General features: G+C 43.2%; 2 protein-coding genes and 3 pseudogenes across 6 annotated transcripts; 2 read left to right on the top strand and 3 right to left on the bottom strand.

Moving 5' to 3' along the window:
* Positions 1 to 48,821: 48,821 nt before the first annotated feature.
* Positions 48,822 to 93,816, bottom strand: Akap11 (A-kinase anchoring protein 11). Of its 4 annotated transcripts, none has more exons than XM_038309869.1 (12): positions 93,699 to 93,816; positions 80,516 to 80,625; positions 77,151 to 77,267; positions 73,788 to 73,835; positions 71,975 to 72,109; positions 70,406 to 70,673; positions 65,398 to 69,859; positions 62,591 to 62,746; positions 60,652 to 60,738; positions 59,915 to 59,961; positions 56,594 to 56,754; positions 48,822 to 52,449 (listed from the first exon to the last, which is right to left on the bottom strand). In XM_038309869.1, the coding sequence occupies exons 2-12, from the start codon at positions 80,573 to 80,575 to the stop codon at positions 52,309 to 52,311; spliced, it is 5,682 nt and encodes a 1,893-aa protein (XP_038165797.1). In that variant the 5' UTR covers positions 80,576 to 80,625; positions 93,699 to 93,816; the 3' UTR covers positions 48,822 to 52,308. The 4 variants fall into 4 exon arrangements, with proteins under 4 accessions (XP_038165797.1, XP_038165800.1, XP_038165798.1 ...); XM_038309872.1 differs by having other exon boundaries at positions 60,652 to 60,735; XM_038309870.1 differs by lacking the exon at positions 93,699 to 93,816 and adding an exon at positions 81,732 to 81,846.
* Positions 93,817 to 105,159: 11,343 nt separating this feature from the next.
* LOC119800547 lies at positions 105,160 to 105,252 on the bottom strand (annotated as a pseudogene).
* Positions 105,253 to 129,200: 23,948 nt separating this feature from the next.
* Dgkh (diacylglycerol kinase eta) lies at positions 129,201 to 286,875 on the bottom strand. Of its 2 annotated transcripts, none has more exons than XM_038310039.1 (30): positions 286,816 to 286,875; positions 279,072 to 279,266; positions 209,583 to 209,693; positions 207,682 to 207,762; positions 187,170 to 187,274; positions 186,757 to 186,889; positions 184,028 to 184,134; positions 183,311 to 183,436; positions 179,799 to 179,901; positions 178,511 to 178,670; positions 176,832 to 176,940; positions 176,561 to 176,700; positions 171,992 to 172,076; positions 169,461 to 169,546; positions 166,361 to 166,460; positions 163,426 to 163,699; positions 162,315 to 162,425; positions 158,140 to 158,271; positions 155,966 to 156,083; positions 153,947 to 154,057; positions 153,723 to 153,819; positions 148,045 to 148,152; positions 147,040 to 147,153; positions 146,681 to 146,815; positions 143,948 to 144,111; positions 142,849 to 142,954; positions 141,788 to 141,880; positions 139,024 to 139,143; positions 138,232 to 138,340; positions 129,201 to 130,679 (listed from the first exon to the last, which is right to left on the bottom strand). In XM_038310039.1, exons 1-30 carry the CDS (start codon positions 286,873 to 286,875, stop codon positions 130,627 to 130,629), a joined length of 3,546 nt encoding a protein of 1,181 aa, XP_038165967.1. In that variant the 3' UTR covers positions 129,201 to 130,626. The 2 variants fall into 2 exon arrangements, with proteins under 2 accessions (XP_038165967.1, XP_038165966.1); XM_038310038.1 differs by lacking the exon at positions 286,816 to 286,875 and adding an exon at positions 136,478 to 136,608 and having other exon boundaries at positions 279,072 to 279,254.
* LOC119800557 lies at positions 214,158 to 214,245 on the top strand (annotated as a pseudogene).
* Positions 249,182 to 261,580, top strand: LOC119800281 (annotated as a pseudogene).
* Positions 286,876 to 288,358: the final 1,483 nt, after the last annotated feature.

Genomic DNA, 288,358 nt, shown 5'->3' with positions numbered 1-288,358 from the left:
GGTTTGTTTGACTTACACCTCCACATCCACAGTCCATCACTGAAGCCAAATCAGGACAGGAACTCAAACAGGGCTGGAATCTTGGAGCAGGAGCTGATGCAGAGGTCATGGAGGGGTGTGTTATACATGGAGAGGCTTGCTCAATCTGCTTCTTATAGAACCCAGGGCCACCAGACCAGGCTGGCACCACCCACAATGGGCTGGGTATGCCACCATCAATCCCTAATTAAGAAAATGCCCTACGGTCTCATCTAATGGAGACATTTTCTCATTTGACGTTCCTTACTGTCAGATGACTCTAGCATAGGTCAAGTTGACATAAAACTAACCAGCACAGCATTCACGATGTTCAGATTGGGCCACCAGACTTTTCCTTGAGAGGATATTCTGAGCAGTGCAGGATGTTCACTGCCCACGGGATTGCCAGTAGCAGCCACCTACCACATTCATGCTCCTGTGAGCCCAGACACTGTCAAGCTTCTCCGAGGATTCAAGTCACTCCTGGCTGTACTCTTATCTTCTCCTCTGCCTCTCTCACCTCCATCTAAATGTTTTCCTGCTAATTTTTTTCAAGTGCCATGCAATATTGAATATTTCTTAAAGAATGATTTTCTATCCATATCAGAAAAAACGGGCCACAGTGATGGAGGAACTGTCTGCTGAGCCTTGGCATTGGATCTGGTGAGGTACTTGGTCAAAAATTCTATAGTAAGATAGTTTCTGGATTTGAGACAAGGACAAAGAAAAGACTACAAAATGTCAGGACCATGGTTTCTGCCAAGCCAGAAGCCCAGCCCTCTTGGTCCCAAGATTTTACCTTCTGGTCACTGGTTGACTTTGGCTACGGTCAACACAGACAAGGAGTTATTCCATCTCGAGTAGCGACAAACTATTGTAAGTGAATTCATGGTTTGGTGTCGTTCTTCGTAGAAGAATTCCCCACATCACAAACCCACCAGTGAAATTGTCACTAATTAGCACACTCGTTAACAACCCCAAGGAAGAAAGTAGTGGCTAAAAGAGCCGGATTCCCCAAACAGTAGTCTCCTCTTCGAAGCTGGCGTGGCACCCTGGTGCTGAGGAACGGACATAAGGGACTCTGTGCGTGGCCTTGTAATTCCCTAAACACTTTCGTTTTTGCAAAACCATCTCAGGATTTTTAGGACTGTCCTTCAGAGTCTGTCAATGGATGGCGAGGTCTTGCCTGTACAGGAAGCTAAGATGAAGATGCTGAGCAGTACAGTGTCTTCCCCCTGCCACACATCTGGGGAATGCTGAGTCACGTGTGCGGACCCACTGGATCCAGCCTATCGCAGTCTAGTGTAGGCGGTTGGGCTCCTACCACACAGCCCTGAGGGAAAAGTCAAGACTGAAGAGATGTGAGCCTGGAGCCATAACGGGAAGGGCTACCATGCCAAGACAGCATTTTTGATTAGTACAGCCCTCATCGACTTCCCGTCTTGAGAAGTAATTTTGTCTGGTGTTTCTGGGGAAAACAATAATGGTAGAAACAGCAATGGCGCTATTGGAAGCCCCAGCGAAGTATTTATGTAGACGTCGTGACAGGGGATGATAAAAATCTACCCAGGCAGAAGCACAGAGTGCTCCCGCACCTCTCCGGGAGCAAATGAGAGAGCAACCTTTCGTATTGATGTAAAACTCAGAGGCCCACCCTCTTGACACTTTCTGTTTTCCAGGTTCCGAATTAATCATTGCACTGTTTACCGCCGCAGACGCACGAAGCAGGGCAGCCAGACGAAAACATTGCCTGCACTTGGACTTAAAAGGAAGTCTGGGCTGTGTCTCACACCTGCTCCCTATGCCTCGACTCTGCCCTGGGTGACAGATGAGAACCTCCTTCAGACATGACTCACTGCACTGCGACCCACAGGCCACAGATTAAATATGTCAGGGGGAGTTTTTCTAGGGGTCCCCACAGCTTCCCCACTCCCTCCCAGCTAAGCAGCACCTTTAGAGTTTGATGCTTCTGGGGGGGTTGACAGATGCAAAGGGTGCATCTCTTTCAATAAGGTGTTTTTTAGTGTCCAGTGCAAACTACCCGTTATTCTTATCACCATGGTTTATATTATCATCTATACTGTTTTCTGTGACATACTAAACCTCCCATGCACAGGTCATTTTTTTCTATACACTACCTATTTAGCTAGAAAAAACAGATCAAGATGGTGTAATGCTTACAATAGTTTACTGTTATTGTACTAGGTTACAATAGCCACAACATTGTTTTAAATCTGTTAAATTTAAATTTTTAAATTTAAATTTAAAATTTTGTTATTTACCTGTGTGTGCAGGTGCCCCCAAAGGCCAGAGAGGGGCATGATAAACCCCTAGAAATGAAGTTGTGAGCAGTTGTGAGCCACCTGACATATGGGTGCTGGGAACCAAACTCTGGTCCTCTGGAGGAGCAGCTAGTGCTCTTCTTAACCACTGAGCCATCTTTCCAGCCCTAGCACAGACATCTAAATTCCACATAAAAGTAAATTAATGAATTTAAAAACAGAAATAAATAAAAAGAAGTGGAACTAGGTACTCAGGCTGAGAGTATAGAGTGTACTAAGGCTCCCTATAATGTGAAATTATCTTCCTCCACTACCTCTGGAAAGAGTGTTAGAAAGTCATAGTCCATTGTCCTTTCCCCTTGAGTATATTCTGTATTCCAAAACCCTTCACCCCGTGAACAAGTTACAAATGCGGGACCTTAAAAGACTTGTAGGAATCGGGGTGCAGCGATTTACTGTCACACAGCTACTACCCCCAAATGCAATGTCTCACTCTGAAGTGAAGACTATTCCCGTTAACAGGTCTCTGCTAAAGGGACCAAGCAGTCCTGACAGAAGCCTTACTGCCCCGGCATCTCCCAGTGACCCAGGTCCTTCGCCGATCATGCCCATAATGATAACGACTCCTGCTGGCCTTCTCCCTCTCCTTTCCTTTCTCTTTTTGTCTTCAAGTCAGATTTCCACAAAGCCAAATTCACATTTCCAAGTGTACCCTTCTAGGTGGTCCCCACCATTCCCATTCCCAAGAACATTGTTCTCACCTACAACATCCATCTTTAATCCCACCCCAGAGGAGAGTTAAAGGGAGTAAAAGAGACACCTGCTGCTTTTTAAAATGCTTAAGTAAGACTCTGAAGTTCATGACACACCTGCACAGAAATCACTTGGATCCTGCCTTAGGGCGCCCCCCTCAAACCTGGAGATTCTGCCACTGGGGGGATGGGGAGGAAAATGAGCATGATTAGTGTATTACACCCCCACAGGAAAATCCTTACAAAACTTGGGAACTGGACGTCCTTTCCAATATCTAGTAACAACTAAGAACAGAACACCGTCTCACACAGCGTCAACAAAACAAGTGTTCAGTGAGACAATCACCACATACTTTTTGCTCATTTCTGCCTATTGCTCACTTCCACTTTTTGATATGATATGAGTCAGTTAGAAGCATTGGTATTTTGTATTACAGAGACTATTGCCAAACTCTTGTCATTGTTACTTTCCATTCAGCACAATCCAGCGTTTTATTCTTGATGACTTTGGCCATCATAAAATGAAGAAACCTGTGACATAAGTACCCTTCACCCCAAAGCCCTTTACAGAATTTTTCAGCAAATTCAGAATCATTCTAGCACCAACATCAAATGTGCTGGTCCAAAACATATTTCCTATGCAATATGCTATGATTTGGATATGATCTTCACGTCTGTGCTGGCTACTTTTATGTCAACTTGACACAAGCTAGAGTCATTGGAGAAAAAGCGTCTGAATTGAGAAAATGCCTCCGCCCCATAAGATTGACTGTAAGGCATTTTCTTAATTAGTGATCAATGGGGGAGGGCCCAGCCCACTGTAGGTGGGGCAAACCCCTAGGCAGGTGATCTTGGATTCTGTAAGAAAGCAGGGCCTAAGCAAGCCATGGGAGAGCCAAGCCAGTAAGCAGCACCCTTCGATGGCTTCTGCATCAGTTTTTTGCCTCCAGGTTCCTGCCCTATTTAAGATCCTGTCCTGGCTTCCTTCAATGGCGACTAATGATGAGGACGTGCACGCCGAATTAACCCTTTCCTCCCCCAAGTCACTTTAGTCCATGGCAACTGGTAACCCTCACTAGAACAACGTCCCATGACGATTATAAAACGCAAGCAGGACCAAGTTCTGTTGAATGTCAGTTCTTCTGGGTAGCTTTCTGGCCATTTTATGAAAGCGTAACTAATGTTGGCAGAGGAAAACTTCTAAAGAAGCCATGAAGAATAAAAGACACTATTGGCATATAAATTAAGAGATTGTTAGTTCTGCCCATAAAACGAATATATGCTGTTATAAATTTCAAATTACCGGAGCAATGGCTGATAGAAAGCTTTTTCTGTTTAGAAAATGCCTAAGAGCATTACCTGCTATAATCCGTGTCATAATGTGTCTGTGTGCATGGCTTGGCAAAGGTAGATGCCCTAGGAATCATTCATAGCAGTAATAACAATAATGATAGTAGCTATAATTTCCCTAATCTAGCACTTCTTGGGCACACATGCTGAATACTTTGACCCAAGTCTTATAAATTTTCACAATAAGTTTTCAGGATAAATGGATAAATGTTATTTTCATCAGTGTTTGTGCCTGGGGTGGAAATATCTAAGATAGCGCCAATGCATCTTTAAAGCCATGGCATGAGCTAAGCACAAAGCTGAGATTCAAATCCATAGTAACTTTTTCCCGGTGCTTCACAAAGACCTCTAGCACCACCATACTCCAGGGTTGGCATCTGATATGGGCATCACATTCCCATATGTAGCCACTTAAGTTGCTTCAAAAAGTTGTAGATACTGAACTAGACATGGTATGTGTCTGCAATCCCAGCACTCAGGCTAGCCAGGGAAGGGAGATCATGAGTTTGAAGCCTGCCTGGTCTACACAGTGAGTTTTGAGCTTGTCCTGTTATACAAAGTGGGACTTTCTATTAAAACACTAAAAGCAAAACCAAACAATGTGGATTCTACATATTTATCTCAGGGTTTCTATTGCTTTGATGAAACACCATGACCAAAGTAACTTGGGGAGGAAAGGGGTTTATTTGACTTACACTTCCATATTCCTGTTCATCACTGAAGGAAGTCAGGACAGGAACTTATCCAGGGCAGGAACCTGGAGGGCAGGAGCTGATGCAGAGACCATGGAGGGGTGCTGGCTTACTGACTTGCTCCCCCAGGGGCTTGCTCAGTCTGCTTTCTTGTGTAACCCAGGACCACCAGTCAAGGTATGGGACCACCCACAATAACTGGGCCCCCCTCCATGATCACTACCTGAGGAAAATGTTTTACGTCTGGATCTTATGAGGGCATTTCTCAATTGAGGGTCCCTCCTCTCTGATGACTCTAGCTTGTATCAAGAAACTAAGCAATACATACGCCAACACAGCTGGCAGCGATATGGTATTTCAATATGAACTTGGTGGATGGAAAGCTCATCTATTCTGTCTATCATCCCTCTCAACACGCTGTCTAATTGTAATGGATGAATGCCAAGGCTCTAGGTACAAAAATAAAATGCATGCCAATCACAAGAGTGCTTTAATTCAAACCCTCCTGATTAGCCCTGAAGTAGATAAAATATATGTATACCCTGCTTGAATGTGGCACTATCAAAATCCAGTGTCGCCAACATGGCAGTATGAGGCAGGATGACCTTCTAGGGTATGTAGGTCATGAGGACTCCTTTCTCACGGGTAGGATTAGATGCTCTTGGACCTTATCCAATAAGGAAAAGGCATTTATCTCCTGAGAGGGACAAAGCGTTCAAGGCACTCTTACGGAAGCTCAATCTTACTAGGCTCTGTAAGAGCAAGAAATAAGTGTCTGTTCTAAAAAAATTTCCAATCTCAGGTGTTTGGTTTAGCAACACAGAAAGCAGTCAGATGCTTGCATCTTCTCAATCAAAAGAAGCACGAACCGAGAGTTTGCGAGAAGATACTCTGTGTAAGCCTAAGTCTGCCTAGTATTGGCAGAATACCCTCACTACTACTGGTGTGCTATAATCTTCTGTAAGAGTGCGTGTGCAACAAGTGTGTGTGCATGTGGGAAGCTGGAGGTCAGAGATCAACTATTAAGCATCATCTTCTGTCTTTTCTCACCTTATTTTTTTATTGCTTGTTTGTTTGAAACTGTTTCTCACTGAGCCCTTTACTCACCAGTTAGCTTCTGATGTTTCTGATTACTTCTTGAATTAGTCCCTACCATGTTTGTGTCATTGAATCAGTGCCCTCCATCCTCCCAAAGGGGAATTTGGAGGAAAGGGTCCTTATTTTACAGTTTTCTTCATTTATCCCACCATGTTTAAAGCCCTAGTGAGTTCCCACAACTTTGTGTGTGTGTGTGTGTGTTGTGTGTGTGTGTGTGTGTGCTGGAGAAGGAGCTGAGAGTTCTACATTTGATCTGCAAGGCAACAGGAAGTGAGCTGAACGAGGTGTAGCTTGAGCATGAAGGCTCAAAGCCCGCCCCACAGTGATACAGTCCCTCAGCAAGGCCTCACCTACTCCAAAAAGGCCACATCTCCTAATAGTGCCTCTCCCAATGAGTTTATGTACAATACATTCAAAACTACCACAGGAAAACACTGAATAAACACATAAAATAAAAATGAAATTTTAAAAAAAAAGATTTGTGGTGTGTGTCTATTGTATCTATGTATGTGTTTGTATCGACCAAGGAGGCCCAAATAAAGTGTCCGCACCCTTGTAACTAGACTTACAGAGTTGTAAACTCAGGGTCCTCCTGCTTGCCAAGCCAAGCACTTTACTACACTTGAGCCATATCCCCAACCCCTGGTGGGTTGTTTTGTTGCTTGATTGGTTGTTTGGTTTTTTGTTTGTTTTGTTTTTGTTTACAATGAGGTGGGTGACGGTGAGAGACTGAAAAGATTGTCTCAGCAGTTAAGAGCACCAGTTGCTCTTCCGGAGGACCCAGGTTCAGATCCCAGCACTCACGTGGCCGCTCAGTATTATCTGTAATCCCAGGGCTAGAGGATCCAAAACCCTTTCTAGCCTTCACTGTACATGTACAAAAAAAAGTCATCCACATAAAATAAAGATAAACTGTGAAATAGTAAATCAAGCAAAAACAAAAAAGAGAGAGACATGAAGTTGGAAGGGGAGTGCTGTGGAAGGGTCTGGGAGAAGAAACTGGAAGGGAAGAAATGTGGGATGGGTATAACTAAAATGTATTGTTACATCTAGGGCATTTTCAACGAAGAATTTATTGTTTTCTTCAGAAGAGCACATCTGCTGAGCTGGGAACCCCACATCTGCATATTTAGGATCCCTTCTTGCCACGTGGATTATGACAAAGCCACTGCTGAAAGGCCACATAAAATTTTCTCACATTTACAGAAGATCTTTTAGATGCCACACTACCATGGGAAGGGGGAAGAACAAGCCTGCCTAAGAATCTAAAGAAGTTACCAATCAAAACTGGCTCAGCGGAAGGAAAATAGTTTGTCTCCACTTAGGGCTTCTCTGGCTAAAGAGACCCCATGACCATAGCAACTCTTATAAAGGAAAACATCTAATTGTGGTGGTTCACTTACAGTTCGGAGGTTTACTCCATTATGTCATGGCAGGGAGCAAGGCGGCGGCAGTCAGGCAGATATGGTGCTGAGAGTTCTTGTTACTGGAAGGCAACAGGAAGTGGTCTGAAACACTGGGCATGGCTTGAGAGCACATATGAGACCTCAAAGCCCACCCCAACAGTGGCACACTTCCTTCAAAAAGGCCATACCTACTCCAGCAAAGCCACACCTCCTAATAGGGCCATTCCCTATGAACTTATGGGAACCAATTACATTCAAACTACTACACAGTTTGTGTGGTTTTTATTGATGCTTTGTCAACTCTCTACTCTTACAACCCTTTTACATACTCTAAGCAAATTATCAAAGACCCCTAAGATCACTATTTTGTAAGTGACACATATTCATTATTTACTATATGACAAATTAAAACTAATATCTGTGGATCTACTTAAAAATAGTGAATTTTGTATATTAAAATAATGTGTTATTTTTATGAAATTGCATTCATTATTTTCTGTTTTGGTGATTCTCCATAATGTCTAGTTAAGTAGGAGAGAGAGAGAGGAGAGAGAGAGAGAGATGAGAGAGAGAGAGAGAGAGACTCCTAAATCAACTTGTGCATTAAATTCATTAACAAATGCACTTTGGCTGAAATGCCTGAAGGAAATCCCACCTCACAAAGACATGTAATAGAAAAGGCAGGCAGATTTTCAATAGCACTTGAGATTGCCAAACCTCAACAATTGGTGGTTCTTAACGCTTAGCTGCAATGAGGGTCTAAAACCATTACATTAAAGCCCATTAGTCTTTTTGCAATTTGAATTTTGTAATACCAAGCACTAGCCTTTTGGCCAAATCTACTGGCAAATCTTTGAATGCTGACGCTTCCATTACACAATGTCAAAAGCTACTTTTATTCCCATCCCCGTTGCTGTCAACGTCAGAACTTTGAAGTATTGTAACGCTGCCAAGCTCTTAGTGGCTGATGCCAATGTTCCCAAATCCCAGTCTCACTTAAGATTCGAATTTTATCATTGACCATAAACACTGCCGTTTGTTTCCCCTGAAATGTCACGCTCAGGTTTCCCATTTTTGAAAATACGTGTGCCAAAATATTCAAGTCTGAATCACACAGCATGGCTGTCAGTCATCCTTTCTAATAACTGTGGCACTCTCCAGGGGAGGGGCCCGAGGGAAGCAGCCAGCTGGCTCAAGGCTCAAATAATCCCGAAAGTGATGTTCCTCAAGAGCCTGCGCCGATTCATCCAAAATGTAAATTTGTACTCGTAAAACACGCTTAAATAGTAGTGAGAAAGTAATGATGGATGGGTTGGTGAAAGACACAATGACAGTCACTAATAACAGTGCCAGTGCCTGGGTCGGAAGAACGCGATGAGTGTACTACAGCCCTGCCCTTGCGCATGCCGACCTTAGGAAAGGAACCATTATGAAATGTATTTGGGCCTAATGATCAGATGCTGGACCCCACGGTGAGAACCGCTGCCAGGAGAACTGGCCACAGTCATCTTAACCTAGGCCTGAGGTGCCTTACGGTCCCTGCACGTCATTAGCCACACCAACGACTTCCGCCGTTTCTGGGCCATTGAGACCAGCGGTTCACAACTGGCCACAGCAGCTATTGTTCGATGCCAGGAAAAAATAACCCCAATTACCAATTCCCCTTTGTCCTTAAAAGCAAAAGCCATTTCCAACTTTCTTTCTCTTCAACACTTGGGCTTTAGAAGGGGGAGTTTGAATAAGAATGGCCCCCATGGGCTCACAGATATAGATGATTTGTCTTTATAGAGTGGCACAGTTTCACAGGGATTGGGGGGTATGGCCTTATGGGAGGAAGTGTGTCACTGGGGATGGTCTTTGGGGTTTCAAATGCTCAAGCCTTGCTGGCTACTAATCTGGATGTACAACTTCCAGATCCTCTCCAGCCTGTCTGCCTGTGCACTGTCCTGCTTCCTGCCGTCATGACAATGGACTGAACGTCTGAAGCCTGTAAGCCTGCCCCAGTTAAATATTTTCCTTTATACGAGCTGCTGTGGTCATGGTGGTCTCTTCACAGCAATAGAAAGAACACTGACTAAGATGGAGCCTTTTATCACATATTCCTGTGCGCTTAGTATAGACTGATTGATAAGCCCAAGGGTTAGAAAGAGATTCAGAGATTGACAGCAAAGCACACCACACAGGGATTATAACCTGCTCTTTAACACAGGACTTTCTTCCTCCTATTGCAAAATATATCCACTGTATTGTTTTTAGATACTTTGTACAGTAAAGAAAGTATATTCCACAATACTTGATAAGACCCTCAGCATTCCAATTGCAAAGATAAAAATATGATGGGAAAGTAAACACTAAGAACTTGATATACTAAATTTTTATGAATATGTGTATCTGTGTGTGCAGGCACAAATGTGTGCCAGAGCTCTCAGAGGTCAAAAAGGAATCGTCATAGGTCCTGGAATTACAGTTACAGGTGATTCAAAGCCATGCGGGGCAGGTGCTAGGAACCAAGCTTCAGACCAATGAAAGAGCAAATCCTCTTGGCAGCTGCGTCACCTCTCCAGCCCTGTATGGAGGGTTCTAAAAGTGGCCCAGATCCCATCAGGAATTCCGCTGGCCTGGTTGCCATTCAGAACAATCTGTCTCCTGCACCATCTTCCATCTGTCAGAAACAGTATTTAGTCATTAACAGATTCTACTTTAAAAGGAATTCTAGCTATATAGAAAACATTGAGTAAATAGCATAGAAAGTTCCCATATACCCAGCCAACACAGGCAGAGGGTTTTTTTTCTGTTATTCACTGTCTGTCTGCATTACTGTGGTACATTTGTTACAATTATAGACTAGATATTAGATGCATTTTACCAACTAAAGCTCGTGTTTCCATTCATATTCCATGTGTGTGTTATATAGCTTTCTAGACTGATCAGTTTTACTACTCTAAACACCCATGTCTCACTCAACAGTTTTACCTTTTCCCTTCTAAACTTCGGGCATTCACTAGCCTTCTGCCTTTTCCAGAACGTCAAGAGTGTGTGGAGTCAAACACTATGGACCTTTTGAGACTGGTTTCATTGACTCAGCAATAAGCACTTGACAGCTAAAATGTTCTTACGGTATATCAGGGAAGCTGAGTTCGAGTCCCTTTATTGCTGAATATATCCCATTGTGTGATATTTGTTCACTTGGTCGTCTATGGAAACACACCTAGGTTTCTCCAGTTTTCCATGACAACAAATGGCACTGTTTATGAACATCTTGGACGGTGGTTTGCATATGGCTCAGAGCTGGGACTGTGATTTCTGAGCCATTTGGTAAGAGCATGTTTGGTTCAGAGGGATGAATTTTGAATGCGTTCTTTCACATGTGGCATCTAGATTTAAATATTGTGTAACTACTTATGTATATATACATATATATCATATAGAGAGATATATACATTAAATGATTGAGATTAGAAGGGAAGCCATATGGAAGGAAGAAAGGATCTAAATGAATGGGAGAAGGAGAACATGGGGGGGGGGGGTAATGGAGAAAGATAGATAGATACTTCATGTTTGCCATCATATGGGGAATCTAGGTTTAAGTGAATATGTAAACATGAAAGGAAAAAGACCGCTGGGCTGGGTGGAAGGAGGCCAATAGGTGGCAGGGACAACAGACAATAACTCATGGGGATGTGCGTCAAGAGCAAGGTCATGTGATCCACATAGTGTCATAGTGAGACGCCCTGTTCTATACACACCTGAAAGGATTCAGTATAAAAGCCAGGCCAGGTGGGGCAGGCCTGCAATTTCAGGAAGAGGCAGGAAGCTCAAAGTTCAAGGCTAGCCTGGTCAATGTAGTGAGAGCCTGCCTCGGTGGTTTTTAAAAATCCAAGAGTATTAGGGACACAAGTCAGTAGTACATGGCTTGCCTCGTGTGCAGAATACCCTTGGCTCAATGCCAGCACCACAACCAACCATTAAAAAAAAAGGAAAGCAATTTAAAAAGACTATATTGGGTTGAGGGACTTAGCTCAAGAGCTAGAGTGCTTACTTAGCATCCACAAAGCCCTGGGCTCAGTTCCCACAACCCCATCAATTAGTCATGGTGGTACTCACTGATAATCCCAGCACTTGAGAGCTAGAGAAAGGAGGATCAGAAGTTCAAGGTTATCCTTGGCTACATAGCATGAAGGAGACCATCCTAGACTCTAGACCTTATCTCCAAAACATAACAATATTTCTTCAGACACTTTGTAAAGTGTAGCAAAGAATGGGAGGCTTCAATGCACTACATTTTGTCTCAGTGTGCAGACGAACACATGGACACAGAGGATGTGAATGTCCTTCAAACCGCAACTGGCTAGACTGTCTTTTCACAACCCAGGAAACTCTCTCTCTCTCTCTTCATCTCTCTCGTCCTCTCTCCTCTCTCTCTCTCTCTCTCTCTCTCTCTCTCTCTTTCTCTCTATGTCTCGCTCTTTCTCTCTCTTTCTCTCTCTTTCTCTCTCTTTCTCTCCATCCTTTCTCCTCGTCTCTCTTTCTCTCTCTCTCTCTCTCAACAGCATTCTACTGTGTAGCTCTGGCTGACTGTGGTTTGCTGTGTAGACCAGGCTGTCCTTGAACTCACAGACATCCACCTGCCTCTGCCTCCCAAGTGCTGGGATTAAAGGCATGTGTCACCAAGCCTGGCTGGAGGAACGTGTATACTTTCCGAGGTAGATAACACAGGATGGATAACTCGAAGTGAATATCCTCCCCAGTTGTTTCCCAGTGCTCACAGAATAAGTTCATAGTCACTGATGGGGCCAACTGAACCCCAATCCCCAGCCTCACCCTCTTCCTTCAAAGCTCTCCTCTTTTCTCCTCCCTCTAAACAGCTGTGTACCTTTACCCAAATACACAGAGTCTTTTACTATGGGCCTTCCTGCTCCTTCTGTCAACCCCCCCCCCCTTCCCTGAAGGGCAGTTTAATGCGCTGTCGGAATCAACTCCTTTCTGCAGTTCTTGCTTCACATTAGCAGCTCCCCTCCAGGCCTCTGCCCTGGAGCGCCAGCCAGCTGGACCCGTGCATCCTCCTCTCTACCTTTCTGTGGCAGCAAGCTGCACTCTGGCTGCAACCCTGTCCTTGCCCACAGCACCTAAACCACAGCAAAGAGGAGGCTCTGAGATGTGCAAGGCTTAGCTTAGTAAACAGGCAGAGGTGGGTGTCCCTGGACAGCAGCTCAGACTCTGGAAGTTGCGAACCCTAGTACACTTTAGTGATACAGACAGGGAAGCTTAACCTAGGGAAACCAAAGGGAGAGGCTTGGACAAGGCTGTGAAGAAGGTTCCAGAACCCTGAAATCCATGGCAAGCAGAGAGATTACTATACTCAGAGTTGACAGTGACTTCCTTCCTGGCGGTTGAGCAAGTCGTCTCTGACCACCCCTATGCAAAACCCTCCATTCAGTCCCTGTCTAGCCCGGGGTCAAAGTACGCCCTATTAATGTGCGGAAACAATCCCACACCACTTTGGATTTAAAGGGGTATTTATTTTAGGGGTAAAATTTACAAAACACGAATCGTCAGGAAAGGAGTCTAGTCGCTGGAGCAAGAGCCGGAACCAACCCGAACCAAGAGAGCGAGCCTAGGCTTGCAGCTCTATTTTAAAGAGAAATAGACCACGCCCCAGTGGGCTGGTATTTCAGCCGCTATTGGCTAAAGGAGCGGAAGGTGCTCCCGCAGCACCCTATAATAACAGGATACCCTCCCCACCTCCACCTCTACCTGTCTACCACTCTTAAAATATAAACCCAACTCCAGCTCACTTGCTGCTGTTCCTTTGTGTCCACTTTACACACCCTCACGTCAGGGCCTTTGCATGGTCTACCCTTTGTCCCTGGGACACTCCTTGAAAGCTCCCCGTAGTCACTTACCCATTCCAAACTCTCCAACCTTCACCCCTTCCCTCCTTCAGAGCTTTGTTCCCCGCATTACAACCTCCTGTACCTCAAAATCCCCGAGAAAAATGTCTTCCTCACAGTATCTACCCAATACTGTTGAGGGAGAGACAGCAATACCCCCACATAATGTTAACCTCAGAAGGAAGGATTGTCTAACCTGAGCCAGGGCAAGGCCAGGAAGAGAGAGTGAGGGATACAGACTCACAAGGGCCCAGCTCATGGGTGTGGCAGCTTCTTCGGGAGCAACAACTTCCCCATGGATGTGGCAGTCTTCTTTTAGAAAGGAACGACAGCTGGCCCAGGGAAGCGGTCCTGGAGGGGGTAACTAGTGCATTTTGGATCTGTTGCTTTCTAAAACCATTTAGCGTGGCAGGCCATTTGCAAAAGAGAGCTTCTCTGACCAGCCTTGCGGTTGCCTCTGCCAAAGCCTGGCTCCTTCCCGCCCACACCTCCACTCTAGTTAGCTGAGAGCTGAAAGAATAGCACTCGCTTCCAGACTCCCAGCTCAGAACTCCTCCAGCCTCTCCACAAAGCTGTGACTCCCTGGCAAAGAAAACGAGGTGCACATTCAAACTGTTGACAGTGATTATAAAGTGCTGTACATGCATGGAGTCGCAGATGTTTCTAGAATCTGCACCAGTACTGCTTTTAGGTGCATTTTTTAGCGTAGTGAATGTTTCCGAAGTTACCCTGCAATGCCCAAGATAAGGCTCCTAGGGCTTCACTGCATAAGGCCCGCTGGCACATGAACCACATGCTCAATTTACATGAGGACCGCAAGAATACTCGACAATGACCAGGAGCCCCTGGGAGAAAACCGTTAAGAGTCAACCCCAAAGAAACTGCCTGTTGGGCTCTGCAGCTTCCCACTCTGCCTTGTGCTGCCTCCCACCCATGCCTCCTCCTTTCCTTCCCACACACTCCACTCTAAGCATAGGTAACTCCTACTCTTACTTGGAAACTTGACTCAAATGTCATCATTATCTCTTGTTCTTGAGGGGGTCCTTTGATATCCATCTTATAGCACAACGAATTGATAAGTAGTCAGATGATAAGATGGAGGGATTAAAGGATAGAAATAATTGTAACCGAGAGGCAGAGGGCCTAAGTCAGTCCCTTGCAGGCTTCCTGGTTGTCGGTTCAGTCTCTGTGAGCCCCTACGAGCTCCGGTGAGCTGATTCTATGAGTTTCCTTATTACAGTTGTGTAGCCTTAGTCCTCGTGTGGGACTCCTAACAGTGGGGGCAGGGGCTGTCTCTGGCCCTATTACGTGTTTTGGGGACCCTTTCCTCCCACTGGATTGCCTCATCCAGCCTTAATAGGAGAGGAGGTGCCTAGTTACTGCAACTTGATATACCACAGCTCATGGGTATCCATGGGAGGCCTGCCCTTTTCTGAAGAAAAAGGAGGAGGAGTGGATGGGGCCAGGGAAGAAGGGAGGTGTGGTGGGGGGGGAGACCGGGAGGAGAGAAGGGAGAGGAAACTGTGGTTGGGATCTAAAACAAACAAAGAAAGAAAGAAATACAAAAAAAAAAAAGAATATGGGGTGGAAAAAGAAGAATAACATGTAAGAGTAAAGTAAAACAGCCCTTGGTGTAGTTTTATGGGCATACACACACACACACACACACACACACAAAACTTTTGAGTCCTTTTTCTTGACTAAGCTGGGTTCAGCCGATCTAGGCTGAACTTGTTTATGCAGCTGTTGACAATTGCGGGGGTTGACTGAGGCCCTGTTGGCTGAGGAGAGCAGGGACCAGGGACGAGGCCAGCGGGGACCCTTGCCCCACCTCTTTCTACCTTGCTTTCAGTCTCCCACTGGCTGCCTAAGAGTGCTCATGTGGTAGCTTAGAGCTACCAGCCATAGGAACAAAGGCTGTGTGGCATCCCGAGACATAGGTTCAAACTTCCACAAAGAAACAACCAGATCAAAAAAGGCAACAGGAATATATTCTCTCTCTCTCTCTCTCTCTCTCTCTCTCTCTCTCTCTCTCTCTCTCTCTCTCTCTCAAAATAACATTTGGAGGAAGAGGGATGGAACTGGAAATTAATATGCTAAGAGAAATTAGCCAAACTCAGAAAGACGATGCCATGGTTTCTCTCTTTTGTGGAATCTGATTTAAGTGTGCACGTATAAAAATTAAATGTATGTGCATGTATACACAGATATGTATAGGTCAAATAGAAAAGGGAACATGACAGGGTAGGAAGAGCTTAAGCAAGGTAGGAAGAGGGGGGAAGACCTAGTGAAATAAATGAACATGAGCTCAGAAAGTAAAAGAGACCCTGGGGGCAAAGGGACTGGCGAAGGGGCACCTGGGAAGAATGAGGATGAAGCACAATGGCCTGGGTATGGAATGCCACAGTGAAGCTCATCACCTCCCACAATAACTTCAAAATACACACTCAGTAAATAAGTGCAATAAAAAAAAAATGGGATGATGTATGGCATGGTTCAACGGGGTAAGGCACTTGCTGCCGAGTCTGTGCCCCGACTTGGATTCTCAGAACACACAAGGTAAAAGGAAGGAACCAACAGTTCCCACAAAGCTGTCCTCTGAATTCACAGGTGCTCCATCAAGCCCTAATACATACACCACACACACACCGCACACACACATGTACACACAAAAATACACATGCATGCACACACAAAAATTCTTTAATAAAGGTAAAAATGTTTAACTAATAAAATAAAAGAAATGACAAGGCCAGATAGAAAGGATGGAAAAAGAGGATCTACCTTTTCATAAAGGGCCAGGAAGCTAGGCAGCCATGCTGGAAATCTGCCTCAGGCAGGAGCTAGAGAAAAAATCTATGGCTGTACCCTCCGCGCTGCTCTCAAGTCTCTATTTCTCCTTGTAATTTTGTTATGCTGTGCATGCGTGCGTGTGTGCGTGCGTGCGTGCGTGCGTGCGTGCGTGTGTGTGTGTGTGTGTGTGTGTGTGTGTGTGTGTGGTCAGCCCCATGGGATCCCCTGGAGCTGGAGCTAAAGTGGTTGTGTGCCACTTGATTTGGGGGCTGAAAGTTAAACTGAGCTGCAAGTGCACTTACACACTGAACTCGCTCTTCAACCCACCCCTCTTGTGATCTTTTATACATCAATTATCCTTAATTCACACTCTTATTTTCTTCCCTACAAGCAATTATTCTTTTTTCACTTCTTAAAAAAGTTTTTGTGTCCAGGTGTTTAGCCTGCAAGCCTGTCGGTGCACCGCGGATGTGTGCGCAGTGCCCATAGAGGACAGAAGGGGGCATCAGATCCCCTCGAACTGGAGCACCTGTGATCGTGAGCCATCATGTCGATGCTGGGCTTGAATCTGGGTCCTCTAAAGGAGCAGCCGGTGTTCATAGCCACTGAGCTATCTCTCCAGCGCCTTAAGCATCCATTTGTGTTTGTTATACGTTTGTTTGTTTATGTTCCTTTTCGGGGCACTTACTTTATACAACAGGTATTTCAAATATTTCAGATATTTCTCACTGTGTTACTTCTATTACAGATTTACTTTTTGTGCCTTTCAGATCTGTCTCTGATGCTGTGATCCACCTAACAGCACTTCTGCATTTTATAGGAACAACCCCCCTCCATCATGATGTGTTTAGAGAAGCATTGTTGAATTTATCTAGCTGCTGTTCTATTTAAGGATTATAAGTTTATGTATCTGTTGAATTTGTAGTAAATTATCTTTAAAGCTTAATAATTTGCCTGTTTTCTTTGTCTTTCATTTCTTTTTTTAATATTGAAGACAGATTTTTTTCATACAATGTATTCTGATTATGGTTTCTCCTCCTATATCCTCCCCACCTCCCCACCCACCCAAATCCACATCCTTTCTTTCTTTCTCATTAGAAAAAAAATACATCTAAAAATAATAACAATACATCAAAAAAGAAACCAAAGAAGGACAAAACAAACAAACCAAAAAAAGGGGCCAAAGAAAAAGCACAAGAAATACAACAGGTTCTCTCTCTCTCTCTCTCTCTCTCTCTCTCTCTCTCTTTCTCTCTCTCTCTCATACACACACACACACACACACACACACACACATTTGCTCACATAGGAAACCCATAAAAACAAAATCAGAAACCAAAATATCTGAGCAAAAGATCTTTAAAGTAAAATAAACAAATAAATAAATAAATGCCCAGACAAAGCATTATGAGACAAAAAAATAAAGCCCTCCAAAAATACCATTGAGTTCATTTTGTGTTGGCCATCTACTGCTGGGCATGGGGCCCGCCCTTGAGTGTGGTTTGTATACCTAGTGAGACCCTATTAAAGAAAACTACTTTTTCCTTTTTGGGTGGCTGTCAGTTGTAGGTAGTGTCTGGGTTGTGGATGGGGGCTCGGGTATACTTCCCCTCTCAGCCGTGGGCCCCCATGTGGCTTACACTCATAGTCTCTGTATGTTCGTATGTGTGTCCATCCTGTTGTATTTAGAAGGCCTTGTTTTCTTGGTGTCCTCCATCCCCACTGGCCATTACAATCTTTCTGCCTGCTCTTCCACAGGGTTCCCTAGGCCCTGAGGGGAGGGGTTTAATGGAGACATCCCACTTAGGACTGAGGTTCCAAGGTCTCTCACTCTCTCTCTGTATATTGTCCAGTTATGGGTCTCTGGATTTGTTCCCATCTGCTACAGAAGGAAGCTTCTGTGATGAAGGCTGAGCAAGACACTGACCTATGAGTACAGCAGAATGTCGTTAGGAGTTCATTTTATTGCTGTGTTCCTTTAGCAGAACAGTAGTATTTGGTTTTCCCATAGATCTGTGGCATATCTAGTCTACTCTCTTGTCAGGCATGGTCTCCAATGCCTTAATGCCAATCAAATGGTGGTTGGTGACTCCTACAACGTTTGTGCCACTATTGTATCAGCACATCTTGCAGGCAGGTCACCATTGTAGATCACAGGGTTTGAAGTTGTGTTGGTGTTTACCATTCTCCTCGGGTAGCAGTACCATGAACACCAGTAAATGGGGGGAAAGGCTCTACTTAGGCACCAGCTCAACCTCTCCAGGTCCAGTTCAAAAAGAGGACATTACCATCAGTTTGTGGGAAACAACCAATAGCCTTGGCAATAGCCTTTGTTGATTTGGGGTTTCCATTGGGGCCCTTTAGCCAGCAACTAAATTAGACATAACCCACTCGTGACATTGGACGTTTCGTTGGGTGATGAGAAATGTCAAGCTAGGGCTCTGTCTCCCCTCTTATTTGATGATTCTATTTAGATTTCTTTCATGTGTGTGTGTGTGTGTGTGTGTGTGTGTGTGTGTGTGTGTGTATCTTAAGAAGCTTCTACTATTTTACTCCTCCAATGGCCCTGAGTTTTAGCTGTTCCTCCTGTATTGATTCCCCTACCCCCTCTTCCTTTCCCTTCCCCGTTTGCTCCTCCCATTCCAGCCCCTCCCCCTTCTAGAACTATCTATTCTATTTCCCTTCCTAGTGAGATGTCCCCGTGAGTCCCTTACTCGTTACTTAACCTCTGTATTATATACACTATAGCCTGCTTATTAAAGACTTAACAGCCAGCATCCACATATAAGCAAATGCATACCATGTTTGTCCTTTTGGGTCTGGGTTACCTCACCCAGGATGATTTTATTTTTTTAGCTCTGTCCATTTACCTGTGGGTTTTATATTTTTTTTCCAATAGCTGGGTAATAGGTATAGGGCTCTCATTATCTTGCCATGGTCCTTTAATTTGATTTTTCCACCTGTAACTCTGAAAAATTCATCTTCATTTCCTCCAATTTCTTTTTAATATTCTCCTTCCTGGGACTTCCATTCGAAGATACAAATATCAGACGTTATTTCTACTTCTGTCCTCTTTGACAATTATGTCTTGCCCCTTCCTGCATCCCTCAGTCTGATAGTCTAACTCACAGCCTCGTCTCAGCTGCACTTCTAAGCATTTATCTTTTATCATTATTCAACTATTGAACTTCCCATACATATTTCAATTTGCTCTTTCTTGTCAATCTTGTTTCATATCACAAGTTTCATCCCTCTTTTCTCTGGAGACATTTAGGTATGCTCCAGTGTTCTGGCAACTGTTTTAGATGGTAGTGCTATTCAATTCATTGCCTTTAAAATCACCACTATGGCACATTTTTTGAGAGATATTAGCTCCTCTTTTCTGGGAAAGAGCCACAAGCAAGGCCCTACTCTGTGTTCCTATGGATGAGGAAAAGGAGGATGCCGGGTGAGCCCCAGGCCTGGGAGTGTAGCAACGAAGTTTTGCCAAATGTCCACATCCATCACCTGCTCACCATTCAGCTACTGCAGCTGAAAGCCAGGCATCTCAGTGTTAGTTACGTACAACACAGGACACAGTCATTTCACCAAGGTGCTTCCTCTCTAGCCTGGACCCAGAAGACATCTGGAAACCGGCATGCCATCTATATCTGTTTCCTCACCTCCTTCCTCCAGCATTTCACACGTCTGGGAGCTCAACCCAGAGCCCACCACCAGATAAGACCCATATGGTTTCCTATTGGTCATGTAATGAGCAACCACAAACTTGTGGCTTCAAACTATGATAAAAAAATGTATGCCTTCACGGTTCTGGAGGTCAGAAACCCAAGGTGTTAACTGGACGGTTCTTCTGTGGTTCTGAATGCTCCAGACACGAATCCATTTCCTTCCTCTTCCACTTCCAGCAGCTGCCTGAGTTCTTTGGTGTGTGCCCGCCCTCCCCCTGCCTCCGCTTCTTCATCTTCACAGAAACTTTCCCCAAGCCTCTGTTTCAATGGCCAATCATCTTCTGCCTCAACCCTGTCTCCCATCTAGAAAGACTTCCGGGCTCAGAGCAGACCCACCTGATCATCCCTGATAGCCTCCTTGGCTTTTGCACACCAAAATGACGTTGACAAGTTCAAAAGATTTGGATGTGAACATACAGGGATGGAAGCCATTACTGCATCTCTTGTAGCCATTTAAGCTCATGTAGATCTGAAACCGACTCTGTGCAGAGTCCTCTGAGGAGAGACTGCTAAGAAGTGTAAATGGAGCTTATCAATACAGATAAGATCGTATCTCTGCCTACAGAAATACTTATTGCACTGAAGTTTGCCCGAGACAGACATGAAGATGAATAGGATGTACAATAAATATAGACTAAACCAGAGAGAAGGCTCTTAAGTGTTATGTCCAACTAAGTCAAGCTGGCACAGCCATGCTAGAAGAACCTTCAATGCTGGGGGACACAGACAACTACTTGGACTCAACATGGCCGCCTCCATCTTGAGCTCTTGATCTTCCTTATAAGACAGTTCTGTGAGAGGTACTTGGGACTCAAAATGAGGGGGGTGTTGTGAAGAGGGGTAAAGCCAAACTGCCTCTTGTTCTTGGAGAGCTCAGTCAGGGGATGCACAGCTAATGAGGAGGAGCAACATGTGCCGGGGGGCGGGTACTCACCAGGGACCAGGAAGTCTGACTCACCGCCAGCCCTATACCAGAGAGACCTTGGCGAGGCCCGAAGAAGAGAGGAAGCCCAGCTTTGACTGAGAGAAGCCAGTCCTGAAAAGGCCAGAAAGAGCCTGCTGTATCTTGCAAAGAGAGCAACTCATCCCATTTGGAGCCTCCCTCCTCCTGGTTCTTAGGAAATCATCACAACACCCCCTTCCCTTTCCCTGGAATTGGCCTCCTCCCTCACCTCTCTTCTTCCCTCTCTCCCCACTTTGATGGAGGCAGGAAAGATTACACTGCCTCCTAGCCCCTTTCTCCCTCTAGGCTTGGAGGTTGGGGAGGGGAGAAGCAGTAGCCGTGAATGTTGTCAGCCCGCCTAAGGCCTCTGACCATCGTTTATCTCCGGAAGCTTTTATCTCTCATGCTTACAGCACCTGCCTTCAAAGGCCTAAGAACTTACGGGTACTCTCCTGCCCTGGACCACACATAGGGCTCTGTTCTCACATCTCTGCTTTACAGATGGGACAGCGAAGCCAGGAGGGCCGCCACTCTCCTGAGCCTGTCTCTCAAGAGCTGCACGCAGCTCAGAACCACAAACACTGACTCAGGCACTGAGCCCCAGAGGACTCTTAAGCCACAGGTTTGTTGTTCCAGGACAGACCCTGAAAATAATAAGGTTCTCCACGTTGACTTGAGTCACGATCTTAAGGCGCACATACCCTGCCCCCTGTTGCTAGAAGTGGGGGGAAAATGACAGAAAAGAAGGCGCCGCCTCCTTTCAACTTCCTCCACAGTGATATTTCCAGTATCACATAAGAGAGCATTTCAAATTGGCAGAACGATGGAAATGAAAAATCACTATTGTATAATCGGACTGAACCGGATGCCACACCATTAATAGCATTTCCTTCATAAACACTGACTCCGGAAATCCACAAAGACCACGCTGACATCAGAGCTCTCTTCTTGCTAATAATGACTCCCTAACTAAACAAACAGCAAAAGCAAACAGCACCCTTACTTTGACGCCAAACCTTGCTCAGTGCACAAGCCTCCCTGGAGGAACCTTAGAGACTGACACGGTGGGGGTGGGGGTGGGGCGTCTTCAGAGCCCCAGGTTGGAGGCCAACGCTACTGGGCATCAAGGTTGGAGCCTGTGTCTGCTGCAATTTGGACTAACCTTGAGGGAAGTGGCGGGTAGTACCCACTGTAGAGGGCCTGCTGCCGCTGTTGCTGTGAGACCAGCCTAAGGGAGCTGAGCTTGCCCACATCAGTGGCTCCAACTTCATATTCCTGAGGAGTTACCATAAACAACTCAGGCAGGTAAAAAAGGACACGGGGTTCCAGTCCAGTGCCAGCCTTCACAGCGACAAAGAAGGGAACTCTGGCTGATCTCTCCCTGAGGAACCACTGGGGATATTCAAAAAACCACCATCCCGAAACTCTTATGGTAATTTTATTCACAGTTTCCATGGGTTGCTCAAGTAGGCTGTGTTTGCCCCATGAATAATAACAAAGAATGTAGGGCCATGTTTTTCCCCCCAGATGTGTAATTAGATCATTCTTTCGATCATGCATTTCCTATGCTTAAAAACAAAAGGCTGGTTGTATTGCGTGGGATCAGTTTAGGGCATTTAGGCAAGCCCTAAACATTTGGTTTTGATGTTTGTGTAGCATTAAAAAAGATCTGAACCATATAATGTGAGAATCTTTAAGAACACTGAAATGCTTTGAACCATATTTTTAAAAATTTCAAAAAAGAATGAATTGAGTGGTTTTCGGTCTACAGCTTGTAATAAATTTAAAAAGAAAGGATTGGAATATAGATGCACGTGTGTGAGTAGTCTGCTAAGTTCCTGTCTTTGCATGAAGGCCCACCCAGAGTTGGCTGGGTTTGCTTCTACCTGGTTAAGGTGTCACTGTTAGCCAGAAAGCTGTACCTCTGTAAATGCCAGACCCACCCCAATACCTTCCATCGCGTCTCTTAATGTGCTTAACACAACAGGTGCAAAATAAATACTGCTAATGCCCACGCATTCATTCAGCATTCACTCACTCAAAGTTTTTTTTTTTTTAATCATTCTATGTGAGATAGGTTCTCCTAGGCTCTGAAGAAACAACAAGGGAATTCTGAAGAACAACAGACAAGAAAATTTCTGTCTTAAGTCTCCTGTTTTAATGTTTTCTAAACCATCACTAATAGAACAAAAAGGAGGAGCGATGAAATCACAGATCACAGGCCTCCTGCCTTCTGAGATTCTAGGAAAGGGAGAAGGGAGATGGAGGAGATGGAATTAGCAAGGAGGTAGCTGCTTTGTTGGAGGCCGATTCATTGAAGCCATTTACAAGTTCTTAGGAAATAAAAGTCATTTCTTCTGTGGTTAGCATCCTTCTGTGTCAGAACCCTCTGCCTTGGGCTTATCCTCAGCACCCACCCAGACAGTTCAAGACAACTCCTCGTTTCTAGAGTGTCTCTCTTTCTTCATTTGCAAAACTCGTGATGCTATTCAAGATAGTGTCTATGGGTGTCAGGGACAAGACACTGGGAAGATGTGGAGTTTTGCTCTAAGGGCAAGTGCAGCCATTGTCCCAGAGAAGAGGAATGCATTCACATTTTTTATTTTTGTTTTTATTTATTAATTTTTTTAAAAAAGAAAACAAACTATCTTTTTTTCATTATACATACCAATCCAAGTTCCCACTCCCTCCCCTCCTCCCATTCTCTCCACATACCCTCCCATTCCACCCCCATCCAATCCTCAGAGAGGGTAAGGCACATTGCCTTGTGGAAAGTCCAAGGCCCTCCCTACTATATCTAGGCTGATCAAAGTATCTATCCAAAGAGAATAGGTTCCAAAAAAAGCCAGTACATGCAGTAGAGATAAATCCTGGTGCCACTGCCGGTGACCCCTCAGTGTGCCCCAGCCATGCAACTATCAACAACATCAGAGGGACTAGTTTGGACCTATGCTATTTCCTTCCCAGTCCAGCTGGAGTTGGTGAGCTCCCATTAGCTCAGGTAGACTGTTTCAGTGGGTGTACCACTCATGGTCTTGACCTCTTTGCTCATATTCTCACTCCTTCCACTCTTCAACTAGACTTTGGGAGCTCAGTCTAGTGCTCCGATGCAGGTCTCTGCCTCTGTTTCCATCAGTTACTGGATGAAGGTTCTATGGTGATATTTAAGATATTCATCAGTCTGACTACAGGGCAAGTCAAAATCAGGCCCCCTCTTCTCTATTGCTTAGGGCCTTAGCTGGGGTCATCCTTGTGGATTCCTGGGAATTTCTCTAGAGCCAGATTTCTTGCTAACACTATAATGGCTTCCTCAATCAAGATATCTCTTTCCTTGCTCTCATCTCTGTCCTTCCTCCTTCTCGACTATCCCATTCCCTCAAGTTCTCCTCAACTTTCCCCTTCTCCGTTTCTTTCCTCCTTCCACCCTTTCTTTTCTCCCCACCCCTATGCTCCCAATTTTTTCAGGCGATCTTATCTGTTTCAACTTTCCAAGTGGATCTGTATATGTCTTTCTTAGGGTTCACTTTATTACTTAGCTTCTCTAGGATCATGAACTATAGGCTCAATATCCTTTTTTATAGCTAGTATCCACATATGAGTGAGTACATACCATATTCATCTTTTTGAGACTGCGTTATGTCACTCAGGATAGTGTTTTCTAATTCCATCTATTTTCAATCAAAATTCAAGATGTTATTCTTTTTTACTGCTGAGTAGTACTCTAATGTGTAAATATGCCACATTTTCTTTATCCATTCTTTGGTTTAGGGGAATCTAGGTTGTTTCCAGGTTCTGGCTATAACAAATAATGTTGCTATAACATAGTTGAACAAATGCTTTGTAGTGTGATTAATTATCTTTTGGGTATATGCCCGAGTGGTATTGCTGGATCCTGAGGTAGGTTGATTCCCAATTTTCTGAGAAACCACCATACTGATTTCCAAAGCAGTTGTACAAGTTTGATTTCCCACCAGCAATAGAAGAGTGGTGTCTACTGAGGTTGCTTATTTGTTTCCTGGCTGCCCATACTCCCAAAATAACCACACAAAAACTGTATCAATTAAACTACATTAAATTAAAAATTAATTTAACTTCTTATTGGCTAATGCTTTTATATCTTATTTTAACCCATTTCCATTATTTTACCATGAGGTTCATAGCCTACCAGCAAGGTTCTGGCCTGTCTGTCTCCAGTGGCTCTATGGCTTTTCCTGACTCTGCCTCCTTTCTCCCAGCATTCCATTTAGTTTTCCCCTCCTATCTACCTTATCAAGCCAAGCCAGTTTCTTTATTAACCAATGGTATTCACAACATACAGAGAGGAATCCCACATCATGTCCCTTTTTCTGTTTAAATAAAAAGGAAAGTTTTAACTTTAACATAGTAAAATTACATATAACAAAACAGCTATCAAGCAAAAATTGCAGTAATAATTTATATCTACTTTATCTTCATCATAACTAAGAAAAACTATAACTATATATTCTTCAACTCCATCAAAGACTCCAGAAGGAAATAATATTATCCAAGTTAACAGGAAATGCATTGTAAGCAACTTCCAAAACTAGAATTGATAGAGACAACTCACTGCCTGGACAGTCACCCAAAGTTCTTCTGTATCATTGGAGCATCCATCTTCAGCCTATAGGCCCATACTATCCCAGACTTTTCCATGAAGCAGGAAATTTCAAACACAGTACTGCCTATATTAACAATTTGTCAGTCACTTTCTTCTGTGTCTTGAAGAATGTCTAGCAGACTCTTTCATGAAGCAGGAACCCTGAAGTACCATCTCACCTTTAGGCAAATTTAGTAGTCATTTCTCTGTGGGTCCTGAATGTCCAGTTTGTTCCCCTTACTCCACATCTTCTCCACCATAAGCTATCATTGGTGAAAGACTTATTCAACAAGAACTTTAAGTCTTTAAAGAAAGAAATTGAAGAAGATACCAGAAAATGGAAAGATCTCCCATGCTCTTGGATAGGTAGGATCAACATAGTAAAAATGGCAATCCTACCAAAAGCAATCTATAGATTCAATGCAATCCCCATCAAAATCCCAACACAATTCTTCAAAGACCTTGAAAGAATAATAATCAACCTCATATGGAAAAACAAAAATCCCAGGATAGCCAAAACAATCCTGTACAATAAAGAAACTTCCGGAGGCATTACCATCTCTGAAATTAAGATCTATTACAGAGCTACAGTAATGAAAACAGCTTGGTACTGTCATAAAAACAGGGAAGTTGACCAATGGAATTGAATCGAAGACCTGGATATTAATCCACACACCTATAAACACCTGATTTTGGACAAGGAAGCTAAAATTATACAATAGAATAAAGAAAGTATCTTCAGGGGCTCGAGATATGGCTCAGTGGTTAAGAGCACTGCCTGCTCTTCCAAAGGTCCTGAGTTCAATTCTCAGCAACCACATGGTGGCTCACAACCATCTGTAATGAGGTCTGGTGCCCTCTTCTGGCCTGCAGACATACACACAGACAGAATGTTATATACATAATAAATAAATAAATAAATAAATAAATAAATAAATAAATAAATAAATGAAAGTATCTTCAACAAATGGTGCTTGTATTACTGGATGTCAACATGTAGAAGAATGAAAATAGATCTATATCTATCACCATGCACAAAACTCAAATCCAAATGCATTGAAGACCACAATGAACCTGATAGAAGGGAAAGTGGGAAGAAGTCTTCAATGCATGGGCACAGGAGACCACTTCCTAAATATAACCTCAGTAGCACAGACACTGAGAGCAACAACAAAGAAATGGGACCTCCTGAAACTGAGAAGCTTCTGTAAAGCAAAGGACACAGTCAATAAGACAAAAAGACAGCCTACTGAATGGGAAAAGATCTTCATCAACCCCACATCAGACAAATGATTGATCTCCAAAATATATAAAGGACTCAAAAAATTAGACATCAAAACTCTAAATAACCCAATTAAAAATGGAGTACAGAACTAAATAGAGAATTCTCAACAGAAGAATCTCAAATGGCCAAAAGATACTTAAGGCAATGTTCAACATCCTTAGCCATCAGGGAAATGCAAATCAAAACAACTTTGAGATACCATCTTACACCTGTCAGAATGGCTAAGATCAAAAGCACGTATTCACATTTTTTTAAAGATTGCCCTGTTTCCAGGCAGTGGTGGTGCAAACCTTTCATTCCTACTCTTGCGAGGCGGAAACAGTGCAGATCTCTGAGAGTTCCAGGCCATCCTGGTCTACAGAGTGAGTTCCAGGCCAGCCAGGACTGTCACACAGTGAAACCCTATCTTGAAAGAAAAAAAAAAAGATTGTCCTGACAGTAATTTGAAAAAAGAATGAGGGGAGAGGACATTATTATGGAGGAAAAAATTACCTAGGATGTGAAAGTGAAGACTATCCCAAGGATGGCTCCTGGTACTCTGGCTTACATAAACAATGGGACATTCGGAGAATCTTACAGAAACCAGGATGGAACACTGAAAAAGTGGTGGACTGCATGATGTTTTGTTTTGTTTTGTTTTGCTTTTCTTTGTTTTGTTTTGTTTTACAACCAGTACCCAAGGGATATTTAAATAAGGAAGTCTAGCAGGTGCTGTAGTCTGGAGCTCAGGGATGTGCATTTGGGGATCATCAGAACATTGTCACCGAAGTGTGTGGGTGGTGATGTATCAAGAGGGAGAAGGGATAAAGAGGGGTACAGCCTTTAGGAGCACCCACACTTGTTGGGGCAGCTGGCCCAATCCCTGCGTTCAGGGGCGTGGCTGCCCCAGCTGAGTAGGATACCCCTTAAATAGGATCGGGGCGCCGGGAGGAGCCCCGTTTGCTTTCCCCCGCGTTACCTTCTGCTCCGCTGGACCCTTGGTTCTGTAAGTTCCCTTATTTCCTCTTTTATTAAAACTGATTTATTATAAAAGGACTATCTTGGTTATTTCCTAACCCCTCCGACCGCCGGTACAGCCGGTACCCGCCGGTACATTTCCGCCGGTGCCCGCCGGTACACACACTTAATGACTAGGGAGATAAAAAATCTGCAAAAAGAGAGTGAACGGGAATAGCTACAGAGAGAGATGTCATGGAATCCAAAAGAAACGTGTATGTCAAGGAGGAATTGCTTATCAACAGAACTAAGTAGTAACAGAAGATGTAATGGGAATGAAGGCCAAAGTCTCCGCATTCATACACCCTGTGCATAGTACGTTATCCACTCAATGGTTATTGATAGATCAGTCCAACAATAGACCCTGAATTGTAGGAGAGAGTGTGCTGTGTTAGCAAAAACACAAGCTTTGAATCCAAGACTGAATGGTTGCCAACTGTCATGAAGAGCATCAACAAGGATCAGAGCCTGGAAGTAGGGGGATGCTCACCAGAAGAAAGCCAAAATTGTGCCCTCATGTCTCTATGAAAGGTACAGGGGTTTCCTTCCTGGGGCCATTTGAGTCATTTGTACATGTCATTTTAGAGAAATGAGGCGAAATGGTAGGGTAAGGGAAAGCCTCCATTAACACTAGGGATAAGAGGGACCATTGTGACAAAGTCTCCACATAAGAACACACTGAGCCAGGTATAGAGGTACACGTGTGTAACCCCGGCACCTGGGAAGAAGGCTGAGCAAGACCAGAATCGGGACTGCAAAGCCATCCTGGGCTATGCAGCAAAGCCACTTTGGTCAACTTGAGACCCTTTCTCAAAATGTAAACAAAAAAATTAAAATTCAAGTCTCGTTTTTCAAGAATATTGAATATAATAAATTCACGATGTAAGCAACATATTAAGTGATGTAAGTGATGTATCAGCTTCAGTAATTCATGCCCATTCATAGGACAACAGAAGGCGAAAAGGTCTGGTTCAAAATGAGTTCAGCCTTTAAAGAAGAGGAAGAGACAGTTACTAGGTAATGGCCTTGGAAGTTTACTTTTCAAATTAGCCCCAAAAGGGATGTCACATACCACACATTAATTGGGGACACCTGAAAAAAAACCGATTATACTTAAGAAATCTGTTTCCTGAAAGTAAAGCAAAAGTTATTTGTTTTGTAAACTCTAGAGTGAAAAAAAACCCATAAGCTCCTATGAGGCCCTTTCAGAATTACAGATTCCAAAAGGAATCCAAATAAATTGATTTGGAAAGCCCCTTGAATTCTTTGGACTGAAATTAAACTTCTGGGTCATCCTTCAAAGTCTTGCCATGCCTACTATCAATATTTTATGGTGACATTTTCCTAAACAATTTGAGCAAGGACAGAACAGTATAATCAAAGATGCTTGAGTAAGTAATAAGCGAACAGATGTGTTTAAGATAGTGTTTTTTAAGAGCAACAGCACATTTTTAAGAAACAAAATACAGTTAGAGGCCTAATGTGTTCAACATCGTTAAGCAATGACCTTGTCTTACGAGGACATTTTCCAGATAACAGCTGATTTGACATGACAACACTTCAAAAAATGACCTTGGTAACGATGATTTTAAGACATAATACGCACTTCCTCTTTGGCTCTCTGGAGCTAATCTACTGTCTTTGATATTCTTTCAGAGATCAAGTCTTTGGCTGTTATTATCTATTGAGATGTCCATAGGACACAGACATTCATGTGTTGACCACAGTTCCTGGGGGTTTTGCTATGGACCCAATTACTGTGTGTTCTTATCTGCCCCTTTCTTTCTCCTCCCCTTTTCTTTGTAAGATTTATCTTGCTTATGTATACTGTGTATCTGCGTGAGTATATGCCTTGGGGTAGAGGAAAATATTCTCAGGAGCCAGAAGAGGGCTTTGGGGGTCCCTGGAGCTGGAGTTTCAGAAATTTTTGCAAGCTGCCTACCATGGGCACTGGGAACTGAATTTGGGTTCTTTGGAAACTCAACACTCTTGCTTAACTACTGGGCTATCATCTCTCTGGCCTGTCTTTCCTTTTCTTAAAACTGTCCATTTAGTTTTCTCTATTGGTCCTTCTTCCTTTTCATACTTCAGAAAGTGTCTTTTCTAATACGTTCATTCCATAAAACTAGAAATATGGAAAAATTAATAAACAGTCACCTCATATACAGATGTCCTGCTTGCCACTTTATCAAACTCATGGTTAGTTTTAAAACATGGGCCAGGAGCAATAGCTGCAGTAATAATAGATAAGATGTGTGTTCTGCTTTCCGAACGTAATGTAACAAATATCCTTCTTCCAAATAAACATTTTAAATGTGATGTGCCCCTCCCGTCAAAGCGACTTTCTTTACTCACAATATTCTCCTTGCCCCTCCTGTCTGGGTGACTTCCAGTTTTTCTATACCATTTGAAGGCTGAATACCACACTTCACTTCAGGTCTCTCAGGCAGTCACCTCCCAAAGCGTTAGAGGAAAATGAAACCCACCCTGAAGGCTTTATGTAAAGGCATGGATATGTACTTCATAATTTAGAATTTTATGATATCTGCTAACGTGCACTTGTATTGAAATAATTTTTGCAAGGCCAGGTGCAGTGGCATAAGTATTTAATCCCAGCACTCAGGAGGCAGAGGCGAGTGGATGTCTATGAATTCTAGGTCCGCCTGGTCTACATAATGAGCTCCAGGCCAGTCAAGTAGTGAGACATTATCTCAAAAAGAAAAGAAAAAAAGTATTTCAGCACTGTTTCATATGCTCCAAAGACAGAACATGCATGACTAAGGGATGGGTTTAACAGACCTATGCAGGGAAATATCATAATTTTTTTAAAAGGTTGATATAAGCCCATATTGTAAACATGGAATGATCACTAAGATGTGTTATAATAGGAATCTATAAGCACAGATAACTGTACACACTCCTGCACCCATACATATTGCAAAATCAGAGACAGGAAGGCATATACATGCACATGCTTTAAAAACATCAGTTGTTTCTGGAACGATAGACAGGAGCCAGCCCAGTGACAGCCTCAGGTTGCAGGCACTGGGATAGGACGTTTACTCCCTGTTACTCACCCTGCTATGCTAACAGAGAGTTGTGGTTGCCGCTGCTGCTTTACCGTGCATGCGCACATCGCTTTTCAAACCCTGTGAATAAATTTAGTTTCTTCCATTTCTAGAAAACAATAGCAATATCAGATATCTACAAATAGCGTTTTCTCAGCTGATACTCCCTCCTCTCCAGGGATTCTAGCTAGTGTGAAGTTGACGTAAAACTAACGGGCACACTGTTTAATCTGCGCCCTGCTAGGGCGTTTGTAAACAGCTGAGATGTTGACGGGAAGATAGGCCTGTGGTTGCATTCTTAAGTCCTCAAACAAAAATATAGGCATAAAGCTATTGACAAGTCAAACCGGGCTTCATGGAGAAAAGAAGTTATTCACTTAGGAAGGGGAAGATCCCCACAGATAATAGGCTGCTAGGACGCTTTCCCCCCCAATATCTTCTGCTCAAAAGTGGAAGCATAGAACAGCGGTAAGAAACGGCAATACTGTGTAAGGACTGATGCTGGGTATTTTGGCGTTTGCGATGCACTCTTTCCAGAAAAAAAAAAAAAAATGTTTTTATCTGTATCCAGCCATGTGTGTTCAGATGTACGCAGAGACCAGAAGAGGGCTCCTGATCCTCCAGAGCCAGAGTTCCAGGCAGTAGTGAGCGAGCTGCCAAGCTAGTTCCGGTTCCGGGATCTGAACTCACTTCCTCTAGAAGAGCAGCAAAGGGCAGCGAGTGCTCTTGATCCCTGAGCCACCTCTCCACGCATGTGTGGTTAACACGGGAATAGCTACTACGAAAAGCTTCTCCTGAATCCACCCCATGCCCTCGCCGTTTGTATTTCCAGTCTCAGGAGTGCACTTGAGGTCTCTGAGGACAAACGCCACCATGCCTCACTCCCGACACTGTTCTGTCCAACGTGCTCTCTCTATAGTTGCCTGTCCCTATAGCCAGAATCACAGAGACCTTTTAAAGCCCGACCAGAGTCTGCCTCCCAGAACGTCCCTACTCCTCCACATCAAGGTTCACCTCTCCCTCTTCTCCAGAGCTATCTTCAGTAATCCTCTCACTGGAAACCCAAAGCATGCGAAAGAGATGTTGATGATGAGCACATCTCCAGCATCTGTTTGTTTAGTTACTCTCTGTCTGGAGAGCTGCTCTACTCACTATAGCAACAGATGGAAGCAGCCTAGCTGTCCATCAACAGATGAATGGGTATTGGGAACTCAGTGTGTGTATAGAATAGACTATAACTCAGCCCTAAAGAAAAACAAAATCACAAAATTTTGTAAGAATGGATGGACTGAGAATATATCCTATTAGGTAGAGTCATTCAGTCTCAGGAAATAAAGACCTGATGCCCTCCCTCACTTGTGGATCACAGCCTGTGGCGGTTTGAATGAGAAATGGCCCCCATAGGGTCATACATTTGAATGTTTCCTGGTTGGTGGAAGTGTTTAGGGGAAGCACTAGGAGCTACAGTTTTGTGAGAGGAGGTATTGGCGCTAGAGATGGGCTTTGATGTTTCAAAAGCCCATGTCTCACTCTCTGCCTCATGGTTGTGGATCAAACAGCACCCAACTGTTGCTCCAGGGCTGTGCCTGCCTGCTGCCATGCCCCCTGCCGTCATGGTGATGGCTGTGGACTCACCCTCTGAAACCGCAAGCAAGCCCCTGGAATCAAACGCTTCTCTTATAAGTTGTCTTGGTCATGAGATCTCTCCACAGTAATAGAAAAGTAACCAAGGTATAGCCTATAATGTATAGATGTATTTACATGGGCAAATGTACATGTAGGCACATTAGGACATATAGTAAGGAAGTCATGAAAAGGGTAAATGTGAGCTGATGAGGAACGACAGGATGCAGACAGAGACACATGAGTCATGGAGGAGAGTACAGCTCATCGTTTTTCTAGCTTTAACTCTGTCGTTGGCTGTGTGTGTGAGTGTGTATGGCTATGTGTGTGAGAATGTGTGTGAATGTATGGGAGTATGTATGAGTGTATGAGTGTGTGTGTTTGTGTGTGCTGGATACATACATAAAATATAATTAATAGTGAAAGTGTAAAATCCAAAACACATTTCAGGGTTTCAGCATGGCTCTTCTAATGGTATTGAAGTTCTCTGAGCTGGATAGACTTGGAGCTGGGCAGGTGCTTATTTGATGGCTATATTAACCTTGCTGTATGGCATATTTTATTTGCAAGTCCCTTACACGAAAGTGATTTTCATTTAAAAAAAATGTATCTTCCTTGCAGTGTGGGACTCAAAAGAAGAAGAACAGTATTTTTTATTATTGAAGTGCCGCCCTTCTCCTGTGTGGCACTGTATCTCAATTGCTGTTTATGAAACTGTTAGAGAGAATGGAGCACTACACATAGCCTGATCAAGAGAGCTTGGGGTAGATGGAAATGGGGCAAATGGACAGCTGGGCCAGGCTTGTGTTGTTGGTGTGAGCAGCCTGGCCACTGGGCTCGGGATGTTGGTGTGAGCAGCCTGACTGGGCTTGTCTGTTGGTGTGAGCAGTCTGGGCACTGGGCTTGTGCTATTCGTATAAGCAGCCTGGCTGGGCTTGGGCTGTTGGTGATCGTTGCTCATGCCAGGGTATGAGACAGAAGCACACAATCCTCACACATGAAGCTGTTAGCTACCAAAGTATTTTTTTTTAATGAAATAAGAGGTGATGGAGGTATGTATTTTCTGTCACGGTGAGATCTATGTGATGCTAGATGGACCAGGAATCCTCAGCCTCTCGAGAAAACTGCTAATAGCAAAGGGTGCGTTTGTCCACAGCCTCATCCTTTATATACATGCTCTGTGTGTTTACAGTGGGAAGACGCCTACAGCATCTGCATCTAAATTTTGTAATTAGCAAGAGTGAGGGTTGAGTTTTTTGCGAGGCCTGGGGTGGGGGCACAGTATCAGGACTGATCTTGGGGGTCATGTATTTGAAGCATGTTAAGGCTCTGGAGTCAACGGAACTTGTCTCTATTTGGACCAGAATTGTTCTTATTGGATGGGATGGAACCCAGAAGGACAGAGGGAGAAAGGAAAGGAGCAAGAAGGGTCAAGAGGAAAAGGGATTCTAAACTCAGGCAAGGGTAAGCTTGTCTCATCCAAATGGAATCCTTAAGGGGCCTGGAAGGAGTCCCTGCCCCATCCTGCGGCCCTGGGTGTTTCCAACTAACCTTCAAGGAACAGGGGCCTTTCTGCCAATGGCTAGCCGACCCTTGGGTGCCACTGCAAGGAAAGCCCCTACAGCCTGGTCACGTGTGAAAGTGGGAGCCAGACTTGAATGGAACTTGCCTGCCATGAAGGCCTCTGTGAATTGGGGAAGGAAAACTGGGTGATGCGTTCGGGTTCAATCACACTGAGCCTCCCATAGGAAGGGAGTAAAGGTAATGGCAGGGTCAGAGCTGATTGGCCAGGAGCCAAAGTTCTTGGGAAAGGGACAGGAAAGTACCTCCTCAGTGGAGGCCTGAAGAGGGATCAGCAAGGGAAAAGGCAGGTCGAGTGGCGACGCCACAGAGGACACCCGGGAGAGACAGGAGTTCTGCAACTCTGAGCCTGCACTAGTCCTGGCAGCTGGACTGCTGGCTCTGCCCAGTGCTTTGTTCAGATGCGAAGGTGCGCAAAGACCCTGCCCTCGTTCAATTCCAGCCGCTTCAACATTGCTCTTTTGAGGTTTGGCTGCTTTGTTTTATTGAACCAGCAAGGCTTCCAGCCCAATTCTCGTTCTCCGCCCTTCGAAGCTTTATGAATATGTAGGGAGAAATCACTTGCGTGGAAACCACAGCCTTCTCGTGACGGTCCCACACAGACAGATTATCTCACGAGCTGCCGGAACAGCTCTCCGGGAGTCCGGGGAATTGCTGGGCACAGATTTGTATTAGATTATGTCATATGCGTCTCTTTTTTTTCTTCCTTTAGGAACAAAATGACAAATTCTTCCCAGGTGGCAGCAAGAAAATTAAAAGTACAGCCCATCTGTACTCTTGCCTGAAATGGGGGGGGGGGGGGGGGGGGAAGAAAAGACAAAAATCACATTTCATATGAACCTCTGCCATAAATTTAAGCCCGTCAGCAGCGGTGGAAAAGCCCAATGAGCCACTTAGGCACCCCGTCCCCTGGGGAAAAAACAGTAATTCCCGCCACATGCTAAGAGGATCCATGCTTCCGGAGCACCACAAAGTGTGGCAGGAAGCATACCTAGAGGCCAGGTGCTGTTGGTATGTAGAAAGTTCTTAAATTTCCGCTGCAGGAGTGGGAGAGAGTATACAAAGACGGAGAAATGGCACTGGACGGGAAGGGAAAGATAAATCGAACTGGCGACTGGGAATCTCCATTGCAAGAACCAATGGCTGAGACTCAGCCACAAGATCAGATGTCCAGGGCTTTAAGAACGTCTGAAGAGCTAAGACTCCGTCTGAGTGGTTGTGCCCTTGGTAGCAGTCCTGCCAGATGCATTCTGAAAGGCGAACAGCTACTGGGCTATGGCAGAGAAGCCAAGGCAAACCTGGGATCCAGGAGGAGCCATGATGAGCTGATAAGCAACAGCTATTCCCTTCATGCTGCAGGGTGTAACGGGCATTTTCAACACCACATAAGGTGATCAATAAAGAGTTCAAAAATGGGTTCCAAATGCACCTTTGCCATTTACTGTCAACACAGCTTGCTGGGCCACTGTCACAATCTGAAGATCTAATTTGGCAGTTTTCAAGGTAGATAGAAGTATTCATCTATGTATAAGTCTTCATGAACACACACACTCAACATCCAATGCAAACATGGAGTCCCATATAATGACCTAGGTACTCCTACAACCTGGCCTTCCCCTTATCTAGTCCTTGCTAAGTGCTCTCCAGCCCCAATCCACAGCTAATCATTACCTTCTTAGACCTGTACCAGGCTTGCTTTTGGGCCACCAACCAGCTCCCAAATCATGACACAGAGACTTAATATTAGTTTTGATTGTCCAGCCTTATCTTATGCTTGTCCCACTAGCTCTTATAACTTTAATTAACCTGTTTCAACTGTGCTTTGCCTCAGGGCTGTTTACCTTTCTTCATTCTGTATGTCCTACTCTGTGTCTAGCTGGCTGGCGGCTGACCAGCCCTGAGTGTCTCCCTCTCTTTCTCCCTTCTTCCCCCCCTCTCCTCCTCCTCCCAATCCTAGTTTCCTCATCCTACTTATTCTCTCTGCCCACCAGCCCTGCCTATCCCTCATCTGCCTAGCTATTGGTCATTCAGCTATATATAGACCAATCAGGTGCCTTAGGCAGGCAAGGTGAAGTGGCAACACATCTTTACATCATTAAACAAATGCAGCATAAACAAATGTAACACATTTTTATATAATTTAACAAATATTCTACAACATAGACCTCAGTCTTTTCTTTGTAGAACTGAGAGAAGTCTCTAGAAAGTCCTGGGGAGCCACTGTTACAATTCAGTGTCTGCTTTGAAAGAGGCTGGATTAGTGCAAAGAAACCACCATCTACTCCCACTTCAGTGGTGCGTCTATGACCCCGACCCCCAAGATGCCTAGAAACCCCTTCACTGGTGATTATTTTGAGTCCTTATTCTCTCTGTTCTTTAAAAATAAAGATATTTTTAGCCGGGCGGTGGTGGCGCACGCCTTTAATCCCAGCACTCGGGAGGCAGAGGCAGGCGGATCTCTGTGAGTTCGAGACCAGCCTGGTCTACAAGAGCTAGTTCCAGGACAGGCTCTAAAGCCACAGAGAAACCCTGTCTCGAAAAACAAAAAAAAAAAAATAAAGATATTTTTAAAAAGATATTTTGGGTCTTAAAGGTCATTCATTTGGTAAAGCTCTTGCTATACCAGACTAAACCTGAGTTGAACCTCCAGAATCCACAGAAAGGTAGGAAAGGAGAATCCACCCCACAGGGTTGTCCTCTGATCTCCACATGTGCTTCATGGTGAACATACACATGTGTGTGCACATGTGCACACACACAATAATAATTTGAATTTTTAATTGATAAAAATCATATATCTATGGTATAAAACATGATGCTTTAAAATATGTATACATATGGAATGACTAAGTCAGCTAACTAGCATATGCTTTACCTAACATTTTTTTCTGGTTGGTGTGTTGCTAAGTCATCATGTTGTAAAATAGTTCTATTGAACTTCATAAGGACCTGATTAGGTTTGAGCAGCTGCCTCTTAGTAGATATGACCAAGTGTCTCGGAGAGTTTTAAATGTCAACTTCACACAGTCCAGAGCCACCTGAGAGGAAACTGCCTCCATCAGATTGGTCTGTAGCATGTCTGTCTGGGATTGTCTTGATTATCAATTGGTACTGAATGGCCCAGGTCACTGTGGGTGACACTAGCCCTGTACCGAAGTCATGGGTGTATAAAGCCAGAAATCGAGCCAGAGAGTAAGTGAGTAGTGTTCTCCCATGGCTCTTGCCTCCAGCTTTCTTCCTTGAGTTCCCTCAAGGATGAATTATAACCTGGAAATATAAGTCAAATAAAGGTGGCACACACCTTTAGCCCAGCACTCGGGATGCAGAGCAGGTGAATCTCTAAGTTCGAGTCTAGCCTGGTCTATAAAGAAAATCCAAAGACAGCCAAGGCTACCCAGAAAAACCCTGTCTTGAAAAAAAAACCAAAATAAATACAGTAATAGGTCAAATAAATACTTTCCACCCAAAGTTGCTTTTGGTCTGTGTTTTGTCATGGCAACAGAAAAAGAACTAGAATACTAAGTAAACTGAGAATTTCAAGATACAAACAAATTCTTTGATGGCATTTCAAGAAATATATTTAATTCCTGTCTCTGACAATGTGCAGCACATTTGGAAAATTCCAGGCTGAACTGATTGAACATGATAAACCTTGAACTTTAGCTCATGATAAAGCCTGCTTAAATGTTTATTCCTAGAGTCTCTAGTGGCAGCAGAATGATCCAGAAATGCTCCCAGAACCCTAAGAAGGAGGTGACAGAGAAACAGCAGGAGAGGGAACCTGGAAGTGACAGCATTTACGGTCAGCCAACAGACCTCCAACCACAGTGCTGAGAACACACTGTCCAGAAAAGCAAAGCTTCTCAATAAAGGGCGCTATCAGATAGACACTCAAAAGAATGACACCACACACACTAGGCACAAAAACCAACTCAAAGCAAATTAAAGATGTATGCGTAAGACCTAAAGTCACAAAACTGTTAGAAGAAAGTGTGAAAAATGCTCCCACTCTGGACCACGAGAGGGGATCCTAGACAAGACCCCTGAAAGCGTAGAAAGTAGATGCTGCTGCCTGGAGAGATGGCTCAGCGGTTAAGTGCATTGCCTGTTCTTCCAAAGGTCCTGAGTTCAATTCCCAGCAACCACATGGTGGCTCACAACCATCTGAAATGAGATCTGGTGCCCTCTTCTGACCTGCAGGCAGACACACAGACAGAATATTGTATACATTATAAATAAATAAATATTTTTTTTAAAAAAAAAAAAAAGAAAGTAGATGCCGCAAAACACAAATCTGCCAAACTAAAAAGCTGCTTTACAGAGGGGAGCAATCAGCAAGGCAGAGAGACAGCCTGCACAATGAGCAAATATGTTTTTTCTTTTTACAAACTTCAGCTGATATATCAAGGATCCATAAGAAACTTGAAAGGCTCTATTACAAAAATAATTAAGCTGGTTTTTAAGTGGGTAAGTCTTAAGTAGACATTTTTCAAAAAGAGGAAGAAAAACACAAAACGGTGATGAAAACATGTTGAGTATCACGAATTTCACGGCTGAAGATGGACAGAGAAGGAAACCCTGCCTCGCTGCTGGTGGGAACTGAGTTCATTGTGGCATTGCTGTAAACAACATGGAAATTCCTCAGAAAAATTAAAACAAGAACTAATATATGATTACGGAATCCCACTCTTGCATGTAAACCCAAAGCGCATGGAATCTGTATGTTGAAGAGACATCTACGCGCCTGAGTCTACGCGGCACCATCAGCAAGGGCCGAGAAATGGCAACAGCCCAATATGACCTTCAAATGATGAATGAGGAAAGTGAAGTTTATACACACCAAACAACAGCATAGACCAAGAAAGAAGGCAATCCTGTCATTTCTTACAACAGGCATGGAAATCCGTACTAAAAGAAATATGCCAGAGACAGAAAGACAAGTGCCACGTGATCTCACTCATGTGTGCAATCTAAAATAAGTTCTTAGATTTGAAAGCCAAACGGTGACTGGCAGGGTCTGGAGGTAAGCGTGACCAAGTAAGTGGGAGCGAGGAGCTATGGCGTGCTATTACATGATACAGTGACTCCAGATAACACGTGTGTGCCGTGTCTCAGAAAGCTAGAAGAAAGGACTCTGAGTGTTCTAACCATAAGAATGATAGACATTTGAGGAGGCAGAAAGAGAGAACCTGACTGAAATGCTGTACAGTGTGTGCATGCATCGAAACACTACACAGTGCCTTGTAATTGTATACAATGTTTGCGTTTGTGTGTCTAGATTAAGAATGAAGTTGCGTATCAGTGAGAAGGTCGAGCTGGTAAAGGTGCTCTCTCAGCCAATGGACTAAAATCTCCTGAAGTCACAAACAAATAAATCTTTCCTCCCTAAACACAGCCCATAGCCACACAGAAGTGACGGAGTACCACACAGCCCTCACGTGAAGACAACTGCCTGGGAGGCACACGGAAATGCTCTGTGCCTTTTATTTTATTTAGTTATTTTCTTTGAGCTAACCACTGTGGGTTGTAAGAGGTGAGGTCTTTAAAAAGGTTACAATCCAATCTGTGGTGTGGGTGTGGTGTGGGTGTGGTATGGTGTGTGTGTGTGTATGTGTGTGTGTGGTGTGTGTGTGAGTGGGGTGTGTGGTGTGTGGGTGTGGTGTGGTATGTGTGTGTGCATTTGTGGTGTGTGTGTGGTATGTTGTGTGGTGTGTGTATGCGTGTGTGTGGTGTGTGGGTGTTGTGTGTGCATGTGTGTGTGTGTGAGCATGTGGGGGGGTGTATTGTGTGGGTGTGGGGTGGGTGTGTGGGTGTGGTGTGCTATGTGTGTGTGTGTGCATTTGTGGTGTGTGTGGTATGTGTGTGTGTGATGTGTGTGTGGGGGGGTGATGTGTGGTGTGTGTTTGTATACTGTCTCCATTGGCAATGCTCTCATTCCTAATTCTCTTTCTTGCTTCTGGGTTTACACTGTAACACTCTGCTTTTGACCAAAAGCAATGACTGTACAGCTTAACCAACACCAGGGAGCATTTACTGTAATGTCTAGGTTAGCAACCTTTTAGAGGGGTCGTGAGCAGGTTTTGTGATTGGAGAGCAGCCTGTGTTTGGAGATTTTTGTTCTGAGGTGAAGAAACATAGAAAAAAATATTGAAGAAATTCGGCCAAAATCCATATTGCCAACCTCAAATGATTAGTTCCCATACCGAAAACAAAATAAAGATGAAGACAAGATAAAGCTGGGTTCCAGGCTGTTCCACTCCATGAATCATCCCAACCCAGTAACCAGGATATTTCCGTCCACAATACCTCAAAGCAGACTCAAATGGCAATGAAATAAACTGTACTTCCCCATTTTTTAATGGCACAAAGTTCATTTGAGTTAAGCAGTGACCTCATCCAGGAAGGGGGGAGCAACATTTAGCTGTATGTTACTATGGCGGACACATTTCAAACAGTATATTTTTGACCTAGAATGCATATGGAACCCCCACAGATTCCACACATCAGTGTCCGGGCTGTAGTAAATCAACTGGCAATATTCTCAAACTCTGTTCAAGGACAACTCATTACTGGAGCAAATTATTTCTGATATTTAAAAATATTTCTAAGCAGATCCACTGCCACAGTTCTCAGCCCCAATGAATGTAAACATTAGCAGCTGTGATAATGGGATTAAGGGATGCTAAATTGATGATGGAGCAAATCAGAGGAGAATCAAAATTTCAAAGGCAAAGTTGGTCCCTTGATTCTGAACTTGGGGCATTTTTCTCTGCACCTGCCGGGAAATGGTCACAGACATCAGTAGGAGGCTGTGCGTGGGTACTGCTTGGTATTTGGGCTACAAGCAAGCCTTCTGGTTTCTCTGCTTGACATTTGCTGAAAATGGTAAATGACCCCAGCCTGGAAGGGAAAACAGAACAACAAACGCTGGTCACAAAGGGAAAAACCCAGTTTGCCGCATCCCCATAGACCACGGCTCCTAGCTCCTCCGGGTCGACTGTGTCTGAACCAACTTGCCAGCTTTCATCACGTCAAAGGACTTCGAGGGTTCGCTAACGCCAGTGCCGCGTGCTCTTTTTATTTCTAAGCATGTGCTAGACGAGGACACAGAGACCCATATAGCATTCCACCTGTGATCCCGTCCCAGAGGACACAGGAAACCTGGCTTTCTCTAAGAACCCAGCCTGGATCTGAACACTGCCACTGCTCAGCACTAAGAGAACAGCCAGTCTTATCGCTCAGGGATCTGGCACTGCTGCTCTGCCCAGGAGAAGCATCCTGTGGGCCAGGAATGCAAGCCATAGCTGTACTTTCAATTTTTATCAGTTGCATCTTTAAATGCATTTTTAATGAAAAAATGTGTTTCATTTCATCTAAAAAAAATTCATTTTGACATATAATCAATAAGAATAAAATATTAGAGCTTTTTAAATTTTTTTACTTTTTCCCACGAAAGCTTTGAAATTTATCTGCATATGACATAGTACAGTTTGGACTAGTCACAATTCAGGCAGTCTCCAACTGCACATGGCTAGTGGCTACCACACTGGATCAGCTATTCTAACACATTACACAAACATGGAGCCTTAATATGTAGCTCCTGCCGTTTCGAAGTTTTGGAGGTCAGGCATCTAACACGGGTGTTCTCGGGGCGCCCTTTGTTTCCACAGGCTCCCAGAATCCATTTTCACCTTTGCTCGGGTTACCAATGGCAGCGTGCACTTGTTGGCTCCGGGCCTTTCTTGGCCTTCACAGCAAGGATAGCACATCCCTCTCAGCCCCTCGTTCTGCAGTCACACTCTCCAAAAGCCAGACCCATCTCCCAACGGAGATTCATGGAACTCTCCCCATCTCAGGGTCACGACATCTGGAGGCAGAACAATCAGGAGCTCAAAACCATTGTCATCTACAGAGTCAGCTGGAGGCCAACTTGGGCGGTACAGAACGCTGCCTCAAGAGAAATAAGTAAGTGAAAGTTTGGCGTGGTAGTGCACCTCTTTAATTCCCAGCGCTCAGGATGCAGAGGCTGTGAGTTCGAGGCCAGCTTGATCTACAAAGCAAGTTCCAGGTTAGCCAGGACTACACAGAGAAACCCTGTCTTGGGAAAAGGGATAAATAAATGAGTACTTTTTTTTGTTGTTTTTTTCGAGACAGGGTGTCCCTGTAGTTTCTAGAGTCTGTCCTGGAACTAGCTCTTGTAGACCAGGCTGGCCTCGAACTCAGAGATCCGCCTGCCTCTGCCTCCCAAGTGCTGGGATTAAAGGCGTGCGCCACCACCGCCCAGCAATAAATGAGTACTAAGTGAAGAAATAAATCTCTCTTTACCGTGTAAGATAACAGATTCAAAGATTTCACGGTTCTCTATCTGGACGTATTAGGGGCAGGCATTATTTTGCCAACTAAAAGTAATGTTCTGTCTTGATGTATTTGAAAGAGAGACGACTGGGAAGCGGGCTCAGTGTGGGTGAAGATGTTTGTCACCAAACCTGACGATCTGAACCCAATCCCCAGGTCCCACATGGGAGAAGAAGGGAACAGTTACTGGAACTTGTCCTCTGACTTCCATGTGCAGGTCGTGGTAGCATGTCATGGCATGCAGGTCCACACGCACATACACACACGCACACACAAATAATAAAAGTGTAGTAAAATGATAATTAAAAACCCATAAGAGATGAAATCAAGAACTTGAAGTTGGGGAACCCTTGGGGCTACATGGATAGGTAGTCTCTTCGGCTTGGCTGTCACCAACAGCCACTTTCAGGAAGTTTTAACTATATCCCAGCAGACAATTTTTCCCCTCCTGCATGTTTCTGAGCAGTCAAACAATACTTTAGTATGTCCTAGATCCCAGCATGAATCGATCCTATAACACATTTACAAGCTCATAGCAGGACGGATTAGGGCAGAAGGCGATAGTAAGGGGATCCTTTCCCTACGAATTTATTTTGAATCCTTTATCATACTGGGAGTGAGAGTGTGTCTGTCACCTTTCAGGAAATAACGTCGCTGACTCAAAGAAATAACACAAGAGTCAAAATGAAGTGTATTTTTTTAAAAAATAAAAATCTTTGTCAGAAAAAAAAAGGATCAGTATTGTCTGGTTCAGAGAGTAACTCATCCAATCATTTAAAAGTAGTGAAGCGATATAATTATAGGTCTGCCCTCGCACACGGACGTACCTCTCGGTGCTCGGTCATTAGGCAGCTAGCTGTCAAGAATGAGGACTGCCACCTGGATTACGGCTCTGGTGCCTTCAAACGTGAAGTCAGAAAACCAAAACTTACTAGAAAAGTTACGTTAGGCCGTGTGCTCCCTTCAGAGAGGACAGGTGCTCGGGTGCAGCGTCCCAGGTGCCCTGTGTCTGACCTCCACCTGACGGTTCGCCAGGCGGTTCTGACTTCCGCTCTGCCTTAGGCAAGCCTGGCCCACACCAGGTGGTGGGGCTCTGGTCAGGCTCAGTGCCCACGGGGAGCAGCTCCGCCCTGAAATTGAAGCTGAACTTAGGTAGAGAGCGGTTTCCTTTTTAGTAACTTAAGAAGAAAACGCCCCAGTTCTGACTGGGGATGGAAACAGGCCAGCAAGAAAAGACCTGAAAATACAGGCTAAATTAGGACCCAGTCTGTTTGAAACAAGAAATTGGGGAGACTAAGAAAGGCTTGGATCAGGCTCACCGGAATAAGGAGGCGTTAGGGTGCTGTAAGCCATAGACTGTGCTGCTGTACCACCCTGAGGCACACAGCGGCACTGCAGCTTCCGCCTCGCAGTTAGCATCCAGACTCGGGCACAGTCTGTCCCATTCCAAAGGCTCCCTCTTATTGTCCCGGAACATATGTGCTTCTAAATCGGTCCCAAATACTATCTCGAGTGACCCATGAAGAAGAGGCTGCAGGGCATTTGTGGGAAGGTAGCGTGTCCCCACAGCAGCCATCCAGCCCTGTCGTTCTGTGACCAGTCCACCCTGGCTGGAGGCAGATGGGAACCGCTGTTGAGAGCCGACTGCCAAAATACCACTGCGGCTGGCTAGCCAGAGCTCCAACCTCTCCGTTCCTGAGTCTCACAAGTTAGACCCTGGCCTGTCAGCACTGCTGCTCATGCCCCAGGGTCTCCGCGGTCAGGGTGCAGCTTTGCCTTCCACATTCCCAGCCAAGAATAGCTTTCCTTCCCTGGCTCTAGCTGAAGGCCTGCTCCGTCCTACCTGTACTGGATACTTCCATGTCAACATGGCACAAGCCAAAGTCATCTGAGATGAGGGAATCTCAATAAAAAAAAAAAAAAAAAAAAAATATTTCCGTAAGATCAGACTGAAGGCAAACCTGCAGGGCATTTTCTTAAGTAGGGATTGATGTGGGAGGACTCAGCCCATGGTGGGTGGTGCCATCCCTGGGCTGGTGGTCCTGGGTTCTATAAGAAAGCAGGCTGAGCAAGCCATGGGGAGCAAGCCAGTAAGCAGCCCCTCCATGGCCTCTGCATCAGCTCCTGCCTCTAGGTTCCTGCCCTGTTGGAGATCCTGTCCTGACTTCCTTCACTGATGAACAGGGATGTGGAAGTGTTAAGTCAAATAAACCCTTCACTCCCCAGGCTGCTTTTGGTCATGGCGTCTCATCACAGCAATGATAACCCTAACTAGGACACTCCCCAGTCCCTACCACCTCTTCCTCCAGCCTCTTTCCAGTACTGCGGACTTTTGTTCCCTCAGGCTCTGGCCCCGGTTTGGAGTTCCAATCTCTAAATCAGGTAGATGCAGGAATCCAAACTGAGAGCAGGACATGGGCATTGCAGACAGAGGAAACCTCTTCTCTGCCCGCAGCAGGGGAGCAGCAGCCTTTCCCCTCCCCCACCCAATTTTAATGAACTACAGAGAAAACACTGAAATGTATGCTTTCATGAGGGAGCAATTCAGAAGGTATAGATCTAGGTAATGATTTTAGTGTTTTAATTTTAATAATTTTCAGTTGTGGTTAAACCTTCTTCAGCTTTCCTTTTTACAAAAATTTCAGGAGCCATCTAACACACCCATTAATTCTTTATACAGATCTTATTAAGTAACATCTTTTAAACTAATTTCCAGGTTTGTGCCATGCGTGTGATGCTTCACCTGGAGTTATGGGTCAGGATGACCCTAACACAACACAAGCAACTGTCCTTGTTCTAGCGTGCCTGCCAGAACTTGATGGTCAGACGCTTTTGCTGAAACCACCACTCTGTTTGCAGAATAAACTGTTACTGAGCCAGAGGCTGCCTCCCTGCCCTTCTAGTTTTACTAGTATAGTAGGTGCTGTGCAGGCTGCTGGGGGAGAGAAGTCATGAACAGGATCACCTGTGGGCCCTGTGAGCTAGTCACAACCAGCCAGCCTGAGAAGACACACCGCTATTGCACCCAATGTATCTTTAACGTACCCACTCCAACACTCCACTCACTGCCCCAGTCCCCAACACTGCCCCTTCCACCTTCATGTCCTCTTTTTTTTTTTCAAGACAGGTTTTTAACCTGTCCTGGAATTAGCTCTAAGAGATCAGGCTGGCCTCGAACTCACAGAGATCCGCCTGCCTCTGTTTCCCCAGTGCTGGGATTAAAGGCGTGCGCCACCACCACGAGGATTCTCTGTGTCTTAAAAGTGACAGTTACTTTATATTCTGACACCAGTCTGTGAGCTGGTTCTAATTCTATCACTTTCACTTAACGGTTTTACAATTCTTTTTCCTTAAAACTAAACTTTCTCACTTTTCATTTTATTTTTTGGACTTTAGAACCTTTATAAATAACTAGAAGTCTAAGGCAGGCAGATATGGGCTTCTCAATACCTTTTTTTTTTTTTTTTTTTTTTTTTTACTTTGACAGGCATGGAGACTTAACAGAAATATGTTAAAGCAGCTCCTGGCTTTGAACATTTTAAACTACCCACTTAGCATCAGTTGAGGCTGCGGGCTCACATGGGCTCATAAACTCTGGGGTAGTTCCCAGTTCCCTGTCTTTATTCACGGTAAAGACTGAACGGAAGCTTGTAGAATTGTTGTCCTGTCTGCCCCTAACTACCCTTCTGTACATACAGTCTTCTAAACTTAAGACGTTTGGGCCACTTAAGAGAAGATCTTGCTATGTAGCCTAGGCTGGCCTGGAACTCACAAATGACTCAGGGGCTAAGGCAAGAAAACATCTAGTGAAAAGACCAGTGGATTACCCAAGGCAGTTCCTGTCTCAGAACAAAATACCTCCATGCAAGAAACGGGAGCAAGACACGGAGAGTATGACCTTCCAGAAGCAACGGGAACTTGCTCTGGGATAAGAGGCGATCACCATTTGTCTCCTACTGATTATTGTATTGTTGCTCCTGAGCATTCAAATTAAGAAGCTGATAATTCAACGCATATTTAAATGCTGCATCTGCTTTAGTGTTAGTGCTTACTTTTGAAAGATCTTCTACCAAGCCAAACATATCAGTAGAGTTCTGTAAAAAGTCCAGCAAGTTGGCTCAGTGGGCACAAGTACTTGCTGCCAAGTCAGATGATCTGAGTTTGATTCCTGGAACCTATAAGGTAGAACAGGACCAGCTCCCAGGCATCGTCCTTTGATTTCAACATAAATACGGTAGCATGTGAGACTCCACCAAAAAAAAATTTTTTAAAGTTTAATCTCAATCACATACTGTAAAAGAAGAAACCCATCATGGTATTTATTTAAAGTGGAGGGGGGTAGTGCATAGAGAACAGCTAAAGTTAAACTTAGGGCTTAAGTCTCTTCTCAGTTTTACTTTTAATTAACATTTTATTAGTGTTAGTTAAAAAGTGTGTGTGTGTGTGTGTGTGTACACTTGTGTATTTGGACAATTATGTGGATCAGGTCTCTCTCTTCTCCACCTTTACATGGGACCTGGGGGCTACACTCAAGTGTCCAGACTTTGTTCCTTAGCATTTTACCCTGCTGAGTCATCTCACTGGCCCTTGAAACCCCTCTCAACTGTGTGTCACTCATTTCGGTCTGCATATTTTCATCCTTGGCCTATAGAACAAGAGTAAGTGTGTGACAATTGCAAAGCTACAAAGGACAGAGAAAACATGCCATATCTCCTCTTCACTGCTTTGCACAATATTGTAAGCAGCTTTTAAGACTGCTTGTCCCTCTCATTCTTTCCACAGCACAAGACATCATGTAGTGCTCACCCCTGCGTACACGAGCTCTCCATACTCATCCCTGCATACACGAGCTCTCCATACTCATCCCTGCATACACGAGCTCTCCGTACTCATCCCTGCATACACGGGCTCTCCGTACTCATCCCTGCATACACGTGCTCTCCGTACTCATCCCTGCATACACGAGCTCTTCGTACTCATCCCTGCATACACGGGCTCTCCATACTCATCCCTGCATACACGTGCTCTCCATACTCATCCCTGCATACACGAGCTCTCCGTACTTATCCCTGCATACACGGGCTCTCCGTACTCATCCCTGCATACACGGGCTCTCCATCTTTTACACTCAGAAAATTATGTGGATGCTTCATGTCTTGTACCTCCTTCTCAATTCTGTACTCACCAAGAACGAGTCACAAATGATCACTTAACTCACTCAAAAAGAAACCCTTGCTACATGCCTTATTCTTTGGGACCATTCTTACTGGAATCTCCCTTAGTTTGTGTTAGTATTTAATTGTCTTCTTTACGACCATAACATACTTAACACCCAAGGTTTACATCTTTTGTTATTATTTCTAAGCATTTTGAAACATTAATAAGCTCTTCTCTAGTTTCTGGGTATCAAATGCTTACCAGACAATGAATGTACTTGTATGACCTACAAAGATGTATTATGTGTGTCCAAACTCATAGGACGTATAACACTAAGAGTAAACCTTAACACACATCATGGGCTTTAGACAGTAACAGCGTATAGGTTCATAGATGGTACTAAGTCTCACTCTGAGGTATGGTATTGATAATAAAGTTTAAAGTGGGAGGTGGGAGGAAGTGAATTAACAACTGTACTTTTAGTTCATTTGCCCCATACCCAAAATTTTTAAAAATAAAAAACATTTAAATTCTACTAGTAAAATCCCACTGTAAATTTAACACTCATCTTCACATCTACCAATGCTACTTTCCTCCCCTTTCCTGCTGCAGACTGATGTAAGTGTGGAGTTCCACTACTACTGTTACAAGGGGCTAAACTTGGATTTTCTCACATACCTGATGTGTCAGGAGGTTGATCTCCTGTATATTACCAAAGAATGCTCAAACCAGATCAAAAGAACTTTAAAATCGTGCTCATGTTTGAGGCAACATCCTTTTTACCTTTGCATTAAATCCAAAATGAACAGCTGGCTTCAAAGCCTCTACAGTACCCTTATGGCATCTCTGAAATCGACAGAATCTAGCGTTCAACTAAAATATTCCTAACCTTCACCTGCCCTCAAAAACCATGACATAAGGTGGGAATGGTGGCACATGCTTTTAATCCCAGCCCTTGGGAGGCAGAGGCAGGCAGATCTCTGAGTTTGAAGCCAACCTGGTCTACAAAGAGAGTTCTAAGACAGCCAGGGCTACACAGAGAAACCCGGACTCAAAATACAATACAAAACGAAGCCATGACATAAGCACTTGGCTCCTTTTATGTCTTCTAACATAGCATTCTTGAGTGCCTTTGTTTTAGTTCAACACAGAATGAACACGATGCTACAGAATGAAAACCACAGCTTGACATTTCTTAAATTTATTGAATAATTCTTAGCTGGAAGAGGAAAGATCACAGGCTTGAACAAGAGTAAAATGAAAAGAACAATTAATTGCAAATTATTACAAAAGTAATTTCCGAAACATTTGCTGAGCCACTGCTAAAACAAAACTCAAATGCGTCTTGAAGTTCCTATTTTGGTTAATGAACATTAAATTACTCAAGAGCAAAAAGAAGAGTTACTATTACACATTATAAAATTTTAATGCACTAATTGAGCAAACCCAAACAAATGGCCACAATTATTCAAAGTCGCTTCTACTTAATATTCAGTAACTGAACAAGAATGCAGATTACTTTGAATACGGCACAAGTAACCAAAGGCAGCAAGAATTCAGCAACATATAAGCCTGGCATTAAATAGTCTTCAAACCGTACGACAAAACTGAAATAAGAACTTGGAGAAAAACAGCTCTAACTACATGGAAGGAATGTACAGATGATCAAAATAAATAAATAAAGTGGCAGGAGTGACCAGCACCGCACCTGCCTGTGCAGCGCAGGCGCACAGTAAACAAGGGATGCCTACAGGGCCGTGCTGACAAAGAGAAAAGCGCACTTCTCTTGAGTGCGGCCCTTCCAATTCTCAGACACTCTCTACTTCTTGAGTGCTGGTGACAGGCAGACAGGGTTTTAAATGGAAAGCATTTTCCCTACTCATGTGTGGACTCAGCATATTTAAACTCTGTGTAAAGATTTCTCTGAAAAATTACAAAATAATACACTGATTAGAAACTGGTGATAGTAGTTGTGGAGAAATAGCAGGCAGTCGCATGGCTCCGCCGGATTCAAGGATGGAGAACATGTACCACCACTGTCAAAGCTGCCGGCTGTCAAATGGGTCAAGTATCTGTACTCTCTACACAGTGCATTTAATACACAAACCTCCCTACCAGCAACAGAAACCCTTTGCTAAGCAGAATTAGAGTAGCATGAACTGAACTAATTCACATTAAACATCTTCAGGGATAGATTAAGCATTTCTCAAAGTACAAAGACACCATATGTGGTCACTGAAGGCTGCTGTAAAGTCAGCTTTACTTCACAAAGAGCCAGCCCATCTCTACTACCATTTCTTCTGTGGTTTTCTGGTGACATTTCTCTTGAATCAGGAGATACTTTCCAAAGTCAACATTAATAACATATAAAATACAAATGTCATTTAAAGTCAACTTAGGCAAGGACGGACACAAACAAACGCGCTTGCTATTTCAGTGTGAGATCGGTCCAGAAGCTCCTCAGCAGGGGTCTCGCACTTTCTTTCTGTCCAATCACAACACGCCTTTAAAATTGGCAAACCAAGAATCAGCTCACTGCACATCACGAGTTTAACATTTTCCAGTAAAATGTATTTCATTAGGAGCAAAGTGTACTTGATGGCAGTATACAATGTTCCATCACAAATATGTCAAGAGATCTACGAGACGGAGCTACCTCAACAGAGGTGCCCCGAAGACTGAACAACACACAAACGGATGGAGCAAGTCTGGGGAAACCACAGGCTTCACAGCAGCTTGCTTTACTGCACCTGGTCCATGGCACTGCTCGACATGCAAACACTTTCTGTAGGAAAACGACCCCCACTTCTGCTCGCCCTGCCAATACTTCTAACGTTCTCCGTGTTCTGGCACAGAACTGACACAATGCGAGTCCTACTATTATTGTTACAACTCAGGCCAACGCCTCTGACTGTTGTTGGCAGGTAGCAATTAAATAAAGAACACTGGGCATAGAGCAGCTTCACCAAAATGCCAAAGAAACAGGAACATAAGGGGAAGCTTGCCTCAAATGATTACACCATTAACATAAATAAGCCTAAAGCAGTTTCCGTTTTATAAAACCAATATATAGCCATTTCCAATTCAAAGAAATTTAGAATTCAGTGTTGCTGTTAATCTAACCAATACACACACCCAAATTACGTAAGTGCAGTGTGATATTTCCTTGTACAAGTATAAGCCCACAACTGCACAAAAGCACACCTGGATATATTTCCCTGCACTTCCCAAAACTGAAAAATATTTGAGAAAACCTAGAAAAATGTATGTTTAAGGCTGGCCTTGTGTTTCTATGTTAAACTGAGAAAAACTAGAGTTTACAATGTAGTTCTGGAGGTAAAGCAAAGGTAAGGCTTTCTCTGTACAATACACTTCTCCACCATAATTACTAATTCAGGTCCATCAAAGTGCCTGGTAGGTGCTGTCTCCTATTCAGCACAGCTTCTAGGAAAGCCAGAGCTTGGGGAGGGCAGGAATAAAAGAAAAAAATCAACAGTCCCACAAAAACTGATTTACCCTTGATTCCAGACTCTATCAGTGGAGGAAATGTGTGAACATCTGCACATCACAGACACACCTGACACAGAGCCTGGCTCATCTCACGCACGTCAACTTGCTTTTCCTCAGACCACAGCAGGGAATGTGGAGGCCAAAGACGGTGTATGGGAACACCACAAAACAGTCAGGTCCGCTGTGCAGGGAGGGTGCCTACTATGCTAAAAGAAGATTATTCTTGGGGAAGTGGGGATTTTTTCTTCTTCTTCAAAAACCCAAAGCTGAAGATCATTATTAGGCTTCTCTGAGTATATTTCCACATTAGTTATTAAAATTTCAATGTGTTTTTACAACCTGAATTTTCATTTGTGGAATAAATCAAAAAGACAAAATTCTTACTGCACAATATTTAGACATTTTATTTAATGTTAACAGTGGGTTTCTAACTGAGAAAATACTAAAGTGAAAGAAAATAAACTAGTGGAGAGGTTAAAGTTTATCCTTGCACACGCGCTCACAACACCTCTCCCTCTCCCTTCTCATTCCTGGATGATAGGCAGCAGTAGCACTTGACAGAAGGCTAAGGAAACTCACGGTGTTCACAGAATCCTAGATCACTATGTGTATGCTAATGAATTAAATGTCTGGGGAAATCTAGAAGTACCAATAGCTGAACTATGGAAATAAACTGATCTAAAAGAACAGTACATAAAGATTACGAACTTATCAAAAATAAACACACAACAAAATATCAGCCTCTGATTTTTTCCTTGATGTCAGATGAATTATCGTCAGATGCCACGTGCTTCCAAAGGAACAAAATCATCACTTGGGCCAGGCCAGCCGCCACAGCCCTGTTTGCAGCAGCTAAGTAGATCCAAACAAAGGCTGTTGGGCAATGCCCCCAGCCTCAGGATTAGATCCTCCTTCACAGATATTTCTCAGCATCACAAAACAAAGACATGTACAGAAGAATAAGAGAATATTCTGACAAAGATTACAAAAGTATGAACTATATACAGTGTGATGACAGAAAGCATTTAAAAGGCTTCTCACTTTCCTCTCAATTCAATTAAAATGTTAATATTCTGCATTTTAATTTTATTCTAAATATCCTAAACATCAGTTTCTTTACTTCCAAAAACAAACAATAAAATATACTGGTCTGGAGTTTGACCTAGGCATTTTCCAAAAGCCAATCGAACAGCGACTTGCATCTTTCCTCATTTGAAGTTCTTTCCAGCACTTCGTAGTATTTAAACACGGCCTGCAGGACATCTCCCACTCTCCATCCTTTCTCTTTCAATTGTTTCGAAAGCTAAGAAAGAAGGGTTAACAGACATTAACACACATCAACAGAAAAAGTTTTAACAATGATTTTTCATTTTTATCTTCAGACAAAACTGGGAACCCTGTTATTGACAATGAAATATTCTTTCCAGTTATAAGATGTCCCCTCAACCACCACCCCTTTACCCAAGCCGAACATTTTCCTTTTTTGCCCTTTATTAGCATGTCTCCACAGAATGGCACCTCAGGATCGCTAGAAACAGAACACAAACCCTGGAGTGGAGAGTCTGTGTGGGAGTGCAGGCAAACCATCTGCAGGAAATTCTGCATAACTAAATACATCTGCCACACCCTCAATTAGGAACAGAATAATAATGACAATGTCAAGCTTAATAAAAAGATGTGGATTTTCTTTCCACAACATATAGTGTGGTTTGTATTCCGGAAAACATTCCAGCCTCAGTGGAACCATAGCTTGTTTTTTTTTTTTTTTTTTTGTTTTTTGTTTTTTCGAGACAGGGTTTCCCTGTAGTTTCTAGAGTCATAGCTTGTTTTTGAAGAAAGGTAATGCTTCAACAAAAAAGCAAGCAGAAGAGTAAACAGGTTTAAAGAAACTACCACAGCAAAGCAGAACATGGCCTTACTCTCTTCTCTGTCTACTCAACTCTGTAAGAAGTCTTAGGTTTAAAAAGATCTGCAAAATAAATTCTGAAAAACTATTTTACTAATGTTCCTTTTCTAAAAACAGCTTTGTGATATAATTCATAAGCAACAGGTTTTTGGTATATGAATGAATTGAAGACAACTACCACACACCAGTACTGGGTGCTCTCTCCTCATCTTCCCCAGCACCTTCAGATACAGCACTCATCTACTTTGTGCCTTATAGGTTTGCCTGCTTGGGGCATTTCACAGAAATGGAGCTGTGCACTCTGTATGGTCTTCTGCTTAGCACAGCTACCTTGAGGGTTTACCACGGCGTAGCACTTTTTACTACTTTATACTAGCCAACAAAGCTCCTTCTCCATTCGTTAGCTGATGAACAGGCAGAGAATTCTCTTTGTTTTGTTCTGGTTTGTTTGAGACAGGGTCTTTCTATGTATCCCTAACTTTGCCAGAACTCCCCCTATTTAACCCAGGGTAGCCTCAAACACAGTAATCCTCCTGCCTCTACTTACAGAGTTCTGGAATTAGAGGCCTATAACACATTCTTACTTCGTACCTACTATGAATAATGTTGCCATGGACATTTCTGTATTGTTTTTTATGTCCCTCAGGTGCGCACCACCAATCAGTGGAATGCTGGGTAACATGGCAATATTGTACTTGGAATTTTGGGGATCTGTCAGATGTTCTTCATAACAGCTTCACCATTGTAGATTCTAATAACTGTAGGAAGGATGCAGTATTTCCACATCCTCCTACAGTTGGTAGTACCCTCCATGACAGTTACCCTGTTGAGTGTGAAGAGTGCAGTGGTTTTGACTTACATTTTCCTAATGTTTTTATTTTCCAAAGATGTGCAGTATACTGGCTGACTTTGTGTCACCTTGACACAAACTCTGCATGTCAGAGAAGAACGAGCCTCAGCTGTGCAGTGCCTCTGTGAGACCCAGCTGTAAGGCACTTTTTCAATTAGTGATCAATGGGGGAGGGCCCATCCATGGTGGGTGGGGTCATTCCTGGGCTGGTGGTCCATAAGAAAGCAGACTGAGCAAGCCAAGAGAAGCAATCCAGTCAGCAGCGCCCTTCCATGGCTTCTGCATCAGCTCCTGTCTCCAGAATCCTGCCCTGCTTGAATGCCTGTCCAGACTTTCTTCAATAGTGAACAGCAATATGGAAGTGTAATCCAAATAAACCCTTTCTTCCCCAACCTGCGTTTGGTCATGGTGCTTCATCACAGCAACAGAAACCCTAACTAAGAAATGCAGTAATAACTCTTAGTCCATTTTTTAGATAGACAGGTGCCCTTCTATTTTTAAGATGAAGGAGTTTTTATATGTGTTAGGGCTAAGAACATTACCAGATACACAACTGCAAGTGTTTCCTTCCACAAACACTGTCTTCTCACTCTGACGACAGTGTCTCAGGATAAATCTTTACTCTAGCTTCTCTTTTGTCACTTATATAAATATGTTTATATCTTCTTGACACAATTATATGTCATCTTCCATTTATCCTCAAGGTAGTACTGTTTGTTCTATTTAATAGTGAAAATATCAAAATTAAATATATGACCTAGAAAGACATACAGTATTTCTATTATTCTCATACCACCAAACATAATCTGAACTTGCTTCTTAACTGTTTCATATATCCCCAGTAGCCCTGTGGATATATATACATATACATATATATATACATACACATATATATACATATTTAGTTATATAACATAAAAATATAATATCTACATATATAAAACAGTAGCCCTGTCCTAGCAAGATATGGTCTCTGAAAGTCATTATTTAAAATCAGCCATATGGTTAAAATAAGCCACGAGCATAATAAACCTTGCCATCACAACTGAGCACTGGACTTGACTCAGTCAGGCAAAGATCCCTGGGCAAGGCCTCCTCCTCTGACAACCACCTGTCAACCTCAAGCCTCAGTTCTAACAGCTCCCTGACCCAAACTTCCACTTGACAATTCATGTCTTGAGCATCTCTTCCCGGACTATGTTCTCTTCCTACAACAGAAGCCTCACGCTAATAAACCCCAGTCTAAGGAAAAGTCAGTGTCAGACTGTTCACATCTTTCAGACATCGTCCAACAATACTGTCATATTCTGAACCAGAAACTGTAGTGATGAGCTGCGGGCAGGCCTGCTTTTCATCCCGCCCGGCTCCCAGCCACCGGCTAGCTTATGCCCCAAAATAACAACACACAAACTGTATTCTTTTAAACACTGCCTGGCCCATTAGTTTCAGCCTCTTACTCACATCTTGACTAACCCATATCTAATAATCTATGTAACACCATGAGCGGTGTCTTACCGGGAAATATTCAGCATGTCTGACCTGGGGGCTGGCTTCATCGCATCTGTCCCAGAGAGGAGAGGCAGGGCAATTGTCTGAGCCATCTACCTCACTTCCTTCTTCCTGTTCTGTCTACTCCACCCACCTAAGGGCCGGCCAATCAGATGAGCCAGGCAGTTTCTTTATTAGCCAATGAGAGTCCTCCATCAAGAAACTAAGAATAACTTGGGTTTTCCTTTTCTGTCTCTATTGATAGATCTATATTGGTTATTCCCTGGACTGTTTTATAGCCTATGGTAAGATTAATATAAATTTTCATAAGGAAAACCAGGGGAGAAACACTCGTAAAACTACAAACTGAAAATCCCTATTAACACAATGCTTGGTATATATTAAAAATACTCAAGAAAAGTATCTTATCTACTCTGTTATTGGTTTTTCATTATACCAGCCTTCCATTTCCATGGGATAAGAAAGACCTAATTAATTAGGTATGATTATGAATCAGTAAAATAGAATAGCTGGATCTTTTATAAAGAATACATTAGCTGCTCATTACTGACATTTAAATTTTAGGGTTAGAGTATTAGATCAAACACTTCTTTTTAGAGTATTATAATTAATCCTCATAAACCTGTAAGGTAAGTCTGTATCCTATAACAAGAGGGGGCCAGGCCTGCTTGTTTGGGTTTTTGTCCCGCCCAGTACCCCACAGCTGGCAAGCCCCAAAGAAATAACAGAGATCTCTAAAGTTATAAAGCTGATTGGCCCATTAGCTCTAGCCTCTCACTGGCTAACTCTCACATCTTGATTAACCCATTTTTCTGATCTATGTTAGCCATGTGGCTCAATACCTTTTTTCAGTGGGGCAGATCACATCCTGCTGCTTCGGTGATCCGGGCAAGAGTGGGAGGAATCAACTTCCTCCTTCCCAGAATTCTCCTGTTCACATTACATCAGTATCCTCTAATCCCACAATGCAACTAAGAAAACTGAGGCATTCACTGACTCCCCTCTCCAAGGTTACACCTACTGGAAAGCTGCAGAACTGACTTCTGAATCCCAACTGTGAGATTCCATGGCCTACGTGTTAATATTGTGCAATCAGCAAGCATTTTGCTAACCAACAATGTAGTGAGATTATTACATAGTGTTACCATTTCCTCACAACCACTCTAGAAGGGAGGTACTTACTAATATAAATTCCTTCTTTGAAGAGTCATGAAAATAAAGTTCTTCAACATCAGCCTCAGAGGCAACAAGCCACTGAAGAATAATCCTTAGTTGCGGATCTACTGCTCCTGGTTCCATGTCAATGTTCATGATTAGCATAGTTTTTCCATTCTGTTGTAAATCTAACAATAAATTTAAACAATATGAAGTGAAATTCATCAATTCAACTTTCAAAACTCTGGCTTCAATTTAGAGATTCAAGTGAATGCTTTCCTTAGCTACACCATAATGCCAAATAAAGCATGTCTTAAGGACAAAACAATGCTTAAAACAAAGGAATAACATTGATTATTTACTGATGGAACAAATGTAAAATATTGTTTGAAGTGAATTTAAATATAATACAAAAGAAAGGGCTCTCAAGTTTATTTTCTTGTTAATGAGAATGATGCTTTCAATCCAGAGGAGACAGCCCAGCTGGCTGATGGAACCAACACCATATTGGATACTCCTGCTTCAGGATGACTGAGTACAAGAAGTATTAAGGGCATGCTGACAGTCCGCACACCAGTATGTACTAATGCTGGAGATGTTGATGTTGATGTACATTTTTCTGTTATATAGAACTCTAGACCACTACTAATCATTTTTATAATTTGTGCCGACCCTTTATTTTTAATTCACAGCATTCTCAGAAATTTATCTTTTCTTCCTTTGTGCCAGTTAGTCTCAATCAAGAGTATGTCTAGTGTATGTTTCCTTTCCTATGCAAACTCAACATTTAAAATACATACATGTATACATACATGCACATGTGTATGTCTGTATGAGTCATGAAGGTAGAAGGAAGACTCCTGAGAGGCAAGGAAAAATAATCTAAAGGGGGGGGGGGAAAGCAAGGGTAATGGGAGTCATGTGGCATGAGCAGAAGGGAAGATCCCATGTTAGGGAGAAGGACCACAGGGAACGAGGGACAATGAGAGGCGGGGATGAGTAAGAGGAAAGTATGATTTATATTTAGAAAACACATGAAATCCATGCATGATTTTACATGCTAAAGATCAAGAACTAATTTAGGAAACGGTTTGTTTTAAAGGAGGTCTGATATACTATGGAACAAGACACAGTGTCTAAGGTCCTTAGTAAAGCCTGCAGTGTTTCTGGGATTGGTAGCTAGTCACTTAATGGTTCTCTACACTGCTAGGGTTTCCTTGGTTTGGGCCTGCTGGCTGCCCACCTGATGGGAAACTTCAACAGAGGTTAGGGCTGATGCTTCCTAACCAAAATAAATGAACAGGAAGGAAGGGAGGGAAGTTTAAAAGGAGGTTTAAAAAGCAGGTATCTATTGTTGTAGGAATCCCCTAATTTTGAAGCTGTAAATCTAAACCAATCTATCTTCTAATGGAACAAATTCAGAAGCTGGATGTAACTTCGTATATGAGAGATGCCTATGATGTCAAGAGCTGAGGAATAACACAACTGCATATAATTAACCTCCTGGTTTCTACTTATTAACATAAAAAATTCTCAGGCCCACTGATAAATTCTCTTAATGAATTATTTTATTCATATTAACTTGCACCTCTTCTCTTTATCATACCTCAGCAAAGTTAGTTAAGTAAAAACTAGGTAATAACTAATAATAATAATAATAATAACAATAATAACATAGCATGCTATGTTCATGGATAGTCTTTGAAATAATTATATCCATGAGAGTTATTAGGGAGAAGTATATGACTTTTAAATGCCAACATATTAATGAGCAAAAGTTTACCTAGATTATTATAAATTCTAAAAATTATAATAAGGGCTTGAAAGATGACTTAGTAGCTAAGAGCACTGGCTGCTCTTGCAGAGGAGCCAGATTTGACACACAGCACCCTCATGGTAGCTCTTAACTGTCTGAACTCCAGTTTCAGGGGAATCTGATGCTCTCTTCTGGCCTTCTTGAGTACTACACAGACAGATGTAGGCAAAACATCCATTTGCATAAAATAAAGATAAAGCTTTATTAATAATCTGGGTTAGTTGGATGGCTCAGCTGGTAAAGGCACTTCTGCCAAGTTTGACGCCCTGAGTTTGAATCCTAAATCCCACGAGGTAGGAGAGAACTGACTCCACATGAGAAGCATGAACAGAGTCAGTCAAGTGTTCACAGCTATGCGTGCACATGCATGTGCATCATACAAAACAAATGTAATTTAAAAATTTTTAAATAGAAGTAATCTTAAACCTGGGAATTTCAACTTAACAACTATTATGCAACTTCCCTGAACAAGAGCACTGTGGACAAGCTGGTTGGAAACTCAGGGGTTATACCCTCTACTCAAGCAATCCTCTGGAGCATTTGTCAGGGTCTCAGTGTGCCTACATTTGTGGCATCAGGGTATAGGGTTGTACCCCCAATATAGAACACACAAAGCCATCCTGAGCCTTCTGTTTTCTTATTTCTAAAGAAACAACAAAATTTCACTAGTTCAAAATATTAATAATTATATTAAACAATTTTTAAATTCAGATGTGCTGTTTTATAGAAACTATTATCATTTTTATACTATAAGAAAGTAAGATATGAGGAGGGCATCCAAAAACTATCTGAACACAATGAAAACAGGTTTGATGTGAGTGAAGTCTCTAGGCTCACTTGGATATTTTAATATATAAATTAAGATCACAAATCATGTTCAAAATTCTACAGTCAATGATACCTAAGTTGGCATAGTAAGAACTCTATTCACTGAAGAAAGGATTAGTTCCTTCAAATATGTGTATATGTGAGTACAGAATTTGGAGAGAGAGAGAGAAGGGAAGGAACATTTAAAGTGCCTTTCCATGTTTACTTTTCAGCTCATGGAAATTTGAGAAAAATACCAATTCTAAGTTACCAATTTGAAGGAGAACATAAAAGATACAGTTTGAATGAACTTTTGGTCCCCAGGTAAGTGGCACTGTTTTGGGACATCATGAAATCATTATTATTTGGGGCCTGACAGAGGCAGGTCCGTAGGGGTGGGCCTTTGAGTAGTACAGCCCCTCTGCCCCTGCTGGCTTCCTTTCTGCCCCTCCTCAAGCCACCAGCTCCCACTGCCACGCACCCTTTCTGAAAGCACTTTGTCACAGCCACAAGAAAAGTAACTAAAACAGAGTAATAAATAAAATGCTGTAATCATGATAAGTTAATTTTGTAACATAAGGATTTTAGACTTAAATTTTGGAAAAATTTAACATATCCTAAGCTTCTTCCTCAAACTTTTTATTTCTGAGACGGGGTGATTTGTGTGTTTCTACAAACCACGAAGACTCCACAGACAAAGACTCAGAGGAGCGACTGTGACTGACCTTCCACACCATCGTCCCGATCGTCATCCCTGTCATCTGGTCCATCGCTTTTCAAAGAAAACAACAGAAGCAGTTAAAAAAAAAAAAGGCTTAATTAGTAGTGGATTAAACCACTTCTCAGAAAAGTAGTAAGGAATGAAATGTTACAGTGTGATGTATGACATTTAGAAAGAAGGAAGGGCAATCAGAGTGAAGCTTTGCTTCTCACATTATTTCATGTTAAAATACAGGTTGCACATAGTACCTCTCTTTATCATGACATTTAAAGCCAGGCAACTTCAAATGAAGGTGAAATATTCTAATTTGGTTTTAAGCAATATACTATTTGAATATCACAGAATGTCATGAATAATGAAGTATTACTGCTTCTACTAATGCCACTTAATATGTTTTAAAACAATTTTTCTACTAATTATATATAAAATTAAACTACATAGGAAAACAAAAAAAAAAACAAAAACAACAGAAATCCTGTAGGAAGCAAGCTCTTTTTAATGAAATCATTGGTAGAATGAAAAATAGCAAGCAGAGCAACCCATGCAAACAGTCACACATTTTGCAATTAGATGTCAGTCATATTTTAGCTAGTTGAAATTTTCATTAGATGTAAATGTATCGAGCAGAATTATGTCAAAATTCAGGAGAAAAGCAGGTTGATACATATTCTCTTAAGAACATGACATCATGCATTAGTGGTGAAAGACTCATCAGTTTTTAAGTTTCTAAACTGGACCAACCTGTCTGATGTTGGAAAGGATAAATTGTCCTCATACAAATCTCCTTCTAAACCAAGACTGCTCCAGCTACTGCTGTTACCATTACTGCTGGAGGGAGAAGAGAACAGAGCTGAACTAGAAAATGAATAGTGAAGACCACCTGTGTTTCCTGGAAACAGAGCCTGTGGAGTGGAGCACCCACAGAGGGGACAAGACACTGTCACTGCTGTTCCATAGACGGTAACTGGCAGGGCTGCAGACTAGGGAGCTTTTTTTTTTCCTAGATAGCATTTCTCAGTGTAGACTTTCCTGTGTAGGCTGTCCTGGAATTTGCTCTGTAGACCAGGCTGGCCTTGAACTCATATTCACCTGCCTGTTTCCCAAGCTCTGGGATTAAAGGTGTGCTCCACCATTGCAGCTTAGGGATTCTTTTCATTGTCCTCAAAACATCATGGAAGCATTCTAAAAGTACATTTGATTTGTAGATAAAGACAACAGATTTTTAGAATGACAAATGACACGGCAAATCTTAACATGTAATTTATAAAAAACAAGAACAAAAAATGCAATACACTTTCCTACTCCTCAGTTTGAATAAAATTTAAAAAAGAAGAGACCTAAATTAAGGTCTTCTGGTATTTCTGAATAGTACAAAACAATGATAAGGTGTAGGGAGACTGTCTCAACCAGTCCTTGCTCATTACATTGCTATGCCAATTATCTCTATCTCTTACATTACACACAGCGCGCAGGTGGTAACAGCACATACTTTCTTCAGAAGAAAGCTAGAGTAAGCAGGGCTTATTTAAGCAGTACACTTGTCTGGCTGGCCAGTCAAAGCCACACACAGCTCTACCTTTTTCTATCACCTAGCCAAAAGAACAAAGAGGCAACTCTATCTACAACTGCAGCAAAGCGTTGTTTGCAGAGGGAAAAAAGCAACCATATTCAAAAACAAAATTACAGTAGATTTTTCAGATTAAAATTTTCAAGATGCAACTTAAAAATTCTAATCATTCCTAATTATTAAGATAATTAGTAAGCACATTAGTTTGCAGTGACAAGCAGCTTTACTTCCTACTCTCGGCTGGTCAATCATAAGTCATCATCTATACAAACTGAACTTTGGTTCTTTAACATCAATTCACTTCTTGTGCATCAGTAAGTGTTGTCAAGGTAACCAACGTCATGATTACCTAAAAAAGTAGTTTCTAAGCTTTTTCAAGTAATTTACTTACCTATTTTCATTTTAACAGTATCAAACTTTCACAAATTACAATGCACTAAAGAATAAAAATAAAACTAAGCCATCTTTTCAACATAGCCTCAAATAGAGTTCCATTATAAAACCATAAAGACAACCAAAGTTTCACCATTAGTCTGTCATTAGGCAAACGAAAATACAGAAAATACAGTAGCACAGAACACACAACTATAAACAAAAGAGAGAACGACCTCAAGTCCTATCTTTTACTTTAAAAAAATGATTCTCTAAACAAAGAAAAACACAAAAGTAAAAATTTTGCCCATATTCTATTAACAATGATTTTTCAATCTAGTTAGTAATAAAAACCTATCATTTAAGTATTAGATAAACATGGGAAGTAACACTGAGTAACAGAAAGAATAAAATGCTCTCTCCCTACTGTACTCAATATGTGACACGACCATTCAGAGGTCAGGCAGAAGAGTATAATAATCCACAGCCTATAATATAATCCAGCCCAAGAGACTGAGGGAGAAACTTCACTTTAAGACCAGCCTGAGCTACACCACAAAGCCATCCCCTCAAAAAGAATTAAAATAAAACCAAACCAAAAAGGAACAGTGGGAATAATAATGTTAGAAATATGAACATACTGCCAAATTGAGAATTTCCAAATAATAATGTAAACCCATTGCTCACTCTGCGGAAGTCTGAAGACCTTTATCACATAATTAGCTATTAAATCAGAGTTACCTCTCACTGAGATGGTGAAAACTGCTGCTTTCATCTTGATGGTCATCCTCAAAACTTAAGTTGGACCAGCTACCAGTACTGTCCTCACCAACACTGAGATTCAGTTGTTGGCTGCCAAATGACTCAGTTGACGGAAAATCTTCCATTTCTTTTGAACTAAGAAAAGAACACATGGTAATAATTTTAAAAATAACAGAAGCACCATAGATTCTGACGAGGAGGCAAAATGATAGCGATGACTCTATGAAATTATATTCCAAGTCACACCAACATCCCCTGAACACTTCACTGCACCCGCAAACAATGAGACTGAAGAACAGCACAGCAAGAGCCACAGTGCTGTGCGGGACATCCTGGGTATCACTCTCTACACTCTGTCTAGAGCAGTTCTCACTCCTCAGACGTGCACCTTACTACAAGGTCTAAGCGCATCATCTGCCCTGTAAAAACAGTACCTTCATTTGCATCCGAAGGAGATGCCTGCTGGTTTTTAGAACAAGAAAAATTTGAAATTCTAGTTGTGTCAACCTGGCCTATATTCAAACTGGAAAAAATCGCTTCAGAACATGAATCATAAACATCTCTCTTAGCAGGAAGTGATGGCACAGGCCTTTAATCACACCACTTGGGAGGCAGAGACAATAGATCTCTTTGAGTTCAAATTCAGCCTGGTCTACATAGTTCTATGTCAGCCAAGGCTACATACTAATACCCTATCTTTAAAAAATTTTTTTTTAAAGAAGGGACATTCATATTTTTATGACATGATTAAAAAAAGCCCATTTAGAGCAACTATAATAATTATCCCATCTGTATGTCTTGTGTGTGTGTGTATTGAACACAGTTCTCAACAGTGATGCTTTATGTATGCGGACAGAAACTATCAGTTTTCTCATCAAACCTTCCTTTGGCTTTAGAGCAATCATGATGTCCACTTTCTCACCTACAGTCCCCCAAGTCACTCAACACAAGGTCTCCATGCCTCACACACATGCGCTCCAATCCTTCGCATGGACCCCAGTCATTTCCCTATCTTCACTCAGGCTCTTGGCTTGAGTGTCACCCCACTAGTTCAGGCTCTTGGCTTGAGTGTCACCCCACTAGTTCAGGCTCTTGGCTTGAGTGTCACCCCACTAGTTTTGCTTCTCTGCCACCCAATTCAAATGCAGCCAGCGCCAACAGTTCTTGCTCATCTCTGCTAACAACACTCCCTTTCTTAAGGAACTTGCAATATGTGTTTTTTAAATATTTCTTTTAAATTATAATTACAGCATTCCCCCTTCCCCTTGTCTTCCTCCAACCCCTCTCATATACCCCTCCTTATAATCTTTCAAATTCATGACTTTTTTTCATTTATTGTTGTTACATACATATATGTATATGAATAGACATACACATTTCTAAATACTGAAATTCAAGCTGCTTGTCTGTATAATATTCCTTGTATGTTTCAGGGCTAACCACTGGGTGTTGGATAACCAACTGATATGCTCCTTCCTGGGGAGGACTCCGTCTCCCACTCTCTGCATTCCTGTAGGTCTCCGTATATACGGTTGAGGCCTCCTGGCCATCTGCCTGTCCACATTAGCAAGCCTATTTTTGTCTTTGTTCAGCTCATTTATCTGCTGGTTATCTTATTTTTAAAAAATCTGTTCTCATTTCTTTTATATCCCTAAAACCTAAAATGAGCCCTGAACTGCTCCTGCCCCTGCCCTCTCCACTTTTTGGGAAATTCTCACTTTGTATTTAAGATATAACAACTCAGTTAAGTTCTATATTCCAAAAATAGCCATCCTGCACCACAACTTTATTTTATTTAACAAATTATCCTCGTACCTACCACTTTTTATTTTTTCTAAAAGAAAATGACCCACAGGAGGAGGCTAAAAAAAGGGGTTTGTAATGACTTAGGTAAATGGGCTCATAGTAATTGAAAATAAAGTCTATATTATTTTCTAAAATTCCTCTATAGTATGCTTTCCTATTTGATATTCGTATAGCACCCTGGTGAGCTAATATTATGCATTTGTGACATTCTACTATATATTCTATTATGATTACCTTCATTAATCAAACATTTATGAGAAAAGGAACATTAGTGAAACCATTCAGTTAATATCCTAGCAAATAATCCATTTGAATCAATCATTCTTCAACATTAAATCATTGTGACTTTATAAAACTGTGATACAGAACTCCATACCCACATGGACTTTGAAAAGTGCTCAGAGAAGCCTGGTACAAGCGCCAGAATAGAAACAGGAGCAGAAGTACAAAGAAAGTCTGTGCAAATATCAGCCTGGATAAAAACAAGCTTACAGAAAGAACTCACGGCATATCATTAGCCAAGTCTGAGGAAGAAAATGAATATTCTGAAGAAAGAATAGCAAAATTATTTGCCAGGTCCTGGAGTGAGGGCTTAGGAACTTCCACTTAGCTTCCTCTTATGAAACTGCTCTGATGGGGAGGAAGAATATAAACAGTCCAAGGTCACATGTAGAAAAGCTTCTTCTGCCAGAGAACAGATGTTAATCTCAGAGTAGTGAATATACGAGTCTAAATTTGTGAATAAAATTCACCTGTTTCTTTGATTTTACCTGCTTCTTAGCTCCGTAAATTTGAGGTCACTGTTCTCTCACTCATCTTCCAGCCCTGTAAATGGATGATACTGTCCCTCAAAAAGGATTGGGAAACAAATACTTCACATGACAACCATGCACAGGATATGAAGCCACACACAAATGGACAGAGAGAAAAAGTTAGCTTTTCATTTTATCACAAGGCCCCAACGAAGATTTAAAACCTACCTGCTAACAACATGCTCCGCATCTGTCACAGCTGATGTCATGATTTCTGTGGTAAGGCTCTCAGCAAAGCTAATGCCATCTTGTCCAATGCCACTATCAGCTGCCAGGCTGGTATTGCTCAGCTCTCTCTCTGCTTTTTCAATAGCTTCAGCAACTATCTTCTCTGCAAGCACTGCCCTTTTATCAAGATTAACATGAATCTGAGGCACATCAAGATGGAAGATTCTCGATTTCAGATGGATGCTACTAAGTTTCGAATGGGAGCCTGGCTTAGCACTTGCACACACACTCTGCTTTAAAGGGGGCTGAGAGGGACTTCTGGCACAACCATGGCGTTCCTTAAGGTCACAGTATCTACAAGCTCCATTCAGGAGTGGTGACAATTTTTCTGCGTAAGTGATTCTATCTGCTGATGTTGTGGTCTCTGGAATGTGGGAAACTGTAGATCCTAAACTTATCTCTAAAGTGTCATCCACTACTTTTCTAGCATACTGTTCTACAGCTTGAATATTCTCCCCATGACTGTGTCCACTTAAACTGCCTGTATTCTGGCAGAATTCATGGTTTTGCAATGGTTGATCAGACTTCGAAAATTCTGGTTCAACAATACTTTCGCCCTTGCCAATACATCCAGACTTTTCAAAAAGACAAGATTCTGTTAAGGATTGTGGTAAGTCAACTGTAGGTGCTGTCAGCTGTTTCTTCACATCTCTTGTTATGATGCTAGCAAGAGAAGCTGAAAAACTGTGTAGCTCAGAAAGTTCATTTCTACATGGATCCTCTGTCCGTTCACACGGTTGGTATTTGCAAAGATGGCTGCCATTTCTTTTTCTTTGTCTTTTGTTATCTGCTTCCTGATGATGCTCTTGATTTGAGGACATCAATAGTTCCTTGTTTATTTTCACATGAGAATTGTGCATTGAAAACATTTTTGAACTGCACTTCATTTTTACTGTCTTAGCTGCTTCTTGCACTCCTGACTTGACAGATCGATAAGCCAGTCTACTGGCATACTGGTCCATGATTAGCTCATCATTGCCACCTTCCTGTTTCAGCACTTGGATAACATGACCTGCGTATTCATCAGTCACACTTTCACAACTGGGGTACCTGTATGTCAGACCTGGTGTACAACTTGGTAAGGAAAGAACAAACCGATCTACTTCTCTCGGGTGTGCAACGTTCTCCACATTCAGCTTCTCTCCTTTACCTTGGTCAACATCAACATGACAACTGTTCCTCTCCTGCCTGAAAAGTGTACAACTTCTAGTTTTTGCAATTTTCGTGGCTTCTGCAATGACATCAGCTACCATATCACTTGCAAAACTGCATGCCGGTATGTTTTCATCCGAATGATTTAGAGACGTACATAGCACACTTCTTTGACTCTGCACATTTAAGTGAGGGTTTTGAACCCTGGATTCTTGAGTGCTTTCATGATCTAAATGAGAGGCTGCCATTTCAGTTGCAAGAGAAATGATGTGTGTAGCTAATGCTTCTGCAAACTGAACTTTCTTCCCTGAGTACTCTGACTTCGCATCCATTTCTGGGTGCTCTTCACCTTCACTGCTCTCAACTTCTTCTGAAAGCGATCGCATGAGTTTCAACATGAACTCTTCCTTTTCTATAGTACTCTGCTCATTCCCAGACAAACTACCAACAGAGGAGCTGTGAGGGGTAGAAGGCGGTGTCGCAGGTGCAAATTCTTTGGCTAACTCCCCCTTGAGCTTTTTGGTTAACTTTTTGATGTCCCATTCAGAACTAGTCTGAGACGGTACTAAAGGAGTTGACGGAGGGGTATCAGGTATTCCGTTTCTGTCTCTGATTTTCTGTTTATCTTCTACATGCAAACCATCCACACAAGTAAGCACTGCAGATGATAAAGCATGTGAGTGACGGAAGGAGTTTTCCTGTCCAAAAGACAAGGGCTCAAGTGCAGTATTATTTACATTATGCCTGTTCACTGGCTTATCCTTCACAAGTTCCTTCAAGTCAGATTTCTGACCTGTCATCATTGGACAAGGTGGCAGTGTCTCTAAAGAAAATCCAAAGCCCACAGAATCTTTACATTCTGGAACACAATGGTTTCCAACCAAGAGTGAACCATGAGGTAAGCGGTCTGAAAAGTCACTGGGAGATTCCTCCAAGATTAGCTGTGATTCTTCCCCAAGAACAGGCACGCGTTCCTTACTAACTATTTTGTTATCTATATTTGGAAGCATTGATTTGCTTTTATCCAGGGAATGTTTAATAATAGACTTCGATAACTGCTCAGCAAACATGTCCTTATTGCTAGCTTTGTTCTGTTGTGGTGCTGCTTGGTCACAAATTGGAAGAGGACAGGCTTTTCCCTTTGATTTAGTTAAATAATCTGCATGTGCATCAACAGGTTTTGTAGTTTTGAAGGCTGTCATGGACTCTAAGGACTCATTGACTATTGTATGTACCATTCCTGCAGAAAAGTTGCTAATCACAGCACCACTAGTTAATTCTGAAGGACTCTGTATGTCAGTATCACCGTTGGTTGGCTTGAAATCTTTCTGGTTACATGGGTTGAGTTCTGAAGGTAGAAGGGTATTTCTGAGACAATCCACGTCATCTTCACTGTTTTCTGTGGTGATGTGCTCTTGGGTAGAACCACCATTCGCCTTACTATCCTCTGATGATAGATGAGATTTGGACTGATACAAAGTAGATGAAATGTGATATGGGAGAAGGGCACTACCTGCCAAGGGTACTGGTATAGAAGTGACAATTCCCGAAGTACAAAACAAGGCCTGCTGCACCGTGTATTCCTTCTTATGTTCCTGTACTGGTTTTGTCATCATAACTGCTTGACTGCTAAGGGATGAGGAAAATGTGAAGGTCTGTGTAGGCGGCACTACACTTTCTGCACTCACATACTCGACATTACCCATAGAAACATTAACTGCTGCCTTCGTTGTGAAGGTCACGTCTGTCTGTGACAGTTCTATGAAGGCTTCTTGTATTACAGATTCAGACAAATCTTTGGCATAAGACTTCACAGCTTTGTCTTTAAAGTCAAATGACGGACACTGTTGAGATGCAGGTGTAGGAGGACATGAAAACTGACATACCTCCATGATGCCTTCAAAAACAAGCTCTTCTGCAAGGTCCGCGGCAAACCTAGCGACTGTGTTGGTAAACATCTGCTTTTTCATGTACTGTAAATCTTTCAAGGCATTTGATAAGGCTTCACTCACCAAAAAACTAGCCAGGCTACCAATGGCTCGTTCTTTCAGTGAAAATGCACACTGCCTTCTAAGTTCATTAAATGCCATCTGAAAAACAGATGATGTCAATTTGACAGCCAAGTGGCACAAAGCATTGGTACATGAAGAAACTCCTTTCTGTAAGTCTTTAAATGCACTGCCAAAGCTTTTTCCTACAAGATCTGCTGCAAACTTCTGAACGCTGTCTGTAATCATTGAAGATTTATTTTTACATTTATTTTTTTGATCAGAATTCCCAGGCTTAAAAGCTACAGTATAATTTTCTTCCCTTTTAATACTATTAATATCTGACATTGCATTTGGACACTGAGTATGAAGAACTGAGCCTAGTACTTCACATGAAAGATTATTTGCATAATCTTCATACATATAATAAAAAGGATTCTGATTTTCATGAATCCTATCTCTACCAGTATCCATTTGGCAAAAACATTCAGCAGGAGTACAGCTTCCAGGAGGACTAAAAGCAGAGGCTCGAATAGGGCTAAACAAGCCACTGTCTTCTGACGCCATCACTGGACGAGGGGAATCTGGAGCATCACACAGGTGACCAAATGGAGACTCGGGTTTTCGTGGAGTTGGCTTTCTAACATTAGCTGGAAGAGCTGGACACTCAAACTTGAACTTCTGAGGATTCATACAAGATTTCTCATGTCTACGCCCTATCTTCTGTGATGGCTTCCCCATGCCAGGATCTTTCATAAATGGACAAGAAGTCTCTAAAGTTTGCTCTAGTTCATCAAACTGATCAAAGCTATCAAAAAATTCACTCACTTCTGAGTCTGAATCCTCTACATCATCTTTTGTCACAGGGATTTCAGGCAGCTCAAGTTTTGCTTTTAAACTTTTTTGGTATCCCTCTTCATCCAAAAAAATTACAGGACTTGGGCTAGAGCACTCAGACTCTGAGGAGTTGGCAGGCGAAGGAGGAAGGAGTATCTGCTGTGTGTCCCTGCCTTTATCTGAAGCGCTGGGTGACCTGTAGAGACTTCTTTGTGTCCAGGGCTCTGAAATTGATGTTGTAACCGATGTTTTCACAGAAGATGCTTCTTTGCATCCCAGAACATGTGCTGAAGATGAAGGCTTAGCCAATGACCTCTGTGGTCCATAATTGACCAGCACTTTAAAATCATGGGTTTCTAAATGGTGACCAGAAGTAGTTTGAGAGGCAGCATCACAGTGGCTCCTTAGTGTAGCAATATTTATTTCTAACAGGAAAAAAATAAAGTTCTTATGTTACTCTTAAAAACTTGCTTTAAGAAACATACATAAAACACAAAATATTTACATCATAAATGTTACCTATACTATAGTATTAAACAGAAATTTCATTCTCCCTAACACCCAGGAACAAATGTAGCTTTTAATAAAACAATCCCATTTCACCCTATGCCTTCAAATATATGACCTATGGAATGCTCGGCACATTGTCATTTATGTTAGAAAAATCACTTGTAACTGCCAGCTAACTGTTTTGACATCTGAACATGGCAAAGTTTCAGAGTAGGGTCTGAGATAAACAAGGCTTGAACGATACTACCTAAGAAGAGAAACAGCAAATTAAAAAGTAGCTAATAATGAACTTAAATATCACAGAAAAATTAATTCTTCTGTAATATGTAAAACTATTAAAATGTTTAAACTGGATCAAATTTCAAAGTAAATTTCAACTGTTAAGTCTTTTTTTAAAACTTCGAAACCAAACTTTCAAATTCAATCTATTTCTAGGAAAAAGTCCAGCAAAAGACACACACCATCATTACATAGCCTTGCACTCTCCTCCTCCTCTAACTGCTCAAAAGCAGTGACAAAGTCATCCTCTATGGAAGACACAGACTGGTTCGTATCATCATCATCATCTTCATCAGCGGTCTCAAGGTGGTGCTTCTGATGCAAGTGTGTGTCCAGGGTGTGTCTTATACCAGCAGCATATTTACTTAGGAGACTGAAGATAAAATCAATTCTGAGACCTGGTAATGCAGGTGACACCCTCATGACACAAAGCATTCCAGAACGATGACTCTTGGGAGAGATGAAGATGATAAAAATCAGTTTTAAGTTTAAATATAAAATATTACCTGGAAGAGAAGCCTAGAAATAAGCCAGAGGGAGGGGGAGCAAGAAATGCATGCATCCTGAAAGGTCTCTTAACTCTGCAACGTTTAATGATTTTAAGTATTTAATTTTTCTAAAGTTATCTAAAGAAGTATATTTATTTCTATTTAAATCTCACTTTAATTTCTTAATATTTTTTTCTCCCATGTATTCAGATTCTTCCCTCTCTATCTCCTTAGATATCATAGAACCTACTGTCAATGTAGTCTCTTGGGAAATTATTTTTCTATATTAGTGCCTATGTTTGTAATGTGTCTTACTTAATCATTTACCAAACTCACCCACTACACTGTGAATGCTTGAGAGCTATAGGAAATATGGAATATGGATCTATCTAAAAATAGATCTGGGATCTATTTGACATGTTTTTTCCATTTTCCTACAGCTCCCAGCATGTCACCCTCCCTCCTACCAAGAAAGAACTATTCTTATCTTTTAATTTGTATTTCTCTAGTATTAAAACTTACAATTATGCTTATAGCTTTGATTAAGAACACAAGCCATTAGTTTTCCCTATGCACACTGATTTTTAAATGCAAACATTGGTAAGGAATTTATTTTTAAAAAGGAAAAACCAAATATAACAGATAATCACTCTTTATGTCCCAGCAAATAAAGCCAGTATATATGAGTGAACAACATGATCCAGGAAACAAGGTAGAATTCTAATCATCAGACCTCAAGATTAGCAAAGCAGCATTTTAAAGCTAGAATACGTTCTCCAAATTGTAAAGTATTCATACAATTTTAAATATCATACTTCCTAAAATGCAAAGCATTTTTCTTTCATACATTATCAAAAATACTTACTTATGAACTAAAGACTGTCTTAGGAAAATAACATCATTGTCCATTTTACATGGAGAAATCTTTAACCAGAAAGTTAACTGAAAGTCCATTTGCTAGAACATGCAGCATGGAACACATGTAAATATGGGGTAGCCATGAAGTAGGAGCAGTCACTCACATTATACAAAGAAATCTGAAGAGTAACATTTCATAGAAAATTAGTATGGGGGGAATTTAGTTTATAAGCCACGATCAAAATTATTCTATCCTTCAAGGCTGGCAATGCTTTGTTAGTCTATTTTCTTAGACTGAATTAAAATAACAAGAAAAGCTCCAACCACTTAAAAGTTCACTATTAATGAGCAAATATTGTAAAACCCTGCCCTGAAAAACCTGATTAAAAATGATCCATCAGTTACCTGATTTAGAGGACTACTGCTTACAGCTGACGCTTTACTGACATCCTTCATACAAATGATTTCATTTTCACTTAGACTGCAGAAATGGAGTGAATTCAGAAGGTCTGGAAGTTCCCGTGAGATTGCAGCTAAGTCCTAGTTTTAAATAACAACAGTGGCAGCCATGAGTAGCACTATAGATAACACTGTCGAGGTGTCCACACACTGCCCTATCAAACACCACAAAACTGGTCAGTAGACTGTCTGCTTCATAGCAGCTCACATATACAGTTAATCTACAAAGAGACTTTTTCAAACTCAAAAATAAAGCAAACTAAGGCTATTTAGTACTGATTTATAGTTTTCAAGCACATTGCTGCCGCTCTACCTAATCAATTTTAACAGGGCTCCTCATACATCTATGACATTAACATCTAATTGTTTTCTAGCAACTGTCATCTAGAAATCCTTTGGTGTGACTAGTTTTTCATACAGAAAGCTACTGAACACCCTTCTTCAGAGCTTGAGTTTTAACTCTGTAAAATACAAGTCCATTTTTTCTGGAGGTATTGTAGTAAGCCTTCAAAGATTTATGAAGGCTAAAGGAAAGCTAGCTTTCTTTTTCACTTCCTCTCCTTTTTTTAGTAACTATTTTTTTTCCAGCTCAAGACTCATTCAAGTCTTCGACCCACAGAGAGCAGAGGCTTTGTAAATATGATCTTGTCTGCACTTCCTAAGGACCAACAGAACACTTTACAAGTGTTTTATGTTTTGATTTTGAGACAGTCGCACTCTAGCTCAGGCTGGTCTGAACTATGCAGCCCTAGCTGCACTCACAGTGGTAATCCTGCATCCGCCTTGCACATCCAGTTATGTATCTGTATGCTGTCTGGAGAGAGACTGTGACCTGTCGTAGGAAGGCCGCTTGCTCGTTCCAGCCACCAGAAAGAATTAATATAGAATTGCCATTTCTAACAGCAGCATGAGAAGAACTGTATTTACAGTAACTTGTACAATTGTCAAGCTTTCCTTTACTGGCCTCAAATGTCCATCCCTCTATAAATGCCTAAATGAAACAGACTAGAAACATGTGCACTAATTTATAAAAGTATAAAAACTGAGACTTTAAAAAAGTGATTTCTTATATTTAATTCTACTTTAATAAAAATACAAGAATTTTTACTGCTAAAGTCAAATTATGAAACTCATTAAAATATACAAATGTCACATACAATATAATGGAAAGAATCAAGAAAATGGCCTGTGGTTTAAAGCTTTCAGCTAGATGATTTTGATAGTCAAACCTAAAGCTCCTTTCCATAGCAGAATTATCGGCAAAAAGCCAGGCATGATAGCACACAGTTGTTATCCCAACCTATGGGAGGCTGAAGCAGGATTCTACATGTTCAAGGCCAGATCAAGGATAGATAACAAGACTTTGTCTCAAAAATAACAACAAAAGAATCCTTAATAAAATGTTTTAAGTGAAAATGTACATAACACACTCATAAATATTGATCTCAAATGTCATTTTTGTGTTGGGGGAGATAGGGTGCCGAGTGAAGGGAAGGGACTCATCGTGCAGCCGTGGCTGACCTGGAACACAGTATACAGAACAGCCTGGTGCTAGGCTGGCCCTGAACTCAAAGACTAGCCTGCCTTTGCTTTCTGAGTTCTGGGAATAAAGGCATGCACCACTATGTCTAGCTTCAGCCTAATCTTTTAACTTTGATACCTTAAAATTGTAAATTTTGAGCATTAAAGTAAAATTTTCAAATCTCCAAAAATTTTAAGTAGTCTCCCAGTCTTTGCCAATTCAATAAATTGACCACACCTGTATATGAGCAGCATCTGTTTCTTCATTAAAGCCCAGAAATGTGACCTGAATCAAAAAAAAAAAAAAGAAAGAAAATGAAATGTCCATTACTTTACCTTTTAAAGTCTTGTCTCAGTGTTGACTGAGCACAGAAAGCGTGCTGAGTACATGGGACAGGTAGTGTTTCCAATGACCCTGGGTTCCATCACACTGCAGCTCTTGAAGCTCCTACCCCTCATCCACCTTCCCTCTAGCAAACTCACCCAACTGCACCCTCAAAGCCTAGCTCAACCTCCCTACTCATCCCCACCCCCACTGCCATGCCCTCTTTCCTCCACTATCACTGTCCTTGTCCACTGTCATGCCGCTTGTCCATGCTTCCAAGTGTTGTTAGTGGATGCCTTCAAGCTGCCCTCATTTTCATTCAAACCCATGGACCCCTTTTCTAGGTCTAAGACATGTCCTGTACATGACTGCTTAAAGCTCTCGCCGCTGTACCCCCTGATATAACTCTCTTCCTCAGGCACTTCTAGGCCTGGCTCCTCTTCATCCTACAAGTTCTTCCTCCAGGAGCCTTCTCAGAGAGACCTTCCTTGTGTAGATCCTCAGGCTCCTTCATCATTGGGTGTGATTCTCCCAACACTCCCTTCAGCACCCTCCAGCTACTGCCAACACAAGGTCACAGACATCAGATTTCTATACATTTTCTAATGACATGAGGAAATATATTATTAAGTAAAAAGAACAAATTACAAAAAATACATAATATGCACATAACTTGTTCCTTATTCTTAAAAAACATAAACATGAAAAATAATACTGAAAGGCAATGTATGAAACTAGCTAGCAGTGGTTAACTGGGAAGTCTCCTATGACCTCATTTCCTCGCTGCTGTCCTCTGTTCTCTTCTTCCTAACTCACGGGACAAACAACATTCACTTTTTTTTAAATTCTCAGTACTCCAATTTGTCTACAAAGAATACAGACTGAAAAGCAATTTTTAAGTGTATATTTATGTCCTTGTCATCATACTAGCACCTTTCCTTTCGGAAAAAAATTGTGAATTATCTACCAAATAAGTGCTGTCTCTAGAAATATTTAAATAATTGCAACTAGCGTATTGGGGAGAAGTGGGATGGTTGAGATGTAAAACTACACTGACTTCCCTGACTCCTTTCGGAAGACTCAGAAGACTCAGAGACTAAAGCTGCCCTGACACTTTCCTCTCATGGACTATGGCTGCTAATCCAGTGGAGTGTTAGCACCTTCTGGGCATCGCTCTGGGCATCTGGCGAACTGTTATCCTACAGACGCCTGTTTCTCGTAACATTTCCAGGCAATATAGTTTCTCTCCCTAAAACATAGGCACTTATTTCTTTCCTTTTTTCAAACAGGTATTTATCTTCCTAGGTTTTATACAATCACATAAAAATATGCATTTGCGTATTAAATGAAAGGAGAAGTAAAATTGTCTAGAGAGACACGGATTAACAGAGAAGGGATGTAGGAAGAGAAGGTATGGAAAACAGTATAGGGAAACAGATGTGATATATAATATATACCTGTAGGAAAGCTTAAACGACAACAACAAAATTTTAACTCAGCCACTGCCAAGTTGCAACAGTACTTGGTATTCGGAAATACTTGGCTTAACATGAACCAGTACACTGGGAACAGGAAAAAAAAAAAAAAAAGAAAACAAAACTCAGGTATTTGAGATATCCATACCCTAAAGTGGGACGGAAATCTCTTCTATTCTTTCAAGTTTTCTTGTTGAACACAAAAGAAAAAAAAGCTGCCATTGGGTCCTGGAGATACAAAGGGAGTCTGCTACCTCTGGGTGACAGGGAAGACCTCATGAAGGAACAGGCTGGAAACATGGTCATGTGAACAAGCGGGGAATACGGGCTCCAAAACTGAGTGGAAGGGAGACTTATCACACATGGCAACAACTGAGTGAATTAAGAATGGCTCAGCCCTACTAAGATAAAGTGCAAGAGGGAGGCAAAGAAGATAAATCAGTGACATAATTAGCTAGTCGACAATGGGAAGATTCAGGTGGCAGAACACTCTTGACCTAACAGGTTCACTCTTCTTTCTAGGGAACATCAGGTAAAGAATCCCTCAGGAATAGGAACCTCCCACCACCAACCAAGAAAACAAAGTTTATTAGAAACCTCATTTCAGCCAGGCAGGGTTGGTCAGGTCTACAAAATGAGTTCCAGGACTGTTACACAGAGAAACTCTATCTTGAAAATCCCCCTCCAAAAAAAGAACACTCATTTCCAAAAGGACAGTTCTAAGTCTGAGTACCAATTTTCAGCTGTGAAGACTGAATATTACTTTTTTGATCATAGATACTAAACCTAGTCTCTGTACATGCTAAGAAAATGATCTATCCTCAAGCTATAGTCTTAGCTCCCAATACCATATTTCTTAATTTGTAGTATGGATGTGATGGTGGTATATAGATGTTTTAAAGAATATCACTCTTTCGCTGGGCGGTGGTGGTGCACACCTGTAATCCCAGCACTTGGGAGGCAGAGACAGGCAGATCTCTGTGAGTTCGAGGCCAGCTTGGTCTACAGAGCAAGTGCCAGGATAGGTTCCAAAACTACACAGAGAAACCATGTCTCAAAAATCAAAAGAAAAAATATTACTCCTTTTAATAACAATAAATTCAAACAGATAAAAACATGGGCTATTGCAGATAAACAGATGAGAAAGATAAAATATATAAACAATATATTCATCCCATTCCCAAGTGGTAAGTATCTTAATTCCAAAGACAAACTTCCTACTTTATACTTTCAATCAAAGCTCTGAAACAGTCAAGGAAAGAACTAAAAAAGTGACTACATGAAATAAGTGTATTTTTTATGTTTCAGGACAAAAAAAAAACTTAGTATAAAAGTTGCAGCCACTGAATTAGCTCTACCTGCCCAAGGAGGCCATTAACACCTCTGCACTTACAAACAGGCTGATAACAGCCAATGATGTTAGCTATGATTTAAAACATACACTTAGTTTTAAATCACATTTTTATCAATTATTTAAGAATTTCACCCAGTGTATTTTGATCATATTCATCCGCCAACTTATTCCAGATTAACCGCTACCCCCCTTCCCACCCAACTCTGTGTTCTCTTAAAAAAAAAAATCAGGTCCAATTTGTGTTCCCCAAATACTCTTAGGTATGAGGCATGCAGTGGAGCATGGTCAACATACCAGGTCACACCCTCAAAGAAACCAACAGTCTCCCAATACCTATGTTAGGATTATGTACTTTTTTTTTTTTTTAAAAGACGCTACAGTCCTACAAAGGTGCATGAAAACATACTGTGCTTGACTGGGAAAGGGTTCAAAAAGTCATGTGCAAACCTCAGTGAACTGGGCATGTTCATCCTGGTTTAAACACTCTCCTCCGGATACACTGCACAGCTCCTTCTCACTCTGTAATAAAGACTTTACAGACTGGAACACATCTTCACTGAAGCTCTGGGGAATAAATAAACAAGACAACTTAATTCTAAGATATGGAAGAGAGCTAAGTTACTGAGTTTAACAGAGTTACTCATTCTTCAATTAACTCATTTGACATTTTTTGATATTATTTGACAGACCCAGCTCATCTAAGAAAAACAGTCAAGTTACTCGAAGACCACACAGGTCTTCCGCTCCAGATTCACTTACACTTTCCTTACACTAAAATTAACAAATCACGTATTTTATTTCCAAATCACTAGCGTAACAGAAACAATTCATATAATGTGTGAGATAAAGGAACTAGAATGGCATACCAATACCAATGATTCTTCCGTTTAGAGATAAAGAAAACGATAGTAGCTAAAAATAAGATTTTCCAGGTCTTAAGGCAGCTGGATGAAGAAAATAAGAGAAGAGACTCATGTCTGGGAAAGGAAGTTGTCACAAATGCAAAGGACCCAAGGAGGAAAGAGGACAGAGTCAGACGGAAAGGCAGCACCACTTGCCCCACCTCCAGGTGCGACCTGCTCTTCTGGTCTATGGGAACGCCTTACTCTGCAGTCCTGACCTACAGAAACGCTACCCATGCCACGACTGAAGATCTCCCCCATCCCTTAGTCTAAGTTTTTCCTATACTGTTTTCAGATTAAAGTCACTTGATCTATGTCATAACATATTATGATTATAATACTCATATGTTTATTTTTTCTACCCATTGAATATAGTTTCCAAATCATGGAAACTATATTCCATTCACTTTTTCTCCTCACATTTTACATGAAGTCAACAAATAGCTGCTAACTATGAAAAATGTATTAAATACAAATCTATAATTTAAGAGATAGTACTATTCAAGAAAAAAGTATGTAACGTTAAATTTCAATCTCACCTATTAACATGAGCCCATGTTTCTTTATATATGTAACCTTTTCCACTGAAGGGGCTTGGAAGCAATGACCCCCAAGTAGCAATGAGCAGATCCCATATACAGATTTTGGTTTTTAAATACCAATCATCAATTAAAATAACCAGAGTGCCTCAAAAATATGTCTGGTTCCAGATCACAGACAGAGAACAAACATACAAAAAAGCTACACCATCTAACTGTGCCAGACAACAGGGAAGTGTTCACAGACTAATAGGGCAATTTCAAAAGAATACAGAAGTCAGTGTATCAGCCATCCCAGGCTAACCCTGGAATAATCAGAGCATTAAAAAGAACAGAAATGATAATGCATCGTAACTCCTGCATTCAGTTATACAGCATGCTTCTTTACCTATGATCACTGGTTGACAAATATAGACAAACTGATTCCATTAGAAAATCTTCTTTGTAACTCTCAATGTAATTAACTGATTTGGAAAGAATTATCAATGTATTCTAAATCTACTGGGTTAAAAGCTTTGGGGAGACACATTTCTCAAACTATCATGACATAGTTTCCTTACTAAACACTTAAAGTTATTCTGCATTTATACTAGAGAAAGCATATGGTTACAATCCTGACCACTTCCTCAAAAACATCAATGATATGCTTCTTCTAACCTGATAGCAAAGAAGAAAACAAAGCCTTTGAGGTATTCCAGATGAACAGAATTACACTGAAAACTAACTTGGGGTATTTTACTGGCTGTTTTTCTCATGTGGTATCATGAGAAAAAAAATCTACACCACTGGAATGGCCTAAAATGGTGGTAATAAAAATACTCAAATGCAGTATGTGAGAAACCTTGAGCAGACCCTAGGTAAGAAACAGGAAAAAGTTATGAGGGCATCTGAGACGACTGGGGGGAATACATCAGACTAAATGTCAGATGCAGTTTCAGACAAACAGTTTTCTTAGGAGCATAAATAAAACACATAAAGCAAGGTCCTAAGGGCATTTTCCACACAATTACTAAGGGAAACATAAGGTATGCACAGGGAAGAGAGTGGATATGGCAAGATGCTAACAAGGTGAATCCAAGTAGAAAACACATGAGTTGCTTATGGTTCTGAGTTTTTTTCCAACTATTCAGTAGACCTTAAAACTGCCAATATGAACAGTTTCGTTTTCATTAATGAATGGAGGTTTTCACCCTAATCTGTGTACCTAAACAAGAAAAAATATAAATATGAGCTTGAAGTATCAATATAAATTCATGACATTCTTAGAGCAAATGGCATTTCTAGGCAGAAGTCACTAAAAATAAAACCGCAAGGTAAAAGCCTGAGTTCAGAGAAATACAAATAAATTCCAAATGTGAGAGGGTAAACAATGTACTTGCTACCATAGAATATGACAATCTTACAGTATAAAGGTCAGAAAGCTGACACTGGTAATTAAAAGGCCTTTACCCATCCTCACCTTAGATGAATAAGCATTCTCAAAAGAGAGAAGAGTCATCAAAATATAATTAGAACAGCAAGGAAAACACCTTAATGAACTCAAAGATCTTGTTCGCGGGCAAGGTCAACAGGGTCATAAGAAGAGGCTGAAGTCCAGGAACTGACTCACCAGACAGCATCCTCTAATCTCCTTTCTTCCCTTCTTCCTCTAGTTATAGCAAACACAAAACCCAAAGTCGGAATGCAGACTAAGTAAACTGGTTTAGGAGGAGTAGTAATGATGAGAACTAATGGCCAAGCCTGTTGCTACAGGCTTGCACTCCTCGCTACCTGGGAGGACAGGCAGGAGCAGTGGCGAACGAGGCCTGTCTGGCACAAAGCTACTTCAAAGTCAGCCTAGCTAACGCACTAAGACCGTATATCAAAATAAAAAGTGAAAGGTAGGAAGAGGATGTGAAGGGGGGCTAGGAACACAGCTCAGTGGTAGAGCAACTTATTTGCTCATTCAAGGCCTTGGGTTCAATCCACAGCACCATACACACAAGAAAAGTAACTTTTCACTACCTCATGAATTACTCAACATCTAGCATAGTCCTGACAAGCAATAGACACTCAAATGCATTATGCTGAATAAATGAGTGGTTAATATTTCTTATACACTTTTAAGGTAGTGATAAAGATATATAAGATAGTTAACTCAAAAAAAAATCCAGATGGAAAATGTCTGTGCAGAAATGGGAGGCTTGTGCTCTGAGCAGTAAGATTCTAGAGACTAACATCATTACAACCATGACTTCACAACACTGTTTTCACACACGTTCACCTTTGCAGTATTTGAATGTTAGAAGTTAAGTTGAGCTTCATTTAAAAACTAGAAAAGAACCGACATATTTTTTCCTTCACTGAAAGGAACCTAATACCGTGGACTTACTTTCCGGACAGATGCTTTATTCTTTATGTGACTGCTCCAGAAAGGCTGGAAAGCCGCCATAATTGTATCACTGCAGTATGCAATCGCTGAAGAGTAAATTCACAAAACACCTAAAGGAGACATATGAAAAGAAAACAACTTATTTACTCATTTTTGTGATTCAAGCAAGCATTTTATACTAAAGAATTTCTTCAAATGCATGCATTTAAAGAAAAATATGCATAAAAGTACTGAGACCTAAAAGCTCATTTAGCAACCATATATATGTTATGTGGGGAAAACATTTATAAACCTGTACACTGTCACAAGAAGGGATCCATTTCTGTTGCCCAGAGCCACTCATCTATCCCTGAAGCAACACTAAACACTGCAAGTATTACTACCCCTGCAACTGAAGGTTTTAACACTACACAGGTGAGAATGTGAAATTTATACATGTACTGTAAAATTACAGATGAACAAAACCAAAATCCTTATCTGGAAGTTTGAGCGTATACCAATGCCTAGTTCAGAAAGGGACTGGCAGAATTACATACCTCACACACAAAGCTCTCAAACTAATACTAAACTTTTTAATGATGCTTTCGTAAAAAACTTTTGGGGACTTCAACCGACTAAGAGCATTATGCAGCCAGCCAGGTGCTATATCTGTGCAGAATGCTGTCCATTCATTTAAGGTCTACCCGTGCATACATTAAGGACAGTGATAAAACAATGGTCTTATTGGACTCAAAGCCTCATGGGGAAACGTTTGATTACAGTAAAGGGTAGAAGCTGAGAACTGGATTCTAAATAAAAACAAAAATTTAAAGCAATAGCTATATAAGAAAAATTAAATTTCAGTATCTTCAGTTAGTTAAGCGAGTCTCTTCAAGGCATGCCTATTTGAGGTTTCTAAGTCAGTCACTTCAGCACAACTTCATTCTAGCCCCCTCCCCAGATTTTTAAAAGGACTAAAGTTTAGTAAAATGCTAATTTCATATTCTATTTCCATACTTTCACTACAAAGATAAAACTGAGGTGTGAGTGTATATCACACATCATCTCTCAGTCACTGTTCTACTGCTGCGAAGAGACACCATGGCCATGCCAACTCTTTGAGAAGAAAGCATTTAACTGAGCACTTGCTTACAGTTCCTGAGATTTAGCCCATTATCATCATGGCAAGGAGTACAGAGACATGCTGCTTTGTATTTAACTTAAGTCAAATACCTACCAAAAGAATATCTGTGCAATGTAAGAGAGAATCCATATGGAATGACATGGCACTCTTCTGGGGAAAATAAATAAAACAAAAACTTTGGAACTGCAAAGACAGGTGGAGGACAAAGAAAAACAGCAAGGGAGGATTATTCTAGTTTACAACTGCCCAAGCAAACATGTAACATCTTCCCATAAAATACTGTTATAACAAGCTGAACACTTAACACCTGCTTATGACCTATTCTGGATGAGTAAAGAATTCTAATCAAGGAATCACAATACAGTAAAGAAATAAGAGGAAATTAATTGAAAAGATAGAGCTGAGAGAGAAGCCTAGCAGAACGCAACAGCCAGAAGTGGAATAGCTAGAGCTCAGGGAAGAAACAGGAAATAAAAACACTGCTAACAAATCTCTTAAGGAACAACACAAAAGCAATGTGCATCAACAAACAACCACACACACACATATCCAGAAGAAAAAAAATCACAAAATTCATAAAGAGACATAGAAACAATTAGAGAAACAACTATAAAGAACTCAGAACAGAGTGCAGGGTGCTGAACAAATATCTAAACCTCTGATCCTGCAGCTTCACATCTCAAACCTCCCAGCATACATGCTTCCACAAAACTCACAAAAATAGTGCAAGACTGGTCAGTGAACCAGAAATAAAAACTAAAAATAATCTATAAGTTCCCTGATTTAAATAAATTCGCTTATTATCCAGATGTGGAAAATGATGAGGAAGTAGATTTGCAGAATGCTGCAAATGATTTGCACAAACCTAGGAAAGGAAACATCTTGAAAACAGTTCCAGAAACTGATAACAAGAACTTTTTTAATGTTATAAAATACCATCTGATTTTATGAGAAGATAAAAAAATTATCAAATAAAATAAGGCCAGTTCCAGCATGCATGCATTATCCCACCCAGTGTAAAATAGTAGGCAGGCTACTATAGGGGTTTTATCATGGATAATTATATTTTCTAGATGCACATAAATTCTTTAATGATTAAAAAACCCGCAACTTCTCAAGCCTTCCGACTTCATCTCCAGTTTAAGAACTGTTCAACTCAATACACCTGTAACTCAACCTTTTTATAATCAGAGGACTCAGGCGTAAAACACCTTCCCACCAGTAACTACACCTCACAACTCACAATCTTCACTGGCTCTCAAATCAAGACCTATAAATCAGATTTTTTTTTTTTTTTTTTTGGTTTTTCGAGACAGGGTTTCTCTGCAGCTTTAGAGCCTGTCCTGGAACTAGCTCTTGTAGACCAGGCTGGTCTCGAACTCACAGAGATCCGCCTGCCTCTGCCTCTGCCTCCCGAGTGCTGGGATTAAAGGCGTGCGCCACCACCGCACGGCATCAGATTGTTTCTAAAGCCACACACTTAGAAGATCCAGTTTCGTCAATATTATTTTTTTCCTTTAATCCTTGTCCTCATTGGTTTTCTTCCTTTTTAGTTTTCCAAAGATACTTTATCTGTGGTTTAAACGACACAATTAAGTTCCTAATTTAGAGTTTCAGTTCCGTCCTATGCTTCAGTTTCAAATCCTCTTATCTAAATGTTCTACTAGACATTTACAAGCAAGCATCTCTGCTAGGCTGTGGACATGGCCTGCCCCTAGAGGACCACGTCCTAGAGTTGGTCATGAGAAGGGTAGACAGTGGAACATTAAAGAGCTGGGGCTCCGGGGACCTCTAGGCCCTGGAGGCACAGCCTTCACAAATAAATTGTTGTTGCTCCATGGCAGTTCTGGCTCCCATGGGACTAGATTAAGCACCCACGAGCTGTTAGACGGCATCTCCTTCCAGTTGTCCGGCTTCCAGTCCCACCACTCAATCTCTACCTCCAGCACAAACTTGGGCCATGATATCATCTACTATGTTGTGATTTATCTAGAAAGCCTTGACTAGAGGTTGAAAAAGTGGAGCTACTCAATCTGGGGCTTTGAGTCTCTAAATCTGTGAGCTAAATAAATCTATTCTCTCCAGAAATAACTTAAGTATCTTGTTACAGCAACACAAAACAGACTACGCATAGTTACTATAAAAATGAGTACTGTTAAGCCTGGTGGGGGGGGGGGGGGCACAGCTTTAATCATAGCACTCCAATGCAGAGGCAGATGTGTCTGAGTTCGAGGTCACCCTAGTCTATAGAGGGAGTTCCAGGATAGTCAGGACTACACAGAGAAACTCTATCTCGGATGGAAAAAAAAAAAAGGTATGCTTAAAACCCGAATACAATTTCTCTAAACACTCTCCAATCTATTTCATTAAAAGTCAGAAAACCAAGGTCATAGAGTCAACCACAACTTGCTCTCAATCCATACTGTTGATCACAACTAATAAATAACCAATCTGTGCTATGTCATGTTCAAAACCCACTCACCCACTCAGCTAATCTGCACTCATTCTTCATGCATCTTCAAGGATCTCTCTCCGAGGAAAGCTTGACTCTTCTCTCATCTTTCCCTGTCCCTTTCCCAACCTTCAACATCTCCTTTATTCTTCCAAGTGGTTTGTCCTTTAATTTTCAGGTGCCATTGTTTGCATACATCTATTTTGTGAACTCAAATCTGAACATGGCAGGATTCAAACAGTTGCTAAATAAAAAGTAATCTTATGATTGCACACACATGTAATCTTAGGTTCAGGGCTGAGGCAGGACTAAGAGGTCAAGGCTGGTCTAGGCAAGACTCTCAAAAAATAAATCTCATTTGAAATACGTAATAAATGTACTTTAACACATAACAAATGACCAAGTGTTAAAAATTAACTTTCCATCAAACTACAACAAAACAGTATAACATACACACAAAACATCAGACAACAGCAATGCAGGGTGTGACTGATACCTCAGAAAGGAAACACTGCTTGCCAGCTACTTCCAGGTCACAACACAGGATAGCAAAGTCTGGCAGTCACAGTGAGTTTTGCAAACAAACATTCATATTACGGGACGGAGTGTTAAAGGGAGAATGCAAAGACAGCAGGAGCTCCAGAGGGCTGAAGGAGGGTTTCCCTAGAACTTTTAGCTAAAAACAGACTGTGCACCTGAGGTTGGGGAATTAACCGGAGAGCAGTGTACCAAGCAGTATGTACGACCAAACAAGGTTGGAATAGTTCACTCACTGAGCAAAGTAGGGAAAACAAAACGCCCTTATTGTGGCTCATCAGGCAAGAGCCAGCTCTCTGGAAAAGTGCACATCAAGAAAAACTCAACTGTGGGAAAAAAAAACTCAACTGTGGGCAGACAAAAGATGAACATGCAAAGGAGGAAAATCTGACACTAACTGGGAGAAAAAGGACAAGTGTAGACCTAGAAGCAATACACTGAAAAAAATAACAATGAGAATCGGAGCAGAAAGACTGTGAAGTCACAGTGTAATGGTGTGTGATGGGTGATCTTGGTTGTCAACTTGACTACATCTAGAATCAGTGAAGACCCAAGCAGCTGGGCCACCTGTGAGGGATTTTCTTGTTGTTTGGGTCATTTGAAGTGAGAAGACAGTGGGAACCCACAGATTTGAGTCTTGCTCTGTCTATGTGCTGCTTTTACTGTTTAATGAATAAAGAAACTGGCTTGGCCTATAGCAAGATAGAACTTAGTAAGGCAGGAAAAGCTAGGCTGAATGCTGCAAGAAAGAGGGCAGAGTCAGAGAGAAGCCATGGAGCGGCTGGAGATAGACGCTGTAACTTTGCCGGTAGGCCACGACCTCGTGGTGATGCACAGATTAATGGAGATGGGTTAAATTAAGATGTAAGAGTTAGCAAATAAGAAGCTAGAGCTAATGGGCCAAGCAGTGATTTAAATAATATAGTTTCTGTGTGATTATTTCGAGTCTGAGCAGCCAGGCGGCCAGGAAACAAACAAGGGGTCCCTCTTACAACATTGTTTCACCTTGACTGAAGGTCAGAGAGTTTGAGATTTTTTACTCTTTCAAAGAAGTTGACAATAGGTGTGGCTACAACCAAGATATCCTGAATGAGGGTGTGTTTACTTGGTGTTTTAGACATTAAGACGGCCCAAAGAGGTGGATCTGCTCCACCCTGACCAAAGGTCAAAGACTTCAAGCCTATTCCTGCTCCTTCTTTAAAATAGAAGGTTTGACATAGGGAGTGACTGCCTACAGGATACTTGGTCTAAGCTGTATTCACTGCATATACTTCCCAAAAAACTAGAATGCTTAACTCAGGAAATAGCAGCTTGATGTCTCAAATACTGAAGCAATTAACTGTTCTGGTTGCCTTTGTGTCATGTTAAAGCTGTCTTTTTGCCTTCTTCTCTCACTCTGAATTGGGGTGTATAAACATATAGAAAATAAACACAGGCAGATTCAGTATTCATTGAGTTGTCCTCCGGGTACTATCCTATGTCTCTGTATTTCTTTGTAGCTCTGTCTATTCTGCCTAACATTTCTAATCCACACATCCCTACCCTAGAACGTATGAACCCATTGTGTCTGGACTGCAACAAATGTAACCCCAATACATGGTCTATGACAGAAGACCCATCTTAAATCCAGATCATGTGAGGACAGGAGAACCACCCTAAATCTGGGCTACACCTTCTTATGGTAGCCTGCATAAAAGGACATGGAAGAAAGCTATTGCCGTCACTCTTGCTGACAAGTTCATCTATCCTGCTGCTGAGGCATTCCTCACTGGTATGAAGAACCTAACTCTACAGGATTCCAGCACGGACTGAAGACCAGCCAATACACTGAACATCATGGATTGAACAACTAGCAGATTTTGAGCCTTTCCATTAAGAGACAGCCACTGTTGGACTAGCTAGCCTACAGCATGGAAGCCACTCTAATAAATCCCCTTTTAATATACATTCCTCCACAGAATCCTGACACTGTGTTCCACACATACAAGGGTGAGGAAAACACGATCGTGATAAAGGAAGAAACACTAGATATCAAAGACTAAAAGAGAACTTCTAAGAAGGCAAGAACCCTGCAGGGGAACCTGCAGGTAGGTAGATTAAGCAGATAGAGTGGGTGGGGAAACGGAAGAGTGGAAGAGGTGAGAAGTCAACCAAAACCAGGGATTATGAAAAGCCATATATATGCATCATAGTTGGTGAGCTAGCTTAAAAAGGAAAACAAACCTAAGTATGAAGAGGTAGCCTGCACAGGTTATCAAAGTCCAGGGCCGGGGGGGTGGGGGGGGGGTATCATAAGGATACCTCCTTATGAGCTGTTAGTCAGGGAGGTCCCTAAGGCCCCCAAAACAATACAAGCAATTTCCACTGCTGGTGGCTGTCCACCAGAGCTAGACAGTAGATGTTATTACTGAAGACACCACATAGTCTGATCACAGGAACTGACATAGAGGCTTCCTCCCTGCTGGGCAGCCCTCACAGTGATGGAAAGCACGATGCATCTGGGTTAGACTGTCATCAACTGGCTTACTCATCTGGACTACATTACTAACCTGCCAGGCAAGATGTGCCCACTGATGCAACAGGAGCAAATTACAGGAATAACCAATGACTTTCTAATTAGAACAAAAGGGAATTCACTCTGGTACTATAAACTGGTAAAAGGTTCCCATGGCTGGGAGGTCACAGGCGCTAGTAAAGTAACTACAGCTGTAGATTTACGGAATAAGATGCCCACCAAATTATCTTCTAAATTACTATGTTTAGCTCCGCAGATCAATGCTGCTGTCAACTTTGATCAGACCAGTTCTTTTTGCAATGGGCAGTGGTAAAATGCAGACTAAAACACGAACAGTGATGAGAATAACTAACTGGCTAGTGAAGGCTCGGGAGACCTGTATCATCCCTCTAGTTCAGGGACCATCAACAGAGGGATAGGGTGGGATGCTGTGTTCCCTGCATGACTTGGCATGGCACTCCTGAACTCAAAGCAGCTGTAATCACCTATACAAGACCCATAGAAGACTGGGCTCATTAACATCTGTCTGTATTTATAGGCAGTTAAAAGTAGCTATAGAGTAGAGCTCCATGAGACCTCCCCACCACCAAAATCCATAAACAGTTAACAGTTGCTGAGGAAGTGAAGGAGGCTTCCTTTGGTGGTGTAGTCACTAGTGAGGTGTTCTATGGCCCTGTAAATAACCCCTCACCTATACTGTCTAAGCAACCCTGAGATTCACTGGGTCACCAAAAAACAAAACAACTCATCAAAGTAGAAAGAGACAAATTGGAAAGTAGAAGGGAATCACTGGAGTAGGAGGAGAACACACATAATAAGGTAATGGGGTGAATATGGTTAATACATTATATTTGTGCACAAAATTGTTGGGACACTCTGTATAATTCCTGTATTAATAAAAACATTAAAGATGAGGGAAGCATTTCTAAAATGAAAAACATGCTAGATGTAGTAACAGCAGATTGAACACCAAAGTGAAATTGTAAATAATAGAATACAAACTATCAAAGCAAAACAGGGAATTAAAAAACAAGCAATCCCAGAGTATCAGAATTTATTAAGCATAGTGTGTGTATGTGTGTGTGTGTGCGCACAGGTAGCATAATTAATAAAAACACAGGGTCAGAAAGTGGGGTTCAACCTGAAGATCCAAAAAGCAAAATAGCCAGTCAGTCACTGGCTCTTACCTTGACCTCGTTCTGAAAAGGCAATCCTTCCTCCAGGAATCTCACAATAATACTGTGTCTGAGAGCTTCCCCCCCCCCCCATCTTATATTCCTCTCTGGGCTGGGATTAAAGCCATGCACCACCCAACTTCTATGGTATTAAAGGTGTGTGACATTATGGCTACTGGGATCTAAGGTGTGTGTTGCTGTGGTTACTAGGATTAAAGGTGTGTGTCATTGTGGCTACTGGTGTTACCATAATCTGGTCTGTAAGGCTGACCAGTGGGACAGCTTTACTCTCAGATCTTCAGTCTTTACTTATTAAAATACAATTAAAATGCCATTACATATGTGTGTGTGTGTGTGTGTGTGTGTGTGCGCACACACATACGTGTACACATGGAGTCCAAAAGTCATCTGGGGTACAGAACCAAAAAAAGGAAGGCAAAATGGTCCAGAACTGGTCCAGAATGTACCAAATCTGATAAAAACAGTGACAGCTCCAAGAAAATCCAATAAATATTAAGAAGAAAAACATTTTTAAAAACCACTAAAGTGAAACACAACCAGATTGTTTGAAATGAAATGCAGGCAATCAGCAAGGGGCGAGTCCCTAATGCAGAGAGAGGACGCCAGCACTCCCGACAGCTAGGCAGCCTGAAGCCAGCCAAGACCGTCAGTGCTAACAAGTCAAAGACGAAAAAGCGTTAACAGCCACACATGCTAAAAAATATCTTTCAAAAATTAAGACAAAATAAATTTCTTTTCACTAATCAGAGCTGAGGGTTCATCACAAGCTGATCATGTAACTATGAAAAGAATTTCTTCAAGCAAACAAAAACAGTAACAGATGGAACCTGGACCTACCAAAGTAACAATGAATGCCTGAGATGGTAACACAACGCTGATATAAGAATATTCTTCATAGTCGCTTTTAAGAAAGAACTTTTAAAAAGCAATTGATTAGACTCCGAAGTGAAATGCATGACAGAGAGAACAAAGATGTGGCGGGTTAGCAGTTAAAGCCAATCATTAGATGTCTACGTTATGTATGGAAACGTTCTGTGCGAAGCCTGTGCTGAGCTAAAGCTACAAACCCTACAGCGGCCACTAGGAAGCAAAACAGAATCAACACTAATAATGAGCAGTGGGATACAGGCCGGTGTCATCCTCTCACGGCAGAGATGAGGCTAAGGCTCACCCTTCAAATGCTGGCTCCTCTCTTCAGTGCAGACCTGCTGCTTGACTTACTAAATCTAAAAATACCACAGCTATCCTAACTGCTCTCCAAAACAATAGCCAGTTATATTAAGAAGAATGAGCATTCCTAACAATGACTAAGACACTTGCTTTCTGATCGTTTCTGGCTCTTTACTCCTAAGTCAACCCATTCTTCCATGTACAAGATACACTGTGTTCTTGCCTTCATAAAATTCTCTTCCTAGCGCTACTGGCCAGGCTTTGTGTATGGTGGATCTGCTGTCCACTGGATGCCAGCAGCACCTACTCAGCTGTGAAAATCAACTCTCCAAAGGTCATTACACTTACCTGGTGGAGCAAAGCTAACTTTAGCACTTGAGACTGCGGTGCTTTGCATTACAATTAAAAGCATCCAAGTTTATGGCCTGGGTTAACTCTAAGTACTATCAACATTCAACTGCCATTCCCAAAGTGCTAAGTAACAGTAGTTAAGACCCGTGTGCCCAAGTGTCTTGACCTTGCACTCACTCAAGAGTTATCTCTCAACCTTCCTCAAAGGCCTTATCAAAACCGAAACCTTTATTTACTGAGCTGAACAAACTGTAAGGTGAAGGGAAATTTCAAGCACATGAATTTGAGGGGCATGTGCTAACAAGTGACATCATCCAATGAAGAGCAGGTCACCTAAGCAGGAGCTGTTTGAGGTTAACCCCTATCTGTTTTCTTGAACAGCCATAATAAAATGTCACTGGTCTTTCTACCACATTCCAGGTTTGGTCTCTCTTCTAAAGTATGTCTGAACCCAGCCAGTCACTGGTATTTCAAGTATCAGCATGGACTCCGATGACAGACACTGAATATGAACTCTTTGTTACTGTCTTCAAATTCCCCTAACAGCAACTGCAAATACAACTTCAAAAAGAAAATACACAAACTAAAACCATACTGTCAGGACCATAAAGTCAGGTTCTTAATATTACGCATAACGCTCTACAAGAAAGTTTCTAAACAAAAGCGTGTTAGAATTTTAGCCCGGAGAACAAACTTCTCTTTATTAGGAGCACCTGCATCTCCTGGACGCTAGCAGTACATTGCTGAAAAGCACTGACGTAGGAAGACTCTGCCCCGGGCTGCCTGGAGCAAAACTACGTGAATGGATCTGTTCTGCAAAAGGTGTGGTGCTTGGCTCAGACGAGAAACCCAATAAGCCTACACAGAGGCTATTCATTGACAAGATATAATTAAAGGAATTATTAAAAGTAACAAATGCGAAATACGAAGTTAAGATTTCCAATTTAGAAAATCAGAAAAAAGGTGGAGCCTTCACCAATTATGCAATAATTGGAAGATGGTGCTTTGCATCAGTATAGTACTACCCAAAAAGCAACTAATTAGACAGGTTTAGTTAATATCAAACCTGGAAATGTTACACTCAGTCATCCATATATTTGGAGTTTAAAGCTGACCAAGAGAGTAGGAGAGAATCTAAGATTAACCAAGAACCTAAAGGGATAATCACCATTAATGGTTTGGGACAAATAAAAAGAAAAAAGTGGGGAACCACAACTACATGGAATCTAAATCACAGACAGTAGATATTTTTAAGAAACAACTCTACATATGCTCTAAGACTGAGGAGAAAAATGCTAGAATTAAATTGCTTCACATATGTGAATGCACAATTCTCATGCTATCACTACAACTGTCAAAGTATTTAAAGTAACCTGTCCAACCTTACAAACTTAGAGAACCTGTCCTGAAAAGGGACCTCTGAATCCAGTTACATCCCTACCTAGCTGAGACAGGTGCAATGCACTGCTTAAGGGGAAAAACTCAAAACCCTGAGATACTACAGTACACCAAAGGTACCAGCATCCACCTGGCCTATAGGCCTTCCCTAAAAGCTGAAGTCCTAAAAGCTACCAGGCATGCCTATATCCCCACCATCCATCCCCTCTCCTCATCTTCCTACTCCACCCACAACCAACGAGGAAAGCTAACAACAACATTCTCTCCACACAGAGACATTTAGAACTGAGACTTGAAGAGATCTGCTCAGAACCATGATGCAAGTGGAGGTGGATCAGATGTGGACTCTGGCAAACCAGAGACACAAAAGCCAAGTGGTTCAAGAAAAGGACAGTGTTTAACAATCTGAATAGGGCAGGCAACCAGTGGTAGAGAACGAAGAGAAAATCTGATGAGTTTCAACCTGAAGACTTTCTGGTCCCCAGGCCACTGAGCTGGAATCACAACTGGGCCTTAGAGGCAATGCTCCAACGGTATGACAAATGCCTTTTTCAAGTAAGCTAATTCAAATGGCTTTTTGATTCTTGCAGCCAAATAATCCTCAAGCCATTAAGGAAGGTCAAAGAAAAAAACACCAAGTAAGGCAGTGGCTAATACAAAATTGCTGTTTCTCCTTCTGACACGTCTTGTCAGTAATCCATACACTCCAAATGCTTAGCTCCAAGGAGTTCTTTTCATTTCTTTCTGTAAGGATGAGCAAAAAAAAAAAAAAAAAAGGAAATATATGGATCTGCCCCACTTGCTTTTAAAATTGTAAAGCACTTTTCCCCTGTGCTAACAGTGCCAGTCTGGATACTCTCAACTAACACTCCAGCTAGGCCCTTAAGAGTTTCCTACCCTGCCTCAAACACTCGGAGTAGCTTCATTTTTTTTTTTAACTACTTGGTCCACTTCACAAAAAAAAAAAAGCAAACAATCAAAAAACAGTCTCCATAAGTAATTAAGTTAAATAAGTAATAAATAATATATTAAATAAGTTACCCTGATTGCTTTTCAAGCATGAGACAGAGCAACCATTGCCCTCCAAGTTGGAAGGCCTGGCAGCATAGACTAGCGACAAAATAGCCTTTCTCTGTGCCAAGACGAATGGGAGGCAACTTCTGTTATCTTCCTTTACCCATTCACCTAAGTTTTTCACATCTTCGTGTGTGGCTAAGGCTTCCCTACTTAGGACTGGAAATTCCCCTTTAAACAACCTGCTACATTACGATTTGCATTGATAGAGTTCCTTCCCCAGATACTCAATCTTTGGAATTAAAGTAAAAAGTACCATCTTTCCTCCCAGAGGATTTCTTCTGCTTCTAGACTTAGCCCCGGAATGTAGAGGCTAGAAAAGGCTAGAAAAATCTCTCACTGTAGTTCTGGGGCCTTGACTGCAGTGTGTATAGTCAACAACTGAGAAAAACCACTGGCCACAGGGTATACGGCAAATTCCTTTTCAGATCCATTGAGAAGAGCAGTTGAGCATCCATCGCAGCTCAGCTTGCGAACCCGCTTCTTCCCCCTAGGATCCCTTTATGTCTCATAAGTCAGTTACTGACAGCAGAACTAATTGCTCAATTCACTGTCAACCCATGGCTCACAGTTCTTCCTGAAGAACACATCAAGTATGAATAACCAGAATATTCCTTGAAAAGTGCTCATGTATTTTGAAAGATTAAGTGGCACTATCTGAAATGACATCAGTCATAGCAGGCTCTCGGCTGCCATTTACAAAATAAAAAAAAAAAAGCTTAGACATTGAAACAAAATCATCTTTGCATTAAATAAATACTCCATCTTCCCTGAATACTCTATGTTCTAAGTATTTTCATACCTAAGAAATTTGAGTCTCAACATAAATAACACCGCTAACAAGGTGGGAAGAAGCAAAGGAAACAGGCGTTCTAGAAGCAACTGAAAAATTACAAAGCTAAAAAGAACTGCGAATATTAATTCCAGGATGCGTCAAGGCCATTAGCGAGGTGTCTCAGCGGTATTGCTCACCACCCAATAAACGCCTTAATGCCTGAAGCTAAGCCACCTCCAACTGATAGGTTTTTTTTTTTTTTTAAGAGGGTAAGCAAAGTGAACGGACTGTCACCAAGCCATACCAGGGCTTTAGATTGGACTGTCACTGTGATTTTAGCCAGAACATTTTCTATCTGGTAGCGCAGTCCGGTTGCTTGGCCAGCCTGGGGGCGGCGTGACAGCGATGCAAACAGCCGCACCTGAGGTTCGGGCAGCGCCGGGACCCGGGTTCGGGCGCTGACAGCGAAGGATGCTGCTGCGGACAAAGTGCACCGTCCTCCTCCCGCCCGCGCCCCACCGCAGCGAGGCCACAGCGCCCGGCCGCAGTCTGGACCCGGCCCGCTGGCTCCCCGCTCCCCCGCCCCGCTCACCCGGAGGCGCAGCCTCTCAGCTCCCGGGCATGTCACCCGCCCGTCACGGCCCGCAACGCCCGGTGGCGCGAGCCGCAGCGCAGCGGCGCCTCCCTCGCCCGCCCCGGCCTGAGACGCCACCGCCGCCGCCTCCCCACGCCGCCCACTCACTCTCGCGAGAGCAGTCGCACCTCTCGCGAGAACGACCCCGTGGCCGAGCCCGCGCAAAAGGAACAAGGGGGGGTTAAAAAAAAAAAAAAAAAACCTTCCCACGTGCTCTGGAGGGCAAAGCTGCGGGCCGCCTGTCACGTGACGCCGAGGCGCCCTTTCTATTGGCCAGGTGCCCCGTGGCCCTTGGGAGCTTTTAACGCGAAGCTGACCTACGAACTCTCCGCTGACGTCTTGCGCGCTTCCTGGTCCGTTGCCTTGGGAACGGCTTAACCCTTTCCATCTGCAAAACACCCTAGCCTGGCTCCCTTGCCTTAGTCTGTCTGCCTAGGGCCGCTCCGCCTCCGTGGGGCTGGTTCCCCACCGCGACTGCCCACTAGATGGGGGGTCCCGGCAAGGTCCATCCTTCAGAATGGCTCTGCTCGGTTCCCAGCACCTTCAGAGAAAACGACGCATCACGCGCCAGGCCTCGGGCCCTATCTGAACCTCCAGTCGGTCCAAGGGGATCGCTCACCCCATGTGGCATCGAAATTGGGAAATAAGACCCCGATCACCAAGAAGCCAAGCCTCAGGTGACAAGCTGTGTGACTCCCGTTTAAATCAGAAGGACCCCTGCAGTCACGTAGCATGGTCTCCTCAAGGACATCCGTTCCTCAGATTGGCTGATTGATGAGAAAGACATTTTGAAGTGTACCCTTCTCCTTTTGATTCGTCCTCTTCAGGGGAGAGGGATAAGAAAAGAAGAATGCATTCTGTTTTCCTACACGTGTTAGGCATTATCCCCAGCTGTCTGCTGAACTATGATGAAGACAAATAGTCTAAGTTGTCGAGATCTGTAGGGAGTGGGGGAAATGTCTGTAGGCGTTAAACAATTGAGCCACACCTTGGGGTCGGTGCTCTTGGTGGGGAAGGGAGATTCAGGTAGTGCTTTGGGTAACAGCCCTACAAGAAATGGAAGATAAGAGCATTTCTAGCAAAAATAAGGCTACTTCACAGACCGGAGACTGGGATCAAATCTAGCATATTTGAATGACAGGAAATAAACCTACAAAGATAATAGAGGCTAGATTTCCTACAGCCTTTTTTAACCAAGAAAGGAATTGGAAATGTAGTCTACAGTGGAAAGCGTTGAAGACTTACAAAAAGGGGAAATATCCATAATTAACTTAAAAAATAGTAAGGGCTTCCCTGTAGCTAATGAATTTTACGGAAATCAAAGAAGAAGCAAGGGATCTTATACAAATGAGAGACAACTGTGCAAGACTCAGTTTCCAGTGACCTTAAAAGACAACAGCCCCAGTGCTGCCTCCTCCCTTCTGTTAAAATATTTCTCCTACCTAATAGGAATAAATGGAGGGTTTTGCTTTTGTTCTGTTGTTTTGTATTTTTCTGTTTTGTTTTAACTACTTGAGAAAACAAATGGCCAGAAAGGGTTCTCACCTTTGGTTTTCTTCCCTCCTGTGTTTTCTCTACACAGGTACCTGCATCTCTAAGTCGGTTCCAAGCAAAATGGAATATAAAATAATGTTTCTTGTAGATATTTATTAGAGTAAGATTTGAAAAGATAAAAGTGGGAGGCTGAAAAATAAAGAGTTTAATAAAATGAAATCAGGAAGTCTCCCATTGTGAAACCCTCCCACTAACTGCGGACTAAATCAAGGCTCTTTATGGTCCTGAGTTTCAACTTCCTGGGACATAAAACAGAGCAATTCGCTCTCCACACAGGGTGGTGAAGACAGAATTCCATTTTGTCATGCGGGCACTGGCAGAGGAGGTCGGGAAGGGAAATAAACTTTTATGAAAGACGTAAGAGTCGACAAGCAGCCCAAGTCAACTGAGAACCTGTAACTGATGGAGGCAGATACCAGGAATGCTTTCCTAGGAAATGCTGGCCCCGGGGTGTGAAAACGGAAGCCCTACCACCTGCTCAGCCTCATAGTCCCTTTCTCTGGAGCCACTGTGAGTCTGGGTAGCATCCAAAACATCAAATGTGCCTGCTTAGAGTCAGAATGAAACTGCAAGTAGTCCTTTAAAGGTCAGAGGCTACTCCTGAAAGTCAACGCTTTGGTTTTAATACAGAGTTAAGTTACTTTTTAAGAAGAGGAAAATGTGTCAGAAATATTATTTTAACCGGACAGTTAGTTAAAATACCAAATAAGGCCGTTTAAAGGCTGGTTTAGAGTGTTTTTTGAAATGCCTGCAGCTCTCATGATGATTAATTGAAACAGCTGCTTGGTGTTGCTAATTTAAATGAGCAGAGGGCTCAACTCTACCATCCTAACATATTAACAGGATCATAAATCATCCCGATTTACTCTGGTAGGGAAGTGGTTGTGGTCCCTTATGCTTGCTGTTTGGAGTAAAATTTAAGATCTCCTACAGTGGTCCTAGTTCTTAGATTCTTTTAAAACATCATACAAACACACACACACACACAGTTTTACTCTAATATAATTTACATGCCATGCAAGTGCATGTTTTCTGTATAGTCATAGAACTGTGCAGCTATCACTGTAATCTAATTCTCAAAATAACTTAGTCTCCTATTTTTAAAAAACTGCCTATTAGCAACCAATAATCCTCTATTTTACCCTCAGCCCTAAGCAACTGATAATCGTCTTCATTTCTATAAACTTACCTAACTTGGGTACTTAATATTAATGAAATTAAATAGTAATATGGTCTTTTATGTCTCAATTTATCCACTCAGCGCATTATTTTCAAGGGTCACACCCAGAGCATGACATTATCAGTTTTTCCTTTATTTTTATTGACAAATGATGATTCTATTCTGTGCATATAGAATATTTTATTGATCACTGTATTAGTCGATAGACATGTGGATTACTTCTACTATTGTGGACAATGTGTGTTGAACATTTCACCACATATTATGTGATAAATATTGCTTCCTATTCTGGTGGCGCACGCCTTTAATCCCAGCACATGGGAGGCAGAAGCAGGCAGATCACTGTGAGTTCACGGCCAGCCTGGTCTACAAGAGCTAGTTCCAGGACATGCTCCAAAGCTATAGAGAAACCCTGTCTCAAAAAAACAAAACAAAACAAAAACTGTGCAACACATTATAGGGCTGAAGAGATGGCTCAGCAGTTGGAGCACTGGCTGCTCTTCCAAGAGATCTAGATTAGGTTCCCAGGACCCACATGACAACTAACACTGCCCACGACTCCAGTTCCAGCGGACCCCATGCCCACTTCTGACGTCTGTGGGCACCGCATGCACCCGGTGCACCTACATGGATGCAGCGAAGACACATACATAACAAATAAATCTTTCTAGAATTAAGAACACATAAATCTAGCATACAAAGTTGTTAGTTGAGTCCAAGTATGCTTTCTCTGTTCCTACGGATTTTCATTTTTAGCCTGTTCTGCTAAGCATGTGTAGTACATTCACAGGAATATCTGTGCTAAGACCATTCACACGTGACCCTGTCATTCACCTGCTTAAAATCCTCTGGCTCTCCCCATGGCTGGCCTTGATTTCTTCCCTCTCATGTCATTCTCCCTTTCAGCTTCTCAGACAAGGAGCAGGCTGTGCCTCAGCCCCTCCCCTCAGACTGTGCCTTCAGTACTGTGTATCTTTGCCTGTATACAGCCTTCATCTAGAACTGCCCAGAAGCCGGGGACTTTCAGCTCTGCTGTCGCTTCTTCAGGAAACCCCTGTCCTAAGTCCCTGCATGAAGTGCATTCCCCTCTATGGAGGACTCTGCCTTCTCTCTGAAGCATCTGTCAACACAGAACGGTTTCATTTGTGTGGTTATATTTAACCAGGGCCTGTCTCTTCCACTAGAACAAAGGATTCAAGCAGGAGTCACATCTATATTTCTTAGCAGTGACAGCACACAATAGGTACTCTGTAACTACTCATAGGATGGTGGAGGAAAGGAGATGGAGAGAGAAAAAAAGAGATCTCCTCCATGACTGTTATTTTTTTCTTGACTTAAAAGGAACCATCATTAAGATCTGGGTAAAATTACAATCTAAACTTGTGCTGGACTAAGGGCAACTGATGCCAAGGGCTGCTGTACGCTTGTTCTGAATCAAAGAAGAATCCGAGTGTCCCAGCCCCCAGAAAAGGAGTGAGAAGGAGGTCAGTGTACAAAAGACCGAAGACAGCTGGCTGCCAAGTTAGAGAACACAGTCTGAGTCTAAGGACACCTATGAAAGCATCAGAGAAGCCCCCTCCTTGCACTGGCAAATGTTTGGTTTTTGCTTTTGTTTATTATAGCCCTGGGAATTGAACTGAGGGCCTCAGGGACGCTGGGCTATGGCCATGCCAAGCCCTGTTTTTACTTTCTGTTCTGAGACAGAGTCCCACTAAATTAACAAGCTGACCTGGGACTCAATCTGAGTTCTCAGGCAAGCCCTGAGCTTGGGATCCCCGAGCCTCACCCTCCTGATAGCTGGGATTACAGGCCAGGCCTGGTTCCACAGGGATATTATAGTGGGCTACGTTTTCAATGGTCAAATCAGTAGTGTCCTCGCCGGCCGTTGTCTTCTCGTAATTAATGGAAATGATGCTTTCACTTGCAGATGTGCCCCAGTGGAGCCAAGGTACTTGGGTGATGGGCACATAAAAGAATTATGGCCCAGCAACATTGAATGATCTGTCCTTGATCGCATCCAGCACGAAATGTCATAGTTCATGCTACAATCAAGTAATGCAGTCTGGCCCTGCCTTCCAGTGAAACTGAGCATACTACATAAAACTGACTCCTGACTTAATCCCCCGATGCCATTCTGACTACAAAGGAAGGCATCGTCTTTCCCCAGAAGCTTTGGAGCTTTACACCAACAACCTTGGATAGCCAAAGCAGATTCCAGGTCGCTTCCTGTTTGAAAACTTGACTCTCCCCTTGGCTGAGTGGCTGGATTCCTCCCTGAGCCATGCTGCATGAGTGATGGGCCCAGCTGTCAGTGCACTTGTAAGAGCCATGTCAAGTCCTCGTTCACATCCTTCAGTTCTTATATTTGTTTTTTGTTTTGCTTTGTTTAATGGGCGTTAAGTTAATACATACTCATTGTGCTGAAAATTTATGAAAGGATAGTGAAACCCTCTTGTATTGTGGTTGCTTTGCATGTATTATTATTTGATAATAAGCCAATGTAAGGATTCTGTAAGTAGAAAGATAAAAATTATATGAACCATTTCAATACATTAAGGGCTTCTAAATTGAAGTGATGAAGTTTTTTTTTTTTTGCTTGTTCGGTTCTGCCTTGTTTGAAGTGGTGGGGATCCAACCCTGAGTCTTGTATTCTACCACTGATATATCCCCTTAGTCTCTATGCCTTTGTTCAAAGAGTGTACTAAAAGTGTTAGTGTTCCATTGTTGTGATAACATACCACTCATGACCAAAAGCAATTTAAAAACAAAACATTATTTTAGTTTACGGTTCCAGAGGGCTAGAGCCCATTAATGGCCTGGTGGCAGGAGCAGGAAGTAGATCACATTTTGTCCGCACACAGGAAACAGAGTGAAAGACAACAAGAAGTGGTGGAGTGAGGTATAAACCATCAAAACGTGTGTGTGTGTACATTTTGTATGTGTACATACTTGTGTACATACATACATGTATCCAAACAACATACTTCTCCCAGCAGGACTCCACCTCCTTAACTTTTCCCAAACAATAGTCACCGACTGAGGACTAAGCGTTTGAATAATTGAGCCCATGGTGGAAGGGACATTTTTCATTCAGACCACTACAAAGGGCCTATATATCATATTCCAACCTCTTAGAATGTTTATAACTTATACAGCTAATTATTTTGTAGTGAGTCTCTGGACCTGAGAAACATGACTGCACCAGTATTAGAATATAATACTTATTAATGTTTTAATATATAGACGGTGGTCATTAAATACTCAAATGATTCTAAAACCATGCCTCTTCTTTCCATTTGTGTGTGTGTGTATACTGCATATATGTATTCATACATGCATGTGAAGTCTACAGAGGCTAGCAGAAGGTACCAGATTGCTGTGAGCCCCATACATGAGTTGAGAACCAAACTCTGGTTCTCTTCAAGAAGAGCAAGTACTCTTAAGTGCTGAGTCATCTTTCCCACCCACCATGGCTGTATTAATAAATAGCACAGGGACTAATACAGAAACACTGCTCCAAGTTAAAGCCTTCTTGACTAGAAAAATATTGAAGTGTTATTACATATCACACACAAATATAATTCTGATTAAATCATCAGAGTGTTAGCTAATCAGTAACTTCCAACGTATAAAAGTCAGGTTATCTTCTTTTAAGAAAATGTAATGTGTAATTATCTAAAATCCAAAAGTAAGCATTCTTGAAAGGATGTAGTCAATGCAATCGCCTTTAACTTTCATTGCCCTGCTTACTTTAAATGGCCAGTATATACTGTAGCTAATTGTGGAACAGAAGCACAAAGATGTATAAAGAGATACTTTGAGGCATCACAAGTTCATAAAATTATGGAAGTTACCAAGAATTCCAAGAGCACTTGGGGGATATCTAAATGGAAAAATAATGTCCAATTTTTCATTCAGTGTTTCAAGTATGACTTTCTCAAAAGGTGAAATAAACATCTTCATCATGTGACTGCACGAGTTTATTCTAAAAAATTCTAAATAACTCCCCTTAGACTATAGGTTCATATGTCAAGGGTTTTTGTTTGTTTGTTTGTTTGACATGCCCTCGTAACCACCCTATGAGACAAACAGAAGAACAGATCTTAGAGCAGGATGTTCCTGTGGCCACCATTCCCAGTCTTTGGTTGTTTCTTCTTTTCTTGCCAGGAAGAGCATCTCCATTCATTGGTTAACATGAAATGCCCACATGAGACGAGACCTTTCCTGAGGGCCCATGCATGTGGAAGAGGAATGTTGCATGTGCACTTCAGTCATTGGATGCTGTGGTGAAATTCTAGGGCCGAAGTAGCAGAACTTGGAAGACACTCTGACTTTAGGAATTCTCTCTTCTACTTGGAATTTTAAGCCATTAATTTATGCTAGATAGGTTTAGTCCTCCTCTCTACCATGTTTTGGTCCCTGTTCGTTTTAGATTCTTTGGGGGCATATTAAATAGACCTGGCCACTTCCCATGATGGAGCTTATGAAAGCCAGTTCTATAGTCTGTCTCTTTGAACATGAAAGTAACCACCATCACTGGCCTGCATCCTTCCCAGGTGAGTCTTGATCCTTGTCTGACGGATGTGTCTATGGGAGAAAGAGCCGCATGAGTGTTAGTATAATGCTTAGAACAAAAGAGGCACAGACTCTGCTAGTCTGAGCTACCCATTCCTCACATTAACCAAGTGAGCTAATACCAGAGGGGAGGTGACTGGGAAACACATTAGATACAAATTTCAACCTGATTTTGTTCGACCTATACAATGGAAGACCAGGCTGGCCTCGAACTCAGAGATCCGCCTGCCTCTGCCTCCCAAGTGCTGGGATTAAAGGCGTGCGCCACCACCGCCCGGCCGAAAAAAGACTTTTTTGACTCAAATATAAGGTGAAAAATAATAATTAGAACTGTCTTTAAATGAGTAAAAAACCAGACTGGCCCTGAACTCAAAGAGATCTGCCTCTACTTCCCGTGGATGGGATCAAAGGTGTGCACCACCAAGCCTGGGGGAATGGGTTGTTTTTTTATGAAAAATAGCTATCAATTTTTTTTCGGAGACAGGGTTTCTCTGTGTAGCCCTGACTGTCCCAGAATTCACTCTGTATACTAGGATGGCCTCAAACTCACAGAGATCTACCTGCCTCTGCCTCCTGAGTGCTGGGATCAAAGGCGTGAACCACCACCACTCAGCCAAAATACTTCCTAGTATTTATAGTTTTTAAAAATTATTCTTTGTAGAGCCCAAATATATAAGCTCTTATCCTGTTATCTTATTGTATTCTGTTCATATTTCTACACTGATTTTAAAGTTCTTCCTTTGTGTGTCTTTATGCCATGTCTGATGGTACAGGCCGCTGCCCTGCTCCGTTAACGTAATGAGATCCCAGAGACCTTCTTATCTATAAACCTGTGGCCCAGTATAATGGTTGCAACACAATTCCCCCAGACCTCTTGTTTAACAGTCAAAACCCTTGTAATTTTCTCTTTGTTGATGGCCAGCAGCTGACCTGAAGTCACCATGTAAGTTCCAGAGGGACCTGAGAGCTGTAGTAAACAAGGCCTCACTTGCATGTCTGGCAGGAAGACGTGACATTTTCAAATGGAAAAGGAAAGTCCTGTTTCCAGGGAGCTGTTTGGGCTCCAGTGTTAAACTCTTCAAGCTTTACTATGAGTTGACATGTTCTGTAGCTTAAAAAACAAAAAACAAAAAACCCCAAAATCCCACATTTCTTATTCATTTTGCTCTGTGTGATTCTGAGACTTCCCCAGCAATTAAGTTCCCAGAATCCACTTAACTGATCTGCCAAGTTTCCTGTTAGCCTATTAAGTTTTTTCTTATTTTTCTTTTCCATCCCGGCATCCTTGGAATCCTTGGAAGTACCTACAAGGCTAGCTGATCTCTAGCTGTTTGGTCACTGTTGTTTTTGATACAAAAATCCTCTCATTTAGGTGCTACTAATGCCATTTTATCAGCGGGTTCCCCTCTCTGCAGAAACGAGTCTTATCCTTGAACACCACACAACATGGTCCAGACCCAGTCATTTCTGTGCATGTGTCCTCCTCCTAGCATGATGACCCACATCCTCCCTTAGGCACAATGGTCTATGCCACTCCAGTTTCATGCTATGATGGAGCTGGTACTGGTCCTCTTGGGTTTTGTTCTGTTTTGTTTTGAGACAGGGTCTCACTAGGTAGTTCTGAATGTCCTGGAACTCGCTGTGTAGACCAGGCTGGTCTCTGATTCAGAGATCCATCTGCCTCTGCCTCCCTAGTGCTGGGACTGAAGGAGTGCACCACACACCCAGCTGGTCCTCCATTTTTCCACTCAAGAATGACAATAACCCATAGAGACAAAGCTAATTCTTTGCTTGCCCTGGGTAAGAAGCGCCTCTCAAGTACTTGCTAGTCACAGGAGAGGGTTCTGAACCCTGCCCCTCTCTTCATTTGTCTACTTTGGCTAATTAATCTTTTATTTTCCCCCAATATTTGATAATTCCAGCTCTTAAAGTAATGAGATGTAAATATATACAAGACGCACAAAAGACAGACGTTGCCACTGAAAGTGGTAGGTCCTCTGTGCTCTGTCCTCTGTGCTATGCTTCCTGTCGCTGAGCTGCCTTTGTCATGGATCTGTCACTAAGCCGATTCCTAGAACTCTCACCGCACGGCTGGAGCTGTTCCAGTAACACACAGCTCACTTCTCTTTGAACCAGAGAAGCACAAAAGAATCTCCCGAGTAGTCAGGTGTCCTTCTTTAATGCCACAAAGTGTGGCTGCTATTATTCATTGCACTTCTCGGTGGACAACCCTTGGATTTATGTTCAAGGAGACTCTGTATTCTGTTTGGCTACTACAGTCACAGATATTGCCTGTTAGCCCTTCTTTTCAAGTCGTTATGGGGAAAAAGTTATATAGATACTCTTTAAAAGAACCTGTTTTGGTGCAGTCTGTCTATCAAAATGTCTCCAGATACCACAGCCAAGATGCTAGGCCACAGAAAAACAGCCAAACCCTAATATGTATCATCGGTGCCGCCTTTCCCTCTACCAAGACAACCTCCCTCCATCCAACTTGCTTGTTCAAATGTCATTCTTCCCACTTATCTCAGGGCACATAATGCCCATCAACTGCATTTCTAAATTAGTGGGCTTAATGTCTCCTTGTCTACAGGATACACTTTGGGAAATTCTAAGGTAACAGGCATATTTTCTCAAAGAAGTTAAGAAGTTAAAATGCTGTGATACCCAATTACAACCCTAAAGAATCCTTTGGATAACAACTTGGCAAAGTCTTTCCCTGCAGTCCTTCACAAAGCTCTATGTGTGGTCCATCTTCTTATCTTTACAAGAGTCTCACTGGTGATAGGTTTCTATAGCTCCTGATGACCTCCGATTCCACAATGGACTTCATTGGTCTCTGCTTAATCCTTCCTGATTCAACTCTTCATACTAAGAAGGCATAGTTCATGTCATTCCAGAATCTCGAATCCCTTAGAATCAGACATGCATCAGCAGGTATAATCCACATGCGGGTGCTAAGAGGCCAACACTTTGTTTCTGTCTGCCATCTGGAGTCTTTGGGCACTGATAGAAAAGACTCAGTGTGGTGGTTTCCGTAACAAACATCCCCCTTAAGCTCAGGCACTTGAACACATGATCCCCAGATAGTGACACTGTTTGGGGAAACTTAGCAGGCCTTTCTAGAGGAAGTACGTCACTGCGGGCGGGCTTTAAGACTACATGGCCTCATTCTTCTTCCAGTTCAGTCTTTCTGCTTTGTGTGCACTGATAAAGATGTGTGTTCGGTTGTACCCTCGCCCCAGCATGATCTGGAAAGCCCCGTTCCTGTCTCTCTTTCCAAACCCCGCCCACTCAGAGAGTCTCTAAACAAAGGTACCGAAAAGCCCAGTTCTGCATGGTTGGTGGCTACTGCAGCTTCCTTCCCTGAAGCTGCCAGTCACGCAAGTACCCATCTAAAACATTTCAGCTATTGACCATACATGGGCGCAAAGTCAGCTCGTGTGGACACATCATCACCCCTTGTCTACAACCTATATAATCTCCTTGCTTTAGTTCCAGGTGGGCGGATTCTAAGGCCTTCATCTTTGGGACTGGAGGATCTACCTGGGAGTTGCTTTGCTCAAAGAACCCTGTTGTTACACTTTTTTAATTCAGCTCGATCTGGCTTACTGCATTGGTGGAGAGGTTTCTCCACCAATAGGTTATTATGGGGTCAAGGACAGAAACCTTAGCAATGTGGTTCCTCAGCTTCCTGCTCCTGCCTCTTTCCTGCCGTCTGCCGCCATGACTCCTGCCATTGATGGGATCACCTGTCTGGAAGAGTAAACCCAAATCAACTCTACCTCCTAGAAGTTGCCTTGGTCCTGCTATTGTGTAACGGCCACAGAAAACAAAGCTGCAATTTCCAGAGCCATTTGTCCCCCGAGAGGTTTTTACTCATCACTTTCGATTAATGTCTAAGAAATCATTTGTTAGGAAGTCTACATGAGCTAAACTCAGTCCGGGACACTGGTTCACCTATTTTATTCACTATTTAACTCACTTCTATGCAACCAATTTGATCACTGTGCCACTTATGCAGTCAGAAACTGAGCCTTGTTGATACGAGGTCTAACACAGAATTGGGAGACAGGTATTAACCAGAGCCCAAGCATATCTCTGCTGATCCAGAATATCTTCTAACTCGCTCTTTTCGCAGGGGCCATGCTAATCTTCTCTGTAGCGTTCCAATTTTAGTATATGTGTTGCCGAAGCAAGCACCTAATTCACTCTTTTCATATGCTTTCTGGAGTCCTGGCCTATGAAATGGTGACCAAGCCAGGAGCAAACAAGGAATGTGATACTGGCACCCTGGAGAAGCAAAGGCTTCCAGGTATGATGCAGTCCAGTTGCTAAAGAAGCTAAGTGTTCCAGGACAGGCTCCAAAGCTACAGAGAAACCCTGTCTCGAAAAACCAAAAAAAAAAAAGAAAAAGAAGAAGCTAAGTGAGGTAGATATGAGCTCTGTGTAATGGAGTAAGTAGAGGTGGCTTAAAAAAGCAAGACGTCAATTTAGTGTCCAACCAAAGAGAACTCTTCAGACAGCAGAAGGGCCAAGTTCGTCAAATGCAGACCTGAAGGCAGCAAGGTACATGTCTCACAAGGCAAAGAGCTTTCAGGTATGCCTTCTTGGGTGCAACTTAAAGAACACATGTGCCTCTATCATTCAAAGCAAAGGGTTCCACTTCCGAAAGGACTTTAGATCTATGGCATTTAAGAGGCACGGAGGGACAGCTGTGTCCTAATAAATTTTCTATTTCGAGAGTCTGGCTCTCAGGAGGGCTTCATATGATCGGTGTGACACAGGCTAGGACGGAAGTTGGAAAGCTTAGCAAGTGCTGAAAGCTCCACATTCATCACTCTTATCTGGGACTCTCTGGCACTCTGCACTAAGCTGAGACAGGTTTCAGGCAACCGAGTGAAGTGAAAATCCAGGCTGGACCAGCTCAGCGTTCTGTATCCCAAAGATAGCACACAAATGCAGCAGGTGTCAAACAGTTCAACACCAAGTATGAGAGATCACCCCACATGCAGACCAGATGGAGCATCAGGTAAAATAGGTTCAAGACACTCAAAAATACAGGACAATTTGACTTTTGACAAAGGTGCCAAAACTGCACATTAAGAAATGGGTGCCAGATGAGACTCTCTGTGAATTTGAGGCCAGCCTGGTCTAGAAAGCACAAAAAGTGTGTGTGTGTGTGTGTGTGTGTGTGTGTGAGAGAGAGAGAGGGGGGGGGGGGAGAGATCATTATCAAACAAACAGCACCAGAAAGCTAAGAATGAAACAAGACCTCCATCTCTTACCTTGTACAAAAATGGATTAGAAGCATTGGTGTAAGACTTGAAACTCCGAGAATACTACAGGAAAATTATGAGGGCAGCTCGCCAAAGCATAGGCACCGGTGTGTTGAGGACATAGCTCAGTAGGAGAGTACTTGCTTGCCTTTCATGCACAAGACCCTGGATTTAATCCCTGGTGCCTCCAACACACACACAAACGCGCACGCACGCACACACACACACACACACGCACGCACGCACGCACGCACACACAAAAGAAAGAGAAATAACAGAAAAGATAAATGGGCTTACATCAAATTAAAAAGATTGCACAACAAAAGAACCCAGAGTGAAGAGGCAGTCTACAGAGTGGAAGAAATTTTTATCAGCTGTTAGTTCAACAAAGAATTACAGTCCATACTATATGAAGAATTCAAAAATATAAACATAGGATAAATGATCCAACCAGTAAATGGATATGCGAACTAAACAGGCAATTCTTATAAAATGCAAATGGGACCCTCCTCCCTCCTGTAAGTGCCTGCGGCCTCATTCTTGTCTAGAATCCCTGAGAGGACTGCCTGCTCCGGAGACTCCAACACAGGGGTGTCCAGAAGAAGGCTCTTGTCACAACCATCACGTGGTAAGCATAGGCAGCTGGGAGGTCCCAGTGTCCACCTCCACTCCACTGAGCACAGCAAAGCCAGGAGGTTCCAGTGCAGCCCATCACCCCAGAGAGGACTGCACACCTGGAAAGTTCAGCCTCCCACACTGGGCTAGAGGGCACAGTGTGCACAGAAGGCACCAGCCCTGCCTACAATCCCACAGAACATAGCGTGTCTCTAGGCTAGATGTAAAGTCACAGATTAAACCCATCCTCAACAACAGTGGGAAACTTCAGTATCTTACTGACATCAATTGACAGCCCAGGAGAAAAAAAAAAACCACCTAAGCCAAATGACATCATAGGTACAGGTGTGTTGCCTATGATAGACAAGTGGGTTTAACAGATATCTACAGAACTTTCTATCTAGATGCTGAAAAATATATGTTTTCTCAGCAGCCCATGAACATTTTCTAAAGTAGATCATACATTAGGATATAACAAAAGTATTTTTTTTCTTTTCTTTTCTTTTTGGATTTTTTGAGACAGGGCTTCTTTGTTTAGCCTTGGTTGTCCTGGAGGTCACTCTGTAGACAAGGCTGGCTTAAAACTCAGAGAAATCCACCTGCCTCTGCCTCCTGAGTGCTGGGATTAAATGTGTGGGCCACTACACCCAGTTTACAACACAAATCTTTAAAAACATAGGAAAAGTAAAATAATTCCCTGTATTTTATTTGAACATAATAGAATAAAAGTACAAATTATAATCGAGAGAAACTATAGAATAATTAAAAACGTGTGGGGATTAAACAACACTATTGAATCATGAATGAGTCAATGAAGAAATCAAGTTCCCAAAAATGAATGAAAATGCAAATACAAAATATTAAAACCTATGGGCAACAACTAAAGTAGTCCCAAAAGGGAATTTCATAGTTCTAAGGGACTATTAAGGGGAAGAAGAGATGGCTTAGCAGTTAAAGGGCTTGCTGCACAACCAGCAAGAACAAGGATCAGAGTTCATATCTCTAGCAACCACACAAAAGCCAGGTAGGCAAGATGGCCGACCTGTAACTCCAGTGCCCTGAAGGCAAAGAACGGTGATCCCTAGAGTAAGCTGAATGCCCATATTGGCAAGCTGAGAATTCAATTGAGAGAGCATGCCTCCGTAAATAAGATGGTAGAGTGGCTGAAGGCGGCTCCGGACATCATACATGGGCCACCACCTTCATGCTCATGCAAACATGCAAGACATATAAGAAAAAAAAGTAGAGAGATCCCGAATAATTTAATGATACACCTTAGAGCCTTGGAATATCAAAAGGCCAAGTCCCAACTCAGTAGACAGAAAGAATGATAGATAAACACAGAAGTTAATAAAAAGAAAAATTATATATATAATAACAGTTATATACATTATAAACACCTGAGCATCGTGTTTGTTGTCTATTCATAATAGCTAAGAAATGGAATCAGGAAAGACAGTCATCATCTGATAAACAACTAATAAAAACATGGTAATCCACGATGGCATTTTATTAATCCATAAAAAAAATGTGATTGTGATTTTATAGGAAAATGGGTGGGACTCAAAAATACTGTACTGAGGTAACCCAGGCCTACAGAGACAAGAATTGCATGTCCTCACGCCTATGGGGGGGTCCTAGCTTCAGATCTACAGATTGGTGTTAAACTTGAACAGAGGAGAGGGAGGAAGAAAGACACCACTGGAAGGTGGGGAAAGAGGCCTCACAGTAGGAGCGGGTGGTAAAGTACCTACCAGGCAAGTAGGAGGAGAGAATACCGGATGTGGGACGTGGAAAAGTTTAAATGGAGACCCGGGTGTGGGCTGAGGTGGGTAGAAAGTCAAACTAACTAAGTTTAAAAAGACCCTAAAGGAACATACTACTTTACAAGTTAACTGAAAGCAAATACACAGGCGCGTGTGCATACACACACACACACACACACACACACGCACGCACGCACGCACGCACGCACGCACGCAGAGTTTAAACTAAAGTGCCCTGCATGTGTGACTCAATGGTGTTCCCAGAAACAATATTTATTTTACTTTTTTTTTAAAAAAAAATTAAATCCTTCTCGTTTTAATTGTTTGAATAGGAATGCACTATACATTTTCTCCCACTCCCTCTCTACCTTCCTCCCTCCCCTTCCACTCTCCTCTCTACCCTCCACACTCCCAGTTTACTCTGGAGGTCTTCATACTACAGATCTCTGTATGTCTCTCTTAGGGTCCTCTTTGTTACCTAGGTTCTCTGGGGTCGTCCTTTGCTTTATGTCTAATATCCACTTATGGGTGAGTACATATTATATTTGTCTTTCTAGGTCTGGATTACCTCACTCTGGATGGAAGACATGATTTTAAAATGGAAATCTCAGTGCCAAGTTATTGGCCATGAAGATCACAGGCCATCCCAAAACTACATAGGCTACTATCATTGCTTCTGGTACCTGGCAAGAACCAGATGACAAGACCCCTATTGCTGAAGATACCATACAATTTGGTTGCAGAACACAGAGAAATTAAGATACAACTGACCTGGAAGCTCCTTTCCTGCTAGTTAAATTTCATAGCCCCGGAAGTTACTACACACCTGAGGGGGTGAGGGAGCACCTATGGGCATTGTGTGCTACCTTTTAGCAAGCCATGCCAACTCAGGTAAGATATACCCACTGCTAGGTAAGATATGCCCATGCCAGGTAAGATATACCCATGCCAGATAAGATATACCCACTGACGCAAGTGACTGATTTGGGGGTAACCAATCACCTTCTCACTGGATTTGAACCCTGATCCTTAGGAAGGAATTCATACCTAACGATGTCAACCTGTCAAAATTCCATACCCAGGGTGGCCATAGGTCCAGGGAGGACCCTACTACTGCTGTTTTGCTAAATGGACAAATCTCAAACTGCCTTCTACCTATTTGAGTTCATATTAATGCTGTCTTCAATCTTAACCAAAGAAGCTCTCTTTTTTTTAACAGTGGACAGTGGTCAATACAGAGATTCATAAGTGGTCAGTGCCAAGAGTAAGTGTTGAGTGCTCAGTCCTAAACAGAATACCTATCACACACACACACTCACACACAAAGAACACACACACACTTACACACATACAAAACATACACACACACACACACATGCATGCATTTTCAAAGAGCTTTCAAATTTCACTTAAAATGTTTTCCCACCTCAATGACATAAAATATATGTATGTGTATATATACACATATACATTTTATTATCTTTTTAAGAATGTTTTAATTTGGTTTTAATTTTTTTAGTTCTTTGAGAGTTTTGTGCAGAAGTTTTTGATCATATTCATCCCCAAACTCTTCCCTGAGCAACTCCTAGTTCCCTCCCCACCCTGTTTTGTGTCTTTTTTTTAACCCATTAAGACCAATCTGTGATGCCCAAATATTCGTGGATGTACGGTAGTCCACTGAAACATGCTCCACTTGCTGTGGCTACCCTCTTAGAGAAAACTGTACCTACTGCTCCCAGCAGCTAACAATTACAAGCTCCACAGCCTGGGGTGGGGTGGGGTTTTGTGGCCAACTCTTAGACTCACGGTGGCATTAGGTCGGCTTGGGCTTGCACAGGCCGTACGAATGCTATTACAACTGCTCTGAGTTCATCCGGACAGCTGCTCAGCTCTGTCCAGAAGACACTATTTCCCTGCAGCCATACGCTGCCTATGGGTCTTACACCTTCTGCATCCTCTTCCACTATGATCCTTAGTAGTAGGAGGTGTGGATACACGCTCTCTGTAAGGCTGATTATTCTACAGTCTCTTACTGTGTTAATCACTCTACTGAAAAGGGAAGCGTTCGTGCACACATGGACATACACACAGAGCGTGAAAATGGAGTTACTCCATAAAATGGAAACACTGCCCCACTAAATACCAGAGGATAACAAATAAAAAGATAATTTTGTTAACTTGCTATGGCTGAAGACACCACATATTTGAGTCATAGAACAGGAGAAATCAAGCTGGTACTGGCCTGGAAGCATCGTGCCTGCTGTCCGGCTTTCAGTTAGAAGGTGCCATGCGCACTATCAGAGGGCAAAAGTAATCTTCAGCCATACCCAGCTGGGAAGCATGAGCTACATCAATGACTAGCCTGGCAAGTGGCATACACATCTTGGGAGTAACCAATCACTTTCTGATTGGAGTCCTATCCCCAAGATGAAATCACACCTGGTACCATCTGTTAGGCCAAGAACCTAGACCTCAATAGCTCACAGGCTTCAGGGGAGAACCTACTACTGTTATCCTGCCCAATGGACACAACAGTGAGCTGATTTCTAATGACATACCTGTAGATGAACGCATTTCCCAACTTTTCTCAGAGAAGCTTCTATTTGCCGTCGATGGTGATTAACACCGAGACTCGCAATCTTGCATTTTACGTGTCTTTTTCAGGAATTCATATTTGAGTTGTAACTTATTTCTTTCCTTAATTAAAAACAAAAAAACACGTCTCACTATGGAACCCAGGCTGCTGGTTCCATGGAGGCCATGGCATAATCCAAGCTACATCCCAAGCATCATTAAGTGCTGGGATTATAGGACGGACTCACTATGCCCGGCTCTTGAATTGTCAACTGTCTTAAAGTTGAAGGGACATGCTTATCCTAGTTCTCATTTATCTACCCACATACTTACAAAATTATTTACTTTTAATGTGTATGTGTGCCTGTCTCTGGGTGTGCATGTCACGTGTGTAGGAGTGACAACGTATTTATTTTTTATTTTGAATTATGTCTATGTGTGTCTTTCTCTGCGTGTTTGCCATGTGTGTACAAGTGACAGAAGAGAGTGTTGAGTCCTGGAACTGGAGTTACAGGCAATTGTGACTTCTCACATGGGTGCCGGGAATTGAACTCAGGTACTCTAGAAGAGCAGTAAGGGCATGTAACCACTGACTCCTTTCTCCCCTATCCTCACGTGGCATTCTCTAAAACAGCATAGTGACATTTTACAGTCAAAGCCCCACATATTTCTATGGTAGAGAGCACTGACCAGACTGAGTAAAATAATGGAATTCGTTATTTCATCAACCTCCTGGAAGTTCATATGCTGGGCTTTGGAACATTCTAGAAAATATCTAGATCTTATGGCGCCCCATCCAAGAATTTTTAAAAATTCTTATTCATCGAAAAATGAAATACAATTTGCCAGTGATGATGTATGTCCCCAATGTGAAGGTAGCTTCAATTCAATGTGGTTGCTGCGTGCGCAGCGGTAGATTGCTCATAGTCATGAGTGTGAATCCTTGTGTTCTGCAAAAGTAAATTCCCATTTATGCTCACAGAATACAACCAAGCTGCTAAGTACTGTGTCCTGGATAATGAGTAGGTTATATACAAAGGACAAATGTAATATCCTGTTTATAGATGACAGCTGTTTTTCTCCTAAATCAAGGCTTCTAAAACATTTCTACTCTGATCTTTTTTGCCAGAGGAAATTTTACAAGGTCATATATATATATATATATATATATATATATATATGGATAGGTAAAACAGATAGTCTAATAAAACATTCACTAGTAATGAATCACTAAGAAATGTATTTATTTATTTACATTATTTACTTTTACATAAAGCAGATAATTTGAGGCATGGTCTGTTGTATTCCGGGCTGGAATACTTACTATGAAAGCCTGTCTGGATTTGAACTCCTGATCTGTCCTCCTGATGGATCTCCCAAGTGCAAGAATTATAGCCATTCTCCATCACACCTACCTTTAAAATTTTTATTTTAAAACAAGTCAAGTCAGGAACCCAAACAAATTTTCCCACTTGTCTATTTTCCCATGGACATACATTGCCTGCATGTATGTCTATGCACCACAGGCAAGAAGTGCATGCAGGGGCCAGAATAGGGCACCGAATCCCCTGGAACTTGAGTGGCAGACAGTTGTGAGCTGCCATGTAGGTGTTGAGACTCAAACTTGGGTCCTCTGGAAAGTGCTCTTCACTGATGGGTCTCTCCAACACTTTTAAAACTCAAACATCCTAACACAACATATTCCAAATACCAACTAAATACAAACTTACATGGCAAGGAAAGTAGGGAAACATGTAATCAAAATCATCATGTTTTCAGAAGACTTTGTAGGTACAGTAAAAACACTATACTGCAGAACACACAGTAGCCTGGAACTTGAGCTGGGATGTTTCAGGAAGTTTCCAAGCATTACACGCTGTGATGGCATGCATACAACAGGGTGGTTGCTGCGTGCGCAGAACCAACCCTGCAGTGAAGGGAGCTGCAACACAGGCAAGCCCCTGCCTGAAGGGACATCACAGGTTCAATCCTGCGTTCATCGGGAAAACTGCACAGACTCCTCTGACTGCTGCCGCATTGCTCTTGACTTGCACATTCAGTTATGTGTCTAAGACACCGGGTAAAGACTACCACACACTGGGTTGTTCAGAATGGATCAGTCTAACCATGTGAAGGTAGCTTCAATTCAATGTGGTTGCTGCGTGCGCAGCGGTAGATTGCTCATAGTCATGAGTGTGAATCCTTGTGTTCTGCAAAAGTAAATTCCCATTTATGCTCACAGAATACAACCAAGCTGCTAAGTACTGTGTCCTGGAATGCAAGCCATGTGGAATGGAGTAGAGTAGGGATATAATACACAGTCCTCTGTGTGTGCACCTGTGTGTAGTGGAGAATGAAGAACAAGAAACAGATCAGGAGGAGGAAGTAATTCTTACATGTTTCCTTTTTTTTAATTTGATGCAGTGTATAAAGGGAAACAATAAAGTTAGTTAATATATAAAACATTTTAACTAAAGCTATCAGAGATTGACGAATAAATATGAGTAGGGATAAGAGGAATTCACAAACAGTCTTAGGCTTTGTTTTTGTCTCTTTGATCCTATTTTCACCCACTGTATCTCGATATACTGGATTCTATATAAAGTCTGTCTTAGGATAATTTGTATCGCCATGATAACAGAACCAAAGTGTACTTTTAAAACTAAGAATGCTTCAGGCAAAAATGTTAGACGCACTTGTCAGCTGCTGTAGTCGCTTTCAACCTAGCAGACATCTTCAACAATCTGATTTCCAGTTGGAACTGCACAGCTCAGCAAGTCATAATTAAGCTAATGAGAGTGTTACATATTCGTGGATTTTGTCAGCTGAAGATTTGTCATTCTGGAGTAATGAGCTTTCATACATTTCATCCTTGAGATCCTTAATATTGTTCTTATCGGTGAAGGGGCATTGGCTTCTGTCCTTTAATCAATTATAGAGACATTCTGAGATGAGCTATGTTAAATTTCAGATTGCTCATTAATATTGCTAATGGGACTGCACTCTTCTCAGACTCTCCAGTTTGTGCGTCCCAGGTCGTTAATATTTTTTATTTCCATGCTACTGAGGACTATGCCTTAAATTCTGTGCATACCAAGCAAGCACCCTACTATTTCCTTATATACCCATCCCTCTTTTCACATCTTTTTTTTTTTTTTTTTTTTTTTTTTTTTTTTTTTTTTTTTTTTTTTTTTGAGAAAGGATCTAAGTTACTCAGGCTGGTTCTGAACTCACTCTGCAGCCAAATCAGGCCTTAAACGTATGATCCTCCAGCATCAACATCCCAAATAATTTTATATACATACATATAAGCAATATGTACTTTTAGGCTTAATGTTGATGTTCAACAAAACAGCACTTATTTTCAGGCATGGTGCCTTCATTTCCATTCTATTTTTCTTTGTGTGTATGGTGATATGGGATTCCCCTTTGTATGCAGCGAATGTGCTTTATTAACATTGGCTGTTAAAGAAGCTATTTTGACTCATGGCTTAGTAAAGCCAAGTAGGAAATCTGAACGGAGACATAGAAAGTAGGTGGAGTCAAAGAGACGCCGTGTAGCTGCCGGAGAAAGATGCCCCCAGGATCCTTACCTGTAAGCCACAGCTGGGAATGAACAAGCAGCCTCCACCTACACGTATGGTGTATATGCATGTGAATACAGATACACATATAATGTGTGCATGTATATGTGCCCATGGAGGCCAAAAGTCAACACTGTGTTTTGTTCCCCAGCTACCCACCTGGTTTTTTGAGGCAGGGCCTCTCATTTGAACTAGGCTCACAACTAAGTTAGACTGGCTGGCCAGTGACCCCTCCCCCCCCCCCCCCCCCCCCCCCCCCGGGATCCTCCTGTCTCTACCTCTCAGTACTGGATTAGAAACATGTACCCTTACATCTTCAGTGTGAGGTTCTGAGGATTAAACACAGGTCCTCGTGTACCATACTGACTATCTTACCTAGGGTTTCTATTGCTGTGAAGAGACACCATGGCCACAGTAACTCTCATAAAGGGAAACATTTAATTGTGGTGGCTCTCTTATAGTTCAGCGGTTTAGTCCATTATCATCACGGTAGGAAGCAAGGCAGCATGTAGGCAGACATGGGCTAGAGAAGGAGCTGAGAGCTCTTACCTCTTGACTCACAGGCAACAGAAAATGGTCTGAGACACAGGGAGTGGCTTGAGCACACAGGAGATCTCAAAACCCACCTCCACAGTGACACACTTCCTCCAGTGAGACTGTACCTCCTCCAACAAGGCCACACATCTAATGGCCCCCAGTCCCTTCGGGGGCCATTTTCTTTCAAACCACCACACTGCCTGAGCCATCTCTCCAGCCCAGCATTTTAATTTGTGCCCTGAGTAATAATCAAAATAACAAAAAATTAAAAAAAAATTTACATGAGGAGGTAAGTGATCTCTCTCACTCATGGCCTTGCTCAGAGACACCGTTTTGTGGCAGCAGGGATTTGAGTAGGATAGGGAACCGTGTCAGGAATGGAGCCACGCAGAGAACATGGTCTACTTGACTGGTTCTTAGAGCTGTTTCTAGCTATTAGTGCCACTCTCCCAAAGGAACAGTGCCCCAGGGCCCACTTGTATTCAAAATGTCATTGCTAAAGAAGCAATAATGCCTGGTGAGAGGATGCTCAAATGGGGCTAAACACTAAACGCTAAACGCACAGTGCTGCGCGGGCTCACGGTAGACAAAGGTCATAACTGAAACCACGCCACTCGGCGAGGATGACACTGGTCTCTTGTTTTGTTGCCGCTGGTGTAGCCTCTCATTCTTGCATGCCGCCACCATCAGATTATGTGAGCGTAGCAGTGGTGGCACCAGGCGCAACAAACACCAGGACCAGAGCATGGAGAGCAAAGATCCTAAAGCATCTGAATGGCTCTTGATTTTCTCAACAGGAATATCAGCTATACTCAGATTTCCTGGTGAAAAATCCCAATTTGCTGACCATGGAAGCCATTAGCTTCTGAAAGCAGGAACTGGGTGTGACAATTACCCAAAACACAGAGTCACACAAACAGTTCGGATTAGTCTGTAAAGACAATATAATTTGCATTTGGAAGTGATCTGATGTAATGATTTAGAGAGTTTATCGAATCAGATGATGCCATTGGGATCCTCATGTAGATCCATAGAAGCCCAGGCTGATCATGATTTATTTTTAAAGGGATAACTAGACCACTCTTTTGGAGTTTAAGTTCTGGTTCAACTATTTCCAAATGCAGTTAGGATACCTATTTTGTATTTATATACGATCAGCTGTAGAAATGAAAGGGACCTATGATTATAAACCAGTCCTCTGATTTGACGCAATCATTTCCAATTTATTCAGCTAATAAACGTGCTTCACGTGTCGAGCACTGTTCCACACATTTGGATGTAGAGACAATGTTTCTCTCTCTCGTATTCCCATGGGCAGGGTAATGGGTAATCTTGGTTATAACTTCGGCACTCCTGGGAAGAGAAAATCTCAATTGAAGAATCGTCCCGTTCTGTTGGCCTGTGGGCATGTCTGTGACGCATTTTCTTGATTGCTAATTGACGTAGGAGGGCCCAGTCCACCACTGTGGACAGATCCAATCCTAGGCAGGTGAGCCTAGGTAGTATAAGGAAGTAACTGAAAATCTCCCATGGTTCCTGCCCTGGCTTCCTCCAGTGTTGGATTGTAACCTGGAAGGGGATGAGATAATCTCTTTCTTCCACATCTTGTTTTTGGTCAGTGTTTTACGACAGCATCACAAAGCAAACTCGAACAGACAAGTAGTTGCCAGCCAGTTTTTGAATCCCTGCCTCGTAGGAAATCTTGTTTTTACGACATCGAACACCTTTAGACATCACAGTGTTCAGTTTCAAGCATCTCATTTGCCAGCCGACTTACCATGGCAATTCCATATTCGAACCAGTTCTTCCATTCAACTTTACCTCCTCTGGTTTGACCCCACTCTCAAACACCCTACAGCCTGTGTTCTAAGCTATGAATCCTCCATTCCCTCAACTATTACTCCTGGGCGCGATCTCTCCTCCACCCTCTGAATGGGTGAAGACTGGGTTATTCTAAGGGAAGGTGTGTTGCGAGGCTTACTGGCAAACACGGAACTCTTCCGGCCTCTCAGCTATAAACACGCCTTGTAAGCCACTGCTCTGAAGTCCTGGGCATGAAGCTCTGCAAACAGCATCTCTGTCCTACCACGTGCCCGTAGGAGCCTGGGAGAGGCTGGGCAGCAGCAGGAAGGGCTATTGTCTGCCATGCTACTGTTGCCAGCGTCCAAACAGTGCGGCTTCTCATTCAGGCCAAGGCAGATGGCTCCATTTTCTAACTTCTTCCTCTAGTACTGTCAGAATAATCAGGACAGCGCCCTCTCCTCCGGGTCTAACGCTGTGGGACTCCTGTGTTCATAAAGGTCTTTCGGGACAACTTCACTCTCTATGACTTTAGCTCACAAGAGGTTGGCCTTCAGGTCTGCATTTCTGTCAGTAACTCTCTCCAATCTTACGTCTGCTGCCGACACCCTATAGCCACTTTAAACCCACGTGACACTGACCCAGACTAACCTTGAGTTCATCTTCCTCATTCATCTCCTGCCATCTCCAAGTCCAGGCCATATGTCATATGACTGGCACATGGCCTGCATATGTGTCTGTGTGACTTTTGTCAGATCCCCTAGAACTGGAGTTACAGTTGTGAGCTGCCATGTGGGTACTGGAGATTGAACCTGGGTCCTTTGGAAGAGAAGTTCAGTGCTCTTCACCACTAAACCATCTCTCCAGGACCCACCCTGTGAACTCAACAAGGATTTTGTAATGAACTTCAGGGCTTATTTCTATATGGGGAGGAAAACCAAATTATGCTTTTAAAATCAGTAACTCTACCACATGGACTATTCAAGTCAGTAATTAAAAATTAAAATCCCAAAATTAAACAACTCCAAAAGTCCACACCGATATGTATATTGATTTGGAGGTATCCTGGGGATAAAAATCACATAAAGTCATGAAGTATATAATTTTACTAATATAACCTTCTTGAAACAATAAAAGATTTTAAATGGAGATAGATTAGTAGTTGCCTGGAGTTGAGACGTGGGTGAAGAAGGCAGAAGGGAAGTAGCTGTGTTTATAAATGAGCAACAAGAAAGAAGCCTTGTAGTGGGTCCTTGGGTGACTCAACTCTTGAGCAACTTGACCGTATCAGTACCAGCATCCTGGTTTTGATACCGTCTAGACTATTCCTGTTTTTCAAGATGGATGTGTGTACTTGGGTGTGGCGGTTAAAGGTATGAAGGACCCCTTTGGAGTTTTCTTCCAATCATCTCAACGCCTCCCCTCCAGAAAGATGCAGGCCTCACACCTTCAAATGCAGTCTTTTTATTTGAGAAGGTCACTCTGAAGGCAGTGCCCTTTGGGAAAGACATCTCTCATCATGTACATCAACCATTACTCTCAGCAAAGTACAAAAATACACACATCAGTGACTTCCTTACAATAAATACATAGTCATGCATCCCACGATAGAAGGCACCGAAACTGGTCACTTAGTAGTCATAAAAATTATTAGCTACATTAACAAAGCCACCCAAATTATCTGTACAAGGAAATGTAACAATATATTCCAAAGGTGAAAACACATTAAAACATCTTTAAAATAGTATGCAATAAATATCTCAATTGTCATATAGATTTTAAAAATTATGCCATTGTAAACAGCATGTAAACAAACAAAAGTCACGTCTTATCATTATTAAAAGTAATTAGAGCCAAAGTTATAACCTCTGCTCTGTCAGGTATATCTCAATGGCAAGTGTGCTAAGCAGGTAAGAGTTTCACTCTTTTCTGGAGCAAACAGAGCCCACTGTGTAAGAAATAGGCAGACTTTATCTGCGTCTTTCGGATACAAGTATTTAGTTTCAAAACAGACTACCAGAATGTAGTAAATTCTTAGCTATAAATATGGAAAGGCCAAATTAAAACTACTTTTGCAGTAGAAGGAGGAGAAGGAGCTATGCTGTCCAGCTCTTACCGTGATGGTAACAGGAGGAAAACATGTTCTGATTATCTTTACTGGAAGTGAAATGATTGTTCTGGGTACAAGGCCACAGTGCCCAGCCTCCCTTGCCCCCTCCTTTTGTGGACCGTTTACAAAGCTGAACTAAGCAAAAAATGTTATCAAGTTGAGACTTTTCTTTTGCTAAGGGACATAGAAATGGTTGATATTTTATATGACAGAAAATAATGACTTCAATATATACTTATTGAAATATGAAAATACAAACCAGCAAAGGCCCTCCCCCCACAATCTCACGGACAGGAAAGATAAAGACAATTTTTTCTTCATTCTACTAAAGGAAACCTATAGCCTACCCATCAGTAAATATTTAGAAGACGATGCCATAACTCAAACACTTGCTATGTTTCATCTACATACGGAACCTCGCGGCATACAAATACCAGGATATTACTATATGCTGAAGTACATATGCTACCTGTTAAATGCCATTGCTTCCTGCTCTCCATATCTAAGGTGCTAACCTGTAGCTTCAAACAAAGCTTTCCCATCTTTTAGAAGCATGACTGTGAGACCTCCATCCTTGCCTGTGGGTTTACAATGTATTTTGATATAAATGTCATGGATTTCTGCCTTCCCAGAAGAAAGCCGAGATTTACCCTGGTTCCATAAAGCGGACGCTGGGGCTCAGCACAGCCCCTGTAGTAGCAGAAGCAGCGAAGTATAGGGTTAATGAAGCACACACTTGATCAGCAATGGCAAGAACTATGGCCAACATGAAAATCTAACGATTGTGGAAATAAAAATGGGATTGCTTCTTGATGATGTAGATTTGGTTAATCTTGGAGGACGGCGAGGTGAAACTGAAACAGCCTGGGAACATTTTTAAAAATTCCTACTCATTTCTTTAAACAGACTTAGGAAAAAGCACCTTGAAGACAAATTTAAACTCTACCAGACACAGGTCACGTCTTAGCTTTCCATCGTTAGGATCTAAGAGAGTGCCCAAGTTAGAGCAGGTGGGGGAAGTTTCCCAGTGCCGAGAAGAGAGCGCTCCGCTTTTATTGTGTGCACTGACCGGTGTCCATTCAAGCAATTTAACTTAAAGAGCACTGTGCTAACTTGTCATTACCTAAGGGCATCGTAGGATGGCTTCAGCCAGTCGTAGAGAAAGCAGGCCCATGGGTAACAGCAAATGTTTTAGTCCCCGTGCTTTCTAAGGGCAGTGGCAACCACTGAGCTTCCTGCATCTGTCATACAATAATGATAAATAGTGAACGGCCTGAAATCACACAAGTTTCACCTACGCCTTCTTCAGTGGATGCCGTTTTAAAAATCACTTTTACTGTTGTTTTTATTCTTTTCCAAGTCTCAATAATCAATATGTATTTGTCTATGAAGATTCTAAGTATTGAGTGTACAGGACAGAAAGATACTCTGTAGAGCAAGTGTATGAACACAAGCAAAATTTTGGCAGTGATGCTGAAATGTATGTTTCACTTTCAGAAACAAGAATTCAGGTCTGGTAAACACTTCTGACGTAAAGAAGCATAATTAACAAATGATGATCCTTGACAAAACAATTACTTGTGCCTGTTGATGTCTGTTTGTCTGCTCAGAGGGCAGGTGTCCTCGCACACACAGGACTTTCAAGGAGTTCTGAGTTTTTATTTGTGACTGTATAAAAGTACAATTCAAAACCATTAGTCAAAAAGTCTTATTATGTACCAGTCAGACTCTGGGACTACAAAAATAGAGAAATTCAGTTGGAGAGGTGTGTCTGGCGCTCGCTCTCTGTGTGTGTGTGTTTGTGTGTGTGTGTGTGTGTGTGTGTGTGTAACTGAATATGATAGTAACAGAAAAACATTGACTATACATGAAGCATCAATGAAATACTGGCCCGAAAGTCAAGCTATCACTGAGGTGGATTAACCAAAACCAACCAACAAAACCATGCTGGAGGGAGGTTGGAGCAAAGCAATAGTAGGCAGCTACCCAACGGTGCTTCACAGATCACTGAATCTGTGGCGTGCCACTATGCCAAGGCCCTGAACCCACACACTGGAGCTGATCTACATCCCTGCGCTAGAAAGGTTAATGTAGGGTGGAGGATGCCTGCAGGGTGGCAGGGCAGGTAGCGCTGGAGTCACCCACCAGCCCCTTCCCCCTTTGCAGCGCACTTAATAAATAAGTCGTTCTTGAGGCAAAGTCCCAGAGTCTCTAATCCACGATGCTAAGGGACAGGAAAGCCTACTTGAGGACTTTTAGCCAAGAGAAAACAAAGCAGATTTGTGTCTCTGTAAGCTGGGGAGAAAGAACGCAAGCAGGGAATTGGGTTGCTGAAGAATCAGCAAAAGGATAGAAAGAAAAATGGTGAAAGCAGAGGCAAGGCAGCGGAATTATTTTTACTTTAATGCAACAAATGTGAATTTGTGGGATGGTTAAAAAAAAACAACAAAGAAATAGATGGCTGCAATAAACACCAAAACAACCCATAAAATAATTTACTTGCATAACCCAAAGCCTCCATTAGGATGAAGCATTTGTTTTGTTTCAGATTTTGTTACAAAATTCTTGTCAGAAAAACACAATTTGCATAACATTGTCATAAACACAGCATCATCCTTCTGAAGGCTTTTCAAGTCCAGGGAACAAAAGAACTGTGGGCTCTGAGACCTTGCTCATTTGCACATCAGAACACTGGGGCCACTCAGCTGACAGCCAGGGCAAGTGCTGAAGCTGTCCTGAATGTCAGTTACAGCAAGGACTTCTCTATGACAGGTCTCTGTGGCAGGTCACCGTGGGAAACAAATTCCCAGCCAAATCATTTCTCTCATCAGTGTGCCAAATCAGCCTACCAGGGTCATTTAGACAACTGTCATCAGGAAAGCTAAGTCGTCGCTACTGTGCTGGAGAAATAACCGCCACATGCTATAGGGAGGGCGTGGGAAAGAACTACAAGTTGGAGGCTATCTCGAGCTACATAGTGAGTTTGAGGCCAGCCTGGGATACGACCATGTGTTAACACCATATCTTAAAATAAAAATAAACTCAAACAAAATGCAGGCAGATAAATTCCAATTTAGTCTTTTTTTTTCCTTATGTCATACAGTGTTCACCTTCCTGGAATCCCAACATGGGGGAGCGGAGGCCACAGGAGCTCTGAGATAGCAAGCTATGCTATAGTCACTGCCAGATTTGACAAAGAACTTTTCAGAGCAAAAATCAGCTAGTATGGCTTCTTCGCCGACTGGCTAAAATCAAAGGAAGAATCAGCTAGTGACCCGATCAAAATGTCACGTGAAAATGAGCTTGGCTTCGCTTCCACCATCTTTAACTGCTGTCAGTCTGATGTCTAATGACTTTCTCTTGGATTTCCAAGGTGGCAGTGATTAGGAGAGCATCTGCTTCTGTTTCGCTGAGGGATGGTTTTTGGAGGTACACGGCACACTGGAATACTATTCCAAAGCAGAGAATATAGTGGGGAGGCCATGCTCTATATCACAGCCGCCACTCTGGAGGGAGCTTAAATATCAAGAAAGTAATATTTCAGGGGAAGGCTGGCAAAGAATCCTATTGCTTCACTTCTAAGTGACTGCTTTCATGAGGCGCCTCTTCCTGGGGGTAATTACTCTAAGAAAGTCTTAGGAAAGCCTTGCTGAAAACTACATTTATCTCAATAAAACAGCCATTTAACATGAACATAAAAAACCTAAGACTGCCTTAACTGAAGATTTCAGGAGTGGGTTTTCAGCTGAAATGAATAGTATATAGAGTAAAAGACCCATGACCTACTCTGGTTACTCATTCAACGTCACCTGCATCTTGTTCTTTCCGCTCCTGCCACGTTGGGACTTAACCCATGGAGGCTTCAACCGTGCAGAGCAAGCACTCTCCCGCTGAGCCCCTGGCTCTTTACTTCCACTTCTAGTAGGAATGTCAAGGGTTACAAGATTTCTTTTTCTGTTAGAACTGGGATGCCCTTCTTTATAACTAAAATGGCACTGGGAAAGAAATCGTAAATCAAGCAAGGTAGGACTCAGGCTGATATCCGTCCTTTCTTAGAGTGGAAAAATGATTAATTGTAACTGGCTGTGCTGGGCAACCCTTCAAACGGGGAACCCCAGACATCAAAATATATTGGTTGTAAAAAAAAAAAAAAAAAAAACCGCAATGAGCCATGACAGGGTGGAACTGAACGAACCTCTTCAAATTCCAAGAAGTGAGTTCTCTATAATTACTATAAAGAAAAAAACCGATCTTAAGGAAACCGTATCAGAGCTAACACATTTCAGGGCTCAGCTAATTCACGAAAATTTCTTTGGTCTTCAAGTTACGGATTGTGTCACCTTTACCATGTCCTTCACGGGCGTCATCTAAGCCCCTGCGACTAGTTCCCCGCTGCCTACTGCTGAGTTGGGAAAGCACAGACATCTCTACCACCTGAAATAAACAATTGCAGGGGCTGTTCTAAATGTCATAGGGATTATGTCACTCAAACCGCCTCCTTGATTGACCTGTAATGTTTTGCGGTAAACGGGCTTCCTGGAGAGTTAACTATCTAACTTCTAGGAAGGACTTCAGCCCTGACCCATGGAGCTGGAGCTTTCTGAGGTGCAGTGCCCATCAGGTCCTGTATTCCGTGCGTGCTCTGTCCTTCCACAACACAACATGAAAGATATATTCAAACTCTGTGTTCCTAGGCCATGCCAAACTGCCCCAAGTTCCTGGATCAGCAATGCTTCTAACACAGTCTCGTTTATTCTATCCTCAGTAAGTGCATCTACAACAGTATAACAAAAAGCTCTGTCACTAAAAGCAAACTAATTCTTAATTTCCTAAGAGGTTTAAATAACTCTCAACTCACCTGCTGTTCACATCGCAGAAACCAGTTGGATTAAAGTGTTTTCTTAGCTTTACAACATTCAGTTGAAGTTTTGTTCCTTCCCTGACAATACTGGGCAACTGCCTTTTAAATGTTTGGGTTTTTAAATGTTTGGGTCAAGAATGTCTCCAAATGAAAATCAGGAAAAACTGAGTTTAACTTGCTGATTACTTGACAGAAGTAAGCAAACAGTGCCCACCGTAAGTATCAATTGCAGCATGGCCCACAATCACATAGAAAGAGATGTCAAGCATAGACTTTGGAACCAAGGTTTAGACATCAGAGGTCTGAGATCTTTGGGAGGATTCAAGATTCAGTGCTTGTCAGAAATGGCCACTGCAATCAAATGTCCCCACCACCAAGCTGGAAGTCCACAAAAGGAAAGAGTTACAGACTGAAGGCATAGCATACATGGGGCACAATATAGCAAAGCAGATCTCTGGACTACATTATTCATTCTCGTGCTGTCTACTTTGTGACTTTTTAGATATAAAAATCATTTTATAGAAAAAGGTTTCTATGACTGTTCAGTTACCTAAGACAGGAAAGAAAATAGAATTTTGTATTTTGGTTTTTTTTTTCTTTGTTTTTAGGAAGGAAAACACTGGGCATCTGTTTGACAGAAATGAGCATTTCAAGTATATAAGTCATCCATTAACAGAGCTATTACACTCCAGGCAACAGCAGTAAAACAAAAGGAGTTCAAATACGCATTCTGTATAAAGAGTATATTTCACAACAGAATAAATAAGGACACTGATTTATACAACTGGTTCTAAGTAATACTGCCTTCAAGGGACGGTGCTCACATCAGCACCGTCTCACAGAAAGAAATTCAAAGGTACAGTTCTTGCCCCTAAAGCCACAAAATATACAAAGCTTTTATATCTGTTTGTTATTAAATATTTTATCTGCTAAAAAGCTTGCAAACTCAAATACATCTTGGCAAGTTTGAATAACCAGCATGATAATCCTTTTGGTATAAAAAGGTAAGAAAAATTGTAATATGAAAATTAATAATACCAGTAAAGGAGACAGCTGTTGTACAAATAGATTTAAACATACAAGTGACTTTTATCTCGTTGATAGAGAAAAGCCAATGCAATTTCCTTGAAGGCTTGAAAATAATTTTCATATTTACCAGCTCTAGATAAATATAATACTCCAATGTATTAGTCATCTTCAGTATACAATATATAACTCACAAAACTGGGTGTGCTATTCTACCCAAGCCTTCCGCATCACCAGGTAGCACTTACCCGCACTGTAAGCAGCCTTCGGCTGCACATGTGCTGAATACTCAGAATGTAGACATGGAAAGGGCTAAGCTGTGCGGAACAACAGTGCAATCAAATAGTAAGGGTCATAAACCACATTCGCTTTCCTTGTTTGCTTACATATTCAATTGCATTATCTTACCTTGAGAGCATCAGCTGAGTATGAAATGTCCTTATTTTAATGCATTTTATAAGTAACCCTGTGTTCTGCTGGCTAATTTACTCTTGAAATCTAGATAGTATGAAATACCCAGACTAGTCACAAAGTCTTACACAATGTGTAACTTGAAAGGAAATATTTTTACATGGATTAAAAAAAAAAGTTTAAAGCTGTGGCTCGCTTTTTATTTTCCAACTAAAACTTGGAAGTGCAAAAAAATTAAGAGTATATTAAATAATGTAAATACAATATCTTAAATTACATAAAAGGAAGTAAGCTGTTCACCTATAATATATAATGTGGAGTCTATCTTAAGCATGGTTATTGATTTAATACAGTCTTAGCTACTCTGTTTAATTTCTTTATCTGAAAATAACAGAGACAAGTATAGAAAAAGGCAGGTACAGTCCAGCTGTCTTTAGCTCTATGTTTTCTATATCAATAAGCCTTTATATATTTTCTTCTAACATGAACATCTCTAAACAAAACCTGGGAAAATAATAATAATAAAGAAAAACAAGGCTTTGCTTATTATAAAACAACAATTATCACTCTCTAAGAGTTCTAGTTACATCTTTGTGAAGGGATCCTGTTGCTAAGGTACCAATAAGACAGAGATTGTGATACAAAAGTCAACTGAGGATACCACAGCAAAAACAAACTAGGGGATGGGTCACGACTCTTGGGGTGTGGCAGTGGCAGAAGGGGAGCCCCAGCAGCCAAGTTGTGGAAGCCACTGAGGACAGTTCATTTCTAATTCCTCCCCTGCCAACACCTGTACTGGGGAGAGGTGGGTGTTTGAAAACCTAACACCACAGAGAATGTGTCCACTAAGAAGTCAGAGGTGAAAAAGGAAATGATTTTACAGCCTAATCAAAACTGATACCCCCGAAGAATTCATCCTTGGAAAATGGAAGTTCACCATGTCAGCTGGAGAGGTAAACTACTCTGCAAGGGCTATGCAGAGAGGCCACCTATACGCTTCAATTCGTAGCTTGTCAGTTCATGTCAAAATAACCCATGGAGTCAAAAAGAGTGAGATCTTCTATATCAAAGTAGTAAGGAAGCTATGTTTGGGTAATTTATATCAAAATATAAAATAATTAAGGGACAGATTCCTGACAATAAATCACTGGGAAAAAAATCTCATTATAGAGTTAAACAATTTGAGTTTGGAGGCCAAGAACATATTGGTTTTCAGGACCTATTTTTAAGGGATCAAGAATCATGTAAAAATCAAGAGGAGTCGGCATATGACAAAGGGACCCAAATCTAGCAAAATAGGCCTGCTTTCAGTTTAAATGGCATTCACTTTCCTTGTGATCATTTTGATTCATTCTCTCTCTCTCTTTTTTTTGTTCTTTTGCATACCCAGTGATTCATCTAATATGTGTGGGCTGCTTCGTGCCTTCAAGCATGAACTATGTCAACAGGATAATCTACTGATACAAGAAAATGAAAATGTACAAGTTGAAGGAGACTGCCTAATCTTTATCTCAGTACATATTCTTCTGGAACGTTCAGTGTGAATTAAGTCATGAGCCACTGAGCATATCACATGAATAACAAACTGAACAACTGTGGATGAATCCGTGGCAGCTGGAAGTCGCTAGGGGCTGGAGAAATGGGACTAAAAGAAAAATCTGGGTTCAGCAGATCTGGACTGGACCTGAGGTTCTGCATTCATTTATTTATTGTTGTGTGTGTATGGATGGCACATGTGGGTGAGCATGCTGTGGTGGGCATACTGAGGCCGGAGGACAAGTCTCTAAGTGGGTTTTCTTCTCCCACTTTTATGTGGCATCTGGCATCAAACTTGTTGCTAGACCTGCTGAACCATCTTGTCCGCTTCAAGCTTCTGCGATTTTTTGTAAGCTCCCAAATAATATGAACGCTGATGACCCATGGACCATATTTTGAGTAGCAGCGACCTGGTCCATTGCTGTCAAATGGAGTATTTTTGCAACGGTGGAAATGTTCTGCATCTATGGTTACAGGGCCCTCAAAATGTGGGTGGTACAATTAATAAATGAAGTTTCTAGTAAGAATGAACAAATTTAATAGCCACAGGCATCCAGCAACTGAAATACCAGACAGCACAGATCTGAACACCCAGTTTGTCTCTCCTCAACCACAGCAATATGTTTCTAAATGACCTAACCCGTCAATTCAGTTCTATTATCTAGCAAACGGAAAATTTATTTAATTGGCCCCAACATTTTGCTAAATGATTCATGACATTAAAAAAAAGAAATCAGGGAGGTGAAAGGTTTCACTGGGTAATGAAGAAAGGGGAACAGAAGGCAGTGAGAATTTGGGTGGACGCAGATGAGTCACCCGAGTCACCTGGAGTTTCTTAAACCTGACTCTGTTCCTTTCCTTTGGGGTGGGGGTGGGGAGCAACAAATGAACCTTAAATAATTTGGAGAGAAGAGCAAGCTACAGACAGGTGCACAGGTGAGCATCTAGTCTCTCTCCACTTCAGCAAGGATCAAAGACACAGTCCTCTACATTCCCAGATGTGACTGGATCTTAGCGAGAGGCAATCCCCACTGTCCTGTTTTTGAAACCCTACTTAGGATGAGATGGTTTTCTTATGACACTAGCGGAGACAGACGAAGTCTCTGAGAGCACACTGCTGGTAAGCAGGCCTCGGCACTCGCTGGAGTCCAGCCCTGACACCTGCAGACATGGATTACAGAGAAAAACGTTCACATGGGACCAAACCTCTCGTCCAAGTTGTCATCTTAAAGGATTTCCATCATCCCAAAGCCATTCTATTTAAAGTTTCCATGAGCTGGGATTTTACAGAATACATAAAAGGTGTTGGCAGTAACTGAAAAGATTATCAAACAAATGAAAAGCCCATCACTGCCCAATAATCAATAGAACATTGTTTTTTTTTTTTTTCTGTTGACAAAGATGTATTTGGGGGAAGGTGAAAACTCATTTTTTTTTTTTATAGTAATATACTCTTTATGCTGGAGCCTCAGCCACATCCCTAGCCTTTTCTCCTGAGCAATGATCTGGGGAGAGTTCTGTGAATCTGACCTACGATAATCTGGTTTCACAGAAAGTGCTGGCAGGGTTCTCACCAGGGGGTATACAAAAGGGATTGCAAAGGGCACATTCAACTTCACAGGTGTGCATAACATTAAAATTGCTAAATGGTTGGCCTATTATCAGCTCAAAAGCCTTGATATGAATTATCTTTGGAAAATTTCCATTGTGCACAATTTAGCTAAAAAATATATAGTCATACATACTTATATGGTCAGGAACCCATCGAGATTGTCTGTTGATTTTTTTTGGTTTTGCCCTGTTTAAGGTATCTAAATTTTATGATTTTTTTTTTACTAGTAAATACCCACGCTAGAAATAAAAATGAAATGTCAAACATTGAGCAAATATTTGTCTAGAAAATATCAGGGATACTGTATCTCAAGACACTATGTAAATAAGTGTACATATGCAGGTAAGGGTATATGGGCAGGTATGTGTACACATGTGTGGGCATGTTTATCTACTAAGCACCTAGCAAATTTACTTTATCAAAATGGTCTCCGCTGGACCAGCAACCTGCTTGCTTCTCTTATATATAGAACTTGCAAATATTCCAATTAATTTTTGGCATATAATGACCAGAAAACACTTAAAAAGATTTTTTTAAAACTTTTTTTGACAATATATACCTTTGGCTTTCAAATACTTGGTAATTCTACTGAGCAACATTGACATATAATGGTTTTTTTTTAAAAAGGGAAGTATTATCTACCTGATAGACTATCAAAATTTGTGTGAAATAGTAATACAAGAGCCCTTAAGAAACAAAATTAAAATCTTCCATTAAAGTTCCTCGTGTCAGTAATTGCTTCAGCTAGTACAGACAACTCAGGGTGCAAATCTCAGCTGAGACCTTGGACAACTCCTCTATGCCAACAGTCTTACCAACTCAAACAGAAACTCAAAATGGTTATCAAACTGAAATGAAAAAAAAATGGGAACAAAATGTGAGGTTTAGAAAGTTACAATTTAAGTTTTGTTGGGCAACAGAGGTGTAAAGCTTATGAAAATGCCCAACAATTCTCTGAATGCACACACCTATGGTTTGGGTGAGGCAAATCAATTTGGTCTGCATAAGATGTACATCATTTGTTGATCACAGCACAGGTGAACGTTCACAGAGTCTTAGGTGTGGGATATTCTCTCCAAAGTCCACACTGAAGAAAAGTGCCCTTAACCAACCAAAAAGTGCTTGAGTAGTCAGGTGGTAATAAATTAAATTCCATTATAACAGACATTACAGCTACTGGAGTACTACAGTAATATACAATGACATGCAAGAAAAAGAAAGACAACTCAGGCAGGAGCGTCGTGCATTAAATTTGCGTCATTCATAGTATGTGATGGGTTGGTCTCACCATACTCTTTGACCAGTGGATACTGGGAACTTAGGGTGAAAACACTCAAAATACAATTCCCATCTTCATCTCCTAACCAGTCGTGTCTAGGCGGGAGCCAATGCCTTCACTGAGGAGGCCTGAGACGGTTCGGCTGCATACTGTTGACGCAGCTGCAGGTGCGCAGAAGAACCTCCTGCCAGTCCTGCTCTAGGGAAAGTGGAGGATCAGCGGGCGAGCAATTCCACCTTACAGAGAGGCAACTGCCTCCAACCATTCCTCCCGCTTCTCCCTTCTGCGAGCATTTTCTAGCATGTCAGCTTTGCACAATAAGAAAATGGCTTCGTGGAATGGGTGGGGTTGTTTTCTTGCTTGTTTTTGGCACAAATATGATTTTCTAATACCTCAAATCCAAACTTTCTCCCACAGCAAAACTCCAATCCAGAGAGGTGCTTCAGTGGTGCGCATCTACCAGGAAATCACGAGAACAGCAGTGGCTTCCAAGAACTCTGTATTGAGTCCCCAGGACTTCTCTTCCAGGAAATAGCACCGGTGCAACCACACCTCAGAGCAAGTTGGGAGGGTTTCTCTCGAGCTCTTTAATTCCCTGGAGAATTCGCTTCATGTGACCCACTTTCGGGATCCCCAGGTCCTAAAAAAGGAAGAAAGAAAACAAAACAAAACAAAACAAAACAAAACAAAACAAAAAAACCCAGAAAGATACAAGGAAGGAAGGGAGGGAGAAAGAAGGCAGGTTTACCAATAAGGAAGACTGGAAATTAAAATTTCAATTAGTAATCAGCATAATTAGCATTTACCTCATCCATTTTCTTAACAGTTTCTAGTCAATGGTTCTGGAAGTGACAGGTGAAAGGCTAAGCTACTAAAGCAAAAACAGCCTGAAACTGAGAAAGGGACCAATCAATAAAAAGATACCATGTCCCATACAAAACCCTCTTAAATGTGGTGCCGTCATGAATTATGTACAGCTAGGGACACTATTCAAGAGTCAAAGCTAATATGGTTCCTTCCCCTTTTCTTTTTCTAAGGACAGGCTCTTCTGCACCTGAGGCAAATGCTGGAGGAGGGCAGGTCTCTCCAGGTACATGCTTTTATGTGTCCATGCGCACACACATTCTGTTTCCTTCTTTTCCTTCTGGAGAAGAGCCCTGCTTCCTTGCCCAGCCTACTCTTGAATTCAGCGATTCTCCTGCCTCAGCTTCCCCACGTAGAATTATGTGCCTCCAGACCCAGCTTTTGTGTGTTATTTATGTCTTGTGTTCTATTAGACTGAACAATTGCGGCCTGCCAGGCATAGCGGCACAGGCCTGAAGGCCTGCGATTTAGGAGACAGAAGTCAGTGGGATAGGATCTCAAGGTCATCCTTGGCTATAGAGCAAGGGAGAGCAACGTGGGCTACGTGAGACCCAGGCTTTGGGGAGAAAACACCGTGAGACTTAATCCTGGAGAAGATGCCCGTGCCCCTACCTAAAACTTAAACCATAAATTTATCTGTAGTGGCATCAGGAGTCCTGATTTGACTGAAGGGTCTGATTACATATTCTTTATTTGTGTGTGAGTGGGGGAGGGGGGGTGCGCACATGCATGCATGTGCATGTGCATGTATGATTCCGGGCATGTACATGCTACAGTGACCATGTAGAGGCCAACTTTGGGTCGGTTCTCTCCTTCCAGTATTCTGAGGCAAGGTCAGTATTTTCAGTGCATGCCAGGCTAGCTGGCCCTGGCGCCTCTAAGTGATTCTCCTGTTTCCTCTCTCCTTTCTTTCCTGAACGTCCTCCACCCCAACAACCACAACAACAAAGAGTTAACTGCGAGATGACTTGTTCACAAAACGGAAATGTTCTAAGAAAGTTCACTTGGCTCTGTCTCTAATGTAAGAGCTGAACTTATTTTTAAATTTATAAATGAGGCAGATCAAGCTGATTTCAATGAACCCCATGCACACTGCACACATTATCTCTCACTTTAGAGCAGTAGTAATAACTATCACTCTAAATCCTTCCGGAAAACAACTTTTCCATAGCCAGTGCTAGTCAAGCGTGAGATCATTGCAGGGTAACATTTTTATCAAATTTAACTGACCGGGAAAAACAGACGCTCTCCTGTGCTACCAGGGTAAGGCTCCGCACACTTCACAGGTGTGTGATAAGCATCACACTTGAAGGCAAGGCCAATCCACACATTTGCGATGTAAATGCAGTGTAAATGGAGAGAGGGCTCAGTGACTAAGAGAGTTTGGTCCTTTTCCAGAAGACAGAAGTTCAGTTCCTACCACCCATGCCAAATGCTTTATACTCCAGTTCCAGGCATCCTGTGCCTTCTGCCTTGTGGGTACTCTACACATGGCTGACACTCACATATGCACATACATAAAAAAAAAAAAATCATTTTTTTTCTTTTTTTTTTGCAAAAAGAAATGTAGATGCTACCCTTCAGAGTTATTCAAGCAGAAGACTTGTTCTTTAGACTTTGTAGTAATATAGTCCTCAGCTTATAGAATATATTTTAATATTAAATACCTTTTTTTTTTGGTTTTTCGAGACAGGGTTTCTCTGCAGCTTTAGAGCCTGTCCTGGAGCTAGCTCTTGTAGACCAGGCTGGTCTCGAACTCACAGAGATCCGCCTGCCTCTGCCTCCCGAAATATCTTATTTTTCGGCCATATAAACACACCTTTGGTATTCTACTCAGAATGACTGCTTTGGTACAATGGGAGGAACGTTTACTAGAAGGTTACATTGGCTTCTTTGCTACAGCTTCTTACTTTTGGACAAATCTTTATGTCTTCTAGCTGTTAAGTTATGATAAAAGATTTGCCTCGACATTTGATATAGCTGTCATTTTAGCGGGGTTATCATATACTTATATCACCGTATATGTAGTTTTTATGTGGAATGTGTCTGTGTGTGGACGTATGTATGCAGACAGGTGTGTGGCTTGTATGTCCATGTAGTAGCCAGATATCAATGTCTCCTTCTTCTTTATCTTTTTCAAAGGTTTTAGGACTCTGGTTCCTGGCCGTCCAGGCAGAGTCAGGGGTGGGCTCCCTCCTGTGGCGTGGGTCTCAGGTTGGCCCAGTCATGGATGGCCACTCCCACACATTGTGAGCCACCTTTACCCCAGTACATCTTGCAGGCAGGACAGATTGTAGGTTGAAGGTTTTGTGGCTGGGTTGGAAGCCTTGCTGGCTTTGAGATTGGATCTCTCTGAACCTGGGACTCACGGATTTGGCTAGATTCCTGCCCAGTCTCTCCAGACCTTTATACTTGGTTTATTTATCATACTTTATTTCTGACTTTTTGTTTCTTTGGATGAATAGACAAAATTTTGCCAAAAACTCTTTTGAAGATACTGAGTTACCTTTGCAGCCACCCATACACAACTTTCCCTCTAGTAACCCTCCTGACTGTGTTCCACTGCCGGCCTTCCCCTCTGCTACAGTATGTTAGCAATGTATCTCTTTGCCAAATGTCTGGGTATTATCTTCAGTTGTTTAGTGACCTCCAGTGATAAGGGAGGGACGCTTGCACCAAGCCCTGGGAAGGAGCTGATTGGGTGAGGGGTGGTGAAGAGAAACAGGCAATGAGGACATATCCTTATGGTCAGAAACAATATTTTCAAGCAACTGAAAGGAGGTCAAAGTGGACGGGTCATGGGCCAGTAACAAGAGGGAGTAAACAGGCAGTGTTTGGGCCTCCACAGAGATGGACACCATTGTTCTCCCAAGAATAAGGGGCTGCTGGAAGAAGCAGAAAAACAACATGCTTGCTTGGAGATGGCAACGTATCAGTGATCCAACATGGGTTATGGGTTGGGGAGACAGAGGAACAGCGAGAAGATCAAGATGAAAGGTGGTCCTCCATGAGAAGGTGGATGTGGGATGCAGTGAAGGACGGTCCTGGGAAGATGTGGGATGCAGTGAAGGACGGTCCTGGGAAGATGTGGGATGCAGTGAAGGACGGTCCTGGGAGGATGTGGAATGCAGTGAAGGACGGTCCTGGGAACTTGGGAACAAAGATGGAGCAGAATCTACAGTGTTAAGAGTTTGGCTAGAATGGTGAGTTGGGCCAGGAAGAGGGAGGTGCTAAATCTGACTCTGGGTATCTCTGCTTCCAACACCCAAAGGGCTAGGGGCATAATTCAGAACAAAGCAGAGTTGGGGATGACACAGAGAGGGACAGAAGATGAGAGTCCCTCTTGAGACATGGGGATCTATTCCCTCTGTGATACGCAAGTATCAGCAGCCAGCTAGCAACAGAATTCTCAAGTTCACTTGTGAGGTCAAGGGCTGGAGGAGACTAAGAGTCACTGACGTATTCAGCGGTAGGCGTTGAAGCAATGGGAGTGGGGGAGGGGAAGAGACGGCTCTGCAGTAGGCAATCCTCTCCTGGCATTTTCTGAACTAGGGTACTATGGTCTGCTGCTTTGGACAGCTCAGACACAGAGGACAGGGATGCAGCTCTCCAGTTTCAGGGTTTTGTGCTCCGGGAGGCTCCTCTGTAAAAAACGTCCCCTTCCTGTCACCCATACCCTAGTTGAGAACCAAAAGGGTTAAGTGGCAATACAAATTTCTAAAGGAACATGTCAGAGGAGAGAGTATAATTGGCATGAAAATCACAAAGGAAACAAAAGCAAATCAAGAAAAGCTAATGAGAAAGATCAGTAAATTAATTCTTAACCACCTCCTTTCTTCCCTTACTTTTGTACTTCTGTGTATGCATGAGTTTGAATATTTGGCAAATATTTGCTACATTCAATACATGTGTATGTATGAGTACGCATCTGTGCCTCGAGTATGTATCTGTATATGGATTCACATAACGTGAACATGTATCTGGGTGTACTTTAACATATACAAGTTCAGCGTACATATGAAGTGAGCCTCTAGAAGGCAAATGGCACTGAGGGACCCTGGCACAATCCTTAACAGGCAACTGACTAGCCAATACATATTGCAACCTGACAGTGCTACCGAAAGGCCCGTGCGCACTAGCCATAGAGAGACCCTACAGCTCTGCGCACACGTCATGTGTGTGCACGCATGCATGCATTCAAGTTTTGAGATCAATCTTTGCTTTACAAACGTTAACTCAGTGTATTCTGAATTGCATCAGTTAGGACACACAGGATAATTATTATTAAATATTAATCTATTATTTTTATCATTATTATAGCTAACAATGTTTAGGTAGGAATAGTATTCTCCTTTCGATCTGCTAAAGCACTGTACAACTCCATAATAAAGATATGAACTTCACACTAGCCACTACCTGGACCAAGATTTCTGATAAACTATGCAGATGAAAGCACACCAGTCACGACTGAGCTAGAAAGAGCCATCACTGTGCACTCCAGAGCATAATCTATCAGGACGGGTTGATGCAGCTGTGCTATTTGTTGCAGTTTAAAATGGAAACATGTGCCTTGCTCTATCACTCGTGACCACATTTTTTGAGGCAGGGTCTCTCACTGACTTTAGAGAGATCATCGGCTAAACTGGCTGGCCAGAGAACCCTCCTGTCTCTACTCACTCCAGTTCTGAGGTTTAAGACACACGTTACCGCGGATCGACCTTTGGTTCCTGTGCTTGTTGCAGGGGAACAGCTTAACTGACTGCGCCATCTCTCCAGCGCCTATCATTCCAGTCTTAAATCTTCGACAGAATAATCCTGCCTCGGCTGGTCTACTGTTGGGTGTGTACCCAGAGAAAACCAGGGCATTCCTGTGCAGCATCAAAGAAAGGTTCCCCTGCTTTGGCATACGTGACTGGGAAAGCAGCTATGCAGATCTTTAGCTCCATTTACTAAAAAAAAAGGTCATTTCTTTTTGAAACTAATAAGATATCAACAATGCGTCATGGAAAGGAAGTTTTGATTTACTGGTTGGGTTATTCATGTAACCTCTAAAGTCCAGTTTAGAAACACAACAAAATCATAAGACTCTAAAATACCACTGTTGTCTCACAGAAACTTTCATATAATAGGAAGACGCTCTGATTGGTATTCTACATTAATTTTTAGTCAACCTTACATTCAATTCATTTTTAGCCTTTCCCAACAATAGCCATCCACCATCCATGCAGCTGCAACACAATGAGAAGCAGAAACGCGAGCAACTTGGAAACATTAGGACAGGAGCAGCCAACCCCAATGGACACAGACGGGTGATCGGGTGCATGCTGAGCTGCAGCGATGAGCGGCAGAGAATGGCTCTGACCGGAAAACACTGCTGACATTCTCACTGGAAAAGCAGACACCAAAGTCAGATCAGGAACAAGGAATATGTGAGATGACTAACCGTTTGCAGAACACAAGCCAAGCTGGGAGCACGTGACAGACGACACACAGGGAGAAAAGGTTCTGTGTTGCAAGCAATGTTCCAAAACCAAAGAGAAGCTCAAAAGGAGGAGGGGGGAAAAAAGAGAATACCTTAAGATCTCGTCTTTCCAGATGCAAAAGTTCAGCCCCTCTGATGTCATGACGGATGAAGATTTCTTTGTACTCTCCCAAATTGAGCAGATCCAGCCAAGCAGCAACTTCCTCTGTGCCCCAATTCTGAACTACCAAAGTTAAGAGCAAAACCCCCTTAATTTCCACATGCGCGATGCAGTCACAAAGCAGAGGTGGGCCACAGAAGATGCGAGACAGACAGCAGCAGCGCTAGCATAGGGCAGGCGGAAGGCGGTGCTTCGCGAAGCTGCCCTCCCCTCCCCATGCAGGTTACGGACCGCCGGCAGATGGATGCGAGGAGGCTGTGACGGTACAAGAATGTGCGCCGCCTGCACTCACGCCTTCAGCTGCAGGCCAGCTTCTCAGCTGAACTATACAACGTGCGCTAGGGCATTAACTTTGCACCATTAGGATCAAGGATGCAAAAATCATAATGAGCTCTGATGCCTTGCCTTCCTAAGACCACGGGTGAGAATGCTTAGTTAGAAATGAGCTCCAAGGGGGCTGGAAAGATGTCTCAGCAGTTAAGAGCATTGCCTGCTCTTCCAAAGGTCCTGAGTTCAATTCCCAGCAACCACATGGTGGCTCACAACCATCTGTAATGAGGTGCCCTCTTCTGGCCTTCAGGCATACACACAGACACAATATTGTATACATAATTAATAAATATTTAAAAATAAAAAAGAGAAATGAGCTCCAAGTGTTAAAATTAAAATATGATCGGGGCTACGTGGTTCTATACATTCTTCTACTTGAGGTCTTGCTTCAAGTGCCGCCTTCACTGACTCTACTGTTCTTGACAATTCGAACAATAAATGGCTATAGGAAATGGCTACAGGAAATGGCTAGAGATCACTTTAATGTCATTTAAAAACTGTTCAGACTGCTACTATCCAAGACTAGTTGAATTATACTACTTTTTAGTTTGGATAATCGTTTTTTTAAACCATTTATTCAATGTGAGTTAGCATAATAAAACCCTATTTTTTTTTTTGGCTGTATTTGGTTTTTAAGCACATCTAATAGCTATTCCTATAGATGTAAGGTTTTATATCACTTTTTTAATAAAGACCACAGTGGTAACTCAGAAGAATTAATGAAATTCTTCTAAGAATTTATAAAGTGATTTCATTGTGGAAAGCAGATCTAGACATAGAACTCCCAAGGTGCTGGCATAGAGGGCATCCAGTTCAACTCTGAGGGAAGGGGACCAGGAAAGTAGCAGGGTACAGAAGGAACGGGCACCGGCATTTTCAAAGGGTGGAGCGCTGTCCTGGAAACCGGGAAAAGAGGATCTGTAACTTCAGTGAAGAAACATATTTAGCAGGCCGAGTAAAAGAACATGTCTATGTCCCCCTCATCAACGCGATCTGGATTTCTAACTCTGAGAAGAAAATGAAGCTGCACTCTGATGTTTGAAGCAGCTGCTGAGGAGATAAAGACCCGTCTGAATGGACACACTGACCCGCTGGGCACACAGAAGGAACTAGTGGCCACTTGTCTTCTCATTCCATTTGGAACCACACATTCTCATCCACTACTGGACATGCTGGGTATGATATAGCTTGCATGGGTCAATGTAGCATTTTAACCGAAGTGTACAATTCAGTGGTATTTAGTATATTTGCAGTGCTGGGAAATGCTCCCGCTACCTAGTCCAAGAGCGTCCCCTCATCCCCTCACTGATACTTTTTCAGTAACGTATTTTTTTCCTCCGCTGTGGGGCCACTTACCAGGCTGTGAACTTGTTTTCTGTTTCTGGGCCTTTTCCTTTTTAAACTTTGGCACGATGCGAAAGACTGTGCTTTTGCTGTTTCTTTTGGTGCAATCCATTGGAGGTTCCTGTTCAAACCACGGGGAGAAAAAAAAGTCACGGCTTTAGGAGTTATGGGAAGAAAAGAAAACCCCACTTTATTAATAGGGATAAAATAAGAACGGTGTCCTAATTAGGGTTTTCTCTTGCTGTGATAAACACCATGGCTGAAAAGGTTTATATTTCAGCTTATACTTCCATATCACAATCTATCTGTGAGGGAAGTCAGGACAGCAACTCAAACAGGGCAGGAACCAGGAGGCAGGAGCTGATGCAGAGGCCATGGAGGGGCTGCTTACTGGCTTGCTTATCATGGCTTGCTCAGCCTGCTTTCTGATAGAACCTGGGACCACCAGCCCAGGGGTGGCATTACCCACGATGGGCTGGGCCCTCTCCCAGCAATCACTAACTAGGAAATGCCCCTATAGGCTTCCCCACAACCCAACCTGGTAGGGTTTTCCAATTGAGGTTCCCTCTTCCCAAACAACTCTCGCTTGTGTCTAGTTGACATAAAACTAGCCAGCACGAATGGGTTTGGAAGACTCACCTTGTACCACTCTACTAACTGCCCATGCTCACAAAAGAGCCCTTCCTCCCTCCCTTAACAGCAAAACATTTCAAAGTAGTATTCAAAATTCATTTCCGTGAAATGTCTCTTCTTCAAAAGTCAGTTCAAACTCTAAAGTCTCGTTGCAGGCTGAGTTTTCCATACCTCATCCTCATTGGGGCGGAGGATGTAATAAAGCCAGGGGATCTCCGTTAACTTCTGCAGCTCCACCTCCACAGAGTGTAAGGCACTGGATACCAGCTCTTCATGGGGAGATTCCAACTGCTAGTCACGGGCAAAGGGAGAAACCAAAACAAAGCAAGACTCAGCAACCAACTTCATGGAACAGCAAGGCCACTTAAGAGCATCCTTCCTTCTGATAATAAGCTGTTGGCTTCCACTCTACCTCCCAGTCCTGACATGTGCCTGACATGTGCAACCGGAGCTCAATGAGTTTCCCTCCCAAAGTGCTGCTTTCAGTGTTCCTTGGACATGATGCCCTTCCCTTCCCCACTGCAATTTTCTCCTTCACTGCTCCCAAGCACATTATCTGTGAACTGTCACATATGGGTCAAAAATTTTATGGCTCACGGACTTTGTTCCAAGAAAAAAAAAATTACAGTTTTAAAAACTCAAATAACCTGTCATCTAAAAAACACATCACAAAAAAAATAATCTCAAAAGCCAAAAGAGCAGTTTAAGGGAAAAATGAATCTCAGAAAAAATAGTGATGAAGAACTATTACAAAATCAGTATAAAGCTGAAAGCCAAGGGGCTGGCAACCTGAAGCCGGATGTAGATACTTTAGAGAGAATATAACTGCCATTTGTTTTTCATAATAACTAAGCAAAGGCGGTCATTACAATACACAGAATTAGAAAGCAGTAGGTGAGATTCTAGTCCTGGGTGGTTACTAACTACGCAGAGTTAGGAAGGGTACTGTGTTAGGCACTTAGTTTCCTCTGTGTTAGAAACAGCACAGCATGACTAGAACACTTCTGAGGGCTTTTTCTGCTAACCAGGACCTTCACAGACCATTTTAAAACTCTACAGTACCTACACCGGTGTTCGCGGAATAACAGAAAGGAAAGTTCTGAGATTATCTTTATGGTTTTTATAAGCATCTTTTTGTTGTTGACTCTCCATGATACTAAAAGTATCTCCCAGTAGTTAATAAAATAATGAGATTTTCCACTCTACTGTATAACATTTACCATTTTCCTTTTAGTATAAGGAAACTGATTAGATGATTTTTCACATTTGTTCTGGAAGTAAAACGAAAAATAAACTTTAGTTGTTCTCAAATACAATAAACTACTGTAACATCACTATTGCTAAAAGTTTAGGTAAATTTTACTGGGACATATTTCAACGCGAGCATCTATATTTGAGGATCACAGAAAATTAGAGATGGAGGGGGAGGGTCTTATATTTTAACATAATATAATCACTAATTATAATACACTAGAGCAAAGGAGTTTTTTTGGTGTAAAGAACAAAGTTATGCTTCTATTTCTTATCATGAATGACCTGAAGGGACACAAAGAAGAACTTCTCTACTTAAAAACAGGACTTCTGATGGGCTTACTGTGGAAAAAGCAATAGAAGATTCTGGTCAACAAAAGTAGTGTTAATGATAGCCAAGAAAGGAGTAACCAATGCTTCTTCCTCCCAGTTCTGGGTAGCAGGAGTGGTAACAGCCACCCTGAGCCTGGGAAGCTGTTTCAGGGCCCCAGGAGGTGGTGAAGAGCACTGGCCCCAACGGAAGCCTCCAGGTCTCTTGAGCAGAGAGGAGGCTCCAGTGGCAGCATCTCGTGGGACCACAGCCAGGCGGGGAATCCAGTTCCCCAACCCACCGCTTCAAGTAGGATGGCGTTAATGACTTCCATCATTTTATTTAGGTTTGTATTTGCCCAAAGAGATGAAACTACTATGAGAAGAAATGCTCTCAGATGACTGGAAGGGATACAAGGAAGGGAGAGACAGCGAATGCATCTGCGCTTCCACACACCTAATGCCACAACCCAGCTACAGGTGGGGACAGGATCCAATGTTGGAACATTCAAAAAAACCACTCAGGAGTTTTTACAGAAAGGGCTGGTCTGTATTTATGCTCCAGGCCTGTGGGCTTTTGCCAGATTCACACTTTCATATGCTTGATTTCCAGGGCCAAACTGAATTAAAACAAAAACAGTGCTTGAAACACAGTGTTTACAGGGCAAGTCTGAATGGCCATGCCAACTGTATTTCCAGTAATCGCTGGGAGACTGACTCCTCCTAAATGTGTGCACGCACGAAGAGTTGAGGGATGTCTACTATCCTTTAAACATCTCACATCTCTCAAAGTTGACCAGGGAGAGAGGAGTGGCATGAGAACATGGTGGCCCGAATCACAGCTCTAAAGGTTAGCATGGCTTTCCAGAAGGCAGAAGTTTGGCCGAAAGGGAGGTCAAGAATGGAGGTCAGGGGTCTGCTCAGTTCACATACTCACTAACAAAGCCAGGCTCAGATTTTTAGCCCATCATCTGCACTACTGTCCCAGTTAGAATCAGGGGATAACTTGACACAAGCCTAGAGCCACAGGGGGAAAGGGGACCTCAAATGAGGAATTTCCTTCATCAGACTGGCCTGTGGCATGTCTGTAGGGCATTTTCTAAATCACCACTGAAAGAAGGCACAGCTCTCAGTGGGTAGCATCATCCCTGGACACCTGGCTCTAGGCTCTTAGAGACGTGAGCATAGACGCAAACCATTTTCTTCTATGGTCTCTGTTTCATTTCCTGTCTCCAGAATCCTGCACTGACTTCCCTCAGTGATGGATTAGGACCTGGGAGTTATAAAATGGAACAATCCCTTTCCTCTTTAATTTGCTTTGGGTCACAGGCAAAGAAGCCAGCTAGAACAGCTAGCAATCATTTCTTTTCCTTACCAAAGGAACCCGGCCAACGAGCAAAGACTCTGTTTCATTATATAGAGCCTTGACATTGATGGCTATTTCAGTGGCAGTATCTCTCGTGAGGCTCTAGAAAACAACAAAGATATATATTTCCACAGTAAATGAGGATTCCATCACCAATAAATCCAGTAAATTTTATTCTCATTATAATGATTGTTTAAAGATATCAAAATTCTACAACAAATTCAAATTTTCATACACAGGTTTGTTAGTATGGTTATTTCTGTTAATTAGTATATCAAAGAATCAAAAGGATGACTTAAAATGTATATATTCTCAGGCTCACAACTCCTACTACAAGTTCATATACAATGGAACCCAAATATACATAAATGTTCCCATAAAAGTTAAATCAAAAAATCCTTTTTTTTTTCTTTTGATTTGGGTGTCTCTGTCTAGCTTTGGAGTCTTATCCTGGAACTAGCTCTTGTAGACCAGGCTGGCCTGGAACTCACAGAGAACAACTCAGTGAAAAATGACACTCAGTATCAGAACACAACCAAGAAATGACTGCACCTCTCCAACCAAGTGCATGTGGTCATTTCTAGGTTTTTCCTTTAAGATCCAGGGGAGAGGGTGAAGGCAGAGGAAGAAGGAAAGACGACAGCGGACAGACAGCGTTAGCCCATGAGACGACTCAGCGAGTCAAGGTGCTTCCCACCCAGCCTGCCAACTCTGAACCCACGTGGTGGAAGAGAGAAAGAGCTCTTGCAAGCTGTGTTCTGACCTCCATCCCCTGGCGGGAGATAGTCCTCTGAGGTGCAAGGCAGCCAAAGGTGAGCCTGAGAAGCCAGCCAGTAGGCAGTGTTCCTCCATGGCTTCTGCTTTGGTTCCTGCCTGAGTAACTAAGCTAACTTCATGGCGGAGACGTGTAAGTCAAAGACTCTTTCCTCCTCAAGGTGATTTTGGCTAGCACTGTAATCGTAGCAACAGAAAGACACTACCGTCTTTCACCGCGAGGGTTTCTACAGGATGGTAAGTAGTTGAAATACCAAAAGAATCTGTGGAAAGGGAATTTACCATTAAATCCTCACCTCCGGGAAGCGTGGGTTGGCTTTGTTCAGGGCATGCGAGCATGCATTTACTGCATGAGCCAGTTCCTGCTCCAGCAGACAGTGAATTGTGGCTGCATCACAAATCCTAAAAGTAAAGATGAGACCGAATAAACAACTTGGGGCACTGCTGAAGACTCGCCTTGAGAAGCGCCTCCGCTTGCCTGGAGACCGCAGTGCTGATAAGCGAGAAAGGCCACAAACACAGGGTGGCTTCCAAGTCTCCAGGACATCCGCTTGCTTGCTGGTTTACTGAGGTGCTGGGTTGAGCCCAGGGCCTTGCCCACACTAAGCTGGCGTTCAATCAATTTCACCCCAGTGCGGAAACGGCAGATGAGACACACCAAGGGACAACTCACCGTATTTACTACCTACTTGCTGTTCTATACATATTATAGAATTTTATGATCACAGCCCACGATGATAAATTTTCCCAAATCTGCAGGTGAAGACATGGAGGCTCACAGAGATCAAATATATATATATATATATATATATATATATATATATACACACACACAGAGCCAATAAACGGAGAATTCACCACTCCCCCTTGGAAGCTAAGTTAGGTGAAGAGGGGTCAAGGATCTCGTCACAGCCTTTCTTCCACTCTGAATAGTGCTGTTGTAGTGATTTTTATACCTTTGTTTGTTTGCTTTTTTTTTTCAAGACAGGGTTTCTCTCTATGTAGCCCTGACTATCCTGGAACTCACTCTGTAGACCAGGCTGGCCTCGAACTCAGAGATCCTCCTGCCTCTGCCTCCTGAGTGCTAGGATTAAAGGCGTGTGCTACCACTGCCTGGCCGATTTTTAGATCTTTTACATTCATCAAACTCTTTTTTAAAGATTTCTTTCTTTTCTGCCTAGAAAGATAACTTATGTGTGGTCCTAAACCTTTGTGTGTGCTCCCAGACTTCTTCCAACATCCCATCCACAGAGAGTGCTTACAGGACAACGTGGAGTAGAACAGAAACACTAACGAAAAGTGCACTGTGTGGCAGGGCACATCCAGCATCGCTTTCCCAGCTATGTAAGACACAGATTACAGAGACCAGCCAAAACTCCAGCAGAAGCACTTTACCTAGTAATGAGTTCCTCTGCGGCCTGGGAGCAGAGCCGCATCTGTGACACTTCCTCCGTTGCCAGGTCGGCGGTGGGATGGATGTACAGGTTGGTTCGAAGAACGGGTTTGCCAGCGTCACACTTCTGCTTGTCTTCCCAAGACTTCAGAGTGCTTTCAAAGGCCTGTTTAGACCAGGATTGCATGGAACGGCTAAGTTAGCGCTCAGAGACTGACAGAACTAACTGATTAACCATATATCTGTATACACACATACATGTGTGTGTGTGTGTGTATAGAGATACATATAGTATATACAGATACAGATATATGTGTATATATTCATGTATGTATACTTGTGCATTAAGTATATATGTGTATTCATGTGTATATGTGTGTATACCGATATAGCTAACTGTATATATATTTATGTATATACTTATGTGTGCATGTATATACTCGTGTATATATGTATGTATGTATATGTGTGTACAGATATAGAAATACGTGTATATATTCATGTATGTATGCTTGTGCATAAACACATGTGTAAGCATATATGAATACATATGTATGCTCATACACGAGTATACATGCGTGAATAAATATATATGTGTATGTATGTGTATATGCAGCTATATATGTGTGTATATTCACATATATACAAATATAGATATATGGTTAATAAGTTAATTAGTTAATAATATACATACAGATATAGATAAAAAAGATATATGATAGCTAGGTATTACATGAATGACCCTGAAACTCTGAGTGATTTGCTATACTCTAAAACCTAAATTAGTGAAAGGGATTTTTTCAAGTTTTTCAATGTATCACGATAAGGAGTAATGTAACCAATGAAGATGTTTATCGCATTGATGTTAACTGGGCAAAGATATGTTACATTTGTTTATGTTGCAGAATATTACTTTAACTATGTGAGGGTGTGTTACAATTGTTTCTGTTGCTTTTGTTAGCCATGTACAGATGTGTTACATTTGTTTGTGCGGCATTTGTTTAATTACAGTTGCATTTGTTTCACCTTGCCTGCCTAAGGCACCTGGCTGGTCTAATAAAGAGATAAATAGTCAATTGCTAGGCAGGAGGGATAGACAGAACTGGCCAGCAGAGAGTAAAGAGGAGGAGAAATCTAGAAGGAGAAGAGAAAAAGAGAGAAGAGAATGTGGGAGAAAGAGAGGGATATGCCTGGTGCTAGAAGCCAAGTAGTCAGCTAGTCATAGAAGAGAACCTACAGATGCCAGGCAGTGGTGGCGCACGCCTTTAATCCCAGTACTCGGGAGCCAGAGACAGGCGGATCTCTGTGAGTTCGAGGCCAGCCTGGTCTACAGAGTGAGTACCAGGACAGGCTCCAAAGCTACAGAGAAACCCTGTTTCAAAAAACAAACAAACAAACAAACAAACAAACAAAAAAAACAAAAAAAGAACCTACAGATGTAGAAAGGTAAAAAGTCCTGAGGCAAAATGTAGATAATGAGAAACCGGTTAAGTTATAAGAGCTAGTAGGACAAGCATAAGATAAGGCCAAGCATTCATGATTAAAATAAGTGTCTGTCATGATTTGGAAACTGGTTGGTGGCCTAAAAGAACGTCTAGTACACACTGGTATTAATAAGGAGCATGCATGCTTCAATCTTTATTTATTCAATTAGTGATCAACTGTAATTTTATTTTACTTTACTCTTTTACTAGATACTATGGATAGTGTCAGCCGTATTTGTCAAGGGCTAACCTTAATGAGAAATGCTTTTTATTGGTGGGGGGGGGGGGGAGATCAAAATATAGAGATGGTTAGAGGAAGATCAATGGCTGCGAGGGCTAAGGGTGAGAGAGAGAGAGAGAGAGAGAGAGAGAGAGAGAGAGAGAGAGAGAGAGAGAATAAGAATGTGGAGCACAGGGAAACAACAGGGAGAGTAATGCCATCTAGGAGGGAAGGAGGGAGGGAGGGAGAAGGAGATGTATGTGTGAGAGAAAGTGTGTGTGTGCGCGCGCGTGCACGTAGGTGCACTTGTGCGCACGTATGTGTGTGTATTTAAGACGTTCCCACTGTATATCTCTGGCTGGTCTGGCCCCGAGTATGTAGACCAGGCTGGCTTGAGATAATAGAGGCTTGACCTGTCTCTGCCTGCCAAGTGTTAGAATTAAAAGACAGTGCCACCATGTCTGGCAGCTAACAATATATTATTAAATTACCAACTGTAAAAACTGCGCCACAAATACAAAATATCAGCAATAGGGATTTATGTGTGCTGAGGGTAGAAGGAAAGAAATATACAGAAATAGAATTAGAGTTCTATGTACTTTCTACTTAATTGCTTGATACACCTAAAAACTGTAAAAATTCATTTTAATTTAAAACAAAACTGAGTAAACCTTTGCTCATGGTTAAAACTTCAATAAGCTCAGAGATGCACACGGGCTAAATGGCATATTTAAGGAACAATCTAAATTCCTCTCAATGTTTCAGGTGTTTTTTTTGTAACTATCAACTTTTAAGAAGTAGTTTAGAAAATTCTCGAAGCATATGAAGGACAGAAAGATGGCTCCATGGTGAAGGGCACGCACAACTCTTGCAGAGGACCCGGCACTTACATCAGATGGCTCACAATCACTCCAGCTCCAGCGAGGTGCAATGCCCCCTCCTGGCTTGTGTGGGCACTGCACTCGCACGCAAAATGCTCCCCACAATGTGTGCACAGGATGAAAGGTTACCATGGAAACACTGTTACGTACTCTGTCTCTCGTCAGCATCTGGGCTCTGTTTTTGTGCACGATCTTGATGATCCCTGGAGGCTGCACCCACGCTTCGCCATCCACCTGCACAGGGACTCCCTCATCACCAAATATGGTGATTTTCACTGTACGGCACTGAAATAAAAGCCAATATGTTACCGGAGAATACAGATCAGCCTGAGCGCCTCTGTGGAATGGAATTCTATGCTTTACCACTGCAATGACACACCGACACTGACAGACAGACAGACAGACAGACAGACAGTACTTTACTTATCAGCACAGTAGTCATTGGAGACAGCTTCCTTCCATGCTCCATGACCCAGGAAATACAGTGAGCTGTGATCAGGGACACCAACCTGTGCTATCCGGTGATGCTGCAGTTTAATGACCCTTGATACTGCCATCTGCACACTGTCAAACACAGCAACGACTTCCAGAATCTTGTCATCGAATGACGGCGCAGCGAATATCTAGGAGGGAAAATCGATGATGCTCATTTCCACCCATGGTTTAGATAGAGGGAACCCCAAACCCTGCCACACAGACACTAAAAACCTCAAGACAGTGAGGAGGAGGTGAGTGTCGGAAAGTAGCAGGCCAGGGAAGTGATCACCACAGACAGCTTAACATAAACATCCGTCCAAGAAGGGGCTCAGCATCCACAGGGTAGTCAAACGTCTCATTCAGCACTCTCTAGAAGTTATGTGGATATTAAATAATGACTATAAAGCCCTTCTGAGTACCTAGTGGGTGTTTAGGAGTGTCGACTTTATTTTACTCTCATTGACTTCACACCTTTAAAATATCTGAGTGGTGTTCTACTGGAAAAAAGAATGGGTGGGTTGGTTGCTATACTTCAGCAGAGCCAGAATCTAGCCATGGCATGGGCATTATACCCTGTACGCTCATTTGACCCTGAAGCCGAAATCGGGGTAAAAGTCTTCCAGACCATGGCAATATATGACTGTCTGTGGTATGTCCACATCAATCCTTGTGCTTTTCACTCTTTTGAGAGCAACTGTGTTTGTACCACACAAACATGACTATGTTTTTTTTCCTTTCATAATACAAGGATATACACAAAGGAAACAGAAATAGTCCCACACCTTGCCAGGTGTGGTGGTGCACACCTTTAATGCCAGAACTCCGGAGAAACTTTAGGGTGTATTCATGAGAGAGAATGTTGACATAAGACGCTATGAATTCCACCTCTCACCTTCCAAACATTGTAAAAACATTTGTCAGGTAAATATCGATATGAAAATAATATCACAAAGCACAGTAAAAAAAAAAAAAACAGACATTCTAGTGATCTTTATGACCGTTGAGGAAACAAACTCTAAGCCCACTATGCTACTTACATCATCCTCTTTGGTTCCACCCCAGAAGTTGGTGCCTCCTGCGTAGCTAGGGATGTTCAGCACCGCTATGCCTTGTAAGCTGGGTAGAGGAATGTACTGCCCATCACACTGCAAGATAAAATGCTTGGAGGTTAGAGCATCTATAATCCCAGCACTTCAGAGTGGACATAGAAAGAACAGAGGGGTTCATGGCCATCCTCATCTACACAGTAAGTTCAAGGGTAGCCTGGGCTACATGAGATCCTTTCTCAAAAATAAAAAGTTTAGAGGTCAGACAAAGAGTAAAACTGTTACTTCAGAGTTACTGGGACAGGAATGGGTCAGCAGTGCTTGCCTTCTTATTGTTTTTGGTTTGTTTGGTTTGGGGTTTTTTGTTTGTTTGGAGACTGGGTTTCTCTGTTTATTTCTGGCTATTCTGGAATTCACTCTGTAGACCAGGCTGGCCTCAAACTCACAGAGATCTGCCTGCCTCTGCCTCCTGAGTGCTGGGATAAAGGCGTGTGCCACCACCCACCGCCTTTCTTGTAAACACACTCTTTGAGATACAGTGTAATATGTCTGTAGCTTTCTTGTAGATAAACTCTTAAATATTACAAAGACCTTTATCTCACTTTTTTCCTAATTAAAATTTTTTTAAGTATAAATAACTTTAAAAACAAAAGCTGAACAGTAGAGGCACACACTTTTAACTCCCAACACTAGAGAGGCAGAGGTAGGCACCTCACTGTGAGTTCAAGATCAGCCTGATCTACAGAGCTAGCTCCAGGACAGCCAGGGTGATTACATAGAGAAACTCTGTCTCAAAAATCCAAGAGAAAAAGTGTAAATAAAGGAGAAATTTCTACAAAGACTTAAGTAAAAATAGCTTTCCTCTGCCTTTCCTCACACATCAGGCAGGACTTTTCCTGAATCTCCTTCAGATCACTTCTAAAAATTCTAGCCCCGTGGTTCTTAACCTTCCTAATCCTGCGACTCTTTAATACAGGTCCCCATGTTGTGGGGACCCCCATCCATAAAACTATTTCATTGCTACTTCATCGTTGTAATTTTGTTACTGTTATGAATTGTAATGTAAACATCTTACATTACAGTAAGTTGTTATGTAAATAGCTTTTGCAACCCCTGTGAAAGGGTTGTTCCACCCCCAAAGAGTCACAACCCACAGGTTGAGAAATGCTGTTCTAGCCCGTACTGCTGAGGTCTCTCTGTGCTTGGTATAGGCGCCCTGTTGAACACAAGCCCCTTGGGAGCAGGCTCTGGCCCCACCCATCTCACTCAGAGCTCTCACAACTGGGTACTCGCCAGGGTTTGGTTAACCAATCAGCAACCATCGAAACTGAAAGCTGGATGGGGCTGATGGGTAGGTGAGTAAAGGTGCTTGCCAACAATCCCGACAACCGGAGCTCAATACCTTTAACTCACACCTATGGGAAAAGAACAAATTCCCCAAGTTGTCCTCTGACCTCCCCATGTATACCTGGAACACTGGCACAGATGCAAACACACACACACACACACACACACACACACACCCCAAAAATTTTAATCAAAGCTGTGTTGTTTATATAGACAGATGCAAAGGCAAGGAAAAAACTATGCATACTGAATAGTTTTGTACACGCCCACCCTCTAATTCAACTAAATGAAAATTAAATTATCACTTAGATGGGAAATGCAGCTTTGACTATTACAGTAATTACTGAGTAGAGGCAAAACTAACATTTCATAAATGTTGCTCCTCAAACGTATTTTCATTTTTTGTTTTATTATATTTGTTCATTCTTAGTTAAAAATACGAATACTGAGATGGACACAGGCAGTTAAGGAATGAAGTGTCTGAAGAGAAATTATGTTTGAGCATACACTAGATAATGCACCAAAACAACATTGGTGTCCCATAAAATGTATGTTTTATGTGTCAAGAATACTTCAAATTATTTTAAAACTTCTCTTATAATGATCATATTTAATTATTTAAACAAGGCCATATAAGGTTTTTCTGCATGAACATTTGATGGGGCTTCATTTCAAAAGAAAAGTTCTTGTAGATACCATATGTAAAATAGATGCTGTGTCTCCAGTTTATTCTTACATTAAGACATGGTCATCAAGAGCTACATTTTAATGTCCAACCAAAATTATTGCTAACCTTTAAAACAAATGAAATCGCAGTGCAAACCAGCTTTTACGAAGTAAGCAACCGTGATTTCCTATTTCCCCACGCGCCTATTCACCGCCACCTGTATTTCTTATAATCGTTTCCTTTACCATGAGGCCACAGGGCTAACCGTTCAACAGGCAGCTTATTTCGCATTCAAAGATCCACCCCGCTTCCTAGCGCCCAGTGTGTACTCAGTGTACGGCTGGAAAGGAAATTAGTATTAATCATTTAGCGGAACAAAGAAGCCGATAGAAAAACCAGCTACAGTTCCTTGAGAAAGAGCTATTTAAAGTCACATGACTAAATTAACGAAGGTATTTTAAAATGCTATTTTTGCAAATAGAAAATAAGTTTCTCTGTCTTGGTTTGCATTTTTAAGAGAGGGTCTCACTCTGTAGCCCAAACTAGCCTGGCATTTGTAGCGACCCTCTTGCCTCATCCAGCCCCACAAATACAGGATTACAGGCATGTACACCAAACGTAATGTAAATTGTTTTTGCTGTTTTTTTTGTTTTGTTTTGTTTTGTTTTAAATTAGGACAGGGTTGGGGCTGACAAGGTGGTTCAGCCTTTAAGAATACTGGCTGCTTTCAGAGAATTCAAGTTCAACTCCCCACACCCACATAAGGTTAACAACAATCTTTAACTTCAGTTCCTGGGAATTCAACACCCTCTTCTGGTTCCCACAGGCCCTGCATGCATGTAATGCAGAGAGATACAGACACAACACCCATACACATAAAATATTTTAAGAATCTGAAGAGATGCTAAAAGGTTTCACAAATAAATATAGTTTGCTTCCATCCATTAATGATGGACATTCACACACACACAGCTGAATTTGACACAAGTGCATTGAACACAAACCCTGATGTTTTTATGTATACAATCTCTATTTAACTGAGTTCATGAGGAAACACACGCAGTATGGATTTGATAAATTAAGGCCACATGTCTAAAAAACGTCTTATGTCCTAGAAAACCTTCAGGAAATCTGTGAAAAATAAGAGGGTGGGACAGTCTTTAAAGAGTGGAAAAGCAGGCTGGAGAGATGGCTCAGTGCTTAAGAGCACTGACTCTTCTTCCAGAGGACCCAGGTTCAATTCCCAGCATCCACATGGCAGCTCACAACCATCTATATATAACTCCAGTTCAAGGGGACCTGACACCCTCACATAGACATGCATGTAGGCAAGGCACCAATACGCATGAAATAAAATAAATAAATAATTAAAAAAAAGAGAGAGTGGGAAAGCCCATGTCAGGGAAGCATGCTTAGGATTATAGTTGCATTCAGAGATGGGTAAAGGGCAAGTTAAGAGTTGTGAGTCAGAACTTAGGCAAGTGAGCAGACAGAAATATTTGGTTCTCATTGCCTTTTAAAATGGGAGAGAAAAAGCTCTAGGCAAGATGTCTTCTTTAAAATTTCAACCACAAAGACTATTTCCAGCGACGAAGACCATTCAGCCGCCGAGGCTGACAAGCAGGTATTTTCTTGTTCATTTCTCGTACAGCACTCTGTAAACTTACATGGGACGGTCAATACTTATTACAAAGCAGCCTTTGGATCAGGACATCAGCTACGGGCCAAGTAAGCATTCTGAGCATATGCGGGGCTGCAAGCCCTTGATAAGTTGTTTAAAAGGCTAGGCTTATTAAATGGTTTTGTAGTTGTTTTGTTTGCTTTTTTTTTTAAGGGTCACTCTGTGAGACCGTGGCTGGCTTGAAACGCCAGACCTGAATGTGGGCAATTGCCCTGCTCCATTAGAAGAGTTGGGGTTACAGGCATGTGTTTTTTCAGTTCCCTCTCCCCCCACTAATTCATGCTCTGGAGGAAGCAGAGGAAGCAGCAGGTAAGTGAATGTGTGTGGTCGACACAGGCACAGCCATGTCAAGGACCTGGTACCCTTGGGCTCAGAGGCATAGGAAAGGCTCAGAAGGCAAGGCCTTCCTCGGTACACCAAGTGCTAGCTGGTATAGACAGAACGGGCAGAAAAGTCCACCACAGCTTTCTGCCCCCCCCGGATGTTCACGGCTTGAAGGCGGCACACTTAGAGCATGCTCCGAGCAAGGTTAGCTGAACCTGTCTCCTGGATCCAGCGGTTTACCGTAAATCCCACCTCCATGGTTATCATCACGTGATAACCCTGCTCCCTGTTCAACTCTACACCCTGCTATGCTTCTGGAATGCTGGACTTCTCCTGCTGAGAGACCAGACCAACCGACCGTTTTCTGTCCAAATGTCTGTCCATCTCAGGTCTGGAGCCATGCTGGAAATGCCACTCATCACAAATCGAGGAGCATCTCTCCTTATCAAATTATCGATTCACTACCCACTTCTGCCTCAAGGCAGTGCCAGCTACTGTTACACACTAAGGTTAACAACGATTACAGCTCTCTACTTGTTCTTAGGGAGTGTGGTCAACTGGGGTCGTGATCAAAAATGAAGGAACACATACGATACGATACCATACCATACCATACCATACAATACCATACCTATGAGGGCACCAAAACTGACATGTGGCAGGACTGTGGAGGACAGCCTTTGCAAAAGGTGAACCTTCCTGATTTTGGAGCTGCTCACCTGGAAGACTCTATTTTAATTTTAGGAACAACCACAAATCAAAGCAGCTGAATGCCTGCTGATATTTTTTAGAATGGAAAGGACCAATGGGCTTATCTTCATGACATCTAGTTGGTAGGGACTGGATCATCTATTAGCCTACACCCCAGTGTTAAGACAAGGACAAGACAACAATACTCAGTGTAGTCTAGTTAACCAAAGCAGTTAAGACTTACGAGTTATAAATTTCTCTGTACTAGTGGTACACTTTAAATTAAAAAATGCTCTGATCACAAAAGGAAATGAGGTGGAAAACATATGGCCTGGCCCGAGCATGAAAGGAAAGAGGCTTACAGTAACTGATAGACTCCAAGGAATCCCAACCATCTTTTCTCTGCTACTACAAGAAATTAAATACCTTTTGTTGTCTGTTTCTACTTAAATTAGAAAAAAACTGTCAAAATCCTATTTTTGTTATTTTTGTCTTTTCTTTCCTTTTTTTATTTTCAGAAGCTAGAACCCAGGGCCTTGCGCTTGCTAGGCAAGCACTCTACCACTGAACTAAATCCCCAACCCGCAAAATCCCATTTTTAACTGACTTGTTAGAAATAATTGGATCAAAATAGGTATATATTGAAATTAAAATGTATGCACTACAAATACTACTTTCCAGGATTCTATAAAACATTAGGCATTATAGAATTGGAACATTTGAGTAAAGAAGTCCCTTATCGAAGACACTGTCCTACTAAAGTCCTTGCAAGACTCCATGTTGGTAGCCCCAGCTTCACAAAGGAGGACGACTGAAGGTTGAGCCTGTGGTTTCTACACAGGGTTGACTCTATCTTTAGAATACACTGAATCATTAATTAAAAGGAAATTAGGTTAACTTCGCGCTATAAATTATCTATGCAAAATAAACTAAAATGTCTTCACTTCAAGATGAACTCACCTCAAGCTGGACCCTCTGCTCCAGGTTTTTGTATGATCTCTGTAACAACTCCCGGGTCCCCAGGACTCCATACCACATCAAGTTTTTAGTTCGGCTTCTGAAAAATATTGTTGTGCAATCTCAGGAAATGTTATTTATTTACTCCTTAAAGCAAAACAGACAATAAATGAAATTAAAGTAAAATTGCCTTCACGTAACAAGATCATCGCCATTCCCGAAATTACCTGCATTTTTCAGGGTGCTCTTCTCTCTTATTATTAAATTCTAATGAAATTTTTGCATCTAATCCAATCCCAAAGTAATTGTTCATGACACATTTTTCTGAGTATCCATCTCTATGATAAGGGAAAGTACATAAAAGTCAATTTCAGATGCGTTGCAACACGTCCAGTCTGTTTACACGGTTACACTCAAAACAACTTAAGCGTCCATTCTTTCTAGAGGATCAGAAAGCAGAAGTCATTCGCACAGACATGCCAAGTGCACAAGCACAGCACACGTGCAGAATTTTTGGTCTGAGGTAAAACCAAAGCAGAGACAGACATTGTTCTGTTGTCTAATTTGGCAGCCGTTAGCCTTCTGTCTGCCACATATGGTGGTGACTATACAGGCGAATAAGTATCTACGGGAGAGCTTTGAAGCAAGTGCCAATAGTCCTCTTTCTTAATCATGAGAAAGTCTCTTCCACTCAACCCATAATAATGGACAAACAGTAAGAACAAACTTCTGAATTCAATATATTATTATAAATACTGTTAATACTTGATTTTCTTTTATTTTCATAATTACTTTTTTATGGGATGGATGGGTGTCTCACATATACCTTAGTGTATGGAGATCGGGAGACAATTCGATGGAACTTCTTTTTTTTTTTTTTTTTTTTTTTTTGAGACAGGGTTTCCCTGTAGTTTCTAGAGCCTGTCCTGGAACTAGCTCTTGTAGACCAGGCTGGCCTCGAACTCAGAGATGCGCCTGCCTCTGCCTCCCGAGTGCTGGGATTAAAGGCGTGCGCCACCACCGCCCGGCTCGATGGAGTTTCTTCTCTCCTCCCACCACTGGTCCACTGGTAAAGGTGCTTGCCACCAAACCTGATGACCTGAGTTCATTCCCTGGGATCCCCATGGTAGAAGGAACGAACTTGACACCTGCAAGCTGTCCTCTGATCTCCAGATACATGCCATAATATGCACACATACATGTACACACACACTCCTAGACAAATAATAATAATGATAATGATGATGATGATGATGATGATGATGATAATAATAATAATAATAATAATAATAAAAGGCCTGGTGGTGGTACACACATCTTTAATCCCAGCACTTGAAGGCAGGCAGATCACTGAGTTCAAGGCCAGCCCTGGTTACTCTGGTCTACAGAGTGAGCTCCAGGACAGTCAGGGCTACACAGAGAAACCCTGTCTCAAAAAACAAAACAAACAAAAACAAAAAAGGGAAATATTTTCCAAAAATAACATATAATAAATGCTGTCCTTGAGAAATGCCAATACAAAAATAAGTTTTGTTTTGTTTTTTTAACAAGAACATTTTTGAGCTAGGAAAACAGGTCAGGTAAATGCCCGGTGGTCAAGACAGTCAGCCTGCAGCCAGCACACACGAGAAAGACACGGGGCCCAGAGCAAGCTGTCTACCTAGTCTAGACCAGCCAAACAAACAGGCCAGCTCTGGGGACCCAGGAGGGACCCTGCCTCAACCAGCATACAGGAGGGAAAGTGGTAAAGGAAGCCTCTCAGCTTCAAACGCTGGCCTCCACACACATACATGCACCCATACATACATGGATGGGGACACACACACACACACACACACACAGTCACAAAGCAAATTTTAAAATGAAAACAAAAGTAAATATATCTCCCGCTGCCAGAAGTGTTTTTAGGGAGTCTAGAAAGAGACGAGACCGGGAACAAGGAAACTGCAGCGGGATGTGGAAAGATGGTGGGATTAGTGGGCTGAGAAGAGGAGATGCAGGCGCTAACAGGCACTAAGGCACCTTCAGGAAGAGGCAGCAGTGCCGCCCCAGAGCGTCCTGAACAGCAGGCGAGAAAGGGACCTGCCACAGGGACAGACCACAGAGCTGGTTATTACCAACTTCTGAGCACGCTCACCACTCTTTCTGCAAATGGAACCATACACTTTGGGACACATGCAAAATGTCAGGATTAGGACAAAACAGACTGTAAAAAGTTGAGGCTGAATAACTAAAGTGTTTCTTACAGCGAATCGAGATCCGGGTCAATAAACGGTGTTGCACCAAAAGGGTCAATGTTTGCCAGCAACACTTTGTTGATGATGGAACTCCCGGCAATCGAGGCGGCGAGTCCTGCTCTTAAACCTGACAGAATACATCAGGGGCACACGTTAAGAAAAAGCAGAGGCAAACCTGGTCTACTCAGGGCCTGGCCTTGTCCCAAACATCTTCTACCAAAGCCCGTGACCACTCAGGAGCCAACACTCAAAAGGGATGCTACTTAGAAATGTGAAGGTCTTAATATTTCCAAAAATGTGTGTACTATAATAAATAACTGTAAAGAGAATAACATGAAAAGGAGTATCTGTGATATTTTCTCACTTACCATTCGGCAATTCTACAATTTGTCATTTCCAGTGTTTTACTTCCTGGGTTAAATTCATTCCTAAGTGTTTTTGCCATTTTTGGTGCAATTTCAAGGAGAACTTTATTCTTAATTTCATGGTCAGATTGTTCAGTTGCAGTGTACAGAAATATAATGATAAAGGTGTAATATTTGCATATTGATCATTTACTGTGTAATCTTAGTATACTTGCTTATTAGTTTTAGTGGTTTAGCTTGCTGTGTGCACGCACAAGCATGCATGCACATGTATGCAACCCTAGGGGTTTTCTATATACAAGATAAATCTGGGAAGGTACACAGTTGTTCTTTCTTTTCCCTGCCTTTTTCCTTCCCCTCCCCTTCCCTTCCCTTTCCTGGCTTTCTGAGACAGGGTCTCTCTACGTAGCCCGGTCTGCTCTGGTGCTTAACTAAGCAGAGGACTGCACTGGAACTCACACAGATCTGCCTGCCTCTGTCTCCCAAGGTGTGTGCTACCACACCTGGCTTTTCTTGCTAGTATTTTATTTCTATTTCTCCTTGAGTGGGGTTTTTAGTTCATGCGATTTTAGGCATTTGCCTGTTTCCTCTGGGTTTGTTTCCATCAGCATCTTATCTCAAAGCTCCGTAAAGATGCCTCAAGACTCCTCTCATTCCTGATTTTAGTGATATGAATCTTTACTTGACTTTTTCTTATTTTCTCTGAGTTTTTAATTCTCTTTTTTCCACTCTTGTGTTGCTATTTGCTTCCCCCTGTTAGATGTGACTAGTCTGCTCCTGTCCTAGCTTCCCAGGGTGGGAATCAGGAGACTGATGAGAGAGAGACAGAGATGTAGATTTTCCAAGCAGCATTAACAGCTACACATGCCACTCTAGGCACATTCCAGCGGCATCAGCTAAGTTCCGGGATGGTGTGTTTCTGTTCTCTACTTCATCGATTATCCATTATTTTCTCTATGTTTCCACATCTGTGTACCGCCCAAGTCTCATTCTCTCATTGGTTCTTTCACCCCACGGGGCTGAGAGTAAGTTACCCAAGCGTGAGATCCTGATCCTTGATTTTACTAAGAATGGTTTGTGAACAAACTGGCTAGAGTCTGTCCCAGAGAATGTTCGACATACTCTTCAGAAGAATCGTGTTCTCCTGTGGTTGAGTGTTCTTTAGATGTTGACTCTGTTCTCCATCTATTTCCCTGATCACCCATCTGGTGGTTCTATCACTGCTAAAAGGGGGGAACAAAGGTCTCCAGCTTTATTTGAACTATAAAAACCATTTTTAAATTACAGAGCTCATCTTTAAAAAGAAATTCCATGAGAAGCTAATTTTCAGGTCTAAATGGACTCTAGCGAACGAAGATCAAAGGGTTTTTACAATCATCATAAATTTAGGAAGCTCTGAGACACACATACTTCCTCCAGCTCCTTAGGAAGCTCTGAGACACATATTTCTTTTCCTCCAGCTTCTATCTATACTCCCTGGTGTCTACTAGTCTAATCCAAGGTAAACTCATTTCATCAAGGCTGGAATGGATGCAAGGCTAGAAATCTCTGCAGAGAAAGCGGTGGCTGACAACCACAAGGAGAGCAGTAGAGGTGCTTGAAGGTCACAGAAGAGAAGGAAAGCTTCGTTTCAGGGACAGAAAGTAACCTGGGACTCCTGAGGTCCAACCTAGAATCAATGGACTAACATCTCTCAGGGCAGGGCCCAGAAGCATGTGTTTGAAGATGCCCTATGCAGTGAGACATGGATTACTCTAAAGACCTGGATTTCTATGACTAAGTTTGGCAAGAATATATCATGTCACACAACTGTACTACCTGGGCAGATAATTCTGGTGTTGAGCACAGGCAGATTTTCTTTGGTGGTGGCCACAGCTGAACCAGCGACAGAATCAGTTTGGAAATGACCACGACTTGCCTGGGCATCAGGAGACTGAGATGAGGATTTGGCTGTTGACAAAATATCCAGATTAAAAAAATGGCAAATGAAACCAGTATAAAATTGAACAAGCCCCTATAAACTCAAGACACACAACAACCACCAAATGTCTATTTAAAATCAATGAGTGGGACTGAAGATATTAATATTTACCTTCATTTACCATTTTATTTTCATTTCCTTGAGACATTTGGAGAGTATCTACCAAGTCAATAATATGCTTAATTTGAAAGTGATCACCCCACACTGGATAAGTAGAAAATTTAAAGTCTGGTGAGCATTATGATACCTGCTACTCATGAATACTGGGTAAATATTGGGTAAATGACCCTATTTAAGGGATATGACTCCCAGCAGAACACATGAATGTGTGTGAGACAGGCACTAATACAGTCTTCAGATAGTGGAGACCCTTGGCTGGGACTCAGATCAGTGCACCACTTAACCCTCCTCAGAAAAGCTTCTTCTTGTAGAGATGGCATTAGCAGAGACCTACAACTAGACAATGGATAGAGAGTCAAACACTTCTTTGGCGCATTCAGCCCTAAATGAGATACCTTTATCAAACTCCTCCCCCGAATGCTCAGGGAGCTAGACAGAAGAGGAGGCAGACAGAGTCTAAGAGTCAGAGGAGGTGAATGGCTCCAAAGGAAACGTGTGTTCCAGACACAGTATGGCTGATACACATGTGAACTCAAAGAGGAGGAGGCATCATATACAGAATCTGCATGAATTCAAATCAGGCAAAATACCAGGATGAACAAGGGGAAGCAGACACAAAGTCCCACCTCTAACCAAGAAGCCATTTGTAACTGATACTTAATGGGAGAGAAAAACAGTTTTCTTCAATGGAGTGTCACTGGGTATATCAGCGACATCCAGGGTAGGCTCCAGGCCCAGGAGTAGGTAGTCAACACAAAACAGAACTCTGTGTGTGTGTGTGTGTGTGTGTGTGTGTGTGTATAGGTGTGGGATTGTGTGTTGAGGTGTTTGTGTAGTGTGTATATGTGTGTGGTGTGTTGTATGCTTCTTGTATTTTATTCCTTTTATTGGTTTGTTTGTTTTGATCTTTGCTTTTTTTAGTGGGGAGAAGGGAGGGAAGGATGTTTTGTTGAGGGGAAGGGTGAGTGAAGAGAGGGAGAGATCATGAAACTGGGTTGGTCAGGAGTTGGGGAGGATCTGGGAGAAGCTGGAGGAGGGAAAATAATACAATCAAAATATTTGATTGTAAAAGTACTGTTTGTTTTTTCGATACAGGGTTTTGTGTGTGTGTGTGTGTGTGTGTGTGTGTGTGTGTGTAACAGCTCTGGCTGTTCTGAAACTCGCTTTGCAGACCAGGCTGGCCTCAAACTCATAGAGATCCATCTGCCTCTGCCTCCTGAGTGCTGGGATTAATGGCATGTGTTATCACCACCCAGTTGCAAAAAAGAATACTTTTAAAGAAAAAGAAAAAAGAAATTAAATGGAAAGATACCATTTATCTTTCAATAAAAGAAAGGACTTTCCTTGCCATCATTTATTCAAATGATGCAAAGCTCCAAATGGTTTTGTTACTTTCTTGTAAAAGTTCAATACAGTTAAAAATATTCAAGAAAATAACAAAAAGGAAGATTTAATTCTATCTGAGGCAAATTAGTGAAGGAAAAACAGCACCTTGATCTAATCTAGAGGCCATCAATAGGTATTAGAAAAAAACAGTAGTCATTAAATTCAACTTAAAAATACTCTAAAACTTAATTATCTTCACTCTCCCTCGGACTAATTACAAAGCTAACTGTATTAATTTTGCATGCTATTTTCCTGATCAAACACTGTCCAGCTGCACAAACCTAACAGAAGCCACTCTGTTGTGTGTGACAGATGGGAATTCTGGAGCTAATCTCTGACACAAAGCAACGTTTGATGTCCACGTCTGATAAAAAGCAGCAAGTGCACTAATGACCAAGACCGATGCTTCGGTGCAGGGAATTCAATTAGTGCTTCGTGTTTCCTCCTAAATAAAGCATCACCTTGAACACATTAATACTGTATTTCTCACATCTCAGACATCCATTACATAATTTAATAATGACATGATATGGATGATTCAATAAAAAGTAATGATTATTGAACACAGAACACTTCTATTGCCAGTGATTTTCAGTAAGTTGGATTAAAGGCAAAACTGCTGTCAAATGTGGCAACATTAAAGACTTTCCTAAATCTCTATTGACCTCTCTACTGAGCACTGATAGTATCCTTCAGCTTCCTGTCTAACTGATGGGAATGTTGGGCTCATGAGAGTACGGTAAGGAGGAGAGATAGCTGGTTGGACGCCACGGGCAATGAGTGGACATGATGTATGGATACCCTGTTACTGTGGTAAGTAGTTTCTAAAAGATGAAAATGTCAAAGGCCTGACGACCAAATTGACAGATAAAGTACCTTGGAGATGGCAGAATTAACATATTTTAATAGGTGAAAATGATTGGCCCAAATAAAAAAGACGAAGGGTTAGAAAGATGAGGGAAAGCTACTGCATTAAGCTTGAAACGAAATGCAGTAGTTTGGGCAACATCAAAACATGCTCGATGAGTGGCATGAATATCTACGCTATCCCCTTACAGAAAACACCAGGAGTTTCTTCAGAACATTCTAAGATAGTCACTGACCAAATGGATGCAGCCAGAAAAACAAACAATTTGAAACCACCAAATTATAGACAAATGGAGGAAGCTACGAGACACCAGATATGAAGGAAGACATCAGATGCAGCAAGGAGACATGACCCTGTAAAGCCTTTCACAGCGTCATTTAAGGACTGCCATAGGGAAGAAGGGGGAGACAGCCCCAGGAGATTCATCTTGGAAATCTTGGAACTGGTAAAATACCATGTGGGGAATTAGACCAATCGTAAAAACCACCATACAAATGTAGGAGTTCATACTGCCAACATCAATGATACATAAAATCCATTAATAGCTACCATCAGGGGTTGAATTTTAAGGCAGGAAAACGAAGGTCATAATAAAGAATAATCTAACAATTCTACTTCTAACAATTATAGCCAAACTCGAGAGAGAAATGTGCTAGAAGCGAATGGCCTGAGGGGGTCAACGCATCTGTGAGGACAATCTCAGAATTTGCCTGTGGAAATGGATGCTGAGCATCCCAACTTCACAGAAACTAATTTCGATTTCTTTAAGAGCCTTAAGTACAAACAAACAATTTTTTTCAGTCAATAATAATAGTAAGACAATAATGATACACAGCAAACATTTACGAAACACTGCATAACAGACACAATCCTGGGCACTTTTGTATAATAAATTGGCCAACTTTCAGTGCAACCAGATTAAAATAGTGTATTATTATCTTCATTTTTACAGGCAGGAAAACTTCAGAAAAATCTAAAAACAGTCAGTCCAAGCTTGAAAACAAAATCTTAAAAATCTGTAAGAAAAACAGTTCTGATATATCCTGTTGACTTCTCTTGAATACATAATAATTATATTCATACTATCTCTATTCCACCTTATATTATCCAGCAGTAATTACAAACTTTTCACCTATGTGTAATACTAAAAGGGCAAATTCATTTCCTATTGGAAGCCAAAGGGAAAGGAAACAGTTAATAACCTTCAAGCGATCATCTAATCATTTCTAGGCAAAAATAATCTGGTAAAGAAAGGGTTGTAATTAGAACTCTTGTGACTTTTAAAGCTTCGTCGAACACAAGCATTGGCTGATCAACATGAGAGACTGAACTTGGGCATGTGAGGTCAGCCATTTTCCCAGGAATTTAGAACTGGGAAACTTGGGTGTTTTCCTAAGACACTTACTCATTTTTAGTTCCACAGTGCTTCAATTATTGTTAGTCTCTAGAGTACACAGGAGAGAAGAGAATACCTGACAAACCTACCTGACCTTTCTCCTATTATTTTAGTGTTCATGAATAACATACACTTCCCAAAAGCCTATTGAAAAATAGAAATTCAACAGTTTGCCTCCAACTGAAAACTACATGCAAAGTTCCTTGTGACTGACCTCAGACCGAGACCGTCAGCTTTCTCACCTGCGGATGGCTCCTTCACACCATCATCTTTAGATTCATCCGTTTCTGTGCTGTTATAGTCACCAGAGTGACTGACTGCTTCACAGGGGTAAACTGTCTGCTCATCCATAACTTTAAGTAGTAAGAAGGGAAATAGATTTGTGTAAGTGAAAATCAAACAAGACACGCTTAGGAAGGAAAAACTGAACCAAGTATCAAATTCTGCCTTCATAAAGAAACATTGCTTAGTAACAAAACTGGGAGGAGTGGTGTCTGTGGATACTGGAGAGGATAAAACCAAATAAATCTGTTAAGATTATATATTTACCAGAACAAAATTACATATGAATTTATAGCAAAATACACAACTCGACTGATTACAAGTTACACACCTGGGAGGTGATTCCCAACATTATTTGTTTTGAAGTCAACTTTCATCTAGTTGTAAAAATGTAAGCAGCATTTACATTATACTGATAAAAATTTAGATCTAGGTGCTGGATACATGACGAAGAGTGAAGAGCACACACTGCTCTCGTGAAGGACTCAGGTCTGGTCCTCAGCATCCACACTAGGCAGCTCCCAACTGCCTACTAACTCCATCCCACAGGATCCAAAGCCCCTACTGACACCTGTGCTTCCAAACACACACCCACACACAGATACACACGCATACACAAAATTAAAAATAAGCAGCCCTTTTAAAATTCAGATACAGATTTACATGTTCTTAAACATAAAGCACATTAAGAAATCAATGCTAAGAACCATTGCTAATAGCTAAGAGTTATTGTCTCTATTATCGGCAGCTACGGGGTTGATTTTAAGAATTAAAGAGAAGCCAAAAAAGTAAGAAGACTTGAATTTTTCAGACTTGTTTTATAAGCTATTATTCTACTCAAGTTGGGACAGAAATACTGCAACTTAATTTGCTTCTGAAATCTGATTTTCTGAGTCATTGCTATGCTGATCGCACAGCTGAAAGGGTACACAGGACTAAGTTCAAATTTCCCACTAGCGAACTTATTGTCTTCCACCATGAGACGCTTAGTTTTTAAACGTGTACCAAATCCGAGCATTATGTACACTGCAGGGATGTTGCCGGCCTCTTTGAAGCTAATTTTGTGTGTACCTTTTCCAGCTTCTTCAATGACTTGCCTCACTGCCTTCTTGAGACTGTCTGCACGCAGCATTATTTCCCGGGGTTTCACGTCTTTCTGGGAGGAGGGTTTGGCAACGTCATTCACGAGCTGGTCCTTGCTTTCACCCAAGGACTCTTCACTGGAGGACTCCACGGCATCCTCCTCGGGGATTGCAGGGCCGACCCCTGGGGGCACCCGACTGGCCTGAGTGTCCGCGTGCAGGGCTTGTAGCAGCTGCTCGAGCTTCTCATTTAGGACTGAGCACTAGGAAAACCAGCAGAAGATCAACGACGACGACAGCGATGAGGGAGAAATTCAAACACACTACGCTGGCAGACACACTATAAGGTGTGTGTTTGTGTGTAAGATAAATCTGCAATGTTTTTAATCGCTGGCGATGAAAACACCAACATTCAAGTGGCTAGGGTATTTTCTTCTGTAGATGTTTTGGGTAGAGGATATATCCATTTTCAACTTAGTGAAGACAAAAAATGATCTTTTTTGAGTGGCTCTTAAGGTCCAGAAATGCTTACTCTCAAGTGATGGGTAAAGACGGATAAAGACCTACTGTATGAAAGAAAACAGAAGCCCGAGGGCCGCCTCTTGATTCAGACTGCTGGACCGCTCAAAATCTCCCTCAGGGTTTAAAGTCTTTTCAGAACAATACTTTATGGACATGAGAGTTTTGTTAGAATGCATGTATGCACACCGTGTGTGTGTGTGTGTGTGTGTGTGTGTGTGCATGTCTGTGTGTGCGTGTGCGTGAGTGTGCGTGTGTGTGGTACCACGAAGCCAGAAGGGGGGTCTCAGGTCCCTTGGGACAGGTGTCACGGATGGTTGGGAGCTGCCATGTGGGTGCTTGATACCAAACCTGGGTCCTCTGCAAGAGCAGCAAGTACTTGTGACCTCTGAGCCATCTCTCTAGGCCCCGCAGGTTCAAATCCTTACAACCTACGTCAATCTGCTGCTCTTCCTTAGAATGCAACCAATACTAAGTGGAAAGAGATACAGTACACAAGACACCAGGCTTTGTTTAAAGTCATTGACTTGGGGCGCCCTTCTTAACTTCAGGAGCTGCAGGCATGGTTGAGCTGAAGCTCTGTAAGTGCCAACAGCACTATGAGGTCCCAGAAGGAGCAAGAAGGAAAATGTACAGGAATAAAGACGAAAGGAGGGGGGATGCAGAAAGAAACACGGGTACAGAGGTCTACCACTTCTCCTGTTTTTCTACAGGTAAAGAGACATTTGGGATCAAAACTGTTACTGCACTTTCGGTCTTCACAGAACTCTTGGTCTATCCCCCTTTTTTTTCTCTGTCTTTGATGGAAAGCAAAGGCAAGACCACAGCAGAAGGACTTCAGAAACAAACGTGTGCCTAAGAGAGAATCCCCGCCTACCGAAACTCTCCGTAGGGATGGAAATGATCTGAATCCCACAAGATTTACTTCAGTGCTGTTGTCATTGATACCCAAGAAGGCTACTGGATTTGATAGGTTAATTTTGTACCCTGCCACTTTGGTGGACGTATTTATCAGCTCTGAGAGCATTTTTTGGTAGCTCTTGTGTAAAGAATCACAACATCAGGCTGGAGAGGTGGTTCTGTGGTTAAGAGTACTGGCTGCTCTCTCAGAGGTCTTGAGTTCTATTCCCAGCAATCTCACAGTGGCTCACAACCCTAATGGGATCTGGTACCCTCTTCTGGTGTGCAAGCATACATGCAAATCATATATGTGTGTGTGTACATATATATATATATATATATATTTACATAAATAAATAAACATTTTTTTAAAAAAGAATCCTAACATCTACACATTGGGACTGCGAATGATCAGCTGTGGGTGGGACAGCTACATCTACCCCACCCCAAGCCCCAAGGTTCGGGGAACATGGCTGAAGAAGTGGGCAGAAAGAATATAAGAGATGGAAAATAGGGAGGAGTGATGTGGCTTCTAGACATGACACGGCTGTTACACACATGAACTCAGCAGCTGTGGTCACCTACATAAGACCTGCACAAAAGCAATAGTTAAATATTCCAGAACTGAGGCCAGGAGGGCTCTGGAGGTCCCACCCCTGGGCCAGGGAGCTATGGGCAGCTGGTGACTCCTTGGTGGGGAGAGTCAGTTGTCCTTAGGACTTGGCCATGGATGGACTGCCCCGGGCCCCAGAAGATGACCTCACCCCCACATCCACAGGAGCGGCACTAACCTGACTCTGTGGGTTAAAAAGCTAATTATGAAAGGAGGACAGGAAAGGAGAGGTGGTGGGGATGCGGGGCCCGAGGGGAGTGAGGGGTGGATATGATCAAGATGAACTGAAGGAGGAGACATCTTTCCCGAGCCAAAACTCTCCAAACTTTATGTAAAAAGGCCCTCTCGTGAACCTGAGCAGACGCTGGCCTGTAAAGTCGGTTTGCTGTTTTTGGCAGCAGAAAGTTCACATAGGGAGTCTGTAAAGAAGAAGAAGTCTGTAAAGGCACGGAAAAAGTCATGGAAGAAACAGAACTTTGGGAGACAAGGACTGGCATGGAGAGGATGGAGGACGCCTGCCGGGAGGGCGCTGGACCACCAAATCTTGTCTGACATGGAGAGCCAGGCCTGACCCAACGGGACCACTGGTCCCACAGCATTTTCCCCGGCCAGGTTAACAGCGCATCCCTCTACCATGTCAACTGCTGGGAACGGGATGTGAATCATAAAATTTGGTTTGCTGAATCCTCTCCAGCAATGCAGCTTTTATGCATATTAAAGGATAGCCATAAACCAGAAGGTGTTTTTGTAAATTCTCGTATCTAATTAGAAAAAAATCCCTTTTTCTCTTTAGCTAGTTTGGCAAGAGCACACCGAGGCAGTCTTTAAAGGCACAGCGCAACGCTCATGACGTCAACCAACAACTTGCATGCCTGTCATATGTTCCTCTTACTTTACTGGCCACGGCTTCGGCTACTACTGTATTTTCCAGTGTTTTGTCCTGTGCCTTCTCCACTTTGGCAACGAAGTCCCTCACGGTTTCACAGAGGACCCTTTGAGGAAGAGAAATTGCACAGTTTAGTCAGTGTGCTCTCATGTACAAACATTTGTAAGAGAGCTACAAGGAGGCAAACTCAAAATACCCAGGATCATTTTTACAGCAGACCATACTTTCATCTGTGTTAATATAGCTCAGATACAGTTAGGGCTTCCTAAGTGAAAATGGGTACACGAATAAGCCTCATTATCCGTACTTATGGTAACACTGCAGTGAACCGTTCACGCTCAAATAAGCCTTACAGATAATACTTTCAGATTCCCTAAGAATCTTCCAGTATCTTCCACAGCTTAGATACTCTTCTTCATGTAGAACAAGTTCTCCACTGTCTACAGGATCTACTGAACCTGCTAGTCAGCAAGTGATGTCCACTTGGTAGCACATTGCTCCTGAAGAGGAAAGAGCTTGTGTATTGTTACCAACCAATCAGATACTTGAATTATGTTCTCTGTAAACCCATCCATTTTCCCCCCTTAAGATAACCAATACAATAATACATAAGCCTAATCCAATTGAGATCTCATTAGTGTCAGCAATATACGGTTGACTTATTTGTTTGTTTTAATTACATTTGGTATCTTTGCAAAAGAAATCATCTAAAAAAATAGTGCATAACATATCCACCTCTCAAAAAGCTGTGTAAAAAAATGACCAGCAAAAGGCATATGTATAGATTGGTTTTGGCAACATGTGTACATTGATAGAAACATCTTGAATGTGAAGCATTTCTATTATTGATAGAAATTAAAGAATTTAAGGAAAAAGATAAAAATGTTCCAGTAGGTTTTTTTCTATTAAGTTTACAACTTCCTCTGGTAAGTAATAATGGCAGCTTCCAGGTGCTTCAATATTACAAAAATCAAACAATGCAAATCGAACAGGCATGGTACATGTGTACATGGTACACGCACCCACATATACTCCAAACCTTTGCCTGGTCATATAGGCACATTATTGCTAACAATTTTTGTTTTATTTGTTGCCTGGGGGGGGGTTAGAATCACTAGCCATCTATCCTTCAACCTGCTTCCTGCTGTCAGGAACAGAACCCAGGCCTCACACATGTTAAGCAACCATCTAACCACTGAGTTACAGGCACGATTCTCTTGACATTGGCTGACATTTCAAATTCCAGTTTCTGTTCTCTATCTTTAAAATTTGATTGTGTGTGCTTGCATGGATGTATGCACATGCATAACATCTATGCGGTGACCAAGGAGTAGAGAAGAAGGTGTCAGACCCCTGGGACTGGAGTTATAGGTGATTCTGAACTATGGTGTGGGAGCTGGGAGCCAAACTAGAGTCCTCTGCAAGAGCAACAGACTCTGAAATGTTGAGTCATCGCTCCATCCCCTTAAATTCAAATTTTTAAGGGAATTAAGAGAGTGAAGATTACCATTTATTAGAGGCTCGTCGATGCACTCCACATACAACTATTAGTCTTTGTTAATCTATAATATGCTTCTATAGAAATTCTTGAAACATGATGCCAGGGTACCATGACATTTCTCGTACAAGAAGCTGAAGGAAAAGCCTGATCCTCTATACCTTGGGTCTAGAGGGCCGATGCACTGTGTGCAAGTTAGAAGAGTGGCTGGGACTGAAACTGAGGGACTATTCAGAAGAAACAGTCTGCCTTGTGCTCCTGTGGTTCCACACTACAAAAGGAATGAGGGCTCTTTAGATCCTGGAATGAACTGATGTAGAGTTTAGAGTTTAGTCTCTAAAGCGAAACTTAAGTAAGACGGGCCAGGCGTGCAGGTCTACAATCCTGTCTACTTGATGCAGGAGGGAGTCTAGCTTCGAGACTGCCCGGAACACAGTGAGTTCCACGCAGTGTCCCTTTAGGCTCTCTACACACATACATCCGATCACAGAGCAAGGCTGGCAAAGCCAAATGTCTACTGAGGCCAGGGAAGTAATGGGTGGGTTGAATCCAGCACGAGAGAAGCACAAGTGTGTTGAGGCCTGAGTAATCTGAAAATGTCTCCATTTCCGGAAGTAACACAACTCACTAAACAATCACAAAGCAGCCGGCAGCTCTGCCCAGGGTGCTACCCATCTCTCTCCACGTCAGCCACAGTGGTCCACTGCCTGAAGCCATTTCCCTTTCCTCCTGTCCATGCTGTGTCCTGTTCCCTGGGGATACGTCCGCAAAAGCAGTTGTTCCTACATTTGCACTCCTGTCAGAAGGAAACTTGTTCGTAGGGACTTATGTTTCTTCTTCATTACTAATTAAGTATGTAATCAAAAAAAATTTGCATGTTCCTTCTCGGTTTTCTACTGTCTTCTGTCCCTCTGCCCCATCTTTTCCCTTCACTTCCTGCATAATAGTAATATATTCACTGAGCAGGATCTTAAAACGAATTCCATCACCTGTGAGTTGAATATTTCAGCTGGCTCCATCCCCTTCCCCAGCTGACCTCATGATACGAGTATTGGATACTTCAGAAGTAAATTCGAAATTCCACATTTGGGATAACGACATTATGAAGCTTTGGCTCCATGTATGGAATTAACTTAACTAAAATCTGATAACTTTAAACTAAAATATAATTATGTGATTTAAGTATACTGAGAAATGTCATTTTGAAGAATCTTGTTATTTTCCTTTTAGTGATGTAATAAGCAGTTGCTAAATACAAATGTGTTTGGGGGAACTAATAAATATAATGAGATAGGATTTCCATGTTATAATTAATCATTGATAGTTTCCAAACAGACATTTAAACTCTAAATACTTTTTACACTTTCCTGAAAAAAAAAAAAAAAACCCTTCAAAAGAAGCAGCAAAATATACTGCCTCTGAAGAGACTCCATGCAGATGCTTGATGTAACAAGAAAATCAAGTTCAAATTATTGTATTTACTCCTTTAAGCTACTTCACATATATTACTAAGGAAAACTACCAGAGATGGCGTCACAGCCAAGAAACACCCTTCCCTTTCAAGTTCTCACGGAACTGTACTTTCTTCGCGTCAGTCCCACAACTCACTTGGCAGACGATATGACCACCGCGTGTTCGTCAGAATTGAGGATTTTCGAAAGGTGATTGGCAACCGAGTCTTCATAAATCGTCATCTAGAAAAGAAAACCCTATGCTATATGACTGCTGCTGACGTCTTTACAACCCAGTTATGACTGCTTCAGAGATGTGCTGTTCGTACTGTACAAGACTGTCATGGAATGGGTGGAGGGGAGGGACGTGGGAGGAGGGGAGAAGACGGAAATTAAAAAAAAAAGACTGTCATGGAAAGTGTCGGGGAGGGGGCATAGTCTGCCATGGAAAGTGTGGGGGAGGGGGCGTAGGCTGTCATGGAAAGTGTGTCTGGGGCAAAGGCTGTCATGAAAAGTGGGGAATCACTGTACAAACAGTGTGTATGTTGGGGGGGTTGTCATTATACAAAGAAAACTTCCCCTGACTCCTATTTTCAGGTTCTGGAGTTCTTTACATTTTTAGAAGATCCATTAATTTTTTGAAAATTATATATAAATGAATTATATATAATTATATCCTGACTATAAGAAGCATTACTTAGAATGAATACGGTAAAAGCCAGACTAGTGCGTATAAAATATAGACAAAGACCTAGAAATCCAAGTAGAATGACCCAGTGATTGACATTTGGTTTCCTTGCGAACCTGGGGAAGACAAACTGAAAACACACACCGACAACCGGCGCAGCCTGCGGGCGATAAAAAACTCTCCTACATAAAAACCCATAGGTCCTAGGAAGGTGCTGGACACTGCTGGAGCTGAACACAGGCCTAACACTAGAGGACCAAGAAACTCAAGTCCTACGTAGACACCCCAGGGAAACAGATGTGTGGGCACCAAAAGGCATGAACTAGATGAGATGTTCGCACGGTGTGAACATAATGTGTGTGTCCCATGGAAATACCGCAGGACACGGGAGGGAAAGGGGCACAAGTGTGCCACAGTACAGATGAATCTGACAAGCACTGCGTAGAAGGAGCCAAAGCAAAAAGCACACAAAACGATTTCTATTTTATAGTCTATGTCTCCATTTTCATAAACCACGCAGAATTAGTGTAAGTTGTGGTCAGGACAGTGGTCATTCATGAGAAATGTGGGGTTCGGGTGTTTTACAAGGGCAGGAGAGGGGCTTATCGAGGCACAGATATGGTGTCTTGGGATCTGGGTGTCAGTTACATACGGCTTGCCTAATTTGTGAAAATTTTCCAAGCTATACATCTAAGATATGCACACTTTTCTGCCTATGCATAACACTTCAGTAAAAAAGGTTTTTAAAAATTCAAGTGTGGAGCCATACAATCTGGTAAGCAACCATAAAATTATACTTCTCCTGAAACATACTCCATTCCCAATTGCCCTGTATTTCCTTTTCTACTGAACTCAAACCTTAACATCCTATTGAAAGAGTGCATCTTCCTGATATGTAAAAATGTGCATGCTATCTAAACAGCCTCATGCACAGAGTTTTCTGCCAAATGTTTTCGTCAAGTGCCATAAACCAGAATTTTCCAAGAGAGATGGTAGCCCCATTCAAGCTGGTCCCCAATGGTCCCTCGCCTTGTTCAGACATCTCACTCTTTTTTGCCCATTTGCTCAGAAATAACTGAAGTTTCAGTAATCATTTTCCTCCATAATGCCACTCTGATTGGCACTGTCTCAAAAAAATTCATTGTAATTTATAGTCAAGTCCATCCATTGGTAGCTAATGTGCAGTTTCTACCTCATAGCCTTCAAATGCAGGCCACACCCAGAAAAGCAATTTCACACCACAGGTCTCCCAAGTTCCATAATATTGCCCCAACCCACTAATTGTCTGATTTAAACACAAGAGTCTGTATCGTTAAAGATCAGAACAGTGGAAACACATTTTTTAAAAAATGCAAAATAGGGCAATATTCTTCAAGCAATCAACTTATTCTCTTCACTGCTGAGTGGATAATACATGGCATGGCCAGTAATGCTACGAGAAAATGCATTAATTAACATTAATTATTATCATTTGATTAGTGCTACTTAAAGCTTATATTTATTTGTTCATTAAAGATACTCAAAGACAAAAATATAACTCTTTCTGAAGAGAGACGGTGCATGGCCTTCCAGCCGGGAGTACTGGGACGTGGGTGGGAACGTGGGTGGGACGGGTTTACTGGAGCTGCACTAACACCTGCTAATCAAGCAGGTGCTCATGACCGATGCAGACGACCAGACAACGCTCACCAGAGGCTGCTGGAGTCCTGAGTCGTGAGGACAGGACCCGGCGTGCCCGCTGCTTTACATATATCTGCATCATTAAATCCTCACAGCGCCGTGGCCGTGTTACAGACGACATGGTGAGGACCACGAAGGTCAGCCACTAAGGGTTCATGGTCACAGAAAGATTCTAACCTGGATCCTTAGGGTTCTTTACTCTGGGAGAGAAGCCTGGAGACAGTCAGGGACACCATGAAACAAGTATGCCACCACTGCCATTTCCCCTGTCTCCAGGACACCCCATTTCAAATGGTCAGTAGACAGAGGATTAGTCTTACAAAAAATCCTTCAGATGCTTCTGTGGGTTCAGGAAGCAGAGACGTCTTCGCTGGCAATTTGAGTTCGTACGTCATTATACTCCACCTGAAGAGACAAAAATCCTTTGGTCTGCAATTTCTTTACATTTTAATGAACTATTTTCATCTTGTACACACACGTGTACACACACACTTGTGGCCTACAGTTTTATTCTATCTTAAACCAAGGATGGGACAGAAACAAAGCTGTGATAATCCCATAAACACTGGATTTATCTGGATTTATATTATTTCTCCAATTAGCAGCATCCAAACATTCCAACACCACGTCACAGCAGGAAAAACTGGTCATCCCATGACTTACTGCCTTTTTAAAAAATTATTTCTATTTTGTGTTCATTGGTGTTTTGACCACAAGTATGTCTGCATGGGGGTGTCTTAAGCCCTGGAACTGGAATTACAGACAGTTGTGAGCTGCCATGTGGGTGCAGGGAATCGAACCCAGGTCCTCTGGAAGAGCAGCCGGCGTTCTCAACACACGAGCCATCTCTCCAGCACCAACTTACTGCTCTTGATGCAATGTATTCCAGCTTTTTCCTTTCTCTTCTACTTTCTAAATAAGGTTCGTTGTAAGGTACTAACTAAATTATGTTTTAATGAGCCAAAAACCCAAAGGTCTAAAATAATTTCTTAGATTTAATAAATGCATATTACCATATTAAATAAACTATTTCATATTTAGCAACTGCTCCTAGCAAAAGGATAGGAGTGAGGGAGGGGGAGGGGAGAGAGAGAGAGAGAGAGCGAGAGAGAGAGAGAGAGCGAGAGAGAGAGAGAGAGAGAGAGAGAGAGAGGGGGGAAAGTGAGGTAAACACTCCTTAATTCAAGAAAAAGTAATATAAACATGAGATGGAAGGAAATTAGTTATAGAAATAATACTTAATTCAAGAAAACGTATTTCAGTTATAAGTAAGTTATTACTAGGTCTCACTAAGTAATAATTCAAAAAATTAAATCATTAGGAAAAGCCATCAACAGGATAATTCCAGATTAATATCTAAAACAATTCTAATTTGGGGGAAATAATGGAGTTAGGACATTATTACAGTCTAACAAGATGAGAGATAAGGATTTTTATAGATACAAAGCATTATAAAAGCAGTATTACAACACAAGAATTTTATAAAGAGCATGCACAGTCAATGATGGAAACTACAAACAATTCCAAAACTCACGGCTCATATAATAGTAGATCCCAGTGTATGGTTCAGAATGATGAGAATAAGTCTTCTCATATAAACCCCAATTTCCACAAACTTCCCCAGTAGGCGTGTGTTACTTAGACTATGTGAACTAAACTGTTACTTGTGTCTGCCTTTCAACTCTCGACATGAAGACATAAACAGGGGCTGGAGAGCTGGCTCCAGGACTCCAGCACCTACTGGGGAAAAGCACAAGGCTAGACTTTGGATCCTCAGAACCTACCTACACGCTGGTGGGAGTGTGTGTGTGTAAAAGGCGGGTTCTACAAGGGTGAACAGGCTTCCAAATGAAGCTCATGTGTTCGCACAGAAACTAGAAATGACACAAGTATCGGTTATCTCCACAAATAAATAAGAGAAAACTGCGATCAGAAATTTTACTTGAAGCTGAACTACTCTGGTCAAAAGACAAGAAGCAGGAAAGGATTCTGCCCAAAACCACAACCTTCTAAGCTGCATCTCCTTCCTGGATAGACAGGAAACTCCTAGGGAAGAGGGAGAAGTGGCAGCAAGAGAAGAAGAGTGGATCCAAGGTGAGCACCAGCCCTGGCGACAAGATGCTCCGGGCTTCTCTGGTACCCGCACGCTGTGAGGGCGAGACTGAACCTGACTGGGAACCTGAGCCTGGACTCTGTTAACCACCAGCCCTTCTGCTTACTGGCTATGTGACTCTGACCAGGTCAAGAATAGGGATGTCAGTACGAGCTCACTTGGGACTGCAGAGAAGGCAGCATGAAATGAGTGCCATTGAACGCCAAGCAAACGAGCTGAGCTGTTCCTACTCCCACTGTCTCCAGAAGTCTGCGTCTTTGTACAACAGTCATAATGATGCTTTTGTAAACCAAGTCACAGTACAGCTCCAAAGAGCAAATAAATATTAATGAAAAGCCTAAATAACGCAGAATGTTAAATTGATTTTTTTCATCCCTTTTCTAGGGGGCTAGCATCACCTGTTTTACATCAACAATAAAGTCACAAAGAAAACGGAATGATTCTAAGCTCCTCACCTTTGCTTTATTGGTTTAGGCATGCCAGGAGCTATCAAGGACTTTAGCCACAGGGGTGCTATTTCTCGGCTAACCACTAGGGGGGAGTAAATTTCTAGAGCCCGTTTCCTAGGCCCCATCGGGACTGCCCTTTAAATCTGTCTCATAGAAGAAGCATTTAAAATCCTCTGTGCAGCGGCTGGTCCGAAGGCTCAGCGAGTAAAGATGCTGGCGCTAAGACAGATGACCTGAATTAGAGCCACGAGACCCACACGGCTCAAGGAGAGAACCAATTCTGCAAGATCTCCACACTCTCAACTGGCCAATGCAGGAACATGCACACGATTAAATATTTTAAAAAAAATCTTTAGCAGGTACTCTGAGTTGTTCAGTGAGCAAAGTGTTGGACCATTTAGGAATTTCTTTTGGGGGCGCTCTCTCTCTCTCTCTCTCTCAATCTGATTTTATTTCATTCAAAACCTTCTTTCCCCTCAGTTTTATTCAGGTTAAAAACTACCAAATACTATATATTTATGACACACAACTGCTGTCTTGATGTACACAAATCTCACGAAGTCACCACAACATCTGAGCGACTTAACTGACCATCACCACACTGTTATACCCCCGTGTTTCTCTCTGTGTGTATATATGAAGTGTGGGTGCATGCATGTGCGTGTTCATGGGTGTGAGCTCAAGCAGGCACGTGTCAGAGCCTGTGTGTGGTGATTTAGAACAACTCTGTGAGTTGGTCCTCATTTTCCACCTGGTGGGAAACTGGGTCTCCTGTTTGCAGCGGTATATGTCAGGCTGGCTGCCCTGGCAGCTTCTGAGGCTGCTCCTGTCCTTCTCCCGTGACGTCAAAGGAAGTGCTAGGATTACACGTGTGCCACTTCACTCGGCTTTGAATGGGTTCTGGGGAACCAAAGCGCTTGAGCCACTGAGCTCCTTCCCCAGCCCCCACCCCTTTTGATTTTTCCTCCTTCCCTTCCTCCCTCCCTCCCTCCTCTCCTTCCTTCCTTTGGAACCTTCATACTTAATTGAGCCCCAGCCCAGATTATAAATCATCATGGCTCAACTAACAGTGTCATCTTCATGTGATTTTGGATAAACATAGGCTAAGGTCCTACCGCCCAGCTCTGGTTTCCAAGATGTTGTCAGCAATGGAATCCAGCATTACAGCACCCGCAAGCATTACACGGTCTGACAGACAAGGTTACTGTGCTGAGGTTATCGCTCATCCTAGGATAATTGCATCTTTTTGACTGGTGACTCCCTGATGCGATTTTGTTTTCAGGAAGAGTTCCACAGATGGCTAATCCTATCAAAGTTGTTCTGATTCATGCGAGCTCAAGTCTGTAATGATATTTTTGTATTTGTCTTGAGTTCTTGGGGGTGGGGTAATTATGGCTTACTGAATCTTCTTGTTCCCTAAACCCAAATTCTAAATGCCTTCAGGTGACAAACACTGTGATTTCTGTTTTAAACATGACTGTTCCAAGTGGGGGAGAGGGAGGCTAAGAGGGGAGGGGAGGGGTCAAGAACAATGTACAAATTTCTCTCTCTCCTCCCCCTCTCTCTCCCTCTCTCTCTCTTCCCCCTCTCTCTCTGCCTCAACCTTGCTCCCCCCCAGAGCAGGAGCTGTGTCCTCAGCCTGGGCAGGACTCTCTTCTCTTTTCAGTATCCCATTATTGAATGAATTAACTCAGAGGAGACCCCAGAGAAAAACTGAAGTTGACAACGCTTTTCTTAGGTTCTGAAACCACAAGATGTGGGTCTTACTATTTCATTCTTCAGAAGCTCTGGCTGCAAACATTTGAGCTTTCTGACTTGAACACTGATTAAAAGTGATGGGCATCCCTGGGCATGGTGGCACACTTCTATAATCCTGGTACTCCGGGATGATGAGACAGAAAATATCAAGTCTGAGGTCAGGCTGAGCCACGGAGCAAGATCCTATCCCCAAACCACACCAAAACAAAAATTAGTGACTCCATAATATTTACATTTAATGAATTCCCCAGAACCATTTTTCAGGGGTGTTTGGGGGAGCATTGATTCAAAAGCATCTTTTTTTTTTTTTTTTTTTTTTTTTTTTGGTTTTTCGAGACAGGGTTTCTCTGTGGCTTTGGAGCCTGTCCTGGAACTAGCTCTGTAGACCAGGGTGGTCTCGAACTCACAGAGATCCGCCTGCCTCTGCCTCCCGAGTGCTGGGATTAATCAAAAGCATCTTTTATTGAGTGTTTACTTTGTACAGGTTTGATTCAGGATCTCAGTGATCAAGAAACAAGACCTGGAAATTTGGACTTTCAGAGTTAGAGTTAGTGAAATTGAAAGTATACCTGTCCAACATTTTGGTACTGGCTCTTTCCAGCTTCTCTAGTATCTGAGGAAGTTGGGTGTCGTCATCATAGGAACCACCCCAGCCAAGAACTCGAGCGAGGTCATTGCCTGTACCCAAAGGCAAGACCCCAAGCTGGCACTGCAAAAGAATGCAACCATGATACTTTGAGAGAAGTTGGAAAACAAGGGCCTGGGGTTCAAGGCCAGCTTAAGCTACACAGCAAGACTCCCACCCCTCGCCTCGCCTCAAGCACGCCAGAGAACACTTACCTGTTTGTTCAAGTTCAGTTTATCGATCTCTGACAAAACCCAGCCTACACTTCCATCTCCTCCACAGACAAGAATCCGGAAGTTGTCAAACTTCTGAAATAACCTTAAGCTGAAAGTGAAATGTCTGTTTTTAGTGTAAGTACATAAAAACCCTTTCTCCAACTACTGCCTACTTTACATTCTCTATTATCCATTCATTTAAATATAAATAAATAAATATACAACCGCTAACTTGAGTGCAATAGTTAAATCAAGAAATGAATTTGAAAAAAGAATCATAAGCAGAAACAGAGATAAACTAGGAGGGGGAGGAAAAAGCAAAAGTGAAGCAGGGAAAGGGAAGGAAGGCAAAGTGACGGGGAGGTGGCATTTCAGGACGTGTCGTTCCCTGAGGAATTACAAACAAGGGAGGGCATCTCAGGGCTGTGGGGGACACTGAGGCCATAACTAAAGATATCTGTAGCCCTCAGCAAGGCAGGCTCCCAGCATCCTCCACTCTCCTGGTCTCAGCCCTTCCTTTTGTTTCTATCCCCCTTCGTGTCTCTTTGTCCCTTAGGAACCCTCAGGTCCTGTGCAACCGTCTCACAAGGAGAGCAGCTCAGACGGGTAGAGGATGAAAAGTTCCTTCCTGAGAAGACGCAGTATCACCTCCACAGAAAATTCTATGTTGAAAGGGGGTGACGTATCCCAAGGCGCATTCCCTCCAACGAAAATGCCAGGCAGTTCGTATTCATTTCTGGATGTGAGGTTATACAACACCACAGAAAACTCAAAGGATAGTCAACTAAAGTCCCTTTTACCACTTATCTGATGTCAGCCCAAGATCCTTCAGGTACTCCCCTGAGGTGCCAGACAGCCCCCTTTGGTTACCTCACTGACTGTGAGTATTGGTAGGAATCAACACTAGTTTCCACGAAGGTGATTCTCTGATATCAGCTTCCACTTTACATTTACACAAGTTTACCTTCCCTAACGCGATGTATTTGTCTGATGCAAGATACACGCTTGCAATATTGTTATACACATTTTGATAACAAATTTGGAAACAGACAGAAGGAAGTTTAGTAACATCAGAACGGTTGTGTTAAATATGATTTAGGAAACACATCCTTAATCCCAGAGCTCAGGAGGGAGAGAGAGGTCATTCCCTGTGAGGCCAATCTAGTCTACATACAGCCCCAGGTCAGCCAGGGCCTCATAGTTCTGTCTCAAAAACAGAAAGAAAAAAAAAAACACAGAAACAAATAATTAGAACTTTAAGCCAGGGACATGGATTAATAATGAGGACTAGGATGTCTACATCTATAGGTTCAATGACATGCACCAGGCAAAAAGAACACGAAAATAAAACCTCACAAAGCTCAAGGAAGGGAGGGAGGGAAACAAAGGGATGATCATGGCCAGTGAAAACTGTAATTTCCTGGGGTTTTTATTTGTTTGTTTTGTTTTGAGACAGGGTTTCTCCGTGAAGCCATGGCTGTCCTGAAACTCACTCTGTAGACCAGGTTGGCCTCGAACTCACAGAGATCTGCCTGCCTTTGCCTCCCGAATACTGGGATTAAAGGTGTGTGCCACCAGGGCCCAATGTGAAAACAGAAATTTTCATGGGGAGAAGGATCAGAGGCATCTCATGCTCAGACCATATTTTACCCAAGTAAGATTTATCATTAGTGAATTACCCTAAGTGAGGCCCTCCGTTCATTAAGTCAAACACCTGAGCAGGGTTCAGCAGCTGTTTAAAGCGACGAAGGAACTTCACTCCCTGGTTATCTCCACTCTTAGAGTTGACGAACACCAAGAGAGGGCTGACACAGAACGAAAAGGTCGCTCGACAGAAACCTGAAAAACAAACCCAAGCCGCGATTAGTATGAACGCTGTTCCCTCTTAAATTATTAACAGACATTTAGAAAAAGGAAGAGAAGAGAAAAGGGCAAAACTAAGGAACCTTCCTGATGGCCGGCACATCGTTACAATCTAATCCCCCAAGGGGGCTAAGGTTACTATTTGCATCCAACAATATAAAACTCGCATTTTAGAATATGCTCTGTAGTGGGAAAAAAAAATCACATCAAAGACAATAAATACCTCAATCACAAAGTATTTGAAATAAACCACCAACCTTACTAATTATTTGTAAGAAAAACAAATCTAGGCTATGGGTTCCCATCTGTTGTCAAATAATCCATGTTCCTGCTTGGTATTTTCTAATACTCCAACTGTTCTTGGCAGAGGCCTGAGAAAACACTTCAAATTTATAGTAAAGAGAAAATCTATCCAGGGTGGGAGGATTTAAGAGGCCAACCTCTAAGCTTTACCTCCACACATGCAAACGTATCAAAAGTCTGCGCATGAAGCAGCGGCTGAAACAACATACCGCAGAAGCCATCTGCAAGGTGGCCTGCAGGAAAGGAAGTAATGAACGCCCTAGTCCAGAGCTAGTGATGTCAGGAAGTTTCCTCGGCACTGACGGTTAAGCCTGGTTGGACTCTGGACAAAGCAACGCATTCAGAGGACTACAAAGTCCTTCAGGGAAATTACAGGAGAGACAATGTTAATAGTAGCCCATGCTAATGGGCAGCTTCAATTATAATGAGAGAACACACGCAGATTAATAATATTTTAGTACTAATAATAAGCAATCTTCCTTCATCCATTGGGATGCAAAACAAAAATCTAAAAGTCTTATGTATGGTGATCTGGCTAATGTGTTAGCGTTTGCACTACAACTTTCATTTCAAAATATTCGTCAGGCTGGGGCTGGAGCTGGTTGGCTGGACACATGCCTAGCTCTTCAAGAGCCCCGTTTCACACCCAGCATCACAAAAATTAATTAATTAAACAATCAAACATACCTTCCTGCATTTCTAAACACTGACCAGAATAGCAAATTGCAGTTTATTTATCATAGGAAATGAAGTCAACACTAGTGTGCCAGAAATACACGTACTTACGCGGCTGCTACGTACCATCAGAATCTGTGCTGTTTAGTGCAATAGGAGGGATGACGGACACTTTACACTGGCCAAGGGGACAGACGGGATGGTACAAATCTTTGCAGGCGGTGTGGACCTAACAACCAACAGAGAAACCTTCAAGAATCCAAAATAACAGAAAACCAATGCATTTCTGTTAAGTTATAAACTAGATCCATAGCACCGCTCAGTCAGGATCAATACGGTCACAAAAGGTTCAGTGATTAGCAAGCCACTATAGGCACAACCCCTTCCGAGGGACGGGCTAGCACTGTACATGTGAGACTGTCTGAGGAGTCCACTCCTGTGGCTGTCCCAACAGTAATATGTATTCAGTGAAGGGAAGTAGGAAGAGATGGCGGGGGGTGGGGGGGGGAGGAATACAGGGGAGGGGAAGAAGGAGCGCTGGGATTAAAGGTGTGCACCACCACCACCTGGCCAGAGAGTTTTAAAATGAAGAGTGGAGGAGAATCTGTCACAGCGCTGCCTGAGAAGAGCAGGGCTGGAGCACACAGGCGCTTGCCTTTAAATTCCTAGTTGGAGCCCCAGGGCGGTAGGACTTCAGGCTTTGGTAGGGTTCTCGGCTTTGTTCTTTTTTGTTTTGTTTTGTTTTTCCTTTTGGGCCCTTTTCAACTAGATGGCGGTAGGTAGGAGGCACTGGGTGTCCTCCAGTACAGAATCACCATCTAAAGGCAAAATAGCAAGCACACCAATAAATGGTGCTGTAGGAAGTTGAGAAGTTGTGGAATATTAGTTTAAGATGTGTTACATTGATTTATGCTGTGGAACATTTGTTTAACGATGCAGAGATGTGCTGCATCCTTTTATGTTACATTTGTTTAACTCTGTGAAGCTGTGATACTTTCCCTGTTTGAAACACCTGATGGTCTAATGAAGAACTAAACGGCCAATAGCAAGCCAGGAGGAAGGATAGGAGGCCCTGGCAGGCAGAGAGGATAAACAGGAGAACTCTGGGAAGAGAAGACAGAGAAAGACTTCAGGAGACAGTCATACAGCAAACCAAGGAGTAAGAAGGAAAGAAAAGATATAGAGAAACAAAAAAAGGTAAAAGCCCAGAGGCAAAACATAAAAAGAATAATTTAAGAAAAGCTGGTTAGAAATATACCAAGATAACGCCAGGCATTTTTAAGGAAGGATGAGTCTCCATGTATTTATCCTGAGTGGTGGACCCTTCAAAAGAGCAAAGAAGTAAAGAGTTAAAAGAAAACAACAACAAAAACATTGAGACCAAAAGATCTGTCACAAGGGAATGGTAACAGAGACTAGTATGTGTAACTAGTACAGGATAGGGCAGGAGAGTTAAGTTTGCCAGGGAATAAAAGGGGGAGAAAGACATTCCAGGACGCCGCCACGTACCCCCTGTAACAGCGATGCCATTCTATAGGGCTTTTTAAATGCAGAATGTCCTCTTAAGTGCAGTCTCATTAGCTCAGATTGAGGTACTGCTGAAAACTACTGAGCAAAGGAAAGTAAACACATGTACACTGCAGATGAAGACAACGTGCACAAAGCCTCTCCAAATTTCATCTCACAGAGATGATGCACTCTTCTCTCCGAAAGTTAGAAGTGAACAGCTAACCCCAGAGGAGAGAAACTGCAGTAGATACAGGGCGGTAGAGAGAGCAGGAAACGAGAGGAGTCGGAAGCTACCGAAGGTAACAGTAGCTGAAAGGATGGTTTAACATGTTGTTTGTGCCCGGAAGTGGAGAAACGGAGAGCAGAGCGGCTGAAACAGAGAGCAGAGCGGCTGAGTTGCTCCTTGTGCAGTTCCCAGCAGCACGGACAAGGTGACTTACACCCTTCCTTAACTCCACTCTCAGGGGATCTGGCGCCATCTTTTGGCCTCCATGGACAGCAGGCTCACGCCCAGGGCACATACTTACAGGCAGTCAAAGCACTCACACACACAAAATGAAAACAACATATTTTAAAAATGCTGTGTGAGTGTCATGGACCTCTAAGGTGAGGAGAGGGCTTTAGGGGTCAGGATGTACTGAGTTGGAAAAGACAGCTGTAACAGTCTACATGCTATAATGCTATGCTTGTGAACACAGCTTTTTTTATGATCCTGACACACGGTAGGGGCATCTCGATTGAGGAAACCACCTTTGTAAGACGGGTCCATAGGCAAGCCTGCGGGGCATCTTTGTGAGTGATGACTGAGGTGGGAGGGCCCACCTGGTGGTCCTGAGCTGTGTAAGAAAACTAGCTGAGCAAGCCATGGGGAGCAAGCCAGGAAGCAGCCCTCCTCTGTGGAATCTGCTTCAGTTCCGCCTCCAGGTTCCCTTGTAAGTTCCCGCCCTGGCTTCCATCAGTGATGGACTGTGATAGGACCTTAAGCCAAATAAATCCTCTCTGCCCCACCTTCATTCTAGTCATGGTGTCTTTATCACAGCAAGGGAAACCTAACAGAGACCAAAGTAAAATAAACAGCAACACACAGACGGTTTATAAGACAGAATGATAACACAGCACCAGGACAGAGGGAGGCTCATTTGATTTAAAAGCTATAAGGAGGCACAGGTCACCTATCAAACCTGATTTAAAACACTGTAGGATTTGCTCTGCTTGAGAGTCAGTCTCATTAACTACACAATCAAATCACCAGCCTCCCACCCTCTGCCCTGTCTGCTCATCTGCTTCACATTTAACAAAAGCACTGGGTTTTCCACATTTTAAATATGTGTGTGTGTGTGGGGGGGGGACTTCTAAATTCAAAACACCAACATTAAAAAGACTGCAAGACCCAAAATACCAGCAAACAAATCTACCCCCGGAGAAGGCAGTCACCACTGTGGCAGGACAGCAGGGCCAGCACACAGCCGCCTGCCCCAGCACCATCTGCACGGCCGCTTCCCGACACTGACAGTTATCATTCAATCAGAACATCTGACAGAAACGAGACACGAGATGAGAATCAACCCCTTGGTTCGCATGCAAACTTTAAAAAATATTTATTTATATAACATTCGTATAATTTCAATCGCACCAATGCACAACCTACTGAGTTTGGTATCCTGTCAGAGGACAGACACGGGGCTGCAGCAAAATTCCATTGGGGATATCAGCGGTAACCCAGTAACACCTTGGAGCAGGGCTTTCTGGAGGCACCATGTAGTTTGTGGGGGAGGGGGTTGAAAGTAATAAATTACAATGTGATGAAATCAATAGAGAAAAACACTAAGCTATGAGAAGGGGATCCTGTGACATACGAAATATCTGAACACAAGCAATTACTATAAATGGACCATTTCAAAAAGACCAGGGCAGAAATGAGAAACACACACACGCGCGCGTGCACGCACGCTCACATCAGAGGGAATACAGTTTAAAAACATAAACAGGTACCATTATGTCACAGAGGGGAGTGTGCACAACCAGGGTCTGCTTCGCCAGGAATTCTTTGCTTTGCCTCTGGACCACATGGAAGACCAAGTTAGGGAGAGACACTCACTGAAAAGCACAGAGCAACGCTTCAGACTTACCATGGTCTTACACCAGAGGCATTTCCAATCTTGCAGGCGGAGGACGCTGCCGCAGGTTTTGTCACAGACTGCACACTTGGCACTCACAGGCAAGTTGCCTTCAAGCCACTGGTGAGGCATGGCGACCTACGGACAGGAAGGGTGGTCAGAAGAAAGCCTGAGGACACCGTCCTCACGCTGTAGAAGATGGACTCGATCCTGCGTGTGCTGAGAGCCCTTCACTCATCTGATCCACATTTGAGGACATCCTAGCAAGCCTGAGTCCTAGAGGTACGCAAAGGGAAGACACAGGCTCACCCTTTGAGATGCAGTAGAAATCTAGCTGAGGGGAAGGGCATGCAAGGCTTAGGAGACAGTAATCTCTATAGGGTTCGCAGGCAAGATACAATGGAGTCCAGCTCAGAAGAGGGGACTGTTGAGAGGAAGCCCAGAACCTGCCAAATGAACATCTCAGCTAAGCCTTGTGGGCCGTTGAGTCAGACAAAGGTCTTTAACGGCAGCCCAGCCAAGAAGAGCTCACCAGTCTTACTCAGAAGGAATTTCCCCTACAGAGAACTGGGGATGCTTTGAAGCAATCAATTAAAATCCAAAACTCATAATTAACTAACACTCGCAATCTAACCCAAAGAGTCCACATTCCCACTTAACTCTGTCATTATGTTCTGCAAGAGCAGGGCACGAGAGGGCTGGGGGAAGGGGGGGGACACAGCAGCTTACACCGTCCTCATCCTCGATGATGTCCTTCCCGATGGAGGCCAGCGTGGTCCATTTGCAGTTATTAGTGGCTCTCACCGCACATCTTTTGTGAGCCTTGAACTTACACACTAAAAAAAAAAAAAGCAAACAAACAACAAAAAACCCATAAAACGTCAGTGGTTTTCAAAGGAAGGAAGTTACAGGATGAAATTTTTAAGGGGGTGGGGGTTGGGCAAAAGGAGGCTGGAGGGAAGCGAGTTTCAAGAAAAGGTTCGAGCTCCAGGAGCAGTAACTGAAATCTTAAAATTTGATGTCTTTGTATTTATGAAGCCATTAAAATGTAATATAATAGATTGTTGCTAAGAAGATAAATTAAATAAACACAGAGACCTGGCTCTTCAGAAGAGAAAAACAAAGACCTGCACACACACTCAAAATAACACGGTCACCAGGGCACTTGGAAACCATCACCTCCCAGTCTAGGTGTAGACTGCCCTGTTTGGATGTGTCTGAGGAAATTCATGGAGGTGTATATATTTCTGACCTTTGCATTGTTGTTTATTTATACAAGCACTTTGAAACTGTCATAAGGTAAAGATAATCCAGAAGTGGTTTTTAAAGTTCAAGCACATTAAGAAAGCAGTCAGGCAGCTAGGGAATCAGTCACCAAGATGGCAGAGCAGAAAACTGGAGCTGGGCCTGCGGCGTGCGCCTTTGATCCCAGTACTCGGGAGCTAGAGGCAGGTGGATGGCAGCTGGGGCACGGCCGGTCTGGAATATCACGAGTCCCATGCAAGGACATAGAAGACGGTAAAAATTAAAACATTCCTTCCTTACTTCAAAATCTTGCCGTTAAAAATGGAGCAGTTCATTTAAAATAAAAGCCACACTTTATAATAAAGTAGGCCTTGAGACTCACAGCCTGCGTAACAAGTAATGGCAAGCCAGACTGTTGCTATGGTCACCAAGAAACGCAAGTGACTCTTCGGCACCTGTATGTTGTTAGTGGCAACTGAATTTCTTCAGAGAGGGCTGGAAAACAGCCCATGCCCTGGCCAGTAATGTCACTCACTATCTTCAAACCACAAAAGTCCACAATTACTGTATAAAATAATGACTTTTATTCCAATATGTAGTCTTTACCGTGCTGGGCCCTCCTAAATATTAAACAGTAGTTAAGGCAAGTATCCATATTTATTATTTGATATTATTGATTTCTTAAAATTGCCATTTAAACTTGCTTGGTTCAGATACTATTTAAATAATTGTGAAGGGTTAATTTCTCCCTGGGATTATACTTAACATCCTCAATTAAATTAGGAAATTATGAAAAGTAGTATATTAATTTTTTGTAGTGTGTCTCTGCCTGTCTGACTTCTGTTTGCATGTCTTAAACGCAATCACCGTCTGAACAGGCAGGAGAGGAAGAGGGTGTAGTGACAGAGCTCCATCCCAAGCCCGTGTTGCCTGAGGTAAACAGCTGATACAATCGCAGATCTTATCCTTTGAAATCCATTAAGGGTGACATTCTATCACTACTTTAACCTAAATCCTAATTACACATGCTCGAAATTACTTAAGATGTGACTGCATTTCAGAAACAACTGGTATCCATTCTATACATGGTTCAAAAACAGTACCCAACAGTCTCTATTCTTCACACTGAAGAGCCATGAGCCTTCCCTTGACAGATCTGCCTTTGGTACTCACAGTTCCTAAATTAAGTAATAACTCACACATCTTATAATTAAAATTATAGCATTAAAAAAGGAATGAAAGTGATGTGATATTTCCCTCTGTGTGCTGTGATTACCACTGATTAATAAAGAAACTGCTTTGGACCTATAGCAAGGCAGAATTTAGCTGGTGGGGGGAACTAAACTGAATGCTGGGAGAAAGGAGGCGGAGTCAGAGAGAAGCCGCGTAGCCCCTCCAGAGACAGACACCGAAACTTTAGCAAGTAAGCCACAGCCTCGTGGCAATACACAGTTTAACAGAAATGGGTTAAATTAATATGTAAGAGTTAGCCAATAAGAAGCTAGAGCTAATGGGCCAAGCACTGATTTAATTAATGCAGTATCTGTGTGGTTATTTCGGTTCTGGGCGGCCGGACGAACAAGCGACCTCCTTCAACATGAAAGAGAGAAAACACTAGCATGGGTCTTAATTTTAGACAACTTAAAGAAGTTCTGAATGATGACACGAGGCTGAGATAATGCATAGTGTTTGCCTAATGTACACGAAGCTCTGGGTTCAGTTCCCAGTGCTGTGCAAAACAGAAAAGGAAACCGCAATAGGGTATCCAATTAAATGAAGCATAAGTAAAGGAAAATATTTCAAATAATGCAATATCAATAACCATTAGGAATTCTGCCAAAGAGTATATACTGGTCTCCACAGTCAATTAAAACAAAGAACACCTGAATGCTTGCTACCAAGCTCAAGGGATCTTTAGACAGTAGAAGCTCCTTCAAGAGACCACTGACCTTTGATGTATGCTTCCTTTCGAATGGTTTCTGTTTAGCAACAGCATTTCCCCCAAGTCAGTCCTATGTGTATAGAGCCCAACCCTGAACTAGAATAAAACTTAAATCTTGACTTAAACACATCTCCCAGGCCTTGCCCCCACCAAGGAAGGTGTTTTGTGCAGAGTGTCTGTCTGCTTCTGTCGTGGTGGTGCAGTCCCAGGACAAGGTGTCTACAGCACTCTGGTTCTGTTGGTGGAGCACAAAAGCAGACGGCTACAATACCTTCGCAGGACAGGCCGTGGGAGGTCACTCCGGAGAGGCTCTCCCTGCACACGTTGCAGAAGGTGGGCCGGGCATGGGAGCAGGCATACCAGTTATGCATCCCTGAGAAATGTTCCACATTAAACTGGGCCACCTGAAAAGGCAAAGTTAGGACAGAGTTGCCAAACAGGAGACCACGGCTGGCCACTCATGACTATCTGCAACGTCCGAGCCACGGGGCGGACCCAACTTTCAGCCCATTACTCTGAACAGCAAGGCACTTGATGTGAAAACAAGATCCATTACACAGTTCTGAGAAGGCTGCCAACGCTTCCCTCTGCAGAGCTATCTCTGGCACAGGCTAGCTCTGGCTCCGCGGCTGCTCTTCTGTAAGCCTGTGCTCTGAGGACAGGAAACAAGTGGACGGCATTTACCTCATACGGTTCTCGGCTCTGCACTGACTTCAGAGAGCTGATCCAGTCTTCCATCTCCTTCCTGTTCTCAGCACATAGCATCAGCCTTCTGAATGGAGTGATTATCTGAAAGGGACAATTCGATCTAGTGATTATTAGTAACCAACAAGAGGGGCTTTACAAAGCCCGGCCGCTTACGAGGCAGTTCCATCTCTTCTGGGTCTTTGTTTCCTTGAAGAAGGAGAGGAGCTTTGTTCTGTGTGATATACGGTGTGTCCCAGGGAAGAAAGGTACTCAGGATTCTTGGCTCAAATCTGACTCTGTTGATACTAATGAGGCTTCTTAGCTCTTTCTAAAGACCACTCACACAAACAAACATTCTTACTACATGGAATGCATCTTCAAAGCTTGTTTTAAACACACTTCGAAGTAATTTGAAATGACACATAACTTTCAATATGGAAAAGAGTTTTAAATTAAAAATGCAGTATTAAAATTCCTAACCGACATATTTCTACTACCTGTGTGAATAAGATTCGTATGAAGGCTTTCCCCTCTCACTGTGTAGAAATTTACTGTATTACTTTTTAGTCAGAGCCAAGTGAAAGACAGAATAAAAATCTTGGAGGAAAGAAAATAATTGTGACTTGCACTTTTTTTTCATGACACTGAAAAAAAAGCAAATTAATTGTTTTAAGAACCTTAAAGAAAGTGAAATGGAAAATTACAGCTGTTTTAGTACCAAAGGTGCTTCCAAGTAAACCTCTAACTGACTTCTGCTTACTAATATTGTATATCGTAGATGCTGCCTTGAAGTCACTGAAGCCTAAACACTCACTGCAAGGAAGGGACCATTTATGTACTTGGGGTACAACAGTGTAACACTGCATTCCTCTCCAAGAAATTAATTTCAAATAATATGTTAGAGATTTATTTATGCAACAAATAGAAAAGTTACCCAAACCCAATCTCCTCCTGATCAAAGCTAATAAAATTAATATTTTATTATATATACAGCAGATATCATAAGTGATTATGAAAGAATAATCATCTACAAGAAAAAAGAAAGGGGACCATCCCCTAAAGAGGGAACTAGAGTACTTAGCACCGCGGATTTAAGCAAGTAAGCCTACAGGGCGAGCCACAGAGAAAGGAGCCCATCTGAGCCACTCACCAGCCATTGCTGCCTCACTTGTTATTAGAGGACACAGTCTTCCGAAGCCCAGAAGCTCTGACTACTTCTGACAGGCAGCTGCACTTAAATAGAGCCAGCCGGCCGTCACGTGGCACCGGGGCACCAACCGCTCTGCTCTGCGTCTTTGTTAATTGCACATGAAATCGAAGAGAGCCTCACTTTCGCATTTTCCTGTTTGAAACGACCTTCTTGGGGTAAAGCTTATTAGCAGTTGGTCACTTCTCTTCCTGAATAAATAGTTAATGCAAAGAGCAATGCCTCTCTCATTACTTGGAAGCCAAATGGATGCTTTATTGCTTCAAAATGTTTTTCTAGGGCAGTTCATCAAATGTGGCAGAGAGGTACCATTAGATCATAATATACTCCTGGCTCTGGAGGCTGGCACAGCGTCCAGAGACCTCCATGCTTTTCTGGCTCACTAACGTTATCTGGGTAAGCACTGCCTCTACCCCTTACTTGACCTTAGCGCTACGACAGGATGGAAATGCGAGAGTTCCTTTCAAGTGTCGTTTCTTTCTTTGATTTTGTTCTTTGTGACATTCTAGGCAACGCATGGTAACTGACAACCAAAACCAAAGATGCTTTTAAAGCCATCATGAATTTAAAAGGCGGGGGAACACAAGGCAGGTGATGGCTTCTAAATTTTCTTAGAGATTTAGGAACTAGACAGACGCTTCAATCCCAAGTGACCCCAGCAAGGCTGCATAACTCAGTCAAGGGCACACCTTACATGCTAATGAAGAGCTTATATTCACGAGCTCCACTTTTGAATCGAGACTTGCTTCAAGATGAGCAATAGTGAGCAAGCAAAAAAAGATCATCATACACAAAAATTCAGACCAAAAATAAAGTTCTCCGAGGCAAAAAGACAGTAGAATGATTGACGGGCAGGCCTGTGACTAATCACAATTAAGAATCTACTAATTATAAAACCACACTCTCAGAAGTCAGCGAAAAGGCAATCAGTCCTTTATAAACGACATGGAGCAGAGATGGCTAGCCTTGTGGCTCTAGTAGTGCCAAAGAGCCCGGCTGTCTGGGCTAAGTCAAGCTCAGCTCAGCAAGCAAAGCTGCAGCCTCCAAGCCGACCTCTTCCCTCAGCCAACTTCCAAGCACTTGGGCTCCTCCCACTGTCTGTGCGGGAAGAAGCCCACAGCCACAGGGCTGACACGTGGGTTCTGGTTATCCTCCACCTGAACGCCGTCACTTCAACTCCGCTTCTCACCAAATTTTATAAGGGAGATGTAGGAAGGGCTAATTTAGAAAATTATTTGCTTCTTAGCTGCAAATTTATCTGACTCAGACTCTATTATGACCATAGGCAGCAGCCCTGGCCTAACAGAAAGCTAGAACTCCTCTCATATAAGGTGTGGGGGAAGGGGAAGGCTTTCTTCCTACATCTGTTGGGGCAAATTCAGGAAGTTTCTGGAATTAGCAGCGGTGCTACCTTCCTCCAAGGATCTGAAGCTGACCCATCCTAAAGTGCTCCCTACCCCCATCTGTAACTCTCTCTTCCTGTTACTCCGGTATACACCATCATTGCTTTCATGCCCATCTGAACCAGTGTCCCCGGAACTATGACAGCCCCTGACATTCTGGGGAACATGCGTGTGTTTACTAGTCATTTACGAAGTATGTACAGAAAGCCAAAGCCAGGGGAATACTGCAGGGTTGGTCAAAAGAGTCTGTAAAGGAGAAGAGGAAGCCACAGATTCACTCGTCTGGAAAAATGCTATGGTACCCAGCGGTGGCATCTAAACTGGTTTCCTAAACAGTACCTAGGAAAGTAGAAACATTCCCCATTAGTAAAATGGCTAACGGTGGGAGTTACTGGCAAAACGATCAATCCAACCACACTATCACTCACTTCTAAGATTCAAGACTCTCCCAGTCTGGCTGGCTAAGGAGACTCTTTCTCTTGTAATCCCAGAAACGGGTGGCTGAGACAGAAAACTGCTTGAGGCCTTCCTGGACAAGATACTAAGTTCCCTGCCAGACTCGGCTACACAGTGAGACCCTGCTTCAACCCCCGCCCCCCACCACAAATAATTCAGTCTGATAAAGCATTAAATATAAAATCCTGTGGAACTGTGCACTGAAGTTATACTGTATATATGCTAATGTGAACAAGCAAAAACACAAAAACAAAACCCAGACACACAGCCAAATACTATCAAGAGATCACAGGCCAATTTAATTCTTTTTGTTCATTTAACTGCAGGGTTTTTTTTTTGTTTTGTTTTGTTTTTTTGGTTTTTCAAGACAGGGTTTTCCTGTAGTTTCTAGAGCCTGTCCTGGAACTAGCTCTTGTAGACCAGGCTGGCCTCGAACTCAGAGATCCGCCTGCCTCTGCCTCCCGAGTGCTGGGATTAAAGGCATGCGCCACCACCACCCGGCTAAACTGCAGGTTTTAAAGCAAATATGCAGTGCTTCTATAATAAAAAAAAAAAAAACAACATTTTTTTTTTTAACAGACAGAAAGATGGGAGGTTTAGAATATAAAAATGTGCAGGAAGGTTTGGGTAAGGAAAGAGAAGGATGAGGAGGCAAGGATGAGGAACAACCAATACTAAAGATGGCCGGGAAAACCAGATGGAAACTTACTGTTGTACACGCCTCCTAGACAGTGTGGCTGGAGTTATCCTCCATGAGGGAAAAGGTTATCAAAAAAAATCCCAGTGTCAGAAGGGGATACCTGCCCTCCGGGTGCTGGTCAACAGTATTCCAAAGACCACCCCCCACAACACACACAAGACACAAGCACACACACACACAATAGAGGTTACTATTATTGCTCTTGGTTGCCCATCAGAACTCCATGTTAAGACCCTATTACTGAAGACACACCATACATGTTTGTCTCAGGGCATGGAGAAATCAAGCTGGTTCTGATCAGAAGTCATCCTCCCTGCTGGCTCGCTTTCACAGGGCTGGGAGGAAAGTACCTGGGATGGGAGCAGGTGCAGGGGGTTTACCCAGTTGTGAACTAAACTCATGACTGGTGTGGTAAGATGTATCCACAGGCAGCACAAATATGACAGAGGTAACCAACTGTTTTATGACTGGACTTGAAGCTCACTCCACAGAAGGAGATGCCTGCTGGGACTATATTCCTGGCCAAGAACCCATGGCTGGAGAGTTCAGAGGCCCCCGGGTAAACCTACTACAGTTATTCTGCTAAGTGGACACAGTGTCAGCCTGCCCTCCAAAGGCACGTCTATAAAACCATACATCAGTGCAGACCTCAGACCGCACCCCAAAAGTTTCCTCTTAGCAAAGGACAGTGGTGAATACAGAAACCCACAACAGATCAAAGAGTAAGCGTCTGTGGGATGCTCAGCGACAGAGTTATCTCTATCACGCCCACTGCCCATCACATCCCACAGAGACCCCTACACACAAGGCTTGGGGAAAATGGAGGAAGAGGGGACAGAAAGGCAGTAAAAGCCAGTGGTCGGAGAGACTGGGGTAAAGCAGTTCTTCAGATCCATCATAACTAGGCCCCTGTGCACCCACAGTGGCTGTGGCTCCCTGCATAAGATCAAGGCAGTGAGCAGTACAGTGCGGTGCCAAGAGGGCTTGTGAATTCCCACGCCTAACTAAGGAACTTCTGGGGAAGGGAGATAGTCAGTTTTCTTCAAGCGTGTGACCCCCGACAGGTCAACCACATTGCAGCAGATGGCTCGACACCATGAGTAAATGAACATCACAAACTGGACTCAGTGGGAGGCGGAGGAAGATGGTGGTCATTTTCCAAGTCCAACAACCCTTCTGTTAGGAGATCCTTATTTCTGACCTAACGTTCTAGATGGCTGCATCCACTCTGCTTAGGACAGGCTGTGTTTTAATCTGGAGCCACCTCGCTGTAATGAACGTTCTCACAGAGGGAGACAGGGTTCCTGGAGAGCAGAGCAGCAGCAAGTGTAACAGGGCTATACTAATGTTAGTGTCTCTATGTGTTAGAATGTAACTCTCTCCAGATTCATCATCTCAACCATGTGCCTTTTTAACGCTAGCTTTGCTATCCCTGTGGATTGTCAACTGCTCAGTCTTAACATCCTTCTTCCAGCCTTCCCTATGAACTCTAAATCCAATGCTTCAATTATGTATGTGGCTTTTTTTTCTCATTTTTTTTTTTATGGAGAGAAATAATTCACTTTGACAACTTAAATGTGCCAATGTGCAATGTGGTCAACAATTTAAGGGACTGCTTTAGGAGCAGAGACGCCCCCGTTTTTCAGAGTACAATGGGGACCTCCACTATCCAAGAGCACAGATGTGCAAAAGTACAGGTGTGCACCTTCATCAAAATGCACCCACCCCAGCCCCAAGATGGCACTCGGAAGCACCATCCTTAAGGTTTGGGAGGAGGCGAGGGCAATTTTCTATGTCACAGTCCCCCGGGCGATTTTGTCCTGGTTATCAACCAGGAAAGGTAATGTAAGTATCTAACTTCCCAGCCAGTAAAGGCAGGGCCTGGTCTCAACGGTGTCAAACAGGTACTCGTAACCTTCTTGTTTTCCTGCCTCTCTTTTGGCATCTTTCTGATGCCAAACCTCAGTACCCCCATTGCTCCTTTTGGGGTGATCAGTCTAAAACAGCCTTCCATGAACATCACCTCAGGTAATATACCACGAGATCATGGCCTCTAGTGATTCATTCGGCTATTCTGTATAAAGTTTGTACTACTGTGTTGTTAAAAACACACTGAAATCCACCAGAATTTGATGGGTAGAAATACATACAGCTGGGGTCCCTATCTGGACAATTCATGAACTTCTGTTAATACCGGTCCCTTTGGAGGTGTGGGTTTGAGTTTTATATTCAGCTTCCCAAGTGATCTAGTTCTGTGTGTGTGTGTGTGTGTGTGTTGGGGGGAAGAGGATCAGGATTTCTCCCCAATTGATTATCTTACTGCTCAAATCCCACCTGCTTTCTAAGATGACAATTAGTTACAGAATTGTTTCTGAAGTATTAATAGATGATAGAGGTTTAACATATTTTCTTCCAAGGTTGCCTACACTGTAATGGAAGAAACAACATTATAACACTGGTAGTACAATACATTAGTGTGCCGCACATAATGGCACTGAAGTGTGACGTAATGCCACAGGGAGTTCATTCAGGGCACTCTGACCAAGGAGAAGCGCCCTAAGAATTTCCAACTGACAGTAAAATTTAAGTGAGCATAATTTCATAATAAGAATAGGCCTTATGGTGCTGGAGACACTGCTCAGTGACTAGGAGCACTTGTTACTCTTCCATGGGACCTGGGTTACTCCAACTCCAGAGGACCCAGCAGCCCCTCTTCAGGCCTCTCTGAGTACTGTGTGCATTTGGTGCACAGACATACTGATAAACATTAAAAAAACTTTTTTAAAAAGAAGATACATTTATCAAATTGATGGAATTTAAACACATTCATTTTATCTGCATGAACATTATAGAATCAACACTGAGTGATCAAGGAGAAAAAGTACCATGAAGTCCTAGAACACAAATTTCACCATATCCAAGAAGTGGAATAATTTATAAAGATATTATAGATCATTGATAAAATTAAGGCTGACTAGTATACACACACGTCATTACTGATCTACAGATGAAATTCACTAAGGAATTTTACTATACAGGCAGCACACTATGTGAACAGGACTCCAGCTCATTCCTGTGGACGCCAGGATGTCACAGACCCTCATATTTGTAAACCAAGCACACATACACACTCACATTTGCACACCAAGCACACGTACAATCCTCTGTTTACAATCAGAGCTCTGTCACAGGCAATCTGCACTTCTGTTCTGACCGATTCTCACGTTGACTGAATAACAAATAATTACAGATTCTGTGCAGGGAAGGGGGGGTCCTGTCATGGAGATTTGTATTCTCCAAAGTCAAAACAGCCCCCAGAGACACTCTAAATAAAGGGTGGGCTTGTTACAAACACAAGGAAGTCTGTGCCATGCCTGCCGGTCTAACATGAAGAAGCAGTGTACCTTCTGGATGTAAGGTTTGTTTCAACTAGAATCAAGCAATTGTCAATATATAATGACACCATGCGGGAGAATTCTACAGCCGTATCAAACACTGTGATAGGGGTCCATGAAGACAGGAATCATCACTGAAGAGTGATCCCTGATCAAAACTTTAAAAAAACAGAACACAATTCATCTAAGAAGTCGAATTACAGAGGCCACCCTTGCCAAGAGTGTGCCTCTCTTCTACTCTGTAGGATCAGTTCTTGGCAGAAAGAAGTGATCCCTCCATTATCTCACAAATCAAGTATGAGTTAATTCTGTACAACATACTAAAAAAAGAAGAAAAGGAAAGGAAAGGAAAAGAAAAAAAAACACTAAATGGTCTGTCCATAATTTGTTATTTCTTATGTAAACCTAAAAATCATAACAGGCCAAGTGGTAGTGGAGCATGCCTTAAATCCCAGCACTCAGGGGGCACAGGCAGGCAGATCTCTGTGAGCCTGGTCTACAGAGTTCCAGGACAGCCAGGACGGCACACTGATAAGATAAAAATGTAGATTAGTGAACCTACCTTGAAATAAAACCAACTACTAGTTTTAAATGTTTTACACTGGATTGGACTTTTATATATTGATACAAATTTGAGATTAATTTTGTTAAAACGAACTGTACATATGTTTCTAATCTTGCTCAAGGTATTATACCTACCTATAAAGCTCATTTAACAATGTAATGCAAATTCCTAGTCCTTGAAAGTTATTATTACCAACTGCTTAGGATAACAAGGAAATGCAGGTTAGTAATCGGTCACGTAATACAATCGAACTTGTAGTCACATTAGATACGTTTTCAAGGTCAAACAGATATATTTTTAAATATATCATCTTCAAACACTTCAGAGATCTACAGAATATGTCATTCATGTGTTTTAATAACACAGGTTCTTTTTTCTTTTTTCATGACAATGAGACATATCTGCTCCTGGCAGCACCCAATCTACGTCAGAGACAATGATGGGCATAGAAGAAACTCCACATGGCCGGGCGGTGGTGGCGCACGCCTTTAATCTTTAATCCCAGCACTCGGGAGGCAGAGGCAGGCGGCTCTCTGAGTTCGAGGCCAGCCTGGTCTACAAGAGCTAGCTCCAGGACAGGCTCTAGAAACTACAGGGAAACCCTGTCTCAAAAAACCAAAAAAAAAAAAAAAAAAAAAAAAAAAATCCACATGGAGTTTGCTTTCTTTGTGTCAAAATGAGTCAATGGGCAAGAAAGTGCCCTTGCCTCAATTGCTGACAGTGTGCTGTCCTAATGGGACAAGCAAGACACACAAAAAAGTGACTGCCAAACCTTGCTCAGACAAGGCAGAAGAGTCCTTTAAAAACTCTCCTTCATAGAAAAGTCTGTCAGATATTCTAGGCCTGTAGGCCGAAAATGATTGCTCCAACATTGCAGAGGAACTTTGGGTGACTGTCCAGGCAGCCAGCTGTTTCTGTCATTTCTCGCATTTTTTGGAAGTTGCTTTCTGACACTTCCTGATTATTCAATATTATTCAACTCTGAAGTAGTTGAAGACTAGATAGTTATAGTTTTCCTTGTTTACAAGACTCAAAGAAATTCACTAAAGAAATGTAAAGTATATAAAAGGTTGAGAGATCAAAAGGTAGTTTTGGATGGTAATGCAAGTTATGATAGAAAGTAAATTATGTACAAGACTTTGGACTCACCAAGATAGGATCGATATGGAGTATGTCCTATGAATTTGTCAAATGCAAATGGATTAGACATTGCTGATATTTATTGCCTATATATATTGTATATGGTTATTATACTTATTGTATATAGCTTTTCTTATATTAGTTATAGTCTTTTTTATTTTAGACAAAAAGGGAAAATATGGTGATATTTTATTATGTTTTATAAATAAAGCTTTCCAGATGATCAGGAAGTAAAACTAGGCCACTAGAGGCCAGGTAGTGGTATCACACAACTTTAATCCCAGGATTTGGGAGACAGAGAAAAATGGATCTCTGAGAGTTCAAGGCCCCCCTGGGCTACACAAGATCTATGCAGAAACAGATCCAGATGGTGGTGATGCACACCCTTAATCCCAGCACTAGAGAGGAATACAAACTGGGATGCGACAGGCACTTGTACTCTTTTAGCCTGAGGATCTTCAGGTTGAACTCCAGTATCTGTTTCTGGGTTTTTTATTAATCATGCTACAACACACAGAAAAACCCAGTCTTGAAAAAAAAAAAGCAAAATAATAATAATATTAAATTAATAGCAACAGTACTGTTATAGCAAGGAAAATGAAGCTCTTGGTTTAGCATGACTGCATCATCTGATGGTGAACTGCACAGCTGTATTCAGGGTCAGCCTCCACCCCTCACCCCTGCACCCCGCACAGATTTAGGGATGTCTACTGGAGAGTATGGGGTGAAGGGTTCTACTGCCTAAGCAATGTTTGGGGTGAAAGCGTCACTGCTGTAACTGAGGGGTGTCGACTGAAGTGTAGTAAGGTGAGATTTGCCTTTACACTTCAGATACAACAAGAGATGGAGCAATGAAATAAAATAGGTAACAAGGGGGAACAGCCAAGCAACAATGTCCTCTAGTGTACACATGGGTTAGGGTTAGGGTTAGGGTTGGGGAGGGTATGTGAGAAACAGAATTTCCTGCATTAATTGTGATACCGAGGATCACAGTGTATCAGAAATTATTAATGCGGGTTGTTGCAGGCACGCCCGCTGTAAATTAGTGGTATTAGTTAATGGGCACATTAAAAGTGTTACCATTCATTTAGTGTTTTCAGGCTGTCCCGGAGATCAGAGCAATGCATTAGCTTCATTCCCTTGGCACAAGCTCTTTGGCTTCTAACTGTAAATGGTTTTGTACAGCACACATATGCAACGGGAAATTTCAAAACAAAATAATGATCTTGCTTTGTGTTGCTCACTACAAAAATTGGAGGCTTCTAAAACTTAAATTTTCCATTAGTCCATGCTCAAACTTGTGTACTGAAGAGGACACTTGACTTTGCTATAAACTCATTTAAAGCCATGGAAATAACACCCCCAAATCACATTAACAGAGCTGAACACACCTCACACTAATTGCCTGCTCCATGTTTCCAGGAGATCTTACAATTGCTTCAAATTCACGTCGTCCAGGACTTGCGTCCCATTGTCACAAAACCTACTTTTACATCTACCTCCTGCCCTTGATCCAGGTATCACTTGTACCTCCAATCCAGTTCTATGCTAGCTTCCTCCTCTCCTTGCCCCTCACTCTGGCCATAGCCCTCTGGCCTTTCTGCACAAGCACTCTGTCCACGCCTTCCTTCCCTCCCATGGTAAACAGCCATACTGCCCTACCAGGCCTTCTCCAAATGTGGCGATATTGCCCAAGGTGCTTCTCATGCTGATTCTTAACTCCTGTTCAGTGCACCAGATGGGAAGCTGCCAGAGAGGGTCGGGGATACATAATTCTCGATAGAAAATTCCAAATACTTTTAGAATGAAACGTCTGCCGCTTAAACCTGCCCCAGTTACCAACTTCCCTTCCTAAAGATAAACACTGGCCAGCTTCTTTGCAAATCTCTCCAGAGACAGGCGATCTATGCATGTGAACTATGCACTCCCTTGCAGTTTAAATACACAAAAATACGTGCATACACAAGCACACAGTAACATTATGGGATCTGAACTGTTCTATATCCGAGTTTTCTCACTGAATAAATTCAGCCTGCGTTGTTGCACACACAGCTAATTCAAATGGCTGCACAGCATTCTGTCGTGATGTGTTTCATAATTCAATCGTCTCTGCTTGACATATCTGGGTTCTTTACAGTCTTTTGCTATGACAATGTACAACCGATGCCCCTCTGCAAGCAAATACAGAACGGTTCACTATCCTTCATGACTCCAGAGGTTGAGGCGGCGAAGGCTCAGCTCAAGGCATGAATCAACTTCTTTACAATCATCCCTGTGAAGTGTGTGTACCAAGGAAGATTGAAATGCCTAGTCCTTGTCTTATAAAGACAGTCAGCCTAGGACCAGCAGAAGAATTGGCACTGTGAAGTGTGCGTACCAAGGAAGATTAAAATGCCTAGTCCTTGTCTAATAAAGACAGTCAGCCTAGGACCAACAGAAGAATTGGCAGTAGACACTAGGCAGGCACTCTGACCGCTGCTAACTACTATACTGTTACACAACCACTTCCTTCGCGCTTACTGGGTGATGAGGCGTCCCTATGCATGGCCGTATCTGAACACATCCCATCAACAATGGTGATCCTTGGGGAGGAGAAAGGGCTCAGCATTAGGAGCACTGGCTGTTCTTGCAAACGTTCAGTTCCAGTACCCCTGTGACAGCTCACGAAATCAGCAACTATAGTTCCAAGGGACTGGACACCCTCTTCCGGTCTGCATGGGCATCAGGCCTACATGTGGTGCACATACACACATGCCAGCGAAATATTCAGATATAAAAATAATGAATTTTTAGAAGGCTTTGCCAGGCTTAAATTTTAGAAGGTTTACCGGGTTACTACCATCATATGAGCCTAAAAATTCTAATATGCCATCCAGTCTCATAGAAAGCACTCAAAATTGAAATATTAACTATGCTTTTGGATAACTACAAAAATTTACCGCAAGTTAAGTTCTCTGAGCCCCAACCCCTGTAACCGTTCTCCTGGAATGAAGGATATCCTGAGGGCTTATTGAGATAATGAAATGAAAACCAGCTATGTACTTACTCGTGTTTCATATACCACAGAGGTTTCACAAGTAAATCTGCTTTCTGCTGTATAATAAATACCTTCAATTGCTAAGATCTTGTAAAAGAACAGGCTTTTTTGGCGTTATTCTAATTTTTTTAACATTCAACACAAAACAATTAAAATACATTTTTAAAAACCTAAAGATTGATAGTTGTCTAACAAAGCTAGACTCCGTGAGGTGTGAGGCTGAGTTCTAGTTTGCTGAACATGTCCTACAGGGCACACGGCCTTCAGAGTTCCGCAGCTTCATTTAGATGGGCTTCAGCTCGGAGGCCCTCTCTAGACATGTTCAGGTACTTAATATTCTAAATATTCTAATTTAAAATTGTTATTCTGGCCGGTAACTTTTTTGCCCACAATTAGGACCCTATTCCAGGCACTGACATGAGGCAGGATATTGTCTTTACAGAATCCTTCAGTCTGTGCTGGAAATGGGCACCAGAAATCAGAGTTCACCTACATGGATATAGGACCAGAGTGATTTTAACTAAGCCCTTCATCTAAATAAGTGCACTAAAGTTCAAGTAAAATCATGTAGCCCTTCCTCAAAGAATGCATCTGCACATGACTGAGACGGACAGGAGAAGCCCTTCACGTTGCCTGAACATTCCCAAACCCTCTGAAGAGCAGAATGGCCATCGGGGCCACGGCTCCCAGCTCAGTGCCTGAGAGAGGCACCCTCGCCAGTTCTAGTGCAGAAATTCCACAGGGGAAGGATGGGTTCTTAATGTCTAACTCCACGTAGTTAGAGGGAACAACTGTGGATCAGGGGACAGTGATGAACCGGCTCAGGACCATGTATGTGGAACCCATAAAGGGTCTTGTACATGAAACATCCAGAGTGTACAGATTCATCATTCATCCCAAGGCCCAGTGAGGCAGGCTGCCATTCACTGGGCACTGCAATATGGCCAAAACACTGTGTACCTCAGTCTAAGGCAGACTCTAAGACAGTCTGCCAAGGTTCGAGAAACTCCACCTGGACAGAAATGCTCTATTGGTCCAGTACAAAATGCCTCAGACTAAAGGCCGCCTAGGACAGCAGCTTTATGAACCCCTGGCAACAGGCCCAGCAATAAGTTCTTTTTCCAGGAAAGAAAGAAGGCTGGCCTAGAATTTGTTATGTAGTCTAGACTGGCCTCAAACTCACAGCAATCCTTCCGCCTCAGCCTCCAAGAAGTATGTTAACACAGAGTCATTTTAAAGCACTGTAAAATATTTGAATCAACACAGACATAAAATCATTAGACTGGCTACTATTAGGTTTCTCATATTCATGTAATCAAATTGAGACCTACAATGACTAATAAGAGTCAAGAATCATGTAAGACTTACTGGTTTAAAAAATTGCTGAGTCACTATATATAATAAAAAAATTTCATGAAGATGCAAGTATTTATGGAGCTATGAGGAACCAAACATCACGGGGGGAAATAGGGAAGCTCTGAGTCCGTGCTTAACATGAAAAGCCACTGTCTACCCAAAGGAAAAAACTTCATAGAGATCGTTCATTTGTTCACTCAACACAAACGCTTCTTTAATTCATTTGACAAATCTAGGCTAGCCCTGGGGAGTCAGCAATGACACAGAATTTGAAGCTAAAAGAAAACCTGTTTCCATCAGTTCATCTCATGGCTCCGACACACTGACACCAGGCCACGGACCCCTCGAAGCCTTCTCAGAGGAAGGTCTTGCCGAGCGGTCTCGTGATATGGCATGTGGGAAGGGTGGAGGCCACTGTGCAGTCATTTTAACCCATGTTTCTTAACATCCCAAACCAACAAGAGCCCTGCATTTACACAGCTCTTGGTCTTCCAACCTGGAGACGTTCATTTCAGCTCTGACCTTGGCCTGTCCTGAAGACTCTCAAAGTCCCTTTCAGCTAACAGGGAAAAAGATGACTGGGGATTTCTAACAATGGGCACGGTCATTACCTCACAAGGAGACTGTTCTATTACATGATTCTAGATAGAAAGTTCTTTTATGTTGAGTTAAAAATCAACCCTGTAGGGCTGGAGAGACGGCTCAGTGGTTAAGAGCATTGACTGCTCTTCCAGAGGTCCTGAGTTCAATTCCCAGCAACCACATGGTGGCTCACAACCATCGGTAATAAGATCTGGTGCCAACTTCTGTCTTCAGGGACACATGCAGGCAGAACATTGTATAAATAATAAATAAATAAATAAACCCTGTAAATTCAACCACACAAACACATCACTGCCTCTTCTATATAATAATTCCTCAAATATTAGTTCCAAAAACTTTCAAAATACCAGCATCATCATTAGGGTGCACATGTGTGGAGTTGAGGGGACATCTCTGTGGGGTCGGTTCTCTCCTTCCGCCTTTTGTGGGTTCTGGGGATTAAATTCAGCTAACCAGCCTTGGGTAACAAGATTCTAAACCTGCTGGGCCCATGTTGCTAGCCCATATTCCTAAACTTCCTTAATTTAAAAAAAAAAAGTTCTTACACGCCATTCAATCCCAGGATTTTCAACAGTTTTAGAATACTGGTTCCCTTCTTCTGTGACACCTTTTAGTCAACATTTCTCTTTAATATCCAGCACCCAGCATGTACTGTGAGAGTCTAGATTGGTAGTGTACCCAGCATGTTTGCTGTGTATCTGGTAGCGAACCCTAAAGGCCTCGTTGACTTGACGTAGAAAAGACAGCTGACCATGGGGACAATCAGGACCACTAGCATAGCTGCGTCTATTTAAATGGCCAAATAAGGAAGGGTACAATAGGTGGTCAAGGGTACAGACTGACGCTACACACCCTACACGGGTTCTATGGATTAGAGTCTTGCTTCTCTGCTTCCTTGCCTACCCAGTAGCTGTCTTACCTCACTAGATTGGCATAAAAAAATTAAGTGATCTATCACACATAAAGCATTTAGAAAAAGAATCAGTACCGGTCAGGGAACTTAGCTAAGGGGTCATTCTTTCAGGTGATTACCCGATGACTTTTCACAGGGTGTGCTTTTCACAGACCCCATGGGAAAAGGCAAGTCTCAGTCATTCCCTTAGAAATTAAATGCTGAGACATTATAGATGAAAGCAAACTGGCACTCTCTTAGGTTCAAAGGATGTGATGGCCTTCTTCAGAGAGAGACAAGCTGAACTTTGTCAACTGAGAGGAAGCCAAGGGAAAGCAGAATAAACAGAAAGCAACTGCTACAGAAACAAACTCCCAGGGACATTTTCCTTCCCATCGAACCCAGGCTATTCTGTCCAAGATGGCATGGATGCAGAATTCCTGGGGTTATAAAGCCTACCATAGTGTGGTCTGTTTGCTTACTGGTTTCTTTGAATGTAAACACTTCAAACACTCCTGCCCGAATCATAACCAAGCGCCATACTGGTGTCTTTTCTGGCCACTGTGACCAAATACCTCCCAAGAAGCAAAAGGGAGGAAGGACTTGTCTGGAGTCACGGGCGGAAAAGAGACCTCTACCACGGCAGACTAGCCATGGTAGCAGGGCACTGTAGCTCCAAGGATGCAGGAGCGGGTGGATGGGCCGCCCCTGCCATTGCCTCAGGCCAGGAGGTGAAGAAAGGAGACCGCTGACACTCTTTAGCCTTTCTTCTCTTGTTCAGTCTAGGCTCTACGCCTAGGGGATGATGTCACCCATGTTTACAGTGGGTCACCCCCTCTTAGTTAAACCTCCTATGTTAGAGCCCTCCTATGGAGAGAGGTATGTCTTCTAGGTGATTCTACATGGAGAGAAAGTAGTGTAAAAGCGGTGTCCAGCATACCTGCTTGAGCTGGTAACCCTGGGCAGTAAGAGCTCTCTGCTCCAGCACTCTTTCGGATCTAGATGTAAGAGCTTTCAGCTCACATGGAGCCTGCATCTGACCCAGCAAGGGACCAGGTAGACTCACACTAACAATGGAACTTCACACACAGCTCAGTGTCTACTGAAAAATGCTAAGGTTGGCTAACTTAACCAACAATTCTTTGCATTCCTTCTGAGTTAAACAAATAAGCACACAAACAAAAACTCCATGCTGCTTTCTGCCCTCCTATGTCAGGGGTTCCCAATGCTAAGGACTGGGCCTATGGCCCCCTACATCCTCAATAAGACAATCTCTCACAGTCAGCCCCCCCTTTTATTTTACATTTTATTGTGATACAAGGTCCTCCTCAGTTGCCCAGTTTAATTAGCCTTGAACTGTCCAGCAGCCAGGCAGCCTTGAGTCTTGAACTTGAGTGTCTTCACCCCCAACCTTCAATGGGGATTACAGACCTGTGTCACAAAACCTGGCCAGTAATCTCCTTAACTCAGAAGATTTAAATACCAATACAGCTTCTTTAAAATAATTCATTTGTCTGAAGTTTATCTTAATCTTCATTAAAGTTTAAAAAGACTTCTCTGAACATCTCTGGAAGCTGTGACTGGGGTCATGTTTAAATCACCAAAAAGCCCTCTTCATTAGCAAATAACACTAGCCTACCCATCTGTGACGGCCATCTCATTGCTGATTGGTTGCTTTTTCCCAACCATGCTCATTAACATAGGATGAAAAGTCGACATAAATCTTCCTTATACCTCTCAAAGAAAGGCAGGATGGAATGTTTCCTCAATATGGGATTAATCTCCATAATCTTCGAGGTTCCCAAACTTTCAGAAATGGGCCACACACTGCCAGTTATGAGGGGGAAAGAAGGGCACGACATTCAGGATAACAGCCACGATGGTCTACTAAACTGCACGGGCTCATCACTGCCCTAGGTATTTTATAGGTTGGCACATTAATCTGATATTGAGAGTCCTAGGAAGCAAGCAGGTCCTCACTCCACCGCTGCAGATCTCTTTAAAGGGATGGGCTAATGTGACCACTGTCACGTCAAAGGGCTGAAACAGGCTCTTTGACTTCACAACCTAAGCTTGTAAGCTCTGCCCATCATGGGAGAATTTACACTAGAAATAACTTAATGAACACCAACCTAATTTACTCGTATGATAGTAAGAAGGATAGGAAAGGCAAAGTGGAACGGTAGGCTACGTAAGACACTATGCACAGTGTACACAGATGTTAAACCACACCCACAGTCTCCTGGCTCTCCTGTCTTGGGGCTCATGTGCCTCCGGAGGACTCAGACAGTGGATGCAGAAGGGACCCTGAGCTGTGTCAAGGGTGGGCTAGCAATGACCCTGCTCTGTAGGACACTTAGATAGAAGCCATCTTTGCAGAGCCAAGTGTTCATTTTCAAGCAAGGCCTAAGTTTTCCATTTTCCATCAACTATTTATAGATTACTCGTGTACCACCATTTCTTGTCAATATATTACCCCTAGGGACTTCTGGAAGACCAGACTTTGGCCACTCTTAGTCTCCAACCGCAATCCCATCACATGGCACCATTAACCTCTGACACGAACCAGCTAAAGGAGCATCAGGAGCTGTCAGGATGATCTAGGAGGGCAGGACATTTAAATATTTAAGCAGGAGGATTGTCAATTACCACTTGAAAACATGCCTTTTGCTGCATTTTATACTGGGGAAAGTTCTACCAAGTTCCTATTGTAGTGCACTGCCCAGCAGCCTGCCTTTTCAGCCTCTCGTCTCCAGCCCACAAAACTTCAGAAAGAACAGCTGGTCGACAGCGTAGCCAAGGCTCCAAGTCATCTCACGCTGACTGACACTTTGTGTGTATCCAAACCAAGGAACACTTTGAGTAAGCTGCTACAAAGCCCAAAGGTAGACACAGCCCTGGCCGTCAGGGAGTCATGATAAAAAAAAAAAATACACCTACCTGGGCGTAGAGCACACTAGGGCAAGCTCTGTCTACAATGGGGGTAAACAAATGCAGCTGGAGGGCAAGCAATAGTCACACAAGTGACTTCCATAATCTCTCCAAAGGCAGCCTTTGCCTTTGCCTGCACCTGCTCTAAGCCCCAGGCCTTCCCTTTACCGAAAATCATAAACCCTCATTCAGATTATCTCTAGCTCTCTTGGGTTAAAAATGAGTGAATGAATGAATGAATGAATGAATGAATGAAGCAATCTTTGTTCACTCCCAGAGGAAGGCAAACGGCTAGTCCGACCAGTAGGACTCGCAAGGCACTTTCTGTCTTTGCCGAGCCCACCCTCACTTGGAGGGTGGAATAGTAAGCAACATGTCAGCCTTGGAAGCTCCAGATAACAGCAAGGCTAGTTCTGCCTTTTGTTGCTTTATCCTCAAGCACTGAGCATAGAGAGGCGGTGAAGCTATAAGATACTGATGTTTCAAGCATCCAGCATTACCTTTAACCCTCTGCCCCAAGCCCTTATAAACCACCGCTCTGGATCAATCTATTTGTCTCCTCTCTATTAATTTAAAGTCTATTCTATAAGCACAGACGAATGGATTGCTAAAGGCAATCTTCAGTGGACACGGTTTACAGGTCCCCAAAGGTTTCCATGCCGTCTCCACAGAAGCTATTCTAAGCCTTTCCAAGCTCCCACTCATAGCCACACAACCCGGTCTTTGGTTTCACTGAGAAAAATGGTACTATTTGGGCTTGAGATATACATGCTTGCTGCCCACACCTGCCTCCGCCTCGGCTCTGTGCTTGCACCCTGCCTTGGCTCTTACACCCATCGGCTCACTCAGCAATCTGGCCCCATCTAAGAGCTCTCTCCGTTCTTCATGTAAACACACTCAAAAGCAAAGCGAAAAGGAACGAGAAAACCACAACGCTCTGTGCGATCTGCGCTCCCGACGGTCCAGCCTCAGGGAAGAGCCTGCTGTCTCTCTCCGATACCACCCCGCCCTGGAAACCACTTGCAGCCACGAGACCACACGAACCCCGAGTTCACAAATCCAAGTCACCTTGTCAATTCCTCCTGGACCTGCCCTCTCCACAGCACCTGACGTTTAGCAACTTCCGCCTTGAAACTCTCTGACGCTGGGTTCTTATGACATCACCGCCCGGTGACTCCACTGCTTCACTTGTCTTGCTCGGTCCTCTGGTCAAACCTTACATTTTAACATTTTCCCAGGATTCTATTCTTGGCTTTCCTCTTCTCAAACTAAACTCTCCCTGGGGAGAAGGAGCGGCAAAGCACTGTTTACACTATGAATTATCCCACATGCCCATAAATCAATAAGACTAAATTTGAATTCATGCGCTTCCTCTCCCCATTCAACTGCGTACCAGCGCTCACCTCTAGCACGGTCCTCTCTGTGTGCTTACCTGGCTGTCTCCCGTGCTCTGTGCACCTGAGGGACAGACATTAGTGTCAGTAGCAGCGACGTCCTGGTGTGAGGGCTGGAGGTGTGGGTAGGTGTGACGATTTAGCAGAATGAGCACATCACAGGGGAGCTAAGGACTGTGTCACTGCAGGAAGAACCACGGGATCTCCCTGAACTAAGGAAAAATCTAGAGGGGAGATTTACATATGCAAAGAGATATAGATAGACATAAATATCTCCTTTCCTGCATGTCTCTGCTTATCATAAATGCCATATATAAAGGGAAGTCAACTTATATTTTGATTTTGTAAATGAAAGAAGCAGAGAAATGGGAGAAGTGGTCGGATTTCAACAACCACAGGTAGAAAGAAATGGGGGGGGGGCGCGGAATGGACGACAGGAAGGCGGGGCTGTGCACACTGGGCTGCAGGGTGTGGAAGACCAACATCTGGGCCCTGGAAGGAACAGTACCAGATCTTTTTTTTTTTTTTTTCTTTTGAGTGGCGATACAGTTTGTAGGTGGTGGCGAACAAGCTAGAACTTCAAGCAATGCACCTTCTGATTAAAAAAGAGGCTGGACCAGAGGGGCCCTTTTCAGAAGTTCCCTGATGAATTACCTCAGTGAGGAGAAATGAAAGCCTGAACTACAGCAACGGCCTGAACAGCAACTAAAGTGAAAACACGAGAAGAAAACACTGTTTTTTGACTGTAGAAAAATAACAAAAGGTTTTGAATACTTAAGAACAACATAATTAAATGAAGGATTTAAAGGAAATAAAAACTTTAAAAACACAAAAGTTAAAAAGTGAAAAGGAGCAGGGCAGTGGTGGCGCCGCGCTTAGGAGGTAGAGGCGGGCAGATCTCTGTGAGGCAAGGCCAGCCTGGTCTCCAGACAGCCAGAGCTACACAGAGAAACCCTGTATCAAAAACAAAAATAAAAATAAAAGTGAAAAGGAAAGCAATTCTTGTTTGTTTGAAACAGTATCACTGTGTAGCCCAGGCTGTCCTAGAATTCATGGCAATCTTCCCGCCCCAGCCTCCCAAGGCTAGGATTACAAGTATGAGTCTGTCTCTGTCTCTGTCTCTGTCTCTCTCTCTCTCTCTCTGACTCTCTGATTACAAGTATGAGTCTCTCTGTGTGTGTGTGTGTGTGTGTGTGTGTAAGAGAAAGATATAAGAACGCATTTAAATGTACATATTCAAAGACATATATTTGAAAAACACACTTAAACCCAAGTTTCCTGAGCCAATAACTGATCATATATTTGGCGTTAGAACGTAACAACATATTTATCAGGGTCAACTGTGTCAATAAGGACTGAACTGAGCATCCGCACACGCTTCAGAAACGCTACCCTCCAGCCCTGGAACAGAGAACTGAACACAGCCATACCGTGAAGCTGTTGTTGGCATTTTTTGTGCTTGCTTCAGCGACACTGGCATCTGAGAGGTCAACTTCATCGAATATCAAGGACTGTTGATGGACAAGAGCACAAACACGTTAAATAGAAAGCCAGCTCTTCACTGTATTTTCACTACCAGCCCATGACGATGAAAGTGAAGTCAAGAATTAGGAATCAAAAACGAATGTTAACTTAGGGACACGACACAAGTTTGTCTCAGGAATTATAAATCCATTCAACATGGCGACCCTACTGCACAAATGACCCATGTCTTCCGGAAGCCTATCTGCTATGATTAGGAGAACCAACTGAAGGACACACACACTCACCCTCCCACATCCTGCAGGCAGTTGAAGGCATCATTGCCCACAGGTCTGTCGAGTGGAGGTCGAGAACTAGCCCTGGCTCAGACGTACCCAATGCTTTGGACCTTACTGTCCTCGTCTATCAAAATGTGTCCCAATAAGATGGTGACTGTGCCCTGCAAACAGAAGGCTGAGCTTGTCTCACACTCTTAGCCATTATTCTACTCTGAGTGTGTCAGTGGGGAAGGCTCCAGAAAAAAATGGGAATTTTTTTAAAGGAACAAATTCGCCACCAGTAAATATGAATAAACAAATGCACCCTTCCTATTCTGAGTGAGTTGGTCGTTGCTCAGCTTTCAAGCCAGTGGACTCCCAACACAGGTGGGATTATTGTTCATCTCCATGTCTGCTTGAAACAAGTCTCCCCTTCCTGATGGCCTCCACTCTCCCAACCAGGGCATTATATTAAATGAGTCACACTATGTGTACTATGATTTTATTCCTTTACTTTAATTCAACTGGACTTGTTCCCAAACTGGAAGGGCCGTACAATATGGGCACGACATGAAACAGACAAAGCCCACTGCAGCACAAGTTAGACCCTTAAACTTGGAGGGACTGCAAGGAAATGCTGGGGAAGGCACCAGCAATTCTCTCAGCAGAAAGCAAAACGGGACACACGGCCAAAATCACAGGTAACCAAGACATCGCTGTTTCTACAGAGGAGGATGCAAAGACACAATGGAGCCGGACTAGGGACAACAGTCAACATCAAACTTTTAAAATAAGATTATCTTGTTATTACTTTAACCTGAGAATTCAGCTGTTCCTTCTACTACTGTTCCACAAACCAAGAATTAGGTTTGCTCCCTGGTTGCTTTTTCAGCTTCTACCAATGACTCTACTGATTATGAGGAACATGCATTTTTAAAAATGGAAATGACTAGGCTTTCTGCCATCCTAATGTTTTCTTTTTCAGTCAATATGAAAATATCGGTTTTAATAGGGATCTTCTTCCCAAACTATATTATATTACTTCATTCATTTGTTACATAAAAATTATTTTAAGTCTCAATTTTATTACGATGTGATTTTTCACTCTTAATTGCTACCATAATGAAGAGATTATTTGTGCCCGGGGTTGTGAAAGCACTCGGCATGTACCGTCTTAAGCCTTCTCTCAGTAGCACACAATATCCACAGGCACACTGGTCTGCGCATGAGCTGGGCTGTGAACGTCTATCTGCCCCTAGAATGTAAATTCCTAACAGCTCTAACAACCCTCAACTTTTTCTTATAGTCCAAAAAATTGAAAGGGGGTAAGGGGAGTAACCCAGAGTTTTTAATTTATTCTGTTATCTATAACATCTTAATTAGACAGAAGAAAAAGGGAATCGTATATTTGACTAGCCGACCATATAACTTGATAGCTCCCCCTTGAGGCCGAGTGCAAGATGACCACATCTATAATAAATTAATAGAACTACTAAGCTATAATGAGGCTCTAAGGCAAATGTAGTTTGTATGATCAAAGGTTTCGATCTACTCATGACATACAGTGCTTGGGACCAGTCTTGTTGAGTTACCTTTGAGTCTTTTGCATAATAAAGTGTACGGCCTCGAAGCTTGAAGTATCTCTTTTTCCACCTTTGGAAAGAGCTGGTTTGCTTCAGCAGCTGTCCTTCTTTAATACTGGTCTGGGGACAAAGCAGAGCACAAGGACAGAATGAAAATCAAACCCAAAACCAAATTCCATCCACAACCAATGATCCATCACATTAGAATTCTGAACACTGCGGCTAACTTATTACAAATTACAAGAGAGAATATTTAATTCCCATCACAGGTCAATCAAGAGAATGTACAGAAAGTACCAGAAAATAAAAGTGAGTTTCCCACGGTTCTCAATAATTTTACAGGTAGAACTGGCTACTGATGGACACCGGAAGACAGAGAGTCATTGTCTTCAGCTGTGGACCCACAGGTAAAGCCACCAGGCTCCACCAGACAGTTCCAAACCCAAGGCCACTCAGACAGCCCTGGTTAAACTCACTGGGTCACAAAACAAAAAGACATGAATGTGAGAAAGAGCCTGGGGTGGGGACAGGGTAAAGAAAGAGATCAGAGAAGATACGGGTGAGGATAAACAGAGTCCATCAGCGAAATTGTCAAAGAACAAATTTGATCAATTTAACATAAGCATTCGTAGGCAGAGCAAAAGGCGCACGTACATAAGCTGACATCCGCCACGGAGCAGCGTGACTCCCACACAGCATATATACGGAGAGAGGACGTTAGAGGTACAACGTCATGTGCTGAGCACTAAAGCAAATGGCCTCTGGAGCCAGACAGTCAAATTCCTAGCTTCAGTACAAGTAATGATGAACATAGGCAAGTTACTAACTTCTTCATGTTCACTTGTATCAAAGGCCGTATAAATACACAGCTTATGGCAGGTGATAATTCAGAGGTCAGCCCGCCCGAGGAGTGACTCTCTGATGGAGGTTAATCCTGTCCAGGCAAAGCCTGCAGGACCATCAACTCTGGAAACTGTCGCTCACATTGGCTAAAGCAGTTTGGTGTCCCCCACTTGACCCAATCTGGTCATGGTCTTACTCCTGTAACCTTGGAACTTTGTGTTGTCATGACAATGGCTCAACTCCCTATCAATTACCCTAGGAACGTGCTCTTGACCAATGAAAGGTACCTCTTGTAATTTTTTTTATTGCTTCAAGGCCCCTGAAAGACCCACATGGTGAAAGCTTGGTCACCAATGGAGCAGCGTTTGAAGGCTGAGGCCAATTGTGAGGGCTTGGATTTCACTAATCCATTGATCTATCTATTGCCGAGCCATTAGGAGCCGGAAGGGTGTTGCCTACCTGAAAGAAGTGAATTACTGGGGGAGGGGGGCAGCAAATGGATACATTTTGTCCCTAACCTCTCTCAATCTCCATGTCCCCACACCCTGGTACCTTGAGGTGAGCAGCTTAGCTCAGCCATGTGCACCTTCCCACAGTGTTCCATTTGACCACAGGCCACAAGGCCCACTTTCAGTTGTTCTCCGTGGGTATTTTGTCACAGCAACAGAAAGCACATTGGCACAGGCTCGAGACCGCGTGACACCTGGGGACTCTCCAGAGAGCATTCTGAGCGCATATCTAGAAGAGTGTCCAGGAGATGTGTCTGAAGAGGCAGGGGAGCCTTTGTGACTCTGAAGCGGATTCTGTGGGTGCTTTAGAGAACGTCAGTTCACTTCCGCTGTCTCCAGCAAAATACTCCAACCCTTGTGACCCTACCTAGTCTCTGATTCTCTCGTAGACCCTTCCATCCACAATGAAACCTTTCGCTTTTAATTAGGAAAGCATGGCTCTGACCTGGGTGCTGGCTACTGCCTGGGCTTATCCTGCTTTTCCCTCGAGAGTCATCTGGCTAACCTCGCACTTCCTTCAACTCTTTGAGAAAGCCAGGGGAGGATGTTCACTTGTGTCCTGATACATGTCCACATGTCGATGCAGGCACATCAGTGCACACGTGTGTGCATGCCTGTAGAGGCCAAATGATACCTGTGGGTGTCACTTCTAAGGCACCATCTACCTTTTTTTAAAAGATGGGGTTTCTCACAGGCCTGGAGTGCACCACAGAGACTAACCTGCCAGACCACTGAGCACCAGGGGTCCTCCTGTCTCTGCGTCCCCCACACATCTCCATGGCCACCTGTTCGATACTACAGTGTGTCCTTATTCTCCAAGCTTCCCCACAAGACACTTCTACGATGCAATTTACTTACTTTACAATCTGTATTAAAATACAAAGTTCCTGAGTTGACTGTATTGTAAAAAAAAATTTAATGTTTTGCTTTAACTGGAAGACAAAGAGAAAGGAAAGAGCAAGGCAGACTACTCTGGAGCCTATCTATACGACTGTACTCAGGGGACACATGACGACACTATCTTCAAGAGGGGTCCAGGATGGCTCACACTTATTCGGAATTCGATACAAGAATAATAATGCTACAAGGAGCCTCCAAAGCAAAAGCAGTGCAGAGAACCGAATTTCTAAATTGTCCCACCGGACTGCCATGGGGGATCTCAAATGCCCAGGATGTTGCCTCCCACCTGCTAATAGGGACTATATGAGTGGCTGAGATGAAACCCTGTCTGATTTTAGAATTTATGCTCAAGTTTGATAATAATGCCTTAGATTATCAATAAGCTAGAAAATGTGAGAAGAGTTTCCTGCTCGGATGGTAATGAGGTCATGTTAATGTTTAGTTTGATTTTCTGGTTCACTTTGCAGTGTGTTCTGGGAGTGTCCACCGGGAAATCACTGCAATTTAATGGAAAGAAGAAGAAGAAGAAGAAGAAAACACTTCTGAAACTTTAGTACCAGAGAACAGGTCTAAACTCAGGCAGACTTCAAGCCAAGCTCTACAACATACTAACAGCACGAATCTAGGATGCTCTACTGCTTTATGCCACATTTCCTATCCAAAAAAAAAAAAAAAAAAAAAAAGGAGTTCAGAATACCAATTTCACAAGCTTATTGCTTCTAAGTTCATGATACAGTATGTCGGGAGAGCACTTACAAGCAGTATTTGGGCTACAGAAAACCTCAGTAAGTGGCATCAAGTATTATTATTGATGATGATTTCACGGGGCTATTAAGTCCAGAGAGTATTTTCCAGGCATGAATTCTAAGAGCTTCCTGGAAAAGGTAAGTGAGTGTTCACTGGCCACTGTCGAGGTAAATATCAGCTGGAGTGGATGGGAAGAAGCAAGACAGGAAGCTGCAAGAGATGAGATTCAGGATCCGCCAGCCATGAGGAGGCGCCCGCCTTTTACTGTAAGTGCAAAAGGCTAGTGAAATGTTTGAGGCAGGAGAGTAGCTTCTACTGGGCATGCTGGGCATCCAGGACGGCTAGATGCCGGAAACTGGTGAGAACACGGCTATGGGGGGGGAGCTTTAGGGGAGCAAGGCGTGAAGATCCATTCTTACAATCAATGCGGAACGCCACGGAAAGGCTGGCTGCTCACTACAGTGAACTGGAGAAACCACGACTCCATAGTACAGGCAGAATCCCAAGTCACCGCCAACCACAGAGGCCACTGGTGAAGCAGCAAGGCTGGGGCGCTGTGACCCAGAAGTTCATACTGGGGGACACTTTCGATGGCATATATCTGCCTTTATGACTGAGTCCTCAGGGGAGTCTACCTTGTGTCTGAATCCCAAGGCCCTCTCTTCAAGTTGATTCTGATGAAGTTGGGGAGGCAGAGACCAGAGGATCCTTGGGGCTCACTGGCCAGCCAGCCTAGCCAATCAGCAAGTTCCAGGTTCATGGAGAAACTTTGCTTCTGAAACCAAGATGCAGAGCAGCTGACAAAGACACCCGGCACTGACCTCTGCCCTTCTCACACCTGTGCTCCGCACAAAAACACATGCACACATACAAAAACATACCATTTTCACTCCGTGTTTCCTATTCATCCTGGTTTATTTCAAACAGTAATCAGCATGGTGGAACCATCTTGGTAATCTGCTTATTTTAGCTTGAGGCTATGGAAGATCTTACTTATGCCTTAGTAATTTCCAAGAGCGAACGACAGTTTCCAATCTTAATCTATTCAGTTTCATGTCTAGGAGTGCGCACAGGGCCCCACTGTGCATAAGATCACTGATGTCTTTTCTGCAGAAAAGCTAGATGAATGGGGATGTTGGCGCCATTTAGAGTAAAGAGCCACTGTCAAGAAGAGCATGGGGGTGGATTAGGTTAACAAAGGGACAAGGGCAGAGAAGGCTTTACCAGCAGGGCATGGGGCTGCATCAAAGGTTAGAGCAATAGATTTCAAGACAGACAAATAAAAGGAAGGAGATTGAAAGCGAAAGGAGACTGGCAGTCACAGGTCAGAGGCCAGAGAATATTACACCCAGTCTTTTCTGATGCCTGTTGGGGGGGGGGATGTGGGTTTGGTAGTGCAGGCAGCACTCCATGGGGAAGTGGAAGCAGGTTATTTGTGTCTTAAAATAGCGCTCGTGTAAGAGAAATAGGTTCGTTTTTATCTTCTTGATCTTTTTATTCATTATGTTTAAAAGAACTTCCGCTTATGTATTTTTATTTAACTCTTCATTATCTTAGACAAAGCTTAACAAATATCCCGATACCCATGCTCTTGTTAGTAGCATGCTTACTAACTTTGTAACAATTCAAAGATTAGCATGGCCCCCGTGCAAGGATGACATGCAAATGTTCTTGCAAAGAACAGTCCAGACACGAAACTATTGAAGAGAGTCCTTAAAAATATGAGCTCAAGGCAGCTAGAGTTGCCAGTACAAAACCTATAAAAGCCAAAGCCCAGCACAGATGGCGGGGTAGACATCTCCAGGCCTCACCTCATACAAACCTGCCATAATTAACAAACAGTGTATCTAAAATCCTTGAAGAACACAAGAAAGAGGAAAAGAAATACTTTTTGTCCTCTGAGGGCTGTGACGTAACAATATTAAACTGGGGTACAGTTATTCACTTGGAAGTCGGACCTCAAATGGAAACTCCTGTGCACACATGGCTGAACACATTCCTTATGAAAGGAACGTGACAAAAATGATTGCTGTCACAACTCTAGAAAATATATTCACATAATCAATGTGTGATTAAAGAGAAAAAATGTGAGGGGGTGATAGGGCTTCTCAAATTTCAAAATAGTGAGTATACAGAGTGAAGAAACTAGAGTCCATTTTTAAAAATCACACAACTATATTCAATATATTGAGCTACAACAACAGATGATAGCAAGTGTAGCAAATAATCTTGACCAGAAAGTGATGGCAAATGAGGAAAAGAGGCTCAGCAGGTAAGGGTTCTTGCAGTCAAGGCTTGATGACCTGAGCTCAATACCCAGAACCTACATGGTATCAAGAAAACACTGATTCCCTAAGCCAGCTGACGTGCACAGTGTGACACAAACCAATCGAGAACACATCAAAAAGATCACCGACCATGATCAAGGTGAATATATCCCGGAGATGCAGTCATAGGTCAACAACAAGATCAATCAATAAAATATGTACTCATGCCAACACACACACATGAGCGCACGCACACACACACATGCACACACGCACATGAGCACACACACACATGCACATGAGCACACACATGCATACACACACACACACACACACACACACACACACGCACGTAAGTAAATTAAACAAGTATGGCTTTAATTTTGTTCTTAAGACTTGCAGGGTAAGAGAACCTCAGCACCTGGGAAGCAGAGGCAAGAAGACAGTGAGTTTTAAGACATCCTGGACTACAGAGCAAAACCCTACCTCAAAAAGCGAAACAAACAAACAAAAAAAAAAAAAACCCAATCATTTAAAAAAAGTTTAAATATTTCATTTGTATCTTGCTGGATTTTTAAGACTACTTTCAGTAGTCAAAGCTGTCAAATTGTTCATTTTCTGTCCCTTGCTTAGAGCAAATAAAATTATTTGTAGAAATTGTACCTACACAGAGATGCCCTAATACTGGGCCCGCATTTCACAAGTTTATGCCTGGCAAAAAGGGAGACATTTCAACAGATACTGAGGAAATTCAGAAAATCCTAAGAGCATATTTTAAAAATATTCAACCAAAGGAACTAGAAAGCCTTAAAAAAAAAAAAAGAGGGTAAGTTTCTTGATATATACCACCTACTGGTGTTAATTGGGATGAAATAAATAATTTAACAGATCCATAACCCCTAGCAAGATAGAAGTAGTAATTAAAATTCTTCCCCCCCCCCCAAAAAAAAAGAAAAAAAACAGATTCAGGACAGAATTCTACCAGACTCCAAATAACTAATGTAAATATTCCTCAAATTATTACACGAAATAGAAACTGAATGAACATCTTCCCCATACCAAAACCACACGAAGATACAACAAAAAGGGGAAGAAAGGAAATTATAGATCAATATCCTCTATGAACATAGATAAGAAATTCTCAATAAATTACTTGCAAACCAATCAAGAACACATCAAAAAGACCATCCACCATATCAAGTTGGATTTATCCCAGAGATGCAGTCATGAATCAACAAAGAAAATCAATAAATGTAATCCACCACATAAACAAGACAGAAAGATAAAAACCACACAATGCTCTCATTAGAGACAGAAAAGGCCTTTGACAAAATCCAACATCCTTCCATGATAAAAGTCCTGGAGAGATCAGGAATACAGGGACATAACTCAACATAGTACAGTCAATTTACAGCAAGTCTGCAGCCACCAGCAACCTAAGTATAGAGAAACTCAAAGCAATTCCATTAAAAGCAGGAACAAGACACTGCTTCCACTCTCTCCATATGTATTCAATATAGTACTTCAAATCTTAGCTAGAGCAATAAGGCAATTGAAAGAGGTCTGTGGGCTACAACTAATAAAGAAAGAAGTCTTCTTTATTTGCAGATGATACGCTAGTATACAGAAGTGACCCTGAAAAGTCTATCCAGAAACTCCTACAGCTGATAAACATTTTCAACAAGACACAAAATTAACACAGACAAATCACTGGCCTTCTTACATACAGATGACAAACGGACCGAGAGAGAAATCAAGGAAACAATACATTTCCCAAAAGCCTAAATGAAAAATCTTGGGAGAACTTTAAAGTAAGTGAAAGACTTGTAGGATAAAAACTAAAGAAAGAAACTGAAGAAGACATCAGAAGATGGAAAGATCTCCCCACGTTCACAGACTGGTAAGATTATTATGATTAAATTGGCCATCTTACCAAAAGCGAACTATAGATTCCTCATCAAAATTCCAACACAGTTCTTCACAGAAATTGAAAAAGTAATCTTAAACAAAGAAAACCAGACTACTTAAAACAATCCTTAATAATAAAACTACAGACGGGGTTATCACCATCTACAGAGCTATAGTAATAAAAGCAACATGATAATGCCATAGAAATAGACACATTGATCAAGGAAACAAAATTAAAGACACAGTTATAACTCCATACACCTACAAGCACCGTTTTTGTTGTTTTAAACAAAAAAAAGCCAGAAACAGACTCTATAAAAAAGACAGCTTCTTCAACAAACACTGCTAATCAAACTGAGAAAATGCATGCTGCAGAATGGAAATAAATCCGTATCTAAACAGGATGAAACACAGAGAGCTAAGCACCGCTCTGCAAAAATGTCCAGGACATCAGGGAAAGCTACTTTGAGACTTCATCTCACTCCAGCCAGAATGGCCAAGATCAATAAACGAATGGCAGTAAACACAGGCCAGGACTGGGGTAAGGGAAACATTCATTCACTGCTGGCGGGCGTGCAGACTGGTAAAGTCACTGTGGGACCAGAACTGACCAGTGCTCGCCTGAGCAAGGGCACAGAGCAAGTGAGCAAGGGGGTTAAAGCAGACTGACATTCAAATCACCTGCTGACCAGCTGTGGGGAAAAAAGGACCTCTAGGCTGTTGTTAGAGACTGCTCAGGACAGCCTGGGCAGACAACCAACATGCTGAGGAACGGAGCCGGGGACCTCCTGTAGCTAGCCTGGCTTTTCCACATGTAAATGCCGCTGTGGGCAAAATGAGCAATTGATTGTTGAATAATCTGGAGATGCCCCCAGGTTAGGAAACATTATACTTTTGCTTGAGTGTTTGTTTTTAAAAATAAATTTCTTTATTTAGTTATTTTACATCCTGGCTGCAGTTTCCCCCCCCCCCACTTCCCAGCCCCTCCCTCCAACTCCCCTGTTCCCACCCCTATCCACATCTCCTCCGTTTCTCTTTAGGAAAGGGCAGATCTCCCAGAAGCATCAACAAAACATGGCATAACAAGTCGCAGTAAGACTATGCACCTCCCCATATATTAAGGCTGGAAAAGGTGACCCAGTATGAGGAATAGGGTCCCAAAAGCCAATGAAAGAGTCAGAGAGAACCCCCTCTTCCCACTGTTAGGAGTCTCCACAAGAAGACCAAGCTACACAACTGTTACATACATGCAGAGTGCCTAGGTCAGTCCCATGCAGGGAGCCATTCTGTTTTTATGTACTAACATCCCATCATTAAGGGACACTGTCTATCTGAACAGCATTAATATTATCCTTGGGTGGTATAGGAAGAGGGGGCACACCTATGAAGTGTGTGTCACCCCATCACTGCTGGTGCAGGGGGGATACACCTATGAAGTGTGTGTGTGTCCATCACTGCTTGTGAGGGAGGAGGATACACCTATGAAGTGTGTGTTACTCCATCACTGCTGGTGCAAGAGGGGATACACCTATGAAGTGTGTGTGTGTCCATCACTGCTGGTGCAGGGGGGATACACCTATGAAGTGTGTGTGTCCATCACTGCTGGTGCAGGGGGGATACACCTATGAAGTGTGTGTGTCCATCACTGCTGGCAGAATACCTATGAGGGAGGACAGGTTTATTTTGGCTCTGTTTAGGATACAGTGCATTATGGCAGAGAAGGCCACATAGCTGCTGTAGTTCCCTCGACAGCAGCCAGAGCCATGGCAGCAGGAACTTACAACCTGTTCATATCTCAGTACATCAGGAGGCAGAGAACTGAGCAAGAGGCAGGGTCTGAGCCAGGAGTGGTGGTGATGCCTGTGATTCCAGCATGCAGGAGGCAGAAGCAGGTAGATCTTCATGAGTTCAAGGTCAGCCAGTACAACTCCTTGTCTTCCAAAAAAAAAGGAGAAGGGGGAGGAGGGTGTGAGGCTACAACCCTCATATGCCAAACAGTCAGCTCTTCAACTCCAAAGTTTCCACAACCTCCCAAAACAGTGCTGGTAGTCAGAAACCAGGCTTCAAACAAATGGTGGAAACACACACACACACACACACACACACACACACACACACACACACACACAGTTTTACACACAAAGCCTACCAGATGGCATAGAGAGAAGATCTATCTGTAAAATGTGTACAGCAACTACTATACATGTAAAATGCATACAGTTACTACTATTTAGAGCTAGTGACCCAACACTGCTGTAGGATAGCGCTCTTGTACCCTATAAAGATTTATCACTTTTATTGTATTGTATAGTATAAAACGCTGATTGGCCAGTAGCCAGGCAGGAAGTATAGGCGGGGTGACCAGACTAGGAGAATTCTAGGAAGAGGAAAGGCTCAGTCTGCAGCCATTATCCAGATGCAGAGGAAGCAGGATGAGAATGCTTTACTGATAAAAGGTACCAAGCCACATGGTTAGTATAGACAAGAATTATGGATTAATTTAAGTTGCAAGAGCTAGTTCATAAAAAGCCTGAGCTAACAGGTCAAACAGTTTATAATTAATATAGGCCTCTGTGTGTTTTGTTGGAACTGAACAGCTGTGGGACCGGGCAGGACAGAAACTTTTGTCTAAACAACACATATATTCAATATATAATTTTGCTTGTGAGGTGGTCATACACAAACTACAAAGAGAAGCCTGTTTTACTCCACATCTTTTAAACTGGAAGTTTGCCTTCATGGGGTTGGGAAGGTGGCTCACAGGTTAAGAGCATGTTGTGGAACATTTGTACACTGCGTGAAGATGTGTTGCTATGATTAGTGTAATAAAAAGCTGAATGGCCAATAGCTAGGCAGGAGAGGATAGGTGGAATTTCCCTGGAGACAAAGGAAGAATCTAGGCATGTGAATTTTGCCAGCAGAGCAAGTCAGACATGTCATACTAAGAAGAGGTAACCAAGCCATGTGGCAGAGCATAGGTTAAAAAAAAATGTAAAAGCTAGTTAATTAAATTGTAAGAGCTAGTTGGAAAAAAAGCCTAAGCTAAGGCCAAGCTTCCATAATTAATGATGTCTCCAGGTCATTATTTGGGGGCTTGGCAATCCAAAGACAGTCCAACAAGAAAGCTTGCTACAAGATCATCTATTGCTCTTCCGGGGATACAACTTTGGTTGATATCACCCATGTTACGCAGCTCACAGCGACCTGTAACTGCAGCTTGAGAGATATGATGCCTTCTCCTGGCCTCTGAGGGCACCTGCATACATGTGGCATGCATTCACACAGACACATATACACATATACACATGCATAGAGATAGGAATAAATGTTAAAAAAAGAAGTCTGCCTTCACTACAAGTTTGTGCCTTGGTGCATCAGTGTGCTTCTTTGTTGTTTCTTAGTCTTTCTTAATATTTCTGTGTGATTAGAAAATACTATTCTCCCCCCCACACACACACATGGCACGCTCCTCAAAGGTAGGCCATTTGATCTCCTTCCAATTCCTCCTTTGATCCTCTTTCATCAGTCACCCGTGAGACTGTCGCCAGCCTGGCTCTTCCCTCACTCTCTGATTTGCCCTCCCATTCCTTGGGATTCCACACCCACTTAACTTGGCACCTTGCAGCCGTCTTTCTATCCCCTTTGAAATACTATCCTGCCATGCACATCCTGCCTTAAAAAAAAAAAAAATTCTAGCTGAGGGTGTGATTCAGTAGTAGAGCACTTGCCTAGCATGCATGAAACCCTAGGTTCAATTCCCCAGTATAGTAAAATAAATGTTAACTAAATCTAAGTCTCCTTGTTAATATATACATATATATTACACACACACACATTATTAAATTCTATTAAATACTATAGCTGTTCAAAATCCTGCTCATCATTACAAGGAGGACTTTAGAAATATTAACAAATCTTACTTCACCTGGTAGGTTTTGATTCACTAGCACAGAGAAGGACACAGGAGCCTATAAATATTAATACCTTTCAAGTCAGGCCTGATGGTACAGGTCTATAATCCCAGCACTCAGGAGGTAGGGGCAGGAAGATCACAGGTTGATGGCCTGTCTGAGTGAGCCCTGTAAAAGGTATAGATAATTCAGTATTTGGGGTCCTTTATTTCTGTTATTGAATGTATACATTTACTCTTACCTAGCTTTCAGCATTTTAAAAATTGTGACTGGAGCTAGAGAGACAGCTCAGCAATTAAGAGCACTTACTGCTCTTGCAGAGGACCTGGGATTTGTATCCTAGTATCCACAGGGTGACTCACAACCACCAGTAACCCAATTCCAGAAGATCCAATGTCCAATGCCCTGTTGTAACATAAGTGGACTCCTGAATACATATCACATAACACACACACACACACACACACACACACACACACACTAATTAATTAATATCTCAAAAATTTTAGTGTCAAATTTTTGACAAAGCACAGTCATAGGAAACTACTGTGTCTCTTCACAAATAATGTCCCTTCCCTTGTGTGGAGAGCCCTAGTCTGTGCCATTCAGCCCTCTCCCCGGTACCACCAGACTGATCCCAACCTCAGAAGCCAGAAGGGCAACTGGGCTAAATAACTGAGCATGCTCAGTCCCTACAACTCTTCCCTTCTTCCTCTTGAAGGCCAGCCGCCCACACTCAGCAAAGTGCACCCAACTACAACTCAGACTGACACTGGATTTTCCAGTGGATGGAGATGAACAGACTGGCACCTGAGGCAGGAAGAGCAACGGTGGGTACCTGTGCTCAACACTGCCACCCAAAGCCCGCATGCGCCTGACCAACACCGCCGCCCCCCCCCCCCCAAGATCTCTCCTTCCAACTCCGAATTAACTTCTTTATCAAAAGCAGCAGCACCAGAGGAAAACTGCAGTGGGAACAATGAGAGGTGCTGATATCCCAGCTCACGGAAGAAGATGCAGAAATTTCTGGGATCAATATTTAATAAAAACACAGTGTTTCGTCATTTAGAATATCATAACCATTTTCCTGGTTATAAACTGCATTTGGTGCAGTGTCCTCAAGCAGTTTTGTGTATCAGAACAATCTGGGATGCTTTCCCAAAGTTATATAGCCAGACACTTTGCAGGGGTGACCCACAGTCAGGCCGGCTCACAGGACGCACCCCCTAAGAATCTACATCTCAGCAACAGAGGTCAAAAGCCAGGGTCAGACATAAGATCAAACGTTCACAATAGTTTTTTATGCACATAAAAACATAAAACCACTTGTTAAAACAGTGAATAAGAAACAACTGCTTACTTTCACATATAAAACACACGCCAGCGTACACGCTGCCACTCCGGTTCTCCGCAGTGGCTGTGATGCCAGGGAGCTGTTGCCTGGTCACCACAGGGTTGCAACAGTGGGTCCCTCCAATGCGGCCACCAAGGGTGATTCAGCAAGGGAGAGCAAGGGATGAGCTGTGGCTCCGCGGGTTTTCCGGGCTATGGGAATTCCTATGACCTCATCTCTGTGTAAGGAAAAAGTTCACTTTGCTAAAAATCGAGTCCATTATACCATAGGCCGAACAACGAGGGGGAGGAAGGACTTATACCTCTCCGAAACTGGAGCACATAGATGCTCAAGAAAGCAGGATGAAGAGGGCCTCACGGTACCTGGGGGATTCCACACACCTCTGAGTAGATCCTGAAGACGTATATGATGTTGTGCTGTAAACTGTTAGGACATCTGTGCTTAAATGCAAAATAGCATGTTCCAAAGCAAAACAATAACGACTGTATAATGTAGTCCAATTATCCTTTATACCATATTCCCAGTAACTTCTAATTTATTCTGTTCCTGATACTGGTTTATAATTTTCTTAAGAAAAACTATAAAAGTATATCACTTTGAAAAGCAATTAGATTCTGTGAATTATTTAATTCCAAAAGTTAATCATTCCACTTTTAATATATACCTTCTTTATAGAAGTTCATGAGAATAAATTTCTAATTAATATTAGAGATAAAATTACACAGTTTTATAAAGGGCTATTATATTGAAAATGTGCAAAAACATCCCTGTATCCTTCCTTATAAACGTCAGTTCTTTCGTAACTTACAATGAACTGCAAGGTCTTACCACAAGGTGGCAGTGGTGTTACACAAATGCTCAATCCTGCCTTGGGAAGCTTGGTGACCTTTCTATTATGTAAACCGTTGCACGTATTTCATGGATGGAATAAGGGAACTGTCATAAGGGGTTATAAGACTTCATCTAGGTGTGGTGGTGCATGCCCTTAATCGCAGCACTTGCGACAGAGGCAAGGGGATCTAAGAGTTCGAGGCCAGCCAGAATTACATACCAAGGACCAAGGCAGCCAGGATTGCAGAGAGCCCTAACTTTCAAAAAATACAAAAATAAAAACTTTAAAACCTCTTTTAATTCTGAATTAACTTCTTCTTTATCAAACTCTAAGAATAATCCATTTTCTCACACGTGACATTTTGATGTAACCACTTTCCCATGTGGCCACAATGATAAAACATTTTTGATAGGGGCATTTTGGTGGAGCCCAAAATAAACTACTAAACACAATGTCTACTTTTTTTTAACTAATAGCTCGTGCAGAACAGACGACTCCACACTATTCCTGACCCTCAGCATCCCAGCATTCACCATGCTCCCAATTCTAGCAGTTCAGGGCTGGGGAAGGGCTGGGGTCACTGCTATGGTCAAGGACAGGATGGGACCGAGTCAAGTTCAAGGAGCCAATAGACTGTGTGCAGCACCGGAGTCACGTGTGACCATCCACAAAGATATCAGGAAGAGTTGGTTCTCTTCCTATACAAAAGATGGGTTTATTTTCTGGTATGTCAGTCATGTATTCAATATTCTCATGGTTTCTGGTTCTTCCCCCAAGAGAATATCAGGGCCCTGATGACACAGGAATTTCTCATTTAGATATTTGCCAGCTCACTGAATTCAGTCACATGGACAAATTTACACACAGACAGATACACATACTGTGCCAGAAATTCCATTCAGAGATGGCTTGCATGGGCAAAATTTATACCCCCAAAAGATAAGCTAGTTTGTTTAAGTATCATAATTGCACGTGCACACATGCAAAGACACACACACACAGAATAGAAACACATTTGATGTCTCCTATATTTAAGATGGGACAGAGGAAGGATCAGAGATATGAAATCTGAGCACATTACCAGAGTAACAACAGTACACCCACCCCCACCCCCACCCCCACAGCATAGGTTCTAGACTGCTTACAGCAGCCTGTTCCCTTACCAAGATCCATCCCTGCTGTGCTGGCTACATTTAAGTCAACCTGACACAAGCTAGAGTCATCAGGGTGGGGGAGGCCTCAGTTAACAAACTGCCTCTGGAAGCTTCAGCGTAGGCGAGCCTATAGGGCATTTTCTTCATAGTGATCGGTGTGAGGGGGCTCGACCTACTGTGGTGGCTCCACCCCTGGACTGATGGTCTTGGGCAAGTCATGGGGAGCACGCTAGTAAGCAGCACCCCTCCATGGTCTCTGCATCAGCTCCTGCCTCCAGGTTCCTGTCCCTTTGGAATTCCTACCCTTACTTCCTTCAGTGACGGACTAAGATGTGGGTGTGTGATCCAAACAGACCCTTTCCTCCCCCACCTCAGTCAAGGTGTTTCATCACAGCAATAGAAACCGTAGCTCCGACGCCTGTCTTCTGATAGCGACGCCCCCCCCCTCCCCGACCTTCACCACACTGCTCATCCAAAGAGGAACTCAGCCCCTTCCTGCTATTTCTACACAGTTGCCTTATCTCGAGCTTTATATCCAATGATGTAAGTTGTGTCCCTAAGGCACAGAGGTGCAGAATTCTGACCTCAGCTGACCGCGAACCTTGAGCAAATCGCTGACTCTCTGAACCAAGGTCCGCTCTCCTTACGAATAATAATGACAGCCCTAGCATGCTGAGGTGCTGTGGGCATTGAGTGAGTCTCCTTCGTCTCTGCACCCTGAGCACCCGGTCCTGTGCCTGTCACCTCAGGGGTTCCTATAGTTTGTTTATAGTCTTGCTGCAGCAGCCTGAACTCTTTCTCTGTGTCTTCTACGGTCATCCCCTCTCCGCCTACTTTCCTTCCTCTTCATAAGTGCTATGTGGAAAGTAAAACCTCGTTCACCCCTTGGCTCTGCCCTGCGTTATGCGAGCCGAGGCTCCTTCTCGATGGCAAGCCTTATGAAAGGGCTCCGCTGCCCCTCCCCCCTCCCCTGTGACCTGACAGCACTGTCTTGTGACAGCTCTCCCTCCTCCCATTTCAGACCTGCCCCATCGGCTAGACCCATTTACAGCCTGTTTGCAAATCTGACTGAACTCCTTCCACGGCCCCAATTATCTCCTCGAAATATATATGGATACACAACGCCCAAATTAAGTCTCTATCTTTACACATAATTTGTCACTTGTTTACAGCCACCTGCTCGACACCACCACCTGAGCCACTGCCCCACCTCAGACTCAGCAAGCACTTTCTATCCCAGTGTACTGTAGTCTCAGGCTAGCAAAAACAGGACGTCCTGGCTCCAGGAGCCTAGATTCTAACAAACTTCCTGTCACTAACTGGACCAGGTCTCTGACATTCCGTAGAGGTACCTCCTGCAAGCACGAGGCTCCTCTGCCTGGGAACTCAACACTTAGCCACACAGCACCTCCCTAGGCACACAAACCCCGGAACTTGCAAGCTACCTTTATTTTTTTATCTTCCTCGCTCTCCATGCCTTAGAACGCCACCAAAATGTCACCTTCCCCAAAGGTGGCACAATTTGTGCAGCTTTATTCTTTCTGTTCCAGTGAGGAAATGCTCCTGACTCCCGACCATGAGGGAGGGCCTCCTGAGGAGAGCAGAGTGGAAACGGCCCCCACAGCACCAACACCAGCCTGCATCTACAAGCCACGGCTCCCTCTCGAGTTCTGCCCACAGGTGGAAATGAGTCTACTCTTAGTTTTATACTGAAATTTCATTGTAAATAAGACATTAACGAGTACAACTATTTATGGGATGTTTCAATACATGTATACTTGTGTGAGTTTAAATCAGATAAAGCGATCCAGCGCCCCAAACATCTATTATTCCTTCAAAGGTGAGATGCTTGGACAACTCTAGCCATACTAAAGCAGGGGTAAGACAATTCTGAAGACTCAAACATGGTTTTCCTACAGGTTGGCAATAACCAAGCGCCATCAAGAAAGCATGACTTTAGACAGCAGACCGAAACACTCCTGGTCCTCCAAGCCTGCGAGCCCAAGAGGGAGTCTACCAGCTCCCAGGCTCAGGCTCTCCACTGGGAACCTACCAGGTGTCCCCCGACAAGCAATGAGCTCCTACGGCCACCATATTCAAGGCCCACATAGAAAAGCCAAGGAAGCCCCTCTTATCCCCTCCTCCCCATCTATGCTGTCCTCGTAGCCTGTCCCGCACAGAGCTGTTTCTTTGAGTGAACAGGCCTCACTGCAGCCCTACCACCCTGCAAGAGCCACCATTGTTCTCGAAAGCCGCACAGACATAAACACCTGCTCTAAACCTTCTCGACTCGTTTCTGTGACCCGGAACTGCTGTCTCCCTCCAGGTCTGCTTACAACATCCTCCTGGTACTACCGCTGCTGGACACACTGAGTATAGAATCTTTTTTTTTCTTGTGGTTTTTCGAGACAGGGTTTCTCTGTGTAGCTTTGGTGCCTGTCCTGGAACTAGCTCTTGTAGACCAGGCTGGCCTCGAACTCACAGAGATCCGCCTGCCTCTGCCTCCCGAGTGCTGGGATTAAAGGTGTGCGCCACCACCTGGCTTTTTTTGTTGGTTTTGTTTTAGAATCTTTGTATCTAAAGATCTCTCTGGTTGCCTTTCCACAGTCCAGTGTGGCGTCTTCAGGGCTCCTTCTTCCTCACTGCCTCACTTAAAAGCTTCGTTTCCATGCCTACCCTTCCCAGCGTCACCCAAGCAGAGCTCACCCATCTGTGATTCCAAGCTCTGAGCAATTCACATGCTCTTCATTCATAACAAATATTAGACTCTTCCAGGTCACTGGCACACAAAGGGTATTCATGTCCCCCTTCTTCTCTGCCCCTCTCTTCCTCTTGTGACAAGTCAAGAAATCCTCTCTGGACATGTCCCTCAAAAGGTGGATTATAATAAATAAGGATTATTTCAACTGGATGCCTAAGTAAGGCACGTCCATGAGTGCAGAGGGAAAAAAACAGGCTCAGTTGCTGCTCGTGAATGTGTTGTATTCTACAGCTCCACAGACACATGCCAAGTACCAACTATATGGTAGGAACTGCTCAACCTTTGACCTAGAACAGCATGCAAGCTGCCTGACACCTCACTGATGTAATGAGAAATTAGAGGTTATAGCTTGGATGCTGAAAGAGATTTGTAACATCTCGATTCACTCTACCTAAGTAAACAAGGGAGCAATGCACATGCCTATTTACAACTCTTCCTAGTTTAGAGGTGTGACCAAAAATGGAAATGCCAGGCCGAAGAGAATCACCACAGGCTGAAGGCTGCACAGCAATGTACCCAGGGCATAGGTTTCTGGATGAGAACACACACAGCCACCTCAGAGCCGCAGAATCAAAGTCCAAACAGGCTTTGAGAAGATAACTTGTCACTCGCTTCCAAAGGACATCTAGTTTAGTTTCGTTTGTTTTTTAAGTCAACCCTGGTCACTGCTGTGATGTGAATGTTTCCCCCACCCAGTCTGGTGCACACAAGTTCACAAGCTGGGAGCTCGGAGTCCTGAGAGAACATTGTTGGGAGGCTAAATCTCATTGGAGGCGAGGTGCGTGGGTTGTGAAGGTTGTATTCTGTGGGTGGGTGGGTGGGTGGGTGGGTGGGTGGGTGGATGGGGTGGAGGGTGGGGTAGTTTGGATGGATGGATGGGTGGGTAGGTAGGTAGGTGGATGGGTGGGTGGATGGGTGGGTGGGTGGGTAGGTAGGCGGATGGGTGGGTGGATGGATGGGTGGGTGGGTAGGTAGGTGGGTGGATGGATGGGGTGGAGAGTGGGGTGGGTTGAATGGATGGATGGGTGGGTAGGTAGGTGGGTGGGTAGGTGGGTGGGTGGGTGGGTGGGTGGGTGGGTGGGCGGGTGGGCGGGTAGGTGGATGGGTGGGTGGGTGGGTGGGTGGGTGGGTGGATGGGTGGGTGGGTGGGTTGGTTTGTGGGTGGGTGGGTGGGTGGGTGGGTAGGTGGATGGGCGGGTGGGTGGGTGGGTAGATAGAAGGGTGAGTGGGTGAATGGGTGGATGGGTGGGTGGATGGGTGGATGGGTGAGTGGGTGAATGGGTGGGTGGGTGGGTGGGTGGGTAGGTGGATGGGTGGGTGGGTGGGTGGGTAGGTAGAAGGGTGAGTGGGTGAATGGGTGGATGGGTGGGTGGATGGGTGCCATCATTCCACCAAATCCTCTACTGTCCCTCCTCCTCCATTCCTCTTCTATCACCCTTCAACAAAGGAAAGGTACTTGCTAGATTCTGGCCCTACATGCTGATCTTAAACTTGCTCGCTTATAGAACTGTGAGCCAATAAACTTCCATTCATTATAAATTACCCAGTCTCAGGTGCTCTATTACAAACAGAAAAACCACTAAGACAGTCATAAAAGCTTAAGACTGGGGGCTAGAAAGACAGCCCCATGATGAAGAGCAAGGAGTGTTCTTCCAGAGGACCCTGGTTAGATCCCCAAAACCCATATGACAACTCACACCCATCTGTAACTCCAGGGGACCTGACACCTATTGTCTTCCGTGGTCACTGTATGGATGTGGAACACAGACAGACATGCCAGCAAAACACCATTCATAAAAATTAAAATCAATACTACAAAAATGTTTTAAACTAATATATACAGATAAATACAGGCAGACTCTACCAGGACCCAGCCGTACAAGCTGTTTAGGAATTCATGTATATTAAATGTTTTATAAAGAGTTCGCCAATACGGCTTTACAGCTACTATCATCTCTTCCTCTGGTGGCAGGATGACAAGTGACTGAATGCAGCAAAGTGTGACGGGTGACGACCGACTTTCAACATCAGGAAAACACAACTCTGCTCGATAATGAAGTCCTTGCGTGCAGCAGAGAGAGACCTCTGTGAGGCAGAGGCTGCTAGCAGCCCACCACAATCCACTCTCCCCTGCCCCCTGAACTTGGCCTCCTAGCTGCAAACTACATTTCCCAATCTCCCTTGCGGGTGGCCCTGGGGACAATGGCAGGGTATACATCACTACCCCACTAGCTGGCCATGGTGGTAGCTTCTGTGGGTTCCAGCCATGGCTTTACAGTGAGACATTCCCACGCCTACTTTTTTTTTTAATTATTTATTTATCATGTACACATATTCTGTTTTGCATGTATGCCTGCAGGCCAGAAGAGGGCACCAGACCTCATTACAGATGGTTGTGAGCCACCATGTGGTTGCTGGGAATTGAACTCAGGACCTTTGGAAGAGCAGGCAGTGCTCTTAACTGCTGAGCTATCTCTCCAGCCCCCCCCCCCCGCCTACTTTTTAAAAATAAAAATGATTTGGATATAAAGAAAAAAAAGAAAAGGTATCCATCACTTCCGAATCTGGAAAATAGATGGCTCAGCATTTAGGAGAGTTTGCTACTCTTCAGGAGTTCTGGCTTCAGTGTCCAGCGCTCACTTAGGTGGTGTACAAGCACCTGCTGTAAGATCTGATGACCTCTTCTGGACCCTGTCCAGCACCTGGCACACACAGGGCACACACACACACACAAACTCTCACGCATGCACATGAAATAATAAGTCACTTTAAAAAATAAAATCAAGAAGGGCTCTGGTCACCTTGAGTCATAAAAACATTTTACCTTTCAAGAGGGTGAGAATTTCAGACTTAAAACTCAGGACTTAATTTCCCCCCCCACCCCCACCTGCCAGCTACTCCACACACAGTAGGCATCTCCTCTTGGCTCTGTCAGCTGCTCCACTGTTCCTTTCGCTTCATTAGTCAAAGGAGATCACTCCTCAAATCGGGCCTTTGTTGTGTTGCCAGCCTGGGGTGCCGAAGGTTCTCCCAACCATCACTGAGAATGCTGCATAGCCCCCAACCTCTGCCTCCGAAGGGATCAGTTAGTCCCCGCACACTGTGAGCACACTGTGATGGTCTCACTGCACTTAGCCAGAAGGGCTCACCACCTGGCCCTCTCCTGGCCCATGGAAATCAGACCCCTGTTATCAGCCAAAAACACAGCTGGGTCCCCTGCAGATGTCTCTCCTGCAGGCAGGCAGGTGTCAAGCAGCAACCATATGTAGCCCGGATTCAGTGTCTCCGAAGCCTCCAGAGAACGCAGATCAAATCAGGAGAGCTGAGGGATCTTTTTGTTAGCCTTCAATGCAACTTGAGATGAGCCTGAATCATTCCTGTCCGACTAGCCCTCAAGTCTCACCTTGGCCTCTTCAACCATTATCTCCTCTTAGAGATGTCGAGCTGAGCCCTTGCCTAGCACCGGGTTCCATCCCAGGTACTGGGGGTGGGGAATGGGAGGGGAGCGGCATCATGCTAGGGGCTGCAAGCCTTTGCTAGGCAGTGTGGGTGTTCCTACCACACACTGTTCTGTCTGTAGCATTTTGGGACCTCAGCCCAAACTGAGGCAGAATGAAACCTATTTCAACATCCTGCTACAGTCTTTTCTTCCCAGCACCCAGTGTGTCTGCCTCCTCCTACATATTCTTCTTCAGTGTCTAGGATAGATTCAGTCTCTCCGCTTCCACATTCTTTAGTGTGCCTTCCCGGATGCTCTTTTCCTCCTCCGTCCTCCCGCACCCCCACTACTCATGGTTCTCTCACTCTCGTCTCCTCTAACTTAGCTGTTACTTTCCCCCTTCTGCCTTTTTCCTGCCACCATTGGCCTCGAAAACCAACAGAACACAATCAACACCACGCTTGCTTCATCAAACCCTTCCTTTTGAAGCTCTCCACCATGACGCTGTGTCAAGACCAGCCCACGGGGTCTTTCTGAAGCGTGGAAATGATCTTTGTCTGTCTGCGCTGCTGGAGTGGACCGTGGGGATGGCGGATGGTAACACAGAATCTGAATTTTCTGATGGCCATTGGTTTTCATTTAAACAGACACACTTAGCCAATGACAGCAATGCTCTCTCCACTAATCAAATGACCCAACCAACTTCAGTCTACCTTAAAGCTGAATTGTTTCTTCCAAGAGATTATCTCCTGTGTTTGGGGTTTTGGTTTTCTGAAACAGTCTCGCTGTGTATCCCAGGCTGACCTGGAACTCAATATGTAGTCCAGGCTGGCCTCAGGCTGTAGCAAGCTTCACGCCTTGACTTTCTGAGTGCTATGACTACAGGGGTGAGTTACCATGACTAACTCTCTTTAACCGTATATTCTACAGGGCTGTCTACAAAGAACGTGAAAAATTCAAATTAGTGAGCCAAAGAGGACAATCTGGACTTGGGAAAGAATCTGCATATATTCAGAGCATAATTAATCAGTCATCTACGTGTACAGTAGGGGTGGGAAGAAATAGAACCAGACAGCATGAATATGCTAGAGCAGAGGACATGGGCATGAATTAATGCAGGTGAGGGGCTGGCTACATGAGCATCAGGAAGATCAAAAGAGTTAGGGGCAAAATCACAGGGGTAAAAATGTAGCACAAAGAGGAGAATGACGAGAAAATAAAGGTTGGCTTAGGATCAAAACTCTTTGTGGCAGAGTCACAGCTAGTGTCTAAGCCCACTTCCCCCAAACAACAGGGTTAGGACCAAAAGCTTTTAGCTCAAGCTTCAAGAGTTTCTCTTTTGGTCTTTATATCATTTGGGAGGCAGAGGCAGGAGGATCTCTGTGAGTTCAAGCCCAGACTGGTCTACAAAGTAAGTTCCAGGACAGTCAAGATCATATAGGAGGACCGTCTCAAAAAACAAAAGCAAGAGTCTCTCCAGTAATGGATGTCAATGAGAGAAGATAAAAAGCTTGGAAGTGCTGAGAAAGCAACCATGGTAACCTGCGAGCAAAAAGAGTTTCAGATACGTTTGGCATTGAATTCTCTGTCTATAATGTCTGTGAACTATTTCGTTCAGTTCCTCTTTAGGTTAAACTGAGTCAAATCATACTTGTAAAGTCAATCAATACAAACAAAGATGTGTTGAAATCCAAGCCTTTGCCCAAGCATAAGCTACGCAGTGTCACAAATGAGTCTGCCCTGTGGGTGGCATCAAAGTATGAACTTCTGAATGCAATGGATGTGTTTGCCCATGATCTGTTTCGCCAGTGCTTTCAAAGAACACTAAGAAATAAATATCCAGTCTAGTGCTGTGCACCCACCTTCAATCCCAACACAGGAGGCAGAGGCAGGTGGAGCTCCCTGAGTTTGAAGCCAGCCTGGTCTACGTAGCAAGCTCCACGACAGCGCTACGTGGAGAGACAAAGTCTCAAAAACATATAAATAGATAAAATAATAAAATAAATTACTAAGAATATGCTCCTAGATCCCATGATGAACTTCTGTGGATTCTTGGAAAATCATTAAGCTACAGTCAAAGAAGCCAATTTCACCAACCTGTCTGGCTGACTTCTCCTGTTCACTCATGCACCATCAATACATCTGTCTAGTTAAGTCCTTCCTTGCCTATGAAGGCAGAGATTTTCATGTTATGGTCATGTCTATATCCAGTGGCAAAACAGGTAGTTGGAACATAGTTGCCTCCAATAAACACCTGCTTAATAAATAAAACAACAAGCTTTACCCTTGCTAACTAGAGTTTTTTCACAATGAAGCTGCGCTCGGCCCTAATCACACATTAGTAATACTAAACCACACTCAGCTACTCTCTGCTGTCTCTGGTTGTCAACCCAAGTGTGTATGGACCAAGGCTGCCCTGGAATCCTGGGCAATACACGATACACACCACATAGGAGGGGCTGGATAAAAGTGTGGAATGCTGGAAATGGCTGAACAGACTGGAGCAGCTAACAAGCCCGGAGAAAGAGAATAAAGAAATGCAGGCGGGGTGAGCTAGAAATGGCCAGGGAAGAGCCAGGGACATGACTACCTCTAAGGTTACTTCCACAACTGTCCTTCTATGAACCAAGGGGATGGAAAGAAGAGGAGCTCAACCTTAAACACAGGCTAATGACAAGAGGTGACCTAAGCAGGTCCATCCCAGCCCATAGGGCTTCATGCTACCATCACTTCTATATAGGCATACTACTGAAAGGAACTAGCAAATGGTTTATACTGATGAAATACTCCATTCGGATCACAAAGAAAACAACAGCATGCTCAAAGTGTATAGTGAAGGAAGACTGGAAGGGTCATACTTAAGGGACTTATTTTGAGATGTTATCCCAAGAAAGATCTTAAAATGCAGCACAGCCACAATCGCGTATTAGCAAACAGAGCTCTTTGCAGCTGTTGTTTTGATTCTTTGTTGTTGCTATTATTTTGATTTTTTGTTTGTTTTGTTGAGACAGGGTTTCTCTATGTGCAGCCCTGACTGTCCTGAACTCACCCTGTAGATCAGGCTGGCCTCAAACTCAGATCTGCCTGGCTCTGCCTCTTGAGTGCTAGGATTAAAGGTGTGCACCACCACCACCTGGCAGCAAATAGATCTTAATTATTAATGCCTAGCTTATGATATTAACTCATAGTATGCTTTTAGTTTTTCAAATGCTGTTTCTAAACTGCTGGTTTTCCACAGGTTTCTCAGGGCTATCCATTCCCATTTCTTCAGAGTTCCAGGAGAGAGATTTCTAAAAAGGCATAAAATTATGAGGATCAACACAAAACGAGAGAAGACCAAAGCTGCCACATTTCCAGGCAATGAAGCAGATGGACAAACGAGAACTGACTTAGTACAGCCATACGGCGGCGGTGGGAATAGCTGAAAGCCGGCCCACTTGAACAGACAAGCCCCAAATGGCTCAGGAACTGACAGCACCAGCTACCTCTGAGCGGCTGAGCAAGGGTGAAACCACAGGCTGAAAGTCTGTTTCAGAACTGCTGTCCTCCCCTGCCACCAGCATCCACCATCCCCACTGCTCATTCTTCAACCTTGCTCTCCCTTGGATGTCCCTCTCCCACGGCAGAACAAGACCAAGGGCTCATTCTGGAGAGGGTCAAATGGAGAACGTCTAGAACGAAAGACCCAGAAATAACTGAAGGCAGAGAAGCAGCGCTGTGTAGACTTGAACAGCGCCAGCTCCCTGGACTTGCTAAAATGTGACAGATCTCCAAGTTAATGGCAGCCAGGACTACAATTTGCCACTGGAAGGCCCTTTGCTGGGGACCTGACAAAGTTGGGGGCAGGGAGAAGATGTCAGGGGTTATCAACAAAAATAACCTAGTAAGGTTACAGAATAAAACACAGCCCACAGCTGACAAACCTCACCTGCACGGAGATCCCAAGCAGCTTCAGGGAGCTCTTTTTCTGGTACACTCTGTGTGTGTGTGTGTGTGTGTGTGTGTGTGTGCTTCTGCCTGTCTGCCTGCGTCTGTGTGTGTCTGTGGGTTCTACATTCAGTAGTCAATTGACCTCAAATTGAAAATATTTTGGAAAAAAGACATTTTAACACAACTTAAAATGGATGCCCTTTCTCTTGCTATTGTTCCCTAAACAACACAGCAGTGCCACCATTCACACGGCATTCGTTGACACACTGTGCTAGATCTAAGCCGTGAAGAGATGATCAGGAGCTCCTAGGAGGGAGTGTGTGCCGAGTGCAAACATGCACATTATACAACATGCACTTGAGCGTCTGTGGACTTCCTCTGCATCCTTAGGGAGCATTAAAACCAAGCCCAAAGAGATGCTGAAGGACGATAACCATCGCAGGAAACTGCGTGTGCACACACAAATGTTTGTATATTTACCCAAAGGGAAGTGGAAAGACAATTGAAAGGTTGCAAAATGAAGTCAAGAAATCTCTTAGGAAGCAAAATGAAAAGACAAAATGCTAGAAGATGAGAGGGGGCGGAGGCGGGTTTGGCAAGAATGGGAAATTAGATGGCAAACCCAGGAGGAGGCCACCGTCCAAACAATAATGATACCAAACAGAATGAGTATAACAAACAGAAGGGAGAAGTAACTCAGATGATTTCCCAGAACGAAGACGGATGGGGAGAAGCCCACACAGGAGATGGAAATAAACCCACACGGCGAATTCTGCTGTGAAGCTGCAGATCCCTGAGGAACAGGGGCGATCCTGAACAACTGCAGAGAGAAAGGTGGGGGAGGCATCCCACAAGGCATCACGGATCCAGACAGCAAAGGTTTCTCTGTGCTGGGAGTCAGACAACAGCAGAGTGGTGGCCTCAGTACTCTGAGGAAACGCGGCTTCACACTGCGCGGTTTTGTTTGTTTGTTTTGTCTAACAGCATGCTTTCAACTTCTTTCTTGCTTTTCTTCTCCTTTTTTATTGGCACAAATCATTATAAGCTCCACAAAGACAATTCTTTTTTTAAGTTTAAACCCAGTGTGAGAGTTAACAGGCGTCTTCAAACATGGAAGCCCGCACACTCATGGCTCCCTCTTACCAGAGGCTCAAACCATCACAACACAATCATTTTACATGCTTTCCTTTCTCAGATAATTCCTTCAACTCCACTAACAATGAGCCACCTTAAACCATTCAGAACGGGAGCACTGTCTCCCAAGAAGATAGCACAGTTATTAATCTCCGCAGTTAGTTACTTTCCTATTGCTTTGATCAAACACCTGATAGGAAACAGTTTAAAGGGTGTTTTTTGTTTGTTTGGTTTTGGTTTTTTTGGTTTTTTTCCTCACAGATTAAAGAATACTCCATCCTAGTAGGGAGGCAAGGCAGTGGAAGCTCCACCAGGCTGGTCGCACAGCCCCCACAGTCTGGAAGCAGAAAAGAGAGAGGAAGTGGGACCAGGCTATGAATCTGCAAGGCCTACCCTAGAGACCTATTTCCTTTAGAGGGGCCCCACCTCCTCAGGTTCCGCCACATTCCTGGACAGTGACACCAGCTGAAGACCCAGTGTCCAAACCCACGAACCTGTGGGGAACGTTCCATGTGTGAATCACAACAGGATCAGAAGGGAATCTGGTATTAGAAAATATATCACACTAGTGATCTCAAAGAAGAAAACCTTCGTGATTCACAAAAACAGAAAAGTCTATTATGAAAACAGCAAAACATAAAAATAAACATAATTTCAAAATAAACATGACATTTGCAGGCATTTTTCTCTTCTCCTAACTTTGGGCGGGGATTTGTCTCACATAAAAAAATTTTATACTGGAAAAGTGACAAATGAATAATAGCTTGTCAATCATTAAAATGTCAAGTCAAAACCTTAATTAAGCTGAGTCAATTATGGAAATTGTGAGCTAGTGGTTATACACAGATCCTGAACTATTTTATAGATACATAAATGTAAAAATATATAGATTCATAGCAACCGTAACATTTTAATCTCTCTCTCTCTCTCTCTCTCTCTCACACACACACACACACACACACACACACACACAAGAACTGGCATTTCTCCAAGAGAAGGAAACAGAAATTGCAAGGTACAAAATAATTACTAATTACCAGTGTTTAACTCGAGTTAAGAGTTGAAGAATGAGCTAAGAACACAATCGCTATTGCCGTCCTTGAATTCCTTCTCCCAGCAAGTATTCATAGTTCAGTCAGCATTCACACCATTTCTGGAGCACTGATGTTCACACTGAGCGCAAGAACAAACTGTGAAATCCTTGAGGGAACCCACTTGGACTCTCAGGGTCCCTTGCTGTCCAGATGGTCCCCTACCCTCCCATCTTCACCAAGTTTCCTGATGGATTTCAATGCTTTTTCTAGCCAGGGAAACCTATGACATCATACTTCCTATTTGTTTGCTCAAGAACTTTGCATGGATTTTCTTTAGATGAATGTTAGCTACATTCCAGATGTATCCTGTGAGCGAGGACTCAGGAATCTACCCATCTCCATGTTTACCTGAGACTAAAATAACCAAACTCCAAACCCCTCTCTTGACAGAAACCTGACAGAATGAAATTTTACATCTTTTCAGAATTTATTGGTAAAATGTACAATGCTGTATATTTGGTTCTTAATGCCTGCCAACTGCGAGTACTCAGCTCAATATAGACATCTGTGCCTTTAAGACGCAAGAATACACACACACACACACACACACACACTATATAAAACCTGTGTGAAGCAGGACCCTACAGGTATAGTTCTTTGAACTTTCTCATTTTTTACTGTGGTGAAGTTAAGTATTTGCCCCCCAAACCCAACTTGAAAACATATACTTCGAGGAAAACGCTGACAATTTTGTGTCAGCGTGTGTTTCTAAAAGTTGCTGCAAATTCACAAGTTTATGCAATGTGGAGCTGATCAACTGTTGCCAGGCATTCACTGTTGAAGATTTCTTTTTTATTTGTGTGTGTGTGTGTGTGTGTGTGTGTGTGTGTGTGTGTGTGTGAGAGAGAGAGAAAGAGAGAGAGAGAGAGAGAGAGAGAGAAAGAGAGAGAGAGAGTAGCACATGCATGCAGGTCTCCATGACAACCAGAAGAGGGTGTCAAATCTTGAAGAGCTGGAGTTCCTGGTGGTTGTGTGCTGTTCAATCAGGGGTGCTGTGAACCAAATTTGGGTCCCCTGAAAGGGCAGTACAAACTCTTAACCACTGGGCCTCTTTTCCAGGCCCCACCATGCACTATAACTGAGTTTTCATAGAGTTTCTGTAAGTTCCTTTTTTAATGTGGTAAAATACAGGTAAGTTAGAGGCCAGGTTCGTTTACAGAACAAGTTCCAGGACAGCCAGGGTGAGAGAAACTCTGTCTCAAAAAACCAAAACCAAACCAAACAAAACAAAATACATCAATTGTTAGGACACCCATGAAATGCTGCTCAACCCCACAGACTAGGAACTTCAAATCCAAACCATAATAAACTGATCCCATCTTTAATACTAACACTAGGGAGGCAGAAGAGGGCAGATCTCTACGAGTTTGGGACTATCATCATCTGTATAGGTAGAAACTTCCAAGCCAGCCTGGGATACGTAGTTCGTTGTCTCAAACAACAAAACTAACTAAAAATAGGTTATGGTCTTACATGTATTTGGATGTTTCCTATAATGGGGAGGGGGGGGTTGAAATAGATGAAAATAAGATAAAAGGAATGTGGGAAAATTGGAATCTGGTGTACTAATGGTGAGACTGTCAAACAGTCTTCTGACTCTGGAGGTCCCTCAAAAGTTAAAGACAGAATCACCCCATCATCCGGCAGTTCCACTTCGGGTCAATATTCAGAGCCACTGAATTCCAGGTCCCGAAGTGACATCTGTATTCCAGAGTCATTGCATTTTTATTCACGTGACCAAAAGGCGGAAATAATGGAGGTGCCAGTGAAAGGCTGGAAAGGTAACACATTGTCTTACACAGGAAAGAAACTGACACACAAGGACAGGGGACATTGCGCTAAGTGAAATCAGCCTCCTGGAAAAGAGATAGGCACTTAAGTGAGCTACCTGGAGGACGTACATTTTTAGGGTCAGAAAGTGGAAGGGTGGCTGCCTAGGGTTGGGGGAGGGGAGGGGAGAACTGTCCGATGGCTGTCCAGTTTCAGATTAGCAAATGAAACGTCTTGGAGACTGGTTGTACAGCAGCTTAACACCTTCCAGCTCTTCGCTTAAAACTGGTTAAGGTAGGGAATATTATGCTACATGTATTTTACCACAATAGAAAAAGCTTACACTATATGATGCGGTTGGCCTTCTAAATGTTCTTATTTGTGCATGAAAATGGCCCCAAATAAGCTCATGGGGAATGATACAGTTTGAAAGGATTAGGACATGTGCCTTGTTGGAGTAGGTGTGGGCTTGTTGGAGGAAGTGTGTCACTAGGGGTGGCCTTTGAGGTTTCGGATGCTCAAGCCAGGTCCAGTGTCTCACTGTCTCTTCCTGCTGCCCGTGAATCCGACATAGAACTCTCAGCTCCTTCTCCAGCACCATGTCTGCCCGCCTGCATACCAGCACACTTCCTCCATGATGATAACGGACTAAACCTCTGAAACTGTAAGCCAGGCCTATAAATGTTCTCCGTCATAAGAGTTGCTGTGGTCAGCTGGCCATAGTGGTACATGCCTTTAACCCCAGCTCTCTAGAGACAGAGGCAGAAGCAAGTGGATCTCTGTGAGTTCAAGGCCAACCTGGTCTACATCGTGAGACCCTGATTGGGGAGGGAAGGGAAAAGTTGCCATGGTCATAGAGTCTCTTCACAGCAATAGAAAACTGACTAAGACAGCATCCGTGTAGCGCGCGCACGCGCGCGCGCACACACACACGCACGCACGCACGCACATAAGCTTCCAGGCCTTCTGTCCTTCCCCAGCGGTTTATCCACCAGCACCACACCACTTTCACAGCTGCAGCATCGTCCTAGTCTTGTATCAGAAAGTGTGAGATATCCATTATGGTTCTCCTTTTCAAGGCGGTAGCTGATCTGGTATTCCCTGAGAATCACATAACTTTCAAAAGATGCCACTGGGGTCCCAACAGAGCTAGTGCCAACTCTATAAATCACTTTCAGTGTTGCAGTCTCAACAACGCAAAACCTCCCAACCCCAGACCCAGGATATCTCTCCTTACTTAGATTTCATAATATGCAGCACACACGTTTTTATATAGTTTCTAAGAAAGTATCATTAGGTATTCCATAACTGTGTGTACAGACCATGCCTACTTCTATTAAGTAATTCATTGTTTCCGTCACGCTTTCTATATAATTAGGTTGTCTCTGAATAAAGGTTATTTTCTTCCTTCCTTCCTCTGTTGTTGTTTGTTTTGTTTTTTGAGACAGGGTTTTTCTGTTTAACAATCCTAGCTGTCCTGGAACTCACTCTGAAGAGCAGGCTTGCCTCGAACTCACAGAGATCTGCCTGCCTCTGCCTCCCAAGTGCTGGGATTAAAGGCGTGCGCCACCACCAGCTTGACTGTTCTTTCTTTTCAAACAGTATGTCTCTCAATGTATTTGCTGCACTAACTAGGGCTCCCAGCATTGATGCTGAATAGAAATAATGCGTGTGCACCAAAGGCTTAATCTTACCTGAGGCTTTAGCCTTCGGGCCTCATCAAATTGTTTACTGGCCCATGTGTGCTGATAGAAGACAGACTCCCAAGTCAAGAAAAAGACCTCGGTGACTCTCCACACATCAAGCAACAAGAGAAGCTACACTAGCGTCTCCCATCCCTCACTGCCAAAGGTGGTGTAGAGAGACCCAGACAGACACTTCCTCAAGCAGAAGCCTGCACTACTGAACAATGAGCGTTGGGTAGCCATGGCTTTACAGTAAGCACCGACCCAGCCTCCTCTGTCCCACAGAGGAACATGGTATCATACCTCACAGCTGTTTCCAGTGAGAAATTACTCAGGTTAAGAATGTTCGGGTCACGTGTAGGCAGCCATGTTGGTGGGGCTTCAAGGGTGGAGCTTCACTGACACTTCTAGGAGATACAATCTCACAGTAAACTTCTACTCCTCTGGCTCTGACAATATTTCTATCTTTGTCCAGAATAATCCCTAAGCCTCGGGTATAGGGACTGTGTTGTAGATGCATCAGCAGGGACTGTGCCGGGCATGCTAACACAGAATAATCCCTAAGCCTCAGGTACAGGGACTGTGCTGTAGAGGTATCAGCCAGGACTGTGCTGGGCATGCTAGTGTGGAGAAGGGAAAACTCAGGCAGCCTCAACACTACACAAAGAACTATAGGGCACTAAGGAAGGCTGAGAGCAGCAGACATGGAGAGGAGCACACGAACTGGTTATCCATTACTGTATGGTCAGTCCTGAAAACACACATACAAGCAACGTTATACTAAGCAGGCTTTATGCATATATTTAGGAAAACACACACACACACACACATTCTCAGTCCATTTACTACTTTTAATTTAAAATTTACTAATCTTATTGGCATTAAACACATCTATATCATTGTACCCCAAACCACTATGTATTTCCCAACTGTGTGTGTGCACGCACATGTGTGTGCATATTACAATAAAGAAAAAGAGGCCATGATTTTGAATGAGAACACGGGAGTGGTGGGGATTTGAGGTAGGAAAAAAAGGGGGAGAGATGATATGATTATATTAGATTATATTATAATATCAAAAACATTTATAAAAAGGAAATTGATTTTTAAAAGATGTTCAGGGCACCACAATCCTGGGATAGCAACCAGATATCCTAGAGCACAGGAAATCCATGAACTGTCTCTCACAATAAATTCTTTTGACCACACTGATTTCTGGCACATGTACCTATGACCTTTGACAGTCAGTCAGTTGGCTATTCTAATCACACTGTCAGAGAATAAAACTTAAATCTGACTAATTTGCATCATACACTATTTAATGAAAACTACTGTCCAGAGGAAGCCAACTGTAAAACTGACCACAACTGTTCCTTCTAGACTCTCAGACTCTCAGCCCTAGGCGAATGGACAACCAGCAGATCCTAGAAAATCAGGATGTAGTGTACGGGCGGGGCAGCCTGGTACTCCTCAATCCTATACAGTGGAGTTTCCAATGATCTGCTGATTTCTGTAATGTCAACAACTGGAGGGAGGAGGGACAGAGCAAAGCAGCCTCCACACCCCGGGAAGAAATGTTGCCCTGTCCACTGCCCCTGTGTGCACACAAACAGGAAGGATCACACTTGAAGAGTCGCTGCTAAACTCAATTTGTACCACAGTGACAGTGGCCTCCCTAAGCTGTTGCCCAGTGACAGAGGTCTGCTGAAGTCACACAACCTTGGACTTTTTGAGCGACAGGAAGAGCAAATGAATTTACATTAGATGAAGACAAAGGGGCTGAAGAGAGGGCTCAGCTGGTAAACTGCCTTCCCCGCCAGCATGAAGACCTGTGTTCAGACCCCTAGAGTCCAGGTAAAAGCCAGGAATGGTGGCTAAGGCTTCAAAACCCAGTGCCGGGGATGGGCTAGGTAGGTAGCTCCCTAAAGCTCAGTGGCCAATAGATCTGGCCAATCAGTGAGCTGTAGGTTCAGGGAGAGACTCTGTTTCAAGGCAGTAATCCCAGTACTTAGAAGGCAGAGGCAGGTGGATCTCTGAGTTCAAGGCCAGCCTGGTCTACAGAGTGGATTCCAGGACAGCCAGGGCTACACAGAGAAACTGTTACCAGCATGTGTATGTTCGCGTACCCACACCAACACATACATACCACACATTCTCTCTTTCTCTCTCTCAAATAAAAGGGAAAGAAGAGAGAAACTTATGACAAAGCACGTTTGAAATTATGCTCCAGAGCCTCCGTTTCGGCATCTGGCACAGTCAAACAGCCCAACCCTCCACGTCAACACCAAGGTTTCTGAGTTCATAAAACGTAGCAAGGGGAGTGGCCACGCCAACAACAAGCCAGCTGCTGCTTTACACAGGGATGACATTATCAGTTTCCAGGTTGTACCAGGAAAGAGAATCCTTTTCTCAAATCTTTAGCTTCTTGGAGTCTAATGCTCCCTCCTGAGTGCCAGGGCTGCTCCTTCCCAGATTTCCTCTGCCCACCAGCTTCCTTACTCTACTGTCGCAAACAATCTGAAATTGAAAATGGAATTTCTTTGGCACATGGATTACTTTGATTTCTAAACATTTGATGGTTTTTTTAAAATCCTATTTCTGACCTGCTCCCTGCCCCACCCATATTTCAAGTTCTGTAAAATAAGAGGATATACCTGATCAATCATTGAAAGTACAAGAGACAGCTGATCTCCTCACCAAAAGTCCTAATCCCCAGAACCTCAGAATACCTGTTCCCTTGCCTGACACAGGGCAACAAGGATCCTGATGGGCTAAAAGTTCTTTCATCAGCTAATGTTTGGAGGGACCGCATATACTGGATTACCCGTGGACCCAGTGTAAGCACGAGGGTCTCTTCAAGCAGAAAGGAAAGCAACACAGAGGACCAGACAGATGCTGGCATGAAGAAAACCATCACTGCTGCTGAGCACGGCTGAACTTATGCATCCAAAAGCGTAAGCAACCTTTGGGAGGAGAGGCCAGGTGGCAAGTCTTCACCTCCAGCCTCCAATAGGGACCCTGCTTTTTGATATATGATTTTAGCCTAAGAAGACCCAATCTGGACTTTACAGACTTCCAGATCTGAAAGATAACATACATATTTTGTGTTAAGCCATTACGTTTATGGCAATTGCCACCATATCATAAAAAATTGAGGACACTAAAGCCATTGAGACTGGTTTATCGTCAGAACACATTCTCTGCAGGGCAATGCTCTTCAAAAGAGTACCCTGTCATTGGGCTGAGTGGCCTGCAAATATCAATTAGTCCAAAACCAAGAGACATGGGTGTTCACGTCTTAATGGGCTTGGTATTGTCTATTGGGAATTTTTTTAAAAAAAAAAATATGTCCTGGAATGCATGGGCAGCCTGTATATGGTGGTTCTGTTGAACTTGTCCATATTGGGTTTCATGGTCTATGTTGATGAGGATGACTGACCAGGTCTCTTCCTCAAGAGGGCACCAGATCTCATGACAGATGGCTGTGAGCCACCTCATCCTATTGGGAAGGAGGTGTGGAAATTTACAAATATGATGAAAACCCACCTCCTTCGTTCTAATTTGTTTTCCCTTAGGTACTTTAAGGCAATTTTAGCTGTCTAGGCAGTCAGAACCACCGAGTCCTCTCATCCCTGATATTAACCTATTTCTGAGTAACCTTTAAAGATTCATTTATTTTTACTTTACACGGATGAGTGTTTCACCTTCATGTGTAATAGGTGCGCAGTGTGCATGCTTGATGCCCCTGGGGACCTGAAGAGGGTGTTGAGTGACCTAGACCTGGAGTTACCTACAGGCAGTTGTGAGCTGCCTGCGTGGGTCCTCTGTAAGAATGCCAGAGCTCTTGACCTCTGAGTCATCTTTGTGCTTGCTTAGCACTTGCATACTGTAACTTATTTTATTTTTTATTGATTGATTGATTGATTGATTGATTGATTAGATTTTCAAGACTGGTTTTCACTGTGTAGCTCTGGCTGTTCTGGAACTCACTCTGTAGAAAAGGCTAGCCTCTAAATCACAGAGATCCACCTGTCTCTGCCTCCCAAGTGCTAAGATTAAAAGCGTGTGCCGCCACCGCCTCGCTCATTGTTTTATACTTAATATAGGAGTGCTGATAAATTTGAAATGAATTTCTCATAAAACAGCAATAATTGGATTGAGCTGATGTACCTACCCAGCCTAACAGGTCATTCAAAAGGGAATGTCTTAACTAATCACAATCACTATGGCTACCAATATGGTAGTTGATCTTAGCTGTTCTTTCTTCCTTTTATCTTCTTTTAATCTATCATTTAGTATTCAATACTGTGATAATAGGCTATTTTACAGTTATTTATGTGTGTGTGTATATGGGAAATGAGGCACTTATGTGCCGTGATGCCCATATGGAGTTCAGGGAGTTGGCTGCTTTACCATATAGATCCCGGGACTCAAGCTCAGGTCATTAGACTTAGCAGCAGGCACCTTTATCCATGGAAGACATCTCGTTGGCCCTTTAATTGCCAACTTGACATACTCTGGAGTATTGGTTCACTCCGTAGATCAGGTTGGCCTACAGCCATTCCGTAGATCAGGATGGCCTACAGCCATCCCATAGATCAGGTTGGCCCACAAGGTTTTTTCTCAGTTGGATTAACTGAGATGGGAAGACTCGTCCTGGCATGACATGGTTTCATGGGTGGGACTATGAACTATCAAAGAGCAGAGAAAGGGAGCTAAGCAGAAAGGGCACATCCTCATTCTCTGTGCTCTTGACTGTGGATGGAACCAGCTACTTCAACTCCTGCCTCTGATTTTCAGAAATGACAGTTGACCTGGAATTATATAAACCCTTTAGCCCTTCAAATTGCTTTCATCAGGGTATTTTATGAAAGCAATAGAAATGAAACTAGGATAAATATTCTCTCCATTCCTGGCTTACTGATCCTGCTTCTGGTTAGCTTACTCGCCATCCCCCCTCCCCTTTTCTTTTAGGTTTCGATTTTTCAAAGAGATTTCTCTATGGTTTACCTCATCCGTCTCTTCAATCTACCACAATGTACACTCAAAAAGTACTTTCTTTGCGTGGACACAGTGGTAAACATCCATTTCCTCCACCCCCACGGCTCCACCCACTCCTTTGTTCTATTGTTATCTCAGATTTTATTTCTACTGCTTTATAAATCCCACAATGCTCTGTTAGCCTCCCTTTAAAGGTTGACTATCCCTTAAGTTTGAAGACAATCAGGAAAGGTATTTGTATTGACCCACAACCTCTCTACTGTTCTGCAATCCTGTCTGAACCAGATCTCACCTGGTACAACAGCCTCCATGGCCCCAGACCTTCCCCAGCTATCTCTTTCAGGAGGTCTGCAAGGTTTGAATTCTCTCACGTGTCCTCTGTTTGAGAGTCTTCATTCACTCTTTAGAGACTTAATTACACTCATTTATTGCTTGTATGTGTTTTATATGTGGGGGGGGGGGTTTGGACATCACAGCACTCCTGTGGAGCGAGAGGACAATTTTCAGAAGTTTATGCCTCTGCTCTGTAGGTCCCAAAGACTGACCTCAGTATGTCTGGCTGGTCAGTAGGTGTCTTAGACCCTGAGTCATCTTACAAGCCTTCTCTCGGGAGTTTTTGCTGGGGATGTACTTCTAATTTGATAGCGTCTAGCAGCAAATTTCACGTGAACATCTGTCCGGCTTACTTTCTGCAGAGAAATTAGCCTGTTCTTACCTTTGTCCTACATGTAATTTACTTCCCCGCAGCACGTAGGGCTGTATCCTTCCTTATCCCTGGTTTCCAGCAAGTGGATACAGATGGGCCTTCATGCAGTTTTCTTTGGCTGAATTCCTTAGAGATATGCATCTATAGGTATCAAGTTTAGAAAAATTGTGGCCATTCTTCCTTTTATTTGAAGGTAAGGTCTCATGCATTCCAGTCTGGCCTTGAATTTGCTATCTAACTAATAATGGCCTTCAATTCTTGAGCCCCTTGCTTCTACTCCCCAGATACTGAGATTACTGATATACAATCATATGTCCAGCCTGTTGCTTCTTCAAAAACATTTTCTAATTTTTCATTCTTTTTCTACAGGACTCCAATTACTTATAGATATGTAATTGTGTGTATACGACGTATTGAAAAAAATAGCAGAACACCAACCTTCCCCCTCCGCACAACTGAGGGAGAAATCCAAAGCCTCGTGTACACTAACCGAGGGATCTATCTGCCAGTAAGCTAGAGTCTCATTCTATTTCTTCACCTTTTAGTTTGGAACTAGGTCTCACTAGGTTACCCAGGCTGGCCTCCAGAGTAGGTAAGATTACAAGCACTCACCACCAAACTGGGTTTTTATTAGGGTATTTTCACAGTCTATGTCATCTAATTCACTGTATTTTCTTCTGCAGTATTTAATCCACAATTAATAACAAACTATTTTGTTATTCAAGAGAGTACACTTTTTATCACTAGAAAAATTGCGGTGATTTTCTGTGTGTACGGCATATGTGTGTACACGTTTACATGTATGTACATGTGCATCACAAGACATGTGGATGTGCGTGGGTGTGTTTGTGGAGACAAATGTCTCTCCAGCACCCACATGGCAACTTCCACCTATCTGTTACTATAGTTCCATGGATTCGATGTCCTCTTCTGGCCTCCACAGGGACTGAACTCACTTGGTACACAAACATACATTCAAGCAAAATACACAGAGATAAAATAAAACAGCAAAAAAAATATTAAAAAAGAAAAGAATCAGTATAATTTTCAGTCCTGTTCTGATAACTGCATTTGAACCCTGAAAAGGAAGAGGCTTCAAAAGAGGCTTGCTCACCTCATTCACTAATGAACACACTTTAAATATCTGTTTTTAACTAAGGAGATGCTCTAGGCACCAGAACTGATGCAGAGATGCCTAAAGAGCCTGTTCTTATTGCTCTTATAGGAAACGTAAATCGAGGCATTGAAATAAAAATAGACAACATAGATTCAGAACAGTATATAGTAAATATCATTAGAGAGGTTTTTAAGTTTTATGGAAACAGGCAGAACAAAGGGAGGTCTCGGACATGTACTTTAGGTATACCTGAATAATGCAAGGATTAACTTTAAAAGCCATCTGAGCTACTCCAACCTCAAGCAACACAAGCACAAGATTATGTCTCAGAGCCAGTCTCTTTGAAGATGCTGATTCTGGAATGGGGCATGGTGGAACTAATCTTTAATCCCGGCACCCAGCCGGTGGAGACTGGAGCATGGGGAGCCGAAGTCCATATTTGCCTGTATATTTCTGTGCATTCAAGGCCAGCCTGGGCTACATGAGACCTTGTTGCAAAAGAAACCATCTTGCACAAACTAAAGGCATCCTCTGCTGTGAACCTGCCATGCTGGGGTACCTCTTAAAGCATTGCAAGGTGTGCATGTGCTATACCGAAGAGCTTCGTGGCTCAGGCACTGCCAGAGGTTTCCAAGAGCCTCCTGTCAGACTCTGAACCACAATCACATCGCTTACCCTTGGCATCCGTGGATCTCTGTATACTCATGCTGCTGTGCTGTGGCCGTCCTGAGGTTTAAGAAGATGGTCAAAGACAAGATGGCCACGGGGTGGGGGTCGGACTGGTAGCAAAGGGAAGTCCCTGAGACAATGTTGTCCAACCATATTTCACAAATATGAAATTTATTATGACTGGCATATCATTGTCATATCCTCAACCACTGAGATTATTTTAAGGTTTGTTCAGTTTGAGAAAGTATTTAATCCTCTACTGTGTTTTTGGAGTGGGTGGGGAAATGGATGATTCGGTGTTTGCTGACCAAGTGTGAAGGCCAGAGTTAGGACCTCCAGTACCCTGCAAAAGCCAAGCGTGGCCATGCTAGACACAGAAACACTCCAGAAAAACTCACTGCTCATCTGGAAGCCCAGCACTGATGCACTGGGGGTAGACACACCCCCCCCCCCAGAACTCACTGCTCATCTGGAAGCCCAGAACTGGGGACCTAGGTATAGACACAGACACACCCCAGAACACACGGCTCATCCGGAACCCCAGCAATGGGACACTAAGGGTAGACACGGACACACCCCAGAACTCATTGCTCAGCCAATCCAGCCATTAAGTGCCAGGGACCATTGTCCTAAGAATGTTTGCAGAGAGCCCCACATTAAGCAAGCTCCAGTTTCAGTGAGGGATCCTGTCTCAGACACAAAGCGAAGAGCATCTGAGGAGGACACCGGATATGGACTTCTGGGCTCTACATGTACACCCGCACATGCAGGCAAACATACACCACACGCATACCTAAACACTAAAACACAGTTTGGGGCAACTGCACCTTCTATTTATGCAAAATGACCCTTAGTGTCCATTTCAATTATGAAACTCTCGAGATTAATAAAGCCATTGTGAATGACCTCCCACCACACACCACACACACAGAATCCCCTTGTTTTAAATATTTACACCTCAGCTAAAACATCACACGCACTCTCGTACACAGCCCTGAATAGCAGATGGGATCATTTCCTATGATGCAGCAGCTAAGAAAAAAAAAAAAAAGAACAGACTGTTCTATTTATGTTTAGACAGTGAGAAGAAGAGCAGCAGAGGACGCCAATAGATACCTGTGAGTAAACAGAGCCCAAACAAATTGTCTCTTAAATGGCTGTATGCCTCAAGTATCTGTAAACACATAAAGAACACGTATGCACACACATCTTCAGGCCACATATTTAATATGCTAACATGAGCACAGGTATATGAGAGTCTTTTATTACTGAAATCACATCTACTTTGGGATTAAGGTTTACGAGCCCTTTGAAGCCATGGCTCATCTCCGGTCTGGATTTGGATTTGTTCACTTCCTCTACCTGGAATGCCCAGCACTCCTCCCCGGAACTGAGTTTAAAGGCTGTTTTTCATCTGTTTGTTTGCTGTTGGGTATGCGGGAGAGTCTGTGCATGTTTATATGCCCATGTTCAAGCAAGAGGAGTTCACAAAGGCCAGAATAGGGCATGGGGGTCCCCTGAAACTGGAGTTACAGATGGTTTCGGGCTGCCATGTGGATGCTGGGAACTGAACTCTGGTCCTCTGCAAGAACACAAGTACTTTGAACCACTGAGACATCTCTGTAGCCCCTCCATACTGGGCTTAGTATCAGATCTGCCTTAATGTGTCTTGAATAATTCTAAAAGAAAAAATTAATTAGCTATAGGGTGTTTTTCTCTTCCTTTTGAGAGAGATAGGGCTGGGTTGGTTTTGTTGGTTTTTTTCAGTATTTATCATAAGCTTTTCAAGCCTGTTCTAGCAATCCAGGTTCCCTGGAAAAGGAGTCCCAGCAGCAAGGGAGAGAAGATAAAACAAGGAGAGGAGGCCAGCAAGTAATATGGTGTGGGCAGTGGTGCACGCCAGAGCTTCCAGGGGCAGCCAGCTGGTGAGTGATGGAGACCCCAGCTCAGCTCAGCAGAGTAAAGGGCTGGGTGCTCTCCCTGGTGATGCCAGGGTAGGTTAGATGCCCCTCCCCCACAAACAGCTCATCCCAGCTCCTTCCACAGGACAGCTCTCGCTGGCCATGCCCTGTAAGGTGGCTCTGAATCAGAGTTGGACCCCTGTATTAAAGCACAGCTTGGTATGGTTTCTCCATTTGAGTGTCGCAGATGGATAAAATAGAAAGGAAGGGTGGCCCTGTCAGCACGGTTCTAAAGGAAAGGTGTGGCCTGTCCTCTCCCATCTTATGGTCACTTCCTGGCATCACCGCCCTCCCTCACACCCAGACAGATCACCGTGGATTTAAGCTGCAAGTTCCTTAAGGCAAGGTCTCGATCCCTCTTTGGCGTTTGGTTTGTTTGTTTTATTCTGACTTTTTTTTTTTTTAATTTTGCAGCATTCCTAAATGCTGACAACTGGCAGCATATTTACTGAGTGTCGTCATTAAACTAAATATCATGTTTGAATTCATTAATCTTCAGAATTCATGTGATCCAAACAGTTTTTGTTTCTCTGGAGTACTGAAGCAGCGCATGTGTTCCTGAAGTTACCACTATACCCACCAACTCCTGTCCTCAAGTCTATGTGGAAATTTCCTTTTAATAAACTCAAGAGAGAGAGGGAGGTTAGAGGGAGAAGGAGAGAGAGAGACTAGAGATTTATATTGCTATCCTAAAGAAGGGTATTGAATCCCCTCTGAGAAACGTCAATATTGGCTGCCTCTCTCTGAACAAAGTAAACAGAAGTCTAAAACTAAATTAAATTGACAATATTAATACCCCTGTGTGGCGGCGCAAACCAGCAGTTGGGAATCAAGGTCAGACAGGCTACTAGCAAGACCCTAGCCCAAACACCCAAGGGATCAAGGCGTTTGAAAACTGGCCTGACTTTGCTAAAGCACAAGCAGTGTGATCCAGTAATTTACAGCCTCAGATGCAACCACGGTACCAAGAAGTTTAAAAGGCCTCTGCTTCAGAAACAGAGTGAGGAAGGGTCCGAGAATAAGAATATAAAAATGTAGATTCCAGAAACAGGAACGTAGAAATAAAGAAATAGAAAGTTGTAAGCCTAGGAGAATGAGAACAGACAGTCAGCAGCTTTCTCAGCAGCTTGAGGATTAACTATTAACAGTGGGTTACTCCGCTTTACAACCCATAGCTCTCTCTGCAAACTGAGAGCTAGCCTACGGATATGAGCTGAGTCAACTTTTAGGAGATAGATATATGACCTCTGGGTTACGCATTATCCCTGCTATGTGAAACTGGCAGCATCAAAGGGGAGCGCACAGGGCTTCAGTAAACACCTCCTAGAAGTACCAAGGAAGGCAATAGATTAAGTGCAAACACTAGTTTAACTGAAAAACTCTGTTAATGGAGATTGTAAAGTAAGGCAATCTGTATCTGAGTTTTACCTTGAGACTGTAAAAATTCCTTTGTTCAGACCTAATGCTTGGTGCCCCCTACTATAAAAAAGTGTGTTCAGAAACCGGCCTTGGCCACAGCCTAACAAAACCCATCTCTGGCTGTGGTCTCAACTAGCTGATAAGCTTTTTGTGCCTTATGGAGATGTTTTATTTTATTTTATTTTTGTTTTTCCCTGGACTCTGGTTTCTGGAATAGAGTTTGCTTCTGGTTTATCAGACTTTGGTGGTCTGCCCCCATCTTTGCGCAACACCCCCCCCTCCCGCCCCGGACCTAACAGGTGACAATGTGGGAAAAGTCTCCTTCACAAGAGCAGAGTGAGGGCTGGAGGGATGGCTCAGTGCTTAAGAGCACTTGCTGCTCTTGCAGAGGACCTGAGTTTAGTTCCCAGCACCCACAAGGTTGAGGACAGCCTGTACTTCTGGTTCCAGGGGAACCCAACACTCCCCTCTGGCTTTCTCAGGCACGGGGCACACAGACACATATGCAGGCAAACACTCACATACACAAATAAAATTTTAAAAATAAAATAACTAAGGAAGAAAGGAAGCAGTCGCAGAAGATTCTGCTGTAACTAACACTGAGGCCATGCTCCTCCTTCACCGACCATCAGTCAGCCTCAGGAGCTTCCCCAGACTCTCACTCTTGGGAAGACTCCTTGAGATCGCTATCTGAAATGAAAACAACGCCTGTCTTCCACTGCACCAACCATGATCGCCCTCCAAAGGGCTTTATTTGAATACTGCCTATGCACAGGTCTCTGAAATCACAGTGTTGATGTCAGAGATGTGGGGGAACTTAGAGGCCACCCCACTGAACTCCTACGGGGGCTGGGGGGGGCAGAACCCATCTCCCACCAAGCGCTCACCTACCTCTACAACAGGAAATTCAGCACTTCCTAAGAACAGAGTGGCCCCAAGCTGGCCCTTTCAACGCACCCTCCAAACCCCCCAAACCCTACATCTGGTCTGAAGCCATGAGTAGTTCTGTGAACCATACCAAACCAACATGCCTTCAGTAAGCAAGGCCAGAGAAATCTAAATTACAGCATGGAGCAGCACGTAATGTTTCTACTTGGGTTTAAGAGAAAAAGAACATTAAATAGCCAAGTTTCAAGGATAAAGAAACACAATATGGGGAAATTCTTGGAAGGCGGCAGCAAGGGAGAGGTGTGAGCTGTTGAGGAGGAAAGGTCACGGCGGCACACCTACCTATGAACGGAGGCAAACAACTAAGATACTGTGCTCTCCTTTCTGCAAACTATCATCTAGCTATCATTTATCTGTCTGTCTGTCTGTCATCTGTCTTTATCATCTAGCTATCTATAATCTACCATCTATCATTATCCGTCTATCTGTTTATCTATTTATCATCTATTCTCTATCTCTTAGAGAAGGGCCACACGTGTCTGGAACGGTGTACCCAATATTAACTGTAGTTATTTCTGGGAAGCAGATTCTAAGACTTTTTGAACTTTTGGTTTCTGCATTGGCTGAGGACAGTTGGCAGATGGCATCCACATGCATGCCCTGTGGACTCCTTGCCCCTCACAATGCATGAACTGCAAAGCTAAATGCTGCATTTCTGAAGCTCCTTGTAGGTCCTGCCAACCAAAGGCACTAGGCTTGAAAGATGTAAATGAAGGAAAAGCTATGTTCTAACTATTGGGCAGTCAACAAAGTTCCAAAGATGGTCTCTCTATGGGCGGTGACCAGAAGCCGCAGTCTGGACTCTAGAGCAGCCCTGTAGTGTGAGCAGGAGGCACACCTGGCACACACGTTATGGCTGCAGGTGTTCTCTCAGAAACAGTAGCAGCCTCGTGACCCCTGGATGGTAACCCTGCTGGTCGGCTCAGTGGTATCCTCGGACCTGCATTCATCCAAGCATCTCAAGAATTCGGTAAGACCCCAGTCTTCCGAATGAATCAACACCTAAGATAGTCTGCATCCTGCTTTGGAACTTGACTGACGCCATACTCTCAAAGGAATCCTGTGTACATTACAAAAACATCATTCTAGCTTAAGAAGTAAAAGAACAGGCTCAAATCTAACACATGGTCATGCTGCTCTATAATTCTGAACTATTGAAATTGTTTAGGATTTTCTGTATCATGTTCCAAAACTTTCTTTTTCACGGCAATAGTATTACTTTAGCCATGGAAAAAGCAAGCCCGAAATCAGGCAAAGGATTCAGAATGCTGCTGCAATAACCCCAGACTCCCCTTGTAGGCCACATTATAACCAGGTATCTTTATCCTAATTCTACTTGGCTGAAATGGAAGAAGACTACATTTAATGAGGGTACTCAGTGGTCCCTGCTGTCTTCTTTAGATAGAATGAAAATGAGCTCCTTGAGCCAACAGGCAAAGTCGTGTACCGTGCGTGTCTCTCAACAGGCTGACCTAAATCACCCTAGTGTTCCCATTAAACAGATGAAAAGTCCAAAACTATGGCCAGGGCCAGTGAGTTGCTTTCCAGCTTCAATTCTCCTTTTCATGAACAGTATTCAACAGCATATCTGTCAGCCATTTGGATGAGCATACCCCTAAGCTTCTCCTGATTTCTCTCTCTCCTCCCTCTCTCCCTCTCTCCCTCTCTCCCTGCTTCCCTCCCTTCATCTCTTTCTTGGTTTGTCGAGACAGTGTTTCTCTGTAGCTTTGGGACCTGTCCTGGATAAGAACTAGCTCTTGTAGACCAGGCTGGCCTTGAACTCACAAAGATATGCCTCTCAAGTGCTGAGATTAAAAGCGTGTGCCACCAACGCCTGGCCCTAATTTCTTATGTAAGAAACTTTGCTCGTTCTTGGTTTGCAGCTGAGTCAGATGCCACCAGTAATAACCAATACCAAAGTGTCCCAGTGCCTTCCCTGGGGTGTGTTTCTGCTCTGAAGTTTGCAATGCTGTTCTCTTCGGTAGTGAGCTCCTACCTGAGTTCTAGCCAACTGGAGAAAAATGTGTCATTATCTTAGACGTGTTAAACTCATACCAATAAGCAGAAGACACTAAAGCACTTGGTTTTGTTTTGCTTTTCCAGACAGGGTTTCTCGTCTGTAGCTCTGGAGCCTGTCCTGGGTAACGCACCTTCTTTGCACACGGTCTTCTACATACTGCCCTGTTTCTCCAGGGTAAGGCTGCAGAATTTATTAACATTCTGGCGGATGGATTATTACCAATGTGTCATAACAGCACCAGGAGGAAGCCCTGGGCCAAACTGATGAAGGGGGTGAAGAAGCGTTCGGAAAAAACAACGCATGAATTTTTCACTTTATTTTTTTCAAAAACAAAATTTACCTCAAGCTTTTTTTTTTCAAAAAAAAAGTTTAAAACCTAGTTTAATGTCCTATAAAACATCATAAAGAAAAGCTTTCAAGGCTTTTATTTTGGTGGAATAAAAGTCTTAGCTACAAGTTATAACAATTATAGAGAAGATTGCTTTCTTTTTCTTTTCTTTTTTTTTTCCCCACTTGAGACAGGGTTTCTCTGTATAATAGCCCTGGCTGTCCTGCAACTCTCTTTGTAGACCAGGCTGGCTCAAACTCACAGAGATCCACCTGTCTCTGCCTCCCGAGTTGCTGGGATTAAAGGTGTACACCACCATGTCTGCTTTAGAGAAGACATTTTAAGACACACAAACAAAAACAATGCTCAGTCTACAATTGCTTTCTTGTTACTCTAAAAGCTGGGTCTAGGCCAAATTCCACTAAGTATCCCCAAGCAATTTCCCTGGGATGAACTGTGCTATCAGATCTGTAACTAAGAAAAATCTGAACAGCATGCTTTTAAAAAAAAATCTATAATCTGTTGCTAACATATTCTGGAAAGAGCCACATGACACTTGAAAAAAAAAAAACTAAAGAACCAAAATTCTAATATTAAAACTCTATAGCCACAGAGCCAAATATAACAAAAAATTAAACTGAACTTAAAAGAGTTACAAGATTTCTGGGGAAATGGGATGTAAAGACAGTTCTACTGCTTTCTTCCAAAACATTACCAAGACGAGCAAGGTTTCTTTCCTTCTATGCCTATGCTGGAGGTTGACTCTTCTCCTCAGTTGGTCACTGAGTAATAAGCAAACACGACAGCCTTCCAAGACTGACTATCTGTCAAAACACCCACACACAATATTTTATGCTGAGTCTTTCATTGTTTAGTCCAGCCACAAATGGAGCTCTCTTTTTTGTTGTTTTATGCTATGTGTATATTTCACCTGCACATCTGTCTGTACACCGTGTGCGTGCCATGCCCTTACAGGTCACAAGTACGTATGTGTGTGTTTATAGGCCAGAGGTCAATATTAAGTGTCTTCTGTTGTTCCACATTTCATCTGGGGTCAAGGGTCTCTCATTCAGTGATGCTGGAGCTCCCCATTTCAGCTCAGTTAACTGCTAAGAATCTGCCTGTCTCCTTCCCCTGACACTAGGGCTGCAGGAACACACTATACATCTCTGATTTCGCCGCCTCCGCACCCCCGCGAGTCATTGCAGAGCCAAACTCAGGTCCTTGCGTTTGCACAGCAAGCAGGTCACCCCACCGAGCCCTCTACCCAGTCTCAGTCAAGGAACATCTTTTAACTTATTTTAAGTCAGTGTCTTGAGACTTTTTTTTAATTATAAAATAACTTTTAAGAACTTCATTGACAGAAGGTTTCTGGCACAGTATTTATGAGCACCAATCTGGAATCCCCCGTACAAGACTAAGAGAACCGTGAGCAACGGTGCAGATGCAAAGTGGAATCGCAATACCAGCGGCCCCACATGGAGCAGAAAAGCTATCATTGCATGATATTTAAAATCGTGTAAAATTGCTCAAGAGATTTAGCTCCTTCAAAAAAAAAAAAAAAAAAAAAGGAGGTTTCTGTGAGAAGCACAGAAATCCAGGGTGGCATGAGGTAACACTGTAGAATGGAGGTGATGAGCTTGTGAAATGAAGCCTGTCCAAAAATAGGAACGAGTAGGAGGAGGCTGCTGAAACAGGTAGCAGCCAGCCCTTGCCATGGTAACTATGATCAACAGACGAGCATCCATCACGGCACAAGGCTCAAGAGAGTCCCCATCTGCGCCACACTCAAATCTCAGTTTCTGGGTCCAGCTACCACCAGTAGACATTAATAAATAACATCTAACCAGACTAAACAACCTGGGAGCGGCAACGCTGACTAGCGGACATAGCTGTTAGGAGCGAGATTTCAAAGGGGCCTCGGGAAGATCTGCAAATTAAGAGAACGGCCGTGTTTTATTTATAGGTTGACGACGGTGCACAACTAACGCTGGAGGAAGCGAGGCCTGGGATGGATTGCGCTTATACACTCACATCTCATATTCATTGATGTCCTCGGCCCCAGGAGACATGCTTTGGTGACGACGTAAATATTTGAGTTCCAGAGTTCTTTCCCTTTCGAGCAGTGAGGAGCTATGAGGTAGCGTGGCCACCACAAATCTGCCAGCTCGAAATTCATACTCGAAGGGTTTTGCCAAGTCAAAGGGATTAGCGCGCTGTCAAACACCACTAGTCAATTTATTCGCAAGCATAACAAACGGCACCAACTTGACCTAAAGCAGGAAAAAGTACTGAAGAGACAGGAAGACAGAAGCTCACTCAGACTCGGTTCCTTTGGTCTACAGAACAGTCTCGAAAGGGGACTCTAACGGTCTTCGTTTTCAAAAGAGAAAAGTGAGGCTTTATGCAGGTGTTTCAATAGTTCACCTTCTATCATCAGTTCCTATCCATAGGAGGCAGAAGTGAGGTGGACCAATGGCGGTTTGATTGGCGTGCAAAGGCCCTGCTTTCAACCTGCAGTACCTTCCCTAGAAAGCCCAAAAAAGAGGCAGAAGGCCAGTCTGCCCTAGACACCCAAACAACCCAGTTTCCACGTACCGTAGCTCTCCGGCTGTGAGAGAGGCCCAGACTACACCCATTTCGAGCGGCATATACTTAGAAATCCTTCATTCTACTTTTAAAGGATTGCAAAGCAAAGCTATGCACTGATTAAGAGCGGATCTACTGCTTTTACAGACACACCAGCTAGCGAACAGCTAAGACGCAGACAGGAAGCCAGACATGTAAGTGTGCTCCTGAAATCCCAGAAAACAGGGAAGGCCACTACAAGTCTGAGGTGAGCCTGAGCCACTCAGGGAGATTTTGTTTCAAAAAAATGAAATCCAACAAAGAGTAAAAATGCAAAATGCCCATATGTTTACTTAATCTCCATAGTTCTAGCACACGTGTAAAATGTAAGTTCAAGATGCTGGGAGGTGAGTGTGGCTGGGTGGAGGGTGGAGGGTCAGGGTGGACAGACGGACAGGGACCTCTGGGCATCGCGTGTCCCAGGAGCCACACAGATGTACTGGACCCACCACGGTACAGCAAGGACAGCTTTTTGGACTTCTATAAGATCGGTCATTTCGAGAGATACCTTAAGTATGGCAGTGATAAATAAAAACTTTGCAAATGTTTCCTTTATTTAATGTAGTCAAAGGAAAAAGATAAAAGCTGGGTGCTGTTCACAACTGGGCTTGCACGATTTCAGACCCGAGGTGAATAAACAAAACCCGGCAGGAGACAAACTGTAAAAATAATCGGGTTTCTTCTGTGTGTCCATGAGTATGCAGGCGTCCATGTGAGCACACCAGGTTTCTTCTGTGTGTCTGTGAGTGTGCAGGCGCCCATGTGAGCACACCAGGTTTCTTCTATGTGTCTGTGAGTGTGCAGGCGCCAATGTGAGCACACGTGCTCACAAACAGAACAAAGCTGGTTTCGAACCCTAAGCCACCACTTTGTTTCTCCTCTGCACGGGGAAGGTGTTTTATTGGAGGAAGAATCTTTTTCCTCTGCCTAAGAATCCCTTGGCTCAAGCCATAACTGTGTTCTATAAGATGTTGGTTATAACCAAAACTCCATCTTTCTGCCCCGGCCTTCATCCTAAGACCTCACAATCTGGCAAATTCAGAAACCATCTAAAGCAAAACTAAAGGAGGCCGCTGCTTACGACAATGGAACACACTTCTGATTCTTTTTGTTTCTTTCCTTTTCTTTTTTGTTTTTGGCTTTTCGAGACAGGGTTTCTATGTGTGTAGCACTAGCTGTCCTGGAATTCACTCTGTAGACTAGGCTGGCCTCGAACTCACAGAGATCTGCCTGCCTCTGCCTCTGAGTGCTGGGATTAAAGGCCTGTGCCATCACTGCCTGGCCGCTTATGTTTCTTTGTGAAGGCAAGCATTTCCTCTCCCGCTCAGACGATTCAAGTTTGTCTGAGGCTCTGAGATTATTTTGAACATTGAACTTACTGTGGCGTGGCTTCTGCTTTCTTTCAGCATAAACATAACAACTGACCAAGAAAGACTGTGTTCTCGCCATGCCTACAAACACCTGTGCCATTTAAACGCCCAGGACCCTGAGACAGATGCAGTGATTACCCCAACATTAAAGATGAGTCTTGTGGGCAGGATCACTTGGAAAACACTTCAACATAAAAGCAGTCCTCCCTCTCTCAAACTGATAAAGCCCACCGCCTTACCCTCTGCACTCCCCTGCCTCAGTCACAGCCTACAGCAGCAGCTCAACATGCCGGCTTAGTAACTGTTCCAATAGAAACTCAACTCCAAAGGACACCTCAGGGCAAAAGTTTTTCTTGCAATGCAGCCATTAAGCAAGTGGAACTCACAGAAGCAAAAACATGGCCTCGATATTTAAAGCCCGTCTTGGGAGTCTACTGTATAAACACAGCAAGCAGTGACAGCAGGAGGATCAGGACAGGGAGGAGAGATCAAATTGACTGTCCAAGAGCAAAGGAAGTTGCCCCCTCCTGCCTCTAAGAGTATTTCTGGTCTCAGAATTGCTCCACTTACATTAAGCCAACATCTCAATGAAAAATGTATTATTGATAGCTAGATCAGTTGTAGCAACAATTAATAATTAAAACCAATGATTAAGAACTAATGAAAAATGTTGGTGCTAGCAAACACGATGATATATGCTTGTCATCTCAAGCCTTTCTGGGCTTTCTGGGCTAACAGCCATCTTTCTACTCTGTGACATAAACAGGGTACGTCAAAGCCAAATGTGTATTTAATGTTGAGGAGAAATGGGCCATCTTAATGAGCAAATCTGTGTTCCATCTTCAAAATTCTTTCTTCAGTATGGAAAATGAGAACATTCAAACATAATGAAGAATAACTAAATTTACTAGACTGCCAAGAAGATTTTTTTGATGTGCTATTCTGACTGACAGGTTCTGAAGTAATGGGTTTCAGCACAAATACTTTTGACAACGCTGTCCCTTTCAAGTGGTTTCCTGGACCATTGGCTCATGGTATTTGCCCCCCGCTGTGTGCTACAAAGTGGCTGTGTCACTGAGGGAGCAGAAGCTGAGCTAGTGGGGAATCGCTTCTCTCAGAACGGCAAACAGTCCCTGAAAGTGCCTCGTCCCAATCCTTTGCCACCAATCTGACGCCTTCACACGTGTGTGCTTCTGCTTGAAGATGCTTTTGCTTTTTCGAAAGAAAACAGTTATACATTTGATTCCTGTGCGTTGAACTCCATGCTGAGAGTGCTGTAACTCAAGCCTGGAAAACAACCTCATCTTCAACACGTTTTCTCCATAAGACACCTCAACAGCTTCTTGGTTCTAGGAGCACAGGACACCTGTTAGCACTAAACTAAACTGGGGGCCATTTGAAACAGCAAGAGCGCTACCAAAATGCACAAGATTGGGGAAAGTGGGATCAAGCCCGTGTGATGGCACGAAGGATGCCTGTTTACAAATGATGGATGGGAGGGCACGGAACACCCCGTGAGCGCCTCGCTGAGGAACGTGTACACATAAGGCAACTCCAACTTTTCATCACCTTAAACATGTCCCCAGATGGTCTCCCGACACAACACAAGAGCTGATTTTGTAGTTACAATAGAACTTACTGAGAGGGTAGAATGGCAAGTTGGGAAGACAGGAATGAACAATTCACTGTAAAATGTCAAGTACATCCACATGATTCTTAATTATATGAAAAACCCCAGTAAATACTGTGCTGAATTCAATAACACAGGCAAATTGCACTAAAAGGTACCTGATGGGGCCGAGAAGACGGCTTAGTAGGTAATGTACTTGGTTTTGAAGCATGAGTTCCTGGGGATTCAGATTCATATAAAAAGCCAGGCATGGGGGCCGAAGGGATGGCTCAGCAGCTAAGAGTACTGGCTGCTCTTCCAGAGGACTTGGGTTCGATTCCCAGCACCCTTACAACTGTCTGTAACCCCAGGGGAATCACATGCCCTCTTCAGGCCTCCATAGACACTGCATGCACACGGTACACAGACACACATGTAGGCAAGAGACCCAGGCAAATAAAAAATAATATAACAAAACAAAATCCAGGTAGGGTAAGAAGGAGGGTAGTGACACACATGGATCCCTAGAGCTTGCTGGCCAGCCAGCCTAGCCAACACCTGAGCTCCGGATTCAGCAACAGATCTCAAAAAAAAAAAAAGAAAAAGAAAAAATAGTAAGATGGCAAACCACTAGGGAAGACACATACCCAACTCTGGCTTCCAACTTCCATACAGCTACCCCATCCCACACAACTATCAAGAGAGAGAGAGAGAGAGAGAGAGAGAGAGAGGAGAGAGAGAGCGCCCTGAAGGTAGACTTCTCACTAATATTTATTATGTGAGGAAAGCCATCACTGATCTGGGTCACATATTTCATCTCTAAAGTCAGAATTTACTTCACTGGTTTGTGCAGAGAACCATTTCTAAGGAACACACCTAACACTGTTCACTGAAAGAGATTTCTCACACAAAAGTACATTTTTGTTTACCAAATAAGCTTTTACCAATATCCAACCAGTTCATTATTGCTTGCTAAGTACTTTTTACACAAATAAATCTGATACTACCAATAGCCAAGGCTTTCTATTATAAACCTTTTCTTAAGAATTAAAATTCAGTTGATTAAAGACATAAATTATTGTGTCTATGGTCCTACTGCCCTGGACGAAGCCTGGGTTGCGGGACCACAAGGACCAGTCCCTGGGCCCTGATAACAGCTGCCCCACCAGCTCTTGGCCAGGCGTATGAGACTCCCTTGATTCTAGAAAGACAATCTCGCCATATGGGCCAGTGGCTGGGACGACGTACAAGGCACACGATCCCCACGTACAAGGCACACGATCCCCACCGTAGCTACTTTGTTCTGACAGTCCCAGTAAAAAAGAAGCTGAAGCAACCTTCACAGCTCACAATGCGGCCTTACTGAGGATGCTGGAGGCTCTGTGCACCCCAAGGTTGTCTGGTTGATGGGTGTCTGAGGCTACTTCCAGAGACACCTGAGATCAAAGGAAACCTAGTGTTGGAGCAGACAGACCAGAACAAAAGCACTCATATGGACACAGTGTATCCACCAGGCTTGCCACTTGAGACCAAGAGGTCTAGAGTTTCTTCACAAAAATTGCATAGTACACAGAGACCTGGAGCCAGAGAACATTCTAGTGACAAGGAGTGGGAGAGTCACACTAGCTGACTGGCTTAGCCAGAATCTACGGCGGCCAGACGACCCTTACACCTGTGGTTGTTCCACTCTGGCATCAGCTCCCGGAGCTCTTCTGTCGTGTGGAGATGAGTGTGGACATGGCTGTATCTCTGCAGAGATGTGTCCTCAGAGGCCTGTCCCCTGTGGACACTCCTGATCTTTGATCTGATTGCGCGGTCTCCGGAGGACAACCAGCCTGGAGACCTATCTCTCCCCAGAGGGCCTCGAGTCCACAGAGACAGAGATGGAGGAGCCTGGAGCACGGCTATATCTGGAAAGCTGACTTTTAAACCGCATAAGCGAATCTGTGCCTCTGAGCCCGACAGCGCTCTCATCCACACAGGAAGGCTATGATGCTGAGAGCCACGGGGTCACTGTTGTCTGCCGTTCTGTCCACCTCTGTGGAGAGAGCACCACCGAGAAGGTGAACTCTGCCTTCCTCCAAGGCTGTGCAGACTCACCCAACTTTTTTAATTATTTTTTTTGTTTGTTTTTCAAGACAGGGTTTCCCAGTAGCTATGGAGCCTGTCCTGGAACTAGCTCTATAGACCAGGCTGGCCTCAAACTCAGAGATTCACCTGCTCTGCCTCCCAAGTGCTGGGATTAAAGATATGTGGCCACGACTGCCCGGCAACTTTTTACATCTTTAAAAAGCATTTCTGCCCCTCCTTCTGAGCCTCATGTCTTGCTATGTCCTCTCGACCTTACATCGGGGTCCCTTTTTATACATGAAAACAAAATGAGACAAAGAAAAGGACATACATTTTAAAGCATAGATCAAACTTGAGGTAAATTAAATTTATAAGTCCGATTGCTCTGCCCACAAATAACTGGTAAATTTTAATATGCTCTTTTAGAAACTATTGATTCTATTATTAATATTCAATCCTTTACTCACAATTAGAAAACTGGCTATATAGACTAATTTCAACTCTAAATATCTCAATACCATCTTTTCTTTGAACAGTCTAAAGAACTACCTAAGAGCTGGGATTTCAGGCATGAGCCACCATACTTGACTTCTTTACTCTTATATCTTTACAGAAAGTATAAAGTACAGGGCTAAGGCATGTGGTGCCAAGCTTAACAACCTGAGTTCAATCCCTGGGGTCACCTATTCCAGTTCCTGTAGCTGTTCTCTGACCTCCACACGCATGCTGTAGCAAGCTCCTGTGCACAATAAATAAACATTAAGTTTTAATCTTTCAAACACTAAATTACTATTATTCAGTTCTTCTTTCATGAAGAAATAGAACTTAATAGAGTGTTAGAGGAACAATTAATACCATTTCTTACTATTGCAACAAAAATATTTTATCTCCCTCTAGAAATATAAATTACTGTGCAATCTAATTATTAAATGTTTTATTAATACAGACAATTTGTCTTCTTGAATAGATTGTAAAATTTCGAATTTTCTTTTTGCATTTTTGCAATATAATGAACTATACCCAAATTTAAAAGCTAAAGCTTTTATTACAAAAACAAATGTGTTATCTACCAAAAATTATGGAAATTTGCAAAGAAAAATAAAGAAATGATAAATGGTTCTGGGACTGGAGAGAGGGGGTTCCAGCAGCAAGGTGCTGAAACACAAACACCTAAACTGTTTCTAGTGATTTCTAGGCCAGCCAGGGATACATAATGAGACCATGTCTCAAAAATTATAATGATAATATAATAATAACAATAATAATAATGAAGACAAGGAAGCAGAAGAAGGAGAAAGAAGAAGAGAATGAGAAGGAAGAAGAGAAGGAGGAGGAGGAAGAAGGAGAAGCAGAAGAAGCAGAAGCAGAAAAAGCATAAGAAGCAGCAGAAGCAGAAAAAGCAGAAGCAGCAGAAGCAGAAAAAGCAGAAGCAGCAGAAGCAGCAGAAGAAGCAGCAGAAGCAGAAAAAGTAGCAGAAGAGCAGAAGCAGAAAAAGCATAAGAAGCAGCAGAAGCAGAAGCAGAAGCAGAAAAAGCAGAAGCAGAAGCAGAAAAAGCAGAAGAAGCAGAAAAAGCAGAAGAAGCAGCAGAAGCAGAAGCAGAAGAAGCAGCAGAAGCAGAAGCAGAAAAAGTAGTAGAAGCAGCAGAAGCAGAAAAAGCAGAAGGAGCAGAAGAAGCAGAAGCAGCAGCAGCAGCAGCAGCAGAAGCAGCAGCAGCAGCAGCAGCAGAAGCAGCAGCAGAAGCAGCTGCCTCGACAGCAGCAAGGCACTGTAGCCTGCACCTGTAATCCCAGCACTGGGAGGCGGGGACAGAAGACTCCCTGGCACTGGCCAGCTGTCCAGCCTACTGGGCAAGCCCCAGGTCCCAGTAAGAGACTGATAAAAACAAGGTGGGTGGCCCCTGAGGAATGACAGCTTAGTCTGACCTCTGGCCTCCAAACACTTGGAACATACTCCTCCTAAACCTTTTGCAATGCCTACATGTGGACACCTATATTTCAAAAAGAAAAGCCTTGGGATATCTTTTTGCAAAGCTATAAACATCCACTTCTATATCAACATAATATAAATAAGTTTATTAACTCAAGTGTCTACTGAACACCTTTAATCTATGAGGCATCTGATTGAATCATAGATTTTTTTAGTAATAAGAATGTACATAACTCATCTAGCCAATTCTTTAGTATTGGATACTTGTAGCATAAACAAAAAATGAAAAACACCTTTTGGGTTAATCGTTGGAAAAGCTGGGAATTTACTGACCGTGTGACGGGTTCACCATAACTTTCAGTGTCAGGATGCAGCAAGCTTTTGATGTGTTTTCTTTTTCAGTGTTCTTTTTAAACCCCTGCCTGAAGCGCTCAGATTCTTCTCTTTATAATTAGGCCAGTACTTTAACGACTCCATTCATTACAAGTCTGATTAACCCAACTAAAAATTACATAATGTGACATAGGCTTTACATTTTCAACTAAATGGTGACCCAGTGGCCACTGATTTGAAATTTTACTTAAAATATACGTTCTTTTTTTTTTTTTCGGTTACACTAATCTATTTTTCTCATATCCAAGCCAAATTATTTTTTGTAATCTATTTTTGGGGGTTGTTTTTGTTTGTTTGAGATAAGGTCTCACTGTGTAGCCCTGGCTGTCCTGGAAATCACTGTGTAGACCAGACTTGCCTCAAACTCACACAGATCCACCTGCCTCTGCCTTAAGTACTGAATAAAGGCCACGCACCTCCACACCAGCCCTGCAATCTTAGGCTGTTTTATTATATCTGATCACTAAGAAACTCTTCATTACTGTACAGTGTGCGACTAGATATTATTTGTGGCCTTTCAATTCATTTTAGTATGTTAACTAAAAAAATTTTATACCATTTCTTTGGGAGGGACATTCACACACCATAGTGGGCACACGGAGGTCATAGGACAATTTGGGGGAGCTGGTTCTCTCCTTACACCATGAGATGCAAGTGTCTTCACCACAACCACATCATCTGACCAGCACAAGCCAGGTAAAATTCTAGTAGATGCAATTATACAAACCTTACAAGTCAACTAGTCAATATACAAAGCATATTCATTCAAATCCATTTTGTATGTCAGCAAACTTTTGAATTAATTTCTGTATATTTCTTAGGCTTATTTTCCACTTTTACATCACTATAGAGCGTACATTCCTATACTTACATTGTTATAATTTATAAAGACATTTTTAATTATGGGAAAATACACGTAACAAAATTTTACATCTTAACCATCAGTAGCTATGCAGTTCAGGGGCACTAAGTATGTTGTTGGGCTGCCATCATAACCATCCCATCATAGAACTCTTGAATCATGCATGTGAAACCCTTTTAACAATTCCCCACTACCATGCTGTCCCCAAGCCCGACAGCCACCATTCTTTCTGTGTCTATGATTTTGACCTCACTTGCTCTTCCTTCCCGATCGGGTTATCTCACTCAGTCTAACGTCCTCAAGGTTCATCCACAATGTAGTATAAATCAGAATTTCCTTCCTGTATGAGTCTGAGTGATATCCTACTGGATGTATTACCTACCACGTTTTATCCAATATCCATCAATACACGCTTGAGTTATTCCTTTTGGGTAGGGGGGTTGGGGGTGCCAGGTAGTTTTATGTTAACTTGACACAAGCAAGAGTCACCTAAAAGGGAACCTCAACTGAGAGCATGTTTCCAGAAGATCAGGCTGTAGGCAAGCTTGTAGGCCATTTTCCTAGTTAATGATTGATGGAAGATGCCTGATGTGGGATTCCCCTCTGTATGCTGTGATTACCATTAATGAATAAAGAAAACTGGCTTTGGCCTGATAGGGTAGAACAGAGCTAGGTGGGGAAAACTAAACTGAATGCTGGGAGGAAGAAGTCAGGGAGAGAAGCCTTGCAGCCCTGCCGTGAAGACAGAACTTTTCCCGGCAAGCCACACCCTCGTGGCGACACACACATTAATAAAAATGGGTTAAATTAAGATGCAAGAGTTAGCCAGAAATACGCTTAAGCTATTGGCCAAACAGTATTGCAAATAATATAGTTTCTGTGTGATTATTTCGGGGCTGAGCAGCCGGGAACCAACAAGCTGCCCCATTACAACAGAAGTCCAGTCCACTGTGTGTGGGCACACTCCTGGGCTGGTGGTCTTGAGTGCTATCAGAAAGCAAGCTGAGAAAGTCATGGGTAACAAGCCAGTAAGCAGCCCTCGTCCATGGCCTCTGTATTAGTTCCTGCCCTGTTTGGGTCTCTGGGCTGGTTTCCCTCAGGGACGGAGTAGAGGCACAAACTCAAGCCCTTCCCTTCCTGAGTTGCTTTTGGCTGTGTAGTTTCATCACAACGAGAGTCACCCTAACTAAGACAGGGGTCTTATAATTAATGCTTCTGTTCTGTATGCATGGAGGTCTCGTGCTCAGCACGTCGCCTGTTTACACTGTACTAAGTCACCCCGACTTCACCAGCCTGTAGGTAATCACAAGGAAGAACAGAATCTACTAGCTTTCGCTCTGACCCACAGGGGACCCCAGGCTTTTTCTCTCGCCCAAGCCTCTTCCAGGAAACATCTCCCTCAGAGGCTTCCCAGATCCACCATCTCCTCACCCTCCCGCTGTTCAAGGAAGCCAAGCGCCTGCGCTGCCCTACTTGGTCCAGCCCCTGGATTACTTCACACAAAGAGTCTTAGAGACTAATGCCACCTAGTGACTCCCCCCCCCCATTTACCTACTCCCCTCCCCACTCCACAGAAGAAATGGGCAGAGGCAACAAGGAAGAGTGTCTTCTGCTCTCCAAGAAGGGTCACGCCTGCTCGGGTGGTTACGACTGAGGACCTGAGGACCGCGGTGACAGATGGATGTGAAGGCAGATAGTGTTTGCCACTACAGACAGGTTTGATCGCCTTCAACATTCTTTTCTTCTTACTGTGGAATGTTAATATTAACTACATCTGTAAAAAAAAAAAATAATCTGTCTACTCTTCAGATGAGACCCGGTCTACAATACAGGTTTACAACCAAAACTCCCAGTTTTCTGGCTTCTCAGAGATAGAACAAGAATTCTTTCCCCCATGACTGTGAGATTTCATTATAGCCCAGTCTGCTGTGTCCTTAAGATAGGGGGCACCTTCCTGGGAAAAGTGCCATTCACTTCAAGATTCCTGAACCTGCTACTGGCATCTACTGTGTGCTAGGCATGAGCAGAGGGTTTTATCTCATTCCCCACAACAGTCTACTAGGGCTTCCTGTGGGGAGACTGGGCCTTTCAGATGCTATGCAGTTTGCCCAATAAGAATTGGAAGCAGAGCTGAGTGTGATGGTGCATGCCTATAATCTCACCCCTTGGGAGACAAGAGGAAACGAGTCTGAGACCATCGTGGGCTCAATAGTGAGTTGAGTGCACCAACGCCATCGGAACCAGAACCCACCTAGCATCACTTCAGGGTTTTGTATTTATTTTTTGAATTACAAACTAGATTTGTTTGCAGAAACTTTCTCTTTCAATCTAAGTAAACTGTTCTTCGGATTTTTTCCGAAAGGAGGTATACCAAACTTCACATGCACAATCTGGGGATTTCTCCCAGCCAAACCTGTATTAATGCATCACACACACACACACACACACACACACACACACACACAAATAAATAAATAAAATTTAAAAGAAATCTTTTTAAAAAAAAAAAAAAAGACTGGTTTCACTTGACCTCCAAACCCTCTCCAACCATTGCTTCATGTCTCTACTGTGTTCTAGAGTTTAAATACTGACTTTATTCTCAAGATCAAACTTGCTACTTAGAACACCAACTGGACTCCTTCTACAGAAAGGTAACAACTTGCATCTGCGGCCTAATTATATGCTCCCAGGTGCTAAGCTGTCTGCTCAGCCCCACCCACTGACCTCCAACTTTTTCCCTGTTACTCAGCAACCCTCCCACACACAATGCTCCAGGAATCCTGGCTCTGGGCAGTGCCACGGTGCCAGTTGTGACCTCAAAGCTTCTCCTTGCATCCTCTGTTCTTTCTGCTTGCTAAGTTCATAGAACTAAAAATAATTTTAAAATAAATAAATAATAATAAAAAGGAAGGAGGGATGGAGGGAGGAAGGAAGGATAAGAAGAAAGAAAGGAGAAAAATTCATACACATTATAGTAACACAAAAACGACTCAGGGGCTCATGGTCTCAATACTATTCTCACAATAATGCCCAGATGTGCGCCCTGGAAAACTGTATAAACATGCTTCCAAACACCACTGGAGAAGGGCCTCATCATTTTTCTTTTCATGAAAGCCACCAAGAACTGTCAGATTCTCCTGTGCATACTAACATACCATCCAGCCCATACCATTTCGACTACATAGGAGTAAGTGGTTAAACACAAGAGATAGCCTGAGTTCTGTGTCAGAACCCAGTTAAAGAAAGGATTATTCAAAGTTCCCAATACTTACTCAAACTTTAGAAACGGTTTGAAGGCGGGTGTGCACACCTGTAATCCTAGTACTCGTGAGCTGGAGGCAGAAAGGACTTAGGACTTCCAGGCCTTTGCGACCTTATCTCAAAAAAAAGCCAAAGGAATAAGAACTACTGAGACCTTCGTGCATGAAGTTACCCAAGACCAAAAATGTCTCACTTAGATCCCCATGACGGATCTTCCAGGGGAGGATGGTACCAGGAGTTCTTGTGTATTTGTTAGGATACAGGTAATGAGAACACCTTGCTTCATCCCTCACCAGTGGTACGGGAATGCCTGTGAGAACACATGGCTTCTTCTGGAAGGCTTTTTCCCACTAAACTTTCTTGATAGCAAATTTACGATTCTCTTTAACTGAGCGCTCGGCCTGCTCCACACGCATTCTCTCTCTCCTACCCTTCCTCCTAGTCTCTGTCATCCAGCCGTATTTTACAGAGTGTAGAATGAAGAAATATAAAAGTACACAGAAATAAGCCAGTGAGAGAAACAGAGCACGCGGACCATCTCAAGTGGGCAGAATGACACAGCCACACGTTCAGGAAACCCCTGCCTTGCTCTGAACACATGACTGGCCCGAGGGGGACAGGGACGGGAACACTGCTGGGACGGCCTCTGCCACCCGGGTCCCTATTCAGTGCTCATCACTTCACTGAGCTCTATGCTCTATGGCGATGTATTTCTCACCCATCCTTTCTTTCTGCCCTAGAATTTTCTCTTACGACTCAATGTTTCTGCCTCTCTATGAGCGCACACACAGACATAAAATTTAAAAGGCCATCCAATGGTCAAACACAGAAACGTGTAGCGCCCATCTAAGACCTCCTGCAGGTATCTTAATGTCGCTCTGTTGGCTCCCTTCTGACTTTCTGTGTGCTTCCCACAGCGTCCTTCAGCCCCACCGACCTCGTCACCCGCACAGCCGCTGCTCCTCGGGTGTCGAGGGCTCTTCTGAAGGACCATACGCAGCACTAACATCACCTCCCGGGAGACACCTCCTCCTTCCGCTCTTCCCACTACAGCCCATCAGCCTGCTACAATTCCTGTACTGCTTCTCGTCTTCACATATGACATGCACTTTACAGGTTTATAAGCTCATAAATTCTCCCTGCACTGATGGTGTCTATCTGGCTTCCGGGTCTATCCCTGGCACCGACCTCGGTACCTGAACTGCTATATTTTTAGAGTTCATGAACGGAGGCGTGACAAAAGATTAAAAACGGAAGGCATACACAGGTGATGCACGGCACAGAAAATGTTCTCAAATCAATGTGGTGGCTCGTGCCTGTAATCCCAGCATTCTAGAAGCGGAGGTAAAATAGTCACCATTTCCAAGCCACCCTGGGTTAGCACACACGCACACACAGACACACACACATTGCACAACCTGCATGTCTGAATTTTTTGTTATTGTTGTTTTAGGGATGGAGGGGTGTCACTTGGGCTATTTTGGTTTTTTTTTGAGGACATGGGTCTTGTTATGTTCTTCATACTGACCTAAAGCCCCTGACCTCATGCCATCCATCCTCCTGCCTCACTTTTCTGAGTAGCTGAAAACACACAGCTACTACCTAATATTGTCTTCAAAGGAGGTGACCTTTTTGTTTTGTTTTGCTTTTTGAGATAGGGTCTCGCTGTGTAGGCCTGATTGTAGACCAGGCCGACCTTGAGGTCATAGAGATCCGCCTGCCTCGGCCTTCTGCATTCTGGGCTTAAAGGCGTGCACCACCACAACCGGTCAAATGGCCTTATTTAACAGTTGGGTAAAATTACTGAATTTTCAAATGAATAAATCTGAGTCTGATACTAAAATTAAACTGCTGGATTAATGGAAGAGTAAGACCTCAAAGTAGGGTCTTCAGCCTTCTGTTCCTTACCCTTGAGCTCTGATGACCGTGGTGCACGAGGGCCTGCAGTAGGTGCCTGGCTTCCCCCACCTCTCTTCTTTTATCCTCCCTCCTTTCTTCTTTCATCCCTCCCACCCCTACCATTATTAATATGTTAAATCTGTGATCCTATCTCTCACCACAGTTTAGATTTTATAATACCTTTTTACAAACGAATCCTGGTTTTTATTGATAACCATGAGTAAACTTCTAAAATGTAATTTCAGATTTAAATAGTTTAGCTGAAATGCCCATGAATTCGAATTAAAATTAATAAAAATCACTGAATCATTTTGGCTGTTTTTTTTTTAATCCTCAGACATACTAATTTAGAGGAAAATGTTTCTAGATACCTAACTTTTTACACAGGTTTTCAAAGAAAGCTCAGTTTCACTCCTGTAAGGTAGGACAGTATTTTTAAAAGGTCACGATACAGCTTAGAAGAATCATATGAAGTAATTTTCCACTTGGCCTATTAAGATATATTTTTGGAAAAATATGAGCAAAATTTATTTTTAACTACCTAAGGAATGAAAAATGACAGGTTTTGGAGGCCAGTTTTTACCGCCCAACAATTTTATCTAGAAAAGAAAATGTACAGGAGTCTGTTCCTGAGCAGGCACGCCATTTTGACTTGGATCAGTAGCACGAGCTCCCATGCCACTTAAAACTGCAATATTATAATATCGACACATATGTAACAATAAGCCACATCTCCACCACACATGACACACAGCAGCGAAACAGGCACCCACGAACCCAGTTCTAGAATGAGAATATTTTCTGTTCTTTCTCGAAAGACAAGATAACATTCGGTAGCCCAAGCTAGTCGGGAACTCACAGCAATTCTCCAGTCTCTGCCTACCAAGTGCTGAAATTACAGGCATGAGCCACAATGCTCATTTTTAAACAATCAGTGATACCAAATTCAATGGTGGTGATCTGGGAGTCCATGAGGCTAGATATTCCATCTCCACACAGGATAAAGTTAATCAGGTTTTCGTGATACAAAATAAGAGCTACAGTCTTCCAAACAGCATCATAATACCCAAAGGCAGGAAAGGGATTGTTACTGCTTATGTTCATAGAAAGGAAGGGTGGAGGGAGGGAGGGAGAAGCAAATAAATAAGTACAGGCTGGAGAGACACTCCAAGGTTAAGAGGGCACAGTGCCATTGCAGAGGGACCAAGTTCAGCTCCTATCGCCAACATTAGGTGGCTCACAGCTGCCTGGAACTTTAACTCCAGGGGATCTGATGCCGTCTTCTGGCCTCCTTGGGCATCTGTACTCAAGTGCATGTATCCAAACACAGACACAAACTTACAGACGTAATTAAAAATAAAAATATTTTTTAAGGAATCAATAGCTGGGGAAGGCCACTCGCTCCTGTAATCTAAGTCCTCAGAAGGTGAGGTAGGAGGGTTGCTGAAAGTTAAGAGTTCCAGGTTGCCTGGGCTACAGAGTGAGACTCTGCCTTAAAAAGAAAAAGAAAACCAAAAACAAATAAAAAAAAACTGCGAAAAACATCATTAAAAAAGAGTACATTTAATTCTAATTAAAGCTGCAACCAATAATAATCACTGGCCATCTTAAGTCACATGACTGGACATAAATGTGTCTCAAAATGGCTAAAGAGCCAGAGGGAAACCACATTTGTCAAGGGCAACTGTGATGTACTAACACGTTACGATCTTTTTCAAAGTCTATTCTGAGATGTAAAACACACTCTTTTTAGTTAAAACCTTCCTTCATGAACACAGTTCCTAAGGAAGTGAAGTCCCACAAATCCAGTACCAGAGCTACACCAATGGGAGCCCAGTGCTTTCCCAGACCTCTCTCCCGCCCACCCTTAGAGCAAACACGAAACCTTCAACTAAGCAAAAGACTTCTAAATTTAGATACGTTGAAGCAACACATCTTAAACCATATGTAAAGGTTCAGTAAATTATTTATGTCTTTTATCTTTAATAACGGGCTATCATGTTCGACTTGTAATCAAAATGGAAAGAACGCTGTTATACTATATATTACTGTACCAGGAGTCAGAGTTTCCAGGCTAAATTTAGTTCACATTAAAATGGAAGCAAAGACGCAAACCAAGCTAAAAATAAAATGTTCTACAAAGATGAGATTTTTTTTTTTCAAATGGATTGAAATTTAGCTTTATTTGGTGCGTTAGATGCTGATATTTAGCAATGCTTTAATTTGCATTGCTCTGGAAGCCAGACAACAGCATCTCCATCTTCTACGGCAGAGGCCAGCCTCAGACGGCAACAGCCACAGACCATCCCGCCAGCCACATCCTGCTAAGCACTTGATTTTTATACAGCCAACAAGTGAGAGAGGGTTCTACATATAGAAACAGGTTGGGTTTTCTTAAAGGACTACTTTTAAATCCGAAAGTGTTAAATTTTCAAACTCCAGATCCTTAAACGAAGTTTTATTGGAGCACAGACTCGCTCACTCGAGTACCCAGCGGCAGAGTCCACTGCTGGGTGCGGTGGACAGGCTGGTTGCTTCTGTTGTCATTTTTCTTTATTAAGGTATTGTTGACAACAATTATAAACTGTTACTGACAGTGGAAAGTCAGTTTATGGGTGCGGTCCCTGGTAGGTGTCGCTTACTCCTATGAAAGGCCCATCATAGCTGAGTAAATGGACAGCACACACTAGACACGGTGATCATGGAGGAGGAGGAGCCGTGGATCTGGCGAGGAATATAGGGAAGACGGGGTGAATACGATGAAAACGCCCTGTATGAAATTCTCAAAGAATTAACACAATAGTATGCTGAAAATTCTAAGATGACCACGGTGGCTCATGACTCTAATCCCAGCTACTCTGGAGGCTGAGACCAGAGGCCTACAAGAGGAAGATCAGCCTGGGCAATTTAGGGAAACCCTATCTCCAACAAAACTAGAAAAAAAGCAAGGATAGGTAGCTACGAGCAAATACTTACTTAGAGAGCTGGTTAATTTTATGTCAACCTGACACACGCTAGAGTCATCTGAGAGGAGGGAACCCCAAATGAGAAAATGCCTCCGTGAGACTGGGTCACAGGCAAGCCAGTAGAGCGTTTTCTTAATTAGCGATTGATGCAGAAGGGCCCAGCCCGTCGTAGGTGAAGTCATCCTGGGCTGCTGTTCCTGGGTTCTATGGAAAAGCAGGCTGAGCAAGCCATGGGGAGCGAGCCAGTGGGCAGCACCCTCCATGGCCTCTGCATCCGCTCCTGCCTCCAGGTTCCTGCCCCGTTGGAGTTCCTGTCCTGACTCCCTTCAGTGATGGACTGTGGATGTAGAAACAGATAAACCTTTTCTCCCCAACTTGCTTTAATGACTGTGTCCCACCACAGCAACAGTAACACTAACCAGAGCAGCTAGCGTGCTCTAGGCCCTGGGTTCAATCACAACACCACGAAAAATAGCATAAGTAGCATAGATTTATGTTAAGTGATATGATGTTTCATATTTATGTTAAGTGATATGATGTTTCATATTCACAGCAGTGTGCAATGATTGAATTAGGCTTCTTATCATAAACTCTGCGTTTTTTGTAGTGAAACATTTAAACTTTCTCTAACTTATAGAAATTTTCAATTTATAACTGCTATTAAGTATAATTACCATGATAGTTACAATAGAACTTATTCTATAACCCAGACTTTACCCAATCAGTCTGACTGAAATTCTGGACCCTCTGACCAACATCAGTCCAGCCCTCCCCTCATCCCTCCCTGGCCCATCACTCTGAGAGCTGAGCAATTCTGAGGGAGTTCTAATAGCCCAAAACTTAAAATCTTTAGTGCTTAGATCTTTAGAAAAGTAGGCAGAGTCCTACTCCAGAGGGTCAAAATGCAGATGTTCCTCTTTGCCTCCACCAAACATGTCTGTGGGAATTTTTTTTTTTCAAGACAAGGTTTCTCTGTGTATCTCTGGCTGTCCTGGAGCTCACTCTGTAGACCAGGCTGGCCTCTAATTCACAGAGATCCACCTGCCTCTGCCTTCCTAGTGTTGGGATTAAAGACATCCATCACATCAGACAATAACGTTTTAATTGCAGGAACTGTATCTCATAAAGCAAAGAAAAACAAAAATCCACACTGCCTCATCATGAACTACAGAGTTTATTTGTGATGAGTTTTCCTGATAAATTAAAACCACGATACTCATCAGCTGACTATATTCTGTGCTTAGGTACAGTTTTGCCAAAATTTAGAGACTAACATATAGGAATTAATATATAAATAAATATAAACGCCAAACAAAATGAGAACTCAATCAGGAGATACTTCTGACAAAGCTTTCTGACCTTGGCCGTGACAATTCAACGGCTAAAACTCACTGGGACACTTCTCGTGTGTTTGCATCGCTGAGTGGCAACCTCCAGCCATTGATGCAAAAGCAAAGATTGCTGCGCTCGAACACCAACAAATCTTCTTCCTGTTCAAAACCTAATTGTTCGGGAGTTCATGCATGTCCCTTCAGACCGCCTCATTGTCAGCACCTGCGAAACGCACTACGGCACCGCATCTCAATGGAGACTGCAGCCCACAGGAACACTACGGAAGGGGAAAGAGGCAGCAGAAGAAACCAGAGAGGAAAGCAACCTTACTGTTCCCATTTGGCTTTTTTACACCAAAGCTGCGGAACCTTTTGCATTCTGGAAATTAAGTTGGATACAAAATTACCTGCCTAGCACATGGGAACCTAGATGTAACTATCTGAAGTTCTACTCAGCTGCCCAGGAGAAAAGATGCAAAGGAAACAGTAGAGATGACAGGAGATGTACTAAGAAACCATGGAGGAAAATGGAAGACAAAAAGAGAACAAAAACCATATATACAACAGGTGGGAGGTGAGAAGGGCACAGAGACAGGAGACCACTGTTGAACCTACTCCCCTTTAAAGTTCATTCTTCCTCTTGGGCTGGGGCGGGGCAAACGTGTGAGGCTCTGGGTTCCATCTTCAGCCTCTCTCTCTCTCTCTCTCTCTCTCTCTCTCTCTCTTTCTCTAAGACACACGTGCGCGCGCGCGCACACACACACACACACACACACACACACACACAACGTCCTAGTCTTTATTTAAAATGTCAGCATGGCCACTACAAAAACAAAAACACTGAGAATAGCGTGCTGTCCTAAAACTACCCATTTTCTTCCACAAAAACTAATTACATGATCACATACCATGTTAAGTCAACCAAATGAAACTCACTACACTTTGCCAATTTTGAATTGCCGAGAGCAATTTCGTGCAGCTCAACTGAAGGACCTACCATCACTAAAAAGAATGAAGTAAATAGACAGAAGACCATTATAGAATAGTCCCATTCGAAGTTTTTAGAAATAGGTATCTATTTATATGCACAGTGTATAAACCTATATACAATATACTCATATATATGAATATCTACGAATATAAAAAGATAGTGATATTTTCCACGTATTTACTTTTTGAGAGAGGGTCTCACTATGCCACCCAAGCCTTGATCTTGAGTCACTCACTCTTCATGCCTCAGTTTCCCCAGTATTGGGGTGACAGGTGCATGCCATGACATCTTTAAAGAAATATATAAATGCATTATTGTATTTGTCTATATGATATATATCTATATGTCCTTACATGTATGTTGCACATATAGAAAACACAGCTCTTGTAAGTGCACAGAAGCTTTCTGGAAGCTCCCCAAGAAAATGCCTCTGAGAGGGAACTGAGAGGCCAATGACCAGATGGGCTGATTTTCGTGGTAATGATCCATCACTGCCGCGTAGTTTCCCACCGCTGTAGAGTCTCTGTGCCTATTAGCGTGTCTGACTAGATGCACGTATGTTGTTGTTTTGAGACAGGGTCTTACAGTGTAGGCCAAGCTATAGTCAAATTTACCATCCTCCTGCCTCAGTCTCGTAAGTACTATAATTAGCATATCCATTGCCAGTCTATATGGCTTTTTGAATTAAGAAAATTATCTAAATAACTTTTCAAATGTCTCAAGTAACTTAATGTCCATTTTAACAAGCAAATCATTTAAAATGTTAAAAAGTATTTAGAACAAGGACACTTCAAATAAGGTTAATTAAACTTCAGCCTTTTTTTTTGTTTGTTAGATTTTGAGACAGGGTCTCAGGTAGCCCAGGTTGAAAACTGGCTACTGAAACTCCCTATGTAAATGAGGATAACCTTGAATTCCTGTTCTCCTGAGTGCTAGAATTACAGATGTCTGCCAACACACCCTGTTTCTATGCAGTGCTGGGAATCGAACCCGGGGCTGTATGCATGCTGGTAGCACTCTACCAATGAGCGACTTCCCCAGCCCAAAGTGCTCTTCTTCACTCTAACCTGCGTGCCCAACAGTTTCATGGTCCTGAGGATCCCAGTGAGAACAGAAGTTACTGTTAGCCGTGTTTCGATGGTAATATTCACATTACATGTACTTAATAACTATGCAGTCATACATGGAACGGTATCTGTGTGGATGTGTACATATGTGAGGAGGTCAAGGTCAGATGTCTTCTTTAATCACTTTGCTCTTTAATTTTTGAGACAGGTTTGCTCACTGAACTTCGAACTTGATTGGCCTTGACTGGACTCGGCCAGCCTCTCTAGCATGCGGCTGTTTTCATGGTGCAGTGATCTAAATGGGAATGTCCCCATAGTCTGCAGGATTTCAACCCTCGGCGCTCCTCAGCTGTGGTGGCTTTGTTTGAGGTTTAGGAAGCCTGTCCCTTGCTGCCACACCTGCCCACCATGAGGTCTTACACCTCCACAACTAAAAGCCCAAACAAACCTCTGGAAGCTGTCTTGGTCACCATTTTTCATAACAGCAACAGAAAAATGACAAAGACACATGGGTACCAGGGATACAACGAGCACTTCACACACTGAGCCGTCTCCCCAGCCCTGAGATATCTTCAGTTTCTATGGACAACATACTCAGCTATAGGCCCTGTCTACCTACACAGACATACTCGAGCAGGAGCATGCTTACATCAGTATGTAAACGTGTGTGTGTGTGTATAAGGGTGAGAATGCAGAACTAAAGGCACTATTGGTACTCCTAACCCATTGTACTTAGTGGATTTTGATGCATCTTCAAGAGCCATAAGCAAGAATTGTTAGTGTTGTCTCCCAAAACTACTGAGCATTGAGCTAGATCTGGGGCCCGAGAACCTCTCCTCCAGCCTCTCCCATCTGACACCCCTGTGGAGAAGATGAGGAAGTATCTACATTTTTCTAGGGGTGCTTCTCTTCTTATCCAGATAATACCCACTGTTACCTTTAGTCGTTCTGCTTGCATTGAGTCCCCCACTGACCTCATCTTCTTCCCTCAGAAGCGGAGTATGTTCTAAGAGCCACAGGGATGAGGCTTACAGCACATGGTCCAGTCTGGACTGCAGGTGAGGAGGGGCTGAGGCCTGCTAGTCTTGTCAACTTAATGCCTCAGCCTCAGATGTTTGCATTTGGAAGCATTTTATATGAATATTAACATGAGTAAATATAAAATGCAGATTTTTTTGATGCATAATTAGTAACTCTATTATGAATGAATTCATCAGAGGCAGTATTCCAAAGGTTGATAGTTAGCCGTAATTGTGGCAGATATTTATCAGAAAGTTAAACAGAAAACAAAAAAATATGCTTTTTACATCTATTTTAGTCTTCATAAAAAAATGTTTTATAAAAAATGTTTTATCCCAAAATTAAACAATGCAATCTTAGCTATGACTTAAGTTCATTAAACCCACAAATTTTAGCAGTACTTCCCAACAAGTTTGTTGTTCAACTTTATTTACTCAGTTCAGTTTATAACCATTCCTAAATTTTCTTTTCAATGGTATAAACTTGATATGAATATGCATGAAATTTTGGCCATTTCATAAGTGTATGATGTGCCACTTTTCTCATTAACCCAATTTTATGAATTTTTTTTAGATTAAGATTTCAAATGTTAAAATCATTGTTAGTAAAGTCTCTATACTGGTTGGCTTTAATCTTTGAAAAATACTCTAAATCCCAAAACACTACAAGTGCTATAAAACTCCAAAATCATCTCTATTAAAAGCAATTCCAAGATGTGTGAGTAAACATCGAGCGGAAGCAACCCTTGACTCCTTAGTAAAACTGCATCTTTAGAGCCACTGTCGGGTGTACATCTCCTCCATGCCGGAAGTCAACTGACGCTAAAACACTAAGCCACGGGCATACAGTAAAACCATTTCCATGTGCAAGCCTTAGGAAGCTGATTTTCATGAAAATAACTGTAGAATAAATTAACTTTTGCAAATATGTTACTGAAGGGGGAGCATCAAATTCCTCTTCTAAGTCCCTCACTGACAACAGCCTAGGTGTGAAGACTTTGAAACTAAGTTAAACTTCAGAATATATAAATCCGTTAACACCCAGCAGCCCCTGCCTTGTGTATGTTCATCATCAAATGAAAACTCAACTTTGAAATGGTCAAACAACTCCACAAAAGCACCACACAAACCGTCCTGCACATAGCCTGAAGAGGTAACTTGTGAAGAACCACCGTGGATATGCAATCTGAGTTTTGTACTTTGTGGGAACCTGGGACATAGAAGCCTAGCCAGCCTGTAGGCAAGGCGCACCAAAGAAACTGACTAACTAGCGTCATCTGCAATCCACCCTCTCAAGTTGTTCCCAGAGAGGAGCAAGCAGCCTGCTGCGGATAGGAACGCAACGAAGCGAGCGCAACACAGGCTCCACAGGACTTCCAGCGCAAGCGGCGGCAGAGTGAAAAATCCAAACTCCCTATTTCAGTTCCCTAAGTGGGAACTCGCAGCGGGGCTTCAACTTTCTCCCGTGCAGCCGCCAAGCCACTCGCTCTGACTGCTAGGCGAGCTTTCTGGAACACACCCTGGAAGTCTCCAAACCCCAAGCAGGAATCCCGGGCGCCGGTCCCGCCCCAAACAAGGCTCCGCCTCGTCCAGGCCGCGCCCCTGCGCCCCTCCTCCGGATCCTGGATCCCGGGATCTCCCCGGTGCTCCTGCTCCCTCCACCCACAGCTCTCCTGCAGGCCCTCAGCTCAGCCTTACTTTGGTCCGGATCTGTCCAGAGGTGGATACTTTGCGGATCAGCTTCTGGGGTCCCTCCTGCTCTGCTTCACTGTCGGAAGAATCCTCTCCCGGTCCCGCAGCGGTGGGGGAAACGGTGGCGGCCCCAGCAGCCGCTCCTCCCGCGACTCCCGAAGGGTGGTGCTGGCTGCCCGCTCCGGCCATCCTCTCCGGTTCCTGTGGGGTACACAACAGTGCCCCGAGGGGCTGTGGTCAACTGCTGGGCTCTTCCCGAGAATCCAAGCCCCGCGCCTAGCTGGCGCCATATTCCTGGCCGCAGGGCTCCGGAGACCGGGGACCACACACCGCCCCTGCCGAGACCGCGGGTTCCTCTGGGCGAGGCTCACGCCTGCGCACCCAGACTTTGGATGTTCTGGGGTTGCTGACCCATGATACCACCAGCACCGGAATGAGAGGATGAAGGTCGCAATGAGGCTTGGACAACCTTCCTCTTACTCCTTCTAGGGTCTGAGGGCCTAGAGGGTATATGGGGCAGAATTGGGCAGGAGCGCACCAGCAGGTCAGGCGCGGTGGCGATGCTCTTCCCCTCGTTCTAGACTGCAGGAGTGTGGGGAAGGCTCCGAAGGAAAAAGGGAACATGGAGCCTCCTCCTACGCCCATAGGTGCACCTCTGGACCCCGAATCTCCACACACTCGGGCCTTGTGGCATCGTTCCAGCTAAGTAAAGTTCCCTCTGCCCGGGATATGGACTGTATCTCCGGACCCTGGGTACCACTACAGGGATCTTACCTCTCCTGCTTCTGCCAGGGAGTTTGGGTCCTTTCTGCCTCCTCAACCCTGTTTAGCTTAGGACCCACCCCCATCCGGCGCACACGGAAGAGAAGAGCATTTTCCGGGAGGTTCAGCTCCGCTCTGGGAACTTTTCGTTCAGAAAGAGCGATTCCCTTTGGCTAACAGGAAGCTGGAAAGGGCGTGGAGAGAGCGCAGAAACAAGAGAGGACACGCAGCCCAACACGACACTATACTGAAATAAATGTCTAAGCTAAAGCACTAATCCAGAATGCCTGGAAGAATGCATTCAACAATGTCAACAATGTACTAAGAAAAAAAGTACATATATACATACATACATACAGAGAGTGAGGGAAAGGGAGGGGGGGAGACCTAGGAGAGGGGATCCACAGGCGGTAGCTTCAGCTCTGGAGGCATCCCTAGCTAGCTGCTTAAGGGCCGCAGCAGGGCAGAGCACCCTCCCTGCACAGAATGCACACTCAACCTCCAAAGTTGGTGGGGGAAGGCTGAGGGGGAAGACACTAAAATGACAAGTTTCCTGTTGTCAGTCAAAGAGAACTTCAAGCCATTGTCAGCTGTGTTTTTTCAATTTAAGTAGAAGTCCCTAGCCTACCCTGGGGGCTCTCCTTGACAGAGCAAACTTTATAGCCCCTGCCCTCCAGATTCCTCTCCTATTTATCAATTGACCATGACCTTGAAAGTTCCTTGAAACTAAGACTCTGGGGTGTTGTTTTCCTCTAGGTGCAACCTTAAGTCCAAGAATTATTCCACTCTGTGTCAGAGCTGAGAGCTCTAAGACATTTTAACTACACTAAAAACGGGAAATACGAATCCTTCAGCAAAGAGTGCGCTGTGTTACATGAATACAAAGACAACCTCTCACGCTTCAGTTATTTCCTTTAGGAAAGGAAGGAGTGGGGAAGGAATGAACTTTAAGAGTTCTTATGGCCTGATAATATGAAATTCTGTATCTACAAGAACACCCTGCTGGGAAATCTTTGAGAGACAATAACAGTAAACAATGGCCCAGGTTGGGAATATAAATCAGTGCTAGAATTCTTGCCTAGTGTACAGAGGCCCATCAGAGCCAGAAAGAAAATAATGCCCTTTTAATCATCTTTGTCCTGGTCGGGCTATTTGATCATGATCACAGACAAGTCTAATGATTTGGCAACACAAGGGGTCTTTACATAGTTGAGACTTTCCTTTTAAGGTAAAAGACATTGAGGTCACAAGCTGGGACCAAAGGAAAAAACCTGTGATTGCAATTCTAACGTTCTCTTCTCCACACTATATATAGCTAAAGGTCAGTTTGGCCATTATCAGGTACTTCAATCTACACATTAAGCTTTCAAGTTTTATATAGCAACATTTTCCAGAATCTAGACAAGGGTGACTGAACTGAACGGTGGTCCAACACCCATGCCTATTCTGTGATCCTTGGAAGAAGGTGGATCACAGTTCTCACTCTGAAAGGATGCTGGTTGCTTAAGGAGAGTTTAAAACAGCTGCACATCCAGAAGCTAGGCAATCAATTCCTCCAAGTGCGAGTACTGGTGACTTAGAAAAACTTAGCCCTCTAGCCAGCTCTGCTCTACACAGAGTTCAGCAAGTTTCGAACGCTTACACCTATGAAAGCAAAGACAGGCTAAGCGTACTTCAGCTAAGCAAATGACTGCAGCTCTGTACAGCATCTCCAGCTGTAGAGGAAACCCCGGATGAAAACACTGTGTAGGCAAAGGAAGGAATGCTGCCTCATTTCCCACAAGAGGCAGCCCAGGAAAACCCCTGCTGGAGAACCATCTCTTCCAGACACTTCTAAGGAATCCCCAATTTAAATAATATCTGACCGACTAGCCACTTACTGGGTTCTGTGGGTAAATGTTCAGAATGGGTATCTAGTCTAACTGAAATGCACTTCACCTTTTGTTTGCTTGTGTCTTGAGAGAGCCTCACAGCACACCCCAGGCTGGCCTGGAGCTCATTACATAGCCCGATCCAACTTGGGATTCACGGCAGTTCTCCAGCATCAGCCTCTCTCTATATCTCAAAATGGCTACTGATAGTTCAATTGTATGGCATGTTGCCTTATTTGATTTAGAAAACGTTCCCTGACTTTTTCTTTAGTGTTTCAGATCATTTCTTATGTATTTATTACTGGTACTTTGAGATCTTTGCCAGGTAGTGGTGGTACACACACCTTTAATCCCAGCACTCGAGGTAGAAGCAGGTGGATCTCTGGTCTTCATAGTGAGTCTTAGAGCAGCTAGGGCTATACAGTAAAACCCTGTGACGGGGGGGGGGGGGGAGGGGGAGTCTATATAGAATATATCAGCAAACTATTTGAACCGTGCATAGAAGAGGTTGAGGCAGGTGAGCTGCCAAGAGCTTGAAGCCAGCCTGGGTTACATAGTGGGTAACAGATCACCCCACCTCCCGCCCTGCCAGCAACACTGCAAGACCTTGTCTCCAAACAACATCAACAATATTCTATATAATTCTATAGCTGTTACAGTTAGGATTCAATGGAAATGAGAGAAGCTGAGCACTAACTGGCTTTCTACTTAATAACGTATCATACATACTCGATTAGAAAAAACAAAAAGTACCAAAGAGATGCAAGTCAAAGCCATACATGCTTATTAAAACTTTATGACGCCAGCACTGAGGAGGCAGAGGCAAGTGGCTCTCTGTAAGCTCAAGGCCAGCCCAGTCTACAGAGGAAGTTGTAGGACACGCTCCAAAGCTACAGAGAAACCCTGTCTCGAACCCCACCCCATCCCCCCAAAAAAAACTACGAACACTGTATTACACTATTATCTACAGAGGTATTTTAAATTAATCTACTAACAACAATCTGGACTGACAGTAACTTAAAGTGTTTAATCCCATGTTCTGTGGTGTTACATTCATATTTTCATATAACCTGATGAGGGTTACACGCCATACATTGAAAAACACAGGTAGGTACTTTAGAAACCATGTTCTAGGATTCATGTTCCTGTTCAGTACAGAACCAAAAGACTCTGCAGACTGAACAAGCAAGGCCTGGGAGGCCGCCACGACTGCAGTGTGGAACAATTTCCACAACACACGATTTGTTATGTATTCAGAACTTAACATTTAAAAGGTTTACCCTGTTGAAATTGCCTTAGTTGTTACCCAGATAACAAAACGTTCCAAGAGCAACGGTGCTATAAATTATAGGAACATACTGTGATCCCTGCACACAGGGCAAAACTCCTCATCCTCACATAAAGTACAACTGTGTAACTAACCTCTTGTTTGTATCTTGGCCACTTTTGCTTTGGAACCCTTCCCTCTCTTCGTGTCCACTAATTCTGGATTGTTAACTGGTATAATGTTAACTCATAATTCTAACTGGTACAAAACCATTTAGAAATAAAAGCCCACTTTAGGGACTGAAGCACATTCAGGCTTCCCTCCACTAGAAAGGGCATGTTGTAAATACTCCTGCATTTTTAAACTGAGCCAGAGTTTAACTACCTATCGGCTACCCACTCCCACCTGAGATCAGGAACTGCGCCGCTAAATGTCTTCCTACCCACTCATTCCCAACAGCAAAATACTTTGACTCTGTTTATTTTAGTGAGACAATGCCAGGGCATTGCATAGACACAAGTTCTACCACTAACCTACATTGCTGCCCCATACATTACTTTCTCTAATTGGTTTTTTGATAAAGAATCTCACTACTTAGTCCCTGCTGGTCCCAAACTCCAAGCCTTCCTTAGCTGCTTTCCTGGCATACAGAGGTGTAGAACCATACCCAATTCCTCAAACACTTATTGATTTTAAATTTTAGTGATGCCTATATTTTCACTAACACTTGGCTAGATTCCAAAGCTAGCATCAATAAAAAAAAGAGAGAGAAACTTAAATGTCAACCTGTACCTTCTTTCAGTTCAATATTTATCCAGAATAATGCTAAGTAAAGCTAATATATTCAAATGTTTTAATAGCTAAGTAACTTAATTTCACAGAGAATATGCCATGAAGTCCCAGGAATTCCCTTAGCTCCAGGCGTTGGTATTCTTTAGCCAACAAGTGTATTTCTTTTCAGGGAGCCACAGTAATCTCCAAGGAATCCTTTGCTTTTCTGTCTGAATAGTAGAAACCATATCATCAAAGCTTAGGCTCCATCAGGAAAAAAATGAGAAAACAAATTCTTACATGCATGCTGTTACATGCCACAATAATACAGCAATCCCACTTATTCAACACTTGATTCTTTTTATGAATGTAAATTTGCAAGCTTGTATGGTATTACAGTGCCTATATTTCAATCTTTAAAAGGGTTTTTAAAGAACTCAGAATTGGAAGCCAAGTGAAAACAGGTTTGTTTTCTTTGCTGTTGTCTCATTTTGTTTTAAGAGAGAAAGGGTTTATTTTGGCTCAGAGGATAAACGTATCTTGGTGGGGACGGATGGGCAGCTGGGGCTCCACCTGTGGTAGCCAGAGCATGCACCAGCTGCTTCTTCTGCGGCATCTACAGGAAGCAATGAGGGAAGCAGGTAGCCTCAACGCGAGAGACTCTGAGCATGCACAGACTGGACTTGAGGAAACCTGTGATTCCACTGTGTGTGTGTGTGTGTGTGTGTGTGTGTGTGTGTGTGTGTGTGTGTGTGTAAGACAGTGGTTCCTTCGGGCTACAGAGGTTAACAGTTGTCAAAATATACTGGGTGCCCCTGACTGTATGCCATATAGGTTCATTCTGAAGGAAGCCAGAATTCCTTTCATTCAGTCTTGAGATCACTGAACCAAACAAAGCTAAAGAACTTGGTTTTTGAGAACTCCATGGTGCCTGGAATCCTAGTCCTCTGAGGCTGAGGCAAGGGCTTGGCAGGGAGTTCCGGGCCTGCCTGGGCTACCTAGGAAGTCACAAACCAGACTGGTGGAGTACACTGTGAGACACTGTCCCAAACAACAAGAAACAAAACTGATTCTGATGGACCCAGTGTTTCTTCAAAACATTTAGACTAAGTTAACTCCAACCCTTTGCTCCACACATCAGAAATATTTAACATTTAAACATTTTCTCTCTAGAGCATTCAGCTTCCTCTTCTATATGCTCCTTTTTTAGTAATGCAGGTAAGTCAACTTTCTTAAGGAATTATATAAAGATGTCCTCTGAAAATGTTTAAACATTGTAGCCATTACAGAAGGTTCAGAATAAACTCACTAAGGAGATCCATCTTATGACACACACTTGAAGACGTTCACTCCTTAGCTATAAGAACGTAAGCCTCCCGGGGAAAAAAACTGCCTGAGTCTTAGCAGCTTGCCCAGCCGTCACAGAACAGGATAGGTGTTGGATAAAAATATCTGCTGAATAAATAAAATGCCTTAGCCATTTAAAAACGCTTACTTTTTAAAGAGTTCTGCAGCCTAGCTAGTATCACCGCTGCCACATCTCTGTGAAGGTTTTAGTTTTAAAAGTTTATGTTGGGGGGGGGCTAGTACTGAATATTATCTGTAAGAATAAGAAAGCACTTTGGTTCTTAACACTTTGGAGAAGAAAACAGAGTTCTCTAATCTTCTAACTGGTAAGTAGCAAAATACTCCTGACATTCATTCCCTCCCCCCCCCCCCAAAGAAAAACACTACACGTTTACTCCGGGTTTCCCACTGTGACTGGTGAAGGCTGACAGGGTTTCTTTCATATAGTAAAGTTCAAAACACATCACTGGACTTAATTCCCAATGATCTTAAATGTCAAAATGGAACTGTAATTTTTTAACCAAGAATCGCACTTACTCCCGGATGGCGATGGCAATAGAACGCGAGCAGATGGGCTACCGAATGTGCAAAATCACAAAAGCAAAAGCAGCTGCAGATGGATCAAAGTCGAAGGACACTCCTGAAAGGTCAGGAAGCAAGAGGCAGCTAAACGTACCCTAGCGAACCGGCTGAAGTCTACGGGTCAGAAAAGGAGAAGCAAGCCTGGCACCTGACCTACAAGCTCTCAACAGGCAGAGGGCCCGCCTGAGCAGACTCAGGAAGTCCCTGGGAAAACATCATCCTAACAGCACCGCACCACAGATGAAGCCGGAAATTTTGGACCAGCCTTTTGAGACAGGTTCACAATGTCAACCAAGAAGGAGTACCAAATACGCAGACAGAGCGTGCAGGGCCAAAATTCATTGTACACTTAAGATTACAGGGGTTTGCGTGGGACGGGTATTCCTGGGAGGAATCCCGGCGTGGGGGGCGGGGGGGGGGGGGTGGATACCAGAGGGTGCTGTTTGAGATGTAATAATAATAATAATAATAATAATAAGTTAAACAGTTTGGGGAACAAATTCGAAGACCCTGACACTCCTCATCTTCGCACACACAACAAACGCACCACTCTGGGCCCCTAAAATGACTCAACCTCCGCGTGGCGTGTGCTGTGATATCCAAGCAAGAGCAAAGTTGACTCGTAGCTGGATCTCGGACCAAGACCCCTGACCCCCAGAGCAGCCCGGAGCAGAGCGGCCACCGGAGTCGGAGGCGTGGCTCTGGCTTCAGGAGGCTACTCGCCTCCCCAGGCGGCGGTCCTCGGAAACCTGCGTGCCCAGGTGACTGCCAGGGCGCGGTCAAGAGGTGAGTCCCGTCTCCTCCCGGCGCCACCCGCTGACCGCGCGGCCCCGCCGCCTCCTCTCCCCAAGCCGCCGCGCCACACTCGGGAATGAAGTGCAAAGTTGGGAAGCGGATGAAGCGCGGAAACGGTCCTCGAAGGACCGTCGCCAGAGGCCCCTCGGGGAAGAGCTCCAGCCGACCGGACAAAGGCGCTCCGGGCGGCGCGCGAGGAGGAGCCCGGGCGCCGGAGGAAGCGCTGCCCCGGCTGGGAAGCAGCTGGGGACCTCATCCCGGACCGCTTCCTGAACGGAACCCGGGCCGGGAGGGGGGGGGGGGGGAGCAAGGAGCAAGAACAAGCGGGAGGGGTGGGCGCGGGCGCGGTACCCACCGGTTCTTCCCAGGCCGGGCTGCGGGCTGCGAGCGCGGGGCGCACGTGCTGCGGCTCCATCGTGCCGGCCCGCGCCCGGTGGCCGCCGGGGCGCACGGACACGGGCCCCCGTGGCCGCCGCAGCCGCCCGCCGCCTGTGCCTCGCTCGCCGCGATCGCTGTCGCTGCCGCCCCGGCTCTCGCCCGGAGCCAGCCACCGGCCCTCCCGCGCTCTGTGGCTTCCGCCGCGCTCGCCCGCCCCCGCTCCGGTCCCTTCCTCCGCCGCCGCCTCCGCAACCGCCTGCGTCCCGCTCCCTGGCGCGGCCGCGAGCGCTCGGAACCCCGAGCCGCCGCCGCCGCCTCCCACGGCCGCAGAATCCGCCCCTCGCTGCTGTCTCCGCCCCCGACTCCCTCCCCTTTCCTCCTGCCGCCTGCCCCTCCCCCAGCCGCCCCTCCCGGCGGGCGGCCCGGGACGCACGTGACCCCCTGCCAGTCCTTATAAGGCTCGGAACCGAAAGCGGCAACCGGGTGGTCACGGGCAACGGGAGGTGGCATCGAGGAGAGAGGCAGCCTCCCCGTGGGGCCGTGCTCGCCAGGAGCCTCGGTGGGGAAACCGGGGCCGAGTGGCTCGCGCCCGTGGTGCGCGTCCTGGCATCCCTGTCCCTCGGCCTCCCTCGCTCCGGGCGCCTGTAGCCCCCACTGGCCGCCTCTGGAGCTGTGGCTGGAGCAATTGCCCAGGACAATACCCGGCTTCAAGAGAGCGAGGCTGCGCTTCGCACCCCTGAGTAATTCCCCAAGCACCCCTGCTAGGGGTGGTTTACTCTGAGCTGCTAGGATGACTGGCTGGTTTGCCATCCGCGAGAGAGGTTAACCTTGGAAAGCCCTGCTTTTACTCATTTTTCTGTGGGTAAACGGTTTAGTGGAAAGAAAACCAGCTTAAGGAGCCGGTCTGTGGTCCGCTGTGAGCGCTTCTCTCGAATTCGGGGCAGGGGCAGTTCGGAGAGAGCCCTTAAATGTCAACTGTCTCCTGCTGCTTTCAGAGAAAAAGAAAACGAAAATTGCAACTAGCGTTTCAAATCATCTTTACTGGCAGTGAAGACGGTTTCCATCTAGTTCCAGCAGAGCGGTGACTGCATTTACATGGGTCATTTCCTCTCGTGGACTTTCAGGCTCCTGCCAGCACCCTCTCATGGCCCGTAGTCTGGTAGACTGACGGGTCCAAACGTTTTGAAACCGAAAAATCAAAACACTTACCTGATCCAGCATGCTCCCACGTCATTCTAATTTCCGTGGCTAATATTCCATTGAGGCTCCACTGATAAAGGTCACGTAAGGTTTGTGGAGAGCCTAAACCCCTGGATGCTTTCCAGCCCTCGCCTTCTACAACCTGACAGATTAGATTTGTATCCCTGAATCTCTCCTTTAAATCAGCCCTTGATAGTTGGGTCTTCTTTGTTTCTGGCCATGCTTTGTTCAGTGACCTCTTACCCACTGAGGTGCCTAAGTAGTCTGCCCTCCGTTTATTTCTCGTGAGGGTGGACTAGAGTCCATGAGTGGTCTATCAG

This window comes from Arvicola amphibius, chromosome 13 (genome assembly GCF_903992535.2).
Source record: "Arvicola amphibius chromosome 13, mArvAmp1.2, whole genome shotgun sequence".
Lineage (NCBI taxonomy): Eukaryota > Metazoa > Chordata > Mammalia > Rodentia > Cricetidae > Arvicola > Arvicola amphibius.
Note: the sequence above shows the minus strand (reverse complement) of the source record. Positions and strands in the feature narration are given on the sequence as shown.

What these genes read in the sequence shown, in the direction of transcription:
- Akap11 (XM_038309869.1), bottom strand. Translation starts at nt 80,575, where the DNA reads ATGGCGGCTTTCCAGCCTTTCTGGAGCAGTCACATAAAGAATAAAGCA. An exon ending in TGCAAGGCTATGTAATGATG is followed by an intron (nt 69,860 to 70,405) that starts GTGTGTGTCTTT and finishes TTTTCCTGTTAG; the next exon opens with AAATAAATATTGCTACACTA. An exon ending in TTTCACCATCTCAGTGAGAG is followed by an intron (nt 60,739 to 62,590) that starts GTAACTCTGATT and finishes TTCTCCCTCCAG; the next exon opens with CAGTAATGGTAACAGCAGTA.
- Dgkh (XM_038310038.1), bottom strand. Translation starts at nt 279,254, where the DNA reads ATGGCCGGAGCGGGCAGCCAGCACCACCCTTCGGGAGTCGCGGGAGGA. An exon ending in TCATCGAGGATGAGGACGGT is followed by an intron (nt 183,437 to 184,027) that starts GTAAGCTGCTGT and finishes TCCTGTCCGTAG; the next exon opens with GTCGCCATGCCTCACCAGTG. An exon ending in CCAACCCACGCTTCCCGGAG is followed by an intron (nt 141,881 to 142,848) that starts GTGAGGATTTAA and finishes GTTGTTTTCTAG; the next exon opens with AGCCTCACGAGAGATACTGC.